The sequence below is a fragment of the Neoarius graeffei genome, chromosome 2, assembly GCF_027579695.1.
Source record: "Neoarius graeffei isolate fNeoGra1 chromosome 2, fNeoGra1.pri, whole genome shotgun sequence".
Classification (NCBI taxonomy): domain Eukaryota; kingdom Metazoa; phylum Chordata; class Actinopteri; order Siluriformes; family Ariidae; genus Neoarius; species Neoarius graeffei.
Window position 1 is genome coordinate 21,831,924 of NC_083570.1, and position 288,358 is coordinate 22,120,281.

General features: G+C 42.5%; 5 protein-coding genes across 13 annotated transcripts; 2 read left to right on the forward strand and 3 right to left on the reverse strand.

The window, feature by feature from the left end:
• The first annotated feature begins 2,609 nt into the window (after window positions 1–2,609).
• Window positions 2,610–26,903, forward strand: ivns1abpa (influenza virus NS1A binding protein a). The gene is made up of 15 exons (XM_060913992.1): window positions 2,610–2,821; window positions 17,450–17,678; window positions 17,822–17,956; window positions 19,973–20,142; window positions 20,282–20,357; window positions 20,474–20,647; window positions 20,736–20,861; window positions 22,397–22,504; window positions 22,892–23,006; window positions 23,221–23,448; window positions 24,781–24,902; window positions 24,997–25,123; window positions 25,203–25,334; window positions 25,427–25,600; window positions 25,833–26,903. Exons 3-15 carry the CDS (start codon window positions 17,846–17,848, stop codon window positions 26,087–26,089), a joined length of 1,920 nt encoding a protein of 639 aa, XP_060769975.1. The 5' UTR covers window positions 2,610–2,821; window positions 17,450–17,678; window positions 17,822–17,845; the 3' UTR covers window positions 26,090–26,903.
• Window positions 26,904–28,499: 1,596 nt separating this feature from the next.
• On the reverse strand, window positions 28,500–101,340 carry swt1 (SWT1 RNA endoribonuclease homolog). 3 transcript variants are annotated; one of them, XR_009654048.1, is made up of 20 exons: window positions 101,284–101,329; window positions 98,200–98,236; window positions 96,418–96,510; window positions 96,225–96,286; window positions 84,088–85,003; window positions 73,276–73,332; window positions 73,066–73,195; window positions 72,639–72,737; window positions 72,074–72,262; window positions 71,877–71,970; window positions 71,052–71,215; window positions 70,733–70,896; window positions 69,158–69,296; window positions 60,442–60,590; window positions 57,585–57,727; window positions 57,415–57,454; window positions 56,290–56,433; window positions 50,642–50,708; window positions 47,977–48,044; window positions 30,946–30,967 (listed from the first exon to the last, which is right to left on the reverse strand). XR_009654048.1 is itself a non-coding variant. In XM_060913991.1 (19 exons), the coding sequence occupies exons 2-19, from the start codon at window positions 98,203–98,205 to the stop codon at window positions 30,868–30,870; spliced, it is 2,784 nt and encodes a 927-aa protein (XP_060769974.1). In that variant the 5' UTR covers window positions 98,206–98,236; window positions 101,284–101,340; the 3' UTR covers window positions 28,500–30,867. The 3 variants fall into 3 exon arrangements, 2 of the variants coding, with proteins under 2 accessions (XP_060769974.1, XP_060769973.1); XM_060913991.1 differs by lacking the exon at window positions 57,415–57,454 and having other exon boundaries at window positions 28,500–30,967; window positions 101,284–101,340; XM_060913990.1 differs by lacking the exons at window positions 57,415–57,454; window positions 98,200–98,236; window positions 101,284–101,329 and adding an exon at window positions 97,660–97,777 and having other exon boundaries at window positions 28,500–30,967.
• A 25,360-nt stretch (window positions 101,341–126,700) lies between these two features.
• Window positions 126,701–165,809, reverse strand: LOC132872297 (uncharacterized). Its single transcript, XM_060907053.1, has 6 exons — window positions 165,732–165,809; window positions 153,036–153,341; window positions 143,587–143,706; window positions 131,918–131,989; window positions 131,728–131,795; window positions 126,701–128,645 (listed from the first exon to the last, which is right to left on the reverse strand). The coding sequence occupies exons 1-6, from the start codon at window positions 165,781–165,783 to the stop codon at window positions 128,532–128,534; spliced, it is 732 nt and encodes a 243-aa protein (XP_060763036.1). The 5' UTR covers window positions 165,784–165,809; the 3' UTR covers window positions 126,701–128,531.
• Window positions 165,810–185,855: 20,046 nt separating this feature from the next.
• LOC132872305 (tripartite motif-containing protein 16-like) lies at window positions 185,856–189,987 on the reverse strand. Its single transcript, XM_060907064.1, has 6 exons — window positions 189,332–189,987; window positions 187,421–187,516; window positions 187,067–187,300; window positions 186,763–186,934; window positions 186,508–186,567; window positions 185,856–186,416 (listed from the first exon to the last, which is right to left on the reverse strand). The coding sequence occupies exons 1-6, from the start codon at window positions 189,920–189,922 to the stop codon at window positions 185,881–185,883; spliced, it is 1,689 nt and encodes a 562-aa protein (XP_060763047.1). The 5' UTR covers window positions 189,923–189,987; the 3' UTR covers window positions 185,856–185,880.
• Window positions 189,988–265,993: 76,006 nt separating this feature from the next.
• On the forward strand, window positions 265,994–275,971 carry LOC132881491 (uncharacterized). Of its 7 annotated transcripts, none has more exons than XM_060913993.1 (5): window positions 265,994–266,365; window positions 270,390–271,407; window positions 271,624–271,779; window positions 274,564–274,650; window positions 274,802–275,971. In XM_060913993.1, the coding sequence occupies exons 2-5, from the start codon at window positions 270,409–270,411 to the stop codon at window positions 275,114–275,116; spliced, it is 1,557 nt and encodes a 518-aa protein (XP_060769976.1). In that variant the 5' UTR covers window positions 265,994–266,365; window positions 270,390–270,408; the 3' UTR covers window positions 275,117–275,971. The 7 variants fall into 7 exon arrangements, 4 of the variants coding, with proteins under 4 accessions (XP_060769976.1, XP_060769978.1, XP_060769979.1 ...); XM_060913995.1 differs by having other exon boundaries at window positions 274,805–275,971; XM_060913996.1 differs by having other exon boundaries at window positions 274,567–274,650.
• The last annotated feature ends 12,387 nt before the right edge of the window (window positions 275,972–288,358 follow it).

A 288,358-nucleotide genomic window follows, 5' to 3' on the forward strand; every position in this document is an offset into this window, starting at 1 on the left:
AGGCGGACCAATTTGCCTCAAATGGCTTGATTTCAACTGAATTTTTCTGGTATTGCGCAAGGTAAAAAAATAGCAGAGAATGCAGAATGCAGAGGCTCCAACTCTCCCGCCATGGGCGGGAGATCTCCTGCTTTAGGGAACATTTAGAAAATCCTCCCGACCTCCTGCTGACAAGATAAAAATCTCCCGCCCACCCTTACTACACATGATTAGTTAAAAAAAATATATAACTTGATATGTTTATGTTGACGAAAATTAATAGTTAACTTTCCACTTTTCGTGTGTCTGACATTGTATGGGTGGACTCAAGTGTGTACCCCACGGTATATGCCGATTCCCCGGTCGGTACACGGATCGGCGTAACGGGGGGATTGGAGTGAATGCCGGAGGCATGCGTGCACAGATCAAGCGCACATGAATTGAGCGGAATTCAGTACGCCGTGGGGTACACACTTGAGCCCATTCAATGTCTTAGCAGTTACCGATAAAGCATATAGATGGCGCTATTAATGATACGTGCGAGAGAACGAGAAAACCCGCGACACTCAACCATTTTGTTTGTTTTTTTGCGTCTGCATTTCATCTGCATTTCTCGCCTGCTCATCTTTAACTTTATGTTCTCTTGAATGAGATAATAAAATGAAGTTCCGTTGGTGGAAATGGCGAAAGCCAACTACAAAGAAAAAATATCAGAAAATCACCAAGTTAAAGTTCGGATCGCCCATCGCGATGGTCGCCAGGGACGAATGGCAGACTATTTTGGACGGCAGCAAAACGACCCTATATCTGACAAGGTTAGATCACCAGACCAGACGTTAGATTCTAACGAACTTGTCTGACTTTTTTTGTCTGACTTTTATTAACTTAGACTTATAAATAGAATATTATTAGAAGAACATTATCATCAGAGGGTCTACCATTGGCAATTTATAATAGTCATTATTGACATTAACAGTGACTTTAGGCATATTAAAGTTTGGTCTATAGTCACTGGATTTATCTAGATCTGTTACTATTAATAAGATTTAATTGACACGAAATGTGGTGAATCATTCATATATACACATCATTATATATGGGGCGGCATGGTGGTGTAGTGGTTAGCGCTGTCGCCTCACAGCAAGAAGGTCCGGGTTCGAGCCCAGTGGCTGACGAGGGCCTTTCTGTGCGGAGTTTGCATGTTCTCCCCGTGTCCGCGTGGGTTTCCTCCGGGTGCTCCGATTTCCCCCACAGTCCAAAGACATGCAGGTTAGGTTAACTGGTGACTCTAAGGCCAAGTTTACATTAGACCGTATCGGTCTCATTTTCTTCGCGGATGCACTGTCCGTTTACATTAAAACACCTGGAAAAGCCGGGAAACGGGAATCCGCCAGGGTCCACGTATTCAATCCAGATCGTGTCTGGTCCGGTGCTGTGTAAACATTGAGAATACGCGGATACGCTGTGCTGAGCTCTAGCTGGCGTTGTCATTGGACAACGTCACTGTGACATCCACCTTCCTGATTCGCTGGCGTTGGTCATGTGACGCGACTGCTGAAAAACGGCGCGGACTTCCGCCTTGTATCACCTTTCATTAAAGGGTATAAAAGTATGAAAATACTGCAAATACTGATGCAAATACTGCCCATTGTGTAGTTATGATTGTCTTTAGGCTTGCCATCCTTCCACTTGCAAGTGGTAAGTGACGCGCATGCCCGACATGCACTGAGATCACACACACAGCGGCTCAGTCCCGAATCACAGCTCGTGCGCTCCACTCGCGCGCTCTGTGAGCTGCGCAGGGCCGGAGTGCGCACCCTCCAGAGGGCACTCGCTGTTCAGGGCGGAGTGATTTGGAGCGCAGGATGCCTGCGGACCCGAGCGTATCCGTGTATTGGCGTTGCTGTGTGCACACTAATCGTTTTAAAAACGTTAATCTGATGATCCGCTGATACGGTCTAATGTAAACCCCACCTAAATTGAGCGTAGGTGTGAATGTGAGTGTGAATGGTTGTCTGTGTCTATGTGTCAGCCCTGTGATGACCTGGCGACTTGTCCAGGGTGTACCCCGCCTTTCGCCCGTAGTCAGCTGGGATGATGTATATTAAACTCGCCTTCGCGCCTATGGCGCTCAAACCCGTGATATGTACTTTAATATGGGACGGCCTTGGGCTGAGGTGCCCTTGAGTGAGGCACCTAACTCCCAACTGCCCCCCAGGCGCTGTTAGCATGGCCGCCCACTGCTTCAGATGGGTTAAATGCAGAGAGGAAATTTCACAAGTGTGTGATGAATAAAGTTGTGCTTCAGCATCAAATCATGGCTCTCATGAAGACTAAACACAGAGAAATGCTTAGTGTAGACAGACATATGGGTCTCAGGGAAAGATCAGCTGACATTGATATGAATATTTCTGCATTTCAAAGTCGACTTGTTGACTGTATTCAGACACTTGTGTCCTACAGTGATTCTAAACAAGAGATTAGTGTGAAATCCAAGCAACGAGAAACAACCTTTTATCCGCCATGTGACACTGCTCTATCGAAACCGGTTCTATCCGCCGTGGCTCCGCCCCCCTGCAGCTTGTACTTTTCCGCAGGCGGGGCTACGACACCTGACGTCACTGTCGGCGTGGCTTCTGTTAAAAGCGTGCATCCGTGTCTTTTTGTTTTTTGTCGCCTTCGGAAGCTCGTGTGCTGTCACGGACATCACTGTGTGGCTCGTGGTTTGTGCGTGGATACAGGAGCCGTGTAGATCCGACACCGTCCGCTGTTACCTTCCTTGTTAGACAACTGCGAGTTGAACCCAAATATGTCTACCATCGTCTGCTGGCAAACGGATCAGGTAAGAGCACGCGCGCAATAATTTGATATCACGCACGCGCAGTGATGCTGTTTCCTGGATGGATTGATTTTATTATTTAATTAATTTTAAATTAATCTATCTAGCAAAGCGAAAATAAATAATCGGTTAGATGTTTTGTTTCATTGATTAACTATTTTATTTATTTATTTTAAATCAGAAGGTTGGCGCGCGCGCTGCGTTGGTATTATCACGTGGTCTCCTCTTGCATTTTGGTCCATTTGTGATGTATGGCGAAGAAGGGTTTGAAATGTTGAGATTTTGTAAAATCATAAGCTAAGCATAAGATCGCGCAGTGTTTTCATGACTCCCTTCCAAAAAAAAAAAAAATTTATAATATATGTAACACAACTCCTTCTGCTAATTTATGTATGGAGGTAAATTAAGCGTGTTTCTGTAATAAAACTCGCGGTTAGGAAGTGTAATGCGCCTTCTATTAGAAATCACGCTTGTCCTCGTGGTAGCTTCATAATGATGAGCCCGTGGACCGCATAGTGAATCAGAGTGCTGATTGACATACGTTGTGTCCAATAGCATCGCGATTGATTGATCGGGTTTAGCCTATCAGCATTCAGGAAGGCGTTGTTAAGCGGTTGCTATGCTGTCGTTAATGGAATTTTTGCTTCTCAGATCGCTACGATTCAGGGTGTTGGTCAAGACCAATGCAGTCTTCTTTTAGGCTGTGAAAAAATACATATTGTTAAAGTGTGTGTGTGTGTATATATAATCCAGGTTTCAGTTATTAAATAAAAACTTGAGAGTTGATTTTACGTATCAGAATTAGGGTTTAACAGTCGTGACGAGTTCTGGTCTCTGACGCGCATGCGTGTAACGTACGGCAAGACAAAGGCTAAATACTGCAAAGTGCACCAGTACACGGTGTATAATACACTAGGCCTCACAGTAGTGTGTGTGTATTTTTTATATATATATATATATAATTAATATATAAATTAATATATTAAAAGTGTGTATATATAATATAAAGTGTGTGTGTGTGTATATGTGTGTATGTGTGTATATATATATATATATATATATATATATATATATATATATATATATACTTATTTATATATATTATACTTTATACGCACACATTTTATTTTTATATGTCTGTGTGTGTACTGCATGTAGTTTGGTGTACTACATTCATGTGACCTTTTGGTTAACTTCACTCATGGTCCCAGTTACCCAGAATTAGGTTTTTTTTGTTTGTTTTTTTTTTCCCTCTGTGGAGAGTATTTTCAGTTCCTGTTTGCAGTGAGCTACTACAAATTGCTCATTTTCAGTTCTGTACTGTATGCTGGTACAAACTGACTGCCACCATTAGTTTATCAGTAAAAGTAGTAATAATAATGAATGCATTGTGTATAAAATGTATTTTTTTTTTTTTTTTTTTGATACAAGCAACATTTACCATACATTTTACACTAGCCACACACACACTACTATTTGCCCCTTTTCCACCAAATCAGTTCCAGGGCTGGTTCGGAGCTGGTGCTGGTTCACAACTCGTTCAACTTGCGAGCCAGCTGAGAACCAGCTTGCTTTTCCATCGCTCGCGGTGCTAAGAGAAGACGCGTCAGTTACGTCGCTGTATACGTCAGTTACGTCGCTGTATACGTCAGTTACGTCGCTGTATACGTCAGTTACGTCGCTACGTTTGCATAAACCTTGGTGCGAATATTGAAGCAAAAACAACACGGAAGTAGCAATAATAATAATAATAATAATAATAATAATGGATGACTTCACGTTTATACAGCTGCTGCTTCTCGTCGATTAAAAATGGCGATCTTTCGCGGTCTTGTTATTGTTGTCGGTCTTAACAGGCCTAGAAATTCATATATTTTTTTTTCGCCAGCCAGCCGGACTAGTTACCTTCCAAAGTAACTCGCCAAACAGAAAATCAACTCGCCAAAATTTGTTCATGTATGAATTTTACTTCTGTCAAAAATAACGCAAAAGAGCGTAGTTACCATTGTTCATGACTAATGTGCGTTTATTTCAAGAACCGGAGTATTTTGATACTGTTGTTAAATACATAAATGAGAACAACACAGAGCACCATAATATAATATCAACAAATAATATATTGGGGAACTTGGCAACTTGGTGTATGAGTATTGAAAACAAATATACTTACTATCATGACTATAGCACCCAAAATATATCCAACATGCTTTCTGTATTTAATCATTTATGAGAGAGAAAGCATTAGGAGCTTCATATTGACTAAGAATCAACTTGAAAAAAATTAATTATTCCATAAAAATCGTATCGCAGCCAAGGCCTACCCTGCTCCCACGTTTGCTTTTAAGTCCTTTGTCGTTTCTCCTTCTCGTATGCTTTATCGGCGGCCTTTTTCTCCTCTTCAGACCAAGGTCACTTTGTCCCCGTCTCTGGCGGTTTCTGTACACCTTTTCAGAAAATTCCACATCGCAACGTAGCTTTGGCAGATGTAGATGTAAACAACAAAAAAACACACGTGTTTAAATGGGCGATAATGTGGCCACATCTATTGAATGTGATAATGTGATGTGGCAGTGGAGGCATGGCCAAGCGTCAGTCTGTGAATGGAGGGTGGAGTCAGGGAAGGTAAGTGGTGGAATCATTGCACCTGATGGGAATTAACCTGTGTTTGTGTGTCTTCCCCAGTGACCGCGCCCTTTAAAAGGAGAGAGAGAGAGCACAGAAAGGGAGCTCTCTCTCCCCAACCAGAACACGCGCGCGTGGCTGGGAAGTGATAAAAAGCTGAAAAGCTAGCAGTAAATAGTTCATTGAGAACTCAGTTCTGGCCTGCCGTGCTTATGTGCTCCACCCACCTGGTCCAATACTACACATGATTACCGCGATATTCAACGAGATGCGTTATATGCATGCGCAGTAGTGAAAAAACCGACAGCCTGACTCGTACATGATATGATTCGGAATTCTTCGGTAGTTTCCGTCCTGCCGATAAACACACAGATTAACAGACCCAGCATGCGCTTAATATGTGGCGTCTTTAGTTGACGGTGTGTCTGAATCTTTGCTTCATGTATATTTTTATTTTCAACTAGCCAGGCTGGCTAGTGACAGGAATTACCTGCCAAATGATAAATTAAGTCGCCTTGGGCGACTGGACCACCGTGAATTTCGAGCCCTGCAGTGAAACTAATTGTCACTTATTAGTGTGAACTTTTGTGCTTGCACTCCCCAGAGGCACCAACAATTGGTGCTACTTCCTTCCTTTTAGGCTTTACTATTCTTTCTAATGTCTCCAATGAGTGTTTTGTATATGACCTGGTAAAACAAAACCATGATTTTTTTTTTTTTTCACAACTAAAGTGGGGCGACATGGTGTAGTGGTTAGCACTGTTGCCTCACAGCAAGAAGGTCCTGGGTTTGAGCCCAGTGGCCAATGGGAGCCTTTCTGTGTGGAATTTGCATGTTCTCTGTGTGGGTTTCCTCCAGGTGCTCTGGTGTCCCCCCCCCCCCCCCCCCCCCAGCAGGTTAGGTTAATTGAAAAGAAACCTTTGGCGGCACGATGTATGGGATTCATACGATTTTAGCCTGGATGCAGTTCAAAACGCGTGAATCTATAAGGGTTCATGATATTTTGCCGGTATTCGGTACATTTGAGGCCAATTATCGCTTGATAATTCAATATTTTGACTGTATTTATGGTCAAAGTTTGCTTCGATGGGCGCCGCCATCTTTGTTGACAAGCGTTCTGCGCATGCGTGAATTAATTATCGATGCCGCGATGGAATGTTGAGCAGCCCATGTCACTAGGCATTGAGGGGCTGTCGGGGTGTTGTAACCTCACAAACTATCGCTCAGAACATGAAATTAGGGTTGTCATCCACCCAAAACACCATGTTCCGAATATGCAATGAACATTCATGCAATGAAATTCATGCATATATGCAATGATATATTCGCAAAAAGAAACGAAACACTGTTAAATTTCCTTGGGAAATGAATGAACACTCCAACCCCGTTTTGTTGAAACTGTAGACTCGTCCGTCTGCTATCTTTCAAGGTCAGTGGCTACTGAACAGACAGCGTGTGCAATCGTTCTCAATCATCAAATAATGAGTTATTGTATAAATTCACAACAATGGAAGAAGATTCTGCAAATTATGAAGAGCCTGGGGCGGCATGGTGGTGTAGTGGTTAGCACTGTCGCCTCACAGCAAGAAGGTCCGGGTTCGAGCCCCGTGGCCGGCGAGGGCCTTTCTGTGTGGAGTTTGCATGTTCTCCCTGTGTCCGCGTGGGTTTCCCCCACAGTCCAAAGACATGCAGGTTAGGTTAACTGGTGACTCTAAATTGACCGTAGGTGTGAATGTGAGTGTGAATGGTTGTCTGTGTCAGCCCTGTGATGACCTGGCGACTTGTCCAGGGTGTACCCTGCCTTTCGCCCGTAGTCAGCTGGGATAGGCTCCAGCTTGCCTGCGACCCTGTAGAACAGGATAAAGCGGCTAGAGATGATGAGATGAAGAGCCTGATTCCCCAAAAGCCAAAAAACAGAAGGCATGTGTTTCTAATCAGAAATATAGGACCGAGTACACTGACAAATGGCCAGTCATTGTGAAATCCAGAAGGGGTGAGAACTAGGTTTACTGTTGTTTGCAGAGTGGATTTCAGCATTTGTGTAGTAAAGTTAAGAAAATAATATTCACTGAAAGTTGATTGTATACAAATTACCAGGGAAGTCTTTACTTTGTGTGAATGTGGTGAGTTATGAGTATCACGCATGAGAAAATCATGAGTGATTGTGGTTTGGTTTTATTTTTCAGATAATTGGAAAAAAAAAAACCAAAACCAACATGTCCCAGTTAATTTTAGTCACCTGTATTCACTCAGAATGGCCCTAAAAAAGCACCAATTTCCAAAATTTTCTTGGGGGGCTTGCAGCACCCCCTGAATCCCCAGCTGGATTGGACTTGCTACGCACCCTGCGGGTGCTCCGCTCGTATGCATGTGTCACTACACATTGATTTCACAAAAGGTTGGCATCTCTGCAAAACGCATGGGTTTGTTGGTTTACAAAATTGTAATTAATCTGAGAAGAATTGAGGAAATCGAGTAAAAATCTAGGACGGCATAGTGGTTAGCACTGTCGCCTCACAGCAAGAAGGTTCTGGGTTTGAGCCCGGTGGCCAACGGTGGGGGGGGGGCTTTGTGTGAAGTTTGCATGTTCTTCCCTGCAGTCCAAGGACATGCAAGTTAGGACATGCATTGGTGGCTCTAAATTGACCGTAGGTGTGAGTGTGAATGGTTTTGTCTCTGTGTCAGGCCTGTGATGACCTGGCAACTTGTCCAGGGTGTACGCCACCTCTCACCCATAGTCAGCTGGGATAGACTCCAGCTTGCCCGTAACCCTGCACAGGATAAGTGGTTACAGCTAACTGATGGATGGACGTAAAAGTGTTGCGTTGCTATTTGTTGCTGTAATGTAGCTATTGCACAACTGAGTTTCCGCTATTTACACCCGAACCTGTTGTAGTCGAATATCTGAAACTGGCATGGAGGATAGACTTTATTGCAATTTTATTTCACCTTTATTCATGGAGTGCTGTGCCATGCAAAGCAATCTGCAAAAAATGGGACTTGTGGCCTTTGTTCAAGTCACTAATTACTTTAACTGATGTCCTTGAAATGTTAAAGATTAAGTTGTTGCTTTGGTAATGTTGTAGTGTCTTTATGTTGGAAAAGCAGAACAACCCTTTCATTGCTGAATTGTACATTTTTACTTCAAGATTTTTTTTTTCCTTTATTACCTTTAACAACGCTATTGTAGGTTATGTTTTCCCTTCCGATTGTTTCTGTTCCTAACATAACTCAAGGTAGTCAGCGGGGTTTGGGACAAGGAGCAATTGATGATTAAATTTTGATATTCTAGTATGTGGCTGGGCAGAGGTATGCACTCTACCCGGTGCCCTTTTAGTTGCGTATTTGGTGCATATCTAGTGGGGTGTGTTTTGTAATCTAAAGCTGTTCTTGGCTGACCATGAATTTTTAAAAAAGAACTACATTTTGTGTGAGTAATTTAGTCTTCTATCTGATAGACCAGCTGCTGGAACAGTGAAGGGGAAATTCTCACGTGGAATATCCTTCCTTATGCATTAAGAGCTGGTGAAAGGCAAGTAAAAGGAAGTTGGAAATTACTCTGGAGGAAGTGACCCAAGTTGTCCTGTGATGTTTGTTTGTATAGGATGGAGTCACTTTGTTGTGTTAGAAGGTGTTGAGAGTGCGTCAGTGCTTATCGCAGGTTATACAGAAACTGTTTGTTAGTTCTAAGGGATTTGTATGGTAGATGCACCACACATCCCAAGTCTGGTAATAATCTGACAAGTGTCTTATTGTTGGATATAATGAAGTGTTCTTAATCAAAGGAGATGTTTGCTTAACATTTACACAAGGTGTCTCCATTATCAGTGTTTTTGTAACACGCGAAGATAAAGCTCTTGTCAAATTTCAACAATCTTGGAGGATGGATTTTTTTTTTTTCCCCCTCTTGCTTCACTGACGCAATACAAGAAGATACTGCATCGTGTGGTGGACTAGGGCTGTGCGATGTCCCCTTAATTGGCATCGACGATGTTTACAGTGCAAACATCGTGATGGACGATCATATCATGGGGGGGGATTTTAATACCACGTTATTAAATTTATTATTATTAAAAGTATGAGATGCTCATTTGAGGCTTTGGCACGTTAAGGAAAAAAAAGCGCTAGGTGATGTGGAATATTTGGCCTTGACAACGGATATGTGGTCCAGCTGCAACATGATGCCCTACATGTCAGTTACCGTATATTATGTGGACCAAGAGTGGGCAATGCAGTCCGAATGCCTGCAAACGAGTTTCATGCCAGAGACGCATTCAGCAGACAATTTAGAAGACGCATTGCGCGAGACACTTGCCGAATGGAAAATAGAGGAGAAAAAGATCGCCTGCATAACAACGGGGCGAATATTGTCACAGCCATCAGGCAATTGTAATGGCCGTGGTTAAGTTGTTTTGGGCACAATTTGAACCTGGCCATAACCAACTCGCTTGCGCAACAGAGGGCCAGTACAGACCGAGCGTTTGGAGTTTGCCGAGCAGTCAACACTGCGTTTGCGCACAGCTGGCTTCGGAGAAATGAGCTGCGCAAAGCGCAGGTGGAAATGAACCTCCCCGAGCACTCGCTGATCACGGTAAGATATTAATCTGCTCTAACAATGAAAGACTAGTATTCAAATTATGAGAAGAAACTACACTTAAGCTATTACTTGTTTATTTACACCATATCAATTGAAGATGCGTTTCGGCCTTTAGTGCGCACCTGAACGCGCTAATTTTTCCAATTTATTAGTGTTTGAATTATTGCACCAGCTTTTAAAATCATGATTTTTTTTTTTTTTTACTGTCTTTACATTTGTCAGAATCGCCTTCATTCTTCCATTTGGTTTGACATTATGGCTTAGAGTGGACCATTTTGTGTCTGAAAGTAGGCCTATTTACCAGATTAAAGTTATTTGACTTCTGCCGAAGTCTGCGCTTCACTGCCGTTTGATAAGGTGCAATATTTCCCGACTGAAGTTGTTAATAGTGGCTATTGGTTTGAACAACATGACAAATTTTACATTAAAAGTATAGTGTAGGATAAAAAATGAAGTCAAAATTTATTATTAGTAGCATACTGTATTGTGAACATGTTATGTTCACTAGCACGTCCCTGCACCATAGCCTACGTGAACAAGCGGTAATAGGATATTACTTTATAATGACTTATATAATTATGTATTTATATATAATTGTTATATATTAAACTAACTAACAAAAAACTAACTTTTTAGGCCCAGATATATGCATGTTTATGACAGGAAGGGGCATGGTATCATGATGGTGGCTCTCCATCATGATGGATGACCACCATCGTCGATAGATGATGCCATCGTCCATCAGCACAGCCCTATGGTGGACTTTCCCTGTTTGTGCAAGGCATTGTGGGATATAAATTTGAAGCAGGAGAGAAAATGGAGGACGTGAATGAAACGTGGAAGACCGACTACAGTAACGGAAAGCGAGAAAAGATGTCATGTTGTGAAGGAAAGGAAACAGGACCAAACTAATGAATATCGGTGGTCAGCAAGCACCTCAGTGTGATTAGCTGTTCGTTTAGCGACAGAATGATGGAACTGTCAGTGCAGGGTCAAGGTAAACCTGTAGATGGTAGTAATGCAACACTGTGGCTGCCGTAAAACCCAAAAGAAGGTGGTAAACCTGCGCGTGCGCACACGGACTTCCTCTGTCCTGCTTGACTGCGTGAAGCGAGCGATTTCATGCACATTATTTGCTAGGGAGTCCCTTCAAATTAAATAACTCCCCAGCCACAGAATGGCCTGAGATTTTTTTTGAGGTATTACAGAAATAAACATATCGCAATGACCAAATTTCAAAGGGAACGAAATTTCACCAATTTTACGAAATCGAAAGGCTGTCTAGTTTCAAGAATAGGTGAGTGAATGACTGTTTATGGTCGCTATAATGCAAGTATGCGAAGGAATCCGTTAAGGACAGCATTAAATGTCCCTGCATATATTCATGGTTGCTCTAGTATAAGAGGAATAAGACACACTGCAACATACTTATTCCATCACGTCTATTAATCAGTATTGGGCCATTATTAAAAAATGTTCTGTTTCCGGTCCACCGGCCGGGTGAGTGCCGTTTGTGTGGTTGAATTTTTTTTTTTTTTCTTTACGCTGGTTTTTTTTTTTTTTTTTTACTTTTTTTTTTTTTCGGGTTCGTAAATCTAAAATCGAACTTGACATTTACGCATTCGCAGGGCTTTCCACTAAGGCTTATACTAGCCAGTCATGACAAATAAGTAGCCAGCCGGGGGGGAGTAAACACAAAATAAACTCCTGTGCACGCAGTTCCCAGGATAAAATGTATTTTCCACAGACCATTTATTTATTCACTTTACTCAAATACAAAGTAAAATGGCAGTAAATCTTCTTTCTTTTCTTGCGTATTGCATCATGAGGCATTCCTGGCTTGTAAATCTCTTATTTTCGGTGCATGACACATTCACGCAGCTGAGCATGCTATGAATTAACAACGACAACTGTCTGCAGTGGTGGCTACACAAACACTCAGCGAACATTTCTCCATTTGTGTATGAAAATGCACTCCAACCACTCAGTTTGGTTTCATTTACAACCAACGGTGTCTTTTGATGCCAGCACGTAATTGAACGAGAGAAGACTGGTTTACCGGAGACAAAATAAGCGTTATTTCTGCTTCTGTTCCCTCCGACGGCCCCGACACACTACTGCCTCCGCCGAGTGTGCGCGCACACCGCATGTCGGGGCCGCGGATGAGTTACTCTCCCTTGATCAACGAAGTCGGTGGGGAATTTGTGGTTATTATCGGTACAAACAGCGCGAATCACAACTTAAATGAGTGCGGTTCAGTTTGACATTATTGTCAGTCCATTAGATAAACATTTAATTTTATTAAAATCGAAAATTAATATTTGGAGCCTGTGGGCTACAAAAATAGTCATTAAAGTAGCCGGCTGGACTTAATTGTCCAGTCGGCTGTATGGCCGGCAGCCGGCGCTTGTGGAAAGCCCTGCATTCCACGCAGAATAAAGAATTGGATCAGCTCTGCGCATGCGCTGTGCGGCACAAAAAAATGGCAGCCACCATGAAGGAAGGAGATCCGGAGTTTTCAAACATTTGCTTAAGTGTGAAATCGCAAAATGGTATTCTAGCGAACAACAAAATAGTAAAGATTCAGAAAAACAAATCATTCAGTGATCATTTTAATAGCGTAATTTCATCCGAACTAGGCCTAACAGTCGATTTAGAACTACAAAAAGTCCGTGTGTCGGACATTTTAAGTACCTTTTGTAAAAGTTTTGCAAGTGTTGCAGTCAGCATTTAAAATGCTAACTTAGTTTTTGTACAAGTTTCAGTTGATTAAACCGTCATATTTTATTAAATGTGTCTGCTTTTGTAATAAAGTACTGAAAGAAAAAGCAAACACAGCATTGCGATTTCTTTTTTATATATATATATATATCTCCCCCTCCTGACTGAATTTTTTTTTTTTTTTTTTTTGCTCACCCAGTGGACAGGAAATGGATTATTATTATTTTTTTTCCTGAGGAATGAATGATTCACTTTCAGTACCCTTTCTGATTCTGTTTTCACTCTATGCCCTGCCCCCCCCCCCCCCCCCCCCCCAAAAAAAAAAAAAGTTGCATAAGCCTGGCCTGTTCTTAAAAACACATGTGGTGTAGGAATGCACTTGAGTGCTGTTGCTTCAATGTCAGAGCAGAGTGCCTGGTCTCATGTTCAGTCCCTTCAGATCAAACTCGATTGAGACTTTTCTCGACGTAAACAAGCCTTTGAAAGCACAAGGGCAGGGACAGCTTGGGAACTTAGTCCGATGATTTGGCCAAGAAGCCTCTGTGGGTATGTGAGTAGCGTGAGGAAGGGTCTTGTGGTAGTAATTTAGTGTAATTACAAGCGCGCATCCATATGCGAACGGCCAGCTTTGGCAACAGGGGATGGCTTGTTGGGACATAACGTTCTGCTTGTGCTCATCGTTTCACTGTTTTTCCCCACAATGAGTTAGTCTTGGCTAACTAAATACTTCAGGAGCCAGCAGAACAAGTCTTTCTTTATGCCCTCCACATGCAATGCTTTAGAGGTCAAAACCACAATGCAGCAGGATGCACAGTAATGCCTTGTTGTTTGCATCCTTTATTAAGGACGTCATGGTCATTTGTACAGAAGGTCGCTTGTGTGTGTTTTGTTCAGCTGAGTCACACCATGGTGCCTGGTCAAACGAACCCCTTTAATATGGCCCTTTTCCACTACCCTTTTTCAGCTCACTTCAGCCTGACACGGCTCGCGTTTCAACTACCTTAGAGCAGCACGACTCGGCTCGCTTCAGCCTTACTTGGCATCCAAAACTCGCACGGTTTTGGAGTGGGGCTGAAGCGAGCCAAACCGAGCCGAGTGGGGCTAGGGGCGTGAGGAGACACTCCCCTGTGCACTGATTGGTGAGGAGGAGTGTCCTCACATGCCCACACACACCCCGCGAGCACGCTGGGATCTGTAAACACCGTAAACCTGGAAGAATAATAATTATGACTTATGAGAATTATGAAGCCTTATGCGCCTCGCCTCATCTATACGCTCTTGCCAGTATCTGTTGGTGTTGTCGGTGACAACAAGCCACAGCACCAAGACCAGCAACACTAACGACTCCATGTCCTCCATGTTTATTGTTTACTATCCGGGTCGTGAGACTACCGCTTAAAAGGTCACTGATGTCACGGTTTGTGCCGCCTAACGACATCACGTGACGTCCACCCATTTTCGCTAACTCCACCCAATGTGTCCACCCACTTCCAGCCAGCACGGTTCAGCGCGGTTGTAGTCGAAATCCAACTTCAACAGCCCCACTCAGCTCGACTCAGCCCAGCTCAGCCGCGTTGGTAGTGGAAAAGCGGCAATAGTAATTGTTTGAACATCATGATGGTTTCCAGATAACGACCAGATCCCAATCAAGATTTCTTCAAGACTAGTTTTTATCTACATGCCCCTCTGTAGAATCTTTTGCCTCAGACTTTGCTGATTTGGCTCTCGATCGACGTCTGTAATGCGTTTTGCGTGCAGCAAAGTAATGACCTCAGGGACAGCTGGAGGAAATTATTTAGTTGCTTAGTGCTCACTGTTTCAAATCTGTTTCTACTGGTCCTAATGTGTTCTTGTTTGAAATTGTTCCTTTTGACATGGTCATATCTGGCCTGTCTGAGAGGAGGGATACTTTTTAGTGGACAGAGACATGATCAGAAACATTGGGTCTCTCACACTCTTCCTCTGGTTGAACAGGAATGAGGATTGGCAGTAGCCTAGTAAACTAGACCCACCCGCCTAGCGGCCAAAAATATTTTTGCCTACAAGTGGGTCTAGCCTCGGACCATATCAACAACACACCCCGGGCATCAAATCGTGCCCGCCAATCACAACGCAAGGTTTTTGTTTGGATTCTTTGGGCGGGCTTTTGCAGGAGTGACGACAAGGCTGCACGACGCTGGAGAAAGCACAACAGGAAAGATGGCTACGGCTATTGAACAGCGCTTGTTTGACTCCACTTTGGAATCAGTTTTAGAAGAATTAGACTTGGAGTTTTCGTTGAAACATGAGCAGGAAGAGGCTCTCCGCTCATTCCTTTTCAAGAAGGCCGTTTTTGCTGTTTTGCCAACTGGCTATGGCAAAAGTCTGATCTACCAGCTAGCTCCGCTGGTAGCCAAAAGGATGGGGCTAAGTGAAAATCCTATGGTGGTAATTGTCTCGCCCTTGGTAGCCCTAATGGAGGACCAGGTGAAAGAGGCAAACAATTTCGGACTCGCAGCCCTCCCCCACTGCTTTCTGTCGCTCTGACTACGTCAGAGTCACTGTTGCGCTGATTGGTCAGAGTGTTGGCCTATACGCACAGAGACCGTTTGAAAGACAACGGGTTGTTCCTACCCACACCCTTCGGAAATGTCTACGACCGAGACCAGACTAAATATTCACATTTAGTCTGGCTTGCCAGGCTAGATTGGCAGTTGCCTGGACAAGCAAGATTATAATGGTATTAGTTAGGGCTGGGATCGATTGTTCCTTCCATCCAGAAGAATGTGCTACCTTTATCAAGTTTCATCATTGGCACAGATTTTACTTGGACAGGTTGCCCTGGAATATTAACAACCACCCAAAGTATATTTGGCCATGAATTTTAGCAAATAAGTACAAAGAGAATGTTCTATGAGCGATGGATAAATAATAATGAACATAACGTAGTGCATCACTAAAAGGAGCTGCATCTCTGGTGGTTTGCATTTGACAAGTTGAAGTGACTATCAGTTTCTTATGCTTGATGAAGTGTCTATCAACGATATATATTGCTATCATTTTATCACCAAGGCCTAATGTTAATTTCATATTGGCAGTAGTAGCCAAGCTGAGCCTGTGGTTGAGGCAGAGGCCTGTAAAGTGGCAAAATATTCTCTTCACTGTAGATAAGCATCTCCTATAAAAAAAAAAAATACTTGCGCTGAAACCTTTTTTTTTAAATTTGGCTTTTCTTTCTCTGATCACTTTCAATTTCGTCCTTGAAGCATGCAGTTTCACTTCAGGAATCTGTGGCAAACAAATCTGTGTAGCGCACTTTCCATAAACAAATCAGTAGCCTTCTGCAGGGGTTTTTCTAGAAAAATTTAGTATGAGGGCGCTCACCAAGGTGGGGTGGTGCGGAAGCTTCCGCTGTGCGAAGCCTTTGAAAAATTGAGGCTACACCGGGACATTCTGAGGCTATCTGAGAGGGAAATTGTAACAAATTGTCAATATTGAAAAAGAAAATAACTGCCAACACTTAATTCAAATTCTAATACATCGTCATTCAAATTACACAATACTAGTTTCCCATGATTCAAATTGAAATTTATAATTCAAATGAATCAAACTTAAAGTATTAAACATTCACCAGAGAAATCTGTTTTCTTATACTAGAGTAAGGTAGAGTTAGTTGTTCAAAATGGAAAAAAAAAATTCCAGAGCAAAATCCTTTAATTTAAAAGGAAATTAAAAAAAAATTTGTAAAGTTGGAATCCAACCCAAGTCACAAAGTTTGAAGCCATGCAAAAAATGTAATCGCGCTTTAAAAAAAAAAAATACTTGAACTTTTCCTGAAACTCGGCCTTTTTCTCATTTTGCTTTTCCACTGAACGCTCTGTGCCTTCATCAGAGCAAGACATCTGGTCTTCGTTCATCATGGATTCCGTGACGCCGCTGTCACAGTGCTCGGTTGGCGCGTCCTTCAATGAGGGCACGGAACGATTCCTCGATTGTTGCGGTCTCGCCATCGAAAACATCTTTATCCGCTTTGTGACAGAAAAAAGAAGTCGTCATCATCTTCTGTCCCGGACAGTCTTTGGCTTTCTTCCATTTCGTGCCGCTGGATAACCTCTTTAAATGCCCAAGTGTCAACAAAAACAACTCGCAAACTACTTCTGTCAAAAGCTCCCATGCCGGTGGGTGAAGGGTCATTCAGGCTCGAGAAATCTCGCTTGACAAGTCAGCTGACCTTGTATGTAACCTATGTCAAATCTCGTGAGCGCAGCTGTGACAAACAACTAAACATGGCGTCTCGGTCTGGAAAACGCCAGTTCGGATAGTTTTTGCACCGTCTGACAGTGTATCTACTATGATTATAATTACTCCAAAAATATTCCAATGTATTTGATCAGACGCATTGTCACGTGGTGTTGCTGGGATGTTTTCACAGAGAAAAGATCATTTTGAGAAAGATTGCATGTTGTGCAGTAGCATACAAGTGCATAGCCTAAGTGTGACTTGGGGTTCAATCGGCGTTTTGGTAAGAGGGCACAGCGCCCCTGTTCCCCGGTTTAGACGAAAGCATGTTCTGTGTAAATGTGTAACAGAAAGCTTGGCACAACAAAACAATTGTATTACAAATGGATTAGTGCAAGATTGCATTGACTGACTCAACTGTTCTAGAAATGCTTTCCATACATGTTTGATTTGTTCGTGTGCTTCTTTTTCAGGTTATAATACACGACCAACCTAGAAAAGGTTTCATTCTATAGCCAACGGGATCCCGAAGACTTGATTAGTCACTCTAAGCCTGAGAGTTTGCGTTAACGCGGCTGCCCGCCCTTCCATTCGCTCTGCGCTTGCTGGTTCCCCTGGCATCACCTCTTGCCACCTGCTCAGAAGTGAAGGAAAGACGCCCAAGCACAACTGTTTCTTCAAGAATTTGGAATTTCTGATTAGGTAAACCCAGCGCATAATTTGTAGGACTTTAAAAATGAGGGGTGAAATGTGATCTGAATTCAAGATTAAAAACCTTAAAGCACATATTGTGTATGTGTTTTCTAATGTTTTTTTTTTTTCTTCCCTTTCCTCCGTTCTTGAAGGTTTACTTCCCAAAACTGCAAAAGATGATTCCGAACGGATATTTGATCTTTGAGGACGAGACGTTCCTGGATTCCACTGTCGCCAAAATGAATGCCCTGAGGAAGAGTGGACAGTTCTGTGACGTCAGACTGCAGGTTAAAAACAAATCCCTTCCACAAATCCTCACACATGCAATCCTGTTTGCATTCTCAGTCGGTGATGGCACCATTATGAAACCAAACATCACCGATTCAAATTGGTCGTCTTTATAGCCATAATCTAACCATTATTAGTAGTGCTGTCAAGCGATTAAATATTTAATCGCGATTAATGTTGTGACTGTCATAGTTAACTCGTGATTAATCGCAATTTAATCGCACATTTTTGTCACATGAAAAAACATTGTAATTCTCTTATCAGCATAAAGTGAATGGGCTTGCTTTGTACCAATGTGTGGTTTTTTTTTTTTTTTAATATATTGCAGAGCATAACACTACGGAGCCGTAGAGGGGACATGGTGAATAAAAAAATAAAGCGTGGGAACGACTTATAAGGCGTGTGCACGAGATATTAATGTGCGCGCACGAGTTATAACCCGTGCGCATGCTTTGCGTTAAGGCGTGCGCTCGGGTAATTAAAAGTGAGGGGACGAGTTACTACGGCTCCGTATAACACGTCTTGTCACAGTCACTGCAAAGTCAGGCTGGAGTCGCCGATGGGAAAACGAAACCTAAGCTGAGCACCGTGGCTCTTCGTCCCGAGGCGCGGCAGCACGAGCTGCCCGCGCTGGTTCTTTGGGGGGAGGGCAGAGGACTCTGGCTGTGCGGGGTGTGGCATTACAGTCTAGCTGCTATCGTTTTTCTAAGCAAAGTCTCTGTTCTGTTCCTGGCAGTTTCAAAAGCTTATGAAAAACCTACATCATGTCACAGAGCATTAATCTCGCGATAAAAAAAAATTATCACCGTTAAAATTGAGTCAAGTTAACTCGATAATGCGACATTTTTGACAGCACTAATTATTAGTTAAATGTGACAAGTTAGCTGATGTTACTATTCAGTTGTACTATTTACCTAGCTGGATCTTCAGAACTTTTAAAATAGCCCTTCATCCAGCATCTCTTAGTTTATTGCAAGGTTAATATAAATAAGGGTTGTGTTAACTTAAAATGTGGAGTTTCTACAGGGTTAGGCCGAGTCGATCCTGAAACACAAAGCACTGTACCAAATGTCATGAAGGACAAAAGTTGGAACAGTAGACCAAGTTTCCAGAACTATGGGTGGCTGTAACCCAAGTAGCACACATTAAGTTGCTAATGAAGGGGAAAGGACTGTCCCAGTACTTAAAGTTGTTCAAGCAACATGCCCTGAGGCAAACCTGAATCCAGACTGGCAATCCATACCACATTTTTAACATCTATGCTGCTACTGGTCTTCCTCCTCGCCTTACCCATTAATTAAAAAAAGCAGACGAGCCAATCAGTGTGTGAATCTGCAAAGATTGAGTTGATTTTGAACTGACTCCTTCGGAGCGGGGTTATACTGGCTTACCTCTTTCCGTCCATCCGAAACGCCCTTTTTCTCAGCAACCACAAATCATAGCCACTTGGTACCAAACTTCCACATGGGGTTCTATACCATGTATACCGTTTTCAGGTCTCTCGCACATCGACTTCCTGTTTACTGACCATGTATTTACGAAACGTATAGTGTGGATTGACACAACTTTCATAACACTTTTCTCAGCAACTACAAATCACAACTGCTTGATATTTAGTACTGAGCTTCAGCTTGGGGTTCTATACCATGCATATGGTTTTTAGGTCTGTCCCACATCAACTTCCTGTTTACCAACTGAATGTAGTTACGAAACATGGGGTGAATTTTGACACGATTTCAAAATGACAGTTTACCAGGATGCTATTTGAAATCCCTGGGGAGAACACTGCTCTTTACTTGTTTTAGGGTTAATTATTTGTTGAAGTCAACATTCATAATTGTCCTGTTCCTTCGATTGCTTGCATTCTTATATAAGCAAGAGTGGGGGTGGGATACAATCGAACTTGTTAGTGATGCAGTCAAAAATGTCTCTCTTGCAAAAAGAGAAACTCGCTGGTTCATGCTTTCTCCTAGGTGTAGCCGAGTTGTAACCTTTTGACTCTTGATCCCCTCCAGGTGTGTGGTCATGAGCTGATGGCGCACCGTGCAGTGCTGGCATGCTGCAGCCCGTACCTGTTTGAGATCTTTAACAGTGATCTGGAGCCTCACGGCATCTCCCATGTGAAGTTTGAGGATCTGAACCCTGAGGCTGTGGAGATCCTGCTCAACTATGCCTATACTGCCCAGTAGGTTTTTGAAAAATACCATATGGCTGTCTGCTACAGGCCCCCCCCATTTCTAATGGCGACTGTTCAGTGACATCAATTAACACTGTGCATTCTTCCAGTCTTGCTCAAGTGCATTCATTGCCTGTGCTGCTTTTAGGTTGAAGGCAGATAAGGAGTTGGTTAAGGAGGTGTACTCTGCAGCCAAACGGCTTAAGATGGAAAGAGTGAAGCAGGTATGTTTTTGAAACGGCAAGAAAACCTTTAAAACAAAACCCGCATGATACCATGTGGTGCTTTTAATTCGTATTCCTACTGGAAACGTATAGTCATTCCAATCTTTTTCTCTCAGATTTGTGGAGAATACCTGCTCTCGAAGATGGACTCCCAGAATGCCATTTCCTACCGCAACTTTGCCAGCAGCATGGGTGACGCTCGTCTGCTAGCCAAGGTTGACTGCTACATCCAGGAACATCTTTTGGAGATCTCGGAGCAGGAGGATTTCCTCAAACTGCCTCGTCTAAAGGCGAGTTCATCAGGTTGAACTTTCTTCTGGAATGTATTTATGCAGCCAACATCGTGGACGTATAATGAAACGTTTGGCATGTGTGCAGTTGGAGGTGATGCTAGAGGATCATCTGAGCTTGCCCAGCAATGGGAAGCTGTACTCGAAGGTGATCAGCTGGGTGCAGCGCAGCTTGTGGGAGAACGGGGAGCCGCTTGAGAGACTGATGGAGGAGGTTAGTACTGCGGTCCTCTTTGAGGGTTTTTTTTTTTTTTCCCTTTCTTTCTTTCTCCTCTCTCTCTCCTCCCGCTCTTATTTATTTTTTTTTGGCCCCACCTTCTTCCAATCACCAATTCAGTGTTCAAGGGTCTGTTCATACAAGCTCACGCTCATCCCACAGGCTTGATGGTTTTATTTTATCTGTATCCATTTTTTCCCCCCTCTCCTTTTTGCCTCACTTCAAACTTCCCCCTCCCCTCCCCCAGATGTTTAAGAGTATATATTTTGTAATAGGTACAGGGCGGGGCTGTTACACACTCTGCAAAGGCAAGAGGTTAGTCCAGGTGAGCAGAACTTAAAGAAAAAAAAAAAAAGCCACCAGTTTGGGCTCTGTGTCATACAGTAAAGCTCAAAGTGACCTGAGAGCCTTTTGCTGTCTCACAGATGTCTCTCTCTTTTCTGAACAGGTGTGTGAGACACTGTGTGTATGTGTTTTTATATATGCACACTTTGGGCAGGAAAACTAACAGTTCTTCCTCCCCGTTGATTTTTTTTCTCTTTAGGTTTATTAGAGAAAACAACTGCAGGACTCTGAGCTGAGTGAAGAAGCCACGGCTGGGGCCTCCAGGGTAATGAGTCAGGAAAAAGAGAAAAGGCAGGGAGCGACAGCCAAAGGAGAGCTGAGCTCCCATCTGTTTGACACAACACACTCACATGTGCACAAATGGGGTCTAGACTTGCAAAACATTCCTATTTAAGAAGACGCTTACTTTTGGCGTTCATGATCCAGCAAGAGAGTGAGAATTGTGAAAGTATTCTCTCTCTCTTGCGCTCTCTCTATCTTTTGTGTACAAATTCTTAACAAAACCCATTAGATATTAAGTGTTAGTTTCATACCCAATGTTACCACTGTGGAGTGCTGAGTGTGCTCGTTAATTTCACTTGGGTTCATAACACGTCTGTCTCGACAGCTGTTTTATTTCTTTTAATACCTGTGCTTCCCCCCCCCCCCCCCCCCCGTATTAGCCTTTTTGTAATTGACGTGACTATTTAGCTTGAAGAACCAAGTCCTCATACCGTACACAAGGCAGATTAATGAAGGAGCTGTTTGAAAAGTCTGTCTCTGTGGAATATGTTTAACTAACCTCCTCAGTCAAGAAGAGGGCCACTATCCAGAAGCGCTGAAGGCCTGGTGACCAGTCTTTTTTTTTTTTTCCTTCTTCCCCTCTTTCTTTTCAACCTTAACAAATAGTTCCTGGGTTGCAAAGCAGCCAGCAGCAGAGTGTGGTGGGGTGTGTTTGGTGTTTTTTTTTTTTTTTTTTGGTGGGGGGGGAAGATGCAGTGTGGAAACCTTGGGAGCTCCAGAGAAGAGTTCTAACAACCCCTGAACAGAAGCCACATTATGTTCAGTCTTTTTAAAATGGATTTCTCAGCATTCTGCAACCATCTTGCAACCTCCCCAACCCCTTTCTTCTCCCTCTCTCCTTCTCCGGGTGTGCTGTTGCCATGGAGACCGCCACATGGGTTTTTGTGTCGCTGTGTGTCTTGCAGGTGCAAACGCTGTACTATTCGGCCGATCACAAGCTGCTCGATGGGGGCCTGCTTGAGGGCCAGGCCGAGGTGTTTGGCGCTGAGGATGACCGCGTTCAGTTTGTGCAGGTACATTAAACCAGCACCAAACCGGTTTAGCCCTGCCATTCAGTACAGCGAACGTTGTTAAAGTGCGATGACTGACTGATTTTTAAAACTTTTTTTTTTTCTTAGATTGAGAAGGCTAAGAAAATGTGCTTTGTGGCCCAGACATTTTATGCAAGAATGCATAAATCACTTGAAGCAAAGTTAGTCTGGATTGTAGCACAGATTAGGATATAGACTGCCCAAAGACATTCTTTTTCAGCCTGAAATAAATTAGCTTTGTGAGCGCTAGGACAGAGAATGCTAAGCTCTTGTAGGGCGCGCCATTGTAGGTTTTGTGGGCCTCAGAAGAGTGTTTGTGACTGTGGGCCTTGGGAAGGGTATCTGTAGCTGCACTGTGCATTTTTTTAGAAAAAGACCCCACGAGAGAACGTTCACAGGCAGCTGAGCAACAGCTCCTCCGGCAGCCTCTCGCCCGGCTCGGCCAAACAGGAGTGGAAGTACATCGCCTCGGAGAAGACCACCAGTAAGTGTCCTCCTCCAGTAGACCCAATAAGCACCTAAATGAAAGTTATTTGATAAAACAAGAGCCTTTGAGTGTTAATGAATAGTAGATGGTTTTGTTGGTGTGCGTATGAAACCTTTTAACTTTAACGTTTTAGATTGATTGAGTCATTGGAATAACCACCGCCAAGTGAAGATGAATGTTCATGTTCCCAACTTCAATTGTACTCTTCCAGACAGCACATACCTGTGCCTGGCGGTGCTCAATGGTGTGCTCTGTGTCATCTTCCTGCATGGGCGGAGCAGTCCCCAGGCCTCACCTTCGGCCACGCCCTGCCTGCAGAAGAGCTTGAGCTTTGAGGCTCCACCCCTAGAAGAAGATCAGGAGCTGCTGCTGGCTCCAATGCACTATGCCCGCTCTGGACTTGGTACTGCTGCGCTGAATGGGCGACTGATTGCTGCAGGTTGGTGGATGTGAAACCCGAATATTATTACAGGGACATTCAAAAGCACTTACTAATTCCATACTGACCACTTTATTACAAGCACCATGAGCCAGTCATCTGGCAGCAGTGCAATGCATGAAATCATAGGCCTTATACATAAGGGGGGGGTCTTAATAGCAGAAGGCCACATCGTAACCCATTTGCCTCAAGATTGGCTGTGTTGTGCATTCCGAGATGCTTTTCTGCTCATAGTTGTAAAGAGTGGTTATCAGAGTTTCTTGTCAACCAGTTTCGCCATTCTCCTCTGACCTTTCTATCGTGGAGGAAATAATGGAAAAATCGTTCAAATGATGATGATTCAAGCATGAAACTTGGCATAAACAAACATTCACATTGCAGTACTCTTCAAATTTTTCTGATGAGCCAAGTGAAAATCCAAGATGGCTGCCATTTTTCTAGCCAAAATTCCATTTTTTTTCATTTTGCTAAAGATTATTGATTGGGTCTGTTAATAATTTAATTTGATTTTGCCATTGCTTATCACTCAAGACCTTTTGTCTCTAAAGTCACTACATGTAAATGTTCATATGGTGTACCACTTTTTCAGCATAAATTTAGCAGGACAGGTACAAAATATTTTCTGTGCAGTAATAAACTAAAATTAATAGTTCCATTTTAACGTGACAAGATTTAATCTTTTATTGTTGGTGTACAATAAATTTATTGGATGGAAACTTGTAATATTTCAGCTTATGGCATTTTGGACAGTTTCACTGACATGGGTGTTTGACATAAATTGAAATTTATGGACTAAGTTGATACCCATAAAAATCTTCTTGGGCAACTTCTGTTTCAGAATGCTAAAAAAACAAACGTGTGTGTGTGTGTGTGTGTGTGTGTGTGTATATAAATAGAAACCGTAATCATTCAAATGTCATTTTGATTTGTGCCATTGCTGAGGCAGCCATCTTGGATTTTTGCTTGGCTCATCAGCCAATTTTGAAGAGTATCCTAATATGAATGTTCTTGCTTGTATTCTACTATAATGAATAAGGCATTTCTGCCTGCACAACTGCCATTTTCTGTTTCATACCTTTTGTGTAAACTTGAGACTGTGATCAGCAGTTTCTGAAATACTCAAACTAGTACAATCATCTCAGTTCTACCACAAAATGTCGTGTTTTTTTTTTTTTTTTAAATCAAAACACCAAATTTTCCATCGTGGCCAAGTGTAAATATATATATTTGAAGTGTTTAGGACCCCCCCCCAATCGCACACTTGCATGAAAATGGTTGGAGGGGATGTTTTTAGTTGTAGAAGTCTGTAGTTATGTTCTCCTCCTTTTTCAGGTGGTTATAACCGTGAGGAGTGCCTGAGGACTGTGGAATGTTACGACCTGAAGACCAACAGCTGGAGTTTTATTGCACCAATGAGGACACCTCGGGCTCGCTTTCAGATGGCTGTGCTGATGGTACATTTCTGCACTTCTTACCAACACAAGTAATTGTCCATGCTCTCAACAATGCGACTTTGTTAAATACTTGATTTTCCCCCTAACCAATCAGGGTCAGCTGTATGTGATGGGTGGCTCCAACGGCCATTCGGATGAGCTGAGCTGTGGAGAGATGTACAATCCGAATTCAGATGAGTGGACCCAAGTGCCAGAGCTCCGGACCAACCGCTGCAATGCAGGTGTGAAGAAGCAAGGGGCATCATGAAACAGCTTGTCTTAACTATATATCGTTGACTTGCTTTATCTGTCTTGCTCTAGGTGTCTGCTCTCTCAACAACAAGCTCTATGTTGTGGGTGGATCGGACCCTTGCGGGCAGAAAGGTCTGAAGAACTGTGACACTTTCGACCCTGTGACCAAGGAGTGGATCAGCTGTGCACCCTTAAACATCAGTGAGTGTGGCTGCATCTCCATAATTGTCCAGTTCAGTAGATCGGTGCCTGATTTTAATTGATTTTTTTTTTTTTTTTTTTTTTGTGTGTAGGGAGGCACCAGGCAGCAGTTTGCGAGTTGGATGGTTATATGTACGTGATTGGAGGAGCTGAGTCCTGGAACTGTCTAAATAGTGTGGAGCGCTACAATCCTGAGAACAACACCTGGACCCTGGTTGCCCCCATGAACGTGGCTCGGAGAGGTGCTGGTGTGGGCATCTACGCAGGTAAAAAGGAGAAAATATCGAAACAAGCAAACCTTCCAATGTTGGGATCTGGGGAAGCACTGTCACGAAAAATTAAGAGTCTTGCAGACAGGTTGGAGTCCCCATGGACTTAATGAATCTCTGGTGGTTCCATGGGTGTTGGTACAGGGTCAGTTTTGCAATCCTAGAGAAAACCAATGGACGACTAATGTATAAAATTGGCACTGAAAGCGCACATTTTGTCCTCCCACAGGGAAGCTGTTTGTGGTGGGTGGCTTTGATGGCTCTCACGCCCTGCGCTGCGTAGAGGTCTACGACCCAGCCCGCAACGAGTGGAGGATGCTGGGGAGTATGAACTCGGCGCGGAGCAATGCTGGCGTGGCTGTGCTTGGTAACCTTATCTTTGCAGTGGGCGGCTTTGACGGCAACAACTTCCTCAACACGGTGGAGGTGTACAACACGGAGCTGGATGAGTGGAGCACCTGTGCCGAGGCTTTCAGCAGCGCCTGATGGATGTGGCGGGTGTAGAAGGATGGGGAGTGTTAGTGGGTAATGTCTCTCTCAAACTAACAGGCTTAGTGACGTAATCGTGCTTCGTGATGTCGTGTATGTTAATTGGGAAAGGGGGTGGGGCTTTGGACGGTTATGCAGGTCTTCAGTGAAGACTGATGAGTGTGGTGATGGGGAGGGGGGGAGGGAAGCAACTTGTGCTGTACATATGTTTTGGTTTTTCCTTTTTAAATTTGCCAATCTTTACTGCACATTGTAACTTTGAGTGGATATTTAAGTTGGAAAAGGATTACCAGTAAAGCACTGGCATGAGTAATTGGTTAACCTGAGTTTTAGATGACTTGATTTCAGTCATTAGTGCGCTTTTTTTTTTTTTTTTTTAAAGGATATTAGCTCACATGCGGTTACATAAAAGCCTTATTCAACAAACTATCACTTGCATAGCTTTTATTTTCGCATTAACTGTTATGCAGGATTGGTTTACCAATCAGTAACGATGGCCTTTTTATATTTTTGATACACTGCTGATTGATAGATGAGCTAAGCAGCTGCACATGAACCTTAAATCAGTGCCAGTTTAGTTAAACAAGTATACACATGAACACAATTCAATGTTTCTCTAACTAAAATCTGCAGTTGGACTAACTCCTAGACTTTGTTTTTTTTTATTTCCATGTCTAATATTTTGTGTTTTTAAGAATTGAGGTACATCGATCGTCAATGTTCTGTTCTCACATTAAACTGAAATGGTGGGTGAGATTCTGTATACTTGTTACAAACCGATATTTCTTAAATAGATCACTTCAGCCTCAAACTGTTCTAGCGTCTTTTTTTTTCTCTTCCCCCCCCCATATTAAAATACACTTTAAAAAAAAAAAAAAAGCATGACTACAATGATTGCAATTCTCATTTATCTGAACCCCTTTTTTAATATGGACTGTCTGGCTCCGGAGTTGAATAGTGGTGGGATTACAGTAATCTGGTTTGTGTATTCAGTATCTTAATTTGAAACAGGAGTCATTTTTTTCCATGACAAGGAAAGCAACAGTCCTAAATGTACCCAATTTTGGTATTTAGAAATGAAAAACATGCATAGTCGTCATTTTTAACTTTGAACCCTGGTGTGTGAGAGAGCGAGAGAGAGATACTAGTTGCCCAAAGGATTAAATTACGCAAAGTTTATCTGAAGCTACTTTTGCGTCCTATGTGCTTCCTCAGTACCACTGTCAGGATGTATGAGCTTACATATTTCCCTGGAGTGGTATTAGTCATGTTCTTCCTTTTACATTCCTTTCATTCAGTAGTAGTAGTAGTATTAACACTCAGTAAGCAGCAGTGACGCACATGTGTCTCTCTCTCAGGAATTAGGCCACAGGGTCAGACCTGAGAGTTAAAGGGATTTTAAGAGGACATTTCCAATGCTGTCGCCAAATAACCAGACACTGATTCAAGTTAAATGTTCAGCTCAGGTCACTACTCTCAAACTGTCTTGTTCTTGACGTCAGCACCAGGCGCTGGTAGTATTTCAAAATCACAGAGACATCTTTTCAGCTAGTTGCATCATTCTGCTGCAGTTTTGATGATCTCTACATACTACACAAGGACAGGGTACACGTCAGGCTAAAGGGTTTGTTAACCTGCACAAATCAGGTAATGGATATAATAAATATATGGTCCATTCTACAATTGTGGGTGTGCTGACTAAACTGTTTTATTGTTTAAACTGGGCAATCTATTAACTGAATTGACGATAAGAGTTGACGTTTTCTACCATTTAGTGTCTTAACTCCACATGCTAACAAACTCGCTACCACATGGTATGTATAAAAATAATTATGGCTTTTCATTCCAATATCACAGATTTGACATAATTAATCTACGGTTTGGTGCATCTTCAACATTTTGTTCAAATCAATGAGAGAAGAAACCAAACACCTCACTGCCTTTCTGAAATTTCCTGCCAGAGGAAGTGACACCACTCGGTGTAGGTGTCATGCGTATTATTAAGTCTTTGTGAATTATATGTAGTTTTATAAGAGTTAACAAACATTGGGAGGGATTTAAAAAAAACCCTGAAATTTCACAATACAGAAAATACTTTTTATAACTGTAATAGAATAAACCTCAAAAAACATTGTTAGATTGAATCACTTCATGTTTTTATTCAAAGTTGATTGGATGAATTGGGGGTCAAAGACAGCCAATAATGTTGGGGGGGGGAGAGGTAGGAATCATTTGTTTTATGAATAAATTGGACATCAGTCATTGCCCTTGGTGAGGAGTTTGTCAATTTGCATTACTGTTCAAAACTGATTCAATAAAGACTTCTTTTGTGGAAAATAAACCTTTTATTGTCTCAGAGACGTAAGATGTACTCCGAATTCTTGAATGAGCCACATATACAGGGTGTTTGAAAAAAAAAATTGATATATGCACTACTGTTCAAAAGTTTGGGGTCACTCTGAAATTTATTTTTGAAAGAAAAGCACTGTTCTTTTCAATGATCACTTTAAACTGATCAGAAATCCACTCTATACATTGCTAATGTGGTAAAGGACTATTCTAGCTGCAAATGTCTGGTTTTTGGTGCAATATCGCCATAGGTGTATCGAGGCCCATTTCCAGCAACTCTCACTCCAGTGTTCTAATGGTACAATGTGTTTGCTCATTGCCTCAGAAGGCTAATGGATGATTAGAAAACCCTTGTACAATCATGTTAGCACAGCTGAAAACAGTTGAGCTCTTTAGAGAAGCTATAAAACTGACCTTCCTTTGAGCAGATTGAGTTTCTGGAGCATCACATTTGTGGGGTCGATTAAATGCTCAAAATGTCTTGACTATATTTTCTATTCATTTCACAACTTATGGTGGTAAATAAGTGTGACTTTTCATGGAAAACACAAACTTGTCTGGGTGACCCCAAACTTTTGAACGGTAGTGTAAATATCCCAGAAACTACATAGTCTAGGCAAATGAAACTGAACAGGCTTAATGTTGATCAATAATATTTATTCCTTAAAATTTGAATGAAAAATTAAAAAAGGTATGTGGAGTCCATGAACAACTTCCAGGGGAAAAAAAAAAACTTTCAGTATGTGTGCTGTTTGAGACATGGCACACGCCAAGGTGGTAGTCCAGCTCCTGCTAAACACGCTGCAGCAGATCTTTGGTAACCATCTTTTCTGGTAACGGTGCATTTTTTTTGAGAATTCTCTTATAAATGCACACTACACAGTCTTGTTCGAGTGTACACAATGCACAAAACGCCTTTTCTTTTCTAGTGAATGGCATTTCTATACTTAAAATGCTGTTAAAATTTGAGGTCAACTGAATGAGAATTGGCAAAGTTATTAGATTGTGGAATGATATCAATTTTTTTTAACACCGTGTGTATATATAAGTGCTGTTGGGGCCATAATAAAAATAAAAAATTGACACCTATCTGAACCAGAGTGGAAAAGAGCCTAAAAGATCACCAGTTTGAAAACAAGCTGTTTGGACGTAATGCAAGAAAGACACCCTTCCTGAGAGCATCACTTAGAACTGCCAAAAAGATTTTTGCCCATACAGCAAGGAAAAGCATCTGGTTTCCTGTAAACAAGTGACTCTTCAGGGATGTTTTGGGGCTGATGGTTCAGACACACTTATCAGGAATGGGAACAACATCCAGTCTTGAGGACCAGGATATTTAAACCTGTTTGGCCTCTGCCAGAATATGATGGGGGGGGGGAGCCCAGTCCTTGTAAGTTATTCTTTTATATCTATTAATTTTTGCTTATCCTCAGGAATCATTCTGGAAGGTACTACATGAATTAAAACTTTTTTCGGTTCTTAATAAGTCAGCTTTACTCCTGACTTGTTCCTCTATTTTTACTGTAAACCCAAACAATAGTATCATCTACAAATGAGTCTCGCATTATTTACACTATAAACATGACTTCTTTCACTTCCACTTGACTCTTGATCTGAGCATGATCTGACTAGAAAACCAAATCCTGCTATGACGACCTCTTGTACTGTAATTGGGTCAGAGATCTTACCTCCGGTGTGTTACCTCTGTGAGCTTCAATCGCCCACCCTGATTCTTTTCAAGCGAGCAGCCGTGCTGTCTCAGTCAATCGCTGGCAATAATACTGTAACTTCCTCAAAAAGAAAATGTACGGAAATAACACAAATGACTGCCATTTAGAACAGAAATAAATATATATTTACTGACAGCATTTTTAGAGGAATATAAAATGTTAAAAAAAAATGTTCAACAGTACAAAAAATCCCTGCATAGATCTTTATATTATACAAGTACATCTCAAGTTATATTATGTGCAATATTTGATGCACCCGGGTCACTTTGTAGAGTGCTTCTCATATCTGAGGATCAGCCAGAAGCTTAAATTAGAAGAGCAGAAATCAGATTTAGCAAATGAACAAAGAAGAGCTGATGATGTAAAAACATCCTGCATTCACAGCAGAAAAAAGGAGGCGGATCAAAGGAGGGTCTTGCTAGGCTACATCTATCTGAAAATGAGGACTCAATCTCCAGCAATTTAACATCGTTCTAGGATCTGGTCCTGAAATACACTTAGAACTGCTTAAAATGCTTAACTTCATCTCATCCGTCATCAGGTTTTGGTTCAGATCTCATATAGCGTCTTGTAAATATTAATTACAGTAGTAACCAGCTGGGTAGTGGTTATGTGGTTGTCAGTGCAGTTTGGGTTATTTCTAAACTTTATACTGCATGTTGTCAGAATCTAAAAGAATGAAGCGGTTTGTCGACGTTAGGTGCGGCCTCCGTTTGTACCGAACACGGCGGCTGCGCATCGATGCAGGTTCTCTCTCAGCTCCATCAGCTGCGCTCCTCCTATACGCAGCTTCTCCCTGAAGACAGAGAGAGACACACAAATAAAGGTGAGAGAATATTCTGGAGGTTGGACCTACAACGTGTAATTGTAACTTTTAGGAGTTCTGGCTTCGGATGACACAAAAACAAACAGCTATGAAAACGGCAGTGGTGCTGTTCAAATATAAACAATACATGAGAGTGGTTTGTTGAATGGTGGCGGCAGAGGAAATGCATCTAACAACATCTCATCGCAGCTGTATCACCAAAAACAAACAAACAAACAAACAAACAAAAAAAAACGTTTCCAGCTACTTATCTAGCTAATTAGCATAGTTAGTGTTTCTAATAGTTAGTTCTGGTCCATTAATTTGATTGGTTGTTCGCCACTTCCTTCTTCAAAACCGTTAATACAGTCTTGCTAGTGACATCATCAGCAGACATGGCGAACAATACTTTTCAACAATATAACTTTCAACTAAAAATATGAAAGTCGGTCAGGTGAAGATGAAAAAGAAGAAGGGACACCAATTTTGCCTGGAAGCATTTGTAAAAGGAATGTACAAATCACTATGAGCTTAAGGTCCACCTATTCGTACCTGTAACGAGTCGGGGCCCATTAAAAAAAATCCCCAATTATTTTGTCTTATCTATTCTATTAGAATCTAATAATCTATTGTAAAGTGTATTAATGGGATGCAACATCACTTCCTGTTACAAGTGGGAGCCCTGGAATTAAATAAATACAGTAAAAACGAACTGTTTTTAATTGTAGGTGTTGTATTTAAATCTGTATGGATGTCCCAGAAGCCAACATAAAACCATGCATGCAGGACATTCTCAGTCAAAAGGGATTAATGATCCAAAAGTGGAGTTTGGTTGATTAACACAAGAACTTATTGCCATGCAAATAAGCAACCAAGAAGTGGATATAGAAACCACTCAATGGGATAGATCCTTATGCATTAACAAAGAAAGATTTTTCCTCCGAGCTTGGAAAATTATCCATCCGTTGAGTTCCCAGACATCTCAAACTACCTGGTGCTGCAGACATCGTTCCTACACGGACTGCTTCTTCTTCTGGCTGCTCCCGATTAGGGGTCGCCACAGCGGATCTTTCATCTCCATTGCTCCCATCTTCCGCATCCTTCTCGACCACACCTGCCACTTTCATGTCCTCTCTCACCACATCCATGTATCTCCTCTTTGGCCTTCCTCATTTTCGTGTGCCTGGCAGCTCCATCCTCAACATTCTCCTTCCAACATGCTCTGCATCTCTTCTCAGGATGTGCCCATACCATCTCAGTCTCATCTCTCTTAGCTTAATTCCAAAGCTCTCCACATGTGCTGTCCCTCTGATGTGCTCGCTCCTTATTCTGTCCAACCTTGTCACTCCCATCGACAAATCCAGCCACTGGGGGTGCATAAGTGTACTCTTGGTGCCGGTCCCAAGCCCGGATAAATTGGAGAGGGTTGCATCAGGAAGGGCATCCGGTGTAAAACTGTGCCAAATCTACATGCGGATTGAAAAGAGTTCTACACAGACAAACAGATGAAAACCTGGAAGAGCACGGAGGCGTACAACTTTTTATATGTGGCTGGGATAAGATCTGGGGATCAGAACACGACAAGATAGATGGCAGTAGACGGATCTAAGTGCAGGAAGTGTGATGATTCGCAGGCGTGATATTTACAAAAACGAAAGCAGAATCATAAAACAGAGTATTTAAACAGTGTTATGAGCATGGCTAGAAACAAACATGATGATACTTCACAAAGCCTTTCAGAAAACAGAGTCCCTATCTGCATGTGCTGACTGCGCTCAAATCAGTGTCAGGTGTTTCCCATAACGACCGGGTCCCAGACTCAAGTGCGCGAAGGTGCGACAGTTAAATATCTGCGTACTGTGTGTCCACAACTTTTAGCTTACATGTATATTGTCATGCATCGCCACCAAAATGCCTTATTTTTCATTGATAACCCATCGCAAAGCATCGCGAACTCTAGTGTGACCATTGCTTAATGAGGCGGATGTGATGTCAGATGCTTCAACTTGGATGGGGGGGGAGAGACACGGCCCACTAGAGGGTGCTTTGCGGCCCACTAATGGGCCACGGCCCAGTGGTCAAGAAACATTGCTATAAAGTGAGTGTAGCAGTTGTGCAGTTACATACTGATGGAACGTACTGGTATTTTTTTTTTTATATTGGGAGTCTAGGATCTTTATCATATAATCTGGCATATACAAAACATGTTATTGCATAGTCTTCTACAGAATTAATCAGATTTTTTTGTACAGCGTGATAAGTAATAATCGTAAAAACCTGCTGGAATCGCACACTATACAACTGGTCTAAATAAATTCTGCTTTTTTCCACTGTATACTGTACAATGCTTTAAGAAATGGATTGAGTACCAAAGTTTCCACGTGTATTTATCTTTTGACTTAATCAAGTCTGTTCAAATGGATAAAGTCATTTTTTTTATTTATTTTAAAGTTATGACTCTGCTTCATGTCCAGAGACTGTTTATTCTTGTAATTAGAGACCGAGATATGGACTGTGGCCATTCTGATGTTTTCCACCCGAACACAACTCGGTGAAAATTTCAGTTCCGCACTACCAACTTGCAAACAGGAAACTGTTTGTTCTTGCGCAGGAAGTGGCTGAGTCAGAGTGAAGAATCAGACAGGCAGCCTAATTAGAAGAATCTGCATGAGGCAGAAATATATTTAGTTCAAGCTGTTGCTGTCATCAATCGCATAGGAGATCAGCATTAACAGTGCAGGAAAAAACAGGGAGAGGATAGACAGGATGCACCGTTTTAGCACACTCTGACTGGGGTATTAAGATATAAACAGTGTTCATCGGGCTCTTGAGTGGTGTAACGGAAAAAAGCCTTCAGGAGACTGCAAGTTCGAACATTATAAGCTGCTCATGTAATCATCTTCAACCTGCAGATCTGTTATTTTCTCTCTCTCCCTCTAGCAATGATCTTTCTGTACAGTTTTACATTACATAACAAAAAAAAAAAAAGGAGGAGGAGGAATTCAGAGCACTTTTTTTTCTCCTTCATGCCCGTTTATGTAACCGCTGTGCATAGCAGAAAATAAGGGCAGGCTGAAACTGGGTAGTGACCGACTTTTCAGTGTGTCATAAACAAGTACTGGTCTGTGAGGGAGACATGAAGACGAACTGCAGCTCATGCGTACACGCACTAAAACCACAGAGGCAGTGTGTTGACTACACAACACAGAGAGGGAAGGATACGCACTCACAGGCAGGTCACCAAGTGGTGCCGTCACTCTCTACAGTCACTGTGGCTGCGGTTCGGGGAATTTAACTTTTAAATGCTGATGCAAAGTGCAAAAATGACGACATCCATGATCCTAGTAGATGCAAAGTGTAGACATAAGTTATGTAACAGGACTGAAAGTACTGCACACGAAAGTCTTCACAAGACAGCATACTGGAGTATACCATTAGCTTCCAGATGGTACATGGACCAAAAAAAAAAAAAAAATCTGCTTCTTGGTTGGAAAACGAGAGAAAGTCCAATGGTGCAGTGGTTACCACTGTTGCATCACAGCAAGAAGGTTCTGGGGTTGAACCTGCAGGTTGACTGGGGCTTTCCTGTATGGAGTTTGCATGTTGCATGCATCCTGTGCCTGCGTGGGTTTCCTCCAGGGCTCCGGTTTCCTCCCACAGGCCGAAGATGTGTGAATTAGAGTAGCTAGATGACCTATAGTGGTGCTTGAAAGTTTGTTACCCCTTTAGAATTTTCTATATTTCTGCATAAATATGACCTAAAACATCATCAGATTTCCACACAAGTCCTAAAAGTAGATAAAGAGAACCCAGTTAAACAAATGAGACAAAAATATGATACTTGGTCATTTATTTACTGAGGAAAATGATCCAATATTGCATATCTGTGAGTGGCAAAAGTATGTGAACCTTTGCTCTCAGTATCTGGTGTGACCCCCTTGTGCAGCAATAACTGCAACTAAACATTTCCGGTAACTGTTGATCAGTCCTGCACACCGGCTTGGAGGAATTTTAGCCCGTTCCTCCATACAGAAAAGGCTTCAACTCTGGGATGTTGATGGGTTTCATCACATCAACTGCTCGCTTCAGGTCCTTCCAACAACATTTTGATTGGATTAAGGTCAGGACTTTGACTTGGCCATTCCAAAACATTTAACTTTATTCTTCTTTAACCATTCTTTGGTAGAACGACTTGTGGGCTTAGGGTCGTTGTCTGGCTGCATGACCCACCTTCTCTTGATTTTCAGTTCATGGACAGATGTCCTGACATTTTCCTTTAGAATTCGCTGGTATAATTTAGAATTCATTGTTCCATCAATGATGGCAAGCCGTCCTGGCCCAGATGCAGCAAAATAGGCCCAAACCATGATACTACCACCATCATGTTTCACAGATGGGATAAGGTTCTTATGCTGGAATGCAGTGCTTTCCTTTCTCCAAACAAAACGTTTCTCATTTAAACCAAAAAGTTCTATTTTGGTCTCATCCGTCCACAAAACATTTTTCCAATAGCCTTCTGGCTTGTCCACGTGATCGTTAGCAAGCTGCAGATGAGCAGCAATGCTCTTTTTGGAGAGCAGTGGCTTTGTCCTTGCAATCCTGCCATGCACACCATTGTTGTTCAGTGTTCTCCTGATGGTGGACTCATGAACATTAACATTAGCCAGTGTGAGAGAGGCCTTCAGTTGCTTAGAAGTTACCCTGGGGTCCTTTGTGACCTTGCCGACTATTACACACCTTGCTCTTGGAGTGATCTTTGTTGGTCAACCACTCCTGGGGAAGGTAACAATGGTCTTGAATTTCCTCCATTTGTACACAATCTGTCTGACTGTGGATTGGTGAAGTCCAAACTCTTTAGAGATGGTTTTGGAACCTTTTCCAGCCTAATGAGCATCAACAACGCTTTTTCTGAGGTCCTCAGAAATCTCCTTTGTTCGTGCCACGATGCACTTCCACAAACATGTGTTGTGAAGATCAGACTTTGATAGATCCCTGTTCTTTAAATAAAACAGGGTGCCCACTCACACCTGATTTTTGTCCCATTGATTGAAAACACCTGACTCTAATTTCACCTTCAAATTAACTGCTAATCCTAGAGGTTCACATACTTTTGCCACTTACAGATATGTAATATTGGATCATTTTCCTCAATAAATAAATGACCAAGTATAATATTTTTGTCTCATTTGTTTAACTGGGTTCTCTTTATCTACTTCTAGGATTTGTGTGAAAATCTGATGTTTTTTAGGTCATATTTATGCAAAAATATAGAAAATTCTAAAGGGTTCACAAACTTTCAAGCACCACTGTAAATTGTGCAGAGTTGTGAATGTGATAAATTGGTGACCTGTTCAGAGTGAACCCCACCTCTCATCCAGTATCATATGAGGAATTGGCTTCAGCTCACCCACTACCTCCAATGGATAAGCATTATAGATCATGGATGGATGGATATAAATTACCATAATATGGTTATATAAATTTCTGTTAGCGTATATTAATAATTACTGGGGAAAAAAATATACGATCTTACCATCAAATACTTTTTATTCCATATTTTGTTGCTTTTTTGTATTTTTTGGGGTGTTGTTTTCAAGTAGAGTTTTTATTTCGTCCTCTGTTGGTTCAGCAACACGCTCCGCCATTTTCTTTTTCTCTACTCATGGTATATGAGCTCATAGCCTCGTAGTAGAGTAGCCAATCAGAGTGTGCGATTGCTCATATCCAATGAACATGGACAGAATAAACAGCATTATCGCATTTTTCACAAATTGTTCCTGTTATTTCGCCGGTTTGTTTACATTCTAAGCGGAAATGATTGTCAGATGTTTTGTATTCAGTATTTATTTATTGAATTTGCAAAAAATAAAAATGCTCTGTTTCTCAAAATCCAGTGAATGTGGATAGAATAAAACCGTTATTCCACTCAATCTCGTCATACATTGCTTATAGGCCATCAGCTCATGTACAACTCGATTTCGTGGAATAATTGTTAAATGTACTCTATCTGCCTCAAGTTCGCATTCTGAGATGCTTTTCTGCTCACCACGGTTGGACAGAGTGGTTGCTTCAGTTAACATAGCTTTCCTGATAACTGGCCATTCTTCTCTGAATAGTCTTCTCTCAACAACAAGGCATTTTTGTGATGCCATCTACACATTAGACACGAGAACAAACTAATGTATACTCAAAATACAGTATTCAATGTGAATGTGTCCTTCACATACTTTTCATTTGAGAAATACAAGACTTTGGCTTCAGCGTTATTGTTCATACTGCTTAAAAAAACAAACAAAAAACAAAACAAAACACTAGGTTACTGAAGAATAGCAAAATTTGAAAACTAATGTCATTTGGTTTATGCAAATCCTGCCTTCACTAGAACACACACTAATCATCATCATCCTCCACATCCAAGCAGAAAGATTTGCATTCCTCCACCAACTAAAAGGTGCAGGTTGGATGCTTGAGCAGAGATCTGTGATAGAACACTCCATTAGACCTACTCTGCTGCCATGGTGACCACACACCAGAATATCACCATTACACACACACACACACACACACACTCAACACAAGCTCCACTTTCCCTCATTACACCAAGCTTCAACAATGCCCTCAATGTCCAGACTACACTGCTCTTCTAATAAAGAGCAGGGGGAAAAAGTGAAAAGAAAAAAAGCGCCTGTGCATTTGGTCAAACATCAAATGGACTGCACTCGTCTAGACCAAAGCTTTGTGCGCTCGATCTCTGGCAGCGATCTCCGGACATCGCTCTGTCGTCTCTGGCTGAGTGGACGGATAAATATAACAACGTTCACTAAATTACTCCGAGTGCACTCAGCCTTCTGTGAATGTACCCGAGTCTAGAACTCTCCAGCGGAGAGAGGGAACATGCACGCATGTTCTGAGAATCACAAAGACTCCGCGCAAGGCTTGTTTGTCGTGATGCGACAGCTCAGATCTGATATGGGTTCAAAAAGACAGCATAATTTGCCATGCTCTTTGGGTGAGAGGGATGGTATACGTTCTGTCCTCTCGCCTCCAAGCGTGCTAAACTTCTCCAAGACTCGGCATGAGCAGCAGTTGATGCTGTGGCTGGTTTCACATGCCTTAGAGGAAGCGTGTGTTCGCTTGCAGTCTTCCTAGTTGGTAGCCGCTGTATGATCGGTGAGATCTTGAATTGGAAGGTGGCCAAAATGGGGAGAGAAAAACGGTACTCGTGCATTAATAGCTTTCAACGTGCTCCCAGTGAACACGAACCCATTGAGCCACGTGGATGATAAGCTTGTTGCTGTAAACATCATAGTGTTGCCATGTGACCAGACTGAAATGTTTGCTATCTCGATGCCTTTGGGAATAATGTACACCTGTCACACTGATTCTCACAATGACCAAGGCATGGCCTCGGTCCTCACTACAGACTGGGTGTTATGTAACAGGCTACGATCAGGTTAATGATTACAAAGAGAGAGAGAGAGAGAGAGAGACATGGCAGCATTGAGTGTGTGTGTGTTGTGGTGTTAGATATCAGTCAGCTCTGACAAAGGGCTTCAAGCACAAGACAAGGTCGTCAAGACAGGATGTGTGTTTCAGAAGTGTAGGTTTACACAGTGCGTGAGAGAAAGGACATACGAGTAAATCTGTAAAAAGAGATCAAACCTATGGGTGGGTCAGGTATAATGGCTACTAAATTGCCTTGGCTAACCAGACAGCTTTGTGTATTATGTACAGATGGGAGACAAGTCAAAGGAAAGTTAGCCTCTTTGGGGGCATTTACTTTGTTGCCAGGGCTCATCTGTTCGCCGCCTTAGAGGAAAGGAGCATTGCAAACTGATACAAAGTTATTATCTGACGATGGAACATTTCAATCCTGATGGAAGTGTCTTTCAAGATGCTGCTGCCAGCATCTGTTGTAATTTTAAGCTGCATGTTATAATAAAATGATGCATCCAGAAGTTGCTTTCTACTGGTCCTGGGGTTTAAACTCCCAAGTCACGACTGCTGAATTTTAACTGCTGAACTACAAAATCAGAAAAAGTTGGGGCGGTATGTTGAAATTGAAATTAAAACTGAAAACAATGATTTGTAAATAGTCTTTGACATGTATTACATTCAAAACATGATGTTTTCCCTCATGAATTTTATAGCTTTTTTTTTTCCAAAATAAACATTTACATTTTGATCCTTGCAACACATTTCAAACAAGATCAGCTGTGAGCTACTGCTCACTTATGTATACTCCCGCTCTCGCTTAGATCAGAATGCAAGCAATCGAAGGAATAGGACAGTTAATATGAAGGTTGACTTCAACAAATAATTAACCCTGAAACAAGTAAGTAAAGAGCAGTGTTCTCCCTAGGTATTTCAAATAGCATCCTGGTAAACTGTCATTTTGAAATAGCATTTTGCTTCTTGAAATAGCGTCAAAATCCATGCTATATGTTTCGTAAATACATTCGGTCGGTAAACAGGAAGTTGATGTGCGACAGACGTGAAAACCGTATGCATGGTATAGAACCCCAGGCTGAAGCTTGGCACCAAATATCAAGCAGTTGTGATTTATAGTTGCTGAGAAAAAAATTTTGTAAATCCACCCTATATGTTTCGTAAATACATTCAAGTCGGTAAACAGGAAGTCGATATGCGACAGACCTGAAAACGGTATACATGGTATAGAAACCCAAGCTGAAGTTTGGTACCAAGTGGCTATGATTTGTCGTTGCTGAGAAAAAGGGTGTTTCAGACAGACAGAGATACGGACAGAGGTAAACCAGTATTACCCCCCCCCGTTCGAAACGGGGGTATAAAAAGTTTGGACGGTAAAGCATTTACCACTTTATAATGTTACCATTCCTTCTCACAACACTGAAAAGATGTTTAGGAACTCAAGACACCAAGTGATGAAGCATTTTAGGTGTTAATTTGTCTGCAAACAGGTCTTAAAGTGTACAATAATATGTTTTGTTTTTTCCCCTATTTCAAAATTCACCATACATTCTCTATTGGGGACAGAGAGGACAGGCACCCTTTTCTTCCACAGCCATGCCTTTGTAATGTGTATAGAATGTGGTTTTGGATTGACTTGTTGAAATATCACTGGAAAAATGTCATCTTGAAGGCACCATATGTTGCTACAAAATCTCAGTGTACTTTTCTGCATTAATGCTGCCATCACAGAAGTGTAAATTACCTTTACCAAGGGCATTGACACAACCCCACACCATGACAGACCCTGGCTTTTGGACTTATTGCTGGCAACAATCTGGATGGTCCATTTGTCTTTGGTACGGCGTACACGGTGTCCATTTCTTCAGAAAAAAAAAGGCCAAGAATACTGATTAGTTTGACCACGATCCACGTTTCCACTGTGTGACGGTCCATCCCAGATACCTCTGAGCCAAGAGAAGTCAATGGCGCTTCCGGCCACAGTTAACATAAGTAAAACTAACTGCAATTTGTGGATATGACTCTGTATTGTCGAGCTTGACAAAAGGTTTGCCAAAGTAATCCCGAGCCCATGTGGTTATATCACCTATAGATGAATGACAGTTCTTGATCTTGATGCAGTGCTGTCTGAGGGATCGGAGATCACAGGTGTTCAGATTAGGCTTGCGCCCTTGCCCTTTATGCACCGAAATTCTTCCAGATTCTTTGAATCTTTTAATATTATGCACCATGGAGGGCGAAATATCCAAATCCCTTCCAGTCTTTCTTTGAGGAACATTGTTTTTAAACATTTCAATAATTTTCTCATACATTTGTTGGCAAACAGGAGACCCTCAGCCCATCTTTGTTTCTCAAAGACTAGGCTTTTAGTGGATATTGATTTTTATTATTATATATATATTTTTTTTACCAAATAATGATTACAATCACCTGTTCATCACTTGTTTCAAATCACATCATTATTTAATTGTTTTATCTCATTACCAGCCCTAAATTGCCCCCGTCCCAACTTTTTTTTTGGACTGTGCTACAGGATTGAAACACAGGAATAGATGTATATTAACAAATGAAACAAAGTGAACCAGACAAAACATGAACTATCTTGGGCTCATACTGTCTGCAATGAAATACAAGTCAAAGTAAATTTAGAAATCACCATTTCCTTTTATTATTTGCATTTTCCAAAGCGTCCCAACTTTTTCTGATTTGGGGTTATACAACTTCCCAGATCTGTTGATCTAAACTGGAGGTGAACACTGTGTCAGTGTGTTTGCATTTGTTTTTTGGTATCACATGATGACACCCCCTGCAGAGCCATAGCAACAAGCTGCAACACAACAGCGCAGCCTAGTTAAAGAATAATTGTAGTTAAGATGACACCAACTTCAAACGTCCACAGGAAATACATTTTCCAAAACAAGGTTACTACAGTTTCTCCAAAAATTTTTCCAGCCGGCACTAGGGACTATCCTGAACACATTTCTCATGCGTCCTTATTACCAACGATCATCTACACTCTTCTTCACTCCTGCTCAGATTCCCTTTCACACTCTCACCACTGTTATTAACAGCTTGAAAACAATTGCTGAGTTTCACGTGACATCACATCCACCTCATTAGTTACAGTGTCTTGCAAAAGTATGCATCCCCCATGGTGTTTGTCCTGTTTTGTTGCATTATGAGCTGGAATTAAAATGGATTTTTGAAGAGTTAGCATCATTTGATTTACACAGCATGCCTACAACTTTAAAGGTGCAAATTGTTGTTTTATTGTGACACAAACAATAATGAAGATGAAAAAAAAATCCACAGAAATCTGGAGTGTGCATAGGTATTCACCCCCTTTCATATGAAACCTCTAAATAAGAGCTGGTCCAAACAATTAACTTCATAAGTCACACAATTAGTTGATTAAGAGCCACCTGTGTGCAATCAAAATGTCACATGATCCGTCACATGATGTCTGTATAAATCAACCTGTTCTGGAAGGACCCTGACTCTGCTACACTACTAAGCAAGCAACATGAAAACCAAGGAGCCTCCAAACAGGTCAGAGACAAAGTTGTGGAGACGTATGGATCAGGGTTGGGTCATAAAAAAAAAATCCCAAACTTTGAATCTCCCACAGAGCACCATTAAATCCATTATAGTAAAATGGAAATAATATGCCACCACTACAAACCTGACGAGAGAAGGCCACCCAGCAAAACTCACAGACCGGGCAAGGAGGGAATTAATCAGAGATGTAACAAAAACACCAAAGATAACACTGAAGGAGCTGCAAAGATCCACAGCGGAGATGGGAGTATCTGTCCATAGGACCACTTTAAGCCGTACACTCCACAGAGTGGGGCTTTATGGAAGAGTGGCCAGAAAAAAAAGCCATTGCTTAAGAAAACACATTTGGAGTTTGCCCAATAGCATGTGGCAGACTCCCCAAACACATGGAAGAAGATTCTCTGGTCAAATGAGACTAAAATTGATCTTTTTGGCCATCATGGGAAATGCCATGTGTGGTGCAAACCCAACACCCTGAGAACACCATTCCTGCAGTAAAGCATGGTGGTGGCAGCATCATGCTGTGGGGATATTCTTCATCTGCAGGGACAGGAAAGCTGGTCAGGACTGAAGGAAAGATGGATGGCACTAAATACAAGGCAATTCTGGAGGAAATCCTGTTTGAGTAGGCCAGAAGTTTGAGGCTACATCCACACGACAACGGCAACGAGATTTTTTTTTAAAATATCGCGTCCACATGGGCAACGGATCAGTAAAATTTCAGGTCCATATGGCATCGCAACGCTTGCTGAAAACGATGCAATACACATGCCACACCACTATGTGCGCTGTAAGATGGTCCCATCGGAGACACCAGAACAATAGAAGAAGTAGACGCATGTGCATAAACCCATAGACATCCTATTATTACGTAGACGGAGCATTGGCTGTTCTGACGCGAGAAATACGGTCACCATCTTGGAGTGGTGAGATAAGCGCGAGATACTCATATATATTAAGGTAACGTCTATTACTGCACTATACTACACGACTGAAGAAGAAGACAAGAGACAAGATGCCAGGCTGGTGCTCAGCGTACTCCTGCTCAAACGAGCGAACCATTTCAAACAGAAGCAGGGGGATTACTTTTCACAAGTAAGATTTAACATTACCGTACTATTTGTTGTTTTTTTTAAATAGTATATTACCAGAGCTGAGAAGGAGCTAAGAGACTTAAATCGTCATCAGGTTAAATCAGGGTCTAATACATAAGAGTATGACAATAATAGACATGAATGAAATTAAATATGATAAAGTCGAAATAAATGATCAAGAAATTATGATGATTGTGAACGCCAATGGGTATAAATGTACAGTCTAGATTGTGTTAGGGGTAGGGCTGTTAACCTATGTTAACCTGTCAAATTTTTCTCGGTTTCAAAAAAAAAAGTTTGTCGGTTAAAGTAACCTGTAAATAACAGTAGAGGAAATGCTACAAGATTACACTTCGCCATCTCATTCCATGATCTTTTCGAGAGAAGTGAGCAAACAAATTGTTCCTCATACACAACTATTTATAACAGATGAGGCGTGCTGCAATAAACGGTTATTGTTTGACAGTTAAAAAGATACAAAGATTGTGAAGGATGTAAAAGGCTCTTATAAATTCACTGACTGGATTAATTTCCCCTTTGATATGTTCTTAATCTATTTAAAGAAAACATACACACATTTGAATCATTATAATGGATTTAGATTGTTAAAACCGCATTTTATTTAAAAAAGTGTCCCACTTTACCTGAATTTACCCTATCCATTGTAACAGATTGGTGGTTGTAGCCGATAGAAAAACGTTAAGCTGTTTATAACTAATGTATTTAGTATTCACACATTTTTTGTAGGATATTAATCACCGTTTCCTCAACTTCAACAATCTCCGACGTCTGTTCACTTAATATCAGGATATTCTATTAACGTGAAGCCAACTATGAATAATAACCCCGCTGCTATCCTTTATAATAGCTACATGTATGACAAAAAAATGCGAACCAGCGCTGCCAGCACATTACACTGAGTGCAGCATATCACCACTCCAAGATGGTGGCCCCGCGTCTCGTCAGCGCTTTTAGAATTTACGCTGGATGCTCCGTCTACATAATAATAGGATGTCTATGCATAAACCCCTTCTTCTGTAGCATTAGCCATATAAAGTTTTGATTATTAATCAGTAGCGTAAAACAAAAGACGCGGAAAGAGGAATGAATAGGGGTAGATGGAAGCCGGTACGCCAACATTCTGATATCCTCCAGAATTCTTTAATGGTCCGGAATAAATTGAATGCTACACGTTGATGGATTACTTTGTTCTTCTATGCCCTTTTTGAGGAATGTATTGTCGGACTTAAACCAACATCTGAAGAGGTGAGATTGCTCCTTTTTTTTTTTTCCTATGTTTGCCGGTGGGATTGTTTTTGTTTTTGGAAAGTGCACGGGCGGTGTGCGGTTTGGTACTGCTTCCGCAGTGTTTGGACTAAAGACTCTGCCCTAAGGGCTATTCTCTGTCTCTCACTTTGCACCATTACACAATAAATATTCACAGTGAAAATATTTTGTAAGCGCGTTTCATGAACCAAGTTATAGGATTTGTTGACAACTTGCATCGAGTTCGTTACACTTCTACCTGGCGTGAAGCACTGACAGTCATGTGGTTGTGACGTCATCGTAAACAAATCCGTTCTACTCATCCAGACGACTTCGCAACGGTGCCGTTGCCAGATTTTTTCACTCTGGAACCCGTTCTCAAAAGATTTAGCTTTGGGGCACCCAAAACGCCGGTGCCGTGTGGACGCCAGGCCGAAACGATAAACAATTTTATCAGATTCACCTGAATCCGTTGCCGTGTGGACAGGGCCTGAGACTGGGACGAAGGTTCACGTTCCAGCAGGACAATGACCCTAAACATACTGCTAAAGCTACACTGGAGTGGTTTAAAGGGAAACATTTAAATGTCTTGGAATGGCCTAGTTGAAGCCCAGACCTCAAACCAACTGAGAATCTGTGGCATAACTTGAAGATTGCTGTACATCAACGCAACCCATCTAACTTGAAGGAGTTGGAACAGCTTTGCCTTGACGAATGGGCAAAAGTCCCAGTGGCTAGATGTACTAAGCTAATAGAGACATACCCCAAGAGACTTGCAGCTGTAACTGCAGCAAAAGGTGACTCTACAAAGTATTGACTTTGGGGGGTGAATACCTATGCATACTCAAGATTTCTGTTTTTTCATCTTAATTATTGTTTGTGTCACAATAAAACAACAATTTACACCTTTAAAGTGGTAGGCGTGTTGTGTAAATCAAATGGTGCTCACCATTTTAATTCCAGCTTGTAATGCAACAAAACAGGACCAACACCAAGGAGGATGAATACTTTTGCAAGACACTGTGTTCAAAACTTTAGCTGGTGGTCTACCAAAGCTCTGTTGATAAAGCGTTTGTACGGAGAAGGTGCATTACTCGCATGAAAAATGCCTTACGCTTGCGTTATTTTAGGTTGTTCGAATCAGTGAAACTGATAAAAGTTGTTTCAGGGTTCCCCGTGAACTAATAGAAAACGAACACAGGATTTCACAAAAAGACGTCGAGAAAGGTGGCTTTTGAACCCCTCACTGAAATCGAAGGGAGCCGAGTCGAAGCATGCTTAAGTTTGCAGTGATCACTTGGTGAAAGGTTTGTATTTCCCTCTCAGCTCTGTCCTTAGTGTTTTCCAAGTACTTTTCTTGCTATGTGTCATTATTTTACGGTACTATTTTTAGTCACGAAGCGTGAAAGTCCCCAGCTGCTTCTCTGTTTCCTCCTCACAAAGTCCATTTGCATGAAGGTCGTGACAAAATTCTTCCCCAGCCGTACAATTACAATGCACCGTGATCACTTCTCCGTCTTGTTTAACTAAGATCCAGGTCTTTAAAGGGGTTTCTGATGATCTTTGTGAATGGTTTACCCGAGAGATAAGAGCCAACACAAGTGAGAATCAAGCCAACTGTTGTTTGTTTACACTTCAACTTGCAGCGCTTCATTGTAAAGATGGAAACAAAAAGTTAAAAAACAAAAAATACTTATACGGGCAAAAACCATACAGGATTCATTCGGCAGCGACTTGATAGCGAGGTCCTTTACCCAGCCACATAGAAAAAAGTTGTAAGCCTCCATACTCTTCCACACTTTCATATGTTTTGCGGTGTAGAAGGACGTCTGCAACACCAGATAGTTCGAGATGTCGTGGAACTCGACTGAAGGCTAGGTTTCGAGATCATATGACAAATCCTTCTTTCCCAGACTGTAGGGGTCGATTCCATTGCACATAGTAATCTTCTGAATCTATCTAAAGTGAGCAGTGGCTTCTAGATTACGAGCGTACTCTGATAAGTTATCGCTAGTTGTTTGCACTACGGCAGCCGTTTAGACCACCAGCTATTTCACTTCCGGTAAAACCGCTAAGAAAAGTCACGTGACTGAAACCCAGCAATACCTGGTTCAGGATTATGTTACATATCTGAGTAGGACATTAGAATGGACAAAGTATAAAACAATGAAGCTTTCAACCTCTTTTGAATTCCATACTTCCGCATTATTTTCAGATCTCATTATGAATCTTCCCCCCATGAACGTATGCACGTAAAGATACACATAGCGCCAATTTCAAGGAAACGCACTTGATTTAATTAAAACATGTATGAAAAGGGCACCTATGCTATGTGTCTATGGCAACAGCGTTTACACCTCAATATACTAGCTGACTGATTCTCTAAAGGTAACATAAGCTCGTTAGATTTGAGCAAACAAAATCCTAGCAGAAGAGTAGCTAGCTTTGCGTCGCAATGTAAAGCAACAACAATGCTTATTCCAGTCTTTGGACCAGGCTTGTAGTACTCATGACTTGACTTGGACTTGAGCACTGATGACTTGGACTCATAAACTGGAGACGAGGACTTAGATTTTTTTCTTTATTTTTTTGTAACATGCCATAATAATTTGGCATAAGACATTTATATCTACATTTATTGTGTACTAATTTCATGCAAGAGTGTCACACCTGCGCGCCTTGGTAGGTGCATCAGATAGACTCTCGGGCGTGCTCTGGACAGCGCGCATGCCAAGCGGACTCTCGTGCATGCGCCATAAATGACTCGCACCTACACAGGATTAAGGCGCAATCAGCATGCTGATATAAAAACTGTGAAAACACACTTACTTTGCGAAGTATTGAGTTGCATTGCTGACACATTACCGAGCCTTATTTCCTTTTTGGTTTCCTGATCCCTGATTTCCTGTTTCTCGTCTTTGATTCTGCCGAGTCAAGCAAGGCCTGTTTGTGGCTTGCTCGACCAATTGCCTGTTTTACGATTTTGCCTGCCATTTTGGATTGCTTACCTGTCTTCACTTGTATTAATAAACACACCTTCTGCACTTACATCCGTCTCCCAACCATCTCTGACAGAATACTTCGTACTCCCTGACAAAGAGAATGCACATTCACTTGTTCATACGGTCATGTTCAGGAACAAACTAATGTTAATGGCGCTAAAACAGCCACCGTCAAATGGTGCGGTTGGAGTCTTGGACTCGACTTTTTTTTTTTTAATGACCTGGACTTGAACACTGGGGACTTGAGACTGGACTCAGACTCGAGGTTTAGTGACTCGACTACAACTATGCTTTGGACACACTATTCCAGCAGTCGACATCATGAGTGAAATCATGAACTATTCAGATATGTCTCGTTATTTAAAGGTGTCCCATATTATGTTTTCTATTTATTAGAGCTGTAGAGGTTTTTTTTTTTTAATTCCTGAGCTTTCCACTTACAGAACCCATTTCAATTCAAACGACCAGTCAAACTAACTCTATCGTAATACATTCAATATGCATTTAATAATGATTGGATTTCTTCTGCTGTAACAATAAAAAAAAAAAAGCTATGCTTCACTGACTCCTGGTGGTCCCCAGTCCCCATTTGTGTGTGTGTGTGTGTGTGTGTGTGTACACGTGCTCTAACCTGTACTCGTGGTGAGACAGGCACTCAAGCAGGTCCTTGGCAGTGAAGCGTGGTTCTATGGCAGAGATCTGAAACACAGATCAGCTTTATAATTCACCCAACATACATGCCATTAAAGCGCACGCTCCTTAGTGAACGTCAGGTTCACTAATACAGGATCCTGCATGAGCGCTATGAAACTGACCATTTCAATATTCATCCTATTTTTTCACAGTGACTTTCAAGGATTTTCTCCTCCACTGGTCACGTATAAACAAAAGGTCTTTTGGGAAACATATAAAGCATGGTCAATTAAATGTCACAGTCTAAAATGCATTTCGCTGGCTTTGTAATTTGCTTAATGGCAATGAAATCTCATCTAATCTAATCTAATAGCATGCAAAGTGAAAAGCCTGTACTTCCACCCCCCAATGCTGTTTAATGTTTAACTGGCGATGAATACTCATTGTGTTTTACATACACAAAAGTGACTTCACCTCCAATCATTACAAGCCACGAGCACATCTATTTTATAATATTTCCGAACAGCTTGACAATGAAGCTATTAGGGTTGAGCAATACATTATATAACAAAATCTGACTGATCGTATACAGCCCCGATTCCAAAAAAGTTGGGACAAAGTACAAATTGTAAATAAAAACGGAATGCAATGATGTAGAAGTTTCAAAATTCCATATTTTATTCAGAATAGAACATAGATGACATATCAAATGTTTAAACTGAGAAAATGGATCATTTAAAGAGAAAAATTAGGTGATTTTAAATTTCATGACAACAACACATCTCAAAAAAGTTGGGACAAGGCCATGTTTACCACTGTGAGACATCCCCTTTTCTCTTTACAACAGTCTGTAAACGTCTGGGGACTGAGGAGACAAGTTGCTCAAGTTTAGGGATAGGAATGTTAACCCATTCTTGTCTAATGTAGGATTCTAGTTGCTCAACTGTCTTAGGTCTTTTTTGTCGTATCTTCCGTTTTATGATGCGCCAAATGTTTTCTATGGGTGAAAGATCTGGACTGCAGGCTGGCCAGTTCAGTACCCGGACCCTTCTTCTACGCAGCCATGAAAGAGACGTCCCTGAAAGAGACGTCGTCTGGATGGGAGCATATGTTGCTCTAGAACCTGGATATGCCTTTCAGCATTGATGGTGTCTTTCCAGATGTGTAAGCTGCCCATGCCACATGCACTAATGCAACCCCATACGATCAGAGATGCAGGCTTCTGAACTGAGCGCTGATAACAACTCGGGTCGTCCTTCTCCTCTTTAGTCCGAATTACACGGCGTCCCTGATTTCCATAAAGAACATCAAATTTTGATTCGTCTGACCACAGAACAGTTTTCCACTTTGCCACAGTCCATTTTAAATGAGCCTTGGCCCAGAGAAGACGTCTGCGCTTCTGGATCATGTTTAGATACGGCTTCTTCTTTGAACTATAGAGTTTTAGCTGGCAACGGCGGATGGCACGGTGAATTGTGTTCACAGATAATGTTCTCTGGAAATATTCCTGAGCCCATTTTGTGATTTCCAATACAGAAGCATGCCTGTATGTGATGCAGTGCCGTCTAAGGGCCCGAAGATCACGGGCACCCAGTATGGTTTTCCAGCCTTGACCCTTACGCACAGAGATTCTTCCAGATTCTCTGAATCTTTTGATGATATTATGCACTGTAGATGATGATATGTTCAAACTCTTTGTAATTTTACACTGTCGAACTCCTTTCTGATATTGCTTCACTATTTGTCGGCGCAGAATTAGGGGGACTGGTGATCCTCTTCCCATCTTTACTTCTGAGAGCCGCTGCCACTCCAAGATGCTCTTTTTATACCCAGTCATGTTTAATAACCTATTGCCAATTGACCTAATGAGTTGCAATTTGGTCCTCCAGCTGTTCCTTTTTTGTACCTTTAACTTTTCCAGCCTCTTATTGCCCCTGTCCCAACTTTTTTGAGATGTGTTGCTATCATGAAATTTCAAATGAGCCAATATTTGGCATGAAATTTCAAAATGTCTCACTTTCGACATTTGATATGTTGTCTATGTTCTATTGTGAATACAATATCAGTTTTTGAGATTTGTAAATTATTGCATTCCGTTTTTATTTACAATTTGTACTTTGTCCCAACTTTTTTGGAATAAGAGTTGTAATAATGATGTGGGGAAAACTATTACATACACACTTAAAGGCATACTCTTTCTCCCCTGTCAATCACAGTGACACTCGCCAATCGTAGGCTTCTGTGAGCTTGTGTATGCAGAAGAGGGTTGATGGTGCTTTCCTCAGAGGCACCAATAATCTCTGCTTCGTCCATCCAAGCTTTATTTTTCTTTGTAATCCAGTTATGCACATTTAATGAGAAGTTGCACATAAATAAGGATAAAATGAAATGTTTCTTCCATTTCTGCCTGTAAAAACAGGAATTAATTGGAGGTAGGAACTACAGCATGGAAAATCAGACCATGCGCACAACGGGACTGGTTCAAGGAATAATTCAAGCCAATTTGCCTCTTTTTCATTCGAACGATGCACATCACACATCAATTATTAGGAAACTATTGGCCTCTTTCGCGTTGTCTCTTGCTCATGTGAACACAGGGTAGCACCTCAGAGGCAGCTCTTTTAGACAAAGGAAAAAGAATGGCTTTTAGCTGCTGATCTTACCTCGCTAGTGTGAATAAAGGTAAGCAGAGCCTGAGCATCTTCTACAGTGCTGCCCGCAGAGAGTAACCTGGAAGAGAGAAAGCCCACATTGCAGTTACTCATCTTTGTCTGCTTTGAGAACACTTGGCGCAAGACAGCAAGCACCGAAGTCACTCAGGATGTGTTTGTGCAGCATGAATATGAGGGTGGGGGAAATAACTAGCATCACGATTCTTATGGTTAGTATTTAGTTATTATAACTGCAAGTCTGAAACCCAATAACTGTGATCTTTGTTTAATCTAACAATTTTACTGACACTGGGATGTTCCAGCAATACGATACACAGTGTTTCTACATCTGGGTGAGTGGAAAGCATACTGGTCCTCTTCTTCTCCTTTTCGCCGTTCCTGTTAGGGGTCGCCACAGCGGATCGGTTCTGCATATTTGATTTGGCATAGGTTTTACACCGGATGCCCTTCCTGATGCAACCCTCCCTGATTTATCCAGGCTTGGCAGCAGCACCAAGTATACACTGTCTTGGGTATTTGACCTAATCTGGATGTCATTGGACTGTGGGGGAAACCGGAGCACCTGGAGGAACCCCACACAGACACACTGGGGTTTGAACCTGGAACCTTCTTGCTGTGAGGTGACATGGCTAACCACTACACCACTGCGCTGCCCCTCTCACTGGTCATTACCTCGCCCGTGCCGGAGTAAGCAGGGCAAGGTATTGTAATCAGTGCGGTTTGTTTGTGTGTCCGTCTGTTAACAATCTAGTGTCTAGATGGTTGCACTGATTGACTTCAAATTTTCAGGGTAGGTGGGCAATGGTCGGTGATTAAATTCTGGGGGTAATCGGGTCAAGGTCACCAGAAAGGTCAACCTTTCGGTCAAAATAACATTTTCCATTATAACTCAAAAACGGTTGTGGATAGACAGATGTTTACTATTATGAGCATATAGGAACTCCCATATGGCCTTTCATTTGGCACCATGATCTTTGACCTTGAAAGATCAAACTCAAGGTCACGGATTTTCAGAGGGCTGTAACTTGAAAACGGTTGATGGTAGACAGATATTTGCCATCATCAACTTACAGGAAGTGCCATATGGGCTTTCATTTGGCGACGGTGAAAGGTCATGGGTTTTCAAAGGGCTAGAACTTTAAAATGGTTCATGACAGCCAGATGTAGTCCCATATGGGTTTTCAGTTGCCACCATGACCTTTGACCTTGAATGACTCTGAAATGTCAAGGTCATGGATTTTCATAGGACTGCAACCTGACAGCTGATGATTGAGAAATATTACCACTATCAACATATAGGTATAAAATAAGTGCTGCTGGGCGAGGTTCGTTTTGCCTGGCAACACTTGTTTTATTAGGGACGCATTAGCACAACGCATAGAGGTCAAAAACTTCAGTTAATGTTCACATTAAACATCAGAATGAGGAGAAAATTTGATCTGTCTGACTCTGACCTTGGCGTGGCTGTTGGTTTCAGATTATTTGAAAAAAAAAATTACATTCTGACATTTACAGTAACCCAAAATAACCACACTTTACAACCATGCTGAGCAGAAAAGCATCTCAGAATACATATTACACTGAACCTTAAGGTGGATGGGCTACAACTGCAAAATACCACACTGGATTCCAGTCCTGTGAGCCAAAATAGGTTCTCTGAGACTACACTAGGCACGAACTCGCCAAAATTAGGCAACTGAAGAGTGGAAAAATATTGCCTGGTCTTTTGATTTAAAATTATAACAGGAGACGAAACGTGAAAAGTAAGTACACTGATAAGAGCAACGTCATAGCTAAGAGGACATGAAAATGATAAAGGAGGAGTGGAGCAATACCAGAGATGATGAAGAGGTGATGAAAAATGGAAGAGACGGAGACGAGGAGAAGTGGAGAGGCACTTCTACATTATACTTCAGCTCTACGATGTTGTTTTAGAGAGGATAGTGAACTAAACGAGCTGTTCGTGTGCCTAAATGATGAGTCATCTCTGCTCCCAGCACATGAACATTAGTCTCACCATATCCATGGTAACTGCAACAAATCTGCCGCTACACCATTTGCTCCACTCATTTGTCAGCTCCTTATTGGGACAAACACCATATCCAAACAAATACAGTAGCCCTCTGATTGATCTCAGCTAATATTAAAACAAGCTATAAATGGACACCATGTACAGTATGGGGTCTAATCCCTAAGGGGAATTCAGTCCAATTCATGAGTAAAATACACACAGGACACATCAGCTATCTAGCATCGATGTAGGCCTCCATGGAGCATTCCTGAACACGTCTGCTGACATTTCGGGAGAATTTATGCTTCCTTTGACAAAGGGAGATTAGATAAAGGACACTGGATGTGGAATTCATTTGAGCTGTACTCCCCCCAAGGCATTGCACAACATCTCCTTAACTGCTCACAAACCAAAACCTTGGGGTCAGCCTCCAGCTTTTGAAGCATGGTCAGGGCATGCCAAGGCAAGCCAAGTCTCAACTAGTGCATCCTGACTTTTATAATACATTTATGACAGTACGAGGAATACGTCTATTTACAGCTGTCTGTACAGATATCAACATATAAGAGCGCTCTGAGAGCACAATATCCCTCGCTGGCAACTACGCCATAACTCTGGTAAAATGCGACTGAATTGAACGAAACTGCAATATGCAGAGTACCGACATGCAACTAAGAATCCTGCCAAGTTTCGTGAAATTCCTCCAAAAACTGGGAGAGGAGTTGATTTCAGAAGTTCAGTACCCTTCCCAGGATGGACGGACACTGCCATGACATAATCCCCCTTCGGGCCTTTCGGCCAGCGGGGGATAATAAAAATTTGTGAGGGAAGTTGATTTCAGAAGGCAAACACGCCTTGATGAAATTGCCAAAGTACAAGTTTGTTAATAATCAAGAGCATAACTCTGGTAAAATCTGCCCAAATTAAACGAAATTTCAATATGCGTATAACGGTCATATAACAAAGTCTTTCGCCAAGTTTGGTGAAATTCCTCCACAAATTGTGAGAGGAGTTGATTTCAGAAGAACATACACCCTCATGAAATTGTCAAAGTACAAGTTATTTAATCAAGGGTCAAAACTCTGGGAAAATTTTCACAAACGAAATTAAATCACAATATGCGTATTACCATCATATAGCGAGGCCTTTTGCCAAGCTTTGAGAAATTCGTCCAAAAATTGTGAGAGGAGTTGATGTGAGAAGGCGAGCGCACCTTCATGAAATTGTGAAAGTACAAGGTTGTTAAAGGAGAACTGAAGTCTTTTTTAAACTTGCTTTATTTCTTAATTAGCGTTATTCAATTACGTTTTCAGTTTTAGTAACCTTATACTGTGACTTGTATTGGCAACTAATTGCAATTAAATATCGGCCGATTCGGTTTTTAGCCGTGTTGAATTTAGTTCGTTTGGTCCACGGCAAGCGTCGCTTATCTGCGCGATCTTCACGAGACTTGTGCGAGACTTCAAAACGTGACGTGTCAGCCAGGTGTCAGTGCCGCCATTTTGAAAACTGTTTTCCAAACGAAATATTGCACAAAAATGAGTTTAAATGACGATTACTGCCTACTTTTTTCAAAGTTTCCTGATCGCTATCAGAACAAACAAAACTTCCGGCTTGATCACATCAGCATTCGAAAGAGGGCGCGGGCGTCTTTTGACAACGTTGGCAGATGTTGGTCGCTTTGATTTCCGCTGTACGTTTTACTTCCGTCCTACAATGTCTTGCACAGGTCTCAACGAATCTCGTTTACGGCCGTTGCTTTGACATATGGACTGATATATTACAGAGCATATTTCAAACACTCATAACTTGCTACAGCAGTGACAAAATAGCGATCAAAAATGCATTCCTATATTTAATAAAATGAGATAAATAGAACTTTGAGAATAAAAAAATTGCCTTCAGTTCTCCTTTAATCAAGGGCCGCAACTCCGGTAAAATGCGACTGAATTGAACAAAATTACAATATGCCTATCACCGACATATAACAATGCATTTTGCCACGTTTCGTAACATTCGTCCAAAAATTGTGAGAGGAGTTTATTTCAGAAGGCGAGTACCCTCCCTGGGATGGACGGACGTCGCCACGACATAATCCTCCTTTGGGCCTTTCAGCCAGTAGGGGATAATAAAATTTGTGAGGGAAGTTGATTTCAGAAAGAAAGCACAGCTTGATGAAATTGCCAAAGTTTGTTAATAATCAAGGGAAAACACACGCTCATGAAAAAGTATAATTTTGTTAATCAAGGGCTGTAACTCTGGTAAAATGTGACCCAATTGAACGAAATTACAATATGCGTATTACCGACATATAACAAAGAATCCTGCCAAGTTTTGTGAAATTCCTCCAAAAATTGTGAGAGGAGTTGATTTCAGAAGGTGAGCACCCTTCCCGGGATGGACGGACGAACGGAAATCGTCACGACATAATCCCCCTTCGGGTCTTTCGTCCAGCAGGGGATAAAAACTCCTTTCTATACCACATATCAAATCAAAAGGTGTGGATTAATTATCTCTAAACGTAGTTCTACCTGTAGCATAAATAACAGGTTTATATGAATGCGCTTGTTCGAGTACATTATTGTTTCTATAGTAATGACTCCGTACTGTAAGTGACAATAACAGGAAGGAAGTTGCTTTTGCAGAACATGAAAAATAACGGTATAGTAGTAGCTCATTGACTATATAAAATTGTACGTATTTGAATTCAATATAAAACCGCTTCTTAGTGTACAGCTTAAACACAAAATTCAAGGAAAAAAGCATTGATTCAACCTGATATCTAATGTCAGCCTGTTAGATAAGCTCAGTCTCTATTGTTTAAATACAACACAATGTCACTTAACATGCACGTACTTATTAGGTAGCTGGTTCCCCCCTCCTCCCTTACAGCTACTTATCAGAAGAGTTGCGTTCTGTTATGCTGTGTTCACACTTATACCGGTACGATAGTGGTATAACTGTATCGATACAAAGTATACCGGTACAGTTTAGTGCATCTGTCCACACTAGCGAGAAATGTTTATGGTTTTCTTTCACGGTAGTTGAAATGCGTGTGCGCGAAATGTTTCCGTGGTTACCGAGTAACTTCCTTCCGAGAATATATGGCGGATGAAACAACGTGTGTGTGCTTTTTGTTGTCATTGTACAGTCTGTATTTCTGGTGGTCATTTATTCAGTCGAATCGTATAAAACGCGCGAGGCAGTTGAGAAAGAAACAAAGAAAACGAATCTCCCTTTCTCGCCCCCTCACTTTCTCCCTCTTCCCTTCTCTTCCCCTCCATTTCTCTCCCTTTTCCCCTCTTCCTCCGTTCTTCCTCCCTCTCCCTTTCTCCCCCCTTTCTTTGCTCCATGTAGCTCCACGGTCGTTTCGTTTTCGCATGCGCATTATATTTGTATCGATACAGAACCGCTTCATCTGTCCACACTACAGCGAAGCGCTACAGTACCGATACTGTACCGGTACGAAACCCATACATTTGTGGGTTTCGTACCGATACAGTTATACCGCTACAGTACCGGTATAGTTGCTAGTGTGGACAGGTGTTGCGGCACGAAAGTAGTTTCGTATCGGTACAAAATCCCTAGTGTGGACAGGGTATTAAAGCGTCAAAGGATGTTTTAGTACCTCTGGAAGGCTTCCAGCAGCTGCTCGAGAGCAGCATTGAGCCTGTGGAGGCAGCTGAGGGCGTCCTGGGGAGGTGGAGTGGATGGTGGCTCTGCTGAACCCACTGAGCCTGGAGAGAAGTGCAGCGCTGAGAACACAGCCGAGCTAACACAGAGAGAGAAGGTGGAAAAAAGATAAAGAAAAATACATTTTAACAATACTTTAACGTACACTACTGTTCAAAAGTTTGGGGTCACCCAGACAATTTTGTGTTTTCCATGAAAAGTCACACTTTTATTTACCACCATAAGTTGTAAAATGAATAGAAAATATAGTCCAGACATTTTTCTGGCCATTTTGAGCATTTAATCGACCCCACAAATGTGATGCTCCAGAAACTCAATCTGCTCAAAGGAAGGTCAGTTTTATAGCTTCTCTAAAGAGCTAAACTGTTTTCAGCTGTGCTAACATGATTGTACAAGGGTTTTCTAATCATCCATTAGCCTTCTGAGGCAATGAGCAAACACATTGTACCATTAGAACACTGGAGTGAGAGTTGCTGGAAATGGGCCTCTATACACCTATGGAGATATTGCACTAAAAACCAGACATTTGCAGCTAGAATAGTCATTTACCACATTAGCAATGTATAGAGTGGATTTCTAATCAGTTTAAAGTGATCTTCATTGAAAAGAACAGTGCTTTTTTTTCAAAAATAAGGACATTTCAAAGTGACCCCAAACTTTTGAACAGTAGTGTACATTTAGAAATCTTTAAACCTATACCACAGACATGCGTTCGGAATGGTGAATAATCTGGAGAGCAACAGAAATCAGGGTAGTGATTTATATGAAATGACGTCTATAGCTTACGCTAATTTATATATTGTGGCAGCGGGGGCGTGGTCAAGCGCCGGTCTGTGACAGGAGGGCGGAGCCAGGGAAGGTGAGTGGCAGAATCACTGCACCTGACGGTAATTAACCTGTGTTTGTGTGTCTTCCCAGTAACCGCGCCCTATTTAAGGAGGCAGAGGGAGAGCAGAGGGAACGCTCTTCCCCGGACGAGAACACAGTGTGTGTGTGTGTGTGTTTCTCTCCAGTGTTTATTGTTAAACTGAAAAGTGTGGCAACAAAGCCTTCTAGTCACCTTAATCTCTGTCCTGCCATCCTCTGTGCTCCACCCACACCTAAGGGACATTCTACATATATATTTCGAGATGTGGACTCGATGCGTGAAAGAGTTAACAAGCAGACTAAACTCAAAGACATCAGATATCAATTTCAGAAAAAACAAACAAAACAAACAAAACGTTGCACCTGACATGGCACACATTGTTCCAAATGCTCTCGAACAAAGCCCACACTTCCTGATGAGAAGCTTGTGGAGGCGGAGCTACATCCTGAACTGCATCAGCCATTAGTGTGTCACCACCTCGGTCATCCACTGGGGATTTCTGAGGCTGAATCCAACACACACACACACACACACACACACACACACACACACACACACACACACACACACAATTATCTCTCTATGCACTTTACTTCATTTGCAAGGCTAAGACGTTTGGTCACAACCATGTTTGCCGTGTAAGTGTCAAGTCCCACAGCAGTGTGAGAGAAAGTGTGGAGGGTAAATCACTGGATTTAAACTTTTGGGTTGGATGACACATAAGAAATAAATCACACCAGGGCGTGTGCTGTTATAGGAAAATAATCAACAACACACAGGGTAACGTGATGTAGCCAAACACACGGCAGAGTTACTCTTACCACCTCAAATTTGACATATGACATTATTTTCTGGAAAAATCTTTCTCAGAAAAGTTCTCATCCCTTCAATGTTTTGTTGTTTGTGTTCAGTGCCAACACCTCCTACACACAGTCTGTGAACGAGTGAAATCTTAATCTTTTTTTTGTTTTGCTTTAGTGATAGACCAACGCATGAACCAGTCACAACATGCGCCACACTGTGCTTTTCATATTTCTGAACACAACTTTGCTTGGCACATTGGTTTATAATAATATATTTTGAGAAATACTACACCGCAACCCCACTATAACAAACTCCTTGGGGAACGTCCAAATAGTTTGTTAAACCCAAAAAGTCCAAGTCAATGTCCACCCACTGACTCGCTATGTTTTCTAAATCTTCACCATTCAGTTCATTCATGCGTTGCAAATCACTGATGGATGTTGCGGCATGGGGCTGGATGGGGGGGGGGGGGGGGGGATAAAAACACCGCCAGTGCGCTTTAACTCGGTGTTAAGTTTAGCCATATCAGCAGTCATTTTGTCCTTTGATCACCGTCCTCAATCATTCTTAGTGATCAACAAGCCTTTGTTTTATGGCATTAACTCGTATTGTTCACACGACTGCGGATTTGATTACTTATCGTTCGTCTCTGGTGGGAAGAGGAGCGCATGGCTCAGTGTGTCATGTAAGCAGGTTAAAGACGGATGTAATTGCAGGAAGAGTGTTTATTTACAAACAGGCAGTTCAAAAACATAAGACAAAGGCAGGGTTGTGAAACAGGTAATGGTCAAGGGAGGCACAAACAGAATACTGGAAGCAAAAACGAAAGACAGAGTCCAAATACACAAAACAAAGTCAAAACCAGAAAAGAAATACGGATGGCTTAGTAATGTAATAAAGGCTTGGTAATGTGAGACACCAGGTATTGCTGGGTTTCAGTCATGTGACTTTTCTTAGCGGTTTTACCGGAAGTCAAATAGCTGGTGGTCTAAACGGCTGCCGTAGTGCAAACAACTAGCGATAACTTATCAGAGTACGCTTGTAATCTAGAAGCCACTGCTCGCTTTAGATATATTCAGAAGATTGCTGTGTGCAATGGAATCGACCCGTACAGTCTGGGAAAGAAAGATTTGTCATACGATCTCGAAAACTACCCTTCAGTCGAGTTCCCCAACATCTCGAACTATCTGGTGTTGCAGACGTCCTTCTACACCGCAAAACAGATGAAAGTGTGGAAGAGTATGGAGGCTTATGACTTTTTTCTATGTGGCTGGGTAAAGGACCTCGCTGTCAAGTCGCTGCCGAATGAATCCTGTATTGTTCTTACCTGTGTATGTATGTTTTTTTTTAAGCTTTTCGTTCGCATCTTTACAACGAAGCGCTGCAATTTGAAATGTAAACAAACAACAATTTGCTTGATTCCCACTTGTGCTCACTCTTATCTCTCAGGTAAATCATTCACAAAGATCATCAGAAACCCTTTAAAGACCTGGATCTTAGTCAAACAAGACGGAGAAGTGATCACGGTGCATTGTAACTGCATGGTTGGGTAAGAATTTTGTCGTGACCTTCATGCAAATGGACTTTGTGAGGAGGAAACAAAAAAATAGCTGGGGACTTTCGCGCTTCGTGACTTAAAAAAAGTACCGTAAAATAACGACACACAGCAAGAAAAGTACTTGGAAAACACTAAGGACAGAGCTGAGAGGGAGATACAAACCTTTCACCAAGTGATTGCTGCAAACTCGAGCATGCTTCGACTCGGCTCCCTTCGATTTCAGTGACGGGTTCGAAAGCCACCTTTCTCGACATCGTTTTGTGAAATCCTGTGTTCGTTCATCCTTTTTTATTAGTTCATGTGGAACCCTGAAGAAACTTATCAGTTTCATGGACTGATCGATTCAAGCAACCTAAAACAATGCAAGTGTAAGGCATTTTTCATGCAAGCAATGCACCTTCTCCATACAAATGCTCTGTCAACTGAGCTTTGGTTGACCACCAGTTAAAATTTTGAATAACTAATGAGGCGGGTGTGATGTCACGTGAAACCCAGCAATAGCGCGTATACTTCGCCAAGTTTGTGTGTTTAGAGAGTCCTTAAAAGTGTGTGCTGTGATTGGGCTCTAATCCAGAACAGATGTATAGTAATTAATCTTAAATGCGCTGTGTGGGCGTGTTGTAATCTGCGGCGTGCGCTCCAAGCGCCTATGCACATGGTCATGAGACGGTAATTTTTTTTTTTGATGACTCCGACGTCATTAAAGGCGGGGGACACGAGCTTAGTTTGTTATATGCAAAAGTTCACAGTAAAAGAGCTCCTTATAGCAGGGTTGCAGTGTATGTTGATCGTAGTGCTGTGGTGCTCCTGGATGCGATCAAAGAAACACTATTACGGAGGTGTGTGTTGGGACACACCTTGGCTTGCAGTCTTTGCTGTAAGGTCTTGAGGCAGGAGAGGGCCGAGTCTACATGGCCACCGTATGAAGACCTGCAGTGCAGCGCTGTAAGAAGCTCCTTGGCCACAGACACTGCGTTCAGAACGGAGCTGTGATCTACTGACACATCTACACACAACAAAAACACGCAAGTAATGGGTTGAGAGAAACAACCAACTTCAGTTCAGTTAGCAATTATCAAGGCCGACATGAAGTTAATCCGATATATTTGTCTACGTAATATATTCAAAATACGCAACGTAGTACAAAATATTACCATTTAGGGTTTAACGGAAATGGATAAATCTTTAAATCCTTTCGAACTGAATCTGTTACAACAAGGAAAGAGATTTATTCAGGACATGGTTCAGTGGAAAAAAAATTCCCATTAACCCAAATGTAGTTCATTAACTAAGATATATTTTTCTATACATTTGCTTCTTCAGTTTTGCACTAAAACTGGCTAATCCAGCTAACCAGTAATATAAGTCTATCCCACCCTTCTATGTCTTCTATACAGCTGAGGTCAAAGGTTTATATACACCTAGGCTCCACACATTTCAAGTTACCGAACATGTCCTGTGTTAAGTCAATTAAGGTATCTATTTGATTCCTTTAACTGAAAAAAAAAGCTTCAGGTCAGAGTTTTGTAATGGTCACTCCAATACTTTCAATTTTTGTCTTTAAGCCATTTTGTTACAAGTTGCATATACGTAGGATCATTGTCCTGCTGGAAGACCTGGTCATGACCAAGTTTTAAATTTACTTGCTGATGTTCTGAGGTTTTGCATCAGTATTTCTAGACAGTACCTTCTCGTTATGTCACCTATATTTAAAAGGCCACTGCTCTATTATTCAGCAAAATATCCCCACAACATGGTGCTGCCACCACCATGCTTCACAGTTGGGATGGTGTTCTTCAGATTCAAAAGCTTCACCTTTTCCTTTTATGGCCAAACAATTTTTGTCCTCCAAAATGCCTGCAAATGATCACCTGCAAATGTGCATGTCGGTCTTGGGCTTTGTCGTTACATGAAATCATTTAAGGCCATGGCAATGTTGGATCCTCTTACTGGTGAATGTACATACTTTGATACCTGATGCCTCTAAAGGCCAATTTATGCTGACAACCCAGTCCTCGCAGATGGCGTCTGCAAAGCCCCCCCCCCCCTTCGCAGACGCTATGCGCGCACCTCCCAAAAATTGTGACCACCGCAGACAGCGTCGCAGACAAGAGGGCTCTGATTGGTCCACTCTACATCCGCTGTACACGCACTTCCGCTTCCCTACTTTCCCGGTTTGGTTTGTTTTCACGACCGCCATTTTTAAAAACACGAGCGAAGATGGAGCAGCACGAAGAGCGGTTGATCGAGGAAGTGAGGAAGTACGTACATCTATACGACTCCAGTTCTAGTCATTATAAGTAACCGGAGGATAAACACTCCACTAACCACACCCACCAACTACTCCTAGCGATTTCGCGCCCCCTTGCGTTGTGGAGGTGAATAACATCGCGCACGCCTATTACTCTCCACTCGACGATAAATTACAACTGTCTGCGAAAAGCTATCTGCGAAAGCCTTGTCGCAAGAGCATGCAGAGGCCTTAACTCCTTCACCAGTTCTTTTGTTGTTGTCTTGGGTTCAGTTAAAGCTTTTGGAACAAACTTTCCTGAACAATACAGTGTCTGTCTGTGTGGTCCCAAGATTTGTATATTTGCATACAAATGGTTGGACAAATGCTCATTGTGCCTTCTATCTGCTAAAAAGCTATTGGTCTTGTGGAGGTCCACAGCTTTCCCCCCCCGAGGTCATGGCTGAGTTACTTGGCCAAAAAGGCACCATCTCTAAAGGGAGCCATTTTACAGCCACAGGCATGCTTACAATTAACTCCTAATTATGACAAATCAGAAGCTTCTAATAACCATCATGTCCATTTCTGGAACTTTCCAAACTGTTTAACAAGACAGTCAGCTTGGTGCATGTAAAATTTTGACCCACTAAAATTCTGATATTGTGAATTAAAGCTGAAATAAATTTGTGTCCGCATGCGAATTGACCTGCCAAAAGAAATGTGTCGAGTTGTAAAAAACATCCAGTAGTGCTTGAAAGTTTGTGAATCTTGTATAATTTTCTATAGTTCTGCATAAATATGACTTAAAACATCATGTTTTCACACAAGTCCTAAAAGTAGATAAAGAGAACCCAGTTAAATAAATGAGACAAAAATATTACATTTGGTCATGTATTTATTAAGGAAAATGATCCAATATTACATATCTGTGAGCAGCTAAAGTATGTGAACCTTTGCTTTCAGTATCTGGTGTGAACCCCTTGTGCGGCAATAACTGCAACTAAATGTTTCCACTAACTGTTGCTCAGTTCTGCACAATTCCTCTGTATAGAACAGCTTCAACTCTGGGATGTTGGTTGGTTTCCTCACATGAACTGTTAGTACAACATTCCTATTGGGCTAAGGTCAGGACGTTGACTTCGCCTTTCCAAAACATCAACTTTATTCTTCTTTAATCATTCTTTGGTAGAATGACTTGTGTGCTTTGGGTCATTGTCTTGCTTCATGACCCACTTTCTCTTGTTCATGGATAGATGTCTTGCATTTTACTTTCGAATTTGCTGGAACAATTCATAACCCATTGTTCCATCAATGACAGCAAGCCGTTCTGGCCCAGATGCAGCAAAACAGGCACAAACCATGATACTACGACCACCATGTTTCACAGATATTAGGTTCTTATTCTGGAACGTAGTATTTTCTTTTCTCCAAACATAATGCTTCTCATTTAATCCCAAAAGTTCTATTTTGGTCTCATCCATCCACAAAGTTTTTCTAATAGCCTTCTGGCTTGTGCATGTGATCTTTAGCAAAATGGTACATGGGCAGCAATGTTCTTTTTTGGAAAGCTGTGACTTTCACCTTGCAACCCTGCCAAGCACACCATTGTTGTTCAATGTTCTCCTGATGATGTGAGAAATGCGAGAGAGGCCTTCAGTTGCTTAGAAGTTATCTTGGGTTCCTTTGTGACCTCGCGGACAATTCCACGCCTTGCTCTTGGAGTGATCTTTGTTGGGCGACCACTTCTGAGAAGAGTAACAATGGTCTTAAATGGCATCCATTTACACACAATCTGTCTGACTGTGGATTGGTGGCGTCCAAATCCTTCAGAGATGGTTTTGGAACCTTTTCCAGCCTGATGAGCATCAACAACTCTTTTTCTGAGGTCTTCAGAAATCTCCTTTGTATGTGCAATGATATGCTTCCACAAACGTGTTGTGAAGATCAGACTTCGATAGAGCCATGTTCTTTAAATAAAACAGGGTGCCCACTCACACCTGATTGTCATCCTGATTGAAAACACCCGACTCTAACTTACTGCTTATCTGAGTAGTCCACATACTTCTGCCACTTAAAATATGTAATATTGGATCATTTTCCTCAATAAATAAATGACAAAAAATAAATTCAATGATGTTTAATTGGATTCTCTTTATATACTTTTAGCACTTGTGAGAAATCTGATGATGTTTAAGGTCATGTGTGTATGCAGAAATATAGAAAATTCTAAAGGTTTCACAAACTTTCAAGTACCACTGTAGATTGATTATCTTCAGCCTAAAGGTATGCAAACTTCCAAATACAAGTACATGTTCATCTGTAAAGTAGGGTAAGGGTCAATTAAACTAGGTCTTAAGAGCTCTTGTTGTTAGAACTGCTCCCTGAGCACTGACGAACGAAAACGTTGAGATTTAACAGCCTTTCAGAACAGTAGGAGGATCCTAGCTATCTATCAGATGAAGTGAGTGGGTAGTAAGCAGCAAAGAATAATCTGTGAAAGTTTTATTTTTGTCGATGTTAAATAAAATGGCAGCATGCTGCAGCTGAAAAGGATGTTAAGGTTTTGTTTGTTTGTTTTTGCTGCAGCTCAGGAGGATTTTACAGTTATTATATTGTCTAATGAGAAACATGTATTTGAAGGCTTTTGTACTCTTTTCCAGAACATAATTAAAGCAGTATGCATGTGTAGCTCTTTTTCAGCTCATCCCCCTACTTGAACAGTTACAGTATGTACCGTTTGAAAACTGCTGTATACAAACCTACATCAATGAAAAAGTCAGAGGAAAAAACAACGACAGCACGAACATTAAAAGAACTCCCCTTAATGAAAGCCCTTTGCGGGCGCACACACACACACACTCTCTCTCTCTTTAGAGATCATACAAAGCTGTATCCCCACCCACTAACCCACACACACACAAGAGCCTGGGCATGAAGAGACAGACCAGTACTTTTCCACTCCTACACATTTTTTTTTTTACAATGCCCTTTTCCACTTTCCCCACATTCCCTCCTTCCGTCTCTCTCTCTCTCTCCCCCATGCTTGCTTTTTCAGACATGGCTCCCAGCCAAGGAAACTGAGGAAGGAACGCACAGTCATGCTACCACAAAATAGATGGGCAAAACCCGGTCTAACGCACAACTCCACAAACACACCTACACAGGTTGTCAATTTGATCCCTTGTCCGCATTTTCACTGACTGCTTTCCTGTATAACGCAATAGCTGCACAAAAATCACTGCTATTCGGTACAAAAGTTTAATAATAATACAGTGCAAAGAGCACAGTGTTAAACAGAAACCAGCAACACTGTCTGCGTTTGAAATTAGTCATGATAAACGAGTCTTGATAAAGTAAATCAGTCTTGACAAACATGCTCTATGTATAATTAGGGATGTACCGAATCCTGATTTTTAAGGTTCTGCCGAATACCGAATCCACTGCTTAAGATTCGGCCGAATCCGAAACCGAATACCGAATCCTACTCCGAACATCAGCTAGTACATTATAATGCAGTGAAAAACATTGCACGTTTCCTTTTCTTAATAGTAAGATAGAGATACTTTATCCAGAAGGAATATTTTATTATTTTAAACTGTAAAAACATAGGCAATAACTTCTGCCACTATTTTGTATTTGAATAGTCACACTTGCGCTACGTTCACACTGCAAGGCTTAATGCTCAATTCCGATTTTTTTGTGAAATCCGATTTTTTTTGGGGTCGTTTACATTAACAAATATATGCGACTTGTATGTGATCCTCAGTATGAACGAAAAGCGACCTAAAAGTGTTCCGCATGCGCATTGCAGGATACGACGACGTCACACGCAGTGAGCATGGCCAGTGTTTACGGAAGTAAAACCGCCCGGTTGCGGTATGACCCATCCAATCTAGCTTGAATAGCTGTATCCCCCCAAATGGAAATCAGCTCCCTAACCTCTGCGTCCTTCCATTGAGAAGATTCAGAACCTTCACAGCCCGAAGCGTCCCTCGCATTAATGTCATGCGCAGGGGCACAGATACGTTTTTTGAACTGGGGGGGACAAAGCTGCCAGCAAACCAACCCCAACCCCGATATGCCTGTCAAACTTCTTGTGGGTTACCATAGCAACCAAGCTCGAACTCGCAACCTGTGCAGTCTGCGCAGCTCAACCAACCGAATATCAGTCTTTGTTTTGTTTTATGTGAGTTGTTGCAACTATGTATACACTGCTGTGCACCTCAATAAACCGAATGGTAATTAGTCTTTTGATTTTTCCGTGAGGTTTGCCTTATGCAAAGAAAGACAGCATAGATGTTTTTTCCTCCCTATAAGTGGGGGGGACCGAACGAAGTGAATTGAAATCTGGGTGGGACGAATCCCACCCGTCCCACCCTCTATCTGCGCCCGTGATTATGCGCCATGTTGTTGTAACTTTTTTTGAGAGACCCGCCGCCAACTTCAGCGCAGAATAGTGACGTTTGTGGCTTGTTGATGACGTGTAAGTCGGATGAATGCGACCTGGCGGTTCAGACTGAAGTCGCATATGAAAAGAGCGGATAGGAATCGGAATTAGGACCACATATCCAAACGGCCTGGGTCGGATTTGAAAAAATTGGATCTGTGTCGTTCATATTGTCAATAAAAGATCGGATACAGGTCACATATGGGCGAAAAGATCGGATTTGAGTCACTTCAGCCTGCAGTGTGAACGTAGCCTTGGAGAACACCACTGAAATTTTCAGCTTAAAGTCATTCAGTGTACAGACTTTAGTATACTGTCCATTATAAAGAACAAAGAAAAAGAGCAAAAAGTGACATTATTGCTAAAAGAATAAGGCCTGTCAGTAACAGTGAGCCATTGCTAAAGTGCTCTTTGTTGAACAAAAAATAAAAAGTAAAAAAAAAAAAACTCTGCAGATAGAATGTAGCAAAACATAGCACATTTACATTTTAACTCTTGCATACATGTAAGCCTACTTAATTTTCAAACAAAAAGGTGATATTTAATGCTGAATCTGTTTTCCTCAGAAAAAAAAAAAAAAACTTACTGGGGATCTTGATCATGTTTAATGCCTACACTCATGGAACATAAATTATAGGCTATTTCACTTCAATTTCAAGCACTTACAACTGTAGGCTTAATTAGATACATTAAACAAAGTGTAGCACAAAAAACTCGAACATGTCTCCACGTCGGCTATTTTATTAACAACCTAGTTCTATAGCTAGCTTTCACAGAAAATGAACGTTTCCTTTTAGAAACACAAGACGCTCAGCATTAATAGGTGACAGCCGGTTGCGAGTGTGAGAACGGATCTCTCCAGCAGTGCTGAACAGTCTTTCACTGGGCACAGATGTTGGTGGTGCACAGAGGTAAACCTTTGCTGTTTTTGACAGCAGTGGAAACCGCTGCTGATTGGCCTTCCACCACTGAAGAGGATCCTCGGTTAGAGGAATCAGAGGCTCGCTGAAAAAGTGCTGACCTCCGTTTCAGCGCTCGGTGTGACTGGCTCACACTCGGTGTTGTTGCGGAACAGTTCGTCGCAAGCACAATGGAGGCTATCTTCTCCTAAACATTGATGACGTAATCGCATGCACGTGCGCCGCACGTAGGATTCGGTTCGGTCGGGGCTCTAGGGTTTGGCCGAAACCGAACCCCTTTAAAAAGGCTAAGATTCGGCCGAATCCGAAACCGAATCTTGGATTCGGTGCAACATCACTGGTGAGTTTAAAGGCTCATACATTTAGTTGTTTGCTGCATGCGGAAGAGGACAAATAGCACATTCCTCACTGTTTGATAGAGCAGTTCGAAAAGATTCAATTGGCTGGCTTTACATGTCTTGGAGAAAGTGTGTGCTGGCCTTCACTACTTATTGGTCGTTATCATGTGACAGAAGGCTAGCTTGTAGGTGGGGATTGGCAGGAAATCTTGTGCATCTAAGGCAATCAGAACGGCCTTAGCATTTTGTTGGAAACCATTCCAATGACTGTGTTTCCAAGTTTTTGGTAGCTTTCCAAAATGGAAAAAGAAGAGAAATATCTAAACTGAAGAAGACTGAGAAAAGAAGAATAAGAATGTAAACGTGAAAAAGAGTACAAGTTGACAAAGTAAACCACTATATTGCTGGCTTTCACGTAACGTCACGTCCGCCTTATTAGTTATTCAAAACTTTAGCTGGTGGTCTACCGAGGCTCAGTTGACAAAGCGTTTGTACGGAGAAGGTGTATTGCTCGCATGAAAAATGCCTTATGCTTGCGTTGTTTTAGGTTGTTTGAATCGATCAAACCGTGAAACTGTTAAAAGTTTCTTCAAGGTTCCACATGAACTCATAAAAAAGGGTGAATGAACACAGGATTTCACAAAAAGATGTCGAGAAACGTGGCTTTTGAACCTCTCACTGAAATCGAAGGGAGCCGAGTCGAAGCATGCTCGATTTTGCAGTGATCACTTGGTGAAAGGTTTGTATAGCCCTCTCAGCTCTGTTCTTAGTGTTCTCGCTGTGTGTCGTTATTTTACGGTACTTTTTTTAGTCACTGAGCGCTAAAGTCCCCAGCTGCTTCTCTGTTTCCTCCTCACAAAGTCCATATGCATGAAGGTCGCGACAAAATTCTTCCCCAGCCGTATAGTTACAATGCGCCGTGATCACTTCTCCATCTTGTTTAACTAAGATCCAGGTCTTTAAAGGGGTTTCTGATGATCTTTGTGAATGATTTACCTGAGAGATAAGAGCCAACACAAGTGAGAATCAAGCCAACTGTTGTTTGTTTATACTTCAACTTGCAGCGCTTCGTTGTAAAGATGGAAACAAACAACAACAACAAAAAAAAACATACTTATACGGGCAAAAACCATACAGGATTCATTCGGCAGCGACTTGATAGTGAGGTCCTTTACCCAGCCACATAGAAAAAAGTTGTAAGCCTCCATACTCTTCCACGCTTTCATCTGTTTTGCGGTGTAGAAGGACGTCTGCAACACCAGATAGTTCGAGATGTCGGGGAACTTGACTGCAGGGTAGTTTTCGAGATCGTATGACAAATCCTTCTTTCCCAGACTGTAGGGGTCGATTCCATTGCACACAGCAATCTTCTGAATATATCTAAAGTGAGCAGTGGCTTCTAGATTACGAGCATACTCTGATAAGTTATCGCTAGTTGTTTGTACTACGGCAGCCTTGAGACCACCAGCTATTTCACTTCCGGTAAAACCGCTAAGAAAAGTCTCGTGACTGAAACCCAGCAATAAGCAATAGTGGTCCTGAGCAGTCTACTGCTTGGGCCCCTAAAAAGAACAGAAAGTCTCATCGCAGAATTTTTTTTTTAACTGCCTGGACACAGTAACGTACACAGACACACACCTGTGCGGACAAAGCTGCTGAGCGTCTCCACACAAGTGATCAGACTTCTTCTGATAATGAATCCAAACACAGCGATCCAGTGCTTCCGAAAACACCGAAGCAAAGCATCCAGACTCCACGGAGGCTTCATGTACACCACCTACAAAGCACATATATATATACACACACACGTTACTTAACAAAACATAAATGTACAGGTATAAACATCAAAACGAAGTGTATGAGCACAGATTCAACACAGTTTGACAAACATTATTATTTTTAACCACTGTTGTTTGCGTTGTTAAGGAGTGTGATGGGAAGGATTGGGTCACTGGATGACAGTAGTATGAATGAGGGAGTGTGTGAGAAAATGTGAGATGTTTAGATTTGGGGTGTAGGGCAAACCAAACCATATTTCATTTGTCTAATCTAACTGATGCACAGCTGCAATTTTAATTTCATTTAATCTGATAATTTCTGTAAACGGGATGGAATAAAAAGCTCTAACGGCTCCAGTAAACAAACATGATGGTAAATGGGTGTAAATATATGAGTAGCTGGATTATGCTCATAAAATTATTCTCTGGTCAAGAACTACAAACAGCCTGTCCACTTTCACACAATATAATCAGATCAGTTCAGTCAGTTTCACACAATAATAAGTAACATCCGAGCCATTCCAGGCAAAGGGTGGCGCTTTAAAATCCAGAGGTTGTTATTGACAGTAGGAGAAATGATCACTTCTTGGAAATTTATTATCCACTGAACCAGGTAAACCTTACACTACCGTTCAAAAGTTTGGGGTCACCCAGACAATTTTGTGTTTTCCATGAAAAGTCACACTTTTATTTCCCACCATAAGTTGAAAAATGAATAGAAAATATAGTCGAGACATTTTTCTGGCCATTTTGAGCATTTAATCGACCCCACAAATGTGATGCTCCAGAAACTCAATCTGCTCAAAGGAAGGTCAGTTTTATAGCTTCTCTAAAGAGCTCAACTGTTTTCAGCTGTGCTAACATGATTGTACAAGGGTTTTCTAATCATCCATTAGCCTTCTGAGGCAATGAGCAAACACATTGTACCATTAGAACACTGGAGTGAGAGTTGCTGGAAATGGGCCTCTATACACCTATGGAGATATCGCACCAAAAACCAGACATTTGCAGCTAGAATAGTCATTTACCACATTAGCAATGTATAGAGTGGATTTCTGATCAGTTTAAAGTGATCTTCATTGAAAAGAACAGTGCTTTTCTTTCAAAAATAAGAAAATTTCAAAGTGACCCCAAACTTTTGAACGGTAGTGTACCTTCCTTAGTAAGTAAATCTCTCAAAATGTGTCTTTACAGCTCCTTCTGAAGCTGTGTTTTGAAACTAGAGGAGCTCACAAGAATACTATAGCTTTTAAGTAAAATGCTAATAATGAAAAACATGATGTTAGCGTTATGCAACCGAGATGAAATCCATCATAAAAGAGTTTATCTTCCAGACTGTTCATAGAAACAAGACGTTTACAAGAAACAGGTGGAACAAACCAAGGTTATAGGTTACACAGGAACAGTGAAGTGTTTATGTTTAAGCCAAGGTCACCTCGAGCCATAGCTCTCCAAATGCAGCCTTCATCTCTTCCTCCAGGATGGCAGACAGTGCACTCTGCAGGCTGCTCTCCAGCATGGACACACACTCGCTCAGTTCTCGCTCAGTCTCCTTCTTCCTTCTCGCCTCGTCCTCTTGACATGGCCTTTGTGTCTTCTCTGCTTCAACAAATGACAGATGAAACAACTAAGGAGTCATGAAGAGCGTGTAAGATGGGAGCGAGTGCTCCAGTAGAAAGCCTTGTGCAAAATCAGTCTTCGCTTGAGACTCTGTACACATACAGTATGAGTGAATGAAATATGGAGTGTGTCACCTTCTTGATGTTGCTTAATGTGTGCCGCATCTGGATAAGCAGCAGTCTGTCCACAGCGTTGGTGAAAGTGCTCAGGGTTTACTTTGGCCTGCTCCTGTAGATCGGCTTTACTCAGGGCCTTGACTCCACTCAGGAGAGCTTTATTGCACAGGTTCTTATCGTTGCTATAATGAAATGGCAACAATGAAAGAAAGCAAGTCAAAAAGTGAGAAAGAGTCCAAATGAATGCAAAAACAGTTATATAGCTAAACCTGAGCCAGTGGATAATCTTATCTGGACACTGTACATTTGTATCTAAGAAGAGCTGCTGGAATCATAAAGACTACCCCAGGACTCTTATTCATAATATGCTCATACTTCAGTACTGTTTAACTTTTAGAATGATTTACAACAGCACAATCCGATGTCAAGGCTGCTATTTAAACATAAACAGAGCTAAATAAAACATTTGTGACAACCCTTGTTAATACTAAAGATCAATTCACACCAGACACAGGTATGAGCATGTTGTAGAAATACCTCAATCAATTCCATTTTATTTTATTTTTCCTCACTTATGCCAAGTTCTTGAACGAGATTTATTCCATTCATTATTAAACATTAAACAGGTAATAACGCTCCGTCTCTCTCACAAGAAATATAAATTAACCTGCTCATAACTGATTACTAGTAATTGTGTCACTGTCTATTGTTAAACGCGTCATACAAGTAACCAAGGACGTCCAGGAGGAGCAAATCAGTTTCGTAGTTAAAACGAGGTCTTTTGTTCCAGTCATGATCAAGATGTCCTCCTGAACAATTCTGAGGCTTGAATGTACAGCTTACGTGCACAGCATAATAGTGGCCTCTGGATACAGTGCCTTATACTGCAAACAGCACTGCAGCACTCGGTCATCATTATTCACGGAGTTCAGCCCGCCTGAAACAATGTTAACAAACGGCGCCATCAGCTGGTGAGCTGCTGCAAGCATTCATTTTTGTCTAAAAAACAATAAAAAAAAACACAAAAATCAGCAGCTCACAGGCAGCTTGAGACACTTGCTGCATGGACTGGCCCCAGAGGCGTGGCTCCTGGTTCTTCAGACAGGTGTAGATGTAGTCGACAGCAGGCCGGGCTTTGCTTTCCACATTCTTTGACAGTTTCCCGCTTTTCAACGAATCCAGCTCCTGTAGAACCACCCAGGGAACCAGCAGCGTCGGGAAGCCCAGAGCTGCAGCACAACAAGAACATCAACACACAGATGTAGTTAACCAGTTAAACCTGATCTTTTTGATTAAAATCTGAACGATCACCTGTTCACCATGTACTACAGCTATGAAATCTTTCACTCATCTTTATTGAGGAATTTAACACCACTCACTCCCACCTGCAAAAAACTAAGTAAAATTTCCTCGTAATGATGAGTTTTATTGGTTATATCAAATAAGTGTGTGGACTAGAATGTCCTGAGAAAAACTAAATCCGTCTATCAGTCTGTACTGACAATTCTAGATGTTTTTAGAACAATATTTGGAAATACAGGTAATACCAAAGCCCTGTTTATGTTTAATTAGCAAACTTGAGCATATGTCCCTTTTTTTTTTTACCTCCAATTCCATGGGATCTAATTTTCTTTACAAAGTCCAGGTGGCTGAGGAGAACATTGGTGTCCAGCACGACGAAGATATCCTGCTGCTGCTTCTGACCTGGAGATGTCACACATATGTAACAAACATGTATGAAACAGCAAAGAGCTCGCTAACATGGATATATTTTGATTTGGTCTAATAATTTGTGCATGTAAGTACAATAGAGTCCAACAGAGTACTGTATGCTCAAACATACTTGTACACACACATTTTACGACTTAATGTTTAAAAGCTAAGACAAAATCAACTTTTCCTGTTCTTGAAAATCTTTTGTAAGAAACTGCTGTTCAAATAACATTTGCTTGTTTGTGACACAATGTATTTAATTCAAACTCGACCCCATTGTACATTTCATGCACACCCATTTACCCAGTGGTGACATTACTGAGTGCAATGGTGGCGCTATCTTCAGGCGGGTCTACGTCCATGCTGGTCAGTTCCCCATAACTCTTCTCTACATTCACATGTAGTTGTCTGTTAGACCGGGCCAGGTGCAACTCTTCAACTATCTGCATCTATGGTTGTGATGCAACAATGTGACATCCCAATACACAAAGTCTTCATTGTAAGGCATGAGCAATTCCATAAAACTTACCTCATAATCATCATCAGTAGTTTCTCTGCACTCAGGAGAAACATCATAACAACTCACCTGAAAAAGAATGCGCTTCTTTTATGAATAAGTTCCAAGTCTGAATTAACTTACTTTATGCATCATTAAAAGTGATATGTATATCTTTTTTTTTAAAGCACAAACTTTTTCTTTTAATTATGGAAACCCAAACTTAATTGTAAACACTTTATATTAAAAAAAAAAAACTTTTTTGTACCATCTGTAAATACAACCCCAGTGTGGGAAATAAGGAATTTTAAGCAGACAGACAAGTCAGAGGACAGACAAGTCTGAAACGTTGTCTGCCGGTCCAAATTTCAGTCTGTCTGAATAACGGCCCAAAGGAAAGCTGAAGGGCTTTAGATGCCTGGAGAACTATTTCCAGGCACATTTTTGTGATCTTCAGAGGCCAAATTGCATTCGAAATTAGTTGCTAATTACACCACAAATTGAATATAATTTACAAGAAAATGTCAGAAGATTCAAGAAAAACATGATTAAAGTTCTACCCAAGAAAACAGTAGCACACACAGGTTAGTTCCATGTCTAGAAAAAAAGGGGGCAAGGATGTTCCAGTTGGTTACAACTTACTAGTACTCATATACAGGTACTATAATAACGCTCATGAAACATTATGTCAACAATTACTACTTTTTTCTACCATGTTTATAATAAGTCTATAAGAAATTTAGTAACTAACAATACAACTCTTCTTACATAACCGAGTTAAAATTTTGAATACAAGATTCCAAGTAACACCGTAACAAAATGACTTTTAAAATGATTTAAAACTAGACACGGTAATAGTTGGCATTCAGACTAAAATCTGCTGGACTCGAACTTAGAAAATAGAAGAAAATAAAAACTCCATTAAAATATAAACCTACATCATACAAAGCACATGGCTATGACCGTCATTCTTATTATGAATAAAAAGTGTACATAATAATAACAACGAAACCATTGATTGGCAGTTTATCACTTAACATAATACTGTACTGCAAAGTTTCATGTAAACTGAACTCTTAATCAACCAACTGGATCAAATCAAATACTGTTAACTCAAAAACACTAGTTCAACTACACTGTGCAATAAAAACAACAGTTAATACTGAGTGTATTATTATTGCCACTTGAGGAGAGGGAGGTGCCTGTAAATTTTGGAGGGGCCAAGTTATGAATTTGGTGGCCAAGTTATGAATTTTTAAATCCCCACGTGCATGAGTGGCTGGAGCTAGGGCTTGTGCTAAAGCTTTCCGCGATCCCCGCTTGCTTCTGGGTTTGTTTGAAAGGTCTCGGGGAGAGGGATGTGCCTGTAAATTTTGGTGGGGGCTAGGACCATCGGTGGCTGAGCTATGAATTTTTAAAGCTGGCTCGAGCCAGGGCTCATATTAAAGTTTTCGGCGAGTAGTGTTCATGTGGGGGTTTCAGGGGCAAATAATGGGCCGAGGCGGTGTCGTAGCAGGCCTTGCCTGTGCTGATTCGAAAGGGCTCGGGGACAGGGGAGGTGCCTGTGACTTTTGGCTTTGCCAGGGCCATCGGTGGAAGAGTTATGAATTTTTTAATTCGGGCCCACGGGAGCCCCCGTTTCACAGGCCGTGTTACACGAGCCCTAGCTCCAGCCACTCGCGCACACAGGGATTTAAAAATCCATAACTCAGCCACCAAAGGTCCTAGCCCCGCCAAAATTTATAGGCACCTCCCTCTCCCCAAGTGGCACACTAAATAAGACAATAATAATACACTCAGTATTCACTGTTGTTTTGGGCAGTGGCTAGACTTAGCTTGGCAGCTGGTCTAGAATGGAGAAGTAAGGCAACTACTTCCCTCCACTAGCCTGGGTGGACACCTTGGGCCAGTGTTGGTACACCCATGCCTCCCTTGGCCAGGGATACAGCCTCGGTGGATCTGTTACGTCAACTTGGTGACTTTTCCGGCAACTGGCGGTCTTGCAAGTCAACTCGGCTGCAGCTCCGGTAGTAGGCAGCGCTGGTGTCAACTCAGCAACTGTTCTGGCAAACACAATGGGTATTTCCTGCGACCGTGTCAGCACTGCTGTCCCATCAAATTCCAAGAAGTACTCACCAAGGGACACTATTTTGTGCCGTTAGTGTCGACATTCTTAGGCACAGCCTCACAATTTTTATGAGAGGAGTTTATCAAGAGCTTCAAGAGATAATGCTACTGCATTCGAGGAACCGATGCACCACGATCTATGGCAGTGGTGGAAAATAAGCGAAGTCCATATGATAATGTTACAGCATCCAGGATATCGAATAGAAAAGTTCCTCTCAAGAGTAGAAAGTAGCTTCTGAATCTAGCAGCATGGAACATCCACATCACCAATGATAGCGATACAATCATCAGATCTGAACGAGCTAGGCTATCATCTGTAAAGAACTTGAAAAGTCAGGGATAGACATCTGTGCAGTGAGTGAGGTTAGATGCCTGGGCTCTGGCAACATCAAGGAGAAGAGTCACACTATCTTTTGGAGCAGTGGCGAAGACAGAACTGCTGGTGTTGGTTTTGCCATTTCCAACAACTTTGACCATATAAATCGAGTTCCTGTAAAAGATAGGTTAATGACTGCCCGCGTCCCACTCATGGATGGGAACTGCCTCACACTTATAAGTGTATATGCTCCCACTATGCGGCGGTCATCAGTCAAGAGAGAGAGTTTCTATGAAAGGCTTGGTGAATGTATTGTGAAAGCCAAAGGGGACAGCATAATTGATCTGGGAGATTTCAATGTTCGCATTGGGAAGGATTGGGAATCTTGGCCATCCATCATTGGAAAGCATGGAGTAGGTAAAATGAACTCTAATGGCTTGATGCTGTCGGAATTTTGCACCTGCTTCGAACTGTCGGTGATGGGAACCAAGTTCCAACTCAAGAACCACCTTAAGAATACCTGGCAACATATGCGATCCAAACATTGGCACCAAATCGATCACGTGCTTGCCGACAAAGAAGCCAAGAACTTTATCAACGTGACAAAGATCAATCCCGCAGCTGACTGCTTCACAGACCACAAGGCTCCTTACATGCAAATGTTTGATAGTGGTCAAGAAGAAGAAGAGGAAAGGGATGAGACCTCCATCAAGGTTAGACACAACAATGAATGCAGAGAGGAAAGAGAAGTTGGAGAGGTTTCTGGATGAAGAACTCCAAGATTGTGAAGAATCTTGGGACAGTCTGAAAGAACTGCTTCAAAGTGCAACCAAACGTTTTTGGTAAGAAAAAGAAGAGGAGCGAAGACTGGTTTGATGACCAAGATGCAGAGATTCAGATTCTCCTTAAAGACAAAAGAATCCGTGGTAACAGGAAAGCACTTCAAAATGAGATCAGGAGACTTAAGAATAAATGGTTTCAGCAAAAAGCAGACGAAGCAGAGAAGTATGCAAGGGAGAAAAACCTCAGACAGAGCTCTATGCTACGAAGCCAAAAACCCTCAATCCAGTAAGAACAAAAAGTGGTGAGCTCCTCTCCTCTTCACATGACATCAAGGAGAGATGGATTGAACATTTTGACGAGCTTTTAAACCAACCCACTGATGTTGATTTGAGCATACTGGACGAGCTGGAACAACGTCCATTTGATGATGTCCATTTGATGAGGAGTTTGATGATCCTATTACCATGGAAGAGGTGATGACTGCTGTCAAGAATACCAAACTCAAGAAGAGCTCTGGTCCAGATGGTATAATTCCTGAGGTACTCGTGCATGGTGGACAAACTCTGATATCATTCTTGTTCACTATCTCCAATCTGTTTTGGACATCAGCAAATCTGCCAGCAGACGTGATTGACGCCATTATCTGCATTCTATTTAAAAAGGGCGATTGCAGTCACTGTGACAACTACCATGGCATATCTTTGCTTAGTGTGGTTGACAAGGTATTCTCTGACATCGTGTTACAGCGTCTTCAACGACTTGCAGAGTTAGTTTATCCTGAATCTCAGTCTGGCTACAGAGAAGGTTGAAGCACAATCTATGGCATCTTCATCTTACGTCAAATTATGGAAAAGTATAGAGAACAGCGTCAGAATCTGCACATTGCCTTTATTGACTTCACTAAGGCATTTGATTGCATGAATCGAGAGTTCCTCTTCAAGATCCTGAGTAAGCTTGGATGCCCTCCCAAGTTTGTTTGTGTCATCAAGAAGCTCTACTCTGGAGTGCATGCTAGATTGCATATTGATGGAGAACTGTCCAAGCCACCCGAATACAACAGTGGCGTCAAGCAGGGCTGTCAGCTTGCTCCAGCTCTGTTTGGAATATATGCCGCCATCATGTTGTACCTTACTTTTAAGAACATAGGTCCTCAGAGTTCAGCATCAAGATCTGTTTCAGATATGACGGTGATTTATTTGACCTGCGACACCTGAAATCCAAGACCAAGATTCTCACCAGTTACATAAGAGAAGCCCAGTACGTGGAGGACATTGAGATATTTACCAATGATGGCACAGCTCTACAGCTTTTGTTGTCTGCCTACAGCAATTTGTCAAAGAAAATGGGCCTCCGGATTAACATCAAGAAGACAGAAACCATGAGTGTAGGTGAACAGGTTGATTTCTACAATGATGGACACAAGTTAAAGAGAGTAGACCACTTCAAATATCTTGGTAGTCGTGTCACCAAAGATTGCAAGTTAGACGCAGAAATTACTGCATGCATTCAGGCTGCCTCATGTGCAATGGGAACACTAAGGGACAGGGTTTTCAACTGTAGAGACCTGACTGTTGCAACAAAGCTCAAGGTATACAATCAGTGTGTCATCCTGCTAATGATGTATGGAAGTGAGAACTGGATTATATACAGTTACCACATCAGGCTTCTCAGGACTGTCAACAACGGCGTTTGAGATCTATACTCAAAATCAAATGAAACCACTACATTACAAACGACGAAGTACTGACTTGTGCCAACACCAAAGATATCGAGATCATTCTCATCCGGAACAGGCTTTGTTGGATGGGTCATGTATCACGCATGCCAGACAAGTGGCTGGCGAAGACACTTCTCTATGGTGTTCTGGAAGAGGGCTCCAGGAGACTCAGGTCACCCTCTTCTGAGATACAAAGACACTTTGAAGGACATCCTAAAGCGTGGTGGTGTATTAGATTCGTGGAGTGATGCAATGGTTGACAGACTAACGTGGCGGGGGCTAATCGCGTGCGTTAGCTGCAAAAGAGACGAGGACAGAAAGCTCTCTAATAAGGAGAAAAGGGAAAGATGGCATGCGAAGAGAGATGAAACTAATTGATGAACTGGCTTATTTTCTTTTATCCATATTTATTGCATGATGTCCGTATCAGGCTTGAGGTGTTGTTGTTGTTGTTACGGCATAAATGTATTCGCTCAGTGTAACACTTGGAAGAAAACTGGAAGTAGGTTAGACCCATATCTTTACAATTTTTTTTATGGGCCATCCGGTTTGATGCTTTAGAAATACAGACGGACACATTCAAATTATTTTTTAAATCGGCCATCCGATCCGATGTTTTTGAAATACAGACTGACAAATGCGAAAATTACCAGTCAACGTCCACTGGTCCAGCCTTATTTCCTCCACTGCAACCCCAATTCCATAAATTTGGGACACTATAAAATGTAAATAAAAAACAGAATATAATGATTTGCAAATCTTGGAAGCCCTATATTTCATTGAAAATAGGACAAAGACAACATATCAAATGCTGAAACTAAGAAATTTAATCGTTTTTTGAAAAATACAGTGGTGCTTGAAAGTTTGTGAATCCTTTAGAATTTTCTATATTTCTGCATAAATATGACCTAAAACATCATCAGATTTTCACACAAGTCCTAAAAGTAGATAAAGAGAACCCAGTTAAACAAATGAGACAAAAATATTATACTTGGTCATTTATTTATTGAGGAAAATGATCCAATATTACATATCTGTGAGTGGCAAAAGTATGTGAACCTCTAGGATTAGCAGTTAATTTGAAAGTGAAATTAGAGTCAGGTGTTTTCAGTCAGTGGGATGACAATCAGGTGTGAGTGGGCACCCTGTTTTATTTAAAGAACAGGGATCTATCAAAGTCTGATCTTCACAACACATGTTTTGTGGAAGTGTATCATGGCACGAACAAAGGAGATTTCTGAGGACCTCAGAAAAAGCGTTGTTGATGCTCATCAGGCTGGAAAAGGTTACGAAACCATCTCTAAAGAGTTTGGACTCCACCAATCCACACTCAGACAGACTGTGTACAAATGGAGGAAATATGAGACCATTGTTACCCTCCCCAGGAGTGGTCGACCAACAAAGATCACTTCAAGAGCAAGGTGTGTAATAGTTGGCGAGGTCACAAAGGACCCCAGGGTAACTTCTAAGCAACTGAAGGCCTCTCTCACATTGGCTAATATTAATGTTCATGAGTCCATCATCAGGAGAACACTGAACAACAATGGTGTGCATGGCAGGGTTGCAAGAAGAAAGCCACTGCTCTCCAAAAAGAACATTGCTGCTCATCTGCAGTTTGCTAAAGATCATGTGGACAAGCCAGAAGGCTATTGGGAAAATGTTTTGTGGATGGACGAGACCAAAATAGAACTTTTTGGTTCAAATGAGAAGCGTTCTGTTTGGAGAAAGGAAAACACTGCATTCCAGCATAAGAACCTTATACCATCTGTGAAACATGGTGGTGGTAGTATCATGGTTTGGGCCTGTTTTGCTGCATCTGGGCCAGGACAGCTTGCCATCATTGATGGAACGATGAATTCTGAATTATACCAGTGAATTCTAAACGAAAATGTCGGGACATCTGTCCATGAACTGAATCTCAAGAGAAGGTGGGTCATGCAGCAAGACAACGACCCTAAGCACATAAGTCATTCGACCAATGAATGGTTAAAGAAGAATAAAGTTAATGTTTTGGAATGGCCAAGTCAAAGTCCTGACCTTAATCCAATCAAAATGCTGTGGAAGGACCTGAAGCAAGCAGTTCATGTGAGGAAACCCACCAACATCCTGGAGCTGAAGCTGTTCTGTCCAGAGGAATGGGCTAAAATTCCTCCAAGCCGGTGTGCAGGACTGATCAACAGTTACCGGAAACGTTTAGTTGCAGTTATTGCTGCACAAGGGGGTCACACCAGATACTGAAAGCAAAGGTTCACATACTTTTGCCACTCACAGATATGTAATACTGGATCATTTTCCTCAATAAATAAATGACCGAGTATAATATTTTTCATCTCATTTGTTTAACTGGGTTCTCTTTATCTACTTTTAGGACTTGTGTGAAAATCTGATGATGTTTTAGGTCATATTTATGCAGAAATACAGAAAATTCTAAAGGGTTCACAAACTTTTAAGCACCACTGTATATGCTCCTTTTGATTTTGACATCAGCAACACATTTCAAAAAAAGTTGGGATGGGGCAAAAAAACAAAAGACTGAAGAAGTTATGTAATGCTAAATAAACCTAATTTGGTTAATTGGCAACAGGTCAGTAACATGCTTGGGGATAAAAAGGAGCATCACAGAGAGGCTGAGTCTCTCAGAAGTAAAGATGGGGAGGGGTTCACCGCTCTGTGAAAAACTGCGTGGGCAAACAGTGCGACAATTTAAGAATAATGTTCTTCAATGCAAAATCACAAGGAATTTGGGGATCACATATGGTACATACAACTCCAATTCTAAAAAAGTTGGGACGCTGTGTAAACTGTAAATAAAAACAGAATGCGATAATTTGCAAAATCATAGAAACCCTATATTCCATTGAAAATAGTACAAAGACAACATATGTTGAAACTGAGAAATTTTATTGGTTTTTGAAAAATATATCCTCATTTTGAATTTCATGGCAGCAACATGTTTCAGAAAAAGTTAGGACAGGGGCATGTTTACCACTGTGTTGCATCACCTCTACTTTTAAAAATGCTCTGTAAACATTTGGGAACTGAGGAGACCAGTTGCTGTAATTTTGACAGTGAAAGGTCCCATTTTTGCCCGATACACAATTTCAGTTGCTGAACAGTTCAGGGTCTCCTCTGTCGTATTTTGTGTTTCATAATGCACCAAATGTTTTCAATGGGAGACAGGTCTAGACTGCAGGCAGGCCAATTTAGCACCCAAGCTCTTTTACTATGGAGCCATGCAGTTTTAAATGTGCACAAAGTGGTTTGGCATTGTCTTGCTGAAATAAGTAAGGCCTTCCCTGAAAAAGACATTGTCTGGATGGCAGCATGTTGCTCCAAAATCTGTATATATCATTCAGCATTAATGATACCTTCCCAGATGTGCAAGCTACCCATGCCATGTGCACTAATGCCCCCCCATACCATCAGAAATGCTGGCTTTTGAACTGTGTGCTGGTACCAAGCTGGATGGTTCTTCTCCTCTTTAGCCTGGAGGACACGGTGTCTAACAACTTTATGTTGTATATATACGTATAGAATAGAATAGAAATCTATGGGAAAAGTCTGTAACGCCAAAGATGGCAGTTGTATGCACATATTCCACCCATCACCCACAAAAGGCAATCATCTATTGAACCGGGAAATATTAACCCAATCATGTTGTTATAGGGCAGCACGGTGGTGTAGTGGTTAGCGCTGTCGCCTCACAGCAAGAAGGTCCTGGGTTCGAGCCCCGGGGCCGGCGAGGGCCTTTCTGTGCGGAGTTTGCATGTTCTCCCCGTGTCCGCGTGGGTTTCCTCCGGGTGCTCCGGTTTCCCCCACAGTCCAAAGACATGCAGGTTAGGTTAACTGGTGACTCTAAATTGACCGTAGGTGTGAATGTGAGTGTGAATGGTTGTCTGTGTCTATGTGTCAGCCCTGTGATGACCTGGCGACTTGTCCAGGGTGTACCCCACCTTTCGCCCGTAGTCAGCTGGGATAGGCTCCAGCTTGCCTGCGACCCTGTAGAACAGGATAAAGTGGCTAGAGATAATGAGATGAGATGTTGTTATACTGATGCCAGCACACAATTGTGCATGTGTAGGACAAGTGTAGCAACCTTGTAGTAACCTATGCATGCATAGTAGAATTATAACCTGTGGGAAAAAATATTTTTAAACCTCAATTTGGGGCAAAGTCACCAAACCTTTCAAGTAATATTTATCTGATTTGACTGGTGATACTATACATACAGTGTTTATGCTCCAATGGGCATTGAAAGTGCCGTTATGCCTCTCTCCCCATTCATTTAGATCAGAGCCTGAGCTCATCACTCTGAAATAACTACCTGGAGGTGTTTCCATGACGGCTGCCGACTGAAGAGACTTGCCCATAAGGACTTTGAAATTACCCGTGTTGATAACCGTGTATGTATCTGGATGTAACTTACAGGATGTGTGACCTGCATATAGGTTTGGTTTTGGTAAATGGTATGAGAGTATTTTATGTCTCTGGGGCATCAGAATGTGTTAGGATTCCCGCAGACTTTCTGTCTTTGGAGCATCAGATGTGTTAGGATTCCCATTTCTGTAGCCACAGTTATCTATAGGGAAATACCTTTGGTCTGGTCAGGCTGCAAAATCTTCCCTTTGATCCATTGTTAGCTAGTTTAAAAAGACTACTCTCCCTTTTCAATATTTTATGGGCCTAACACACACACAACTGTTTTTAGCTTGCTACAATCATTTTTGAGATCATGGTGAAATTATTATTTAGCATGAATTTATGATTGTTATACTCAAGAGGTATTTTAACATTAAGCTCCTTTAATCTGAGCCTAAGTACACTTTGAGTTTAAATGTTTAGAGAATCATGTGAGTGAGTGAGTGAGTGAGTGAGTGAGTGAGTGAGTGAGTGAGTGAGTGAGTGAGTGAGTGAGTGAGTGAGAGATCGTGTTCTCCACCACTGATTATTATTGTAAAGGCATTTCGCGTGACAAACACAGACTCATCATTAAGTAGTAAAACCCTTAAAATGCCATATGGTAAATGTGAAGTCTGTTTTCTTTTGAAAAAATAGTGGGAAGTATGCCAATGAAAAGCCCCACGTTGGGCAGCCAGTCAGAAGTGTGTGTTTTAAACAAAGAGATTCCTTTTACGATGATTTTAATAGGAGCTGCCATTTTGTTTTGGGGTCTAGGATGGGTCTCCCAAAGAGGGGCTCAACTGAAAAACTAATGGAAGAGAACTTACTCCAGTGTTTGTCCAGGAATCACTCAGCACTTGCATTGGTTCTGTACAATAAAAGCATTTTAAGGAAACTTCTTTCATGTAAGTATATTTTTTGGCTACTTCTGAGGTACAGACTTCCATGACAACAGCAGATTTAGGGACAAGTCTGGTGCCAAGGAAGGCATCCACTGAAGAGTAGAGAGTCCAGTTAACAGGATGGTGAGACAATCTACCGGCCCTTGAGGGGGATTGCTCAGCACAGATTTCTGAGGACCTTCTGAGGACAGATTTCCTTCTCAACTTCAGTGGTACAGTAAGATGGACAATTATACCAACCATTGATCCACTGATAACATTTAAAGACTGCACTCAGGGACATTAAAGGGTTATTTTATGTGCACAATTTATTTTAATTTTTTATTTTGGTGATAATTTTGTGTTGTATTTAAACAGTAAGCATTTGAACTGCAGTTTATGTGTTCAATACACATTCATGCAAATTTATCCTGGTGTTGAGCCTCCTTACCGCTATTCAAGCCTTGGGCTCCTGCCAGGATGTGTCCAGTTTGATCTGAATATTCTGATTTCTATTAAGACTGCCATTCCTGGGTTAACTGACTACTTTATGATTGGAGTTTGCACCTAAGAAGTGGTATTTGCTCTGCTTTATGAATGTACAAAATTGTATGACTTACATGTTCCATTAAAGCATTACTGCTGCTTGGGGCACTCGTCTCTTTTGTTCCACTCAACTGCAGTAGCTGGACAGGAGGAGAACAGGAAGGAACTGGAGAAGGAAGCTCTGTAGGTCTTGGTTTAGTGTGTTCAAGGGTAACCTTCATAGATTGAGAGTCTGTTGTTTTAGGAGAGCACGTACTGGTGACGGGAGACTTTTTAACATTTTCCCAACTAGCTGTGCTTGCACGTGCCTTCACAACACTAGACTTCTTTGAGATCTTGAAAGAGATTGGAAGCGAAGGAACACATGATGACGGCTCTTCTCTGGAAGTAGGGGGATTACAGGACACTGAGTGTCCCTTACCCTGCGTTTTCGGTCTGACATTTTGCGTAAAGGTGGAAGCTGGATGTTTAGACTCTTTAGATGAGTGCTTGCTCTGACATTTCTCATGACTGCTGCATTTCCATTCTGAGATATGCTCTTCATTTGACTTCCTGTACCCCCTCTCCACTAACTCCTTTCTCTCTCGCCTGACATCAGCCTGTTCTTTGTTGGCACTTCGTTTGGTCACTGGGTAATCATCCTCTTTTGATGCCCTTCTTTTCATGAGTTTCTTCCTCTTTTCTTCAGCCTCAGCTGCTCTCTTTTCAGGCTCCTCTGAAGAAGACCTCAGCTTTCCTCGGGTTTTACTGCACTCATCCCATTCTTTGGTTGGGACTTCAGAAATTTTGCTGTTGGAGCTCCTTGTTGAGGTAGATGTATAATGTCGTGAGGAAGAGTGCTTCAGTGAGCTGCGCAATGCCCTGTGCTCATGGCCATGAGAGTCTTTGTTTACCTCCAATTTCACCTTCATACTTTCTCCATCTGATTTTTTGTGCATCCCACTTTTTGCAGCGATTTCCCTCGGTGATCGTGGACAATCAGTGCTTTCACTGTCAAAATAAAGACATTTCTGGGTCAAATGAAACAGCAAAAATGATATTCGGCTATTACAAGGATACGTAAGAAATAAAAAATGATGGGGCATGCTTTTATAGGAAAATAAACAGTGCTGTGCTGGTGGTGTGATCCCATTACCACTCCAAAGTCAATCATTTTCCAATAACAGCACATCTTAGTGTTTTAGTCTTCTTTATCCCACAGCAATTTGTCAGTGATTACAATTGTACATTTATTAACAATGAACACTTCTTAATCAATTTGGGTGGGTGTCCATATAGCTTTATTTTAGTGCCAGCATCTTTTTTTTTTTAAAACATTCCCAATGAGGAGAGCGGGTATGCGACCACATACGGCCACCTAGAGACAAAGCGCTGCACCCAGCGCATTTTTTCAGAGTGCTCCACCGTTTTTTGTGCAGCTGCTCTGAGTGCTTCGAGTTGAAAATCTCTGACCTATTCAGAAAGGCGCTGGTGTCGTCACTGTCACTCATTTTCAGGCAACCAATCATACGGTGGCTCCTTGGTGCTGCATGTAACGGGCCCAACACATAATTGTGGCCACATCTTGGATTTAATGTTTACATCTGGTATACTGACATAAGTATTCATGATCTGTGTATCTCTTTATATTATTATAACTTTTATTGTCAAAGTCTCTTCTGTCATCAGAAATGTTGGTCGTTGTTTGTGAATTGTAAACGTGGACACTGCCACAAAATTTTCTTCTGCCTTTTCTGTATCTAGCTCTAGCCTCATGGCTGTGGATTCAGCTGACACTCCACAGCAGGTAGGTAAATTGAATAAGTTGTATGTTTCAATTTTAAACCCTGTTGCCATTTTCTGAACTAAGTCAGGAACAGAACACGAGATCCCCTTGGATTAGTGAAGAGATCCGTCTGCTGAGGAGAAAATGAAGGAAGGCTGAAAGAGCTTGGAAAGCTACTAAACTGACCATGCATCTTGAACACTTACATGATATTTTAATTTCTTATAATGCCGCTGTTAAGACTGCCAGGACAGAGTATTTCTCACAACTTATTAATGCCAGTAGGCACAACCCTAGGTATTTATTTCAAACTATTAATGACCTTGATAATCCTGTTCAACAAAGAGCAGTTTCTAGCACTATTACACATTAAGATTTCTTCATTTTTTTAGTAGTAAAGTTTACAAAATCAAGAGTTCTGTTGTGTCCTCAGTCTTACAGTTAGGCAGAATGTGTAGAAAGGTTCTTATTGAGTTCATTTAGGCCTATTCCTAGGCTTATTTCTGAGCATGAACTCACTGAAATACTGCATCTGCTTAAAACAGCATCTAGTTTTGTAGATGTAATACCCACTACACTACTCAAAAGAAGTTAGTGATGTAGTAGCCCCAACTCTTTTATCTATTCTGTAAGGTTCCTTGGCCACTGGTGTGGTTCCTATCTATTTTAAAAATGCTGTGGTACATTCTTCACTCAAGAAACTTAACCTTGACCAGTCAGACCCAAATAATTATAGGCCCATCTCCATACTCTCATTTCTATCTAAAAAAATTTGTTAGAGAAAGTCATAGCCAAGCAGGTACTGGAGGTAGCAGAGTCCAATAATGTTTTTGAGAAATTTTAATCCAATTTCAGAAATAAACGTGGCATAGAAATAACGCTCCTCAGGGTTACAAATGACATTTTAATAAATTAAGATGCTGGGAATAGCTCTGTGTTAATTATCCTTGATTTAAGTGTTGTGTTCGATACCATCAATCATGACGTCATGATCAGTAGATTAAAACAATGGGTGGGAATATCAGGAACAGCACCAGCCTAGTTTTCCTCCTATTTATCAAAAAGAAATTCTGCTGTTATTGGTAGTAAGGAGCTTTCCTCCTCCCCCATGTTTACATGTGGAGTACTTCAAGGCTCAATTTTAGGTCTGATTTTATTTTCTCTATATATGCTCCAAGACATGTCATCCGTTGATATGATATTAACTTCTACTGTTATGCTGATGATTTACAGCTCTGCCTGGCTCTGGATCCCAATAATGTGGCTAACATAGCAATTCTTCTCACCTGTATTAATGACGTGAGAAATTTAATTTCCTATAACTTTCTTCAGTGTAACATGGACAAAACAGAGATTTTAGTAACTGGCCCACAACTGAACATAGCTCATGTGAAACAGGTCTTTGGTTCACTGGCACAAACTGTTGGCATGAACAGTTTTGCACTCAAGTTTCCATCAATGAACAGTTTATAACTTCAACAAAACAAAGTTCATGTTGAAAGTATAATGAATTTTCTGGTTTCACAGTTATACTGACGATATAGGACACAGTTATAGAAGCGAGTTATTTATAATCATGTTGTTATCTCTTATCACCCAAACAAGGATGGGTTCCCTTTTGGGTCTGGTTCCTCTCGAGGGTTCTTCCTCGTATCATCTGAGGATTTTTTTCCTTGCCGTCGTCGCCACAGGCTTGCTCATTGGGGATGAGTGAGGGATAAAATTAGCTCAGGTTTGGAGTCTTTAATTTTCTGGAAAGCTGCTTTGCGACAATGTCTACTGTTAAAAGTGCTATACAAATAAACTTGACTTAAACCACTATCTAGGAATTTAGGGGTGCTCTTTGACGCCAGCTTAAACTTTGAACCTCATGTTAAACTAGTATAATTGGGCTTTTATCAGTTAAGAAATATTGCAAAGGTTAGATCAGCTTTATCCTTTCAAGACACGGTATAAGTCATACGTTTTTAGTACTTCTCGTCTGGAATACTGGAATGCTTTATTTGCTACATGCAGCTCTTCCATTGCTTGTCTCAAGTTGGTACAAAATAGTGCAGCCATACTACTTACAAGATCAAGGGTTCATGAGTGTATTACCCCAACTTGGTTCCAGTTCACTGGCTACCAGTTAAATTCATAATTTATTTTAAAATTTTGTGAATTATTTTAAAGCTTTACATGGTTCAGCTCCAGAGCTTCTGGCTTTATTTTTAGTACCCTATTGGGACAACGGCCTGGGGAAACTGCCTTTAAAGCAGCGCATCGCTCCTCACACAGCCACTCTCACGGTGCTGAAGAGACAATGTGGCTATGGGGTGGAGCCCACTGACCACACACAGCTTGAGTGGCACAATCAGTGCCTGGATCCACCCTCCTCAAAGCAGCCTGGAGCATATAAAAAGGCATCATGCCGAACACAGGTTAGTCAGAGTGCTTCTACCAGAGAACTCATGCTCACTCTCCCTCCCTCTCTCTCTCTGCTCAGGCAACCTCAAGGATGCAGAAGACAAAGAGCTCGAGCCCTGTGGACTTTTCACCAGTGATCCAGGCTGTCACCAGACTGCCACCAGGACATGGCATAGCCAGCCCCTGCCAGTAACCTCATCTGGGCTCCTCGTCGCCTGCTCTGACTGCACTCACCTCAGCTCTCACTTCTCCTGCACTTCCCCGTTTTCCATTTAAACCACACACATTTTTGCACTGAAACTTGGGTTGTGTGTCTGTGCTCTCTCCCCCTCATAGCGCAAGTCCTACACTCGTGGAGAATACAGGTCTGAGCATGACACCCCCCTCCCCACAGGAGACGAACCTCCAGCAGCAGAAAAATAATACAGGAGCTTGCAAAAGGCCTACAAGTTGCACACCAGCGCCTCTCCTCTCCCCGGCTGCCTTCCAGAACCCCACCAAGAGGCCCTGCATCTGCTGCACAAGCTCACCCCCTCTGACAACATGGTATCCTATCTCTACATGTTTGAGCAGATGGCATATAGAGAAGGTTGGCCTAAAGAGGAATAGGCTCAGGCTCCACTCCCCACTGGGGAGGCCCAACTGGTCTACTTTAGCCTCCCACCGGTCATGGCAGACAAAGTACCTGCTCCTGAAAGAGCAGATACTGGGGTGCTGTGGGTTCCCTGTCTGCCAGGCCATAACACGGTTCCAGCGCTGAGTGGATTGGGCAGACGTCAACCCCATAACTAGATGGACTCACTGCTAAGAACCACAAAGCACTGGCTTCAGTCTGAGCAGCACTCCGCAATGTAGGTCATGGAGCAGGTCGCCATGGACCAGTTCCTCTGGGCACTACCCTCAAAGAGTGTATGGCCATCAGGATGTGGGTGCCCAAGACCCCCACTGAACTGGTGGGAGCCCTCATGTGTGCTTTGGTAAACCTAGACATTAAAAAACAAGAAGCTATAAGGCTATAAGGCAGGGAGCCACCAAGCCTCCAACTGCCATGTCCTGGGCCAACATGGGGGCCTGAAGGGTCAACATGGGGACCTGAAGGGTCAACATGGGGACCTGAAGGGTCAACACAGGGGCCTGAAGGGCCAACCACTGCCCCACACACCCACCTTCGCCCAATGACAAGCCCATGCCCACCACACCCAAGCAACCTCCCTCTGCCCCAGCCTGGAAGCCATGACTCACTGGCTGCATTGTCCACTCACCTTCCAGCCATCATCTACTAAGCACCCCTGTATGGGTAGAAGGCCAGCCAGTGAAAGCCCTTCTGGACTCAGGCAGCATCATCACGCTGGCCTATGGCTGCGGAGCACAGTGGTGCCATCAAGGTCACTTGCATGCATGGGGACACATGAGAGGTAGCCACCACCAACATCCGCATTGGGGATGAGATGGACAAGTGGAAATTGTCTGTAGGTGTGGTACCTGACCTCCCTGTCCCTCTCCTCCTAGGTCAGGACTGGTCTGGATTCCCAAGAGAACTGCTTGCTGCCAGGAGGATGAGGAGACGCCAGCCCTCATGGAGACCTCAGGACCACACCTCATCATCCCAAGACATGTGCCTGGCTGGGGGACACAGGGAAGCTGAGGACTGCGCTGCTGAAGGTGAGTCACACAATCTCTAATCCACTCTCTGTGTGTGTTTAAGCAGATGACATGTGACAGGAACTCTGAGCAGGAGCAGGATGAATGGCTGAAGAACTGCTGTAGGCAGGTGTGCTTTGTTGAGAGCGAAGAGCAGAAGCCAGGGCAGCCAACCCGCAGCTCCCACTTCCTGGTCCACCGTGGGTTGCTCTCAGGCTTGTAGTACTCGAGTCCGACTCATGCCCTAATTTTAAGGACTCCTGACTTGACTTGAGCACCGATGACTCAGACTTGGACTCATGCATTAAGTGTATTCAGACCTGTAAATTGGGGACTCGGATTTTTTCTTTATTTTTTGTAACATGCCATAATAATTTGGCATGAGGAATTTATATCTACGTTAATTTTTATACTAATTTCATGCAAGGGAATGTACATTCACCTGTTCATACATCATGCTCAGGAACAAACTAACATTAATGGTGCTAAAATGCATGGAGAGAATGCCCCTAAGATTGTCTACTTTGCTTATACAGACTTCTCGTGCAGTGGGAAAAATGCACTGCTACACGTTCCATATGTAGAAGAACTACTCAGGAGACGATGGGGATAACCTTGAACTTCAATCATCATTTGGCAAGACTACACCCAGAGAAGTAAGTAACACGCTATGTTCATTGCTCTGTTGATGGCGGGGCTTGCTTACTGAGCAATTAACTAGCCAGTGTTAACCCTCTTTCATGTTATTTGCCTTGTTGATAGAGGGGCTTGCCGAGTGATGAACAAGCTTTTTATCTGTAGCCTGACCAGACCACCTGAGGGTAGTCTGGGCTCCTTGCCACCTGCTCTGACCTGTTCCCTATTTTTCATTAAAACTACAAACATTTTTGCACTGAGACTTGGGTAGTTTGTTTGTGTTCTCTCCCCCTCACAGCGCAAGTCATACACCTATCAAAGAGCTAGACTCCTACATTCACCTGACCAAGGCTTACTTGTTGTTCCAAAGTCCAGACTATAGACCAAAGGCAATACAGCTTTCAGCTGACTCACTCACCATTTTTGTCTGATGTAAAAAAATAAATTATCATTCAGCATTTGTAGATGCTCTTGGTTCTTAATTGGTTTATGTCTTCACAATTATATTTATTCACTCAGTTTTTACATCCTATTTTTATCTTTATTTGATTGTAATATACCATTTGTAATTTACACATTTACTTTTTATTCATGTTTATTATTTATTTATATATTAAATCACCATCACTCTTCCTTTTATTTAGACATTTTCCTGGAATGCCTTTATTTAATTTTTTTTTAAATCATGATTCACTTTGTGCTTCCTGGCTTGAAAAGTATTATTATTACTACTCAAACAAAACATATTGATATTAGGGCTGTCAAGATGTGGCAACAGGGGCATGGTCAAGTGTCAGCTATGGATGGAGAGGAGGCAGGTAGAACCTGGCTCACCAGTGTCAGATTGCTGGAAGTCTGTGTGTCCCCTTTGTGTGTGTTTGTGGAGAGAAGCCAGTAACCAGAGAGAGAGAGAGAGAGAGAGAGAGAGAGAGAGAGAGAGGTGAGCAGACGAGCACAGTGTGTGTGCGCGCATGCCTAGTGTGAAAGAAAATGCTGAAAAGCGAAACTTAGCGAAAATAATATACACCTCGAGTTCTCACAAGTCTGTTTCTTAATTACATGTTTTGTGATTAAATGTAAATAATTGCATGCATCAGTATTTGTCGTGAGAAGCATTTAAATACATTAATTCTTTATGCAATCTGTAAAGTTTCCTATGGAGGAGGAGGCAGGATCAAGCACCATGAGGGCTCATCCATGACCTTGCCAGTGTCTACCAGATGCAACACCAAGCGCTTGTCAACATGTGCACAGAGCAGCATTTCCAGGCACTGCTCCAAGCCCAGCAGTAGGATCAGCAAGTGCTCCGGGGTCTGACTGAATTGGCAGGCACCCCAGCAGCAACAGCCATGGCAGTCTTGGGCTCACACCACGTCACCCCCACCAAGATGGGTCCACAGGATGACCCTGTGGTATTCATTGACTTGTTCGAGTAAGCCGTGGAGGTGTGGGGTTAGGTGGAAGCACAGTGGGTGGTCCAGCTACTGCCACCCTTGTTGAGGGATGCCCAGCTCACAGCCCAGCAGCTGCCCACCACTAACATGCTGGAGTACCCAGACCTCTGCAGCAGGTCAGACATTGTGCAGCAGCTCCGGGTGTTTGCTGAGGAGCATGGCACTGAGATGAGTCATCGACATGGTGGTACTGGAACAATTCATCGTCCAGCTACCAGTGGGAACAGCAGAGTAGGTCCAGTGCTACTGCCTGGCATTGCTGGATGAGATGATCCAGCTGCCCAGGAACCATTTTGGCAGCATTTCCTGTGGTAGGCAGGCACCCCACCCCTTCTCCCTCTCTATCTTGTCCTTTCCCTTCTCTCCCTGCTCACCTCCATCCCTAAACCAAGCGGGGGGGCTCCTCTGAAGCCAGTTCCCCAAAACCGGGCTCTCTCCCCTTTCATCTCCTTCTGTATCTGTCCCTTCTGTGTCTTTCTCCTCTTCCTGGACCTGGGTACTTCCAGGACCAATGACGTGTGATTGAGTTGGGGGCGTTGGTCCGGATCCCTGACACACCACAGGTCATTCGTGATTGAGCTGAGACAGATCACATACTCATAATTATCCAGGGGTGTACCTACCACACTTTGGCGGTTTCAGGATGCAATCAGACCACAATTCACCAATGCCTGGTTCAAGGCGAGGAACTGAGTAAAACACACTGGGTGAAAGTGAGACGTGTGCATGGGCATGGGTATCTCTGGTATCCATCCTAATTCAATATCGGACAGAAAAGCATAGTGTTGAGGTGGCAGTTAGTCCCTGCCTCACCCATCTGCTGATTTTGGGGACTAACTGGCCAGATTTAAAACATTAGTGAAGAGCATATTTGCAGATGAATCCTGCCATAATGTAGTGCAGAAGAATGCCAGCATGGAAGGCTGGGGAGGCAGTCTCAAGGGCCATCAACATCAACTCACCATCATGGAGACACAGGGGCTGGAGAAGTCTCCACTCCTACAGCCCTCACCAGGATTCCCCTCGGGGATATCCCTCTGAAGCAGACACACAATGAGACCCTAAGGACAATTCACATCCTGCCTCCCAGCTGTTTGAGCTGCTTCCTTCTGGGAGGCGCTTCAGATGTATTAAAACAAGGACGACCAGAATGAAAAACAGCTTCTTCCCAAGAGGCATCACCATACTGAACTCTGAGAGGAAACACCACCAGCCACAAATATAATGTCTACATTATGCAAAACATCTGTCACTGCTGCTTTCACATTCTGTGCAATACAAATTATTTATTATTTATTCTGTACATAGCTCATTCATATTCATACTTGGATATAAGACACTTTTATACTTATTTTTATACTTATTTCAATTTTTGTAATGTTTATTTGTTAGGATTTAGGGTTTTTTTAATTTTATTTTTATACTTACTTTTTTGCACTGGAAAGGGAGAAGCTCTCCAATCTCGTTATACAATTGATTGTAAAATGACAATAAAGGGCATTCTATTCTATCTTTGATCAAGTGAGAGTAATCAATGGTCAAAAGATCCAGCCTAACATTGTGCTCTCTTACCCATACTATGCTCACATTAAAGACAGACCATGCTAGAATTTGGGATAAGTGGCCCAAGGACCTATTATTCACAGTGTGAGAGGTCCTGTAAGCCTCCACGGGGTTTTCACCATCTTAATTATTGTACAGGTGCAAGCCACAGGGCATCCTGGACATCATTCACAAAAATCGGGAGTAGGGACCTTCATCTAGCAAAAAGAAAATTCAATATGTTCTTGACCTGGGAGCAAAGCTCCACACACTGAGTCAGCTAACACAGGAATATTTGCTACAGGCACAAGAACAACAATCTTGGCTGCGTAATAGCGGTGGCTTGGCTGCAGTAATTTGCACTGAGAGATATGGTTTCCCTTTCACTCCTCATGTCAAGCTCTAAATTGCTCACAAAGAAGCAAGGGCCCTTCGAGGTCACATGGCGAGTCAGGGATGCTGTCTATGAGGTGAAACAAAGATAGGGACAGCAGATATACCACCTCAACCTGCTTAAACCCTGCAGGGAGTTGATCCCTGTGGCACTGTCAATGGTGGTCCCCAAGACGGAGGAGCTGGGACTGGAGATAAATCTAAAAGCAGCTTCTCAATCCATCTTGCTCCACTGTGGGGATCATCTCTCGCTGTTCCAACTCACAGAGGTTGCCAAGTTGCAGGCAGAATTTTCCAACATGTTCTCACTTCTAGACGGTCACAATAATCTCATAGAGCATCACACAGAACATCACACTGAAACACTCCCAGGGGTGGTGGTACCCCATCGTTGCCCTCAGCACAATGTGCTAAAGTTCGAGATGAACTTCAGGCTATGCTCAAAGTTGATGCATACCCACTGCCTTGCATTGACAAAATGCTCGATCAATTAGGCACGGGTTGCTTTTATTCAATACTGGATTTGGCAAAGGGATATCAGATATTGACTTCTTTATCCCATGAGAAAACGGCCTTTACCACCCCCATTTGGTTTGCACCAATTCATCACCTTTCCATTTGGGTTGATTGGGGCCCCCCCAGTGTTTCAGCAACTCATGCACAGAATCCTCCAAGCACACACCACCTACACCACTGCCTACCTAGATGACATTATTATCTATAATAATGATTGACAATGGCACATTCAACATTTAAGGGTTGTTCTAAGGTTGTTGAGATGCATGCTCATGGGATGGGCTCATGATGAACCCACAGAAGTCTGTGATTGGATTGGTGGAAGTAGGGTATCTGGGCCTCCAATTGGGTCATGAGCAGGTGCATCCCCAAATTAACAAGACAGCAGGAATTGCGGCCTGCCCGAAGTCCAAGACCAAGAAAGAGGTAAGACAGTTCCTGGGGCTAGCTGGCAATTATTGTAGGTTCATGTCTAACTATTCAGATATCTCCAGCCCATGAACTGATCTCACTAAAAAGGGACTGCCAGATCCAGTCAAGTGGACGGAGCTATGCGAACAGGCATTTACTCAGGTAAAATCTGCACTCTGTGGTGGATCACTCCTACACTCTCATGACTTTTCTATCCCCTTTATTTTACAGACAAATGTGTTGGAGAAAGGGCTTGGGCTGTTTTGTCCCAGGTGGTGGAGGGAAAGGAGCACCCTGTGCTGTACATCAGCTGAAAACTCTTGGTGCAGGAGACAAAGTACAGCACCATAGAAAAGGAATATCTGGCCATCAAGTGGGCAGTCCTCACCCTCCGTTACTACCTGCTGGACACTCTTTCACCTTCTGTCATACCCCACTCCAGTGGCTCCATCGCATGAAGGATGCCAATATGCAGATCACTTGTTGATGTCTGGCTGTTCAGCCATTCAATTTTGAGGTGATCCACAGTCAGTGAATCGGTGGCAGGCTGGATGTCTCCCCAGCCTCAGTCAAGAGGTGGGGGTATGTGGAAGCAGAGGCGGGATTGAGCACTGGGCTATGAATGGAGATCGAAGCCACGAGAGGTGAGAGACAAAAGAGTTACACCTGCAATGTATTAATGTGAATGAGTGTGTTCTGTATTGCAGTGAGTGGTTGAAGGCATAAAGGAGAAAGCTGAGAACTACAAGGAGAGAGAAAAAAAGCAGAAAACCACTACAGAACCATGTGTGTCTGTGTTGTGAATCTCAGTGTGAGACCTGCACATGAAAAGAGAAACCATGCTGAAAAGTGAAACTAAAATAAATGCCAGTTGCATTCACCCACGTGTCTAAGCACCTTCAGTCTCTCGAGCCTCAGATGTGTTACACCTCTGTTAACCCCCTGTCCTCTACCACTGAAACTGGCCTGCAGTCCATTGCATTCCACTTAGCTACAGAGTTGGTTAATCTGTCAAAAGTGGACTTACTCAGTTTGCGTTTGAACAGCCGTGAGAGCGTCTTGAAAGAGTGGTTTCTCATGGTGCTTGCCTTAGTTCAGATCTAAGCTAGGTCTGACCAAGTTTGCTGCTAAGTGCATTTCATTGAGGTGATATTTCAGACTTAAACGCTCCAATGGTAAGAAAATTCCTTACTGTAGAAACTGCACAGAAAAGTGCTCCTATCAACAGTTCCATATGGGAGGTTTTTTTTTAATGCAAATTTTAAATGCTTCCATCATGTTTACAAAGCTACAGTGGACAGTAGTATAATTGTGTGATGTATGGGGTCAGGAGGCATCAGAGAGTGAAATTAACCCATGTTAATTTTTGGTGATGTTATTTTTCCCTATAAATACTCAAAATTAACATGTCAACAACCCTAACTTGTATATAAAAACTGAATCTCACCTGCGCACATGCTTGTTTTTGTCCCTGCATCTGCCCCTGTGTCTCTTTGTGTCCTCTTTTCCCTAAAACAACATTTAATAATTCAGACACATACAAAAAAAATTGTTTGAACAAGAGCACCATGTATGCAGAACAGGCAGGCATGAACAACTGAAATTTTAACATAATGCTTTAAGAATCTGCCAGTCATTACCTGATCTTCGCTAGAGGATGTTGACGATCTGTGTTTCTTTCGTTCTTTCTTATGCTTCTTTGCTTTGGTCTTTTTTCTGAGCATCGCTGCTGCCTGCGATATACAATGGTGTGGATTCAACAGGGGAAAAGAGCATTTGTTCACTTTAAAATCGAAACACAGAAATCTCAACAAATGTTATTCTTTTTGGACATATTAGAGGGAACATGCCTTAAAGTTTTATTAAATGGCTCATATGTAATTCTATCATTTATTTCATGAAAGACCCATTCACCTGTGGTTCTGTGAGCAGAAACTCAGATTGTTCCTACTACCTATAGAAGTAAAAAGTATAATATAATGGTACCATGCTATAGTATACTTATAGATATACTGTGTAAAGAGTAAAATACTAGATAAAGTCTACACTGGCCAGCCAAAAAAAAAAAGTGTCACCATTTGGATTTAAATAGGCAAATACTGTACTTAAGAGCCTTTGATTGGATAATTACTGCAATAATTAATATGTTTCAGTTGGCAACAATTCTATTAACCCTAACTGATGCAGTGAGTAGCTTCTCATTTCTTAAACAGCCTTGTCGGCAGACATATCCCATGGTTGTGGAAAAGAGGTCACTGTATTTCAGAAAGGTCAAATTACTGGCCTGCATCAATCAAAGAAAACAACCAAGGAAATTGCTGAAATGACTGGAATTGGGTTAAGAACTGTCCAGGACATTATGAAAACCTGGAAGGATAGTGATGAACCATCAAGTTCACGGAAAAAATGTGGTCAGAAAAAAACCCTGACTGACCGTTATTGGAGATCAGTTAAACACGAAGTCAAATCGTAGAAAATCGACAGTAGAACTCACAGCTATACTTAATAGTGAAAGTCACTGCATTTCCACATGCAAGATGCGACAATAACTCTCAGTATTGGGACTAAACGGCTGTGCGATCACAAGATAACCACTTGTTAGTGAGGCTAATCAGAAAAAAAAGGCTTCAATTTTCTAGGGGTTATAAAGATTGGACTCTGGAGCAATGGAAAAAGGTCATGTGGTCTGATGAGTCCAGATTCTACTCCAAAGTGACAGGCGCATCAGGGTAAGTAAGGATATGAATGAAGCGATGCATCCATCATGCATAGTGGCCACTGTACAAGCCTTTGGAGGCTGTGTTATGATCTGGGGTTTCTTCAAGTGGTCAGGTCAAGGCTCAGCAACATTATGTGGCAATAAAATTAAGTTGGCTGACTACCTGAATGGACTGAATGACCAGGTTCTCTCATCAATGGATTTTTTTCTTCCTTCAAATTGTGAAAGTGTGGTTCAGGGAGCATGAAGAATCATTTTCACACATGAATTGACCACCACGAGTCCTGACTCTCCTGGCATCAATACAAGATCTTGGCAAAAAAAATATTGAAACACTACACAGAAACAAATGTTGTGATGTTGCATAAAGTTGTCAAAACAATGCCGTGGCAAATGCATGCTGTAATCTAAGCTAAATGCAGTCCAACAAAATATTAGTGTGCGCCACTTTATTTTGGCTAGGCAGTTGATACACTATGGAAAGTAAATGTATATATATTACATAAAGTATACAATGATTCATTCATTCATCTTTAATAACTGCTTTATCCTGGTCAGGGTTGTGGTTGACCTGAAGCCTGTGCCAGGAACACTGAGCATAGGGTAGAACAAATCACAGAGGATTGGACGCCAGTCCATCGCAGGGCTACATGAACACACACACACACACACACCTAGATGTACTTAAGCATATTCTACCTACCTGCATGTTTTTAGTAGGTGAGGGGAAACTGGAGAACCTGTAGACATGGAGAAAACATAAGGTCACTCACACAGACAGTAATCTGAGCTCAGGATCCAACCAGCAACCCTGAGCTGTGAGGAGGTAGTGCACCACTATCACCACCATGCCACCCACCAACACAAATTACCTCTCCCTAACTATACACATAGGTGTACAAACAAGGTAGCGCTAATAAATAACTAAGTGATAAGTATACACTGTGTCATGGCTGTGCTGTGAGCGGTCTTCCATCCCTGGTCACTGGTTGTTCACAACTGTGGATAACAAAACCCTATTAAGATTCAGGACTGTATACATACAAAACTAAAGGTACAGTGGTACTTGAACGTTTTTGAACCCTTTAGAACTTTCTATATTTCTGCATAAATATGACCAAAAACATGAGCAGATTTTCACACACGTCCTAAAAATAGATAAAGAGAACCCAATTAAACAAATGAGACAAAAATATTATATTTGGTAATTTATTTATTGAGGAAAAATGATCCAATGTTACATATGTGTGAGTGGCAAAAATATGTGAATGCCTAGGTTTAGCAGTTAATTTGAAGGTGAAATTAAAATTGGGGGTTTTTAAATCAATGGGATGACAATCAGGTGTGAGAAGGCATCCTGTTTTATTTAAAGAATAGGGATCTATCAAAGTTGATACTCATGAGACTGCAAATGATTTAAAAAAAAAACAAAACAAAACTATACATCAAAGTGTTTAGACTCCACCAATACAAAGTCAGACAGATGGAGGAAATTCAAGATCACCGTTATCCTCCCCAAGAATGGTCACCTAACAAAGATCACTCCAAGAGTAAGGCGTGAGTCCACCAGATCACAGAGGTACCCAAGGTAACTTCTAAGCAACTAAAGGACTTTCTCAGATTGTTTAATGTTCATGAGTCCATCATCAGGATAATGCTGAACAACAGCGGTGTGCATGGCAGAGATGTAAGGATAAATCCCAAAAGAACATTGTTGCCCATCTTTAGTTTGCCCAAGCGAGAAGGCTATTGGAAATATTTTGTGGACGGACGAGACCAAAATAGAACTTTTTGGTTTAAATGAGAATCATTATGTTTCGAGCAAGGAAAATACTGCATTCCAGTATAAGAACCTTATCCCATCTATGAAACATGGTGGTGGCAGCATATGCTGCATCCTGACCAGGAAGGCTTGCCATTATTAATGGAACAATGAATTCTGAATTATTCCAGCGAATTTTCAAGGAAAAGGTCATAACATCTGTCTGTTAATTTAATCTCAAGAGAAAGTAGGTCATGCAGCAAGACAATGACCCAAAGCATACAAGTCATTCTACCAAATAATGGTTAAAAGAAGAAAAAAAAAAAGTTATGTTTTGGAATGGCCAAGTCAAAGTCCTGACTTTAATCCAATAGAAATGTTATATGAACAGTTCATGTCAGGAAACCCACCAACATCCCAGAGTTGAATGAATCTGTTCCGTACAGAGAAACGAGGGAAACTTTCTCCAGGCCGAGATGCAAGACTGATCAATAAGAGTCAAAATGTGCAATTTTTCCGAGCCTCTCAATAAGGCAATTTTTTCTTTTCTATACTTTTTCACGGTAGATGATGCAAATAGCCCTCTGTATTTAATCCTTTGTTTGTCTAATTTTTATTTGTTATCTGTTTGACTTTTTCTTGCTACTGTAACACGTGAATTTCCCCGATGTGGGATGAATAAAGTGAATCTAATCGAAGAGGGTATTTACATTACAGGCATTTAGCAGACGCTCTTATCCAGAGTGATATACAACGTACTCAGAGCAGCCTGGGGGTTAGGTGCCTTGTTCAAGGGCACATCAGCAATTCCTGCTGGTCCAGGGAATCGAACCAGCAACCTGTCAGCCATGCCAGATACTGAAAGCAAACGTTCACATACTTTTGCCACCCATAGATATGTAATGTTGGATCATTTTCCTCAATAAATAAATGACCAAGCATAATATTTACATTACCGTTCAAAAGTTTGGGGTCACCCAGACAATTTTGTGTTTTCCATGAAAAGTCACACTTTTATTTACCACCACAAGTTGTAAAACGAATAGAAAATATAGTCGAGACATTTTTCTGGCCATTTTGAGCATTTAATCGACCCCACAAATGTGATGCTCCAGAAACTCAATCTGCTCAAAGGAAGGTCAGTTTTATAGCTTCTCTAAAGAGCTCAACTGTTTTCAGCTGTGCTAACATGATTGTACAAGGGTTTTCTAATCATCCATTAGCCTTCTGAGGCAATGAGCAAACACATTGTACCATTAGAACACTGGAGTGAGAGTTGCTGGAAATGGGCCTCTATACACCTATGGAGATATTGCACCAAAAACCAGACATTTGCAGCTAGAATAGTCATTTACCACATTAGCAATGTATAGAGTGGATTTCTGATTAGTTTAAAGTGAAAAGAACAGTGCTTTTCTTTCAAAAATAAGGACATTTCAAAGTGACCCCAAACTTTTGAACGGTACTGTATGTCTCTTTTTTAAATTGGGTTCTCTTTATTTACTTTTAGCTGAAAATGTGATGTTGCAGATTTATGCAGAAAACTCCTAAAGGGTTCACAAATTTTCAAGCACCATTGTATGTACCTGATAAAATGTGCTTTTGGTACCTGAGATTTTTTTAACCAGTTAATAAGTTATTAGGTAAATAAGAGAGGTTATAAAGTAATAAGTTTATTAGGCTATATTTCTGCATTGCTATACCGTCTTCTGGATAAACGAACGCACCTGAATGGATCACAATTTGTCAGCTTTCTCGCATTACCAGGTCTGATTTGTATGAAGACTGAATGAGAGAAAGATTAGACTCACACTCAAGTCTCTATTTTGCTTCCTTACTTACACCATAAAAGCTCATTTTAACTGTAATGCTAACTTGGTGCATTCATTTTTATCGTTACCTCGAACTAACATTAATTCTTCACAATTTAAGTACTAAAAAACCGCTCATAACGTCACCATATCTTTAAACTTCACGCTCTTGTCATATTACTGGGATATTAAACTGAGAGAAAATGTCACTTGCCGGAGTTTTATAGACTGGACCGAGTGTCTAGCTGCTTCAAATTCAGACGTGTTGTTTTTTTTTTATTCCACTCGTATTCAGGATGATGACGTCACCAAAACAGCCAATCAGCGAACAGAAATGGGCTGATGTAGCCCAATCACAGAGCTGGAGGCGGGATTTATCAGAATATGGGTAGGGGTTTGGGATTGGGTCGCTCTTTTGTCACGTGTGACCTATGCAGGATCGAGATTGGCTAATTTGTTCTGGATTGTGTGGAGTTTTTGTGAGGAGGCTCAAAACGTCATTAATTCACAATTTATTTTATAATAATTTTTTATTAAAGAAGAGGAAACTTTCTATTGATTTATTTCGCAATAGAAACATATACATAACATGTGAACATATAAGTATTGCGGAGGATAACACAAAAAGTAAAAATACTTATTTCCATTGTGGTCCTCGATATTTCATTTCCATACGACATGGCAAAACATCATCAATACAATAAAACAATATAGAGCAGGGGTTTTCAAAGTGTGGGAGAGTCAGCCCCCCCTCGGAGAGCAAATAAACAACAGCGCCCCCCCCCCAATTTTTGTTGTTGCTATACTTAATGTTCTATTCGTATTTTTAAAAAATGGTTGTACACATTTTTTTTTCTTTTTCACATTTTAAACATCTGTGCTTTTTAAAACATTTTTTTTTTAAACACATTTTAAACATCTCATAGCATCGTTAGCTAGCACCTCTTGGCAGACAACACACTGTGGCAGTGGAGCATCTTCAGATCCAGTCCATGAAAATCCAAACTTTAAATAATCGTGGTCATACTTCCTTCTTTTTCCAGTCCCCCCAGGATTCTGCGGGCCTTTATTGTGATTGTTGTGGGCTAAAATGTCTGATGTTGCGGGGGTTTTCCAAAAAAATTGCGATGAAAGTTGCAGTGTTTAGGTTTTTGTTGCGATTACATTGCGGGAGGAAGTGAAAGTTGCGAGAAATTGTTGCGATTTTCTCTTTTTGTGATTAAAATTGAGTGAGATGTTAAATATTAAGTTATTACTGAAAAACTATTGATTAAAAAACAAGGACACTGAGAAATGGTCCCATAAACAACTTTACCAATACAAAAGATTACCAGGACTACAAAAATGCAGAAAAATAGGCTTTACTTATCCAAATGCACCTGTTGGTTCAAAAGTTAAAGTGCAGAGAACCTCACAGCACAACATGAAGTTACCTTAAAATATAATATAAATGCCTCAGCTTTCATGTAAGAAAAAAAACTATTAATACTAGTACTGTGTGCAGGCAGTCTCTCCTGAAGACTAAATTAAACAATAATTATAAACTAATAAAATAAATGGCTCGGGCTTCATAGAAGAAAAAAACAATTTGAACAGAATCTCACAGTATGATGCTGAAGCTGCCTAAACAATGGAAAATAAAATACCATTTTGGCAAAAATGTTGGCATCCATTACTTTCTTGTATTAAGTAAAAAAAAAAATAAAGTGCACACAGTGCTTCACTGTAAACATACACTTTCAGTAACAGAATTTAAGCCTATATAAACACTGACTCGCACATCATGCAATGTTGCCAGATACTGCTGACGTTTTCCAGTCCAAAATATGTTCAAAACCCGCCAAAATGCACTTAAAACTAATCTGGCAACACTGCGCGCATGCTGCTTCTCTTGAACGTAAACATGGAAGTAAGGCGGAAGGTAGTTTGTCGACGTCACCTCAAGACGACGCCAACGATTGGTCAAATTTGCGGGAAAGTTGCGATGATTGGATATAATTGTAACACCGCCCTGAATTCGCGGGGATTGGTTGAATTTGCGCTGAAGTTGCAAATCGCAACATCCTGGAGGCTCTGGGTTTTTTTTTGCTTGGCCCAAACTCTGTCTCCTCACTCACTGTAGCTTTATTATTATTTTTTTTTATTATTATTAAAGAAAAATCAATTGGCAGTACATTACACAGTAACAAAAAAGAACAATGTCAATACTAGTAATTACAAATAAGCACATTAATAAAATTGTAATTGCTATTGCTATCAGGGGGTTACAGATTTACAGGCAAGTTAAAAATATATACAGAGTTCAGCACAAGCATTGATAGTCCTGTTAGCTTTCAAATTAGGGGAGCACAGTATAGAATACACATATTGGCTCATTTCATTCTGAAAGGCACAGAATGATGGCTTGCTGCCCAGGAATTTACCTCTGTGTATGTGATATTTAGCCATTAAAATGATAAGGTTAATGATGTGTGTGTGTGTGTGTGTGTGCTACTGCGTGTTTCACAATCTGGGAGACCAAAAAGAACATCCTTCCAGTATAGTACAAATTTCTCCCCTGTTACCTTTGAAATAAAACCACAAAGATCGTACCAAAAATCATACACAAAAGGGCAATACCAAAACAAGTGAATAACAGACTCAGGGTATGACTGACAAAACGTACAATTCTCTTCAATGTCAAGTTTGAATTTGGATTTAATGTAGGATTTAGCTGGATATATTCTATGTAATAACTTAAAAGTGACTTCTTTTACTTTATTGGAGATAAGAAAACGGTTTGGCAGAAGCCAGACCTTCCTCCACTTTATATCCTTCACAAGTTGATTCCAGTAAACTACTGAGTGTGGTGTACCAGATGTCTCTTTTTGGAGCAGTGTTCTCACAAGCTTATTACTGCATGATATTGAGAGCAAGCTTTCTCCTATGGGGGTAGAAGTTGGTGAGAATGTTGGAGTGAGTGTGAGGTGTATTCTTGCTTGACCCCTGTATAACATACATACGGGAGATGAGATCGCACCAAAGACCTTTGCATAATCCCCAGGTGTTACTGGGATTTTGTATTCTGCCAAAAATTCTTCATAGGAAAAGAGCAAGCCATTCCTGTTAAATAATTGGTCAACCAGAAAAATATTGTTGATAAACCATTGTTCCAAAAACATAGATTTACGTCTGTACAAAATATCCTTATTGTTCCATATGTAATATTTATGAGGAGAGAAGTTATGTTTGTAAATGAGACACCAAGTGAGGAAGGCCTGTCGGTGGAAAGACGACATTTTTATAGGAATTTTATGTACGTCAAAGTTACACGTGAGAAAGAAATTTAAGCCACCCAATTTTGAGATAACATGGAGCGGAATAATATTCCAAACAGATGAAGGATTGCAAAACAGATATCTTACCCAGTTCAACTTGAAGGTGTTATTTAAAGTTGTGAAGTCTATAAAGTTCATTCCTCCCTTTTCGTATGTGTTCATAAGAGTTGTTTTCTTTAAATGATGTATTCTATTTTTCCATATGAAGTTGATGAGAAGCCTATCAATTTCTCTGAGCAGTTTGTCATCCAGGTGCAAAGCGAGCGCTGCATATGTCAGTCTAGAAATGCCCTCCGCTTTGGTGATTAGAATTCTGCCTCTTAGTGATGTGTCTCTCAAGAGCCATTGATTAAGTTTTCTACGTGTTTTATCAATAATAGGGTTAAAGTTTGAAGTTACTCTTCTGTTTTCATCTTTACTGATTATAATACCTAGATATACAATTTCGTTTTTTACTGGGATGTTGTAGAGTGAGGAGACGGCACACTCCTTGATAGCCATAAGTTCACACTTGTTTATATTCAGACACAAGCCTGAGGCCTTAGAGAATTCTGTGACGGCTTCTATTGCAACTGGTATTTGTTTCTCATCTTTTAAAAAAAGAGTGGTGTCATCTGCCAGTTGGGTTATGGTTATTTCTTTGCCCACTATAGAGATACCGTCTACTGTACTAGCTTTTATATGGTCCGTTAAAAGCTGAGCTACCAGGAGGAAGAGGTAGGGGGAGGCAGGACAACCCTGCCTGATCCCTCTAGACAGACTAAACCTCGGGGATGTACCACCTTTTAGTTTAATACAACTGCTACCGTCCTTATACATAGTTTTGATGGCTGTATAGAAGTAAGCCCCAAATCCGAATTTCTTAAGCGACTGTAGAATAAATGCATGCTCTATGGTATCAAACGCTTTATAGAAATCTAAAAATAAAATAAAACCATTACTCTCAATCAGTTCTGAGTAGTCTAGAAGATCCAGGACAAGCCTGATGTTATTAGTGATGTGTCTTTTAAGCATAAAGCCAGACTGTGTTTCTGCAATCACAGAACTGAGGACTGATTTTAGTCTTCTTGCTAATAAGAGCGCAAATATTTTATAGTCGTTATTAAGCAAACATATCGGACGCCAGTTATCTATAAATAACTTGTCCTTGTGGGGTTTGGGGATTAAAGTAGTAAGACCCTGAGTCAGTGTAGGTGGAAGTTGCTCATTCATCATGCTTTCAGAAAAAACTTTAACAAGAAAGGGCGCAAGTTTTTCATTAAATAACTTGTAAAATTCTGCTGTTAGGCCATCAATACCTGGAGCTTTGTTCTTTTTAAGACCATCCACTGCGTTTTTTATTTCTTCCACTGAAATTAGCTTGTCACATGTCTCCATATCACACTTATCAATAGTTTTCACTGTCAGAGTGTTCATGAAATTGTCAGAGGAAGACTGTGAGAATCTGGATGTATATAAGTCATTATAAAAGTTGCAACAAAAGTGAGAAATCTTCTTCAGGTCCTCTGTGACCATCCCGTTTATGTTTAACCGATTAATGTCATTATTGTTGGAGTGATGTTTTTCTAGATTAAAGAAGTAATGAGAGTTCTGTTCACCTTCTTCGAGCCATTTTGCTCTAGACCTGATAAATGCACCCTTTGCTTTGAGAGTGAATAGATCATCTAACTTGACCTGTAAATTAGCTAATTCCAGTTTTTCCATCATGTGACAAAGTGTTAGGTAACTGATAAGAGAGTGATGAGATTCTAGACACCAACTTCACTTCCTCTTCCCTTTTCAACTTTGCTTTAATACTGCCAATTTTTCTGAAAAATTGACCCAATTCAAATTTTAAAAGTTCCCAGTTCCTACCAAAACAGTTTTCTTCATTTGCTTTGAACCAGTAGAGAGAAATAAGTCTATCAGCCTCTTTTTTGACTTCATCATCTTTCAGTAAGGAGTTATTAAGCTTCCAGTATATAGAGTGTGTGGTTAGTTTAGAAGGGCAGAGATTTAATTTAATGTGTATTGCTTTATGGTCTGTAAGAGGGGTAGGGCATACTTCAACCTCTACCACTTCCTTATTTAAGTTCTTAGAAATTAACCAGAAATCTATTCTAGACTTACAAGAACCTGTTTTGTTACTCCACGTGTATATCTTATCAGATGGGTGTTTTTCTCTCCAAATATCTACTAAATTAAATTTATCCATAAAACATTGGAGAAATGTGTTAGATCTGTTACGGTGCCCAGAAGGCCATTTATCCAGCTCGCTATTCAACACCATATTAAAGTCTCCCCCTAACAACAATATGGCATTAGGGAAAGAGTTAAGCCAGCTTACTAGTATGTTTTCTATAGATAATAGTAGGTTTACATTTTCTGTTCTGTTGTTATACCCATATATGTTGGCAATTAATATTATTTTGTCGTTGCACTTAATGGCATGACAAATAAAATGACCCACAGGATCGCATTCTGTTCTCAAAATTTCCCCGCTAAAACGGTTTTTCAAAGTGGCTGCCCCAGCCGACCGTTCTGTGCCATGAGAGAGCCATATTGAGTTACCCCATTGTGATCTCCAGAAGTTGTCATCATTTAAAGTAGAGTGAGACTCTTGGAAAAAGAAAATATCTGATTTAAACTGCTTAGCAAAAAGAAATAAAGCTTTGCGCTTGACATTGTTACGTAACCCCCTAGCATTGAGTGATACGAAAGACAGAGACAGATTAACAACTCTAAACAGAACAAGCAATAGATTGCTAAAGCGTTTTGTTTTTGTTAGTGGATTGGAATCTTAATATCGAGCTCAGCACCGAATTGCTGAATCTATTTATAGCTTATTGGACCCCTCACGTTTAAACTAAAATTTGAACATTTTGTGAGAAGTTATAATCCTTTGATATACTTGAGAAGTTGGTGAAATACGGATGAGTGATAAAAAAGTAGTGAGCCTAACGTGAACCAATGGCTCATTCATCCGAAGTTCAACAGAAGACCTCTTGAGGATGACTCCATGTGAATTGAAAAACAATGCAGAGGTATGTGTAAAATACAAAAAAGAAATCAACCATAATGCGAGTAGTGAGTGTAGATTAGTTAACACTAAGTTTAACTATGAATTTCAGACGCTTCAATGAAACCCTTACCACCTACAAAGTAGGCATTTTTCCCATTATCCCGTGCAGCTTTGATTTTTGGCCACAGTTTCTTACGATTGTCTCTGTCCTCTTTAGTTAAATCCTCAGCGAAGCGGAGACCGTTGACCTGGAGGAAGGAGTTTTTCTTGGCTGCCTTCCACACTGCATCCCTTAGCCGACGGGAGATGAACCGGAGGATGATGCTACGCGGCTTCGAATCAGTGCGCTTGTTTTTCCCCAGTCTGTGAGCAACGTCTATAGCATCTGCTAGTTTTTCTTTCTCTGAAGGAAGCGTTTCTTGACAAATGTTGGTTACCTCATCCATTATGTTTTCCTTAACGTTTTCCTTCTCAGGCTCCGGCACACCGTACAGTATCAGGTTCCAACGTCGCCCATACCGCTCCAGATTTGACACCCGGTTCCTGCAGTCCTTTCCCGACACTTCATAGTCTTCTACACGCTTTTCGATGCTGTTCACTTTTTCGTTCAGAGTTTGCATGTCCATGTGCACCGCCTCCAACATTTTTTCAAGTGCATCACTTCTTGAGTTGATCAGCTTTGCCAGGGCACGGACCGAGTCATCAGAAATCACTTTGTCCAAGCTTACATTATCTTTCCTGACCTGTTCACGAGCTGGCTTTTTTGCAAGAGGAGGCTTACTTGGTGTGGCAGGCAACTCAGGAAATTCATGCCGGTCGTCCACACGTAAATCCTGGCCATCGTAGCTGTGGTCGTTGAAGATTCCATTCATGCTGCATAAGGTTTCTTCCTCACTTTGTTCACTTGATCTTTTTTGTGCAGTATTCATTTCCAAGGTTCAAAGGTTCCAACTTATAGCTTTACTTTTGTAGAAGTATCTACTCATATAAGTGACCATATAAACAGTAAAAATAAAAGTGGTGCTGAGAGCTCGACAAAGTTCGACTACTCACGCCGCCATCTTCTTCCATTCCCTCACTGTAGCTTTAGGTACTAAAAATCGATCCATTTTGTCTCTGGTAAAGGCTCCTCACGTTGCGCCCCCCCTGAAGAACTCTGGCGCCCCCCGGGGGGGGGGGCGCGCCCCACACTTTGAAAAGCCCTGTATAGAGTGTAAAGTCCATGAAGCAGGTACCAGAGCAGTGATGCCAAAAGCAGAGTACAAAGAAAGAAGGAAAGAAAGAGCAGAGGTGGAGGAAGTACTGACGTTTAGTACTAAAAGTACCAATACCCAGCCAAATATCTACTTGAGTAAAAGTAGAAGTAGCACATCAAAAATCTTACTTAAGTAAAAGTACTAAGTACTACCTTTTAAATGTACTTTAAAGTACAAAAGTACAAGTACTCGCGCAATGGGTTGTCTGTCTGTGTCTGGGCTGCGCCATTACATGCACCTGCCAATATCACTTCTCACAAGCAATATACAGTACAGTATTTATACTGAAAAGATTGGTGTCAATATTGTGTGCGATTGGCAATACAATGCATACTTTTTACATTTTAAATTTAAATAATTCACTTGCCAACATATTCACAACACTGCTCTGTTAAGAGCAGTAAACAGCACCTTCTCACTAACCAATCACAACTTATCACGAGTGCTTTGCCTTTTAATTTTTCATCAACACAACACTCTGTTCAACAAATTTACCACATCCAGCATGTACAACAAATAGCCTAATGTATGTTGAAGTAGAGAAACTGTCTGTGTCTATGTAAGGTGCAATGGTATGAAAAGTAAAGACCATACACACAGGCTGAGTCATCAAAAACTGTATTGGAAAGGAAGGCCATTCACAAAACCAACATTCCTGGACTTGTAGTTACTAAAAATAATAATAATAAAGCAACCTAGAAAAACATCCTTCAATGCAGTGTTGGACATGAAATGAACATATGACTGCTGACCAGGGGCTGGTTCTCTACTCAGTAAGTAAAGACTATACAGTCTGGGTTATCAAAACCCATGGGTGCCGCCGGGGGGGAAGGGTTAGAACAATTCTAGGGGCCCAGCACTGCCATGGGGTCCTTTAAGGGGCTGATAATATGCTTTTAATGATTTTAATAAGACTTTTGAAATAACAACAATGCAATATTCCATCTGGTAAAATGAGCTAATTGAACAAGGTTGTCTATTTCTTGAGTTCTTCAACATATTGTCATTTAACCCTCCCCCTTTTGTGAAATGGTACGGTCCAGTTCTGGTAGAAGCGCGATGCGTTAAATCTGTGTGCTGATCAGTGCAACGCTACTTGCTGCTGTGTCGCGGTGCAGCAGCCAGCCAGCCAGCAGTGGAGTGCGTACAGTCTATGATCGCTAAATATGAAGAGTGGCTGTCAAAAACGTAAAGAAAGGCAGCTGAAAGCTGAGAGGGACCGGAGAGGCAGGCAACTGGTCACTCAGTTTTTCCCAAAGAAAGGTAGCTATTGCTCACGTGTGTTCAAAATATTAGTGAATGGTAAATGAACAGTATGAACGTGGTTGGATTAGCCTATCAAGAGAACACTTTTACAGTTTGTACAGTGACATTTTTTCCATTTTAATAACTGAACTGACTTGTGTGATAATAAACAAGATGAAATATTACGTTATGCTGGTGCTAATAACTAGTGCTAATAACCAGTTTCATAACTAATGGGGTGCCCTAAATATGCACAGATTCAGCCTCAGGGGGACCTCTGCCCTACCAAACCACTGAACCCCCCTTTGGAGAAGGAGGTAAGCAGCAATACAACCCATAAATGCTTTAGGATTGAAGTTTTTAATGAGCGAGCGCCATATACAGTTTGCTAGATTAAAGTGTTGCTAATAAGGGACACCAGTCAAGTGTTTGACATGGTTACGTGTTCTATGATTTATTAGCAGTCACATCACACATTTCACTACCAATTGTCCTAGCACAAAAAGGCATGTGGCAAAATCTTGAATTTTCATTTGTGATTGTAAATGCACCAGAATTAGTCACTGACCAGTTTTCATCTAGTCCCTGGTAGGTTAATACACAAAATGTAATAACAAAGTCACAAACTCAAGGTCCATGGGCTATCAAAAGTCAAATAATGACAATAGTGCAATTGTGATGAGGGTGGGCAAAGTTGGGGGGCCCAAAATTCTAATCTTTCATGGGGCCCAAAATTTCTGGTGGCGTCCCTGTCAAAACCTGACCATTTATCAAAACTGTAAGACCATTTACCATTTATACAATTATCAAGAACTGTATTAGAAAGGAAGGCCATTCACAACAACATTTCTGGGCTTAACCAGTCACGCTCGTGTCTACTTTCAGAAAAAAAAACCTAGAAAAAACATGCTTCTATGTTTAAGTGTTGGACATGAAAGAAAAATGTGCCAGCTGACCAGAGGCTGGCTCTCTACTCAGTGAATTACCAGTATGCTTCGTTTAATTTTAACAACAGTTGGTTTTCGAAATTCTTCGAACCAAGCCTGCCTCTTTTCGCAGAGAATATGTGCCCTGCTGTACTGAAAAGTCGTTTGCAAGCTGCAGATGCGGGCAAGGGTGTGGTCAGTTTAAGGGACAATTTCAAAAGTGCGGGCACTGACTTGAGAATGTCCATTGACGTGACAGAGCTGGCCAGATAGGCATCCAGTTGATGCGTCGTCTCTTGGATGTTTCCCTTCATGAAGCAGAAGTAGTCGTCCTCCTCTGACCCCAAATGGTTTGCTGTGGTTGAAGCTGTGTCGCTCTCCATGTGAGTCTTTATGTAGTCCATGCCTACACAAGAAGAACCAACACACAGAATAGAAGAACCATTGAGCACTTACGTATGGAGAGTACTATATTACAAGCAGATTTTAATGGAACTTTTTTTTTTTGATAAAATGGCAGGCTCAGGGTAGGTACATAGCATGGTCTCCTTACAAGTTAAATATCTGATAATTGATGATTTAAATTACTTACCCAACTTCAGCAAGTCCTCATTGCTTGTCCATGATTTGCGAAACTTTGGAAGTAAAATCGCAGTAGCAATGAGCTCAGGGTCAGCGAGCATATCACCAAACCGCCGCTGTATTCCTTCTTGAAGGGCAAAGATCAGTGGCTGGCAGATCTTGCAAGATGCTTGGAGGCGGCCGAGTTTCTCAGTCAGGATGGTTATACAACCCCGATTCCAAAAAAGTTGGGACAAAGTACAAATTGTAAATAAAAATGGAATGCAATCATTTACAAATCTCAAAAACTGATATTGTATTCACAATAGAACATAGACAACATATCAAATGTCAAAAGTGAGACATTTTGAAATTTCATGTCAAATATTGGCTCATTTGAAATTTCATGACAGCAACACATCTCAAAAAAGTTGGGACAGGGGCAATAAGAGGCTGGAAAAGTTAAAGGTACAAAAAAGGAACAGCTGGAGGACCAAATTGCAACTCATTAGGTCAATTGGCAATAGGTCATTAACATGACTGGGTATAAAAAGAGCATCTTGGAGTGGCAGTGGCTCTCAGAAGTAAAGATGGGAAGAGGATCACCAATCCCCCTAATTCTGCGCCGACAAATAGTGGAGCAATATCAGAAAGGAGTTCGACAGTGTAAAATTGCAAAGAGTTTGAACATATCATCATCTACAGTGCATAATATCATCAAAAGATTCAGAGAATCTGGAAGAATCTCTGTGCGTAAGGGTCAAGGCCGGAAAACCATACTGGGTGCCCGTGATCTTCGGGCCCTTAGACGGCACCGCACCACATACAGGCGTGCTTCTGTATTGGAAATCACAAAATGGGCTCAGGAATATTTCCAGAGAACATTATCTGTGAACACAATTCACTGTGCCATCCGCCGTTGCCAGCTAAAACTCTATAGTTCAAAGAAGAAGCCGTATCTAAACATGATCCAGAAGCGCAGACGTCTTCTCTGGGCCAAGGCTCATTTAAAATGGACTGTGGCAAAGTGGAAAACTGTTCTGTGGTCAGACGAATCAAAATTTGAAGTTCTTTATGGAAATCAGGGACGCCGTGTCATTCGGACTAAAGAGGAGAAGGACGACCCAAGTTGTTATCGGCACTCAGTTCAGAAGCCTGCATCTCTGATGGTATGGGGTTGCATTAGTGCGTGTGGCATGGGCAGCTTACACATTTTGAAAGACACCATCAATGCTGAAAGGTATATCCAGGTTCTAGAGCAACTTATGCTCCCATCCAGACGACGTCTCTTTCAGGGAAGACCTTGCATTTTCCAACATGACAATGCCAAACCACATACTGCATCAATTACAGCATCATGGCTGCATAGAAGAAGGGTCCGGGTACTGAACTGGCCAGCCTGCAGTCCAGATCTTTCACCCATAGAAAACATTTGGCGCATCATAAAACGGAAGATACGACAAAAAAGACCTAAGACAGTTGAGCAACTAGAATCCTACATTAGACAAGAATGCGTTAACATTCCTATCCCTAAACTTGAGCAACTTGTCTCCTCAGTCCCCAGACATTTACAAACTGTTGTAAAGAGAAAAGGGGATGTCTCACAGTGGTAAACATGGCCTTGTCCCAACTTTTTTGAGATGTGTTGTTGTCATGAAATTTAAAATCACCTAATTTTTCTCTTTAAATGATACATTTTCTCAGTTTAAACATTTGATATGTCATCTATGTTCTATTCTGAATAAAATATGGAATTTTGAAACTTCCACATCATTGCATTCCGTTTTTATTTACAATTTATACTTTGTCCCAAATTTTTTGGAATCGGGGTTGTAGTTGGTACGATATATCCCATGTGGATATCCACCTCTCCCTGCAGTATGTTGAGTGCCTTGGAGACTGGGTTCATGACTGATGCATATTCTGTCAAGAAAGCAAGTTCTGCAGGGCTGAACCTGTAATACACAGCATTAGACGAAGCATATTAGAAAGCAAAATGTGTAATATGACACACTTAGATATGCAGTGTTGTTACACAAGTCATTAAACATTCATCTATTTTGCATTTCTAATTATACATACAGCTGCTAAAGGCTAAAATTATTAGTGAACTACAATTCTAGGCCAGTATATACAATCCATAACCAACAATATGTGTAACTGTATCTGATTAGAGTCATACTTACATGGGGACTTTAAGTGCAATGGTCACCGCTCTGATGGCTCCTTCCCCACTTTCTCTCACTATTCTCAGTAGCCGCTCAACAGCAAGGAAGTGGGAGTTCCACCTGGTCTCAACTGGACGGACAAGTTGCAGTTTGCACTCTTTTTCAATGACCTCTGCAGCAGTAACTGAGTGGGCACTCTTATTCCACAGACCAGAGGACTTGGCAAAAGCTGAGCGAAATACATTCCTGTATGCAACATTTGTTTCCGCTTTTTTTGCATCGACAGTTGCAATCAAATTAAGAAGATGACGGGCACAGCAGCTTACGGCTAAACCACTCTGACAACGCCTGATCCTGTCTGATCTCTCAGGCACAGCGGTGATGCTTTGGAAGTTGATATTCAGAGTATTCATCGTCTTCCTCCAACAAAACCTCAACTTCAACAGCTTCGGTCTCCTCTTTTGGGTCATCCTCCTCCTCACTATCATTCACATCCCTCTCATTCTCAGAATTTTCATTTTGACATGCAAAAACTCTGAAGGCCTTTGCAAAATTTGAGGTGTTATCTGTAGTGGTCCTCACAATTTTCTCTCTGATCTTGTATTCTGTGTGTATCTCATTGAGAGCACTGGCCAATGTGTCGTATGTGTGAGACCCTTTAAGCCTTCTGCACGCCAGAGCAGCAGACTGTCTCTGTAAACTCTCTGGATCTATCCAGTGGGCAGTGATGCCGAGAAAACTCTGTCTGTGTGCTGTCCAGCAGTCGGTTGTTGTGGCTATATGCCACATGTTGCATGGTGTTCTTCACGTTCTCTTTCATTGTTTTTGTGTGTTTCTCTATTTGGGAACGTACTGTTGTACGTGACATGACATTGCAGTGGGTGTTCTGCAGTAATTTTATAAAAGCAGGTTGTTCCACTATTCCAAATGAGTGCAATCCCTGAACTACGAAGCTCACAACTGCAAGGTGCAGGGACTTCTGTGAGGCTTTGGTGTCTTCCAGTTTCCTCTGTTTTATGGTACCTTCAATCCCAGAGGATGTTCCCTTTCTTTTTGCTGTAGTTGCTTCCATGTAGTCTTTCAGAAGGGATCTGTGTTTTCTCTATAAAAGACAGTAACATTATCAGTAATATGATACTACTAAAACATAGCATTAATAGTAATATAAGAATATAAATTTAGCACATTTGCAAGGATGCAGGGTCAAAACTATATCTATATCTATAATCACCCACTACAGTAGGCCTACATGTCTGATCGAAGTCCAGATGGTGTGTAAATTTTGTTGGTCTAAAGTTCTCTACAACGTGTAAACCAGGCCAACAATTTGGACACTTAACCATTGTATGTCAATATGTAGTTCAACATTTCAAGTAGCCTAACTTTTTGGCTGTTGTTTGGAGATCTAAGACGTGTGTAGAATTAACATTACAAATGAATGTAACATTCAAGACTAATATCAACATTGTTTTCATCAATTATTTATCAAGTTCGAATAAGGGCGCCAATCCTGTGTGTCACTCCCGTTGCTTATACACGTTGTATGACTTACTGTAGTTGAAACAGATTATTCATTTTCAAATCACAATGCAATTTTAGAATATTAGGCTACTCGACCGCACCCTCTGAACCTGTTGTATATTAGGCCCCCGTTGCATTAGCATAGCTAAAAAACATATCCCCCTACGTTAAAGATGAATCTACACTGCTGTGATTTTGATGCTTACTTACTGTATGTTGACATGTATTTCGACAAATATCAATATTATGTCATGACATGTACATAACATTAACCTAGCATAGCATAATGCATACCCTAACCTCCAGATGCTTCTTAAGATTTGATGGGGAATTTCGGAAAGCCATCAGTTCATGGTTCCTTGGCCGGCATGGGATACATTTGAAAAAGAAGGAATCATTCCTTGCGTGTTTAAATTCAAACAAATTGTCTAAATATGGCCAAGGACTGCTGCAGGAGGGCTCAGGCTCAAGTTTGCGCTCACATTCAGCGTCAGTCTCCGCATCCATTGTTGAATAATTCTGAATCATTGAACGGTTTCCACCTGCTTGCCTGCTTTGAGTGGGCGGATCCCGAATCATCAGGTACCTACCTGATTGGTTGGAAATCGCAAATATCGCCGCAACAAAACAGGAAAGCATTTTTTCATGCACGATTTTGACAAAAGAGCCCTTTCGACAAAAAGGTTAATGCAAATGTAATGAGTAACGACGTCCGTTTCCAAGATGTAAGCAGTAGAAAGTACAGATAATTGACACAAAAATGTAATTGAGTAAAAGTAGAGTAGAGTAGAGTGGGGGAAAAAGCCCCCGTGGGGTAATACGCCCCCGGCCTGTTTTACCCAAAATAACCACCAGATGGCGCAAAGTTACATTTCTATTGTTGATGTGGACTGGCTTGACAACGGGGATATACAAATATCCACTGTGGATCGCATATCAGCAACGCAGGGGAGAGAGATCAAATTTCATGGTAAGTGATATAATTTTCAGATATCAGTAAAACTGTATTTAGATAGCTGCTATTTCGTCAGGTATCACAGCTGTGTATGTGGTATGAGTAGACAAGTCAGTACATTTAGGTATAAAAAGTTGAATCACATTTTGAAAGTAAGACCCCTTTTTGTAAAAGTGTAGTCTGTGTGGTAAAACGCCCCCTTAATGGCGGGGTAAATGGCCCCCAGGGGGCATCGTTTCCTTTTATCATAATTACTGTATTTCATACATTTCTGAATAGCAGATACATAGTTTTTAATAACATCTCGCTTACCTGATTGAGTAAAGCAAGTAATTTGAACTTAATATTAAAAAAATGAATATTAGCATTATTTATTGATGGACTTGTTCTTTGTTAATTCATGTTCAATCCACACAAAATTATATTGAAACTAGACAGGGACACTCTAACGAGTGCAAACCCCGCCTTTTCCCTAATAAAATACATTGGGCGAAAATTTCGAAGTTCTGCCATGACCTTGACCTCCAAAATTTAATGGTTTCCTTCCTGGGTGATTGGCAACACATGTACAAAATTTGGTCCAAATCGATCCATTGGTTCTTGAGATATCTTGCAGACACACAGACAGACAGACAGACAGATACACACACACACACAGACTGACGCAGGTGAAAATAATAACCCCTCCGACTACTGTCGGCGGGGTTAATTAAAATGCGAAATATAATAAAATAATGCATCTATTCATTAATTCAGGGATATTTTCTTGTTTCTTTCACGTTATAGGCTTAAGTAAACACTTTTGCTATCCAAACAGCTTTTTTTGAGTGAGGGGGCCTATTGCCCCACCTCAGGGGGCCTTTTACCCCACTGGGGGGATAAAAGGCCCCCTTGGCACAATGTTTGTTTTTGTTAAAAAAAAAAAAAAGTATTAACATTAGGCAAACTTTAGGTGGCATTATTGTTCATGTCACTGTTGTCAAAAACTATGATAAAACTAAAACACATGGTTCATTTCAACTTGGAGAAAAACTGAACTTTCCTTAAGGGGGGCTTTTTCCCCCACTCTACTCTATGCATTATTATTTTTACTTAAGTAAAGTACAAATACAAGAAAAACTACTTAAGTACAGTAACAAAGTAAAAATATTTCGTTACATTCCACCTCTGAGAAAGAGTTAACATTTTTTGGAGTTTTTCTTTTTCATTATTTTGTGTGAGTCTATGGAAAAAAATGAATTCTTTTCTCTTTTTTTAGTTATAAACCAGTTCATCATATATTTCAAATTTGTACAAAAACTTTCCCAGAGGGCGGCACGGTGGTGTAGTGGTTAGCGCTGTCGCCTCACAGCAAGAAGGTCTGGGTTCGAGCCCCGTGGCCGGCGAGGGCCTTTCTGTGTGGAGTTTGCATGTTCTCCCCGTGTCCGCGTGGGTTTCCTCCGGATGCTCCGGTTTCCCCCACAGTCCAAAGACATGCAGGTTAGGTTAACTGGTGACTCTAAATTGACCGTGAGTGTGAATGGTTGTCTGTGTCTATATGTCAGCCCTGTGATGACCTGGCGACTTGTCCAGGGTGTACCCTGCCTTTTGCCCAGAGTCAGCTGGGATAGGCTCCAGCTTGCCTGTGATCCTGTAGAACAGGATAAAGCGGCTACAGATAATGAGATGAGATATTTCCCAGAAGCAATAAATTATAAACATCTTTTTGTCTAACGGCTAGTGGCCTAGTGGTAGCCTGTCCGCCTCTCGATCGGGAGATCGCGAGTTCTACTCACGGTCGGTTCATACCAAAGACCATCATAAAAATGGTACCTACTACCATCTGGCAAGGCATGCTGCAATACAGATGCGAGTGGAGAATTAAACTCTTGTGGTTACCAGAGGACTAGCCCCCCACTGTAATCCTAGCTATGTAATAGGCGAGAGGCCGAGGGCTGTGGAAACGGAGATGAGATCTTTTTGTCTTCCATTAACATATACACAGATCAGCTATAAAATTAAAAACACTGACAGGTAAAATGAATTACACTGATTATATTGTTACGGTGGTGTAGTGGTTATCACTGTCGCCTGACAGCAAGAAGGTTCTGGGTTCGTGGCCAGTGGGGGCCTTTCTGTGTGGAGTTTGCATGTTCTCTGTGTGGGTTTCCTCTGGGTGCTCTGGTTTCCCCCACAATCTAAAGACATGCAGGTTAGGCTAACTGGAGGCTCTAAACTGACCGTAGGTGTGAGTGGTTATTTGTCTGTGTGTGTCATCCCTGCGATGATGGTGACTTGTCCAGGGTGTACCCCGCCTTTCACCCACAGTCAGCTGGGTTAGGCTCCAGCTTGCCCGTGACCCTGCACAGGAATATGGATAATGGATATGATTACAGTGGCACCTGTCAAGGTGTGTGATATATTAGGCAGCAAGAGAACAGGCAGTTCTTGAAGTTGATGTGTTGGAAGCAGGAAATATGGGCAAGCATAAGGATCTGAGCAACTTTGATAAGGGCCAAATTGTGATGGCTGGATAACTGAGTCTGAGCATCTCCAAAATGGTACATCTTGTGGGGTGTTCCCAGTATGCAGTGTACCAGTCTACCGTACCAAAACTGATCCGAGGAAGGACAACCTGCAACAGGGTCAAATGCTCATTGATTCACATGGGGCAGAAAGGCTAGCCCATATGATCCAATCCCACAGAAGAGCTACTGGAGCACAAACTGCTGGAAAAGGTAATGCTGGCTAAAACAGAAAGGTGTCAGCATTAACTTTTGAACTATATGAAAGCATATACACAGAATCATGGCCTCACTTTTGTTTATAAATGCCTTGAGACCTCAAGAATAGCACAGGAATAGTTTTAAGCGTTATCAATAAATCTAATATAGTAATTTTTACAATTAAAGTAATTCAAATAGGTAGCAGTCTGAGCGAATGACCTTGATGTCTGTAATGTCACAGCAGGAAGTCTATCGGCCTCATCGCCATTTCTGCTATCCTAAAACACAGAGCTGACTGCAGCTCCGATCCTCCATTTTGAGCTAATTTATCGCCCTGCCATGTAGATGTGCCAGCAACATGACAGAAGGTGGATTTACGTTGCATTCATGGCCCAAGAATGTTCAAACTGCAAAGATTTGGACTCGTTTTGTGAGAAGTTCACGGGCACATTGGGCGCCTACGAAGTGGTCTCTCCTCTGCTTTGCACATTTTACTGAAGACTCATATGAGACCTCTGATCTGTTGAGGAGCGTTGGCTATAAGCCCATATTGAAAAAGGGTGCAGTACCAACAATTAAATAAAACTACAAGTATTTATTTATTTTATTTTTTAAAAGGAAAGTAAGTTCAGTTGCACCAGTTCTCTCAGAGTGTGAGCCGAGGGTTGCTGGTAAAACCCAAAACGGAACAGGACATATAGCTCGGGCAGTGACCTCCCCGCGGTTGTTGCTAAAACCAGTGACTTTCCGTCCCGGGTTTTAGTAATTGCCTGAGCTGAACAGTAATGGCGGAGTACTCAGAATGGAGAATGAGTGAGGCAGCCATCTGATTTCTTCACTGGATATTGCTGCCATCTCGCCCTTATGTGGAAGAGGTGAATGAATGGAGAACTGAAAGTAGTAGTAATAATAATAATAATAATAATAATAAAGACTTTATTTATAATGAGGGTAGCACTAAATAGCGATGCTAATAAACTTGTGGCCCTCCCTATAATAAATATATACAATATAAACTATAAAACTATTTACACTAAATTACAATAAAAACAATACGATAATCATATTAATAAATATAAATAAGAAACAAATTATTATAAAATTATATTACAAAATGATATAAAAGACGCTGCTCAGAAAACGCCCGCTCTCTGAGAGATTCCTTAAAGGGCATAAGCTGTTCGATTCGCCTTGTAGAGAAAGGGAGAGTATTCCAAAGGCGGGTAGCAGAAACAGAAAAAGTGCGCCCGCCTTCTGTCTCCCTTCTGTATTTCGGGCAGCGTAGATTAAGATCAGCATAGCGCGTGCGTCTTTTGTTGGCGTAGCTATTTAGAACAAGTTGCTCGCTTAAAAAGGTAGGAACGTTACCATAAATCCGCTTATGAACGAGAGCGCATTTGTTTATCTTAAACTGTTCGTGTACTGGAATCCATCCAAGTCTATTAAACAGTTCCACAGATGATGCTCGCGGTTCTGCGAAAAGAATAACTCTGGCAGCGCGCTTCTGTAATTTAAGAATTCGATTTAGACATTCTTTATCGCACTCAGACCATACTGCACTACCATAATTAATGATTGGTTGAATTAAAGCATTATAGTATTGTTTACGTTGTGCTAACGGCAAAAACGATCTTATTTTCCTTAGAATTGCAATACGGGAGGCCACTTTTTTACATATTTTTTCTACATGTTCTTGAAACGAAAGTTCACTATCTATATCAAGTCCAAGTAATGTTGCAATTGAGACATTATCTCGTGCTGTGGCGCTATTGCCCACCTTAACGCACAATTCTACACTTGTCTTCGAAGCAAGGCGCTTGCCCGTGATCGTCAGGACCTTTGTCTTCTTCTCATTTAGGAAGAACTCAGAGTCAGATTGTTTCAAAACAATCGGCCACAAGATCGGCCTTCAAGAAGCGAGAACACAGATGGGTAAGTTCCAACTATCATTTGGATATAAAACAACAAAAACACATTGTTTACCTGCATTTAGATTAATACAAGTAACTTGTATTGTGTGTTTAAGTTACCGGTATAAGATTATTTAATTGGCTTCAGAATGTGATAGTCTCAGTTCATCTGATTATTTAATTAGCCTTTTACGTTTTATCAGTGAAAATGCATGCATGTACATGTATGCAGCATAAGTTATAACACCTATCCTGTTTTAATGAGAGTCAACCCACAACCAATGAAGTCAAATCAGTCTTAGCAAGTCCGTAATGGTATTTCTTACTTTCACCATAAATTTTTATTTATATGACTTTGGTCTCTAGCTGTCAAAGGCCTCAGCCTTAAAACCGGTTCCTGCTGTGACATCAAGCACTCAGGGCTGGCTGGCTCAGCAGGGCAGCTTGAATGCCAACTTTGCGGTTGATTTTAACTCTCAAAAAAATATTTTTAATTCCCATTTATGCAGCATACAAGAGTCAAGGGTGGGGATACTATCCACTCAGAAATGTATTTAAAAATAAAGGTTCTGCATATCTCCTTTCAGTTAACAGTCACCTCAATCATGGAGGCCTTCCCACCAGAAGACAAGCCAAGGATCTCAAGGACCTGAACCTGAGCACTGATCCACTGTATATTCATTGCAGTCTGGATATAAGCTGGAACCTCAAAATTTTACTCTCTCACATTTAAAGTGTCCAAAGATATATAGCCTTTCACATGAAGAGGGATCCTTTCTACAGTCAATAGCCTATATTACCCTCTGGGACTTGTCTCCCCTATCAGCATGCAAGGCAAAGCTTTGGTGATGGAACTTGCATCAGTACAACAGGATAAAGACACTCCTCTCCCTGCACACAAAGAGGCTCAGTGGAGGGCATACATCTCTTGGACTACATCTCTTGCAGAGCTTGAACAATTGCAAATCTCACAATCATACAGTATGTCCCACTCACACTCTCCTACTTTAGCTATAGCTACAGTGGCATATTTAGGTGTCACATACCCAAGTGGGCAGATTTCCATAGGCTTTGTAATGAGCAAATCAAAATTGGCTCCTTTTGCCACTCACACCATCCCCTGGCTGGAGCTGTGTCCTGCAGTGCTTACAGTTGAACTCATGATGCTTAGAAAGGAGGATATGGACACAAACATGCAAACATTCCAGTTCTATACAAATAGCCATATAGTACCGAGTCAAGTGAACCAAACCAATGGCATTACACCTGTTCTGATTAGAACCCAGATGATCATGGCACCAGGGTTATGTTGTCAGTAGCCCGCTGATCCCTCACCATCTGGTTCTGTGGTCCAAAATTCCTCTGTGAGCCAAGTCCTCCAGAGGATGTAGAGTATTATGAACTTGTAAATGCAGACAAGGATACTGGGCTCACACAACTTTCATCACTTTTCAAGCCGGAAATCTCTTGTGATAACTGTCACAATACTAACCCATGTGGCAATACCATTTTCTCAGTCTTGAGTTGCTGACACTGGCTAGAGGTGGTACTGTTGTATCAAACCTTGCTCTATGGAACTCTTACAAGCCAAGTCCACCATAATCAAAACTATACAGCAAGAGGTGTACAGGGAAGAGTTTAAAAGCCTGACACAAAATAACATATCATCAGACAGTTCTCCTCATAAACTCAACCCCTTTCATGACAATGAGTGGCTGATGAGTTAGTGACATCTCCAAGCTAGAAAAGCATCCTTTGATTATCCCATCAAATCATGTCACCATGCTACTAATACAACAATATCACAATTAAGTGGCCCATCAAGGTCGACATCTCACTGAAGGTGCAGTATGCACTGATGGACTGTGGGTGGTCAGAGACAAAATAGATATCTCCAGTGTCATCCACAAATGTATCACATGCAAGAAGTTGAGACGAAAATTGGAAATTCAGAAAATGTCTCATTTGCTAGCATACACTCTTTCTGTAAATCCACCATTTACCCATACACGCCTTGATGTTTTTGGACCTTAGAGCATGGTGGTGCATCGAACAAGAGGAAACAAAAGAAAATAAAAGATGGGCTGACGTATTTAGCCGCTTGAGCACAAAGGTAATTCATCTGGAGGTGCTGGAGTATATAACAGCAGAAGGCTTCATAAATGCTTTGCGGCATTTCTTGGCAAGCAGAGGGTCAGTTAAATATTTTCAATGTGACTGATAAGCCTGATAAGCACTGAAGATCCTGAAATGAAAGGTTTTTTCGAGGATCAAGGCTGCACCTAGTCATTCAATGTGCCCCATTACAAAAGCCATGCTCAGCAGTGATGGCAGAGTTCAAAAGATCATGGTTAGGACTGCCAAGCAGGGAACTGTCAGGGAGTATCTAAGACCTATCAATGACACTGTCTGTGTAGAGAGCTGTGAGATGACACTTTCTTTTTTTGTGTCAGGCTTTTAAACTCTTCCCTGTACACTTCTAGCTGATGATGGTGGACTTGGCTTGTGAGAGCTCCACAGAGCAGGGTTTGACACAACAGTGTAAATGTAATGAAATGAACAAATGAAATGCACACACCAGAGTAAATATACCTTCGATATTAATTTATTAATAAAGTACAACCCTGATTCCAAAAAAGTTGGGACAAAGTACAAATTGTAAATAAAAACGGAATGCAATAATTTACAAATCTCAAAAACTGATATTGTATTCACAATACAACATAGACAACATATCAAATGTCGAAAGTGAGACATTTTGAAATTTCATGCCAAATATTGGCTCATTTGAAATTTCATGACAGCAACACATCTCAAAAAAGTTGGGACAGGGGCAATAAGAGGCTGGAAAAGTTAAAGGTACAAAAAAGGAACAGCTGGAGGACCAAATTGCAACTCATTAGGTCAATTGGCAATAGGTCATTAACATGACTGGGTATAAAAAGAGCATCTTGGAGTGGCAGCGGCTCTCAGAAGTAAAGATGGGAAGAGGATCACCAATCCCCCTAATTCTGCGCCGACAAATAGTGGAACAATATCAGAAAGGAGTTTGACAGTGTAAAATTGCAAAGAGTTTGAACATATCATCATCTACAGTGCATAATATCATCAAAAGATTCAGAGAATCTGGAAGAATCTCTGTGCGTAAGGGTCAAGGCCGGAAAACCATACTGGGTGCCCGTGATCTTCGGGCCCTTAGACGGCACTGCATCACATACAGGCATGCTTCTGTATTGGAAATCACAAAATGGGCTCAGGAATATTTCCAGAGAACATTATCTGTGAACACAATTCACCGTGCCATCCGTCATTGCCAGCTAAAACTCTATAGTTCAAAGAAGAAGCCATATCTAAACTAAACATGATCCAGAAGCGCAGACGTCTTCTCTGGGCCAAGGCTCATTTAAAATGGACTGTGGCAAAGTGGAAAACTGTTCTGTGGTCAGACGAATCAAAATTTGAAGTTCTTTATGGAAATCAGGGACGCTGTGTCATTCGGACTAAAGAGGAGAAGGACGACCCAAGTTGTTATCAGCGCTCAGTTCAGAAGCCTGCATCTCTGATGGTATGGGGTTGCATTAGTGTGTGTGGCATGGGCAGCTTACACATCTGGAAAGACACCATCAATGCTGAAAGGTATATCCAGGTTCTAGAGCAACATATGCTCCCATCCAGACGACGTCTCTTTCAGGGAAGACCTTGCATTTTCCAACATGACAATGCCAAACCACATACTGCATCAATTACAGCATCATGGCTGCGTAGAAGAAGGGTCCGGGTACTGAACTGGCCAGCCTGCAGTCCAGATCTTTCACCCATAGAAAACATTTGGCACATCATAAAACGGAAGATACGACAAAAAAGACCTAAGACAGTTGAGCAACTAGAATCCTACATTGGACAAGAATGGGTTAACATTCCTATCCCTAAACTTGAGCAACTTGTCTCCTCAGTCCCCAGACGTTTACAGACTGTTGTAAAGAGAAGGGGATGTCTCACGGTGGGAAACATGGCCTTGTCCCAACTTTTTTGAGATGTGTTGTTGTCATGAAATTTAAAATCACCTAATTTTTCTCTTTAAATGATACATTTTCTCAGTTTAAACATTTGATATGTCATCTATTTTCTATTCTGAATAAAATATGGAATTTTGAAACTTCCACATCATTGCATTCCATTTTTATTTACAATTTGTACTTTGTCCCAACTTTTTTGGAATCTGGGTTGTAGTTGGTTTTGATGGTTTTAATTTGCACAAGTATTCAATGCCTCCACTACTAAAAAAATTAAAACTGTAATGGATCTTGTGTCCCAGGAATTTTCGAAAGTTGCAAGTAAAATTTCTAACGTATTTGGAAATTGTGGGAACATATTATTTAAGAAGTGTGTGCACAAGCAAAACCAAGAAGAGAGAGAAACATCACATCACATTATCTCTAGCCGCTTTATCCTTCTACAGGGTCGCAGGCAAGCTGGAGCCTATCCCAGCTGACTACGGGCGAAAGGCGGGGTACACCCTGGACAAGTCGCCAGGTCATCACAGGGCTAACACATAGACACAGACAACCATTCACACCTATGGTCAATTTAGAGTCACCAGTTAACCTAACCTGCATGTCTTTGGACTGTGGGGGAAACCGGAGCACCCGGAGGAAACCCACGCGGACATGGGGAGAACATGCAAACTCCACACAGAAAGGCCCTCGCCGGCCCCGGGGCTCGAACCCAGGACCTTCTTGCTGTGAGGCGACAGCGCTAACCACTACACCACCGTGCCGCCCCGAGAGAGAAACAATGTGAAAGAAAACACAAAAACACTTTTAGACCCAGTAAGATGTCTCCATCCATTATCTGTAGCTGCTTATCCTGTACAGGGTTGTCTATCCCAGCTGACTATGGGCAAGAGGCAGAGTACACCCTGGACAAGTCGCCAGGCCATCACAGGGCTAACGCATAGAGACAAGCAACCATTCACAACTATGGTCAATTTAGAGCCCCAGTTAGTCTAACCTGCATGTCTTTGGACTGTGGGGGAAACTGGAGCACCTGGAGGAAACCCATGCAGACACAAGAAGAACACGCAAACTCCACACAGAAAGGTCATCGGCTGTTGGACTCAAGCCCAGGACCTTCTTGCTGTGAGGCGACAGTGCTAACCACTACACCACCGTGCCACCGTGAGATGTCTGGAAAAGGCTCAAAATATGACATGAACACAAAATAAAATATTGGAGATACGATTGTGCAGTCAATAAGATCCTTCAAAATCCTAAAAGGTTGAATATGAAACCAAGTTCAGCAGCAGTGAGGGTGACTCAAAGGGTGTTTTCACATATAGTCCTTTTAAAACAAAACAAACTCAGTCCTCTTAAAGTGGACAACAGAAAAGGCCCTTACAGAAAAAACACATGAATTTCTCATGTATTTCTTACCGTATGTGATCACGTCACCACACGTGATCACATGGAATACATGGTATCAGATTTTGTAACATGTGTTACCATGTAGAGCACATGTGGAAAACATGTTACCACATGTGGAAAACATTCCACAAAAGCAAAAGTCACATGTGATCATGTGAAAAATCACATGTGAAGTTCATGTGATTTTTAGGGACTCCATTCTTTTTGTGTTCACACCGAGTTCATTTGAAAGAGGATTCGGCCTTGATGGTGCCTCAGTTCTCTTTCTGTTCACACTATAGTTCTTCTGAAGCTCTCAGACCTTTACTGTTTTGGATTGTGGGTAGCTTTCACTTGGATCATGTGATCTGTCTATGGCAAGCCAAGAGGAATAAAATACAATAGCAAAAGGTGACGCGAACCCGGAGTACTTTGTGTTCACAATGCACAGGTTAAGCAAACCCAAACGGGGACTTGAAGTGAACTGAACTGAGACCACCTCCTGAGGTTTGTTTTAGAGGGGTCTGAGTTTTTTGGAGTGTTCACATATGTGTAAAAAATGCTGACTAATCACTCTGAGCTTGTTTTGAGGGCTGAAAGGCATTAAGTTTGAAAACACTGAGTTTATTAAGTATAAACTTTATATTTCTTAGGTTTTGATCTGTCTGTACCAAAGGAGGTTGAATCGACAAAGTATGATCTAGGAATGTAGAGCTCTGCCGCCTAAGTGATTCTGTCTCACGGACTGATCTGGGAGCAAAACAGTCACTGACACAGACACAGCTGCTAAGAGATGTTTCTCAGTTTATTGAAGGACAAACAGGAGTATATATTCACATTCAAGAGAGTGTGTTGTAGCTATGTGATTGGATAATGATGATTTAAGAAGGTAAGTTATCTATGTATGACAGGATAACGTCAATGGGTGATGAAGCATTACATCACTGGTTTAGACTACACTACTTAATGAAAGAAGAGAGACATTATACTGTCAGAAAACACAGTACATGACTGTACTTTTTGGGGTACACTGGCTTAGTACTGGGGCAGTACTCTCTAAGGCACTTATTTGCACCATTTATATACAAATTGGGAACAAACTGTATATGTACCTTTCTGACCCTAAAAAGGACCTTAAAGTCCAATAATAAGCCCTAGGGGGTACATTCGTGTAGATTGTACCATGGGGTACAGAATTGGACTCCTCCTGTACCTCTATTTCTGCCAGTGTATATACTGTACCATCACTTGTTTGGATCATAATCTGATGAAAGAAGACATTACTTGTCAATATAACCTTCATTAAGCAGAGAGCATAATGTGTGAGCGAAGATAAATCTCAAGGCTTGAACTAACCAAAACAAGTAGCAATCAGAACAGCCTGTACCAGTTTCAAGTATGACATGACATTTAACAGACTCTTTTTATCCAGAGTGACATACAGTACAACATACCCAGAGCAGCCTAGGGCTTCAGCCACTCCTGCTGTTCCAGGGACTCAAACCAGCAACCTTTTTGTCCCAAGACTGCTTCTCTAACCATTAGGCTATGGCTTCCTGGGGCTTGACAAACATATTTTTATCAATTTCGTAAACAGCCACTTGTGCCAAAATATAACAATTCTCAGCTGAAGAAGACGATCAGCACAGCAAGTTTTCTATGACTGGTCTGAAGCAGGATTTTTTTTTTAAGCAATGCCCTGGGCAAAGCATAAATGTTTTAAGCAGAAAAAAAGGTCTTTTCTTGTTTCTTGAACAAGTCAACTTGTTCACAAATCTTGGCATCCTGTGACGAGATTATCCAAGATATGAATTTATGCAAGATGCTATTTTGCAATCATATGTCACTTGATGACTTTGTTGCAAGGTCTTGGCAATGCATGCACACACACCTCTGACAAGTTTATAAAACCACAGCTGCATGAAGAAATAGCTCTCTCATGGTACTTCAGAGCCATTATGAGACACCCTGCATGTCATATTGACCACATGACTGTGACCAAGGCAGCATGGTAGAATGGTTACTTCCTCTTTCTCACAGCATCAGTTCATCAGAATTGTATCACGTACAACCAATAATGTAAAATACTTCACATTCAACAAACACACTGTCCAGCACCCCTTAATAAACGATAAGGAGGTTTAGGAGAATTTCACAAAAACTAGTTTCAAAATGCACAGTCAGACCAAAGAGACTTTCACAAACTTCTACAGTAGTCATCTTATGCAAAACAAGATGATGACAAAAACCTAAAAGAACATTTTTTTTTTCCGTGTGATATAAGAATGGTACACAAAAGATCTCAAATGACATGGACACTCAAAATATAATTTGCAAGATTATCCATCAGCACACAAATGTGATTAAATCTGTTATTTATGGTTTTAATAAAAAAAACAAAATAAACAAAGCCAATATTGCGAATCCTGTGCTGACTATGGAGTGTATTTAAGAAACCTTGTGTTTTCAGCATTATTCTATATATTTACTGTGGGTTAGTTTGTTATAATGCTGGTATATTCAGTTTTCTCTTCAGCGTTGATCTGAACCCGTGCTGCTCCAGCTGTGTTAATGTGGGTTACAGTGGAGTACGTAACATCAGATCCAGTCTGTGGAAAGACAGAACATGAAAATTATCCATATAAAAACACACATACTTGTTTCTTTTGATTTTATTGTTGACCTCAAAAACACAACTTATATTTATCCATCTGAGCAGGTGAGAGTTAAGGGCAGCAGGAGATACTTTCCGATAACTCACTATTCAATGAGAGCATACGTGGTTCATGTGTGTCACCTGCAGTGAATCACAAATACAGTGGCGCTTGAAAGTTTGTGAACCCTTTAAAATTTTCTATATTTCTTCATCAATATGACCTAAAACATCATCGGATTTTCACACAAGCTCTAAAAGTAGAGAAAGAGAACCCAGTTAAACAAATGAAACAAAAATATTACACTTGGTCAGTTATTTATTGAGGAAAATGATCCAATATTACATATCTGTAAGTGGCAAAAGTATGTGAACCTTTGCTTTCAGTATCTGGTGTAACCCTCTTGTGCAGCAATAACTGCAACTAAACATTTCCAGTAACTGTTGATCAGTCCTGCACACTGTCTTGGAGGAATTTTAGTTCATTCTTCCATACAGAACAGCTTCAACTCTGGGATGTTGGTGGGTTTCCTCACATCAACTGCTCGCTTCAGGTCCTTCCACAACATTTTGATTGGATTAAGGTCAGGACTTTGACTTGGCCATTCCAAAACATTAACTGTATTCTTCTTTAACCATTCTTTGGTAAAACGACTTGTGTGCTTAGGGTTGCCTTGCTGCATGACCCACCTCTTGAGATTCAGTTCATGGACAGATGTCCTGACATTTTCCTTTAGAATTCGCTGGTATAATTCAGAATTCATTGTTCCATCAATGATGGCAAGCCATCCTGGCCCAGATGCAGCAAAACAGGCCCAAACCATGATACTACCACCACCATGTTTCACACATGGGATAAGGTTCTTATGCTAGAATGCAGTGTTTTCCTTTCTCCAAACATAACGCTTCTCATTTAGATCAAAAAGTTCTATTTTGGAGAGCAGTGGCTTTCTCCTTGCAACCCTGCCATGCACACCATTGTTCAGTGTTCTCCTGATGGTGGACTCATGAACATTAACATCAGCCAATGTGAGAGAGGCCTTCAGTTGCTTAGAAGTTACCCTAGGGTACTTTGTGACCTCGCCGACTATTACACGCCTTGCTCTTGGAGTGATCTTTGTTGGTCGACCACTCCTGGGGTGACAGGGTTTTGGTTGAGATGGGGATTGAACATCTTAAACCTCAGACCACCCTCGGAATGAGACAGAGATTCAGGACAGAGATGCAGAGACTTAGCGTTTTCAAAAAGGAAGTCTTTACTGAGAGCACCAGATCAAAAACAAAATAAATCTTTAGCATGTATATTCCAGGTCCAAAAAGGTCAGTCATTAAAATGCACAAAAAAGAGAAAACCCAAAAATGGCAAAACAGTACATGGCACAAAAGTTCAAAAATAATATCCACTCGAGACAGTCAAAAGCAAAACAATCCTCTTCTTAGAAAACAGAGGGAGTGGTCAAAAGGCTGTTCAAAACAGTGGAGCAAACAGCTATAGTGAAAAACCCAGGACAAGTACTCACACGGTGGCTCACAGGAGAACTGAGCAAAGTGGAAAGAAAACAAACTCATATATATAGGCCAGCCAATCAACTACTTGCCATCAATGATTCGCTTTGCCAATAGCATGAAGACAAGTGTAACCCAAGAAAAACAAAAGAAAATATAATGCAAAATAGTGGCATCTAGTGGCCACGTAGATGAACAGCAGGCTGAAAGTTCCACAGAACCTGACATGGGGAGGGTAACAATGGTCTTGAATTTCCTCCATTTGTACACAATCTGTCTGACTGTGGATTGGTGGAGTCCAAACTCTTTAGAGATGGTTTTATAATCTTTTCCAGCCTGATTAGCATCAACAGCACTTTTTCTGAGGTCCTCAGAAATCTCCTTTGTTCATGTCATGATACACTTCCACAAACATGTCTTGTGAAGATCAGTCTTTGATAGATCCCTGTTCTTTAAATAAAACAGGGTGCCCACTCACACCTGATTGTCATCTCATCGATTGAAAACACCTGACTCTAATTTCACCTTCAAATTAATTGCTAATCCTAGAGGTTCACATACTTTTGCCACTCACAGATATGTAATATTGGATCATTTTCCTCAATAAATAAATGACCAAGTATTTTTTTTGTCTCATTTGTTTAACTGGGTTCTCTTTATCTACTTTTAGGACTTGTGTGAAAATCTGATCATGTTTTAGGTCATATTTATGCAGAAATATAGAAAATTCTAAAGGGTTCACAAACTTTCAAGCACCACTGTACATCCATCCATTATCTGTAGTTGTTTATCCTATACAGGGTCACAGGCAAGCTGGAGCCTATCCCAGCTGACTATGGGCGAGAGCTGAGGTACACCCTGGACAAGTCGCCAGGTCATCGCAGGGCTAACACAGAGATAAACAACCATTCACACTCACATTCACAGTCAATTTCGAGCCACCAATTAGCCTAACCTGCATGTCTTTGGGGGAAACCAGAGCACCTAGAGGAAACCCACGCAGACATGAGGAGAACATGCAAACTCCACACAGAAAGACCCTTGTTGGACGCTGGGCTCGAACCCAGGACCTTCTTGCTGTGAGGCAACAGTGCTAACCACTACTACCGTGCTACCTCCAAATACATCTAAATACAACTAAAAGTAGAAATAAATCTATGATAACCATTATCATTGCAACCATGCAGAATGAAGAATACAGTTGGACTCTGATGGACAATGAGAAAGTGATGAAATGTTATTGTTCCTTTTCAATCATCTACCTTCCAGTTCAAAGACTTAAAGATGCCACATGGTGCAAAATGCCCCAGAATCCAAAGATGGTTTTGTTCAGCTATTTCAAACTATGATCCATATATGATGAAATCCATGTTGGGTTCTCTCTGATTATGGCATTGTCAAAAAAATCTCCAGATATGATCCAGATTCTTGGAAAAATTAACAAAAAAACTAAGATATCTCCAGATTCTTGAGGTTTTGGCACAGTGACATAATAAAAATGCAGCTGAGCTCACGCCTGCGTATACGCTAACCTGATCCATCTGCTTTCTCTTACAGTCTGGACGTTCTTCAGTAATCCTGTTCTCTCCACATCTTCCTCCTAAAGAGAAAAGACCTTTAGTTTTCCTTTTCCAGAGTGACTTACAGAAGTGCTTCTAGTTCGAAAGGTTTTCAGTTAATCGCTCTCAAAATGTGTGTGTGTGTGTGTGTGTGTGTGTGTACCTCTACGTCTCCAACAAATAAATGTCACTACACCAGGTATCACAAACAATAAAACTGCCAGAATGCCAAACACTGTGGAATAAAACACAAAACAGTTTATAAATGGAATGAAAGGATGAGGGGTTTTTCCAATCGCTGAATAAAATGAAAAAGTTTTGGCACCTATAGGGAGGCTGCTGTGTGTTTGCTGTTTATCTTGTTCCAGTGTTGTTGACAGTGTTGGGAAAGTTCACGTTCTACATGAACTAGTTCAAAGTTCAGTTCACAAATTTTAAAATGAACTAGTTCAGTTCATAATTCAAAATTTTGAACTAAGTTCACAGTTCCAAAAATGAACTAGCTCATAATTCTTTTTTTTCCCAATATGTTGCTGCGAGCTATTATTTTTCAAAATTATTGCCACAGCCTATATAGAACCACAGACAGCAATTATTTTTTATCAGTTTTAACACTGAAACTATGCGTCAGATTTCATCTTCGTATCCAATTTTGAAATCCTTATCCAACCAGGGTTTACATTAGCATTGAGGGGACAGCCCTCAGAATACTGGCATTTCCCCATTGTTGCTTTAACACTTTGTTGCCGCCCATTCAGCCCACACTAGTAGTCAGCTGCAGCTTTCACCCCTACAGTATATTCTCAAAAACATGAGGGAAAACTTGCTGCTTGAATGGCTTTTTATTTTAAATGAGGAATTATTAAAACAAAAACAGGACAGTAGTCCTTAAGGTGCAAATGTTTTTCCATTTTAATAAATTTTCCAAACCTGGAAACAATTCATATCAAATTCCATTTCAGTTCATACTAAAAAGGAACCTAAAGAAAGCAATACTGAATATACCAGGCAGGTTCTACAAACAAATTACAACTTAAAATAGTAAAACCCTCAAGGATACCATTCTAAACTGCAGTATACTGTTAACAACAAAGTCGAGAAGATGTGTCGACATAATTCTGTACTAACACAAACACAATCTGAGGTAGGAACCAGGCTGAAGTAGGAAACAAAGGTTGGACCTTAAAGTGCAATATTCAAAGTGTATGGAATCAATTTTGTGCCAAAATGTTCATACAATACTTTTGAAATATCAAACAAAAATGACAAATCAAAATACAAAAAAAAAAAAGTCAATTTTTTTAGACTGGCAAACAAATTATTCGTATAATCGTGCAAAATCAGTCTATTACCCTTCAGAAACCTTTTATTTTTGTTCCGCGTCTTTCTCAGTTTTGTTTGACGTAATTTATTTTGGTTGCAATTCCAGCTTTCTTGTTTGCGCTCCCTGACTTTTTGCTTGCAGTTTTGGCACAAACTTGACGTGTGGGTGGGCTGTCCAGGAATGCATTCCCATTGGGTAACTTGTGTTTGACTGACAGCTACACTCAGCCATTCCCTACTCGGATTCTGGCGGACTGTTTGACGAGTGACCGATCCATTGACGGTAAACAAGGATTGAGTGAACTTCAGTGGCGACTATGATATTGAATTAATTCAACAAAGTGTAAGTACGGGACAAATGTGTTGTAGTAGTACACATTATGCAGGTGTGTTTAACGTTAGCAAGACAGCTATTATATTGGGTAGTGGAGCTAAGTCTAACATTTGACTTGCTACGAAACACCTGCATAATGTGTACTACTGCAACACATACAACACATTTGTCCCGTACTTACACTTTGTTGAATTAATTCAATATCATAGTCGCCACTGAAGTCCACTCGATCCTTGTTTACCGTCAATGGATCGGTCACTTGTCAAACAGTCCGCCAGAATCCAAGTAGGGAATGGCTGAGCATAGCTGTCAGTCAAACACAAGTTACCCAATGGGAATGCATTCCTGGACAGCCCACCCACATGTCAAGTTTGTGCCAAAACTGCAAGCAAAAAGTCAGGGAGCGCAAACGAGAAAGCTGGAATTGCAACCAAAATAAATTCATCTCATCATCTCTAGCCGCTTTATCCTTCTACAGGGTTGCAGGCAAGCTGGAGCCTATCCCAGCTGACTATGGGCAAAAGGCAGGGTACACCCTGGACAAGTCACCAGGTCATCACAGGGCTGACACATAGACACAGACAACCATTCACACTCACTTTAGAGTCACCAGTTAACCTAACCAGCATGCCTTTGGACTGTGGGGGAAACCAGAGCACCCGGAGGAAACCCATGTGGACACCATGCAAACTCCACACAGAAAGGCCCTTGCCGGCCACGGGGCTCGAACCCAGGACCTTCTTGCTGTGAGGCAACAGCGCTAACCACTACACCACCGTGCCACCCCAAAATAAATTACGTCAAACAAAACTGAGAAAGACGCGGAACAAAAATAAAAGGTTTCTGAAGAGTAATAGACTGATATTTTGCACGATTACACGAATAATTTGTTTGCCAGTCTAAAAAAAATTGCCTTTTTTTTTGTATTTTGATTTGTCGTTTTTGTTTGATATTTCAAAAGTATTGTATGAACATTTTGGCACAAAATTGATTCCATAAAAGTGCAAAACATTTAAACATTATTCATATCTTTTCATTAAGTCACTTTTAAATTTTTTGTGAATGTATTTTTTCACACGGCCATTGCCATGTCTTTTGATTTTTTAATCACTCGCACATACCTTGAAAAGCTAGCCGGGTGCTTTAGTTCAATGTGCCGTTTCAGGTTTGTTGTTGATGTACAGAGTTGTTTCTTGAAACCCGGCGGGCAAAGTTTACACAAAAAGGTAGGATTTTTTTTCCACCTGCATCATCACTGACCTTTTCATAAAATTCTTTCAAGTAATCATACGAAGATGCCGTATTAATGGCGGAGGCAGAGTCTGAGGTCGTGCTGCTCATAGACATATAAACATAGACGCCGCCTTCTGCGTAGAATCATGTCATCCTCGCCGCCATATTGGATGTGGCAAAGTGGAGATTCTTCAACCGTCTCTGGTATAGCGTCTAGATAGTAGCCGAGAATAAAGATGCCTCATTCATGTGCTGCGTTTAACTGTACTGAAGGTTTACCATCCAAACGAGATCACATGGGATTACCTTTCACAAGTGAGACTGGAAAAATACTTTTCATTGTATTTGGTCACTATAACGTAATTTTACGAACAGATTTTTCTGACTTTGTGGCTAATATGAAGTCTCGCGCATAATAGCCGCTCGGTGAAACCTGTCTCCAAACAACGAAGTATTTCCTTCGTAACTACGCTGATTGTTGTTAGTTGCTTAGCTAACTTTTCACATACTATGTAGGTTTCCCAAAAATAAAGCCATGAAAAAGCAGTGGGAGACAGCTGTGCGACAGGCAGGGTTTTCTGCTACTCCGTCATCCTTGCTCTGGAGTGAACACTTCAGAACGGAGGATTTTGACAGAACAGGTCAGACAGTCAGGATCAGAGAGGGAGCTGTTCCTTCAGTCTTCAGTTTCCCAGCTCATCTCCACCGGGTAGGTGTAGAGTTATAAGCAGTGAGAATTAGATAATACGGTGCTACACTATGATGAACGTTTTTGAACATATGATGAATGTTTTTAACCTTTCTGAATGTGAAGGAATCAGTGATGTATTTTGTTTTGGTATGACGTTAGAACCTGGCCGAACTCAGTTTGGCGGTCATTCAGCTCACTTTATTCAACGAGAGTAGGTCTGTGTGGTGACTCAATAAATAAAACAGTAAATTTTTATTTTCATTCACTATTTCCAGTTTTTCCACTATTTCCATCATTTATCATATTCAGTCTTGGAGGTTGGCTATTGTGGCCTCAGGCTTTGGTAGCTTGCTACGGTATGCTGACTGATTAGCTTACCTGAGCTATATATCGCGTATCTGTCGCTAGTTTGCAGTGTACAGGGTATTTCGCACACTATTTATAACCATCACATTAAAAGTTATATATGTTGTTTTGATGCCTGTTTGTTTCCCAAATATATACGTGTGTCTTTTAATGGGTGAATAAAAGGCATCGAGTTAAATATTATTGTAGAAAGGGGCTTTATGAAGTTCAGTCCATTTACTTGCATTGGTTTATGGGGAAGATTTGCCACATCCAATATGGCGGACACTCTGACGTATCCCAGCAACGGGCCACCAGGCTCAATGCGGCGTCTATGTTTATATGTCTATGGTCACACCGCCGCATGCGTCATCAAAGTGCGAAGCATGGAGGCAAAAACAAATGATGGCAGCAGCATCATAGACATATAAACATAGACGCCGCATTGAGCTGGGTGGCCCGTTGCTGGGATACGTCAGAGTGTCTGCCATATTGGATGTGGCAAATCTTCCCCGTAAACCAATGCAAGTAAATGGACTGAACTTCATAAAGCCCCTTTCTACAATAATATTTAACTCGATGCCTTTTATTCACCCATTAAGACACACACGTATATATTTGGGAAACAAACAGGCATCAAAGCAACATATATAACTTTTAATGTGATGGTTATAAATAGTGTGCGAAATACCCTATACACTGCAAACTAGCGACAGATACGCGATAGATAGCTCAGGGAAGCTAATCAGTCAGCATACCGTAGCAAGCTACCAAAACCTAAGGCCAAAATAACCAACCTACAAGACTGAATATGATAAATGATGGAAATAGTGGAAAAACTGGAAATAGTGAATGAAAATAAAAATTTACTGTTTTATTTATTGAGTCACCACACAGACCTACTCTCGTTGAATAAAGTGAGCTGAATGACCGCCAACCTGATTTCGGCCAGGTTCTAACGTCATACCAAAACAAAATACATCACTGATTCCTTCACTTTCAGAAAGGTTAAAAACATTCATCATATGTTCAAAAACGTTCATCATAGTGTGGCACCGTATTATCTAATTCTCACTGCTTATAACTCTACACCTACCTGGTGGAGATGAGCTGGGAAACTGAAGACTGAAGGAACAGCTCCCTCTCTGATCCTGACTGTCTGACCTGTTCTGTCAAAATCCTCTGTTCTGAAGTGTTCACTGCAGAGCATGCATGACGGAGTAGCAGAAAACCCTTCCCGTCGCACAGCTGTCTCCCACTGCTTTTTCATGGCTTTATTTTTGGGAAATCTACATAGTATGTGAAAAGTTAGCTAAGCAACTAACAACAATCAGCGTAGTTACGAAGGAAATACTTCGTTGTTTGGAGACAGGTTTCACCGAGCGGCTATTATGCGCGAGACTTCATATTAGCCACAAAGTCAGAAAAATCTGTTCATAAAATTACGTTATAATGACCAAATACAATGAAAAGTATTTTTCCAGTCTCACTGTCATGGTCCTACCTGTGGGCTTCTCTCTTCAGGTAACATCTCCACTCAGCATTACCGGCCACGCCCGCACTCACTTCCTCTTATTATCTTTCAGTGACTGTCATTGGCTGTTGCTGATCACCTGCTCTCCCCCTGTGTGTATTTAAGCTGCAGTTCTCCCTAGCTCCTGTGTCAGATCGTCTGCAACTCTCAGCCTGATTACCTGCTCTGTGTTCCTACTACTCTGACTCCTGAAGATTTCCTGTTCTGTCTGACTCTGTCTGCTCTCCAGCCCCGGTAACCTGATCTGCCTTCTGTTCTGTCGACTCTGCCTCTTGCCTGCCCCTCCTGCACCTTTGCCTGATCTCCAGCTTGCTCAGCCCTACAGCCACACCTCTCTGACTATGCCTGGTCCTATCTCATCTCTGAAGCTAAGCAGGGTTGGGCCTGGTCAGTACTTGGATGGGAGACCTCAGATGTCACCACCAGCCATCCCTGCCTCTCAGTTCTCCTGCCACTGGATTTCACCCACACATATTCTTCCAACTCCCCTTTCCCCTATTATTAATCAACTGTGGTTTGAGCGCATTTGATCTCCTCTCCTGTCTGTTCCGTGACAGAACGATCTGACCTGCATGGAGTCAGCGCCTGAGCGCACTGAAGGGGATGTCTGCTGATGTTACAGCCCTGATCCAGCATGGCCATCAGCAACAACAACTGGACCAAGCACTCCAGCTGCTCACCGCCCTAGCATCCCCTGGGCCTCCGGGAGGTGATCCTGCTGCACTCGGTGCCCCGGAACCCAAGGTCGGCAGTCCGGAGTGCTTTGACAGTGACCCCTCCCAAGTCCGTGCTTTCCTGACCAGCTGCCGGTTGATCTTTGACCTACAGCCCAGAACCTTCGCGTTGGAGGCAGCGAAGGTGGCCTTCGTCATCACTCATCTGACTGGCTGCGCCCACCTGTGGGGGACTGCTGAGTATGAACGCCGGACACCGGCGTGTGCCTCCTTCTCCCTGTTTGCTGTGGAGATGATTAAGGTCTTCGACCCGGGCTCGTCGTCAGTAGAGGCATCCGGAGGACTGAAAAGTATTCGCCAAGGCAGACGTACAGTGGCTGACTACTCGGTCGATTTCTGGACCTTGGCCCGGCGCAGCAAGTGGAACATGCAGGCGCTGGTGGACGCCTTTCTGCACAGCCTGGCCGACTACATGAAGGACGAATTGGTCTCGTATGAACAACCGTCGACACTCGATGAGGCCATCGCCCTGGCCGTCCGCATTGACCACCGGGTCCAGACCCGTCGACGAGAGAGGGCCCGCCGGACTCAGCCAGTCATCACCACACGGAGAAGCCAGAGCTCACCGGACATAGGAGGGGCCCGGTTGGGTTCAATGATCCTCCAATCCTCCACCAGCCAGAAACCTATGCTCCAAGTTTGCCTTCGTCTGTTGGATTCCACCCACACCCTGGTTGACTCTGGCGCCGAGGCTAACATCATGGACACTGAGCTTGCACGCCAGTTGGGCCTGCGAAGCCACCACCTATCCTCTCCCGTTCCAGCCAGGGCGCTGGATGGCCATCTCCTTGGCACCGTCACCCGCCTCACTGCCCCTGTTCCGATGACTCTGTCAGGCAACCACCACGAAACCATCCAATTTCACCTGCTCCGTTCCCTCAGCCAACCTCTCATCCTGGGCTATCCATGGCTCCGCCAGCACAGTTCTCACCTCGACTGGGCCACTGGAGAGATAAGAGAATGGGGCAAGGACTGCCATTGGACCTACTTACGAGCCGCCATCCTAAACACCCGTACTCCACCTGCCAGCTCTGCCCCCGACCTCACTAATGTCCCAGCGTGTTATCACAGCCTTCGGGAGGTATTCAGTAAAACCAAGGCCACTTCCTTGCCTCCTCACCGGCCCTACGACTGCGCCATTGATCTCCTCCCAGGCACTGCACCACCCAAGGGTCATCTCTACTCTCTGTCCGCCCCGGAAAGGAAGGCGATGGAGACCTACATCAGTGACTCTCTGGCTTCCGGCCTCATCCGTCCATCCTCTTCGCCCGCCGGCGCCGGGTTCTTCTTCATGGGAAAGAAGGATGGGTCCCTGCGCCCCTGCATCGATTACAGGGGTCTCAACGACATCACCGTCAAGAACCGATACCCTCTCCCACTGCTTACCTCCGCCTTCGAGCTGCTCCAGGGAGCCACGGTCTTCACAAAACTCGATCTCCAGAATGCCTACCATCTGGTTCGGATAAGGGAGGGAGACGAGTGGAAGACCGCATTCAACACCCCCACCAGTCACTATGAATACCGGGTGATGCCGTTTGGCCTTACCAACGCACCAGCGGTATTCCAGGCTCTGGTGAATGATGTCCTGCGAGATATGTTGAACAAGTTCGTGTTCGTGTACCTCGACAACATCCTGATCTTCTCTAAAACCCTGTCTGAACACACCCAGCATGTCCAGCAAGTGCTCCGTAGTCTCCTGGAAAACTCCCTCTTCGTCAAGGCAGAAGAGTGTGAGTTTCATGCCAAGTCTATGGGGTTCCTGGGGTACATCGTGGCAGAAGGGAGCATCCAGATGGACCCTGCCAAAGTCTCTGCAGTTACTTCATGGCCAGTACCAGAGAGCAGGAAGCAGCTTCAGCAGTTCCTGGGCTTCGCAAATTTCTACAGGAAATTCATTCGTAATTACAGCACCATTGCATCACCGCTCACTGCCTTGACCAGCACCAAACAGTCCTTCACCTGGACTTCGGCCGCCAACGAAGCCTTTGCCACCCTCAAGGCTCGGTTCACCACTGCTCCCGTCCTCCGGCTGCCTGATGAGGAGCGGCAATTCATCGTTGAGGTGGACGCCTCGGATGTGGGAGTCGGGGCAGTGCTCTCACAGAGGTCTGCGGATGACAACAAGCTCCACCCTTGTGCGTTCTTCTCCCGCCGGCTGTTGCCGGCCGAACGCAATTACGACGTAGGCAATCGGGAACTGCTGGTGGTCAAGCTCGCCCTGGAGGAATGGCGCCACTGGCTGGAGGGAAGTGTAGTCCCATTCCTGGTCTGGACAGACCATAAGAATCTTGAATACATCCGCACCGCCAAACGACTCAACCCCAGACAGGCCCGCTGGGCTCTCTTTTTCACTCGATTCAATTTCACCCTTTCGTACCGGCCCGGATCTCGCAACACCAAGCCTGACGCGCTCTCCCGCCAGTTCCAGAAGGGTGATGCCCCCTCCAAGGACCCGGCTCCCATCCTGCCTGACCCCTGTATCGTTGCTGTGCTGACCTGGGACATCGAAGAACAAGTGCGGGAAGCCCTCCGTGACCAACCCAGCCCCAGTGCATGCCCCGCAAGTCGCCTCTTCGTTCCTGCAGACCTGCGATCCCAGGTTATACAATGGGGACATGACTCCCGTCTAGCCTGCCAACCTGGTTCCACTCGCACCTACCACCTGCTCACCCAACGGTTCTGGTGGCCTACTGTGGGCAGGGATGTGTGAGACTTTGTCCGAGCCTGCCCTACCTGTAACCAAAATAAGTCCTCCAGCCGGCCTCCTGCCAGTTTGCTCCAGCCTCTGCCCATGCCAATGCGACCCTGGTCCCACATCTCCCTGGATTTTGTTACGGGTCTACCCCCTTCTAACGGGATGACGGTCATACTCACCATCGTGGACTGCTTTAGCAAAATGGCTCACTTTGTTCCCCTCCCCAAACTACCATCAGCCAAGGAGACTGCCCAGATCGTCTTGCAACATGTCTTTCGCATCCATGGGCTGCCCAAGGACATTGTTTTGGACCGGGGGCCACAATTCGCCTCCTCTTTTTGGAAGGAGTTCTGTCACCTACTCGGGGCCACCGCCAGACTCATCTCCGGATTCTGACCCCAGTCCAACGGCCAGTCAGAACGGACGAACCAGGAGTTGGAGAAGGCACTTCGGTGCATGGCATCACGCAACCCTAGGGCCTGGTGCGAGCACCTGCTGTGGGTGGAATACTCCCACAACTCCCTCACCAGCTCAGCCACCGGGCTGTCCCCATTCCACTGCGTGTATGGCTACCAACCACCCCTATTCCCCAGCCAGGAGGGAGAGGTCACCTGCCCGGCTGCCCTCACCTATGCACGCCGATGCCGCCGCACCTGGTCTCAAGCCCGCGCTGCACTCCTCAAGTCAGTCACCAGGTACTCTACTGGCACCAACCGGCGGAGGATGCCTGTGCCCACCTACCGGGTGGGCCAGAAGGTGTGGCTATCTGCCAAGGACCTGCCCCTCCAGGTGGAGTCTCGTAAGCTAGCACCTTGGTTCGTCGGACCATTCCCTATCCAGAGGATAATCAGCCAGTCTGCTGTCCGGCTTCGACTGCCCAAGTCCATGAGAGTGCACCCCACCTTCCACGTCTCTAAGATGAAGCCAGTGCATGAGAGCCCGCTGGTCCCAGCTGCTCCTCCTCGTCTCATCGACGGTGGCCCGGTCTACTCCGTCCGGCGACTGCTGAAGTCACGACGCAGGGACAGGGGCCTCCAATACCTGGTGGATTGGGAGGGCTATGGCCCTGAGGAGAGGATGTGGGTTCCCGCTGGAAGGATTCTGGATCCGGCCCTCATCGCCGACTTCCATCGGCTACACCCTGACCAGCCCTCCATCCGACGGGGCCGACGTAGGGGTTCTCACCGTGCGGATCCACTTCCGGACCCTGCCCCTGCTCCAGCGCCTGAGCCTGACACCGAACCGAATCCTGGGTGGGGGTCCTTGGATGACGATTCTTCTGACAGTGAAGAGGGTGTGGAGGCTATGGACACTGACCGGTCTGAGGAGTTCTAACCCTCCACCGGTATTCCCCCTCCTCCCGCCCATCTTTGGTGATCTGTGGCTAGGGACTTCTGGAGCCGTCCCTTGGGGGGGGGGGTTTTCTGTCATGGTCCTACCTGTGGGCTTCTCTCTTCAGGTAACATCTCCACTCAGCATTACCGGCCACGCCCGCACTCACTTCCTCTTATTATCTTTCAGTGACTGTCATTGGCTGTTGCCGATCACCTGCTCTCCCCCTGTGTGTATTTAAGCTGCAGTTCTCCCTAGCTCCTGTGTCAGGTCGTCTGCAACTCTCAGCCTGATTACCTGCTCTGTGTTCCTACTACTCTGACTCCTGAAGATTTCCTGTTCTGTCTGACTCTGTCTGCTCTCCAGCCCTGGTAACCTGATCTGCCTTCTGGTCTGTCAACTCTGTGTCTTGCCTGCCCCTCCTGTACCTTCAACTGATCTCCAGCTCGCTCAACCCTACAGTCACACCTCTCTGACTATGCCTGGTCCTATCTCATCTCTGAAGCTAAGCAGGGTCAGGCCTGGTCAGTACTTGGATGGGAGACCTCAGATGTCACCACCAGCCATCCCTGCCTCTCAGTTCTCCTGCCACTGGATTTCACCCACACACATTCTTCCAACTCCCCTTTCCCCTATTATTAATAAACTGTGGTTTGAGCGCATTTGATCTCCTCTCCTGTCTGTTCCGTGACACTCACCTGTGAAAGGTAATCCCATGTGATCTCGTTTGGATGGTAAACCTGTTGGTACAGTTAAATGCAGCACATGAATGAGGCATCTTTATTCTTGGCTACTGTCTAGACGCTATACCAGAGACGGTTGAAGAATCTCCACTTTGCCACATCTAATATGGCGGCGAGGATGACGTATGATTCTATGCAGAAGGCGGCGTCTATGTTTATATGTCTGTGGGTGCGACTCTGTGGTGGGTGGTGTTGCCAGATTGGGTGTTTTTTCCGCTACATATTATGGCCTGTTTACGGTGTGTTTTAGCCAGGGTTTTGCCTGGAAGGCTCTATGGAAATCTGGCACTCTCTTGAACGAAGTTAAACTGTGAGAGAGTGCCTTTCACAAACGCCAGAATGAACGCATTCACAGTAACATTCATCAAGCGGAAATACAGTACGTTCAGTTCACGTTCACCCAAAATATGAACGAGTTCATGAACGATCGTTCATTGAACGTGTTCAGGCACAACAGTGGTTGTTGAGGAGGCTGCAGGTGGAGAGTTTGTTGTTTTACTCTGACACTGTTCTGATGGAGGTGTTGTGTCTGTTTTCCTCAAGTGTGTAGAACTTTCTCTTCTACCAACTGAACAGAATGATACAACTAAACTCGAAAGTCAAAATAGCGAGTTCAATTAACAAGGAATTAATCAGATCTGAAAGCCCAATTCATTCAAGTAACCCTTGATACAATTCACGTGGTGTGTGTGTGTGTGTGTGTGTGTGTGTGTGTTTACACCTTTGTGTCTTTGTGTATCCAACAAACATAATTCAAAACACTGTGTACAAATAAATAAATGTACAAATGGAAACACACTTTTTCACTTCTACTTCAAAAACAAAGTTTTGGCACCTATAGGGAGGCTGCTGTGTGTTTGATGTTTACCTTGTTTCAGTGTTGTTGAAGAGGCTGTAGGTGGAGAGTTTGTTGTTTTACTCTGATGCTGTTCTGATGGAGGTGTTGTGTCTGTTTTGCTTGAGTGTGTTGAAGTTTCTCTTCTTCCTACTGAAAAGATTGACAACACTTATTAAAACTAATGTCTGTTTTCATCACTGTGAGTAATATGGCCCATGACACTGCAGTAAAGCATGCTCACAGTCATTAATGAACAAATGTACCTTTAACAGATAGTCTGTAATATCTGTGATCAGCCTGTACAGAACATATGTACCTGAGTATATGTACCACAGTACCTGAGTGAACTTCTGCTCCTCTATGACTCGTCATGCCTACTTAGATCAAAAGGTGCAGGCTATCTGCTGGTACCTCGTATAGTGAAGGCTACATCAGGGGGCAGAGCCTTTTCTTACAAAGCCCCACAGTTATGGAACAGCCTTCCAAGTAATGTTTGGGAATCAGACACAGTCTCAGTGTTTAAGTCTAGGCTGAAAACATATCTGTTTAGTCAAGCCTTTTGTTAATGGTGTTTATGAGGTAAAGGTGTAGATCTGGAGGGTCCTCAGACATAGAGTGTTTTGGTAAACTGGGATGTATGGATGCTGTCAGTCTCCACTCGCTTGCTCACTCGAGTTTGTTGACGGTGTAGTGGCTGGCTGCTTTATGTCCCGGGGCTCCCTCATGCCTGTGTTACCTTCTGGCTCTCCCCTTTTAGTTATGCTGTCATAGTTAGTTTTGCCGGAGTCCCTGCTTGTACTCAGTGTAATATGTATACTGTTCCTACTTATTCAGGTGACATTGGGCATACCTAACAACCTGTGTTTTCTTTCCCTCCCCCCCCAATCTGTCCCTCTGAATTACATGGAGTCAACAGGAAATCTTTTGGTGGAGAGGGTGGAGACCTCGACTGGCTATCATATCCTGCAGGAATCGGCCGTCAGACATTCTGTCGCATGTCCCAGACCTGGTGAAATGTAACTGAATTGTCTTGGCCAGCCCTAAGGGTCCCATCTGCATCTCTTCATTGCTGAGGAGTGTGCTCCCATCACCCAATCAAGCATCCAGCCAGAGCAGGCCATGTTCTCTCCCCCCCCCCCCCCCAGTCTGTCCCTCTGAGTTACATGTTGATCCTGGGATTGAGATGCTGACCTCTTCTGCCCCTCAGACCTGCTTGATCCATCCTGGTGCCCTGTGTCTGGTTGGAGTCTCATCGCATCGCTCCTGTGGAGGATGGCCCCATGAAGACAGTTGAAAGTCACACCTGGAGGATGCTCTGGACTCTTACAGTAATGCTTTTATGCCTGAGGACTACAGTTGACTTGCTAACTTTAGGACTGCAGTTGTCATGAACAGTTTTGCACTCAAGTTTCCATCAATGAAGAGTTACAACATCAACGAAACTGTCTTCATGTTAAAACTGTTAATATTATAGTCATGCTGTCTGTTGTTGCCCAAATGAGGATGGGTTCCCTTTTGAGTCTGGTTCCTCTCGAGGTTTCTTCCTCATGTTGTCTGAGGGAGTTTTTCCTTGCCACCATCGCCGCAGGCTTGCTCATTGGGGATAGATTAGGGATAAAATTAGCTCATGTTTTAAGTCGTTCAAATTCTGTAAAGCTGCTTTGCGACAATGTTTATTGTTAAAAGTGCTATACAAATAAACTTGACTTGACTTGACATATGTAGTCTCCCTGATCCTCTTCAGTCAGGTCTGATATGAGTAGAGAGAGGTTTCCTGGAGGGTTTTCACTGACCAGTTTGACTCTGTTCCCATAATGTTCAGTCTGTTCAGGGTAAATTTTCTGATGATTTGCTCCAGATTCTCTTATAAACTCCCATTGTACAGACTTTGGTTTGTCCTGTCACCTCCTCTAACCCTGCTTTCACCAGCTTCACCGTGGGGTGTGTTTGACCTACTTTTAACCAAAACAAGTCTGCGTGAGCAAACATGGTGGACTTTGCTCTCCCATGAGCTAAAAGCCAGTAGAAAAGAAAAAGAAAGCCTGCCTGGTGAATGCAACTGCAAGATAGAGCAAGGTTAGATGATGTAATTTTTCTGGACAGAGAACTAAATCATTCTTGCTAGCGCTTAGCCATCTTAGCCTTAGAATGCATGGGCTCGACTCTACAGTAGTGAGTATGGAGTTATAGGGGCCTTTCACATGACATCATCTTAATTGTGGATTTGTTTATCCGGCCAAGATCTGTGTTTGCCAATGACCAGCACAAGTGTACATGAATGATTGTAATCCCAATTCAGTACATCTACAGATAAACTTGTAGAAGTTTCATCTAAAAGAACAATACCAGAAACCTGTTGTACTTTTGGATGTAATAACAGATGCGGAGATAAGCCTGGTTTAACTTTTCACCACTTCCCAGCAAACCGAGAAAGATGAGAAAAATGACAAGCTGCAGTTAAACAGGAAGACTGGATTATAAAGCATCCCATTTGTGTGGAGAACATTTTAAATCAGATTAGTTTGAAAGCTCTGTGCAACGTTAAAATGTATATCTGGATGTGGGCTTTGGACACCATATATTTTATTAGACTTGATGCCTGGTGAGACTAGCAGCATGTTTGTTATGGACTGATAATGTAAACGAGGCTAAACACCATATAATATCTTAGATCTATGCCCTGCCTTGTTTATCACTGTTACAAGTCTACATTTGAGCTTACTTTTGTCACAATAAGGTATTTTTCTTTTTTCAGGAATTTCCCATAACATTCCAGCATGTACGAATCCTGCCTCAAAATATTGGTAGACATCTGTACTTTTGTAAACCTTTAGCATCTCCGGTATATTTAGAAATCTCAAATACTCAATAGTGCAGGATGTTGTAGTGTCCCAAATCCAGTAGCTGGTTTGCTGAACACATTTCAAATGGAATAAATATATTTGTGGGTAAATTAAGAAGCCTTTATTTTTGTCACGTGTAAACTCAAGCACAGCGAAATTCTTCCTTTGCATTTAAACCATCTGGAGCTGTACATGTGCGCAGACATACACACACAAACAGACAGCAAGAGCATGCGCGCGAGAGAGAGCAGTGAGCAGAATAAATAAATACATTTGTGGGTAAATTATATGGATCTGTGATGCCTGCATCTTTCAGCTTTTCCATGTAATGTGATCTGCTGGTAAAATATAAATTTTTAATCAGCACGATGTTTTCTGTGCGTCGCCATCTTGGTGTGACACAGGGCCATTCCATAGTTATGTTAATTAGTTAAAGCTCCTCTCATTAAAAAAAAAGCTCCTTGCGTTCAGCTATTTCCTTAGGGACATACTGTTTACCACGGGCCCAAAATGGAGAAAAGCACATCAAAATGATCACATCTCATCTGCATCAGATTGTTCATGTGAGACATAGCAAAATGCCATGCACAATAAAACATTTTGAAAATTTCAGATGACTTTGCAGTCAGCACCTTTAAGATACTTCACCTGGTATACAAACAATAAAATAATTATCATCTGTGTTTATGGCATGCACCTCATGTTATGAAGGCAAGGTTACTGAAGGGACATCGTCTTAGGGCTACATGACACCTACATTGTTAGGACTAGGACTGTTTTGGCCTCTAGAGGCCGCTGTTATTTCCTTTTCATGTCGTGTTTATTTTGGCCTCTAGAGGCCGCCACTGTTCCTGTGTTTTGTGTTTGTGTTAATTGCCTAATTATCTTCACCTGTGTCCTTAATTAGTTTGTCTATTTATACCCCTGAGTTCAGTCCTCTTGTCACGGAGTCTTTGTGCTGTTATGTTTATCTCCAGTTTCCTTTGTACTGTGTTTTTTGATCTTCTTAGCTTTTGAATTTTTGCACTTTGCTTTTCTTTTGGATTATACTCTTTGGTTGTTTTTTTTTGTCTTTTGTTTTGCCCTGTATATAGTGTATATAGTTTAAATAAACCTTTTGATTCTTTTTCTACTTCCGCCTCACGCCTCTGCATTTGAGTCATCCCCCTGGTGGCCTAGTGGGGGTTTGCTGGATTATCACACCAACGAACCAGGTTCGAATCCCAGCAAAACCCTAACAGAAAGACTCCGTCATGACCGACTCAGCAGAGGCTGCTTCAACTGTCTACCCGGCCAACCTTCAGGGAATTATGGCAGCTTTGACACGCTTCGGAGCGACCATGGACGCTCATGGACGTACGCTCACCAGCCAACGTGAGGCCCTCGCTCGCCACGAGGAACTGCTTCAGCAAATTGGGAAAACCCTGGCACAGCTGACATCTCTGCCTGCATCTCCTGATCCAGTTCCTGCTCCTGATCCAGCTCCCACTCCTGCTCCAGTGCCTCCTGCAATGCTGCCTTCTTCACCTCGCGAACCCAGCCTTCCTGCACCACAGAGGTATGACGGCAAGCACAGTGAGTGCCGAGAGTTCCTTACCCAGTGTCAACTCACCTTTGAGCTTCAGCCTACCACCTACACTACGGATCGCCGCAAGATTGCCTTTGTGATCACCTTATTAGCTGGTAAGGTGCGAGCCTGGGCTACTGCTATCTGGCAAAGACAGGGACCTGAGTGCTTTGATTTCCAGCTGTTTTCTGAAGAGATGCTTCGGGTCTTCGATCAGGCAGACATCAGTACCGACGCAGCCCGAAAGCTCATGTCCATCCGGCAAGAAGGAAGCGTCGCAGATTACGCCATCTCGTTCCGAACACTCGCAGCAGTAAGTGGATGGAACGAGACTGCCCTGGTGTCAGCCTTCCACCATGGTCTGTCTGACCCCATCAAGGACGGTCTGGCCTCTATTGGATGCCCAAGTGACCTCGAAACCCTCATCTCACATGCTATTCGTCTGGACAACAGGATGAGAGAACGCCACCAAGCCTTGAGCCCCCCCAGCCTCCCTACCTCTACCTGGAGACCGTCTACCTCCTTCAGTGACTGTCCAGAACCCATGCAAGTGGGTCGTACTCGCCTCTCCGCATCTGAGAGGGAGCGCAGAAGGAGGGACAAGTGCTGCATCTACTGTGGCAAGCCTGGTCACTTCCGAGCATCATGTCCCGAACTCTTGGGAAAAGGACCGCCCCGTCCAGCCGAGGGAGGGTTGTGACGGGGCCTACCCTCTCTCCCGGACTCCCTGGCCAAGGAATCTACATCCCGGTCTCCATTTCCTGGGGTGAGTCTGTCCACTCTTGTCAAGCTTTGATAGACTCAGGGGCGGCTGGGAACTTTATGGATATTCACTTCGCCCATCTCATCTCATCTCATTATCTGTAGCTGCTTTATCCTGTTCTACAGGGTCGCAGGCAAGCTGAAGCATCAATATTCCGACTGCACCTCTTGAAGTCCCACTGTCTGTGTCTGCCCTCGATGGCCAAGCGTTAGGTGATGGAAGAGTCACCCAAGTTACTTCTCCAGTTTTCCTCCAGTCTCAAGGTCACAAGGAAGAAATATCCCTGCACCTGATTCCTTCACCTGAGTTCCCAGTTATTCTAGGCCTTCCTTGGCTTACTCGCCACAACCCTCGCATAGACTGGGTAACGAGCCAGGTTGTGGAATGGGGCCCTGCATGCCATGCCTCTTGTCTGCTCTCTAGCTCTCCTGTGTCTCCTGCCGAGCCCCCTGATCTCACCGAGTTATCTCAAGTTCCCACAGAGTACTGGGATCTCAAGGAGGTATTCAGCAAGAGCAGGGCCGCCGTTCTTCCTCCGCACCGGGCCTACGACTGTGCCATCGACTTGCTCCCTGGGACTACCCCTCCTCGTGGCAGACTGTTTTCACTCTCTCAGCCAGAACGCAAGGCCATGGAGGAATACCTCAAAGATGCCCTGGTCTCTGGGTTTATTCGACCCTCCACTTCACCTGCTGGAGCCGGCTTCTTCTTTGTCGGCAAGAAGGATGGGGGGCTCCGACCATGTATTGATTACAGGGGCCTGAATAAGATCACTGTGCGCAACCGATATCCCCTTCCGCTGATGTCCACAGCTTTCGACCTGCTCCAAGGCGCCACCGTCTTCACCAAGTTGGACCTACGGAACGCATACCACCTCATCCGTATCCGACAGGGAGACGAGTGGAAGACTGCCTTTAACACCCCGTCTGGGCACTACGAATACCAGGTGATGCCCTTCGGACTCACCAACGCACCAGCTGTTTTTCAGGCCCTAATCAACGACGTCTTAAGGGACATGATTAACCTATACGTTTTTGTCTACCTTGACGACATCCTTATCTTTTCCAAGACCGTGCAGGAGCACCGCCACCATGTCCGCCAGGTTCTCCAGAGGCTGCTACAGAACAATCTGTTCGCCAAGGCCCAGAAATGCGAATTTCATGTTCCCGAGGTCTCCTTTCTGGGATTTATTGTACGGACAGGCCAACTCCAAATGGACCCTGCCAAGACCCTGGCCGTCCGGGATTGGCCTACTCCCAAGTCCGTTAAGGAGGTTCAGCGGTTCTTAGGATTCGCTAACTTCTACCGCAAGTTCATCAGGAACTTCAGTTCTGTGGCAGCACCCATGTCAGACCTCACCAAAGGGACAGGTGGATCTTATGGCTGGTCTCCTCAGGCAGAAAAGGCGTTCAAAGACCTCAAGGACCGCTTCTGCACGGCACCCATTCTGGTTCTCCCGGACACCTCCCAACCATTCATCGTGGAGGTGGACGCCTCGGACAGTGGTGTCGGCGCGGTGCTCTCTCAACGTTCGGAAGGAAAGCTGCACCCCTGCGCTTACTTCTCCCACCGCCTGAGTCCTGCTGAGTCCCGGTACGATGTGGGGGATCGAGAACTGCTAGCGGTCAAACTGGCCCTTGAGGAGTGGAGGCACTGGCTGGAGGGAGCACAACATCCATTCCTGGTTTGGACTGACCACAAGAACCTGGAGTACCTCCAGCAAGCCAAGAGACTGAACCCTCGACAGGCTAGGTGGGCCCTGTTTTTCAGTCGGTTTGACTTCACCCTCTCATACCGCCCCGGCTCCAAGAACACCAAACCTGACGCACTGTCCAGACTGTTCTCTGCCACTAACAGGGAGAATGAAGTCGGGCCTATTATCCCTGTGTCCCGGATTGTGGCCCCTGTCCGCTGGGGTATTGAGGAGGCTGTCCGACGAGCCCAACGCCAGGACCCCGGTCCTGGGACGGGGCCACCAGGCCTCTTGTACGTCCCACATCAAGCCCGGGCCAAGGTTCTCCAGTGGGGTCACTCTTCCCCTCTCACCGCCCACCCGGGAGCTCGGAGGACCCTGGACTTCCTGAAAAGACGCTTCTGGTGGCCTAACATGGAGAAGGAAGTAAGGTCATTTGTCCTGTCCTGTGAGGTTTGCACCAGAACCAAGAACCCACGACAGCGTCCCCAGGGTCTCCTGCATCCTCTGACCATTCCCCGGCGTCCCTGGTCCCACGTGGCAGTCGACTTTATCACGGGTCTCCCTGAGTCACAAGGTAACACGGTCATTTTGGTCTTAGTTGACAGATTCTCCAAGGCCTGCCGCTTCATACCACTGTGCAAACTCCCCTCTGCTCTTGAAACTGCGAAACTTTTGTTTAATCATGTCTTCCGAGTCTTTGGTCTTCCACAGGACATCGTCTCAGACCGAGGGCCCCAGTTCTCCTCCCGAGTGTGGCACGGGTTCTGCAAGGTCATCGGAGCCACTGCCAGCCTCTCCTCTGGGTTTCACCCACAGTCCAATGGTCAGACGGAGAGGCTCAACCAGGACCTGGAAACCACCCTGCGAGGCCTGGCTATGGATAACCCGACATCGTGGAGCACCTGGCTGCCATGGGCGGAGTACGCCCACAACACCCTGCAGTCATCGGCCACCAAGCTGTCGCCATTCCAGTGCCAATTCGGGTTCCAGCCACCTCTGTTCCCGGACCAGGAGGAGGACGCGGGGGTGCCCTCGGTCAACCAATATGTGAGACGGTGTCGCAAGACCTGGAGCAAGGTCAGGAAGACCCTCATACAGACCTCCAGAACCAACCAGACTCAGGCCAACCGCCATAGAAGACCTGCACACGCTTTCCGCCCTGGGCAGCGTGTTTGGCTGTCCACTAAGGACCTTCCACTGCGGGTGGAGAACCGCAAGCTTGCTCCTCGCTACATTGGCCCCTTCAAGGTGGTGCGCAGGGTGAACCCTGTCTCCTACCGGCTCCAGTTGCCCCGGACTCTGAGGATCAACCCCACTTTCCATGTTTCCCTGTTACGGCCCGTACTGACGTCTACGTATGCCCCTGCCCCTAGGAACCCCCCACCCCCCCGCATATTCCAGGGGCAGACTGTGTTCACTGTGAATCGCCTGCTTGACTCCCGCCGGGTCCGCGGCGGGTTGCAATATCTGGTGGACTGGGAGGGCTATGGTCCTGAGGAGCGCTGCTGGGTTCCTGCTCGGGATGTCCTTGATAAAGAACTATGTCGGGACTTCCATTCGGCCCATCCGGATCGCCCTGGGAACGTCAGGAGACGCTCCTAGAGGGGGGGGTCCTGTTAGGACTAGGACTGTTTTGGCCTCTAGAGGCCGCTGTTATTTCCTTTTCATGTCGTGTTTATTTTGGCCTCTAGAGGCCGCCACTGTTCCTGTGTTTTGTGTTTGTGTTAATTGCCTAATTATCTTCACCTGTGTCCTTAATTAGTTTGTCTATTTATACCCCTGAGTTCAGTCCTCTTGTCACGGAGTCTTTGTGCTGTTATGTTTATCTCCAGTTTCCTTTGTACTGTGTTTTTTGATCTTCTTAGCTTTTGAATTTTTGCACTTTGCTTTTCTTTTGGATTATACTCTTTGGTTTTTTTTTTTTGTCTTTTGTTTTGCCCTGTATATAGTGTATATAGTTTAAATAAACCTTTTGATTCTTTTTCTACTTCCGCCTCACGCCTCTGCATTTGAGTCATCCCCCTGGTGGCCTAGTGGGGGTTTGCTGGATTATCACACCAACGAACCAGGTTCGAATCCCAGCAAAACCCTAACATACATAAACCCTTCATTACAAATTAAATGAACCTAAACATTTATAAAGATGTGTTTAAAAAGACTTACGAAAGTATCAGCTGACGTACAGACTGTGTTTATTAATGTTAAGTTACTATCACACTGAGTCTAGTGACAGATTTCTGTAGACATTAAAAGAGGTTATGATGGACAGTGACAACTACTGAAGCCTTTTTTAATGTTTATTCAGGCTTTTTTCAGGTGTCATGTCGCTCTATAAGCACTACAGTGTTACAAATAAAACAGATTAGACTGAGAAATGTGTCAAATCCAATCTGATAGCATTCCAAAGTTCAGCTCAGTCTGATATCCATCATCACTATTTACTGCTATTTATAACTTGATACTGATGTGTCACAACATGAGATTATTTCCCCCTTTGTTATGGTAAACGGAGGAGACATTTTTGCTTCATCTGTAACAGCAATTTATTTGAAGACATAAGTCTGCTTTCACAATGACGATCAACTTTTATTGTGTATTTAAATGCTTTACCTTGAACATAAAGCCTGATGTCTCTGTGTTCCCTCTCAGTGCTGCACTTGTAGACTCCCTGATCCTCTTCTCTCAGGTCAGACAGGAGCAGAGACAGATTAGCAGGAGAAATGTTATTAAACAGCTGAAATCTGCCATGGTAGTGCTCATCATTTAACACTTCTGTCAGATGTCCTTTTCTGCTGGTCTCCCAGGTGAATTTCTGAGGTTTGGTGTTGAGGTCAGAGCAGGAGCAGGGTAACAGCACTGAACCACCTCTGTGTCGTGTGATTTCTCTCAGATTATTATCACCAGAGAAAGCACAGCCTACAGAAACAAACACACAAAAACTCAGAATCTACTGAATACAATATGAAGTACAGCATTTCAAACTGAAATTTTATTTTAAAAAAATGTTTGTCAATTTAATTACAAAATCTTGTTTCTCAGCTGAGTTCCTCACTACGGGTGTGTGTTACACTTTGTGATCATGTGTGTATTATTTCTTTTTAATCCCAGAGAGCCACTTGTAGTTAAACAGCTGTAGTTAAACACCATGTTACAACTAAATCTGAAAATAAAGACCACTTGGAGAGAGTAATACTACACAGTGTGCAGACTGGGAGGAAACCAGAGAACCTGGAGGAAACCCACATTTGGACATGAAACAAACACAGAAACTCCACACAGATGGGAACCTGAGCTCAGGATTGAACTGGGCACCCTGGAGCAGTGAGGAGACAATGATACCCACTGCATCACCACATCACTCAGAGGGCCACAGCTTTCCCCTTTTATACAGATAATAATGAAGTGAAAACAAGAACACCTGGGTCAGGCTGTGGAAATCAGCTGTGATTAAATATCTTTCATTATTATTATTATGGCAGACCGGTGGCTACCACCAGTGACTCGACCTCCCTGAGGTTTTAGCAGAGCTCCATACTTAAGAAAATCTGGAAACCCCTCGAGTTGGGGTGGCATGGTGGTGTAGTGGTTAGCACGGTCGCCTCACAGCAAGAAGGTTCTGGGTTTGAACCAGTGGAGTTTGCATGTTGTCTGCGTGGGTTTCCTCCGGGTGCTCTGGTTTCCCCCACAATCCAAAGACATGCAGTTAGGTCGACGTGGGGCGGCCTTGGGCTGAGGTGCCCTTGAGCAAGGTACCTGGCCCCTGACTGCTCCCCGGGTGCTCTGGTGTAGTTGCCCACTGCTGTGTGTGTTCACTGCTTCAGATGGGTTAAATGCAGAGGATGAATTTCACTGTGCTTGAAGTGCGCATGTGAAAAATAAAGGTTTCTTCTTCTCTTGATGTTTTATGGACACATAGGGATCCCAGCCGGGTACGTCCGTCCGTCCCCGCCCCTCGCCATTCTGATTGGCTGTTTGATTTTGGCGGGAACTAGAAGTGCGAGCGCGCCTACATAACTTATTTTTGTCTCCAGATAATTTCCTATTTATCCGGTTTTTCCACCGAGAACAACTCAAACAGCGCAACACAATAATCATTTTTACAAACTTTAAAAAGATGTCAGAACAAGTTACCCAAGGAGAGAAAGATGAAGTCAAAACCATGAAGAGAAAGAGAGTTTTGACAGAGGAAGAAAAGGAAAGAAGCCGTGAAAGAGTGAGAGAAAGGCGAAGAAATCTTTCACAAGAAAAGCGACAAGCTGAAAGAGGAAGAAAACGTGTAAAAAAAAATGAATGAATAGAAATGATGAGTTGTAGGAATTTAATTCTAAATAGTGATGTTGATTTTGAAATCACTGCGAAATCCTTCGGGATCTGACAAGTTGGCCTGAATCCAGTCAGTGTTTTCATGAATTGTGTCTCTTGTTTTCAAAACATTTTGCTATAAATCCCACCCCTGTCAAAATGGTTCAACCCACCATCCACCCACGAAACCCCTCTATCTGACCCAAGTGCTACAGTCGATGAGAAGGTTTCGGCAGGGGGAACGGCTGGATGGCTGAGACGAGTGGAGGAAGTGTTGTAAAGGCGGTTGGTGACAACTGGACTGGGAAGTGATGTTTCAGGAAGTGAGTGTGAGGAAATGGAAGAAAGCGGAAGTTATGAACCATGGATGATAACTAAGGGTAAAAAGTGGAAAAAAAGGAGAAAACAAATAACAGTAAAGAGGAGGAAAGGTGTATGCCTAATGTAGCGGAAAGGAGTAGAGTGGAGTATAAAGTGTTTGTAAGATTGATTAATGAGGGATCTACATTTGACGAGTGGAGTCCAAAATAAACCTAACCAAAGCACTGCATAGGGAGTTTGGTGAGGTAAGAAGTGCCAAAAAATTAAGAAATGGTTGTCTGATTACAGCAAAGAAATGCAATCCAAGTTAATAAAATAAATGGTAACAAAGTCAAGTGTTCGGTGGTGTTTGACAATAATCCTCTAAGGGGTGTAATCTCAGGGATCCTGTTAAGGGAATCAGTGGATGATGTCAAAGAAAATATACCGTGCCATGCCCTGTAGGGTAGCAACATCAGCCCTTAGGGTAGCTCATCCTGCTTTGGCTCCCACCTGATACTCAGCTCTCACCTGTGGCTCCTAGTAGCTGTAGCATGCACAGCGGCCACACCCTGGGCAACCGCTTTGGCAGGCGGGCTAAACCAGGTGAGGGTAGCCGGGTTGGTCGCAAACCTCCCGGTGAATCAGGGATATGTCTGTCCCAGCATGTGAAGCCTGGATCTCAGCAGAATGTGCAGACGAAGAAGACTCAACGGACCGAAGGTGAGATTCAGCAGTGCACTGTGGAGTGCTTAGGGCAGGGGTGTCAAACCTGATCCATAAAGGGCCGTGTGGCTGCAGGTTTTCATTCCAGCCATGCAGCAGCACCCTGATTTGGCTTATTCAATCAACTGACACACCCACCCTTTAATCAAGGGTGGGTGTGGCTGCAAGTATTTGACTGTGTGAAGACAGTTCAGTTGATTGAATGAGCCAAGTCAGGTGTGCTGCTGCATGGCTGGAATGAAAACCTGCAGCCACACGGCCCTTTATGGATCAGGTTTGACACCCCTGGCTTAGGGCATGATGAGACACACAAGGGAATCATGGTCATCCACTGCATCCGACTCCATCTCTAGCCGTCTTGACACTGTCTTGCTACTGGAACAAGATGGTTTTCGGATGAGGGAGTGTGGTCGACGTGTGCAACTCCTCCACACTATAAACCAAGTTCCTCTTGCGCAAGTCACTTTGTCATCCAACTGTTTTGACGTTTACTCAAGTACCCGTGGTGATGGGTGAGCGCGAAGCAGCAGGTGTGGGTGCACTGGAAGCCATAGCAGCAGATCTGCACACGGACGGCCCAGGCTATATGGTCGCTTTCCACAGAACTGGAGCAGACGTGGAATTCGGCAGTCGTCTGGGTGTCTGAGCAGTCCTTTTCAGGATAGCACTGCTCATCCCTGAGGAATGGGGAAGGGGCTAGAAAAGGTGCCCTAAAAATTGCCTGCTTCATACTTCCCCAATGAGCAGACCGCGGCTGGAGGGAACCCTATCCTAGCAGTCGCAACACAACGAAGAAGAAAACAAGGATTGTTCTGCTCATTCTTGGTGCATGGAATGTACGTACCCTACAGGATAAAGATAACTCAGACAGACCCCAAAGAAGAACAGCCCTCATTGGAAATGAACTTGTTCGTTATGGCATTGACATAGCAGCTCTCAGCGAGACCCGGCTGGCAGGAGAAGGAGAGCTTTGTGAAAGGGGCTGTGGCTACACCTTCTTCTGGAGCGGAAGAGGGAGTGAAGAGTGTTGTGAGGCAGGAAAGAGTTTCTCTGCTTAGCTTATGCGTGCTGTGATCTTTTGGGGGCAGTGTGATTGACAGAGTTAGCAAGATAGCTACACAAGTTGGCTTGAATTAGCTAATTGTGTCCCTTATATGCCCCTGCAGAAGTAAACACAAGGATGACAATGGAGTGTATGCCTAATAATTTAAGGCTCGCATTAACAACCAAAGTAATAGAGTAATAAAGGGCTTTTTGGTATAAGCCCCGCCCCCAACCATGGCTGGAACCCCACCCCCAGGCCTTAAACTCATCCTATTATGTTAACAAACACAAAAATAAGTATGATATATAGACTTTGGTGAACATAAAGTGAAGAACGTCAAAATGTCAGAATTTAGGCTATGACTGCAGCACATCCAACAATAAAGGGCTAATATCCGGAATTGCCCAAGGGATATCACCGGGCACCCTCTCTTATCTTAATGAGTAGACCTTGGACAACAACAAACAGCAAAAAAAAAAAAACCTTTAACCGACGAAGCCAGGTTCAGCCAAATTTGGGCCTTTGGCTCCCGGACTACAAGTTGACCTGAATCCAGTCAGTGCAGACCCGGCGCCGTGGGGGGGCGAAAGGGGGCGTCGCCCCCTCGTGGCTACAGCCCCGCCCCCTCAACGGAGACTCAGATCACTTAATTGTTTTCTTATGAAAACAATGTATTATAGACGTATTAATAATTTGCATTTTCAAATACGAAATATTAAGTGGTTGCGCATTGCACAAAAATACATTTCACATAAATCACTACTAAAACTGGCACGGTACAACAAATCTGATTGGTTGTTATGACACTTACAAGTGCACTGTCTGTGCAATATCCTGTAATATGCAGTCAAGTTTACGGGAGTAGTCTTTCCCCCACCGAATTAAATGAATTAAATCACAATATTGTGAATCCATTTTCTTTCTTTGTAGGCTAAGTTTATCTCCATTTATGTTGGTGTGTGTGTTCATATATGGTCCGCTTTGTGCGCAAATAGCGTAAGAATATGTGTCGTTGACGTCACCCCCCATGCAGTGGGGGTGGAAATTCATCACTTCAGAGTGTTTAGTCCCCTACACGCCTAAACTGGGATCGCGGATTAAGTGGTTAGCGTTGACTCGGTGCGAGTCAGGAAGGCTATTACTGGTGCAGCCGCAGGGTCTGTTGATTTTTTTAAATTATGATTTTGGCCGCCGAGCCAAGTACCTTAGACTTGCATTGATGTTTTGTTTTCATGCCGCGGAGCTATTTGTATGTATTTTAAATTTAAAGGACTTGCCTGTAGGTTTGTGTGTGTTGTCTTATGTTTGGCATCTTTCCGGTTGTAACGCGCGTCTGTGAGAAAATTAGAGGGGAGGGTTAACAGGTGGGCACGGGTGTTGATAAAGCGCAACTGCCCTGGTAATGTCACATGATTTTCCCGTACTAAAGCAACCTTCGGGGCCGTGGTTTTGTGGTTGGTGCAGTTAATTGTTTGAAACACGTTGTCAGACCGCCATCACTACTACACACTATATGAAAAATATTTGCCCCCTTGCGATTTCTAATTGCCCCCTTAGTAAACTGTTCCTGGCACCGGGCCTGAGTCAGTGTTTTCATGAATCGTGTCTCTTTTGTTTTCAAAACATTTTTTGCTATAAATCCCACCCCTGTCAAAATGGTTCAACCCACCATCCACCCACGAAACCCCTCTATCTGACCCAAGTGGTACAGTCCCTCGGGTTCCCCACCTAAACCCGGAAGTAGCGGAGTTTGAATGCCGGTGAGTAAAGTGAATACGGATGTCACCACAAAGTTTTACCCAATAAATGAGTGTTTTTCACAGCCCGTGTGTACATTTGCATTTCTTGATATTAGACAAAGTTAACACAGATGAGATGTAAATGACAATGAGCATGAAATAAGCATTTTGAACGAGACATGACAAACATTTGGTATCCAAAAATGCCGCTCGGCCTTTCCCCGCTCTCCCCACAGCACAGTTAAATGCATGAAAATGAAGTTATGGCAAACAGCGATTAATGACGAGCATGGCTTATGAAACCAGTTATACTGATAAATTCAAACGGTATGGACAAGGAAAGAAAATAGCAATACACTAACGACAGGTCAGCTGATGGTAAAGTGGTGGCAAAAGGCTGCCTGCGCACTGCGCATGCTCCGTTAGCTTAGCTTTAATATCGCCTGCACGGTTTGGCTTCTGTTGCAACTTGGCCCACAAGGGGAAATATTTCTATCTATCTATCTATCTATCTATCTATCTATCTATCTATCTATCTATCTATCTATCTATCTATCATCCCATTTCCACTTCAGGAATGGCTATGAATGGGACCACCTGTTACAGTACCAGGACAAACTAGGCAAAATTCTTTCACTCATTTGACCTCTGGCCTTGACCCTTTGCCAGAATTAGGTCAAAGGTCAGTTATGCATAAAATCGCTATTCCTCCCTCATTTTTTTCCCATGAATTTTCACCAAATAGCAGTCCCCCCAGGATTTCGCGGGCCTTTTTTTTTTGTGATTGTTGTGGGCTAAAATGTCTGATGTTGCGGGGGGTTTTCCAAAAACTTGCGATGAAAGTTGCGGTGTTTTTTAGGTTTTTGTTGCGATTACATTGCGGGAGGAAGTGAAAGTTACGAGAAATTGTTGCAATTTTCTCTTTTTGTGATTAAAATTGAGTGAGATGTTAAATATTAAGTTATTACTGAAAAACTATTGATTAAAAAAACAGACACTGAGAAATGGTCCTATAAACAACTTTACCAATATAAAAGATTACCAGGACTACAAAAATGCAGAAAAATAGGCTTTACTTATCCAAATGCACCTGTTGGTTCAAAAGTTAAAGTGCACAGAACCTCACAGCACAACATGAAGTTACCTTAAAATATAATATACAGTGGTGCTTGAAAGTTTGTGAACCCTTTAGAATTTTCTATATTTCTGCATAAATATGACCTAAAACATCATCAGATTTTCACACAAGTCCTAAAAGTAGATAAAGAAAACCCAGTCAAACAAATGAGGCAAAAATATTATACTTGGTCATTTATTTATTGAGGAAAATGATCCAATATTACATATCTGTGAGTGGCAAAAGTATGTGAACCTTTGCTTTCAGTATCTGGTGTGACCCCCTTGTGCAGCAATAACTGCAACTAAACGTTTGCGGTAACTGTTGATCAGTCCTGCACACCGGCTTGGAGGAATTTTAGCCCATTCCTCCGTACAGAACAGCTTCAACTCTGGGATGTTGGTGGATTTCCTCACATGAACTGCTCGCTTCAGGTCCTTCCACAATATTTTGATTGGATTAAGGTCAGGACTTTGACTTGGCCATTCCAAAACATTAACTTTATTCTTCTTTAACCATTCTTTGGTAGAACGACTTGTGTGCATAGGGTCGTTGTCTTGCTGCATGACCCACCTTCTCTTGAGATGGACAGATGTCCTGACATTTTCCTTTAGAATTCGCTGCTATAATTCAGAATTCATTGTTCCAGCAATGATGGCAAGCTGTCCTGGCCCAGATGCAGCAAAACAGGACCAAACCATGATACTACCACCACCATGTTTCACAGATGGGATAAGGTTCTTATGCTGGAATGCAGTGTTTTTCCTTTCTCCAAACATAACGCTTCTCATTTAAACCAAAAAGTTCTATTTTGGTCTCATCTGTCCACAAAACATTTTCAATAGCCTTCTGGCTTGTCCACGTGATCTTTAGCAAACTACAGACGAGCAGCAATGTTCTTTTTGGAGATCAGTGACTTTCTCCTTGCAACCCTGCCATGCACACCATTGTTGTTCAGTGTTCTCCTGATGGTGGACTCATGAACATTAACATTAGCCAATGTGAGAGAGGCCTTCAGTTGCTTAGAAGTTACCCTGGGGTCCTTTGTGACCTCGCCGACTATTACACGCCTTGCTTTTGGAGTGATCTTTGTTGGTCGACCACTCCTGGGGAGGGTAACAATGGTCTTGAATTTCCTCCATTTGTACACAATCTGTCTGACTGTGGATTGGTGGAGTCCAAACTCTTTAGAGATGGTTTTGTAACCTTTTCCAGCCTGATGAGCATCAACAATGCTTTTTCTGAGGTCCTCAGAAATCTCCTTTGTTCGTGGCATGATACACTTCCACAAACATGTGTTGTGAAGATCAGATGTTGATAGATCCCTGTTCTTTAAATAAAACAGGGTGCCTACTCACACCTGATTGTCATCCCACTGATTGAAAACACCTGACTCTAATTTCACCTTCAAATTAACTGCTAATCCTAGAGGTTCACATATTTTTGCCACTCACAGATATGCAATATTGGATCATTTTCCTCAATAAGTAAATGACCAAGTATAATATTTTTGTCTCATTTGTTTAAGTGGGTTCTCTTTATCTACTTTTAGGACTTGTTTGGAAATCTGATGATGTTTTCGGTCATATTTATGCCTAAATATAGAAAATTCTAAAGGGTTCACAAACTTTCAAGCACCACTGTAAATGCCTCAGCTTTCATGTAAGAAAAAAAACTATTAATACTAGTACTGTGTGTAGGCAGTCTCTCCTGAAGACTAAATTAAACAATAATTATAAACTAATAAAATAAATGGCTCAGGCTTCATAGAAGAAAAAAAAAACCAATCTGAACAGAATCTCACAGTATGATGCTGAAGCTGTCTCAATGGAAAATAAAATACCATTTTGGCAAAAATGTTGGCATCCATTAATTTCGTGTATTACGTAAAAAGAATAATGTAAAATGCACACAGTCCTTCACTGTAAACATAACACACTTTCAGTAACAGAAGCAGTGTTGCCAGATACTGCTGACGTTTCCCAGCCCAAAATATGTTCAAAACCCGCCAAAATGCACTTGAAACAGCCCAATCTGGCAACACTGAAAGTAAGGCGGAAGGTAGTTTGTCGACGTCACCTCAAGATGACGCCAACGATTGGTCAAATTTGCGGGAAAGTTGCGGTGATTGGTTGAGTTTGCGTTGAAGTTGCAAATCGCAACATCACGAAATCCTGGAGGGTCTGAAACGGGGTGTGGAGAACCTGTTTGGGGGGCTTCAAAATAGTTTACATTGGTTAAGCGATTTGACCCATTTTCACTGAATTACGTGACTTTGAACTTGTCGATTAGGTGACGCTACAGCAGAAAGTCGGAGTTTTGTCTATTTTTCATGGTCTTTGAGCTAGCCTTTCTCCTTGGCCATAGAAAAACATGTTTTAATGAATATTTATAGTTTTGACCTATTGACCTTTGACCTAGGTCAATATTAGGTCACATTTTAATGGCCTATATCTCAAAAATGGAGCAAGATAAGGCCATACTTACTATCAACCATGAATAGGAAGTCATATATGGGCTTTCATTTGGGAACACTGCTTTTGCCCTGGAGTGACCTTGACAGGTCAGATCAATGATCTGCATATTTTTCACTGGCCTGCATCAAGAAATTTGTGAAAGATAGGAACTTGGTTAATATTATTAACCATGGAAGTATTATATTCCCTTTGTCATCAGATTCCAGACAAGTGGCCTCATTTCTCTCAGTTCTGTGACCTTGACCTTTGTCCCAAGGCCTCAGGTGTGGAAATGAGATACCACTGTGCCCTTGGCACACTACCTCTAGTTGCTGTTATTATTATTAATAATAATAAAATAATAATAATAAAAGTAACACTGGTTTTAAACTTGTATTGATCAGTTTTGAAAACAGTATTTAAACATGAAAAGTTTGCTGTATAGATATATGGAGTTTTGCTGAGGGTTGAGTTTGAACAACAACAAAAAAAAAAAATTGGAAAGCTGAGGTTCTTCAATCCTTTTTGTGTCAAAGCAATGACTAGACTGCTGCTGTGTCCTCTGTCTGAAGAGTATTGAAAATGTGAACATATTGAGTAATGCATTTAACAAAATATAAAATACGGTAACTCCGGCATAATGCAGGAAGTGAAGATGGTGGTTACTGATAGAAGAACAGCAGAAAAAGGTGTGAAATTCACATAAGTCTGTTTACAGTCCAGAAGAAAATGAAAAACTGACATACAAGCTACAGGAAAATAACTTCTCTTACACTAATGTGTGTTCTTAAAGATATTTTCAATAAGATCAAGATTGTGAGAGCTCTCTGAAATGAACGATAACTATAGAAACACTTCATACACGCCTCAAAAACAACTCATTCTACCGGAACACAAGCAAAGGCCCGCTCTCTCTCAAGAAGAACCCTTTATCACTTGCAATCAGCGACTTTTTGATTCCGATAAGTGCATCATCCAGATATGAACAGGAAATGTGCTGGGGAAGTGGTAGATCAGTAGTTAAGGCACATTGAGCTACTGCTCAGAAGGTTGTAAGGTTAAAACCCAGCATCACCAAGCTGACACTTCCCCTTCATCTGCTCAGTTGTATCCTGCTGCTTTGGATAACTGCATCAGGCAAATAGACACAAAATACAATTTTGGTTTTCAGTTTAGTTACTTTAGTCGTGGATCTGGGGAATATCCTGGAAACATTGGATGTAAAATACACAGAAATACACCCTGGATGGTATGCAAGTAGGTTGCAGGAATCCAGACACCCACACACACGTACAGAAAATAATAACTAGAGGGGAGTTATCTTAAGGGGCGGCATGGTGGTGTAGTGGTTAGCACGGTCATCTCACAGCAAGAAGGTTTGGAGTTTGAGCCCAGCAGCCGGTGAGGGCCTTTCTGTGTGGAGTTTGCATGTTCTCCCCGTGTCTGTGTAGGTTTTCTCCGGGTGCTCCGGTTTCCCCTACAGTCCAAAGACATGCAGGTTAGGTTAATTGATGGCTCTAAATTGACCGTAGATGTGAATGTGAGTGCGAATGGTTGTTTGTCTCAATGTGTCAGCCCTGCGATGATCTGGTAACTTGTCCAGCGTGTACCCCACCTCTCGCCCATCGTCAGCTGTGACAGGCTCCAGCTTGCCTGCGACCCTGCACAGGATAGGCAGTTAAGGATAATGGATGGATGAATCGAGTTATCTTAGGCCCTCCACCTACTAGCAAGGTTTTGGGATTTTGGAAATCAATTTCATTGAATACTTTTTTTTTTTTTACAATTTAATTGACTGGTTTAAACTTGCTTTGATCACTTTTGAAAACAGTCTGTAAATATGTGAAAAATAAGCTGTAGACGCATAGAGCTTTGTTGGAGGTTGTGTTCGAGCAAGAAAAGAATTCATGAATTTTGAAAGCTGAGGTTCTTCAATCATTTTTGTGTCAAAGCAATGAAAAGTGAGACACAGTGATGGACATTCAGGTCCACATGGACTGCTGTCGTGAGTTTTGAAAACATGGGCACAGTTTTGATAAATGCACGTAAGCAATTAAAAAAACCCCTATAAATAAGGCGCAATGCAGGAAGTGAAAATGGTGATCACTGAGAGATATAGCAGAAAAAGGTGTGAAATTCACACAAGTCTATTTACAGCCAAGTAGTGACATGCTTCATACGAGTTACTATAGAAGCATTCAAGAAGACAGGGATGAGGAGAGGTGTAATTCAGTCAGGGTGTAAAAACATACACTAAGTCGTATATGGTGTCTTGCAAAAGTATTCATCCCCCTTTGTGTTTGTCCTGTTTTGTTGTATTACAAGCTGGAATTAAAGTGGATTTTTGGGGGGTGTTAGCACTATTTGATTTACACAACATGCCTACCACTTTAAAGGTGCAAATTGTTTTTTGTGAGACAAACAATAATTAAGATTTAAAAAAAAAAAAAAACCTGAAATCTGGAGTGTGCATATGTATTCACCCCCTTTCCCTGGGCAAATAAGGATAAATTGATCTTTTTGGCCATCGTGGGAAATGCCATGTGTGGCGCAAACCCAACACCCTGAGAACACCATTCCTACAGTGAAGCATGGTGGTAGGAGCATCATGCTGTGGGGATATTTTTCATCTGCAGGGACAGGAAAGCTGGTCAGGACTGAAGGAAAGATGGATGGCACTAAATACACAGCAATTCTGGAGGAAAACTTGTTTGAGTTGGCCAGAGGTTTGAGACTGGGACGAAGGTTCACATTCCAGCAGGACAATGAGCCTAAACATACTGCTAAAGCTACACTGGAGTGGTTTAAAGGGAAACATTTAAATGTCTTGGAATGGCCTAGTCAAAGCCCAGACCTCAATCCAATTGAGAATCTGTGGCATCACTTGAAGATTGCTGTACACCAACGCAACGCAACGACCCGGGGGAACGGGGACCTATGCACACTCCAGATTTCTGTTTTTTTTTCATCTTAATTATTGTTTGTGTCACAATAAAATAAATTTGCACCTTTAAAGGGGTAGGCATGCTGTGTAAATCAAATGGTGCTAAACCCCCCAAAATCCATTTTAATTCTAGCTTGTAATGTGAGAAAACAGGACAAACACAAAGGGGTATGAATACTTTTGCAAGACACTGGAGAGATGTAAAATAATCTGACTGTACTGTAGCATCCTCCTTATTCATTCACCCACCTCTTTTCATCAGTGCATTTAGACTGAAGGAATCAAGAAGAAAAAAGCTGAACAGGTTGACATGCATGTTTACCTTGCATATAAAGATGACAATTGTCTTTGAAGAATTTAACAAGTAGTACATGCTGGTCTTGAAATTCTGCATTTTAGTCACATTACATAAAATCATAGTCAGATATTTCCATTGATTGTGTTCATCTCTGTTGGCCCAATTAATAAGACTATAGCAAGGAAAGTTGTTCTTAATTAAAACTCTCAATGCTAAACATTTGACAGTGTTGGGTTTAGTTGTTCAGGAAAAGGGCTGAACTACAGCCTACTGTAAACCCAGTCTGGACAGAAACCACGTTAACTAAACACAAAGCAGCTGAACTAAGAACTGGCTAATATTCTCCCTCCTTTTGGTCATAGAAAATATCTTCACTTACCGGTACCTGCAGCGACATGAAATACAACAGACAGAAGATACAAGCACTTCATTACTGATTCTTCTGCACACACACCAATCCCTCAAACTGAAACAAACACACACTCTCACACTGCCTTTTATACAGTTTGATTTTCAGGAAACCACAACCACCGCTGTTTCATCTCATTTTTGTAAATCTCTTGCATCACTCTTTCCACAACTCAATTTACCTTTAATATATAGTATTTATTCATCTATTTTCTCATGTGGTGGTTTTATCTCACATCATAGTATATTGTACTGTATATTTGTACAGTTTTTCCTCGCCTTAATCTTCATCTTAATGGCTGTTTCTGTACTTTAACAGCTCACTAACTTCACTTTTCAACACACATGAATTCTAGTGTTTCGACAAAGCTGTAATGTCCATCAGCATATTCACCAGCAAGTGTGTTTCCTGAGACTTATGCCGCTTTTCCACTACCAACGCGGCTAAGTTGGGCTGAGCCGTGCCGTGCTGAGTGGGGCTGTTGGAGTTGCATTTCGACTACAACCGCGCTGAACCGTGCTAGCTGGAAGTGGGTGGACACATTGGGTGGAGTTAGCGAAAGTGGGTGGACGTCACGTGATGTCATTAAGCGGCGCAAACAGTGACATCAGTGATCTTTTAAGCGGTAGTCTCACGCCCCGGATAGTAAACAATAAACATGGAGGACATGGAGTCGTTAGTGTTGCTGGTCTTGGTGCTGTGGCTTGTTGTCACCGACAACGCCAACAGATACTGGCAAGAGCGTATAGATGAGGCGAGGCGCATAAGGCTTCAGAAATTCTCATAATTCGTAATTCTCCTTCTTCCGGGTTTACGGTGTTTACAGATCCCAGCGTGCTCGCGGGGTGTGTGTGGGCATGTGAGGACACTCCTCCTCACCAATCAGTGCACAGGGGAGTGTCTCCTCACGCCCCCAGCCCCACTCGGCTCGGTTTGGCTCGCTTCAGCCCCGCTCCAAAACCATGCGAATTTTGGGTGCTAAGCAGGGCTGAAGCGAGCTGAGTCGTGCTGCTCTGAGGTAGTCGAAACGCGAGCCGTGTCGGGCTGAAGTGAGCTGAAAAAGGGTAGTGGAAAAGGGCCATTACAGGAAGTAATAAAGATAAATTTACTGTGTGTGAGCTGAGGAGCATTAGAGACAGGTCATGACTGATCATGACTCATTATGAGAAGTAAGAATAATCAGAGGACTCTACTGTACTTGTAATTAATAATTTGATTTTTTTAGAGTTTAAAGAACTTAAAAATGTGAAACTGTGGTTAGTTTATTTAATTAATGATTTATTCTTTGATTATTGAACTACTGTGAAGTGGCAAAGTAGCGACATCTAGTGACATAAAGCTGCTACTACAGCTGGTCTTCAGATAATTGCCCTTTCGATATTTGAATCTCGATCCAGATTTCTGTAGAAAGACAAAAGAAGGCCTTTTCTTCTCTCATATACATGTACAGGACAATAAATGTATTTTCCTTAAAGCTGCTTTGTCTTCTGTCAAATGTTCTCTCCAAAGCACATTCAGTTGACTTAAAAAGGACAATCTACTCAGCGATGTTCAGGCTGCATTATTTTCCAGTTGTGACAGACTTGATAACTCACGTAAAACAAACGCTAATCAACCAATGAAGAAAAAAAAACAGAACTCAAAAACAGGAAACAATTAGGGGAAACTATTGAGGTATTTCACTCACGTGACCAAGTCATGTGATGCTGCCATTTTGGACGGCACGGCTCGAATCAGTTTGAATGCGAGGGAGGCGACAAACGAAAAACATAAAAGAAAAAGGAGTGAGATGCAGAAAACACCTTCACTATCCAGTGATGTAGGGCATTTACAGGGCGAGCAGAGGGAGAGGTATTTGCAAAAATTGAGGTTAGCAGGCTTAGAGAACGACGTTTACCTGCTTCCACCAGGATTGTTCACTGACGTACGGAAGTACACGAAGCCCTCGTCTTTACCTGACTTTGGCCCACATGATCTGTATACCTGTGTCGTTAAAAACCCATCGCCATACACAGGTATTGATCTGAAAGCGTATACGAGTTTGGATGCCTACAAATATTTTGTGTCAGGCTGGGTAACATGCCTACATCAGTGGGTCGTCCCTGGAGCCGGTGGTCGCCACCTGATTACAGCTAAGGTTTGTTCACATTTTCATTTACTTTCGGTCCTCAGGATAAACAAAATGTTATTAAATGTCATTGAAATAACTTCTTAGTCTGTTGAGACATGGCCCGTTATAAATTTGCTGTTACCAGGCAATGACTAAGAACTGTATTATTAAGGTCGGTGTAGTTGTAGCAGTGTATTAGCAACTAGCTGTTAGCACTAGCTAATGTCAACAACATCGTAGCTGGTATGTTACTGTAGCAATATTTACGTTCAGTCATTTGGATGACTGTTAAAACCTTTCAGTCTCAAGTTTTTCCTTTACTGGATTTACTAGTTTACTGAGCTAGCGCGCTCGGCCAAGCCGGGAGCCATCGCGCGCTCGCCGGCCGAGCCGGGAGCCATCGCGCGCTCGCCGGCCAAGCCGGGAGCCATCGCGCGCTAGCTCAGTAAACTAGTAAATCCAGTAAAGGAAAAACTTGAGACTGAAAGGTTTTAACAGTCATCCAAATGACTGAACGTAAATATTGCTACAGTAACATACTAGCTACTGTTGTTGACATTAGCTAGCTTGCCGTCCAAAATGGTGGACACCGGGGCGTCACGTGACCCTGTGACGTCAGGTGAAATACCTCAATAGAGTGCTTCGAGGTCAGCGCGCACCCGGCGGCGGCCATATTGGAAGTCAAAGCGCGCTGTGTCAGTGCATTGTTGTTGTCCAGCGAAGCAAAAAGGGGTGACAATGCCGAATATGTGCGTCATTGTTGGCTGTAGTAACCGAGGGGAAAAGGGTGGCAAAAGCTTCCACAGACTCCCCAAAGTCGTGACTAACCAGGGAATTGCAGCACAGGAGAAAAGCGAGCGGAGGAGACGACAGTGGCTGGCTGCCATTAACCGATCAAATTTAGGACAACTGGACTGTATCCGGATTTGTTCTGATCACTTTGTGACAGGCAGGTTAAATTGTCTTGAATTTCATAGTTACTAAAATAAAATTATTTTCTATGTACTTTCAGCAATGATTAATGGATACATTTGTCACATTAGGTAGCTTATGTCTACTGCAGTGCATTGTTGCATCAAATAGCATTTAAGATCTAGGCCTGGAGTAATGGACCCAACCGGACACAAATCTATCGTATGCTTCCATGCTCTTGTAGTTCTGGAAATCCTTTAGTTCACAAAATGGACTTGGGTGAAACACTAGATAGTTCACAAGATCTATGTCAAATGCGGCAACAAGCTGGGGTGAGCTTTCCATTCCTTCTCACTAACAGTGTATGGATCTACATTCCCATTGAAACGTACCTTCTCAGCATAACGCTCCCGTGCCTGCTTATCCAAACTTTCACAGTAGTGCTCCATCACTTCAGATGTCTAAATTCTTAAAAAATCCAAGCTTCTAAGCCCTCTAACGCGGAAACGAATCGCTAAATGTGTACTCTATGAGCGCTCTGGAGCGAGTGACTTCCAAGATGGCCGCGCACGCGCAGTGTTACTATTTTTAGCATCATCTCGGAGCACTCTGTGGACTGCAAACCAGTGGAACAACTAAGGAAGAAATTCTCTTCGAGAAGGCAGCCCTCTGCTGGTCTGACAGAGAATTGTGCATGATGACAAATATAGTGATTTAATTATTTCATGCTAGATTTCCTTTTATTGTCATTTGTGCACTTCCATACATTAAAACAAAATAACATTTATCTGAAAACCAAGACAAAAAAAAGCAAAAACTCAGGGGCTCTCAGGGAGGGAGGAGTGACATATTATGGGGCACCACTAGAAATTTTGGGCCCTAAGAAAGAATACATTTAACCCCCCCCCAAAAAAAAAGACCCTCAGTTTATCCAGAGGAAGTGTTATTCGTGTAATTTTCTAACAAAAAAAAAAAAAACACAGGAATTCCAAAGTCTGAGTTTGTCACCAGTAATAACCCACTGGATCTGAACACCTCTACTGAATTGATCATAGAAGACAGACCTTGTTTCTACCCTGATATTTTTCACCACTAGGTGTCAGCATTTAGAGACCTACCCAGGCTGTAGCTCGTAGATGAGTGTAGACTGGCCTTGCTGTGGCAAACAGACTTCCAAATTCATCCTTATGTCCTGACTCATTATATACAGTTAAGTTTCTAGGTTGATGAATAACTATTTAATTGGCAGAAGATGATTATATGGTACACTGCAAGAAATCCACTGAGGGTTTTTTTTTTTGTTCTTTTTTGGCTGTGCCAGTTTAATAAGAAAACAGTCAAATACAGTCATCAGCAATGCAATGAGGAAAAACTGAACATTCAACTTATTAAATAAAGACTTGAACAATAACAAATGTGAACAATGGTAAAACATCTAAACATACAAAGGTCAAATGGCAGAGAATAAATCCCTCAACCTCAAATATTTTGCATATCAATGTTCAAAAGCCCCAGATGAGCTCGATAACTACTGTACATACTCTACATACAGTTTTAAAGTGACTTATGGGATTTGTTGTGCAAGAGAGGGGGACATTTTTTTCCATACAATAATGAATTTTACATCAACAAATTGGTCATACCATGCTGCCTGCAAATAGATGCATCAAAAAACAGAAAAGGGTATTCTCTTTGGCTGTATCATGCCTTGGAGAGGGCCCTGGCTCTAATGTATCCATAACCTTAACCATAAGGTACCTAATTCAGAATCTGTCATACTAACACAGTGCGTTATGAGACCTATGTGTATGTATTACTAACATTTGGATGGAATGAACTGCATGCTTGGTTAGTAACATGAGTTGATCATAAAGGGAAACATATCTTAAAAGGGTGACCTTAAAAGTGGCAATAACATTATTCCCTTTACATTTTAAGTCAAGCTATCTAACTGTCACAGTGCAGGCACTTGCGGATGTATTCACAGAAGGAGTGTAGAGCAAACATTGAACAAGCCAAAACGTGAGACGTGAATCAGGGTCAAAGAACTAGCAATGGTCGGGCGAACGGCAAACAGGGCAAACGAGGACAGGCAAGAGAGTAAACAAGTGAGGAGACACTAAAGTCAAGAAACCATGCATCAGTCAGAAATAAACAAAGCTCATTATGTATTGGGAAAGGCAGAACAATACTTCACAGTGAAGTGTTGTGAAAGTGGGGTTTAAATAGGCAGAGGGACTAATAGGGTGATGAGTGACAGCTGTGGTTAATGGTCGGGAGACAGAGGGCACTGTGAGTTCTGGGAAGTGTAGTTCATAGAGTCCATGTTTGTAGTTTGGTCGGAATCAGCAGGTTTACTGGCAGAGCCCCCCCAGGAGCTACCACTGGGAGCTACAGATTTTCTAGGGCGACCCCTACCTCTGGGTGCAGGTTTGTCGGGATGTGTGGCATGGAATTCTTGCTTGAGAAGTGGCTCAAGGACATCCTTGGCAGGAATTCAGCTCTGTTTCTTGGGTCCGTAACCCTCCCAATCTACCAGGTACTCGATCTGCCCTCTTCGTTGTCTAGAGTTGATAATCTTGACCTGGTAGATAGGTTCGTCCTCCAGGTCAAGGGCTGGCTGGGTGTGTTTTCAGTGAGAGGGCCCGGGATCGCAGGTTTTAAACAGAATACGTGAAACATTCACAACTCTAAGAAAAAGAAGGGGGACGGTATCAGCCAGATAGGGGCAATACATGTCAAATTTACTACCTCAATCTCCTGAAACCATGGAGAAAAGAGGTTCCTGTGGCTCTGTCGACAGTAGTTCCAGAGAGGGTGGAGCTGGGACTGGAGGTAAGTCCAAAAAGTGCGGTCAAATTCACTCCAGTCCCCTGTGGAGACCACCTCTCAACCGTCCCAGAGAGCACAGGTAATCAGGTTACAGGAGGAATTCTCTGATGTGTTCTCACCCCTCCCTGGTCGCACGTACCTCATAGAACACCACATTGAGACACCCTCAGGGGTGTTGGTGCACAGCCCCCCATATCGGCTCCCCGAACACAAGAAAAATGTGGTTTGGGATGAACTTCAGGCTATGCTTAAGACGGGAGTAATTGAGGAGTCGCACAGCAACTGGAGCAGCCCGGTGGTCTTGGTTCCCAAGACTGACGGGTCGGTCTGGTTCTGTGTGGACTGTAGAAAAGTCAACATGGTGTCTAAATTTGACACAGCTCCGATGCCCCACATTGATAAACTGCTCAATTAGTTAGGCACGGCTCACTTTTACTCGACACTGGATTTGACAAAGGGATATTGGCTGTTGGGTCAGCTGTTGAGCAGTTGGGGTATGTGGCAGTGGGGGCATGGTCAAGCACTGTTTTGTGAATGGAGAGCGAGGCTGGGGAAGGTGAGTGGCAAAGTGGAAACACCTGTTGTAAATTAATGTGCTGTCTGTGTGTGTTTGTGTGCAGTGAGAAGGAGGAGATAAAAGGGGAGAGCAGCAGAGTATGAGGATCTCTTCCCCTGACTGATGTCCATGCAGTGGCACATAGCTTGTTATTGTGAAACTGCTGAAAAGCATGTTTTGTATGTTAACTCAGTTATAAAAATAAAAACAAAAGTGACCTTGATACCACTTGCCTGTTCCAGTGTCCACTGTATTTGGGAAATTGTTACATATATAAAACAACAATCACCACTCACAAACATTCACATCCTGTGGTGTGGAGGGCATTGCACGATCCTGTATTGTATCATATTTATGCTAGCGAGTGTACAAGTTTGCTTTATTTAATGCCCTTATGGCGCTGGCATAGAAATTGTTTCTAAGCCTGTTTGTTCTAGCTGTTAGTGTCCTTAAATGTCTGCCCGAGGGCAGCATTTCAAACACAGAGTGTCCGGGGTGAGATGGGTCCCTAAAAATGTTTTTTTGTGCTTTTTTTTTTTTTGCACTGCAGGAACTGTACTGATCCTCCAGGGAGGGGAGACGGCAGCTGATGATCTTCTAGGCCTTAGTGATGACCCTCTGGAGTGCTTTCCTGTCTCCTGATGTACAGCTGGAGAACCACACACAGAAACAGTAATTCAATATGCTCTCACTGGAGCAACAGTAGAAGGACACCAGCAGGTTTTGTAAGAGATGGTAGTTCCTGAGCACTGTCAGGAAGTACAATCTCTGCTGTCATCCAGGGTTTTTTGTTGGGATAAGCCCGGATACACTTATCCACAGTGACAGTGTCCATGTAGAACTTGATGTATCCCAGGACAGCTGTTGTGTCCTGCTCTAAGTCTTGATGCTCGAAAACATCCGTTTGTTGACTCAAAGCAGTCCTGCAGCTGTTGAGAGGCACCTTTGGACCACGTTTTAACAGTTCTGGCTGTGGTCAGAACACTTTTCCTGAGGGGGGTATATGCTGGAATCAAGAGCAGGGACATGTGGTCTGACTGGCCCAAGTGTGGTAGTGACTTTGCCCTGAAGGCCATCTTGATGTTGGAGTAGACCTTGTCCAGTGTATTTGCTCCCCTGGTAGCACACTTAATGTGCTGATGGAATTTAGGGAGCACTGTCTTTAAGTAAACATGATTAAAGTCCCCTGCCATGATGGGAACAGCCTCAGGATACATACTCTGCTGACTGCTAATGGTCTCATCTAAAGGTCCAAGGGCCAAGCTAGCATTAGCATCTGGTGGAATATACACAGCAGTTACCATGACAACAGTGAACTCCCGAGGAAGCTATACAGTGGTGCTTGAAAGTTTGTGAACCCTTTAGAATTTTCTATTAGGACTCCCTAAAGTGAATGACGCATGAAATGGAATGACGAATGACAGGTAGTAAATTTGAACAATAAATGGTCCCTTGTCATTCAGATTCTTACAAATGGAATAACGATTGAAATCTTTAGTTTTAGACCTCCCTAGGATAGGATAAGTGGGTGCTTGGTGGGATATCAGCTTTTACAAATGGAATGACAGGGTTTCTATATGTATTGACTTACTTTGAGCTAATGTTGTCAGTGATATCACCTTTTACAAATGGAATGATAAGGTTTCTAGGTGGAATGACATACTTTGAGGCAATGTTATCAGTGATATCAAATTAACAAATGGAATGACATTATTTCTAGGGTTAGGGTTAGGTTATAGGTGATATCACTGATAACATTGCCTCAAAGTATGTCATTCCACCTAAAAACACTGTCATTCCATTTGTAAAAGGGGATATCACTGATAACATTAGCTTAAAGTATGTCATTCCACCTGGAAACGCTGTCATTCCATTTGTAAAAGGTGATATCACTGATAACATAACCTAAAAGTATGTCATTCCACTTAGAAACAATGTCATTCCATTTCATGAGCTGAAAGCATGTCATTCCACCTACATTTCAATCGTTATTCCATTTATAAGAATCTGAATGACAAGGGACCATTTATTGTTCAAATCACTAGCTGTCATTCGTCATTCCATTTCATGCGTCATTCACTTTAGGGAGTCCCTTTTCTATTGCCGCTTTTCCACTACCAACGCGGCTGAGTTGGGCTGAGCCGTGCGGTGCTGAGTTGGGCTGAGTCGAGCTGAGTGGGGCTGTTGGAGTTGCATTTCGACTACAACCGCGCTGAACCGTGCTGGCTGGAAGTGGGTGGACACATTGGGTGGAGTTAGCGAAAGTGGGTGGACGTCACGTGATGTCGTTAGGCGGCGCAAACAGTGACATCAGTGATCTTTTAAGCGGTAGTCTCATGACCTGGATAGTAAACAATAAACATGGAGTCGTTAGTGTTGCTGGTCTTGGTGCTGTGGCTTGTTGTCACCGACAACGCCAACAGATACTGGCAAGAGCGTATAGATGAGGCGAGGCGCATAAGGCTTCAGAAATTCTCGTAATTCGTAATTCTTCTTCTTCCGGGTTTACGGTGTTTACAGATCCCAGCGTGCTCGCGGGGCGTGTGTGGGCATGTGAGGACACTCCTCCTCACCAATCAGTGCACAGGGGAGTGTCTGCTCACGCCCCTAGCCTCACTCGGCTCGGTTTGGCTCGCTTCAGCCCTACTCCAAAACCGTGCGAGTTTTGGGTGCTAAGCAGGGCTGAAGCGAGCTGAGTCGTGCTGCTCTAAGGTAGTCGAAACGTAAGCCATGTCGGGCTGAAGTGAGCTGAAGCGAGCTGAAATGAGCTGGAAAAGGGCCATATATTTCTGCAGAAATATGACCTAAAACATCATCAGATTTTCACACCAGTCCTAAATGTAGATAAAGAGAACCCAGTTAAACAAATGAGACAAAAATATTATACTTGGTCATTTATTTATTGAGGCGGCACGGTGGTGTAGTGGTTAGCGCTGTCGCCTCACAGCAAGAAGGTCCTGGGTTTGAGCCCCGGGGCCGGCGAGGGCCTTTCTGTGTGGAGTTTGCATGTTCTCCCCGTGTCCGCGTGGGTTTCCTCCGGGTGCTCCGGTTTCCCCCACAGTCCAAAGACATGCAGGTTAGGTTAACTGGTGACTCTAAATTGACCGTAGGTGTGAGTGTGAATGGTTGTCTGTGTCTATGTGTCAGCCCTGTGATGACCTGGCGACTTGTCCAGGGTGTACCCCGCCTTTCGCCCGTAGTCAGCTGGGATAGGCTCCAGCTTGCCTGCGACCCTGTAGAACAGGATAAAGCGGCTAGAGATAATGAGATTTATTTATTGAGGAAAATGATCCAATATGACATATCTGTGAGTGGCAAAAGTATGTGAACTTTTGCTTTCAGTGTCTGGTGTGACCCCCTTGTGCAGCAATAACTGCAACTAAACGTTTCCGGTAACTGTTGATCCAGTCCTACACACTGGCTTGGAGGAATTTTAGCCCATTCCTCCATACAGAACAGCTTCAACTCTGGGATGTTGGTGGGTTTCCTCACATTAACTGCTCGCTTCAGGTCTTCCCACAACATTTCGATTGGATTAAGGTCAGGACTTTGACTTGGCCATTCCAAAACATTAACTTTATTCTTCTTTAACTATTCTTTGGTAGAATAACTTGTATACTTAGGGTTGTTGTCTTGCTGCATGACCCACCTTCTCTTGAGATTCAGTTCATGGACAGATGTCCTGACATTTTCTTTTAGAATTTGCTGGTATAATTCAGAATTCATTGTTCCATTAATGATGGCAAGCTGTCCTGGCCCAGATTCAGCAAAACAGGCCCAAACCATGATACTACCACCACCATGTTTCACAGATGTGATAAGGTTCTTATGCTGGAATGCAACGTTTTCCTTTCTTCAAACATAACGCTTCTCATTTAAACCAAAAAGTTCTATTTTGGTCTCATCCGTCCACAAAACATTTTTCCAATAGCCTTCTGGCTTGTCCACGTGATCTTTAGCAAACTGCAGACAACTTACCGGAATCCCTGGTCCTGTTGTGCCAGTGTAATGTATGACCTGCTCGCTCGACAGCTGTGTCTGGAATGGATGAGTGAAGCCAGGTCTCTGTGAAGAGCAGGATGCAGCTGTGCTTCACAATGTTGTTCGTTGCAACCTGTAGTTTCAGTTCATCCATCTTCTTAGTGAGAGATCTGGCATTGGGGAGGAAGGCACTAGGAAGTGGTGGTTTGTGTTTCCAACTTCGTAGCCTTACCAGCACGCTGGTTCTGCAGCCTCGCTTTTGCCTCCTCTCCCTTCACCGCCTTCGTCGCCTTCCCACGGGGATGGTAATCCATGGAGAGCTGGGGGGTCTAGCGATATCCAGCAAGATGTCAGCAGAGAAACTCTGCTGTAACCACCCACTCGCTGTGTAATCCCATTTCAATGAGATCCTGCAGGCTGTAGAAGTTGTTCGCCCTACAGAATGTTATCGTGACGAATAACAACTCGCACACAAACAGCCAAACAAAGCACCAAAAAGGAGAGCACTGAACCACTGTGTCTATGTGCGCCTCCATCTTTGCCCTTATGTCATGCCCTCAACAATCCCTTGATAAATTTGGCTTATCATTAGATCAAGTTACAGCACTTTGTGCAGACAATACTTCTGTAAGTTATGGCATCCACAGCTCTGTCTTCACCAAGCTGAAGAAAAAGCACAAAGATCTGCTGCGGGATAACTGCCATGCCCATATTATACACAACATGGTGAAGCATGCTCTCGACCAGCTCACTGTAGATGTGGAAAATGTTGTGCTGAAGGTCTATGGCCACTTCTCCACATCTGCTAAATGGAGGGAATCCTTCAAAGAGTTTTGCAAATTTTGTGATGTGGAGTTCCAGGAGGGGCGGCACGGTGGTGTAGTGGTTAGCGCTGTCGCCTCACAGCAAGAAGGTCCGGGTTCGAGCCCCACGGCCGGCAAGGGCCTTTCTGTGTGGAGTTTGCATGTTCTCCCCGTGTCCGTGTGGGTTTCCTCCGGGTGCTCTGGTTTCCTCCACAGTCCAAAGACATGCAGGTTAGGTTAACTGGTGACTCTAAATTGACCGTAGGTGTGAATGTGAGTGTGAATGGTTGTCTGTGTCTATGTGTCAGCCCTGTGATGACCTGGCGACTTGTCCAGGGTGTACCCCGCCTTTCGCCCATAGTCAGCTGGGATAGGCTCCAGCTTGCCTGCGACCCTGTAGAAGGATAAAGCGGCTAGAGATAATGAGATGAGATGAGATGAGTTCCAGGAGGGGCGGCACGGTGGTGTAGTGGTTAGCGCTGTCGCCTCACAGCAAGAAGGTCCGGGTTCGAGCCCCACGGCCGGCAAGGGCCTTTCTGTGCGGAGTTTGCATGTTCTCCCCGTGTCCGTGTGGGTTTCCTCCGGGTGCTCCGGTTTCCTCCACAGTCCAAAGACATGCAGGTTAGGTTAACTGGTGACTCTAAATTGACCGTAGGTGTGAATGTGAGTGTGAATGGTTGTCTGTGTCTATGTGTCAGCCCTGTGATGACCTGGTGACTTGTCCAGGGTGTACCCCGCCTTTTGCCCGTAGTCAGCTGGGATAGGCTCCAGCTTGCCCGCAACCCTGTAGAACAGGATAAAGCGGCTAGAGATAATGAGATGAGTTCTGGGAGATTCTGCGACATGTTTCAACAAGATGGCTTTCCCTCGATCCAGCCATCTCTTGGCTTATTCAAACCTGGACTGCTCTCAGGTCTTACTTCATCAGCCTGGGGGAAGAGTGTCCCAGAGACATCAGGGCTTTGAAGACTCAACTGAGGAAGATGCTGCTGATGTGGAGGTTCACCTTCTGTTCTGCAATAACATGCTCTCCCTCTTTGAGGAATTTGTAAAGAAGCTGGGAAGTGATTCAGCCACCTGTGTTGAGTTATATCCCATCATGTTTACCTTCAAGATAAAAGTCACACAGAGAAGAGATGACCAGTTTTATGGCCGCTTAACAAAAGTGAAGCTGCAGCATCTCCTCTCACATGATGGAAACAAGGCAAGGGCAGATTTCACTGCATTTCTCAACACACCAATTTCATACACTGAAAACTGGTTCAACTTTCAGAGGACAGATGGCTGTTCTCCCTGCAATCTCTGTCTGCACCAGGGCATGCTTTCCTTCAGGGACACTGAGAGGGTCCTCAACCTCATCCAAAAACTCAACATGGATGAACTTTATGATGAATGCATCATAGTAAATCCCATTCTGAAGGGCTCAGAGAAGGTGCAGAAGATGAATGGAAGTCCAAAGATGTAGCTGCCAGGTTGAATGGCTGTCTTTCAAGTAGGTGACCTGCCGAATATGCTGACCATCATCAGCCACATCCTGAGCATCCCAGCATCCACTGGATATGTGGAAAGGATCTTTTCCAGAATGACTGACAAACGGAGTGGCAGCAGGAACAGGTGCGGCGTGGAGCTCATGAGGAGTGAGCTCTTGATCACCCTCAACGTTGAGCAGGCCTGTTCAGAGTTTAACTCCAGGGTTTCAAAAGACAAACAGATACTTGGTGCTGCAGGGAATGATAATCAATAAACCTGGAGAAGGAAGTAATGCACATAGTGAGTGAGAGAGAGAGCTCTGTTCACTGTTTAACCATGGTCTGCAGGTCCACACAGAAAAGAAAACTTTGTTGAACTGTTGACTGTTCAGAGAAGAGAGATCTCATTTCATCTCGTTATCTCTAGCCGCTTTATCCTGTTCTACAGGGTCGCAGGCAAGCTGGAGCCTATCCCAGCTGACTACGGGTGAAAGGCAGGGTACACCCTGGACAAGTTGCCAGCTCACAGGGCTGACACAGACAACCATTCACATTCACACCTACGGTCAATTTAGAGTCACCAGTTAACCTAACCTGCATGTCTTTGGACTGTGGGGGAAACCGGAGGAAACCCACGTGGACAACATGCAAACTCCACACAGAAAGGCCCTCGCCGGGCACGGGGCTCGAACCCGGACCTTCTTGCTGTGAGGCAACAGTGCTAACCACTACACCACCGTGCTGCCCCGGGAAGAGAGATGTTCATGGAAAATAAGGAGGAATGTTTTAAAGTTTCATGAATTATTTGCACACCCAGATTTTTTGTTATTTTCAGTTTGTGGAGAAGCAGAACACAAAGAACTGAGATATAATTATTTTTTGTGATTGTTTTAATGATCTTTTGAGTGTCAATGCATTTGTTTAATTTATAGTTAATACATTATGGATGAGTTAAAGTTAATAACTTTTATATCATGATGTTTAATGAAACTTGTTAAAGTGTAACAGTGTAATTTTATTTAATAAATCTTAGCATTTTTGAACAATCTCATTTTATGCTTCTATTCAAAAAGTTTTTATTTTTGTGGCCTCTGTGTCACACTTAAAGCGAGCCTGCCTTTCAGATTTTTCAAGTGTAGGTCATAAAAAGAATTTTCCCTGACACCCAATTATTTTTGTTTAGTGGACCAAAAACTACTGAATTTGAATCACAGACTTCCAATTTTATTAGTTTTTTTTTTTTTTAAAACAACAGAACAATTAACGGGGGGCGGCACGGTGGTGTAGTGGTTAGCGCTGTCGCCTCACAGCAAGAAGCCCCGTGGCCGGCGAGGGCCTTTCTATGCGGAGTTTGCATGTTCTCCCCGTGTCTGCGTGGGTTTCCTCCGGGTGCTCCGGTTTCCCCCACAGTCTAAAGACATACAGGTTAGGTTAACTGGTGACTCTAAATTGACCGTAGGTGTGAATGGTTGTCTGTGTCTATGTGTCAGCCCTGTGATGACCTGGCGACTTGTCCAGGGTGTACCCTGCCTTTCGTCCGTAGTCAGCTGGGATAGGCTCCAGCTTGCCTGCGACCCTGTAAAATAGGATAAAGCGGCTAGAGATAATGAGATGAGAACAATTAATGAATTTATCTCCATGTGGCCCTAAATTCTTTGCTATTTTTTCCTGCTTCACCATGACACAATTCAAGATACTACGTCATGCATCATGTGGTGGGCTTTCCCCGTTCATGCAAGGCATTGTCGGATACAAATTTGAAACAGGAGAGAACAATGGAGGACGTGAGTGTGCGAATGAAATGTGAAAGCCCGACTACAGTAACAGAAAGCGAGAAGAAAAGATATGTTGTGAAGGAAAGGAAACGCAGGACCAAACTAATAAATATCGGCGGTCAGCGAGCACCTCGGTGTGATCAGCTGTTTGTTTAGTGACAGAATGATGGAACTGTCAGTTCATGGTCAAAGGTAAACCCGTAGATGGCAGTAATGCAACGCTGTGGATGCCAGCTGCCGCAAAATCCAAAGGAAGAAGAAGGTGGTAAACCTGTGCATGCGCACACGGACTTCCTCTGTCTGCTTGACTGTGCAAAGCAAGCGATTTCATGCACATTATTTGCTTTAATCCCCTCAAGTTAAATAACTTCCCAGCCACAGAATGGCCTGATATTTTGTGAGATATTACAGAAATATGCACATTTCAGAGGGAACTAAATTTCACCGATTTTATGAAATCGAAAGGCCATCTACCTTTATACATTGTCTTATGTATTCAGCTGTGACAATATGTCCACGAGAGAAGCCTGTTCAGTTGTGACAGAAAGTGACTGAGTTTATCTGTTAACACTGATTTCAGTACCAATCGGAGTTTAGAACTGAAAAGTTATCCATTCGGTTTATTTCTAATGTCTGTTGGTAATAAAGCACTTCAGACATGGAGTATGAATCTTAATACGTTCTTGAGACCATGATTTAAGTTACAATTTATCACCACTGGTGCGTCACTGGGTTCGTGGTGGTTGTGACCAGTGGCGGCTGGTAGTCTTTCAAACAGGGGAGGCTGGTCGGTTATAATATTTCCAGATTTTAAAAGAAAAAAAAACACATCAATTTTGCCCATGCCTCTGATCTGGCTGATTGTTGGCAGGGTCACAAACTGTGAAATAACAGGTTCTTTTGGCCCATTAGCCTACTGTCCAATATACATGATGGTGGTGTTGGGGGGGGGTATATTTTAACATTTTATATTTTAAAATTGTGGCATGTTGTTTAAAAATTGATCATTATTGAAAGCAGCTCTTTGTCAGGAACCTCAGCAGTAACAGCAGAGTGTTCTGGAATAGGCACAAGCACTGACCTTGGGGAGCCAAACATAGAGCTGGGTGCCACACATTTCATTCAATGACACTTTCCCTATATTTTACTTATTTTGACTGAGAAATGTTTTATTGACAATTTTGATAACCCTTCACTTTTAATCCAGGTCTGTAGTGTGAAATGTTCTCGGCTGTGTTTTTGTTTAAAAATGTTTTCCAAATTGTAGCGGTGTTTAATTCATATCCAGAAAAATATATATTCCAATATAATATTACTCAGCATAAACATTTTAAATAGATTCTATATTTTTGGTCCATCCGTGACATATTACGAAAGTAGCCTATTTACTGTTGTTGATGTGGGTCACTTGCTGTTAGCCAATTCACTTTCTCGTACCAGGAGAGCTGAAAGGAACGAGTATTATTCCCTACCTTTTTCACCAAGTCAATTTGAGGCATTGGTCTACCCTCCTCTTTAATTTTAATTTTTTCCTCAAAAGGAAGACTGGCAAATGGCTTCACCAAAATTAAATCAGCAATGCTTGGCATCCGTGCGCAGCTTTCTTGCTAGCTGACTAGCCCCCTCAAGTTCAAGTTCAGTCACTCAAATAAACGAAATTTCTGGAACTAAGATAGCAAACTTGACAACACTATATTTACACTTTATTTACAATGAAAATATATAGAAACTAAAAAAGCTGGTAGAAACCGTATGTAATGAATGAAATCGAAATGTAAGCTGATCTCTTATAATACACCACAGCACTTGCGAATCCGCATGGGACTGAACTGAAATTCACCGCTGCCTGTCTATAGTTGAAACGAGCTGTCAATCAAAGAAAATATCCGGCCGCTTTCACCAATCACCAGTCTCCTCACGGAAACCGCCATGTCCCTCCCACTGTGAGGCTGGGAGTCTGTGGGGCGGGCATTTTCGCAGTATTTGTCCAATAACCGTCTTGCATTTTGAGATTGACAAGCGTATAGCTCCCAAATGCCATTGAAGTCCACTGAGGCTGGGAGTCCGTGGGGCGGGCATTTTCGCAGTATTTGTCCAATAATCGTCTTGCATTTTAATATTAAAAAGCGCATAGCTCCCAAATGCCATTGAAGTCCACTGAGGCTGGGCTGCATCGCGCTGTCACGAGGGGGAAAAACTCACGCACACATTAGGCAAACTGGGGAAAGTTATAACAGAATGATTTCACACTGTAGTTGGGTTGAGCACATATATTTCTATGATTCTGGATCTGAAATAGCAATGTTATAAGGTCGGCTATAACATAAGCCTAGCGCAATTCATCCTACACGATTTTCGTCATTTTTAGAGGAGGCTGAGCCTCCCTCGTTGTCTTAGAGCAATCGCCCGTGGTTGTGACCCATAGGAGCAGGGCCTCACTGTGGTAGGCGTCCTTTATTTTTCTGCATGGAACATGGCTCCCCTATTTGTGAGCGAAGTAATGAAATTTAGCTAAATTCTTCAGTCGCCTGACAGGAGCTTCAGCAGTAATGGTGTAGTAACGGTGACCAAACAAAACTGAGCTGAATTTAATAAATTTCCCCATGAAACAAAACATTCCAAACCATGACTTAGTCCCAGAACTCTGCTCAGAACAGATCTATCAGCTAACAGTGCGGACCGAATGCCAAGTCCAGCCTCATTTTAAATAAATTAAATAAATTATCTCTCACAAATTGGGTAATCAGATTCACAAATGTAATTTTAATTTCTCAGTATTATGTGACTGAAATTTGTGTTGCTTTCAAGAAAGGAGGGTGAATGATGACTCAAGGTCGATTATTTCATGTGGCTCAATGAAAAAGAAGTAAAAAAAGAAAATACTGCATTGTATTGTCAGATTTTACAGCAGTCTGCTGTCAGCAATCAATTTGTATTTAGCTTAAAAAATCAGCCTTTACAGTGTTTTTACTTCATGTTGGAAAAACAGTACATTGCTGTTCGAATTTATCTGGATTTCTACAGCATTTTTCTTTTTACAGTGTACTAACACACTGAAAGGGTTCACAGTTTCTGAAGGCCCACGTGCTTTTTAAAAGAACAAACGGGAATTGAGTGAAGTGATTCAAAATGTGGGTAATGGCGCCCTCTATTGGTTTGGAGGAGAAATGTCCAGGTTGAACATTACAGTGTTCAGAGACATGTTTCTTTCATTTTTTTATCTGTGAACACACAGGTCTAAAATAATTTCACTTGAATGAGCCGTTACTACAGAAACGAGAACGGATTAGAACAAGCACATTTGTATAAATCTGCACTCCTGTCAGAGCTGCTGTTATAGAAAATTAATCAACACCTTCTGACCAATCAGAAAACAGCACTGTAACAGATTTGTTGCTTTATTTTATTGAAAATGAAAAGGATTTTTTAAAAAATAAGTTTTTCCAACAATCATGTTCAGAATCTAAATCAGGAGCCAGACCACAGACAGATCCAGTTCACAGAGACAGATTTATCATCATTATTCACACAGACAATAGATGACCCCTGGCGGAAAAAAAAAAGTACTTTATTGTATTTAAAGTATATTCATATTTTCAATAGTATATTGAAAATGTACTTACACAAATTGTACTTTTTGTAAATGTATAAAAAGTATACTAACATCACGCTTTCACGCTAACACTTTTAACACACTTTAAAATGATTATACTATATTACATTTTATAGAAATATACTAAAATATACTTTAAGTGAAAGTTGTGTAATTTCTAAAGTGTACTTATTTTAAGGTACCTATAATACAAAGTACACTTTAATTTGATTAATTAAGCATATATTAGTACATATAAAGTCATATACTTAAAGTATACAAAATATACTTTGTTTAAGTTGTTCCACTTTAGCACATAAAAGTACACTAAATACACTTCAAGTTGCACTTTTCTACAATTTAATTACAATTAAAATATATTTAGTACAAAATTAGTTGTTCCAAAATAGCATGCCTCAAGTTAACTAATCATAAACACACGAAGTATATTGATGATTAGTGTGGCTTCAAGTACACAAAAGTATGCTAAATTTTAGTACACTTAGCACATTTATTTTTCACCAGGGACAACATTAAAAGAGATGTTTTTTGGAGGAAAAAGTCAGTTGTAGGTTTACAGTGATTTTCACAAACACATATTTAAGACGCTGTACTTATTTCCCACAGATTAAATAATCTAAAAATATCCATCGAAAGTGGAGAAAAAAAACGCTGTTGCATATCAAGACAGCGGCTGACATCCTGACCGCAGTATTAAAAGCTTTATTCTCCTGTGCTCTTAGCTTTTATTTTGCAAAGCTTTGATCGTAATATTTGAATAAAAATCCCAAACTCACAGATAAACCTGGATTTATAAGGCTCTATCTGCGGACCAGTCATCATCCAGGCTGAATATGGGATGAGCACAACATCGGCAGCCTGAACCAATCATGTACTGTATGTTCTAATGGAGTTTAAATATTATTCAATGTTTTACAATCAAATCTCAGGGTTTAGACACAACTTCAGATTTTAAAAAGTGAATGTGGATTTTACATCTTAGAACACAAGCAGAAAAATCTAATTCATTCCAGAAGTGATATTTTTATATAGTGTGACTTGAACAGGTTTAAAATGTTGTTCGGTTCTGGCTTTACTATTGTTTATTAGTTATTTAATGAGATGCTGCTTCATATGAAACAAACAGAACTTTATAATGCTAAGGGCAGCATGGTGGTGTAGTGGTTAGCACTGTCGCCTCACAGCAAGAAGGTCCTGGGTTCGCGGCCGGCGAGGGCCTTTCTGTGTGGAGTTTGTATGTTCTCTGTGTCTGTGTGAGTTTCCTCCGAGTGCTCTGGTTTCCTCCACAGTCCAAGGACATACAGGTTAGGTTAATTGGTGGCTCTAAATTGACCATAGGTGTACGTGTGAATGGTTGGTTGTCTCTATGTCAATCCTGCAATGACCTGGCGACTTGTCCAGAGTTTACCCTGCCTCTCGCCCATAGTCAGCTGGAATAGACTCTAGCTTGCCTGCGACCCTATACAAGATAAGCAACTACAGATAATGGATGGATGGTTAAGTCAGGAGATCATTCTTTTTAAATTTGACAACTTTCTTGTCTGACAGTTAATTTTTAACATCTCATCTCATTATCTGTAGCTGCTTTATCCTGTTCTACAGGGTCACAGGCAAGCTGGAGCCTATCCCAGCTGACTATGGGCGAACGGCGGGGTACACCCTGGACAAGTCGCCAGGTCATCACAGGGCTGACACATAGACACAGACAACCATTCACACTCACATTCACACCTACGGTCAATTTAGAGTCACTAGTTAACCTAACCTGCATGTCTTTGGACTGGGGGGGACCAGAGCACCCGGAGGAAACCCACGCGGACAACATGCAAACTCTGCACAGAAAGGCCCTCGCCGGCCACGGGGCTTGAACCCGGATCTTCTTGCTGTGAGGCGACAGCGCTAACCACTACACCACCGTGCCACCTTCCTTTTTAATTATTTAAAAATTATTAATATGTTTTAATTTAAATATTAAAATGAGTTTTTTGTGCAGCTGGATTGTGTTCTCGTGAAATAGACGACTGAGCAACAACATGCAGGAAGTTTACATAAAACACTACACACTTCTTTATTCTGGATCACACAATCTCACAGTAGAACCAGAAAACAATTCGAACCCAAATCCAGCATGTAGAGGCTGAGTGAATGTGGTGTGGACTCTGTGGAGGAGCTTCATCGTGTCAGAAACGCTGTAGAAGGACAGAGTTCCTGCACTGTGATCCACATACACTCCTATTCTGGAGGGTGATGGAACTCCGAGATCAGTCAGAAAGTTGTTGTGCCAGAAAGAGAGAGAAGAAGAACACTCCACACTCCAGGACTGATTGTTGTATCCAAATCCACACTCATCACCCTCTCCTTTCCTTCTGATGTCTTTATATGAGACTGATATGGACACATCACCACCAGCACTGCTCCACTCCACCTCCCAGTAACAGCGTCCACACACACTCTCCTTACACAACACCTGAAACCTGGAGTCAAATCTCTCTGGATGATCAAAGTAACACTGCTCTCTCTCACTGTCTCTCACCACTCTATTCTTCTCAGACAGAATGAGGTAACGATGTGTCGTGTTGGGATCCAGAGTCAGATAACAGAAATCTAAAATAAAAGAGAAAAACAAACTGAACAATGTGAACATGTTGGGTTTAATACACACAATATTTATGTGAAGTGTGTGTGTTAGATGTACATTTCAGAAATTCTTCTCTGCTCTGTGGTTCTGGGACTGAAATTATCTGAACTGCTGCAGCTGTGGAATGAAAAATGGAAACATGAGTTTGTGTAAAATATGGAAAAAAGTTTAAGTGATCAAGTCAGTTTATTCATTTTAAATGAGCGTTTTAGTTCAAAAGTGTTGGGTGAATAAAGTGTCTGCAGAAAAGAAAGCAGGAGCATCGCTAAGAAATAACACGTCACTGTGTTTAGCAGGAACAGCTCCTCTTACCATGTAGAGGGATTTTGTTGAATTCCTCCTCACAGAATTCCTGGAGTTTCTTTTTCAGATCTGAGAGACAATTCCTCACGCCATCAAATGAGAGATGCTGATGGACAGTGACGCTGGATGTGTGAAAATTTGGTCTCTGAAATGGAGGAGGCCAACGTCCAGAAGCTAAAACCTACCGGAAGCAAATGAAATGTAAAACCCACTTGCGATGCCAGACAGGGACATTTATTGTTCCCTTAATGAGAGGTGTTTTAGAGTGTGTGTGAGGAACAGCTGGCTCTGTAGATCAGACAGTGAGTGTTACCTGGAGGAAATGGATGTGATCGTGCGTGTGTGAAATCTGCTCCAGCTCAGTGACTCTCCTCTGAAGATCAGCAATCTCCTGCTCCAGTTGCTGCAGGAGTCGTTCAGCTCGACTCAGTTCAGCCTTCTCCTGATCTCTGATCAGCTCCGTCACCTCCGAGTGCTTTTTCTCCATGGCGCTGATCAGCTCAGTAAAGATCCTCTCACTGTCCTCCACTGCTGTCTGTGCACTGAGCTGTTAGGACACACACAAGATTTAAGGCTCATCTATCATTCCCTCTCTTACTGGGACTGTAAATGACTCGTGCATGTTGTAGGGTTTCTAGGAGCAGCTCTGTCTCTGCTCACTGCTCACCTTGATAGTGTCCACAGCCTGTTTCAGCTCCTGCACCTTCTTCTGCTTCTCCTGGATTCTCTGCTGGGATTTCATCCATTCCTCCTTTAACTCACTCTGAGGACAAATAAAATACATTCAGCTTTTTATACAGTACGAGCAAACTGGTTCCATATTAATGTCAGTTCAAAGTACATTCATGTTTCGCTCTGAAGGTTAGGTAGTGTGTGTGTGTGTGTGTGTGTGAGAGAGAGAAATGTTCACTAACTGATCTGGGGTGGGTTTCCCGAAAGCCTCTTCAGGCCAAGAGAGTTTTTAATTACCTCTTAAGATCCATCATCAAGCTAACGTGGTTTTCCCGAACAACATCGTAGCACAAGTTAATTATTAAATAAATGTACAAAAACACTATGAACATATTTCAATATGTTATGGAATTATGTATGGATATTGAAATGTCACATTTATATTGCTATATTTTAATCAAATTTAGCTCCATTAGGTGAGTGATTGATTAATTTAGTGTTATAAATGAGACACATTTCTGCACCTCTAACTGTGTGTGTGTGTGTGTGTGTGTGTGAGAGAGAGAGAGAGAGAGAGAGAGGTTTTGATCTGTGTGTAGTGTACCTAAGGAGGTTGAATATGTATATCCAACTTTATATATAAAATATATATACACATACACACACACAGACAAGGTTGGATATATATATATATTTAACCTCCTTAAGTACACACAGATCAAAACCTCTCTCTCTCGCACATGCACTTATAAGGGAGAACATCACTCACTCTGCACTGTGGATAACAGCTGAAATAATCCTGACTGCACAATCAGGGGTAACAGTGAAATAAGCGAGCACAGGGAACACATTTACCTCATTATTTAGCTTAGTATTTGCTCATTCTTTTGTGTGAACGTTTGTTCATTTAATTAAAAACACGCTTGGAATAAAAGAAATTGCCAAAAACATAAAATAGTTTCATTAATGAATTACCACATTATATATGCAATGCTTCCAGATGATATTATACATTATTTTAAACACTTTATATTTCATTAGATTTTGGTTAAAAATGAGTGCCATGTGACCTTAACAACTGAATTTAGCAACTACTAATGCCTTCAGCGGCGGCACGGTGGTGTAGTGGTTAGCGCTGTCGCCTCACAGCAAGAAGGTCCTGGTTCGAGCCCCGTGGCTGGCGAGGGCCTTTCTGTGCAGAGTTTGCATGTTCTCCCCGTGTCCGCGTGGGTTTCCTCCGGGTGCTCCGGTTTCCCCCACAGTCCAAAGACATGCAGGTTAGGTTAACTGGTGACTCCTAAATTGACCGTAGGTGTAAATGTGAATGGTTGTCTGTGTCTATGTGTCAGCCCTGTGATGACCTGGTGACTTGTCCAGGGTGTACCCCGCCTTTCGCCTGTAGTCAGCTGGGATAGGCTCCAGCTTGCCTGCAACCCTGTAGAGCAGGATAAAGTGGCTAGAGATAATGAGATGAGATGAGATCATGCCTTCAGCAACGACAGTACAATTGCCTTTAGCAACTACAAATGCCTATATCGGGGATGCGAACTGCAAAGACACTCTTTGTCCTGTTGCTCTTTCGACTCCTTCTTACGAGTGAGTCCAGGAAAATCACGTACAGAGACAACGTTCGTTGCTTAAGAGAGTCTCTCAACTCTCTATTTAGCTCTAAAGGGCAACGTTATAAGGAAACCCACCCCTGACCAGATTACGATCATCACTGAAGATAAATTTAACACTCTGTTCACCAGAACACATACAATTTTAATCAGCTTTTACAAAATCCTTCTGATTGATACACACATTGAAATTAAAGTTCAAATCATATCACTGACTAAAGCACCTGTTTCTAGATGGGAAACTATAATTAAGATGATTTAATTCTGGAAAGATTTCTAGTTCTCACCTGTTTCTCAGCTCTTTCTGCTGCGGCTGCAACGGTGTCATGACCTTTGTGATGATCCATCGTACACAAATAACAGATGAAGGTTTGATCAGTACGACAGTAGATCTCAATCAGCTTGTTATGTTCAGAGCAGATCTTATCTTGGAGTTTTGCTGAGGCTTCAATTAATGTGTGTTTTTTCAAAGCAGGAACTTCAAGATGTGGTTTCAGATGAGTTTCACAGTAAGAAGCCAAACACATCAGACAGGACTTGACGGCTTTGTGTTTTCTCCCAATGCAGAAATCACACTCCACATCTCCAGGTCCAGCGTAACAGTGAGCAGGAGAAGCAGCCTGGACTTCAGTCTTCTTCAGTTTCTTCACCACTTTACCCAGCATGTTGTTTCTGCGTAGAACAGGCCTTGTAGTGAAAGTGTCTCTGCACTGAGGACAGCTGTAGACGCCCTTCTGAGCCTCCTGATCCCAGCAGCCATTAATACACACCTTACAGAAACTGTGACCACAGGGGATAGTCACCGGATTCTTCAGGAGATCCAAACATACTGGACACATGAACTGGTCCTGAGCTACTGAAATACTGGCCTCAGCCATTTTCCTGAAATCGCACAGAGGGAGAGAGAGAGAGAGAGATCAGTTTTGCTTTCTCCGAAATGACGAGTTACTTCCTGGTTCTGTGTGAGGAGGAGGAGCACAAACACAGCGAGGTCATGAACACTCCTCTATTAACCATTTCATCTCCCTTCAGTGCAGAAATATCACTGAATATTAAAATATTAATTTCATGAAATACATACAGAATGGGTTTTAATTTTCTGGACTTTTCCATGGACTGACACCTCAAGCACAACTTTCAGCCTTGTTGATTAATTACAATCACTTTCACTTTCACAGCTTTTTCCTCGTGACATCTTTAAACTGATCTTCATCCATAAAGAATGTTGGAGCCATTTTAAAAGTGAGGAGGACACAGCTGTCAGGAAGGAAAACTATATTATTGATTTTGCATTGTGTGGAATCGCGTACTGAAAACCTTCTGCTACTTCCATTGTATAGCGAAGTATTCTGTCAGGAACGCGGATGTAAGTGCAGAAGTAATCAGTTGAATAATACAGTGCAGTGTATATGTACAGTGAACAAATATACACATTGGCAAACAATCCAAAACGGCAGGCTAGATCAAAACATGATATTTATTGCAAATACGAGGACACACGCACACACAAGAAAGTATCCTCTGGCAGTTATAGGTCAAAACAAACAAACAAACAAACAAACAAACAAACAAACAAAAAAACACTTGCATAGTTATCTAGTGTTCTTATGGTACTTCAGAGCCAATGTGAGACACTCAGCATGTTACAGTAACCACACGACTGTGGCCAGGGCAGGATGAGGACTGGTGGGAACATGGCTACTTTCTTTCTTCCAGCATCATGTAACCAAGAACCCTTTAGAATTTTCTATATTTTTGCATAAATATGACCGAAAACATCATCAGGTTTTCACACAAGTCCTAAAAGTAGATAAAGAGAACCCAGTTAAACAAATGAGACAAAAATATTAGACTTGGTCATTTATTTATTGAGGAAAATTATCCAATATTACATATCTGTGAGTGGCAAAAGTATGTGAACGTCTAGGATTAGCAGTTAATTTGAAGGTGAAATTAGAGTCAGGTGTTTTTCAATCAATGGGATGACAATGAGCTGTGAGTGGGCACCCTGTGTTATTTAAAGAACAGGGATCTATCAAAATCTGATCTTCACAACACGTTTGTGGAAGTGTATCATGGCACAAACAAAGGAGATTTCTGAGGACCTCAGAAAAAGCGTTGTTGATGCTCATCAGGCTGGAAAAGGTTACAAAACCATCTCTAAAGAGTTTGGACTCCACTAATCCACAGTGAGACAGATTGCGTACAAATGGAGGAAATTCAAGACCATTGTTACCCTCCCCAGGAATGGTCGACCAACAGAGATTACTCCAAGAGCAAGGCCTGTAATAGTTGGCGAGGTCACAAAGGACCCCAGGGTAACTTCTAAGCAAGTGAAGGCCTCTCTCACATTGGCTAATATTAGTGTTCATGAGTCCACTATCAGGAGAACACTGAACAACAATGATGTGTATGGCAGGGTTGCAAGGAGACAGACGCTGCTCTCCAAAAAGAACATTATTGCTTGTCTGCAGTTTGCTAAAGATCACATGGACAAGCCAGAGGGCTATTGGAAAAATGTTTTGTGGGCGGATGAGACCAAAATAGAACTTTTTGGTTTAAATAAGAAGTGTTATGTTTGAAGAAAGGAAAACGCTGCATTCCAGCATAAGAACCTTATCCCATCTGTGAAACATGGTGGTGGTAATATCATGGTTTGGGCCTGTTTTGCTGAATCTGGACCAGGACAGCTTGCCATCATTGATGGAACAATGAATTCTGAATTATACCAGTGAATTCTAAAGGAAAATGTCAGGACATCTGTCCATGAAATGAATCTCAAGAGAAGGTGGGTCATGCAGCAAGACAATGACCTTAAGCACACAAGTCGTTCTACCAAAGAATGGTTAAAGAAGAATTAAGTTAATGTTTTGGAATGGCCAAATCAAAGTCCTGACCTTAAATCCAATCAAAATGTTGTGGGAGGACCTGAAGTGAGCAGTTCATCTGAGGAAAACCACCAACATCCCAGAGTTGAAGCTGTTCTGTACAGAGGAATGGGCTAAAATTCCTCCAAGCTGGTGTGCAGGACTGATCAGCAGTTACTGGAAACGTTTAGCTGCAGTTATTGCTGCACAAGGGGGTCATACCAGACACTGAAAGCAAAGGTTCACATACTTTTGCCACTCACAGATATGTAATATTGGATCATTTTCCTTAATAAATAAATGAAAATAAATGACCAAGTATAATATTTTTGTTTCATTTGTTTAACTGGATTCACTTTATCTACTTTTAGGACTGCGTGAAAGTCTGATGATGTTTTAGGTCATATTTATGCAGAAATATAGAAAATTCTAAAGGGTTCACAAACTTTCAAGCACCACTGTGTGTATATATATATATATATATATATATATATATATATATATATATATATATAAGGGCGGCACGGTGGTGTAGTGGTTAGTGCTGACGCCTCACAGCAAGAAGGTCCGGGTTTGAGCCCCGTGGCTGGCAAGGGCCTTTCTGTGTGGAGTTTGCATGTTCTCCCCGTGTCCGCGTGGGTTTCCTCCGGGAGCTCCGGTTTCCCCCACAGTCCAAAGACATGCAGGTTAGGTTAACTGGTGACTCTAAATTGACCGTAGGTGTGAGTGTGAATGGTTGTCTGTGTCTATGTGTCAGCCCTGTGATGACCTGGCGACTTGTCCAGGGTGTACCCCGCCTTTCGCCCGTAGTCAGCTGGGATAGGCTCCAGCTTGCCTGCGACCCTGTAGAATAGGATAAAGCGGCTAGAGATAATGAGATGAGATGAGATGAGACTTAACAGTTTTGGTGGAAGTTGAATTTGTGTGAAAAAAAAATCATGAATGTTGAAAGATGAGTTTATTCAGTGCCTTTTTTCTCAAATCAATGAAAATTGATTCACAGTTCATTCCACTCAGACCGCTGTTGTGTTGTGTTGAAAAAAATGAACTCAGTATTGTTTCATAAAAAAACAACCTGTCATAAACTATAAGGACTATTATGAAAATTTCACAAAAGCTAGGTTAGAACCACACATTCAGTCCAGTTAAGTTCAACAAACCTTCTTTCATTTTTATCAAAAGTCTTTCAGAGTCATAAACAAAAACTTCTTTTTTTTAAAGGTTTTTTGGGGGGCTTTTTCCATCTTTATTGGACAGGACAGCATAGAGACAGGAAATGAGCACAAGAGAGATGGGGAGAGACAAGGAAACAACCTCGGGTCGGAATCGAACCCAGGTCCCCGGATCCATGGCATGGCGCCCTAGCCACCTGAGCCACAACAAAAAAAAAGCCTTAATTTCTTCACCTGATGTAACAATGGGACACACAAGATACAACCCCAATTCCAAAAAAGTTGGGACACATACACACACTGTCCCTCCACCATACACACACTGTCCCTCCACCCATAACTCAAGGCCCCAAACCCCTCCAAATCCCCCCCACCTACCCTCCTCCATCTCACATGCACATTCATTACCCCTAACCAACCCCACCCAGCCTCCCCTATACAGCAATATAGCTCTTGTTTATCTCTGTCGAATTTGTCTCCATGTGTCCTGTTACATCTCTCTGTCAACATATTAGTAGTACTGTCCAGCCTTTGAAACGGTTGTTAATGTTACGTCAGTGTTTCTGTTGTATGTCATGTGTATGTATTAATTTGTTTCATTCTGTCCTTGATACTTTGTATTTGTTTGTATTTGTTAGTAAATAAAAAAAGGAAAAAAAAAACCTTCATTCATATGACAAAAAAAAGAAAAAAAAAACAAAAAAGTTGGGACAAAGTACAAATTGTAAATAAAAACGGAATGCAATAATTTACAAATCTCAAAAACTGATATGGTATTCACAATAGAACATAGACAACATATCAAATGTCGAAAGTGAGACATTTTGAAATTTCATGCCAAATATTGGCTCATTTGAAATTTCATGACAGCAACACATCTCAAAAAAGTTGAGACAGGGGCAATAAGAGGCTGGAAAAGTTAAAGGTACAAAAAAGGAACAGCTGGAGGACCAAATTGCAACTCATTAGGTCAATTGGCAATAGGTCATTAACATGACTGGGTATAAAAAGAGCATCTTGGAGTGGTAGCGGCTTTCAGAAGTAAAGATGGGAAGAGGATCACCAATCCCCCTAATTCTGCACCGAAAAATAGTGGAACAATATCAGAAAGGAGTTTGACAGTGTAAAATTGCAAAGAGTTTGAACATATCATCATCATCTACAGTGCATAATATCATCAAAAGATTCAGAGAATCTGGAAGAATCTCTGTGCGTAAGGGTCAAGGCCAGAAAACCATACTGGGTGCCCGTGATCTTCGGGCCCTTAGACGGCACTGCATCACATACACACATGCTTCTGTATTGGAAATCACAAAATGGGCTCAGGAATATTTCCAGAGAACATTATCTGTGAACACAATTCACCGTGCCATCCGCCGTTGCCAGCTAAAGCTCTATAGTTCAAAGAAGAAGCCGTATCTAAACATGATCCAGAAGCGCAGACGTCTTCTCTGGGCCAAGGCTCATTTAAAATGGACTGTGGCAAAGTGGAAAACTCTTCTGTGGTCAGACAAATCAAAATTTGAAGTTCTTTATGGAAATCAGGGATGCCGTGTCATTCAGACTAAAGAGGAGAAGGACGACCCAAGTTGTTATCAGCGCTCAGTTCAGAAGCCTGCATCTCTGATGGTATGGGGTTGCATTAGTGCGTGTGGCATGGGCAGCTTACACATCTGGAAAGACACCATCAATGCTGAAAGGTATATCCAGGTTCTAGAGCAACATATGCTCCCATCCAGATGACGTCTCTTTCAGGAAAGACCTTGCATTTTCCAACATGACAATGCCAAACCACATACTGCATCAATTACAGCATCATGGCTGTGTAGAAGAAGGGTCCGGGTACTGAACTGGCCAGCCTGCAGTCCAGATCTTTCACCCATTGAAAATATTTGGCACATCATAAAACGGAAGATACGACAAAAAAAGACCCAAGACAGTTGAGCAACTGGAATCCTACATTAGACAAGAATGGGTTAACATTCCTATCCCTAAACTTGAGCAACTTGTCTCCTCAGTCCCCAGACGTTTACAGACTGTTGTAAAGAGAAAAGGGGATGTCTCACAGTGGTAAACATGGCCTTGTCCCAACTTTTTTGAGATGTGTTGTTGTCATGAAATTTAAAATCACCTAATTTTTCTCTTTAAATGATACATTTTCTCAGTTTAAACATTTGATATGTCATCTATGTTCTATTCTGAATATGGAATTTTGAAACGTTCACATCATTGCATTCCGTTTTTATTTACAATTTGTACTTTGTCCCAACTTTTTTGGAATCGGGATTGTATAAAATGACATGTACACTCAAAATATAATTAGGAAGTTCATCCCTCAGCAGTTTTTAATGATTTATAGTGAATGTAGAACAGTACACTTTGCTAATGTAAGTAAATACAACACACACATGCACATACCTGAATCTGCAATTTAACTTTAAAATAAATTTATAACATGTCTTTATGAATCCAGTGTTTGCCAGAGTGCGTATGAAATATATGCTTTCAGCATTATTCTGTAATATCTGAGAATGTCTCTATATTTACTGTGGATGAGTTTGTTTTAATGCTGGCATATTTCAGTTTCCTCTCCTGCGATGATCTGGACCTGTGCAGCTCCAGCTGTGTTAATGTGGGCCAGTAGAGTCACAAGTGTAAATGACAGAAGTAAACAGTGGTGGCTGATCAATGTTATTTTCAATTTTTATTTTATGTGAACACTTATACTTCCTGTCTACTTCTGCCTGCTGGGGCGCTGGCCGAATGAGTGTGTATGCGGCTACACAAAGTTTTGGACAGCAGGTGACCTGAGGCTGCGTATTATTTGGTGGATTCAAGATTTGGCCTGGGGTGCCTTATTTTATTAGCAGCCAATTAGAATCTTTTTTTTTCACGTGATTGGACAGTTTTCTACAGCCCTCCATATTAACAGCTGTCACTCACTACTGCTCATGAGACCAGAGCTTTCACAAGATGGCAAGTTCAAATGGACCTACGGAGAAAGAAAATTATTTCCTTCCAAAAACATCCTTTTACATGGCATGCACTGAAAGCAAAAAAAAAAAAAGAAAGAAAGAAAGGGGGAGAGAGAATAAAGGAGTTTGGACCGGACCAGCCCAGTTTAAACATTAAGAGGCAGGTGATCGGGGGTGGGCTTACACTCAAGGCCCCTCCCCCTCTTGTGATGACAAACAGAGCTGCAAGCTATAAACAGTAGATGATGAAGAATGTGATCATGTCGATTTTGTAGATCATATTTAATGGCATACATTCTTTCATGGCAGCAGAGTGGTGTAGTGGGTAGCGCTGTCGCCTCACAGCAAGAAGGTCTGGGTTCGAGCCCCGTGGCTGCCGAGGGCCTTTCTGTGCAGAGTTTGCATGTTGTCCGCGTGGGTGTGCTCTGGTTTCCCCCAAAGACATGCAGGTTAGGACTGGTGACTCTAAATTGACCGTAGCTGTGAATGGTTGTCTGTGTCTATGTGTCAGGCCTGTGATGACCTGGCAACTTGTCCAGGGTGTACCCCGCCTTTCGCCCATAGTCAGCTGGGATAGGCTCCAGCTTGCCTGCGACCCTGTAGAACAGGATAAAGCAGCTAGAGATAATGAGATGAGATGAGACATTCTTTCATTCTACCTTTTTGGCTTCTTTTAATAAAGGCTTTTCTCATAATGTGAATATCTCTGTACACAAACTCAGTAAAAACTCAACTAAAACTAGCTCTGAATTACTCAAAAATAAAAACCAAGCTAAAACTACTTACGGTATGTACTCCTAAAACTAGACTGAAATTAAAATCCAAATTAAAAAGCTCAATAATAATAAAAATGAATGAAAATTAAAAAATTACAGCAACTCTGACCCCAATACTGACACCCCCCTCCCACATTTTCGCATCAGCCGCCACTGATCCATCCTTTACCCAGTTATAAATTGGCAATTATAAACTATTTATTCCAAAATACAGTATCAACGAAGTGGGAATTGCTGTAGAGGGGGTTACAGTACATAATTTTCATAATCACAATTTCCCTTTGTTATGACAGCTGATTGTACGCGTGTCATTTATTTAAAAGATGTTTGGATCAGATTTATTTAGAGATCTCATCTCATTATCTCTAGCCGCTTTATCCTGTTCTACAGGGTCGCAGGCAAGCTGGAGCCTATCCCAGCTGACTACGGGCGAAAGGCGGGGTACACCCTGGACAAGTCGCCAGGTCATCACAGGGCTGACACATAGACACAGACAACCATTCACACTCACACTCACACCTACGGTCAATTTAGAGTCACCAGTTAACCTAACCTGCATGTCTTTGGACTGTGGGGGAAACCGGAGCACCCGGAGGAAACCCACGCGGACACGGGGAGAACATGCAAACTCCGCACAGAAAGGCCCTCGCCGGCCACGGGGCTCGAACCCGGACCTTCTTGCTGTGAGATGACAGCGCTAACCACTACACCACCGTGCTGCCCGCTTATTTAGAGATATACATTAAAATATATATTGATGATTAGTGCCATTTTTATTGTTCCATACTTTTACTCTATTGTTCATATTATGCAGCTGTAATATTCTGACCAATTGTAAATCAACGATTCAAGGTCATGTTCAAAGTGTCATAGGCCAGCTGAACACCGACCATATCCTGTCCAGAAAGGAGACAACATATCGCTGCTTTGTCTCCTCATGCTATATGAGACATAACCAGGAGAAATCAGATCTCACCTGTTTGCTGGCTGCTGCCAGATGGATCAGAATCATCTTCCCGGCCTCATACAGGAAGTTCTGATTCTGGAGACTCACCAACATTCTCTGAACACAAGATAACAGTGAGTCAAGACAGAGTGGACTCTACTCATGCACTAACAGCAAGTCTCCAGAGAAACTAGATGAGTAAAAAAAGGATGACTCACAGAGAATGCCTCGCGGATGGCAGGCAGCTTCAGGACGCCTGTGATGCCTCTGTCTGCAAGATGGCAGCTAAAAAAACCAAGTTGAAAATAAGTCACCTTTGTTCATTTTACATGAAGATGATCCTACGTGATAAACAGCACCTCCCTCTCCTCTGGAGAAAGATCCAAGTCACTTTTCTGCAGTCAGAAAACACCATCAGATCATTAAATACCACACGGCACATACAGATATACTGTTAAGATTAAGGGTTTTTTATTTGTCATTTTGACCATATACAAATGGTACCGTACACAGTTAACATGAAACAACCTTTCTCCAGGACCATGGCGCCACATTAAACATCACAGGACTACAATACAATGTAAAGTGCAAGAGTGCAACGAGTGCAACACTGCAGACAATAGACAGACAATAAATGACACAAACAACATAAGGTGCAGAGTTGAGTGTGCATACTGAGGTTGTACAGTGGTGCTTGAAAGTTTGTGAACCCTTTAGAATTTTCTATATTTCTGCATAAATATGACCTAAAATATCATCAGCTTTTCACACAAGTCCTAAAAGTAGATAAAGAGAATCCAGTTAAACAAATGAGACAAAAATATTATACTTGGTCATTTATTTATTGAGGAAAATGATCCAATATTACATATCTGTGAGTGGCAAAAGTATGTGAATCTCTAGGATTAGCAGTTAATTTGAATGTGAAATTAGAGTCAGGTGTTTTCAATCAATGGGATGACAATTAGGTGTGAGTGGGCACCCTGTGTTATTTAAAGAACAGGGATCTATCAAAGTCTGATCTTCACAACACATGTTTGTGGAATTGTATCATGGTATGAAAAAGGAGATTTCTGAGGACCTCATAAAAAATGTTGTTGATGCTCATCAGTCTGGAAAAGGTTACAAAACCATCTCTAAAGAGTTTCGACTCCACCAATCCACAGTCAGACAGATTGTGTACAAATGGAGGAAATTCAAGACCATTGTTACCCTCCCCAGGAATGGTCGACCAACAAAGATCACTCCAAGAGTAATCTTTGCATGTAATAGTTGGCGAGGTCACAAAGGACCCCAGAGTAACTTCTAAGCAAGTGAAGGCCTCTCTCATATTGGCTAATGTTAATGTTCATGAGTCCACCATCAGGAGAACACTGAACAACAATGGTGTGTATGGCAGGGTTGCAAGGAGAAAGCCACTGCTCTCCAAAAAGAACATTGCTGCTTGTCTGCAGTTTGCTAAAGATCACGTGGACAAGCCAGAAGGCTATTGGAAAAATGTTTTGTGGACGGATGAGACCAAAATAGAACTTTTTGGTTTAAATGAGAAGCGTTATGTTTGGAGAAAGGAAAACACTGCATTCCATCATAAGAACCTTATCCCATCTGTGAAACATGGTGGTGGTAATATCATGGTTTGGGCCTGTTTTGCTGCATCTGGCCCAGGACAGCTTGCCATCATTGATGGAACAATGAATTCTGAATTATACCAGTGAATTCTAAAGGAAAATTTCAGGACATCTCTCCATGAACTGAATCTCAAGAGAAGGTGGGTCATGCAGCAAGACAACAACCCTAAGCACACAAGTTGTTCTACCAAATAATGGTTAAAGAAGAATAAAGTTAATGTTTTGGAATGGCCAAGTCAAAGTCCTGACCTTAATCCAATCGAAATGTTGTGGAAGGACCTGAAGTGAGCAGTTCATGTGAGGAAACCCACCAACATCCCAGAGTTGAAGCTGTTCTGTATGGAGGAAAGGACTGATTAACAGTTACCAGAAATATTTAGCTGCAGTTATTGTTGCACAAGGGGGGGTCACATCAGATACTGAAAGCAGAGGTTCACATACGTAATATTGGATCATTTTCCTCAATAAATAAATGACCAAGTATAATATTTTTGTCTCATTTGTTTAACTGGATTATCTTTATCTACTTTTAGGATTTGTGTGAAAATCTGATGATGTTTTAGGTCATATTTCTGCAGAAATATAGAAAATTCTAAAGGGTTCACAAACTTTCAAGCACCACTGTATATGAAAAGGGAATTAATAAATGTAAACCTTGTTGTGTGAGAGACATTGCAAACCTTGTAAAGCTGTATCTATTGTAAAGTTGTACTGTATCTCAAACCTGAGACACTGAATTACCTCAAATTCTGACCGAATGTCCGAGTCAGCTTGAGGAACATGATGGGACATGTCCACCTGATCGTCCACATCCACATGCAAGAAAGAGCAGCTCACCTGATGAACAGTTAGCTGGGAATGAAACACAAACATCGACAGTGCACACAAACGTACCGGAGATCAAACTCCAGAAGTGAATTTTACAATGAATTGAGCACTGTAATGACTTCACCACACAATTCTCACATGGCACGTGGATGATTGTCTCAGTGCAATAGCAGGACACCAGCTCTCTCATGCTCCCAGAAACTCACTTAAGATAGGAAAAATTAGAAACTTAGTCACTGTACTTAATAAAGCTTTGTGGTGTTACAACAATTCAGCTCTTACTTGTATGGTGGTGAAGGTATCCTCACACGTGGTGCAGTTCGAGAATACCTGCAAATAATGAAAATTGCACACCACTCAAACATTCATCTGTTCATAATTAACATCTAATAAACATAATGAAGATTGCTATTACCACATGATCACAGCACATCTTGGTGGTGGTGAAAAACCTCTGGACCTCTCACCGCACACAGGAAATACCTCTGAACCTCCACAGTCTAGCAATGGAAACACAACATCACAGCATCACAACATGCAAACAAAAGTGTACACTTGTGTCTCTGCTGCTGCACTGAGCACTGAATTTAGTAAAATACCTCACAGAGGAAGCTGTAGGACTCAGCAGAGAGAAACTGGATGATATGCCATGCGCTGTGCAGACCACATATGCCACTGGGCTGTGAAAACCCCAGCATAAAGATTGCACTGTGATTACACTCTTATCAAAGCAGCTTTATACAAACACATCTAACAATTCCTTATCAATGTCACATTAGTTAAATTTTAACAACATATCATTAGATTTACTTAATATATTTATGTTTACTTACATATTGACAAATGCATTAAAACCATTCGTACTATAACATTCTACTGGACCCTCAGAAGGATAAAGTGATAGAAGTTGATTGAATGGTTCACATCATGAGATTGTAGTTCATAGCATGTGAAAGTTAAACATAAATTACTGGAAGTTAACTAACGCATTCTTTGTGGGTACGAGTGTCATCTTTAAAACTCCTTTTACAAAACAGTTTGTCCATAAAAGAAAATTACAAGAGGATGAGAATCCAAGTGAGACAGTGACAGCGCCAAAGAGGGGAATGTTCTGTAAGTACAGTGAGGAATATTTCAGCTTTGGATCAACATGCATGGACAGTGACGAAGCCAAACCTCTTCCCAAGTGTGTGGTACATTCCGTCTAACATCTCACTCCTTAGTCTGTAACATGGGTGTTCCACAAGGCAGCATTCTTAGTCCCCTACTTTTTCTTTTGTATATCAGTGATCTCCCCAATCTGTTTAAGTATTCAAAGTCTATACTGTATGCTGATGATACTGTCATTTTTCTCTCTGACTCTGATCCTGATGTCATAAATTCTAAATTATCTTCTGATCTTCACTATCTGCATGACTGGTTGAAAACTAATCATTTAACCATCACTGTTCAGAAAACTGAATGTAAGGTATGTATTTCCACTCACCTGGGAAATGCTTATCCTCTTTGGATCGTATAATTATTTTTTCAAATCAAACTCTTGCCACCACAAAAACCTTTAAATATCTTGGCATGCTCCTTGATTCACACCTCACTTATTGAGAGCAAATTCACAAACTGAAACTTATCTACATGCAATTATTCTTTCAACAATATCTTACTGTCTTCTAATTTGGTCTCCTACCACAAAGGAAATTATTGAACCAACAGCAAGACTATACCATAGAGCGTACAAGATCCACCACAAACTTCCTAGTTGGACTCATCACTGCACTTTCAAATGCCATGACTTTTCAGAATTACATAAACTGTCATGCTATTACATTTTATTTTCAGATTCAAACCAACTGTCCCTCACCAACACTTACTGCCACTTACTTCCAACGCACAACACACAACAGGGGCGCATTACGAGATCAGTAACGCACGCACTTCTTTCAGTACCTGCTTATAAAATTACCAATGATCAGAGATCATTTTTTAATACATACACCAAAATCTGGAATGAGATCTATCACATTAGAACAGTACCATCCATCACACATTTTAAAAAGACATACAAACTCTTTCTGTTTGACAGTTACACCTGCGATCATTGATCTATTCTCATACTGCTCAGGTTATTTTTAATTTTTTTATATTGCTTCAATCCTCTCCCTTTTCCATGTCTATGTTTATGGCTGTCTGTATTGTTTTTATTTCTGTTGATATCCTTAATTATGTTTGTTTTGGGGCGGCATGGTGGTGTAGTGGTTAGCGCTGTCGCCTCACAGCAAGAAGGTCCGGGTTTGAGCCCTGTGGCCGGCGAGGGCCTTTCTGTGCGGAGTTTGCATGTTCTCCCCGTGTCCGTGTGGGTTTCCTCCGGGTGCTCCAGTTTCCCCCACAGTCCAAAGACATGCAGGTTAGGTTAACTGGTGACTCTAAATTGACCATAGGTGTGCATGTGAGTGTGAATGGTTCTCTGTGTCTATGTGTCAGCCCTGTGATGACCTGGCGACTTGTCCAGGGTGTACCCTGCCTTTCGCCTGTAGTCAGCTGGGATAGGCTCCAGCTTGCCTGCGACCCTGTAGAACAGGATAAAGCAGCTAGAAATAATGAGATGAGAATGTCTGTTTTGTTTGTATTGTCAACGTGATTTTGTCTAGATTGTATTGTGATGTGATTTGTCTTTTATGTGCTGCAGAACAGGAACCTGCTGTAAACCAGTTTTAACTGAGTCAGGCCCGTTTAACTGCAACTGAATTGTTACTTTTAATCTTTTCCTGTGTAATAATAATAAGAAACCTTTATTTGTCACATGCACACTTTAAGTACAATGAAATTCATCCTCTGCATTTAACCCATCTGAAGCAGTGAACACACGCACACACCCAGAGTGGGCAGCCACACACTAGAGTGCCCAGGGAGCAGTCAGGGTACCAGAGTACCTTGCTCAAGGGCACTTCAGCCCAAGGCCGCCCCACAGCCGAGTTTGAACCCGGAACCTTCTTGCTGTGAGGCGACCGTGTGAACCACTACACCACCGTGCCACCCGGTAAGAAATGAAATGAACATCCTGAAGTGTCAATTACTTTATCTTTCTCTCCTGGTGCTGCCACTTCTTACCTCTCCTGCAGCAGAAGAACAGATCATCAACAATGCAGGAAAGTGATATAGAAAAACAACTTAATGTGTTTCGCTCATAATGTCCAGCTTAACCCACAAAAAGACACAAAGTAATTATTTATGAAGTGAAATTAGCTTCATGTGATGTTTCTATACTAGTAGGAATGCAGAAACTGCTCAGACAATAAAATTTGTTTATATATTCTTAATTTGCTTGAATAAATTATGACTTCATCCTCTTTCATCTTTTCTGCAATTTTACACTTTGACTAGCTGATGGAGAGCGAGTGCACTGATTAGTAATAATAGACCTATTATTCAGCAACAGACAGACAACTTTTTTTCAGGTGTGGAACAGCAGCATTACAAACTGAATTTTCAGCCAAAAGTAATGAAGTAAATGTATTTACTTTGAACATTTGGAAAAAAGGGGTGATTGTATTTTGTTTTTTTTTTCTTTACTGAGTTGGATGGTTGGCATCCCAGAAAAAGGTTGAGAAAATATGAGTATGCCTGTAGGTTCATTATCATCACTAGCTTTTATTAGTTGAAGCTTCAATACAAGGTGGTTACATTAGTCACACAAACTAGTGCAGGCAGTTAGTTGTGTTCTGTGCCAAAAACACCCTTAAGTTTTTTTTTTTTTGAAATAACAGAACATAATCCAAGTTTACATGTGCATACTATCTTATCAAATCCAGTTTGCTTTATGAATAATTGTTTTGGTTTCTGTTTGCTGCTTTTGGTATTTGTTCTAGACCTTTTTAACACTGATTTTGTACAAATAAACCTCGTGCATATGGAGCCCTACAACCTCCCTGAGAGTCCTCTAAAACATTTGAAGCAATATTTAACAGTTTTGAAAAGATGTGAATATTTAAAAAAAACATGAAAAAAGTGCTGTAGATACACTGAGTTTTGCTGGAGGTTGATTTTGAGTGAAAATGGCAGAGGTGGACAAAGTACCAACTTCATTACTTAAGTCAAAGTACAGATCCCACTGGTCAAATATTACTCCAATACAAGTGAAAGTTGTAGTCAAATTTTTACTTAAGTTAAACTACTGAAGTACTTGCTTTTAAAAATACTTAAGTATTAAAAGTAAATTTTCTTTCAACACATTGTAGTATTATAGCCACAATGCTTACAAAACCTAATGCCTCTGAAGCAACCAACTGGATTTACTGAGCTTGTAGAACCTGTAGAATAAACACCTGGTAGAATGTTACAAAATGAAACACAACTGAACTGAAAAAGAGCTGTTGTCATTTTCTTTTTCTTTTAAATTGCAACACTCCTCCCCACCCCCACAAAGCAGCATGGTAGTGTTCTGACCCAGCTCTGGCAGTGTGTACACACGTGTGTGTATGTTACACATGACAGTGGAATAGCTGTAAATGCAGCTTGCTCAGAAAATAGAAAGGACAATCCAACCTGATTAAAACACAGGTCCACACCTCGAGCTTAATAACTGCCCAACAGCAACACTGCTTTAAGCAAGACACAAAAAAATGCAAGACCATCATCTGACATCAAAATAAAAAATTCCAGCAATTTGTTGTCACTGACTAGTACAATACTGTCCATCTCACAGGTCTTTTATGTGTGCGCGCGTGCATAAGTGTACGTATTCATGCACATATGAATCTGCCTGTGGAATCATGGTGGTTTAACATTAAGCTAGCTAGTCAGTGAAGCTCCACCTGACATCCTAGCAAAATCTTTTCAAACTCAAAATCATATTGGGTAGCTAACGTTACTAAAAAAGAAAGATTTCTATATTTTGTTTATTTGGCAAGATTATGCTAAAACATATTTCTGAAAGGACTTCAGATAAGTTAATGTTATTCATGTTAGCGTAACACTGTTTTTACATGCTAACTAACAGTGTCCAAGTTAACTAGCTATGTGTTACTGTTAGCCGTGGACAAGGTGATGGCAACTTAGTGGGAAAATCCATAGAAAGTCATTTGAGGAACCAGACTGCATAGCAATTGCAATGTTATCGCTAGCTCTAAAAGCACATACAGGTAACTTCATTGCAAGCTTTCTCTTGGAATAAAAGTTTATATACCTCCATATGCTTCCACAGTGGCTGTGATTTGCTCCGTTTTAGGCAAACAAAGCAAACATTTAAAACAAAACAAATCTTTATTCCTTTCAGAAAACTGAGACATGGGCTCTAGCTATAGCCATGAGTGCATGCATTCCCCAGAACTGCCTCCTTCCATTCTGCCATCAACTGATTGCATTAAATAATGCTGCAGAGAAATCATTGATCTTGATTTTATCCAGTCGATGGACATGATATGAACCTAGTGATTACTGGTAGCCTGTCTCAGTGTCACCTGAGAAAAACAAACAAACACATTTTAGAAAAGAAAAGAAAAAAATACATCCACTTTCAAAGCTGCTTCATCGTAATTAGGACCTTGATAGAAATGTAGTGGAGTAAAAAGTATGATATTTGTCTTTCAAATGTAGTGAAGTTAAGGTCATAAAACAATAATACTCAAGTAAAGTACAGATACTCAGAAAGTGTACTTAAGTACAGTACTCAAGTAAATGTACTTCGTTACTGTCCACCTCTGGAAAATGTAATATTCATGTTGACATACATCATTATATTCAGTGCCTTTTGCATCAATGCAATGAAAACTGATCTACAGCTCAGTCCACTCAGGCTGACAATTGTGTGACTTTTGAAAAAGTGAACTCACTTTTGAAAAATGCATGTAACTCATTGGAAAAAAAAAACCCAAAAAACAAAAAAACCCTGCAACAAATTAGAAAGCGCGTTTGGAAAATTTCACAAAAGCTCAGTTAGAAATACACACTCAGTCCAGTCAGATTTAACAATCGTTGTTTGTTTATTTTCAGCTAAAGTCAGGACACTTTAAAAGTCACAAACAAGAACAGGTATGGGAGTCTTTTTACACAAAACAGGATGATAATAAAAGCCTTCTAAATCATTCCTTTCTTAGCCTGATATACGGTAAGATGGTACACAAGATATACAATGACACGTACATTCAAAATATTTTATGCAAGATTATCCATCAGGAATTGTTTAATGATTAATGGACAAAGTAAATGAGGAACAATACACTTGGCTAACATAAGTAAAAGTATCACAATGCTTTTGAAACCCTGCCTCCCATCCCCCAAATCACACACATGTATGTGTGTGAATACGGTATGATTTTGAACAGCGAGATACTAAATCACAAAAAGCGCCAATATTTTTAATCCTATGCTTGGCCATGGTGTGTATTTAATATATGTTTTCAGCTTTATTCTACAATATCTGAGAATGTATCTTTATCTGTGGTTATTATAATGCTGGCGTATTCAGTTTTCTTTCCAGCAGTGATCTGAACCCGTGCTGCTCCAGCTGTGTTCATGTGTTATATAATACAGAAAGTGACAAGATCAGGTCCAGTCTGTGGAAAGATAGAAGAGGAAAATTGTACATACGGTATAAAACACAAACAGTGACAATACTATGGCTGTGGGTGTTCACTCTAAGAAACAAGTAAAATCCTGTAAAGACACAAATCTCCAAATCTCTCTCTTTACACCATGTGTTGTTCTGATAGAAGCAGCAGAAGATACTTTCCTATAAGTCATTGTTCAATGAAAGCATGTGCGGTTCATGTATGTTTCTTGCAGTGTCTCACAAATACAATTAAATCTCGGGAAAGGTAGAAACAAATCTGTTCAAACTGTTATTTTACACAGACACTAACCTGATCCTCCTGCTTTCCCTTACAGTCCTGATGTCCTTCAGTAATCACGTTCTCTCCACATCTTCCTCCTAAAGAGAAAAGACCTCAGAAATCACATCTCTACTGGTAACTACAAAATTTTACTTTCTGAAGTGATCCAGTCAGGTGTGTGAGAGTTAAAAATAGCGAGTTCAAATAACAAGGATTTAATCAGATCTGAAAGCCCAATTCATCCATACTGTATAACCACTGATACAATTTACATGGTGTGTGTGTGTGTGTGTGTGCGCGCACGTGCGCCTTTGTGCCCCTGTGTATCCAACAAGCAGAATACATAACACTGCATACTAATAAATTAATGTAAGAATGGAGATATGTTTTTCCACTTTTGATTAAAAAGGAAAGTTTCGGCACCTATAGGGAGGCTGCTGTGTGTTTGCTGTTTATCTTGTTCCAGTGCTGTTGAGGAGGCTGCAGGTGGAGAGTTTGTTGTTTTAGTCTGATGCTGTTCTGATGGAGGTGTTGTGTCTGTTTTCCTCAAGGGTGTTGAAGTCTTCTTTCCTATAAGTCCAACTGAAAGAATGACAAAACATTAAAATTAATGACTGTTTTTATCACTGTTAGTAATATGGCCCATGACACTGGAGTAAAGCATGCTCACAGTCATTAATGAACAAATGTACCTTTAACAGATAATCTGATAAGTCTGCTATCAGCCTGTACAGAACATCTGTAGAATCCCTGATCCTCTTCAGTCAGGTCTGATATGAGTAGAGAGAGGTTTCCTGGAGGGTTTTTACTGACCAGTTTGACTCTGGTCCTGTGTTGTTCAGGGTAAATTTTCTGATAATTAACTCTTCCAGATTTTGTTGTTGTAAGCTCCCATTTTACAGACTTTGGTTTGTCCTGTAGGTCAGTACAGATGCAGGGCAGAACTACAGACTCTCCTGGGAACCCAGTCACCTCCTTTACCTCTGCCTTCACCAGCTCACAGCCTGTAAACATAACATTATCATATATTTTTGTGACTTTATTGAATGGTCTCAGCGTGCGCACACACACACACACACACACACACACACACACACACACACACACACACACACACAGTATCTGTGTGATTCTCATCACCTCTGTCAGTTATTAGCTGTGAGTGGCAAAAGTATGTGAACCTTTGCTTTCCGTATCTGGTGTGACCCCCTTGTGCAGCAGTAACTGCAATTAAATGTTTCCGGTAACTGTTGATCAGTCCTGCACACCAGCTTGGAGAAATTTTAGCCCATTCCTCTGTACAGAACAGCTTCAACTCTGGGATGTTGGTGGGTTTCCTCACATGAACTGCTCGCTTCAGGTCCTTCCACAACATTTTGATTGGATTAAGGTCAGGACTTTGACTTGGCCATTCCAAAACATTAACTTTATTCTTCTTTAACCATTCTTTGGTAGAACAACTTGTGTGCTTAGGGTCGTGGTCTTGCTGCATGACCCACCTTCTCTTGAGATTCAATTCATGGATAGATGTCCTGAAAATTTCCTTTAGAATTCTCTGGTATAATTCAGAATTCATTGTTCCATCAATGATGGCAAGCCGTCCTGGCCCAGATGCAGCAAAACAGGCCCAAACCATGATACTACCACCACCATGTTTCACAGATGGGATAAGGTTCTTATGCTGGAATGCAGCGTTTTCCTTTCTCCAAACATAACGCTTATCATTTAAACCAAAAAAGTCCTATTTTGGTCCCATCCGTCCACAAAACATTTTTCAAATACCCTTCTGGCTTGTCCATGTGATCTTTAGCAAACTGCAGATGAGCAACAGTGTTATTTTTGGAGAGTAGTGGCTTTCTCCTTGCAACCCTGCCATGCACACCATTGTTGTTCAGTGTTCTCCTGATGGTGGACTCATGAACATTAAAATTAGCCAATGTGAGAGAGGCCTTCAGCTGATTAGAAGTTACCCTGGGGTCCTTTGTGACCTCGCTGACTATTACACACCTTGCTCTTGGAGTGATCTTTGTTGGTCGACCACTTCTGGGGAGGGTAACAGTGGTCTTGAATTTCCTCCATTTGTACACAATCTGTCTGACTGTGGATTGGTGGAGTCCAAACTCTTTAGAGATGTTTTTGTAACCTTTTCCAGACTGATGAGCATCAACAACATTTTTTCTGAGGTCCTCAGAAATCTCCTTTTTTGTGCCATGATACACTTCCACAAAAATGTGTTGTGAAGATCAGACTTTGATAGATCCCTGTTCTTTAAATAAAACAGGGTGCCCACTCACACCTGATTTGTCATCCCATTGATTGAAAACACCTGACTCTAATTTCACCTTCAAATTAACTGCTAATCCTAGAGATTCACCTACTTTTGCCACTCACAGATATGTAATATTTTGGTATATACGGTACTTTTTGCTCAATAAATAAATGACCAAGTATAATATTTTTGTCTCATTTGTTTAACTGGGTTCACTTTATCTACTTTTAGGACTTGTGTGAAAATCTGATGTTTTAGGTCATATTTATGCAGAAATATAGAAAACTCTAAAGGGTTCACAAACTTTCAAGCACCACTGTAGACGGAAAGAGGGCGGTCACGGCATGCGACTGGATTGTGAATGGACAGAGGATGGCAGAAGGTAGTGACAGATCAGGAAGTGAGCTAGGAGGAATGAGTGAGAGTGGCGGGAAAGACGAAGGTTGCTGTACTGCAACTTTTAAAAATAGTCTGAAATGAAGGAAGCATAAGCAACTAGGGAAAAATTCAAGTGTTGAAGACACTGACAGTGATCAAAGCATGGTAGATGCAGGAAAACAAGTTGAAGTGTATAAAGTGATAATTAAACTAACTCAAGAAGGAGCATCATTTGGTGAGTGGAACCCAATTCAACTAACTAAAGCGATAAACAAACTGGTAGGTGATGTGAAGAGTGCCAAGAAACTATGAAGTGGAGCACTTTTAATTGTTAACAGAGATGGTACTCAGCAAGGGAGAGCTATCAAACTGAATAAAATCAAAGACAAAAGAGTGCACGGAACATTGGTCAAGGATAAGAAGTTTGTACAAGAAGTCATTTCAGGGGTACCCATAGCTGCGTCAGTGGACCAGATTAAAGAGACTATAGTAGGGACTAAAGTGATTGAGGCAAAACAACTGAGAACGACAAGAAACAGGGAGACGTGTGATAGTTTAGCAGTAATTATAAAAATTGATGAAGAAAAGCTGCCAGCTAAAGTATATTTAGATTATATGTACTATGATGTTAAGCCTTATGTTCCCCTGCCACTGAGGTGCTTCAAATGCCAGAAAAATGGACATGTAGCAGCCATATGCAAAGGAAAACAGAGATGTGGAGGAGAGCATGTGTTAGGGTTTTGCTGGGAATCGAACCCAGGTCGCTGGTGTAATAATCCAGCAACCCCCCACTAGGCCACCAGGGGAATGACTCAAGTGCAGAGGAGTGAGGCGAAAGTAGAATAGAAAAAACAGTTTATTTACAATGTTCAAAAAGTCCAAGGCAAAAAAAAGTATAATCCAAACGCTCAGAAGATAAACGGGAAAAAATAAAAAATCCAAAAGTTCAAAGTCAAATCAAAAGCCAAAAGTCAGAAAAGAAAAGACAAAAATGCAAATGCTCAGAAGATCCAGAATGTAAAGTACATAGTCCAAAAGAAAGCAAAATACCAAACACAAGGGCATAAGCAAGGTACACGGGACAGAGGTTACTAGCCATAAGCAGCACAAAGACTCCGTGACTAGAGGCCAAACTGAGGGAGTATAAATACACAAAATAAATTGAACACAGGTGATGATAATGAGGACTAGGCGGGCCACAAGGCACATGAAAAACAAAAGCACATGGCTGTCAAAAACAAACACAAAACACAGAAGCAGTGGCGGCCTCTAGAGGCCAAAACAAACATGACAAGATAAAAACATAACAGCGGCCTCTAGAGGCCAAGACAGTCCCCAGTCCTAACAGGACCCCCCCCCCCCCCCCAAGGAGCGTCTCCTGACGTTCCCAGGGCAATCCGGATGGGCCGAATGGAAGTCCTGGCAAAGTTCTTTGTCTAACACGTCCCGAGCAGGGACCCAACAGCGCTCCTCAGGGCCATAGCCCTCCCAGTCCACAAGATATTGAAGCCCACCACGGACCCGGCGGGAGTCGAGCAGGCGGCGCACCGTGAACACAGTCTGACCCTGGAGGATGCGGGGAGGCAGGGGATTCCTAGGGGCAGGGGCATACGAGGACGACAGTACGGGCCGCAACAGGGATACATGGAATGTGGGGTTGATCCTTAGAGTTCGAGGCAACTGGAGCCGGTAGGCAACGGGGTTCACCCTGCGCACAACCTTGAAGGGGCCAACGTAGCGAGGAGCAAGCTTGCGGTTCTCCACCCGCAGTGGAAGGTCCTTGGCAGACAGCCAAACCCGCTGCCCAGGGCGGAAAATGTGGGCAGGTCTTCTGTGGCGGTTGGCCTGAGTCTGGTTGGTTCTGGAGGTCTGTATGAGGGTCTTCCTGACCTTGCTCCAGGTCTTGCGACACCGTCTCACATATTGGTTGACTGAGGGCACCCCCGCGTCCTCCTCCTGGTCCGGGAACAGAGGTGGCTGGAACCCGAATTGGCACTGGAATGGCGACAGCTTGGTGGCCGATGACTGCAGGGTGTTGTGGGCGTACTCTGCCCATGGCAGCCAGGTGCTCCATGATGTCGGGTTATCCATCACCAGGCCTCGCAGGGTGGTTTCCAGGTCCTGGTTGAGCCTCTCAGTCTGGCCATTGGACTGGGGGTGGAACCCAGAGGAGAGGCTGGCAGTGACCCCGATGAGTTTGCAGAACCCCCGCCACACTTGGGAGGAGAACTGGGGCCCCCGGTCTGAGACGATGTCCTGTGGGAGACCAAAGACTCGGAAGACATGAGTAAATATTAGTTTGGCAGTTTCGAGAGCAGAAGGGAGCTTGCACAGCGGTATGAAGCGGCAGGCCTTAGAGAATCTGTCGACTATGACCAAAATGACAGTGTTACCTTGAGAGTCTGGAAGGCCCGTGATGAAGTCGACTGCCACATAGGACCAGGGACGCCGGGGAATGGGCAGAGGATGCAGGAGGCCCTGGGGATGCTGTCATGGGTTCTTGCTTCTGGTGCACACATCACAGGACAGGACGAATGACCTTACTTCCTTCTCCATGCTTGGCCACCAGAAGCATCTTTTCAAGAAGTCCAGGGTCCTCCGCGCTCCCGGGTGGGTGGTGAGAGGGGACGAATGACCCCACTGGAGAACCTTGGCCCAGGCTTGACGTGGGACACACAAGAGGCCCGGTGGCCCCGTCCCAGGACTGGGGTCCTTGCGTTGAGCTCGTTGGACGGCCTCCTCAACACCCCAGCGGACAGGGGCCACAATCCGGGACGCAGGGATAATAGGCCCAACTTCACTCTCCCTGTTGGTGGGTGAGAACAGCCTGGAAAGCGTGTCAGATTTGGTGTTCTTAGAGCCTGGGCGGTACGATAGGGTGAAGTTGAATCAACTAAGAAACAAGGCCCACCTAGCCTGTCATGGATTCAGTCTTTTGGCTTGCTGGAGGTACTCCAGGTTCTTGTGGTCCGTCCAAACCAGGAATGGATGTTATGCTCCCTCCAGCCAGTGCCTCCACTCCTCAAGGGCCAGTTTAACTGTGAGCAGTTCCCGATCCCCCACATCATACCAGGACTCCGCAGGGCTCAGGCGGTGGGAGAAGTATGCGCAGGGGTGCAACCTTCCATCCGAGCGTTGAGAGAGTACCGCGCCGACGCCACTGTCCGAGGCATCCACCTCGACGATGAACAGTTGTGAAGTGTATGGGAGGACCAGAATGGGTGCCATGCAGAAGCAGTGCTTGAGGTCCTTGAACACCTTCTCCGCCTGAGGAGACCAGACATAAGATCCACCAGTCTTTTTGGTGAGGTCCGATATGGGCGCTGCTACAGAACTGAAGTTCCTGATGAACTTGCGGTAGAAGTTAGCAAATCCTAAGAACCGCTGAATTTCTCTGACAGACTTGGGAGTGGGCCAGTCCTGGACGGCCAGGGTCTTGGCTGGATCCATCTGGAGTTGTCCTGTCCATACAATAAAACCCAGAAAGGAGACCTCGGGGACGTGAAACTCACAGTTCTGGGCCTTAGCGAACAGATTGTTCTGTAGCAGCCTCTGGAGGACCTGGCGGATGTGGTGGCGGTGCTTCTGCAAGGTCTTGGAAAATATTAGGATGTCGTCGAGGTAGACAAAAACGTACTGGTTGATCATATCCCTCAAGACGTCATTGATAAGGGCCTGAAAAAACTGCTGGTGCATTGGTGAGTCCGAAGGGCATCACTTGGTGGTCATAGTGCCCTGACGGGGTGTTAAAGGCAGTCTTCCACTCGTCTCCCTGTTGGATATGGATGAGGTGGTAAGCATTCTGTAAGTCCAGCTTGGTGAAGATAGTGGCGCCTTGGAGCAGGTCGAATGCTGTGGACATCAGCAGAAGGGGGTAGCGGTTGCGCACAGTGATCTTGTTCAGGCCCCTGTAGTCAATACATGGTCGGAGCCCCCCATCCTTCTTGCCAACAAAGAAGAAGCCGGCACCAGCAGGTGAGGTGGAGGGTCGAATGAACCCAGAGGCCAGGGCGCCCTTGATGTATTCCTCCATGGCCTTGCATTCTGGCTGAGAGAGGGAAAACAGTCTGCCCCAAGGAGGGGTAGTCCGAGGGAGCAAGTTGATGGACAGTTGTAGGCGCAGTGCGGAGGAAGAACGGCGGCCCTACTCTTGCTGAAGACTTCTTTAAGATCCCAGTACTCTGGGGGAACTTGAGATAACTCAGTGAGATCAGGAGGCTCAGCAGGAGACACAGGAGAGCTAGAGAGCAGACAAGAAGCATAGCATGCAGAACCCCATTTCACAACCTGGCTTGTTACCCAGTCTATATGAGGGTTGTGGCGGGTAAGCCAAGGAAGACCTAGGATAACTGGGAACTCTGGTGAATGAATAAGGTGCAGGGAAATTTCTTCTTTGTGACCTTGAGACTGGAGAAAGATTGGAGAAGTAACTTGGGTGACTCTTCCGTCACCTAAAGCTTGGCCATCCAGGGCAGACACAGACAGCGGGATTTCAAGAGGTGCAGTAGAGACATTAATTCTTTGGGCGAAGTGGACATCCATAAAGTTTCCAGCCACCCCTGAGTCTAACAAGGCCTGGCAAGAGTGGACGGACTCACCCCAGGAGATAGAGACCGGGATATAGACTCCTTGGCCAGGGAGTTCGGGAGAGAGGGTAGGCCCCGTCACAACCCTCCCTTGGCTGGACGGGGCGGTCCTTTTCCCGAGAGCTCGGGACATGATGCTCGGAAATGGCCAGGCTTGCCACAGTAGATGCAGCACTTGTCCCTCCTTCTGCGCTCCCTCTCAGATGCGGAGAGGCGAGTACGGCCCACTTGCATGGGCTCCGGACAGTCACTGGAGGAGGTAGACGGGCTCCCTGTTGAGGCAGTGAGGCCGGGGAGGCTCAGGACTTGGCGGTGCTCTCTAATCCTGTTGTCAAGACGAATGGCATGTGAGATCAGTGTTTCAAGGTCACTTGATAGAGGCCAGACCGTCTTTGATGGGGTCAGACAGACCATGGTGGAAGGCTGAAACCAGGGCAGTCTCGTTCCATCCACTGACTGCTGCGAGCGTCCGGAACAAGATGGTGTAGTCTGCAACGCTTCCTTCCTGCCGGATGGACATAAGCTTCCTGGCTGCATCTTTACTGATGTCTGCCTGATCGAAGGCCCAAAGCATCTCCTCCGTCAGCTTGAAGTCAGAGCTCTTGGGTCCCTGTCTCTGCCAGACGGCTGTTGCCCAAGCTTGTGCCTTATCAGCTAACAAGGTTATCACATATGCGATATTGCGGCGATCCATAGTCTAGGTGGTAGGCTGGAGCTCAAAGGTGATTTGGCACTGGGTAAGGAACTCCCGGCACTCCCCGTGCTTGCCACCATACCTCTGTGGTGCAGGAAGGCAGGGATCGCGAGGTGACAGAGGCAGCGTGGCAGGAGGCACAGGAGCGGGAGCAGGCGATGCGGGCATAGGGGTCAGCTGTGCCAGGGCTTTCCCAATTTGCTGAAGCAGTACCTCGTGGCGAGCAAGGGCCTCACATTGGCTTGCGAGTGTTCGTCCATGAGTGTCCATGGTCGCTCCAAAGCTGCCATAATTCCCTGAAGGTTGGCTGGGTAGACTGTTGAAGCAGCCTTTGCTGAGTCGGTCATGACGGAGTCTTTCTGTTAGGGTTTTGCTGGGAATCGAACCCAGGTCGCTGGTGTAGTAATCCAGCAAACCCCCACTAGGCCACCAGGGGAATGACTCAAGTGCAGAGGAGTGAGGCGAAAGTAGAATAGAAAAAACAGTTTATTTACAATGTTCAAAAAGTCCAAGGCAAAAAAAAGTATAATCCAAACGCTCAGAAGATAAACGGGAAAAAATAAAAAATCCAAAAGTTCAAAGTCAAATCAAAAGCCAAAAGTCAGAAAAGAAAAGACAAAAATGCAAATGCTCAGAAGATCCAGAATGTAAAGTACATAGTCCAAAAGAAAGCAAAATACCAAACACAAGGGCATAAGCAAGGTACACGGGACAGAGGTTACTAGCCATAAGCAGCACAAAGACTCCGTGACTAGAGGCCAAACTGAGGGAGTATAAATACACAAAATAAATTGAACACAGGTGATGATAATGAGGACTAGGCGGGCCACAAGGCACATGAAAAACAAAAGCACATGGCTGTCAAAAACAAATACAAAACACAGAAGCAGTGGCGGCCTCTAGAGGCCAAAACAAACATGACAAGATAAAAACATAACAGCGGCCTCTAGAGGCCAAGACAGTCCCCAGTCCTAACAGCATGAATATGGAAAGTGTGAAAGTGGTGCCAAGTTAAAGTGCTGTAACTGTGGAGGGGAGCATAGCTCAGCCTATCGTGGATGTGAGGCCAGTAAGAGAGCAGCAGAAGTGCAAAAAGTGAAAATCTCACAAGGGATAACATATGCAGAAGCAGTAAGGAGAGTGTCTGGTCAGACAGAGAAGTCAAAACAAAGTCACCCAGAAAGCTACAAAACAAAGCCATGTGAAGGCTGTGATAAAATAAAGAAAGATACACTGATTGTAAAGAGAAATAATCCAGCCACTGGGGGTGCATAAGCATACTCTTGGTGCCGGTCCCAAGCCCGGATAAATGGAGAGGGTTACATCAGGAAGGGCATCCAGCATAAAACTGTGCCAAACCTAACATGCAGATTGAAGAGAGAAAAACCATACTGGATCGGTCGGGGCCCGGGTTAACAATGGCCGCCTCCGGTATTGTTGGTCAACAGGGTGCCGATGGAAGGTATGTGTTGTATCTGACCAGGTGCACAGAAGCACGGCAGGCCAGAACTGAGTTCTCAAAAACTCTTTTATTTTCAGCTTTACACATTCGCTCATACACACACACACCCAAGTGTTCAGGTTGGGGAAGAGCGCCCTTCCACTGCTCTCCCTCTCTTCTTTATAGGGTGTGGTCACTAGGGAAGACACACAAACACAGGTTAATTCTCATCAGGTGCAGTGATTCCACCACTTACCTTCCCTGACTCCACCCTCCATTCACAGACTGACACTTGGCCACGCCCCCGCTGCCACATACCCCCATCATCCGGCCTGTAGCTGACTCCCCCCCCGATGGGAGAGGAAATCCGCCATGACCATCTGCGCCCCTGGCCTGTGGACCACCTCGAACTTAAACAGCTGGAGTGCCAGATACCAACGGGTGATCTGCGCGTTGGCATCCTTCATGCGGTGGAGCCACTGCAGGGGTGTGTGGTCCAAACAGAGGGTGAAAGGGTGCACCCTTTCACTCTCTGCTGCAGGTAGTACCAGAGGGGAGGACCGCTCACTTGATGGTGAGGCATTCCTTTTCAATTGTGCTGCATCTGCCCTCACGCACCGACAGCTTCCAGCTGATGTACAGCACTGAACATTCCTCCCCCCTCCTGGGACAGAACAGCCCCCAGCCCTCTGTCCAATGCATCCGTCTGCAAAATAAAGGGGAGAGAAAAGTCAGGAGAGTGTAACAGTGGCCCCCCACACAGTGCAGCCTTTACCTCCGAGAAAGCCCACTGGCATTGCTCCATCCACTGGACCGGATCTGGTGCTCCCTTTTTAGTGAGATCAGTCAGCGGGCTGGTGACGTCTGAATAATTAGGTATAAACCTACGATAATAGCCAGCCAGCCCCAGGAACTGTCTCACCCCCTTTTTGGTCTTGGGCCTCGGGCAGGCCGCAATTGCTGCTGTCTTATTAATTTGGAGATGCACCTGCCCATTGCCCAAGTGGAAACCCAGATACCGTACTTCCACCCGCCCAATCGCACACTTCTTCAGGTTGGCTGTGAGACCACTCGCCTCAGCAACCTAAGAACGGCCCTTAGGTGTTCTAAGTGCCACAGCCAGTCATTACTATAAATCATAATATCATCTAAGTAGGTGGCTGCATAGGTGGCATGGGGGCGGAGGACCCTATCCATAAGCCGCTGGAATGTAGCAGGTGCCCCAAACAGCCCAAAAGGAAGTGTGACAAACTGGTGTAAGCCAAACGGTGTGGAAAAGGTCGTTTTCTCTCAGGATAGCGGCGTCAAGGGGATCTGCCAATATCCCTTTGTCAAATCCAGTGTCGAATAAAAACGAGCCGTGCCTAGTTGATCGAGCAACTCGTCAATATGAGGCATTGGGTACACGTCAAATTTAGACACCGCGTTGACTTTTCTATAGTCCACACAGAACCGGACCGACCCATCAGCCTTGGGAACCAAGACCACCGGGCTGCTCCAGTCACTGTAGGACTCCTCGATGATGCCCATTTCAAGCATGGCCTCGAGTTCTTCCCAAACCACCTTTTTTTGTGTTCAGACAGTCTGTAAAGGTGGCTGCGCACTACTATCCCTGGGGGTCGTCTCAATGTGGTGTTCTATGAGGTGGGTGCGGCTGGGCAGGGGCAAGAACACGTCAGAAAATTCTGTCTGCAACTGGGCGACCTCCGTGAGCTGGGTCGGGGAGAGGTGGTCGCCACAGGGGACTGGAGCGGTGGGCAATGTCAATTTTCTTTTTTGAACCTCTGGCCCCAGCTCCGCCTTGTCCAGAACCACTGACACCAATGCCACAGGGAACTCCTCGTTCCAAAGTTTTAGTAGATTGAGGTGGTCAATCTGTAACGCCCCACCCCCTGTCCATTCGCCTTACCTCATAGTCGATATCCCCAACTCGCCGTGTGACCTCAAAGGGTCCTTGCCACCTGGTGATCAATTTGGAGCTCAACGTGGGCAACTAACACGAGTACTTTATCTCCTGGTGTGAATTCCCTCAGGTGCGTGCCCCTGTCGTACAGACGGACTTGACGTTCTTGGGGCTGCCGCAAATTCTCCTGAGTTAGGTGTGTGAATGTGTGGAGTTTGGCACGCAGGTCGATCATGTATTGAATTTCATTTTTACTGGTTGAAGGTCCCTCCTCCCAATTTTCCCATAGCACATCCAGAATGCCACATGGCTTACGCCTGTATACCATAATAATTCGAATGGGGAGAACCCTGTGGAGGCTTGCGGGACCTCTCGCACTGCGAATAACAGGGGCTCGAGCCATTTATCCCAGTTGTGTGCATCTTCGCTTACAAATTTTCTAAGTACGTTTTTGAGGGTGCGATTAAACCATTCGACTAAGCCATCTGTTTGTAGGTGATAAACACTGGTGCGGATAGGCTTAATTCCCAGTAACCCATACAGTTCGTGCAGTGTGCATGACATAAATGTAGTGCCTTGATCAGTCAGAATCTCTTTGGGGATTCTGACTCGGGAGATGATGCAGAAGAGTGCTTCTGCAATACTATGTGCTGAGATATTGCGAAGAGGCACTGCTTCCGGATATCGCGTTGCATAGTCCACCAGAACTAAAATAAAGTGATATCCTCGTGTTGACCGATCTAATGGCCCGATGAGATCCATCCCAATTCTGTCCAATGGGGTCTCGATTAATAGCAGAGGGCGCAAAGGCACTTTTGGAATGGCCGCGGGATTTACTAACTGGCATTCGCGGCACACCGTACACCACCTACGGACATCGCCGTGAATCCCTGGCCAATAGAACCGGGCCATTATTTGGGCTAGTGTCTTATCCTGCCATGGGATTAAAGTGAGCCACCTGGAATATAAATTCCTGGCAGCTCTTTGGGATTAAAAGCTGTGTTATTTGTTCCTTAGTCTGAATGTCCTGCATCACTCGGTATAACCTATCCTCAATAATGGAAAAATAGGGGAAGGACCGGGGTGGCATTTGGCTGGAGAGTTTGACTATCGATTACTCTCACTTGGTCAAATGCATGCCACAGAGTCTCGTCTCGCAACTGCTCTAACGGGAAATCCGCAAGGGAATCCCCGAGAGAGGGAGGAGGAGCACACTGCTCCTCACTCTGATGTGGTGATGACGTAGACGGGTCTGTGACAGCTGCTCCCACCAATGCCACTCCGGGACCTCCCCTCGCTGAACTATCGCAGGCCCCACTCTTCACTTAATGCATTATTAATTCCCGAAATTCCGGCCAATCAGACCCCAGAATTATTGAGTGGATAAGGCGAGGATTAACCGCCGCCTTTACTCTAAATTTTTCCACTCGAAATAGAATGTGGACCAACACTAAAGGGTAGTTGTGAACATCCCCGTGCGCACACAACACCTTCACCAATTGTGCTCTTCCCAATGCCTCGTCTTGCACCAGGCTTTGGTGGATTGAGGTCTGATTACAGCCGGAGTCCACCAAAGCCTGATACGTTTCCTCTTGGATACTCACTGGTATGCGATATGCTCCGGCCCAATCGAGGGCGGTCCCTGGCGCGTTGGGGATCCGGACCACCATTGCTGAGCACTGATGCTGGAGGTGCCCCGGTTCCCTGCAGTGCCAGCATACCGGCCCAGGCTCTCTCCCTGCACCGGTGTTCTGGAGATCACTCATCTGAGGGGGGGGGGAGACACAGACAAGGAAGTAGGAAATGGTAGGGCACCGCGGGTGCGCCAGGCCGGCTGGGGCGAGGACAAGGAACAGAGGGAGAGGGAGAGAGAGAAGAAAGGGAGACATGCTGTCCTGCCGTCAGAAAGGCCGCCATATGGTCCTCCGCCAGCTCGATGGCCTGATCCAGCGACGCCGGGCGATGGCACTGGACCCACTCCGCTGTTCCTTCCAGAAGTCGGGCGATGGATTGTTCCAGCGCCACCAGATCAATGATTCCCTCTGTGTCACGATTGTCGGCCCTCAGCCACCACCAGCAGGCATCCCGGAGTTGCTGACCAAATGCAAACGGCCAGCCGACCTCCACCAGGTACAGTGCGTGGAAGCACTGCCGTTGCTGTTCTGGAGTGCGATCCACGCATTGGAGGACGGCCCTGCGGAGGTCCGCGTAGACCAGCCGGCTGTCGCCGGGGAGCTGTAGCGCAGCCAGCTGCGCCTCGCCCATTAGCAGGGGGAGGAGGCGTGCCGCACGCTGTTCCACCGGCCAACCCCATGCTTCTGCTGCCTGTTCAAAAAGAGTGAGGTCGTCATGCAGACCCATCTTCGTTAGGGTGAGGCGGGGAGGGTCCGCGACAGTGGTGATCGGGGACCCCGCCAACGCGAGCAGGTGCCGGAACGCCTGGCGATCTTCCTGTTGTGACAGCACCAGGGCTTCGAACCGTTGTTCCTGCTCCTTCCGGAGGGTGATCAGCGCCTGGTGCTGGCTCTGTTGGGCCGTGGTGAGGGTATGGACCAGGTCCTTGAAGGGGGAGGACTCTATGTGGCTGTTCCCTTCTGCACTCCATCCCGGGTTTCGGCACCACTGTTGTATCTGACCAGGTGGGTGGAGCACAGAAGCACAGCAGGCCAGAACTGAGTTCTCAAAAACTCTTATTTTCAGCTTTACACATTCGTCCATACACACACACCCCAAGTGTTCAGATTGGGGAAGAGCTCCCTTCCTCTGCTCTCCCTCTCCTCTTTATAGGGCACGGTCACTGGGGAAGACACACAAAAACAGGTTAATTCCCATCAGGTGCAGTCATTCCACCTTTCCTGACTCTGCCCTCCATTCACAGACCGGCGCTTGGCCACGCCCCCACTGCCACAGTATGCTACTGTTTCGCCAAAACGGAGAAGGAGAAAGAGAGGGGGGAGGCGTGTTAGGAGAGAGCATGAAAGATGGAAGGGAAGGAGCTTAGAATTGAGGGTAGGAACACTGAATGTAGGAACATTGACTGGCAGAGCGAGAGAGTTAGCAGGTATGATGGAAAGAAGGAAGTTGGACATTTTGTGTGTGCAGGAGATGAGGTGGAAGGGAAGCAAGGCCAAGAACACTGAAGGTGGATGCAAGTTGTTTTATTATGGAGTCAATGGAAAGAGAAATGGTGTTGGTATTGTTTTGAGGGGAGAGTTGGTCAACAGTGTGATTGATGTGAAGAGGGTGTCAGATAGAGTGATAGGCATGAAGTTGGAGATTCAAGGAGTAGTAATCAATGTTGTGTGTGCGTATGTCCCACAGGTTGGATGTGAGAATGAAGAGAGAGTTTTTCTGGGAAAAGATGGATGAAGTGGTCAAAAGTATACCGAGGGAGGAGCATGTGCTGATAGGAGCAGATTTCAATGGACATGTTGGTGAGGGAAACAGGAGATCAGGATGTGATGGGCAGATATGGTGTAAGAGAGAAATGTGGAAGGGCAAATGGTGGTTGATTTTTCAAAGAGGATGAATTTGGCAATAGTCAATACATACTGTACTTCAAGAAGAAAGAGCAGCACAGGGTGACATTTAAGAGTGGAGGAAGACCTACACAGGTGGACTACATACTCTGCAGAAGGGGTAACCTGAAGGAGACTTGAGACTGTAAAGTGATGGCAGGGGAGAGTGTACCTAGACAACATTGAGTGGTTGTGTGCAGGATGAGCTTGAACATGAAAAAGAGGAAGTGTGAAACAGTGGAGCTGAAGATTAAGTGGTGGAAACTAAAAGAGGTTGAACATCAGAAGGAGTTTAGGGAAGAAATGAGATGAGCATTGAGTGGTAATGGAAATCTGCCAGAAGATTGGGATACTACTGCTATACTAGTAAGAGAGGCAGCAAGGAAGGTGCTAGGGTGGTCATCGGGAAGGAGGAATGAAGACAAGGAGACATGGTGGTGGAACAAAGGAGTGCAGGAAATTATAAAAGAGAAGAGGCTAGCAAAGAAGAATTGGGACGATCAGAGAGATGAGGAAAGCAGGCAGTTATAAGAGATATGTTACAGAAGGCAAAAAGAGTGGTAGCAAAAACAAACGCATACCAGGAGTTGTACAAAAGACTGGAGACCAAAGAAGGACAGAAAGACCTGTACAGACTAGCTAGGCAGAGAAACAGAGAAGCGAGGGATGTACAGCAGGTAAGAGTGATGAAAGATGTAAATGGAAATGTGCTGACAAACAAAGAGAGTGTATTAAGAAGGTGAAAAGAGTACTTTGAGGATTTATTAAATGAGGAGAATCCAAGAGAGAAAAGGTCAGATTCATTGGAGACAGCAAATCAGGAAGCAGAGTTGGTTAGTAAGGATGAGGTGAGGGCAGCCATGAAAAGAATGAAGACTGGGAAAGCAGTCGGACCAGATGGTATCCCGATTGAGGTCTGGAGATGTTTGGGTGAGACGGCTGTGGAGTTCCTAACAAGATAGTTTAATAAGATCTTAGAGAATGAGAAAATGCTGAATGAATGGAGAAAGAGTGTGCTAGTCTGAATATACAAGAATAAGGGAGATGTACAGAGCTGCACTAATTACAGAGGGATACAATTGATGAGCCACACCATGAAGTTATGGGAAAGGGTATTGGAGGTGAGATTGACGAGAGGTAGCAATCTCTGAACAGCAGTACAGGTTTATGCCAAGGAAGAGCACATTGGATGCAATTTTTGCTTTAAGAATGTTAATGGAGAAGTACAGGGAAGGCCAGAGAAAGCTACCGTACATTGTGTGTTTGTAGACTTGAAGAAGGCATACGATAGAGTGCCGAGAGATGAGTTATGGGATTGTATGAGAAGATGTGGAGTGAATGAGAAGTATATTAGAGTGGTGCAAGGCATGTATGAGAACAGTGAAACAACAGTGAGGTGTGCAGTTGGAACGAAGTTGAAGGTGGGACTTCATCAAAGATCTCGTCTGAGTCCTTTCTTGTTTGCCATCGGGATGGATAGCTTGATGGACGAAATGAGGCAAGAGTCACCATGGAATATGACATTTGCAGACGATATTGTGATATGTGGTGAAAGTAGAAAGGAGGTTGAGCTAGGTCTGGAGAGATGGAGGTATGCATTGGAACGAAGAGGAATAAAGGTGAGCAGTAGCAAAACAGAATAAGTGTGCATCAATGAGAATGGGGATGAGAGTGTCATGAAGATGCAAGGAGTAGATGTAAAGAAAGTTGGTGAATTCAAGTACCTGGGGTCAACTGTGCAGGAAAATGGGGGTTGCGATAGTGAGGTGAGAAAGAGTGCAGGCAGGGTGGAGCTATTGGAGAAGGATTTCAGGAGTCATTTGTGATAGGAAAGTCCCAGCAAAAGTGAAAGGTAAGATGTATGAGACAGCAGTCAGACCAGCTGTGATGTATGGATTGGAGACAGTACCCTTAACAAAGAGACAGGAGGCAAAGTTGGAGGTGGAGGAGTTGAGGATGTTAAGGTTTGCGATGGGAGTGACAAGGTTGGACAGAATAAGGAATGAGCATATCAGAGGGACAGCACATGTGGAGAGCTTGGGAATTAAGCTAAGAGAGATGAGACTGAGATGGTATGGGCACATCCTGAAAAGAGATGCAGACCATGTTGGAAGGAGAATGTTGAGGATGGAGCTGCCAGGGACACGAAAATGAGGAAGGCCAAAGAGGAGATACACGGATGTGGTGAGAGAGGACATGAAAGTGGCAGGTGTGGTAGAGAAGGATGCGGAAGACAGGGAGCAATGGAGATGAAAGATCCACTGTGGCGACCCCTAATCGGGAGCAGCCAAAAGAAGAAGACAACGACACTGATTGTAAGGAGAAATCTTTGTGTTATTCATGGTGGAGGTAATAAACTGTTCAGCACAAACAGACAAGAAAACTGAGGAAATCAAAATAATAGTGAAGTCAGCAGAAAAATATCTTGGGGTTAAGGATTTGTGTTGGGAAGTAGTTGAGGAAATGCTAAGTGGGGAAGGCCCCCCCTAGTTCTCAGGCACCGAGGCTTGGTGATTCATGGCACTGATCATTCTGCAGTAGAATGCAAGAAGTCTCATTGCTAATGGGCAGGAGTTAAAACATTTATTAATAAATTTACAAGATAAACCACACATAATCTACATACAGGAAACATGGCTGACACCAAAATGGGATTTTATTCTATATGGATACACTGCTATTAGAAATGACAGGAAAGATGGTAAAGGTGGAGGGGTGGTAACATTTGTGCAAAATGGGATGAGGTACAATGTAGTCAATAAAAGGAAAGAAGATGAATCAATAATAGTTAAGCTCTGGACAGGATGAGAGGAGATTTCAATCATTAATTATTATAACCCTTGGAAAAGGTTGACTAAAGACACATTAAATATTATTGGTGGAAGGCTGCAGGGTAAAGTAATATGGTGTGGGGACTTTAATGCCTGTAGTACACCATGGGGTAGTAGGGATACAGATGCTAATCATTCAAGTATAGAAGATTTTTTTGATGAGAAACGATTAGTGTGTGTTGATGATAAAAGGCACAAGATATAACTGTATACAAAACACAAAAAGTTCAATTGACCTCACATTAACATCACAGGAAATAGCAGGTATCACAACATGGGAAGTGATTAATAAAACAGCTGTTGGTAGTAATCATTATCCTATAGTGATCAAAGTTGGTACAGAAGTATGTCAGGAAATATCAGTGGGAATAGCAAGGTGGAATTTCAAAAAGCCAACTGGGACAAATTTCAAATATTAAATAAAATAAGATGTGAAGAACTGGTTAGGGAGGATATTACTGGTAGACATGAGTTTAACAATAAGCTGGTGACAGCAATCATACAGACAACAGAGGAAACAATTCCAAAGGCAATAGGAGGCAGAGAGAAAAAGATGGTTCCCTGGTGGGATGAAAATTGTAGAAAAGCTATCAAAAGAAGAATTGGAGCTTTCAGACAATTAAAGAAACATCATTTATTAGAAACATTAATTCAGTATAAAAGAGCACAAGCAATAGTTCGAAGAACTATTAGAATAACAAAACATACTCATTGGAAACACTACTGCAATAGCATAGGCAGGGAAACGCAGCTGTCAGATGTCTGGGGAATGGTCAGACAAAACAGTGGTATAAGAAGAAGGCATGAAATACCAGTATTAAACCAAAAATAATAAAATAGCAGTTACAAATATGGACAAAGCAGAGCTATTGGCACAAACATTTGTTAAAAATTCATAGCCTAGAGAATCTGTCAAATACAGCTAGACAATCTAGGGAAAATACACTGGCATTAAATTCAGGTGTTGAGGTGAGAAAAACTACATTAGGTGATAGTCTAGACTTACCCTTCAGTCTGTTTGAGTTAAATAGAGCTATCATGAAGGTAAAGCAAACTTTCCCAGGGAAAGATGGTATTAGTTATAGCATGCTAGAACATATGGGTAATAATTCACTTAGTGTAGTTTTGAGATTGTTTCACATGGTCTGGGAAACAGGAATAATTCCAACAACCTGGAAGCAGTCTATCATTGTGCCAATTTTAAAGCCTGGAAAAGACCCTTCTGACCCTTCAAACTACAGAACAATAGCATTAACATCACAGTTAGGTAAAACAATGGAGTGGATGATAACTGAGAGGCTTAATTACTTCATGGAAAGTAAGCACCTGTTAGCACCTTATCAAAGTGGATTCCATAAAGGAAGAAACACATTGGACTCTGTCTTATGCTTGGAATCAGAAATCAGGAAAGCCCAGACTAATAAAAAAATAGTTGTAGCTGTCTTGTTTGATGTAGAAAAAGCATATGATAAGAAGCATATGTGGAAAGAAGGACTTCTTATTAAGTTGAATAAATTAGGTATAGGTGGTAGGTTATACGTATAACTGGGTGTTAGACTTTCTATTTGGCAGAACAATAGAAGTAAGAGTAGGCACGGAGTATTCGAACATGTATTCAGTAGAAAATGGTACTCCACAAGGCAGTGTGTGTAGTCCGGTGTTATTTAACATAATGATCAATGACATTTTCAAGCAGGTGAAATATGGCATCAGGAAAGCACTGTATGCAGACGACGGGGCCCTCTAGATTAGGGGTATAAATTTAGGATACATTCAGAAGAAAATAGAGACAGCAATAAAAACAGTAGAGGAATGGTCAAAGAAATGGGGGTTTAAGCTATCAATATCAAAGTTTCAGGTAATGTGTTTTTCTAAACGGCAAAAAAAAAAATTCACTGAAACTATATGGTCAAACACTTGAGCAAGTCAGAGTGGTTAGGTTTCTTGGGGTTATTTTTGATGAGAAACTCACGTGGAAACAGCATATAGAACAAACAAAAGGCAAATGTAAGAAAATCAATCTTTTGCATTGCTTGTCAGGACGGGACTGGGGGGCAGCAAGATCATCATTACTAAACATTTACTGGGCACTCATAAGAGCAACATTAGATTATGTTTGTGTAGCCTATATGTCAGCGGCAAAAAGCAACCTTAAAAAAATTGATGTAGAGCAAGCACAGGGCCTAAGAATATGCTGTGGGGCATTCAAAACCTCTCCAGTAGCTGCTCTGCAGGTAGAAATGGGAGAAATGCCATTACATATTAGGAGAGTTAAGCTTATGTTGGCATACTGGATTAACTTACAGGGACACAATGAATTGCACCCAATAAAGGCCATCCTGCAGGAGTGCTGGGAACACAACAAATCAAACTTTTACAGTTTCGGATGGATTGTTAATGTCAAGGCAGGTGAAGCAGGTCAACATCGTCACCAGAACAGCAAAACAGTTCCAATCCCTCCCTGGCTGTTTGTGATGCCATCTATTGATCTGAACTTAAGAACAACAGATCATCTTTCAGTATACACAGTAGAGCTTGTGGCCATAATGCTAGGATTACTATGGGTAGAGGAAAACAACCAAAACAATACACTAATAGCAACAGATAGTTTATCAGCACTCATGAGCATCAGGTCAGGGAAACCACGCAGGCAAGATATCGTAAATGAAATAGATCATATCATATACAGAATACACAGAATGAGCTTAAGTGTATGTTTCATTTGGGTTCCTGCTCATGTAAGAGTAGAAGGAAACAAGGATGTAGACGTATTGGCAAAACAATCAGTGAAATTGCAAACAATTAATCTGCAAATTCCACTATGTAAAGCTGAGGCTAAAACCATCATTAAAAGTCAAACAGAAAAAGTATGGCAGGAGTACTGGAACACCAGTGATACAGGAAGACATCTCTACAATATACAAAAGCATGTGGGTGTTGTGAGAAAGGTGGGAAGAAACAGAGGAGAGGAAACCATCATCACCCGTCTAAGAATACACCATATAGCACTCAACAAGACACTTCATATAAGAGGAAAACATCCGACTGGGTTATGCAGACATTGCAATCAGCCAGAATCAGTGCAGCATGTGGTAGTGGAATGTAACTTCTTTAAGGAAGAGAGAAAGAAACTAAGTGAAGTACTTAAAGAAATAAAGCTTAACTTCACACTAGAGAACATCTTAGGTAAGGCATCCATCCATCCATCCATCCATTATCTGTAGCCGCTTATCCTGTTCTACAGGGTCACAGGCAAGCTGGAGCCTATCCCAGCTGACTATGGGCAAGAGGCAGGGTACACCCTGGACAAGTTGCCAAGTCATTGCAGGGCTGACACAGAGACAAACAACCATTCACACTCACATTCACACCAATGGTCAATTTAGAGCCACCAATTAACCTAACCTGCATGTCTTTGGACTGTGGGAGAAACCGGAGCACCCGGAGGAAATCCACGCAGACACAGGGAGAACATGCAAACTCCACACAGAAAGGCCCCCGCCAGCTGCTCAGCTCGAACCCAGGACCTTCTTGCTGTGAGGCAACAGTGCTAACCACTACACCACTGTGCCGCCTAGGTAAGGCATTAGGACACATATATGGCCAACTAATAAGATTTTTAAAAGAAACATGTAAGAGAGAAAATTTAGTTTTGTTTTTTTACCTGCCAATCTTCTGTTCCACACTCCAATCCAGTAGGTGGTGGTAATGCACCTTTAAGCTGGCATGCCAACCACCATTAAAGCCAAAAGAAGAGGAAGAACCTCATTGCGAAGTATTATTCTGTGTTTTCTAGTCCATACCAAGCCTTTCTATCTCTGCCTGACTTTAGTTATTCTGAACCTCACTATCTCTCTTTGTCTACGCTTCTTGTCTCTTCTGTATTGCCCTTTTTGCCGACCGACTGACCCTTGCCTGCCTTTTGACCACGCTTCTAGTTTTGTGATTTGGCTTTGTTATGAGTTTGCTACCCCGCTCTCCCCTGCACATGCAAGTGCCTGTACTCTGATGGACATCATCTTAGGGCTACATGACACCTACATAAACCCTTCAGAACAACTGAAATGAACCGAAATAAATATTTATAAAGATGTGTTTTAAAAAGACTTCCTAAAGTATCAGCTGATGTACAGTGAATATTGAGCAAATTTCCCTAGTTCTCGTTTTGATCCACATCACCATCTGCTATTTATAGTCTCTCTCACTCACTCACTCACTCACTCACTCTCTCACACACAGAGCAAAGTATCACTCAGTACACTCGTGTCTGTTCGTCCCAAGCCTTCTATTTCATGATATCCATCATCAGTATTTATTGCCATTTATAACTGGATGCTGATGTGTCACAACATGAGATTATTTCCCCTTTTGTTATGGTAAATGGAGGAGACATTTTTGTCACATCTGTAACTGTAATTCATTTGAAGACATATCAAGTCTGCTTTTACAATGAATATCAACTTTTGTGTATTTAAATGCTTTACCTTTAACACGAAGCCAGATGTCTCTGTGTTCCCTCTCAGTGCTGCATCTGTAGACTCCCTGATCCTCTTCTCTCAGGTCAGATATGAGCAGAGACAGATTAGCAGGAGAAATGTTACTAAACAGCTGAAGTCTGCCACGGTAGTGCTCATCATTCAACATTTCTGTGAAATGTCTTGTTCTGTCAGTCTTCCAGGTGAATTTCTGAGGTTTGGTGTTCAGGTCAGAGCAGGAGCAGGGTAACAGCACTGAACCACCTTTGTGTCGTGTGATTACTGCCAAATTATCATCATCAGACAGAGCACAGCCTACAGAAACAAACATACAAAAACTCAATCTACTAAATATATTTAAAAATGAAATTTTATTTTAAAAAACCCTCATATTTCAGGACATTTAAGTACAAAATCTTGTTTCTCAGCTGAGTTTCTCACTACAGTGTGTGCTAGTTTCTTGTGATCATGTATTATTTCTCTTAAATCCTGTAGAGCTACCTGGAGTCAAACAGCTGTGGTTAGACACTGTGTTACAACAAAACCTGAAAATAAAGATCACTTGGAGAGAGTAAAACTACACAATGTGCAGGTTGGGAGGAAACCAGAGAACCTGGAAGAAACCCACATACGGTATGGACATAAGAAGAAGAACACACAGATGGGAACCTGAGCTCAGGATTGAACTGGGGACCCTGGAACAGTGAGGAGACAATGATACCCACTGCATCACCACATCACTCAGAGGACCACAGCTTTCCCCTTTTATATCGATAGTAATGAAGTGAAAAACAGAACACCTGGGTCAAGCTGTGGAAATCAGCTATGATTATCTATCTATTTATCTGTTTATTTCATTATTATGATGATGAATCTTATGATGATTAATATTAATCTTATGATGATGATGATGATGTAACACTGGTTTAAACTTGGACATTCAGTTTAATTCATTACTTTTTTCTTTTTAAGAAGAAGAAGAAACCTATTTGTCACATGCACACTTCAAGCACAGTGAGATTCATCCTCTGCATTTAACCCATCTGAAGCAGTGAACACACACACACACAGAGCAGTGGGCAGCCATAATACAGCGCCTGGGGAGCAGTCGTGGGTTAGGTACCTTGCTTAAGGGCACCTCAGCCCAAGGCCGCCCCATGTTAACCTAACTGCATGTCTTTGAACCGTGGGGGAAAACAGAGCACCTGGAGGAAACCCACGCAGACATAGGGAGAACATGCAAACTCCACACAGAAAGACCCCCGCCGGCTGCTGGGCTCGAACCCAGGACCTTCTTGCTGTGAGGCGACAGTGCTAACCACTACACCATTTTTAATGTTTTTAATTGTTTGGTAAAATTGTTTTGATCAGTTTTGAAAACAGGATGCAAATGTGAAAAATAAGCTGTGACACAGAGCTTTGTTGGAGGTTGTGTTCAAGCAAGAAAAGAATTCAAGAATTTTTAAAACTGACATTATTCAATCATTTTTGTGTCAAAGCAATGAAATGCAGTGATGGACATTCAGTCCACATGGACCATTGTTGTGAGTTTTGAAAATATGGCTTGTAAACCATGATAAATGCATGTCAGTAATTGTTGAAAAAGAACAAACAAACAAAAAAAAAGAAAAAAACAGAACTAGAAATAAAGCATCATGTAGCATGTGAAGATGATGCTCACCGACAGAGATACAGCAGAAAAAGGTGTGACATTCACACAAGTCTATTTACAGCTAAGAGCAGAATGAAGACGTGACATGCTTTATATGAGTTATTATAAAGCAGCTAGAGATAATGAGATGAGATTATAGAAGCATTTAATAAGACAGGGATTATGAGAAATAGAACACTTGAACACAACAGACAAAAGATACAAGCACTTCATCATTACTGATTCTTCTGCAGACACACTAATCCCTCAAAGTCACACACGCGCGTGCACACTGCCTGAGTGTCTCTCTTTTATATCTTTTAACCTATAAAGCTCTTCATGGTTTCACCCCTTCCTATCTCTGTGAGCTAATTCATTTGTACTGTCCATCCCGCTCCCTCAGACTACCTGTGGAATTTTAACTGTCCCATGTTTTAAACTGGCATCTATGGGTGGCAGATCACTACTCTTCTTAGTGTGGCCTTTTTTTGTGTGTGTGTGTAACTCTTGTGTAAAGCGTCCTTGGGTTTGTGAAAGGCTGTATAAACTGAAATTATTATTATTATTATTATTATTATTTTGGTTTTCAGGAAATGTCAACAACCGCTGTGTCATTTCTCATTGCAGAAAATCTTTTCATCCCTCTTTCCATCAGGCAGCACAGTGGTTAGCACTGTCACCTCACAGCGAGAAAATCCTGGGTTCGAGCCCAGCAGCCGGCGAGGGCCTTTCTGTGTAGAGTTTGCATGTTCTCCCCATGTCTGCATGGGTTTCCTCCGGGTGCTCTGGTTTTCCCCAAATTCATGCAGGTTAGGTTAATTGGTAGCTCTAAATTGACCATTGGTGTGAGTGTGAATAGTTGTTTGTCTCTGTGATAGCCCTGCGATAACCTGGTGACTTGTCCAGAGTGTACCCCGCCTCTCGCCCACAGGCAGCTGGGATAGGCTCCAGCTTGCCTGCGACCCTGCAGAATAGGATAAGTGGCTACAGATAATGGATGGGTGGGTTTTCAGGAAATGTCAACAACTGCTGTCTCATTTCAGAAAATCTTTTTATCCCTTGTTCCATCAGGCGGCAGAGGGGTGTAGTGGTTAGCACTGTCACCTCACAGCAAGAAGGTTCTGGGTTCGAGCCCAGCAGCCGGCAAGGGCCTTTCTGTGTGGAGTTTGCATGTTCTCCTTGTGTCTGCATGGGTTTCCTCCAGGTGCTCCGGTTTCCCCCACAGTCCAAAGACATGCAGGTTAGGCTAATTGGTGGCTCTAAATTGACCGTAGCTGTGAATGAGTGTGTGAATGTGTGGCAGCGGGGGCGTGGTCAAGCGGAGGTCTGTGACCGGAGGGTGGAGTCAGGGAAGGTAAGTGGCAGAATCACTGCACCTGATGTTGGTTAATCTGTGTTTGTGTGTCTTCCCCAGTGACCACGCCCTATATAAGGAGAGAGCGAGCAGAGGAAGGAAGCTCCCTCCCAACCACAACGCATGTGTGTGATAGTGAGTGAGTGAGTAAAAGCTAAATTAAGTAAAATAAAAAGTTTTCTTTGTGGAACTTAATCCTGGCCTGCCGTCTTTCTGTGCTCCACTCATACGAACTGCCACAGAATGGTTGTTTGTCTCTATGTGTCAGCCCTGCGATGCTCTAGCAACTTGTTCAGGGTGTACCCTGCCTCTCGCCCATAGTCAGCTGGGACAGGCTCCAGCTTGCCCGCAACCCTGCACAGGATAAGTGGCTACAGATAATGGATGGATGTATTCGTTCCATCAGCCAATTTATTTTTTATATGCAGTATCAATATTTATTATTTATATATTTTCTCTTATTTTAAAATATCCTCATTATCTGTAATCTATATATTTTTCTCAATGCTCGCATATAGCTTTTTTCTTTTAAGAAAAAGCAGCTATTTGGTGACTTCTTGTACCACAAAGCTGCTACTACAGCTGGTCTACAGATAATTGCTCTTTAGAGATTGAAATCTACATCCAGATTTCTGCAGAACTCTAGAGACTGTTGTGCATGAAAATCTCTGGAAATCAGCATTAATAGAAAAATGCAAACCACCCCATCAACAATCACACCACAGTCCAAATCACTGGGATCACATTTTTCCATCTTGATGGTTGATGTGAACGTTAACTGAAGCTGCTGGTTCGTATCTGCATGACTTTATGCATTGCACTGGTGCCATCTGATTGGCTGATCAGATAATTACATGAAGGCGTAGGTGTACACATAGACATATAAACATAGACGCCGCATTCTGCGTAGAATCATACGGCATCCTCGCCGCCATATTGGATGTGGCAAAGTGGAGATTCTTCAGCCGTCTCTGGTATAGCGTCTAGACAGTAGCCGAGAATAAAGATGCCTCATTCATGTGCTGCGTTTAACTGTACCAACAGGTTTACCATCCAAACGAGATCACATGGGATTACCTTTCACAGGTGAGACTGGAAAAATACTTTTCATTGTATTTGGTCATTATAACGTAATTTTACGAATGGATTTTTCTGACTTTGTGGCTAATATGAAGGATTTTGACAGAACAGGTCAGACAGTCAGGATCAGAGAGGGAGCTGTTCCTTCAGTCTTCAGTTTCCCAGCTCATCTCCACCGGGTAGGTGTATAGTTATAAGCAGTGAGAATTAGATAATACAGTGCCACACTATGATGAACGTTTTTGAACATATGATGAATGTTTTTAACCTTTCTGAATGTGAAGGAGTCAGTGATGTATTTTGTTTTGGTATGACATTAGAACCTGGCCGAACTCAGTTTGGCGGTCATTCAGCTCACTTTATTCAACGAGAGTAGGTCTGTGTGGTGACTCAGTAAATAAAACAGTAAATTTTTATTTTCATTCACTATTTCCATCATTTATCATATTCAGTCTTGTAGGTTGGTTATTGTGGCCTCAGGTTTTGGTAGCTTGCTATGGTATGCTGACTGATTAGCTTACCTGAGCTATCTATCGCGTATCTGTCGCTAGTTTGCAGTGTACAGGGTATTTCGCACACTATTTATAAGCATCACATTAAAAGTTATATATGTTGTTTTGATGCCTGTTTGTTTCCCAAATATATACACATGTGTGTCTTAATGGGTGAATAAAAGGCATCGAGTTAAATATTATTGTAGAAAGGGGCTTTATGAAGTTCAGTCCATTTACTTGCATTGGTTTACGGGGAAGATTTGCCACATCAAATATGGTGGACATTCTGACGTATCCCAGCAACGGGGCCACCAGCTCAATGCGGCGTCTATGTTTATGTGTCTATGGGTGTACAGGTGTTCCTAATAAAGTGCCCAGTGATTATGGATGTGTGGATATATATTATGCATATATATTAAGCTGCATTTGCAGGTTATATATTTAATCTAAGATCTGTACTCGCAAGGTAGCTGATGTAGTTTTACAGAATATGTAGCATTTTATCTAAAACACTACTTGTTGAACACAAATTCATGTTTTTGTGATTGTTTAGGAGGTGATGATTCGTGTGGCTACGACAGTAATGTGGGAGTACAGGATTGCATTAGCTCCCGAGAACCTCCCCAAAACCTTGGGCAAGCTGCTGTTGTGGTATCCTGCAAATACTATGACCTACATCACTTTGTGACTTTGTTGACTGGTCTCAACACACACACACACACGAGTGATGGGCGATTGATGAGTGATTAATAATAATAATAATAATAATAATAATAATACTCCTTTATTTATCATAGGCACACTCAAGCACAGACTCAAGCAAACAGTGAAATTTCTCCTCTGCATTTAACCCATCTGAAGCAGTGAACACACACATGCATACACAAGTGAGCAATGAGCACACACACACACACACACACACACACACATATACCCAGAGCAGTGGGGAGCAGTTGGGGCTTAGGTGCCTTGTCCAAGGGCACTTCAGTCCAATCTTCAGGCCATGGCTGCCCCATGTTAACCTAACCTGCATGTCTTTGGACTGTAGGGGAAACCGGAGCACCCAGAGGAAACCCACACAGACCCAGAGAGATCATGCAAACTCCACACAGAAAGGCCTCCATCGGCCACTGATTGAACCCAGAACCTTCTTGCTGTGAGGTGACAGTACTAACCACTGCACCAGTGTGCCACCCAGAGTGGTTTGCACCAGTGTGGTTATGGGTAAACAAAGAACTTCATGTTATTTGTCAAACAAAGTTAAAAGTTTAAACAAATTATCATTAATGATTCCACTTGTGACATACATCAGCTTGTGATGTAACCTGGACACATCATCAGTGATGTAACCTGGGGTCCTCAAGTGTTTCGGGTCTTTCAACATCATACACCCTCACCCAGGTGACCCAGCCGGGTTGGATCAAGCCCCGGCCTGTGCCCAGGTAGTGCTACCCTACCCACAGATCTCCTCTCCTTATCCACAGCCACCTTGAGGCAACTTCTGCTGCCTCAGTGGCTTCCTTGATGGCCCTTCGCCTCCTGACTCCTGTGATGCCCAGCATGTTATAGACCCTGCAGAGAGACTGGCCTGCGAACCCTCTGCATCCCACTTCAGTGGGCTCACACCATGCTTGCCACCCATTGCTCCGGCATTCCTCCACTAGCTCTGTGTATTTTGCCCTCTTCCCCTCATTGGCCTCCTCGATTTGGTCCTCCCAGGGGACGGTGAGTTCCAAGAGAATAACTTGCTTGGAGGCTTCTGAGATAAGCATCATGTCTGGCCTCAGCATTGTTATGGCGACAGTTTCTGGAAACTTAAGTTGTTTTGCCAGGTCAACTTTCAGCTCCCAGTATTGGCCATTGCTAACAGGCCAGAATAGGTGGTCCTGGCAGCTGATGTTGGCTTCTCCCCAGCCCTGATGAAAGCGATGGTGTTCTTCACTGGGCGGAGGCGCTTGCAGTGACTAATCCCACTGCTGATGGTATTTGCTATTGCCTTCAGGACTTGGTTGTGGCACCAGCAGTCGCGCCTCTCACCTAGGGCTTTCGAACAGCAACTGAGGATGTGTTCTAGGGTCCCCTTCTTCAGGCACAAGGTCCAGGCTGGTGACTCCACCTTTCCCCAGCAGAATAAGTTGGATGGGCTTGGTAGAACATCATAGACAGCCTGGATCAAGAATCTTATGTGATGGGACTCAGCTTTCCACAGCTCCGCCCATGAGACTTTGCAGTCTACTGCTTGTTCCCATCTTGTCCAGGCTCCCTGCTGCCGCATTCCAGCCATCCTGCTGGCTCACTCCTCCTCCACTGATGCCCGCACCTCTTCCTGAACCAGTGCTCTCCTATCCTTCCCCTGTGCCTTGTCATAGCGAGGTGTTGTGCTACTACCTAGGCCCACTCTTCCACGAGTTACTGCTCCCACCAGTGCCCTGTACCGTACATGTGACTCAGTGACATCCACAGCCTCTGCTGCCCTCCACTTCTGTCCTGTCCTTACTTCAATCCCCACCTGGGAGACTTTTGGGTCATTGGACTCTCGATACTGCAGCACCTCTCTAGTACGGCTCACCTTGAGTTCTTCATTCAGGCTGCTGATAGGCAGCTTCAGCTTGTTGTTCTGACCATACAGGGTGATGCTGCTCAGGCTCCGGGGTAGACCCAGCCACTTCCGTAGGAACCTGCTGACTCTCCTCTCGAAGCCCTCGACCGTGGAGATTGGAACCTCATAGACCAAGAGGGGCCAGAGTATCCATGGGAGAATGCCGTGCTGGTAAATCCAGGCCTTGAATTTACCAGGTAGGCCCGACTTATCCACTGCAGCTAGCCAGGCTTCCAGTTCTAGGTTGGTTGCACGGATGGCTGCAGTGTCTCTCAGGCTGCAGTCAAACACCTTTCCCAGGTCCTTCACTGGTTTCTCAGTGATAGATGGTATCTGAGTGCTGCCAAGTGCGAAGTGGAACTTGTTGGTGATCTTACCTTTCTTCAGCACCAGGGATCTGGATTTTGCTGGCTTAAAGCTCACACGAGTCCAGGTGGTCATTTCCTCCAGGCCCTTCAGGATCCACCTGCTCCCTGGGACATGTGGTATTGTCACAGTCAGGTCGTCCATGAAGGCCCTAATGGGCAGCTGTCGGACACTGGACTTTGTGAGGGGCCCTCTGCACTGAGCCTCAACAGATTTCACCAGCATGTTCATGGCGAGTGCGAACAGGATCACTGAAATAGTGCATCCAGTGATGACCCCCTTCTCAAGCTTGTGCCAGTCTGAGGTTGTAGACCCAACAGAGACTCTCAGACTGAAGCTGTTGTAGTAGTCCAGAATGAGGTCCCTGAACTTGCCTGGGATATGGTACCGGCGCAGTGCCTCTTTGACCAGTTTATGAGGTATGGACCCATAGGTGTTTGTGAGGTCCAACCACAGCACCACAAGGTCCTCCTTGTTCTCCTGGGCTTCCCTGATCAGCTGGGTGACCACACCTGTGTGCCCCAGACACCCAGGTACCTTTGGGATCCCTCCTTTCTGGACCGAGGTATCAATGTAGGAGTTCCTCAGGAGGTGGTCGGTCAGGTGCCTTGCAACAATGCTGAAGAATATCTTTCCCTCAGCACTGAGCAGCGAGATGGTTCTGAACTGATCGATGGTCTTTGACTCTTCCTCCTTTGGAATCCACACCTCTTCTGCAAACTGCCACTGTTGGGCTACATTTCCCCTCCTCTAGAGCCTGTGGAGTAACTTTGGGCAGTTCTTATATACCTTATAAGGTACCCCACTTGGTCCTGGGGCTGAGCTTGCTCTAGCCTCCTTGATCACCTCCTGGATCCCCTTCCAGCTAGGCTCCTTCCCATTGAAGTCCAGAGTTGGTGCAGGTGGATCAATCAAAGACTGGCAGTAGTCCAGATCTTGCTCCCTGGATTTGTCACCGAACGTGTCTCTGAGATACTGGTCGACTTCAGTTTTGGAGCATGAAAGCTGTCTGCTATGCTTCTGCCCAAGCAGCTGTTTTGTGAACCCAAATGGGTTCGCTATAAAGGCAGTTCATTTCCTGGCCCTCTCTTTCCTCCTTCTCCTGTGCCACTCAGCTCTCCTTAAGGTCATGAGCTTCTTGTGGAAGATGTTACGCAGCTCTGTGAGAGGTCCCCTCTCCTCTTCCCTTACCTCCTTGAATGGTCTTCCTCAGGTTCTTCAGTTCCTGCCAAAGCTGGTGGATCTTATTCGCTCTGTTGCTCATGGTGTAGGGGAGCTTCGTTGCTCTCTTCTCCTCCAGCCCAAATCTCTCAGCTGCTAGGCTGATGATGATGGTGGTCATTGTCTGGAGGCATCAGTCAACTTCACCCTTAGCTGTTGCTTCCAAGATGGACTCAGCATCGTCGTTTTAATATAATTAAAACCTGTTAACACAATTAACAGCAAAGGAAATACACATACTGAAAGCTGCTGTAACACTAGGACTGTGTGTCAGGACTGCAGATAACAGACGGATGCAGATGCAGTAAAAAGAGTTTATTCAGGCCAACAAATCCAAAACATGAGGCAAAATCAGAACAGGGACAGGCAAAGTTCAGGCAAGGCACAAACAGAATATCAGAAGCTCTGCAAAATAGCAAGGATCCAAAGAGGAGTCAAAATCAAACCCAGGAAGTCAGCACAAAATACAAAGACTTGGTAAAGTCAGACCAACAATAACTGAGTGTTTACTTTGCAATGAACCAGTGCAGTGAGTGAGCTTCAGTAGTGTGCTGTGGTGATTGAGTCCAGGTGTGTGTAATCAGGTACTGTGAGCGGTGAAGTGCAGCATGGGTGTTGTAGTCTGTGGTGGCCATATTTGAAGGCCGCTGTGAATTCTGGGAATCTGAGTCCTGACTGCTGAGGGGTGCAAACGTGACACTGTGAGAATTACTTAATTACAAGTTCGGGTCACAAACTTATGCTGTTCATCACGCAGAAGGTGACATCTCAGTCTGAATACAACAGACCTTCCTCTCTGCCTTATCAGACCTTAGAAGTCATCTTTCTGTTTTTCTCTCTCTCTCTCTCACACACACACACACACACACACCAAAATAACAAGAAACAGTTGTATTAGACTTCTGCTTACCAACAGAAATGTGTGACTGCCAAATATAATGAAGGATTAACCAATGATAATCCAGAAGTAACAAATGGAAAATTATTAACTCATTAATAAAAGGTATGAAATTAAATAATTTCGAGTATAATTTCAAATAAGACTGAGTTTGGTTTTAATGTTTCATCTCATCATAAAATTAATTCTGATCTATCTATCTATCTATCTATCTATCTATCTATCTATCTATCTATCTATCTATCTATCTATCTATCTATCTATCTATCTATCATTATTAAAAGTAACACTGGTTTTATACTTGTGATCAGTTTTGAAAACAGGATGTACACGTGAAAAATTAGCTGTAGATACACAGAATTTTGTTGAAGGTTGAGTTTAAGAAAAAAAAAATCACAAATTTTTAAAGTTGAGGTTCTTCAGTCCTTTTTGTGTCAAAGCAATGAAAAACCACACACAGTTCAGTCCATATAGACTGTTGTTGTGCTCTCTGTGTGAAGCGTATTGAAAATGTGAACACATTATTGAGTAATGCATTGAACTTAATATAAAAAACTGTCACTCAGGCATAATGCAGGAAGTGAAGATGTGGTACTCACTGGCAGAGATACAGCAGAAAAAGGCGTGAAATTCACACAAGTCTATATACAGTCCAGAAGAGAATGAAGAAGTGACTTCCAAGCTACAGGAAAATAACTTATTTCTGACACGAAGATGCATCTTGAAGATATATTCAATAAAATCGAGATTGTGAAAGATCTTTAACTGTAGAAACACTTAATACACGCCTCAAAACCAACTTATTCTACCAGAACACAAGCAAAGGTCCTCTCTCTCAACAAAAATGCTTTATCACTTGCAACCAATGACTTTTTGCAGGGAGTAAATTGATCCATCCATCATCCATAACCGCTTATCCTGTGCAGGGTTGTGGGCAAGCTGGACCTATCCCAGCTGACTATGGGCGAAAGGCAGGGTACACCCTGGACAAGTCACCAGATCATCACAGGGCTGACACAGAGACAAACAACCATTCACACTCACATTCACACCTACAGTCAATTTAGAGCCACCAATTAGCCTAACTTGCATGTTTTGGACTGTGGAGGAAACCTGGAGCACCCGGAGGAAACCCACACAGACACAGGGAGAATGTACAAACTCCACACAGAAAGGCCCCCCCAGTGGCCACTGGGCTCAAACCCAGAACCTTCTTACTGTGAGGTGACAGTGCTAACCACTACACCACTGTGCCGCCCTGGAGTAAATCTGAAATAAAAAAAAAACTAATTAAAAAAAACCTATGGAAATTTCAAGGAAATATCAAAAGTAGGTACATTTGCTGTACATACAGACACACAGACACTTAAATAAGGTGCAATGCAGGAAGTGAAGATGGTGGTCACTGACAGAGGGACAGCAGAAAAAGGTATGAAATTCACACGCATCTATTTACAGCCAAGACCAGAATGAACACGTGACGTACAGGTTACAGGAAAATAACTTTTCTCTCACACTAATATGCGTTCTTGAACATACAGTCTATAAGACAGAGATTGTGAGAATTCTCTAAAATGTACTATCACTATGGAAATACTTCATACACGTCTCAAAACCAACTCATTCTACCAACATTCAAAAAGACAGGGATGATGAGAAATGTAATGTGTAAAAAAACACACTAAGTATTATAGAGATGTAAAATAATCTGACAGAACAATCCTCCTTATTCATTTTCCCACCTCTCTTCATCAGTTCATTTAGACTGAAATTAATCATGAAGAAAAATCCACATGATCAAAACTGAACAGGTCCAAATAAGGACATGATAAACATGCACTTCATGCCTTATGTTAAGCTGCAAAAAGAGTGTGGGCATATTTGAAGGCTGCTGTGAATTCTGGGAAGTGGATTCTTGGGAGTAACAGGTGCAGACATGACAGCTTGATGTGCATGTTTACCTTGTGCATATAGATTACTGCTGTCTTTGAACAAGTTAACTAGAAGTACATGCTGGTCTTGAAATTCTGCATTTACGAACATTATATAAAGCCATAGTCAAATATTTCCATTGAATGTGTTCATCTCTGTTGGCCCGATTAATAACACTGTAGTAAGTAAAGTTGTTGGTAATTAAAACTGTAAATAATAAACATTTGAGGGGCGGCACGGTGGTGTAGTGGTTAGCGCTGTCACCTCACAGCAAGAAGGTCTGGGTTCGAGCCCCGTGGCCGGCGAGGGCCTTTCTGTGTGGAGTTTGCATGTTCTCCCCGTGGGTTTTCTCCGGGTGCTCCGGTTTCCCCCACAGTCCAAAGACATGCAGGTTAGGTTAACTGGTGACTCTAAATTGACCGTAGGTGTGAATGTGAGTGTGAATGGTTGTCTGTGTCTATGTGTCAGCCCTGTGATGACCTGGCGACTTGTCCAGGGTGTACCCCGCCTTTCGCCCGTAGTCAGCTGGGATAGGCTCCAGCTTGCCTGCGACCCTGTAGAAGGATAAAGCGGCTAGAGATAATGAGATGAGATGAGAATAAACATTTGACAGTGTTAGGTTTGGTTGTTCAGGAACAGGGCTGAACTACAGCCTACTGTTAAACCCAGTCTGGACAGAAACCACATTAACTAAACACAAAGCAGTTTAACTAAGAACTGGCTAATATCCTTTCTGTCATAGAAAATATCTTCACTCACCTGCAGCAACATGAAACACAACAGGCAGAAGATAGAAGTACTTCATCATGACTGATTCTTCTGTACACACACCAGTCCCTCAAAGTCAAACACACACACACTGCCTGAGTGTCTCTTTTTTTATATATATTGTAGTTTAGTTTTCAGGGAACCACAACCACCACTATGTCATTTCTCCTTTCTGGAAATCTCTTTCATCATTCCTTCCACGACTCAATTTATAGTTTATATCCACTATCAATATTTATTTATTTTTATTATCCTATAGTTTTTAACTTACTTCATGGTATAATCATTGTTACTGCATGAAGTCTTTTTTCTTTAGACTGTATCTGAATAAACAAAACCATGGATTAAAATCTGCTGCAAGTGTTTCAATTTCTTTTGACAGTTTCTTCTTGTCTGAATCTTCATGGCTGTTTCTGTACTTTATCAGCTCAAGTGAAGTTTGTTAAATCACCCGAGGGACCAAGTCTACACAACAGTAGACTTCAGGAGCAAAACTTGTTCTGAGAGTAGTGCGATGTGAAAAAAACTGCTTTTCACTTTAAAAAAAATAAAACAATGACTTCTATAAACTGCTACTACTAAATAATAATAATGATATTATTATAATCTGTTTCACACTTCTGTGAACAGAATATTTTTTGCTTATTTTCCTGTAATTCCTTTTTTTTAGAATGATGATAGTCATTCATTCTCTCACCAGTGTCTATTTTCTTCTTTTCTGGAAAGAAAATAGAGTTAATTGTGATGAAATCGATAGCTATGTGGGACCAGGGTCTCTGAGGGGATGACGACAGAGCTTGCCTGCTGGTGGGGTTCTTGGAACTTTGGCTTGGGCACAAACGGAGCATGAAGCGATGAAATGGTTGATGTCTGAGATCATGCTCTCCCACCAATACTTGTTCAACAGCTGATGGGTGCGTTGACTGCCGGGGTGTCCAGTGGCAGGAGATGCATGAGCCCATGTGATGAATCTGTCTCTGAGGTGATTCGGTACATATAGTAGTCCTGGTGGAAGATTGAGAGGTTGAGACTGAGATTGGAATTCCCTTATTTGTTTATCAAGGTCCCAGGTGATAAACTGTACAACCCTGATTCCAAAAAAGTTGGGAGAAAGTACAAATTGTAAATAAAAACGGAATGCAATAATTTACAAATCTCAAAAACTGATATTGTATTCACAATAGAACATAGACAACATATCAAATGTCAAAAGTGAGACATTTTGAAATTTCATGTCAAATATTGGCTCATTTGAAATTTCATGACAGCAACACATCTCAAAAAAGTTGGGACAGGGGCAATAAGAGGCTGGAAAAGTTAAAGGTGCAAAAAAGAAACAGCTGGAGGACCAAATTGTAACTCATTAGGTCAATTGGCAATAGGTCATTAACATGACTGGGTATAAAAAGAGCATCTTGGAGTGGCAGCGGCTCTCAGAAGTAAAGATGGGAAGAGGATCACCAATCCCCCTAATTCTGCGCCAACAAATAGTGGAGCAATAACAGAAAGGAGTTCGACAGTGTAAAATTGCAAAGAGTTTGAACATATCATCGACAATGTGTAATATCATCAAAAGATTCAGAGAATCTGGAAGAATCTCTGTGCGTAAGGGTCAAGGCCGGAAAACCATACTGGGTGCCCGTGATCTTCGGGCCCTTAGACGGCACTGCATCACATACAGGCATGCTTCTGTATTGGAAATCACAAAATGGGCTCAGGAATATTTCCAGAGAACATTATCTGTGAACACAATTCACTGTGCCATCCGCCGTTGCCAGCTAAAACTCGATAGTTCAAAGAAGAAGCCGTATCTAGACATGATCCAGAAGCGCAGACGTCTTCTCTGGGCCAAGGCTCATTTAAAATGGACTGTGGCAAAGTGGAAAACTGTTCTGTGGTCAGACGAATCAAAATTTGAAGTTCTTTATGGAAATCAGGGACACCATGTCATTTGGACTAAAGAGGAGAAGGACGACCCAAGTTGTTATCAGCGTTCAGTTCAGAAGCCTGCATCTCTGATAGTATGGGGTTGCATTAGTGCATGTGGCATGGGCAGCTTACACATCTGGAAAGACACCATCAATGCTGAAAGGTATATCCAGGTTCTAGAGCAACATATGCTCTCATCCAGATGACGTCTCTTTCAGGGAAGACCTTGCATTTTCCAACATGACAATGCCAAATCACATACTGCATCAATTACAGCATCATGGCTGCATAGAAGAAGGGTCCGGGTACTGAACTGGCCAGCCTGCAGTCCAGATCTTTCACCCATAGAAAACATTTGGTGCATCATAAAATGGAAGATACGACAAAAAAGACCTAAGACAGTTGAGTAACTAGAATCCTACATTAGACAAGAATGGGTTAACATTCCTATCCCTAAACTTGAGCAACTTGTCTCCTCAGCCCCCAGACGTTTACAGACTGTTGTAAAGAGAAAAGGGGATGTCTCACAGTGGTAAACATGGCCTTGTCCCAACTTTTTTGAGATGTGGTGTTGTCATGAAATTTAAAATCACCTAATTTTTCTCTTTAAATGATACATTTTCTCAGTTTAAACATTTGATATGTCATCTATGTTCTATTCTGAATAAAATATGGAATTTTGAAACTTCCACATCATTGCATTCCATTTTTATTTACAATTTGTACTTTGTCCCAACTTTTTTGGAATTGGGGTTGTACAAAGCACTGCTGTGGGAGAATTGAGTGTGTGACACAGGCTTGATGGGGCGGGGCAAAGACTTGATAGTGCATTGGCTTTGGTGTTCTTAAAGCCTGGACAGAATATGATATGATGAAGTCAAAGTGTGTAAAGAAAAGAGCCCACCTGGCCTGACGAGGGTCTAATTTCTTAGCTTTTCTGAGGTACTCCAGATTCTTTTGATCCGTGAGGATGATAAATGGATGAGTTGCTCCCTCTAACCAGTGTCGCCACTCTTCAAGGGCTAGTTTGATGGCAAGCAGCTCTCTGTTCCCCATGTCATAATTTATTTCTGCAAGTGAGAGTTTTCTGGAAAAGAAAGCTGAGTTTTCAATTTCTCCCCAAAATGTTGTGACAGAATGGCCCCTACCCCAGTGTCAGATGCGTCTACCTCAAGAATAAATGGCTTTGGCGGGTCAGGATGCTGTAATACTGGGGCTGAGGTGAAAGCTTGCTTCAGATGACTGAAGACTTCTGCTGCGGGGTTCCACTGGAGCCGCTTGGGTACCTTATTGAGCAGGGTGGTTAAGGGGGCGGCAATCATGCTGAAACCCCTAATAAGATGGAGATAGAAGTTTGTGAAACCCAGAAAACATTGTAGGTCCTTGATGGACTTGGGAGTGGGCCAAGAGGTGACCGCTGAAACCTTGGAAGAGTCTGTACTAACCCCCTCAGCACTGATGACATAGCCTAACAAGGAGAAACATTTCCAGTTGAACTCACATTTTTCAGCTTTGACAAAGAGGTGGTTCTTGAGCAGCTGATTGAGAACTGCTCTAACGTGACCCTCGTGGGTTGCTTCATCTGGGGAGTAGATGAAGATATCATCAATGTACGCTATGGCGTATTTGCCTAACATGTCCTGTAGAACATCACTTATCAGGCACTGGAATACACTGGGAGTGGAAGAAAGGCCATACGGCATTACCTGGTATTCAAAATGGTTGGCAGTAGTGATGAAGGCGGTTTTCCACTCATCACCCCTTTTTATTTGGATGAGATTATAGGCACTGCATAAGTCGAGCTTAGAGAAGATTTTTGCTGACCTGAGTTGCTCCAGGGCTGCCAAGACCAGAGAAAGAGGATAGGGATATTTCACGGACACCTGATTAAGTCCTCTATAGTCAATGCATGGCCTGAGGCCACCACCTTATTTTTCCACAAAGAAGAAACCTGCCACAGTTGGAGATCTGGAAGGACGGATGTAACCTTGCTTGAGGGCCTCCTGAATGTACTCTTCTATAGCTGTGTCCTCTTTCTGGGAGAGTGGGTAGATGCGGCCTCTTGGCAGAGTCATGCCAGGAAGCAGGTCAATAGTGCAGTCATATGGACGATAAGGTGGTAAACCACAGGCCTTTCCCTTGCTAAATACTTCCTTGAGGTCCAGATAACATTCTGGGACATTGTCAAGGGAATCCGGTTGCGGACTTTCCACTGAGATAGATAAAATGCTTACTTGAGGTCGAGCGATGCAACCCTGGAAGCAGGTGGGTGACCACTGGAGCATTTTTTTTTGCTTTGCCAGAAAATTAAAGGATCGTGAAGCTGCAGCCAAGGGTATCCAAGGATGATATTGTGGTCCTCCATAGAAGTGACAAAGAGGGAGATGAACTCTGAATGTAACACCCCCACCTAGATGTGAAGGGGGATGGTGCACCTAGTGATGAGACCCTCTCCTATGAGTCCTCCGTCGATAGCTCATATGCTAAGTGCACTTTGGAGAGGGGTTGTTGGCAGGTTGAACCGCTGGGTAACAGAGTCACTGACAAAGTTCCCCTCTGCCCCTGAATCGATAAACGCAGAGAGGATATGTGTGGAGTTTGCCAACTTTAACAGTACAGGAACCTTGAATGATTTTGAATTGAAAGTTCGTGTGAGACTCACATTATGTGCAGGACCTGCAGTGGGAGCTGCAGGAGATGGATGGAAGGGACACTGTCTGAGCTGGTGCTCGGCACTCCTGCAGTAGAAGCATAAGCCCTCTCATTTCCTCCAGAGATGTTCGGAACGTGTCAACCGGGTATGAGATAGACCCATGGGTGAATCACTTTCAGATGGGTGAACTGGCTGAGCGCTTTCCTGAATGGAAGGGCAGTGTGACAATAGATGGTCCAGGTGGATGGCTAGGTCAATGAGTGAATCTAGAGTGCATTGTTCATCTTTGCAGGCGAGCTCGCTGAGAATCTCGGGATGCAGACCTTGACAAAAGACTGCCTTCAACGCTGAATCATTCCATCCACTGGCGGCTGCCAGTGTCCTGAAGTCCAATGCATATTCAACCATGCTACATGGACCCTGATAAATGTTGAGAAGTCTCTCTCCTACTTCAATCCCCTCAGGTTCATGGTCAAATACCCTCTTGAATTGAGTGAGAAATTGCTCATAAGACTTTGTTTGCTCACCTCCTTGGTTCCAAACGGCACTGGCCCATCGGAGTGCTTTACTGGTGAGAAAAGAGAGGAACTTCACAATTTTATGTTCTTCAGACAGATTAGGCATAGAAGCAAAATACATGGAGCACTGTAGCAAGAAACCCTTACATGCATTAGTGTTTCCCGCGAATCTTTCCAGAGCAGGAAGTTGCAGCATTAGGTTTGGAGGAGCCTCGGGGCACGCTAGGAGGGCCTGCGACATCACAGAAGCTAGTTGCACCATTCTTGTGTTGAGGTCTGCTAGCATCTGCTGATGTTCTCCCAGAAGGCGTCCCTGGGCGTTAAGCACAGTTTGTTTCACTTCCTCTGCTATATCCATAATGGCAAAGTATCCTGTCAGAATGCAGGCACTTACAAATGTATGTGCAGAAGAAGGCGTGAAGCAAACTGTAAACAAATCCAAATCGAGAGACAGAAATCGTGGTCCATAGCAAGCGAGGGTTGGGCAATCGGCGAACAATGTGGTAGAAGAAAGACAAAGGGCGAAAACGTGAAAGAGTGAGCAAAGGTCAGAAACAGTGAGGCAGTCAGAATAAACAAGGCTTATGAACTGAATGGAGCAGAACGATATTTCGCACTGAAGTGGCGTGTGTGCGAGCCTTAAAAAGGGAGAGCAGTGATTAGGGAAATGAATGTCAGCTGAGATCAGTAGTTGGGAGACAGAGGGCGATGTGAGACTTGGGGATTTTAGTTCGAGGTGTCCATGTTTGTAGTCAAAGTGTTCTCAGCCAATTTACTGACAAGTATATTAACTGAACTGGGGACCATGGAAATGTGAGGTAGCAACACTACCTGCTGTGCTACCTGCATGTCCCTTTATGTCTGGAAAAAATGAAGTGGTTTACATTCAGCTAAATTGGAAATAAGCTGTGATTTATGCTTTTATATTTGATTTTGAATACATTCAAGAAAATACCATTTAGTTTAGTTTTGTTTGTATATCTTTTGGTTCTTTTGGATACACATCTAGCTGAGGCAATCCCATGCCAGACCACCCTCCCTGAATTTTAATCATTTTCTTCATATGTCATGTTAATTTCCTGTTTGTTTCCAATAAAGAACACACGGACCTTAACATTAGTGCAAAGCTTTACAGTTTGCCCCATCACTCGTGCCAGTGATTCTGGGTATCTTATATCCAGGGGCATAGCAGGCATTTTAAAAGTGTGGTGGGATGGAGACCCTCATATCCTGAGCAGACGCACCTCACAATCATCCTAAAAATCGCAAATAATCCAGAACTCAATTCTTTACATTTGAGAACATACAGGTACAAAACTAAACCTGAAAGCTGTTTTTATTTGACTTCTCTCCTTTGAACATCCTGAAGTGTCAATTACTTTATCTTTCTCTCCTGGTGCTGCCACTGCTTACCTCTCATACAGCAGAACAACAGATCAACAATAAAGCAAAGTGATATTGAAAAACAGTTTGATGAATTTAGCTCATAGCATCAAGCTTCGGCTACAAAAAGACAGAAGAAAGTAATTATTTATCAAATGAAGCTAGCTTTGTGTGACATTTCTATACTAGTAGGAATGCAGAAACTGCTCAGACAATAAAATTTGTTGACATTCATTTCCTTGAATTAGTTTTAACTTTTCATTATTCGTAGTTCATCTATTCTGCAATTTTATACTTTGACCAGCAGACGGCGGGCGAGTGCACTGATTAGTTATACGAGACCGATTATTTAGCAACGGACAGACAATAACTTTTTTTCAGGTGTGGAACAGTGGCCTTACAAACAGAATTTTTAGCCAAAAGTAATCTCATCTCATCTCATTATCTCTAGCTGCTTTATCGTTCTACAGGGTCGCAGGCAAGCTGGAGCCTATCCCAGCTGACTACGGCCGAAAGGCGGGGTACACCCTGGACAAGTCGCCAGGTCATCACAGGGCTGACACATAGACACAGACAACCATTCACACTCACATTCACACCTACGGTCAATTTAGAGTCACCAGTTAACCTAACCTGCATGTCTTTGGACTGTGGGGGAAACCGGAGCACCCGGAGGAAACCCACGCGGACACGGGGAGAACATGCAAACTCCACACAGAAAGGCCCTTGCCGGCCACGGGGCTCGAACCCAGGACCTTCTTGCTGTGAGGCGACAGCGCTAACCACTATACCACCGTGCCACCCGCCAAAAGTAATGAAATAAATCAATTTACTTTGTATGTTTGGAAGAAACGGAATTATCTTTTGTTTTTCTTTACTGAGGTGGATGACTGGTGTCTCAGAAAATAGTTGAGAAAACATAAGTACGCCTGGAGTTTCATGATCACCACAAGCTTTTATTAGTTGGAGCTTTATTAGTTGCAGGCAGTTAGTTGTGTTTTGTGCCAAAAAAAAAAATCCCTACATATATACCGTATAACCTCTAATGAACGCCCCCGGGGGCGTTACATTTTTCAAAAGGGGGCGTTTATTAGGGGTAAAAAAATAACAGTTGATCGAATTTTTCAAACCCTAACATAACTGCCCTACAAATTTTCCCTAACTTTCATACGTTTTCTAGGTGAAAAGTCGTCGAATTAAGTGTTTTTAAAAATTTATTTATTTTTATTATTTGGGGCGCTTACTGGAGTGTATACGGTAATGCAGGTGCTCATTCGGGAGGAAACAGCCCAGATATAGACCCCTTCGCAGTAAACGTCATTCATACGTAAGAGGAAATTGCGCATGCAGCCTGGACTCAAAAAAGACTCAGCGACGGTCAGACTGACTTTTGGCGACGGTAGAGACGAGAAGAAATATTTGGAAGAAATGCCTAGTTGTGTTGTCGGGTGTCAGAATCGTAGCAGTGATGGGGTTAAAATGTACAGAATTCCAGCAGGATCTCACCCATTACAAAAAAATCACCGACGTCTATGACTACAAGCCATCAAACGTGTAGACTGGGATGAAAGCACTATCAAAAATGCGCGGGTTTGCAGCACCCACTTCATCACAGGTAAGATCAGGCTATTTATTAAATCTCTCTTTTTTTATTCTTTCTAGTCTTTGTTTATTGATGTAGCAAAATACTTTGGTAACGTTTGTCTGATTAGCTGGGTCATAGTTACACAATGTAATGAATATTGTTAGCATGTTAACTTAGCTTTGCATGCAATTTTGTTTGTAGGAGAGGTCTCGCTTGACTCAAGCAGTCCAGATTTTGTGCCATCATTATTTGTGTATGCCGAAAATCACAATTTTAAAGCAAGGATGGAAAGGTAAAATTGTGTGCCCTCACTCTAAATGCCAACTTACGTTGACTGCTCTAACCTAGCTCCCGCCCCGTTCAGTTTCATTTCTGGTCTCTGGCTCTCGCTTTTTACGCAGCTCTGATTTCTCTTAGCTGCACACTGAAGTCTTGTCAATAAGGTACGAGTATATATCTGGCCATTGTATACCAGGGTACTTACTAACATCGTCCGTCCACTCTTTAATTAAATACGGATCCGGTAGGCGATGTCCACTTGTTAGAGTTAACTTATGTAGCATTCTCGATCTTGTAACGACAATTGTTTTGCATAATCTGACAGCTCATAATGCCGGTCTATGGGCAGCGCCATTGTTTCTGAGTCCAGGCTGCGCGCACATCCTAGCAACGGTCGGTTTGTTTACAAACATGCAAAGGGTTCTATAGCTCGCATGTCAGCTGGCTTGACACCTTTGATCTTTTCGCCGACCACTGTTACGTCACTCACTTTGCATAAAGCTCCCTTTTTGCAGAAGTCATGTACCTCCCAGATAATTTGATCTGATCATTCTGTTTCTAATCGTAAAGATGGACACACGTGTTGAAAAACACAAATCCTACACTGCGAGTTTTAAGCTAAAAGTCGTAAAAACGGCAGAGGAGAAAGGAAAGCACTTTGCTTCTAAACTCTACAAGATCGATCGTAAATGAGTCCGTGAATGGTTCCAACAAAAACGCAAAATTGAAACTTTGGCAGCCAGGCAGAAAAAGGCTAGTGGTGCAGGTCGGCCTCTGCGGTATGCGGCCATTGAAAAAAAAAAACTTCTTGAGTGGTTCTTTCAAAGGAGGGAAGCTGGGGTAAGGGTCACAGGCAAGGCGCTGAAAATCGAGGCAAGGAGGTTGACAGCAGTGATTCAGAGCAGGCATCGACGGATTGTGATAGACCAGGACATTGAATTCGTATTCGATTTGGATACTGGACTTGGATAGAAAACCTGGGGTATGCAAAACTGTTCAGACTGTTAGTTTTTTTAATTTTGAATGATTTTTTTTCCGAAATATGGGGGGGGGCATTAATTAGGGAGGGGGCGTTCATTAGAGGTTATACGGTATATCAATCACACTGTATATAGGCCCCCAGAAGCTCTGCAGGTTTTAAATGCTCGGAAATGCATTTTGAGCTGTCAGAGACATGCTGTAAATGAGATCTCAAAGAAAATTACCATATCAAAAATATGATTTAAAAGTAGGAACTTTCAAAACCATTTTATTAGTCACTTAAAATGATATTGTCAGAGTTGCAGGTATATGCGTAGAACAGAATTAGAAGTGATATATTTATGAAAGTTGCATTGTCATATAACATTACCACACTACAGTGAAGTACATCCATCCATTATCCATAACTGTTTATCCTGTGCAGGGTCATGGGCAAGCTGGAACCTATCCCAACTGACTATGGGTGAAAGGCGGGGTACACCCTGGACAAGTCACCAGATCATCACAGGGCTGACACACAGACACAACCAACCATTCACACACACGGTCAATTTAGAGTCATCAGTTAGCCTAACCTGCATGTCTTTGGACTGTGGGGGAAACCGGAGCACCCGGAGGAAACCCACACAGACACGGGGAGAACATGCAAACTCCACAGAGAAAGGCCTTCGGCCCCTGGGCTCAAACCCAGAACCTTCTTGCTGTGAGGTGACGGTGCTAACCACTACACCACCGTACCGCTTTGGATAAAATTATCCCTCAAAATTGTGCAAAACATCATACACTGTACATATTGTTTAATTTTTCTGGTTTCTAGTTCAAACACTGGATTCAGTTGTTTTAATCTGTTATGTGCATTGAACTACTTCAGATTTGATTTGTTTGATTCACCACCTCAGAAACAGTGTCGTATTTTAGAAATACTGTGTAGATCACTAGATCTCTGCACTCGACCATTAGATTGCTTTACTGATTTATTTCAGTTTTGTCAATAAAACAAGATGAGATGCACTGTTCTAGGAAAATAATCAACAAAAGAGCGGCATGATGCCATTTTCCTCTAGTACATGCCATGTTTACTTATTACAGAATGGCGTATTGTCAGCCTACAGTTACATTTAACGTTGTAGAATAATCAACAAGTTTGTTTAGTATTTTGTTTGCTGGGTCCAATATACACCCATGAAGAAGCAGGCCTTGACCAGATTTACTGAAAATGCCACCTTGTCACTACAAAATGACATTATTAAGCTTGCCAGTCAGATTCAGCCAGGTCACTATATACAGTAACAACTAGTGTTGAGGATATTAGGACTGAGAGCCATAACAGTAATCGCCCTCCTCCTTGGACTACTCTATTCAATTAATTTTTATCTGTATAGTGGTTTTAACAACAGACTGTCACAAAGCAGCATTACAGAAATATATAAATTCTGGATAGAAACTTTAAAAATATAAATTTATCCTGAATGAGCAAGCCTGAGGTGACAGCCGCAAGGAAAAACCTTCATGAGATGAAATGAGAAAGAAACAAAGGTCAAAGGGAACCCTTCCTCACTGGGATGAAAACAGTGAGATTATAAATAACCTTTTGATCTTAGAAGCGATGGCAGGTCACAAAAGACCAGAAGTTCTCTAATGTGGTGTGAGATCATTTGGTCCTTTCTGGGACAATAGTCATATTTTATAATCAGTGTGAACTTTGATTGGGGGCCAGTGCAGTGTGGAGAAAATACTAGAGTCCTTTAAGGCTCCTTCTTACAAGCAAGATGCAGAATGAAATAGGTGACTCTGAAAACTGCCTTTTTGCTTACAGTATGTTCATTTCAGCGAAACAAGTGGGAGAACTACGTACTCTGGTATTAAGCTCTTGTGTTTGTTCCTCATGATAGTGGCAAATGTCATCCAGTTGATTCTCACCACTCCTGCAGATTACAAAGTTTGAACTAGTAGTTCAGTATAGATAACCAGAGTAAATACAAGTAGCTTTCAGGGGGGAAATGTCCATATGACAGTGATATTTATTGCAAATACTACCTCACTCACACACACACACACACACACACACACACACACACACACACACACACACACACACGAGTTATCTGGTGTTCCCCCCCCAAAAAAAAAAAACCCACAACAACCCTTGCATACATTAATGCTCTCATTGTACTTCAGGGCCAATGCGTCACACTCAGCATGTTACAGTAACCACACGACTGCGGCCAGGGAAGGATGAGGACTGGTGGGAAAAATGGTTACTTCTTCTTTCTTACAGGATCATTTAACCAATGTTGTAGCTTCTGAATACATTTTAAAAATACTTTTTATAAACTGGACTCAGTTTGGAAAATGTGCAGTAGATACAATTTTGCTGGATACTGAATGTTGAAAGATGAACTTATTCAATGTCTTGTCTCAAATCAATCACAACTGATCCACAATTCATTCCACTCAGTTGGGGGGGAGTGAACTCCGTATTGTTCAGTAAAAACAACCTCTCAAACTATAAGGACTATTATGAAAATTTCACAAAAGCTAGGTTAGAAACACACATTCAGTCCAGTCAAGTTCAACAATCCTTATTTTTTTTATCAAAAAGTCACAAACAAGAACTTCTCTAGCAGTCCTACACAAAAACAGCATGATGGCAAAAGCCTTCATTTCTTCACCTGATAACAATGGGATACATAAGATATAAAATGACATGTACACTCAAAATATAATTAGGAAGATTATCCCTCAGCAATTTAATGAGTGAAAGAATACACTTCACTAACACAAGTAAATACAACACACATGCATTTACCTGAATCTGTTAAACTTTATAAAAATTACAAAATGTCAATATTGTGAACCCTGTGCTTGCCATACTGTGTATTATATCATCTGAGAATGTCTCAATATTCACTGTGGATGAGTTTGTTTTAATGCTGGCAAATTTAGTTCTCTCTCCAGTGATGATCTGGACCTGTGCAGGTCCAGCTGTGTTAATGTGGGCCAGTAGAGTCACAGGTGTAAATGACGGTAGTAAATAAAGTGTCAGACAATCTGAGAAAAACAAAGAACATAAAATTATACATACTGTACCACACAAATTCTGTGATTTTTACCTCTGACTCCAAAAGGCAAGTCAAAGGCTTTTAGATTGGGAGGGGACGACTCCAAATCTGGTTGCCTTCTTTCCACCATACGCTGTTTTCATGGACACAGCAAAAGATACTTTCCTATAACTGTTCAGTGAAAGCAGGTGTGGTTCATATGTGTCCATCACAAATACAAGAAAATCTTGAAAGATGGAAACAAATCTCTAAAAACTGAGTTTGCACAATGTCTTTCTCTGCTCATGATTCTCTTTTGAAAAACTGTGAGAAACTATTTAATTTCCCAGAACTGATACTACTGGTAGGCTTTATAAAAAAATAAAAAAAAAGGAAACAGTATTTCCACCATTTTAGGTCTAGAGTAGGGGAAGTGTAATATTACTAGCTGTGCAGTCAGGAACTGCTTGCTGGCAATGGCAATTGCACAATCTCAGCTAGTTGGCTGATTCGGTGATCCAAAAGGGAAAGGTCAAGAAAAACAAAAGTACATTTTCAATACAATACTTTAAAAAAGGCGGCTGTCTAATGTCCACATGGCTGAAGTTTTCAAGCCTGATCTGCTGCACAAAATGTTTGAACACTTCTGAGCTGTTAAATCTGAGCAGTATATTTAATCACTTTCTAATTATCTCCATGACCATTAACTGTAAAGTGTTATACATGATACTTTGTTGCAGGTCTATTTAATCTTTTTGGTTCAAATCCATCATCCTTTTTTCACTTTTGGCTGAAAACATGCAGGGTTTTTTTTTATGCCAAAGGTGTTTGATGGCATCTCTAATAAATATAATAAACTGATGTTAAATATGCATCAGTAAAGTTAACTCTGACATATACAAAGATTTTATTTCACATGGATGAACACATTCTCTATTTGCCTTTGCAGGAATCAAGGGCACCCTGTAAGCATGGCCGTAGCCAGCTATGAGGCCACCGAGGTCCGGACCTCGGTCATTTTTAAGAGCTGAAAATACATTTGTACGCTAAATATTCAACTGGATAAAAAATAAAGAATAACATTAAAACGTCTCCAAAAAAAGTGCATTGTTAATTATGTTAAACGTTGATTCTGTCTTCTGTGTCTGTTTCATGCGTGCAGCTCTGAGACCAAGAACACAAAAACGAATGAGTGCGCGACTCGGGGGAGTGAACGCAGTGCAGTAGACACATTCATGGTAACCATCAGCGCACTTTCATGAAACTGTTAAATTTAAATTTTCAAAGCAGCACAGTTGTAGCCTACCTTGTTTGTGATTTTAAAAATAAATCATTCGATAAGCCAAAGCAATAGAGTGGAAAGTTTCAACTTTTGTTTGCCTTGGATAACTTTGCCTTGTGATATTAGAGAGAGTAAGACAACTTGTGCCTGTGAAAGATCGTTCTCAGCCATGCGAAGGCTACAGACATGGCTTAGGTCCACCATGTCCAATGACAGATTGACAGGCCTAGCAATGATGCATGTGCATCAGAAAGTGGAAGTGGACCAGGAGAAAGTCCTTAGATGGTGGGATGCCTCTGGTCACAGGAGGATTCAGCTAGCCTTTGATGAAAGAGGTTGTTGTTGAGATTTGTAAACCAATTTTCTGTGGTGCCATTTGCACTAATAATCACTTGTTTCTGCCTAAATATTCTTTTTGTCATTTCAGTATGCTGAGCTGAAGAAACCAGGAATCTGACACACGCGCACGCGCACACACACGCACGTACACAGTTGATAAGGCAAACTGCTCAACAAGTTTAAAGTTATCCCACTCTTAATGTTAATGTATCGTAGTTACATAGGCTACATGGTTAGGGTATTTTTTGTCCTCATTGCTTGGGCCAGATCAAACCATTAAACAAGCTTAAATTATTCTTACTCTGCCACATACATGATTTTTTTTTCCAAAACTGATGATATTCAGTTCAAACACCATTAAAAGTAATTTCAGGAATAGATATCTTGTGTGACGTGTAATTCACCCCTCTCGTTTAAATATGTTGAAAATTTTTCGGCGCGCGCATCACGGACCTCGGTGATTTTAAAATGCTGGCTACGGCCCTGCCTGTAAGTCAAGAGAATGAGAGATGGAGGGAGGGGCAAAGCTAAAACATTGCTCTTTTGACATATTTTTGACTGAATTCATACTAGGAGTACTCCTGTTTTAAACTGCAGAGCTCCAACACAATATTGGTTGACAAGTCTGGTAATATAGACTAAACATCACTGGATATTACAGCAGTGTAATATTGTGTCATGGCAATAAAATCATGATCTTGCACACACCAAGTAGAACTGAATAGAGATCATGAACACAGTAGGAATCTGATGGATGGTAGGAATTTGATGAGCCCATCTTCACTTCAGATATTTTAAAGTTTAATTTAATAAATTTATTTGAAATTCAAAGACTTAAAGAACCCACATGAAAGCTGAACAGAAGTGCATTTGAATCCAGGGCCATGGCTGCATGGACACTAAACTGATCCTCCTGCTTTCCCTGAGAGCCCAAAACATCCATCCTTCAGTCATCACGTTCTCTCCACATATTCCTCCAAAAGAAAAAAAAAAAAAGCCCTTAAAAATTAACCCTTAAGTGTTAACTTCAGAATTTTACTTCCTGAAATGATAAAGTAAGGTGTGCAGGCATGCTGTTCTGTTTGAACTTAAATACATTGATAGTGAAGGTCAGATCCCACCCTGAGCAACAAAGAGCTACATTTCAGAACCTTATGCAGTGCTCATAAGATAGTGATGGTACTTATAAAAATTTTTGGCTCAGAATGCTTGTAAACAGAATTACTGACCGATGTATTGACTTGCCCATTGACTTCAAGACAGACTTACTGGCTGTATTGACTTGATTTCCAAGGTGGAAATAAGGAAAGTGTGTGTGAGGGGGGGGTTACATTCCCTTACAAATAGAGGGAACACATGACTTAATGAACATCTTCATAGGGCTACATGACACTTACATAAACCCTTTATGACAACTGACATGAACGCATCCATGGCTGAATGTCAATATCTCATCTCATCTCATTATCTCTAGCTGCTTTATCCTTCTACAGGGTCGCAGGCAAGCTGGAGCCTATCCCAGCTGACTACGGGCGAAAGGCGGGGTACACCCTGGACAAGTCGCCAGGTCATCACAGGGCTGAATGTCAATATTCTCATGAGAATACAGCACATGACACTGGAGTAAAGCATGCTCACAGTCATTAATGAACAAATGTACCTTTAACAAATAGTCTGAAATCTATGCTATCAGCCTGTACAGAACATCTATAGTCTCCCTGATCCTCTTCAGTCAGGCCTGATACGAGTAGAGAGGTTTCCTGGAGGGTTTTCACTGACCAGTTTAACTCTGTCCCTGTGATGTCCAGTCTGTTCAGGGTAAGTTTCCTGATCAGAAACTCTTCCAGATTGTTATAAACTCCCATTTTACAGACTTTGGTTTGTCCTGTAGGTCAGTGCAGACGCAGGGCAGAACTACAGACTCTCCTGTGAACACAGTCACCACCTCTACCTCTGCCTTCACCAGCTCACAGCCTGTAAACATAACATTCAGTTAATAACAAGCACAGCAATTATTAATATTACCTGCTTGTAAAATCAACATTTTTAAAGAATGAGCCAACTGCCTGTTAATTCTCAATATGAATCCAATCTCAGGACTCTGATACCCAAGTCAGAGTGCAGGCACTTACAGGGTTGGTGTGCCAACAGATGAGCAAGTCGAATGGCTAAAATCAATAAAAGAATCCAGGGTAAGCAGTTCATTGTGGCAGGCCAGTTCATTCAGAATAGTGGGACCCAGACCTTGGCGGAAAACTGCTTTCAAGGCGGGTTCGTTCCATCCACTGGCTGCCTGCTGCTAATGTTCTGAAGATGAGGGCATATTCAGCCACACTACGGGAACCTTGCGAGATGGTAAGCAGACTCTCTCCCATTTCAATCCCCTCAGGTTCATGGTCAAAAACTCTTAAAAAGAGAGTAACTGCTTGTATGAAGTTGTCTGCTCATGGTTCTTGTTCCAAACCACACTTGCCCAGTGTAGCGCTTTGCCCATGAGAAAGGAAAGAAATTTGGCAATCTTGTGTTTATCAGAGAGGTTAGGCATGGTAACAAAATACATGGAGCATTGAAGTAAGAAACCCTTACAGTTCATAGCATCTCCGGCAAATGCCTCTGGTGACAGAAGCTGTAGCACGGGATGAGGAATGGACAGTAGGAGGGCCTGTGACATCACAGTTGCTAGCTGCATCATACGGGTGTTGAGATCTGCTAGCATCTGTTGATGTTCTCCCAGTAAGCATCCCTGAGCATTCAGAGCAGTCTGCTTCGCCTCTTCTGCTACATCCATGACAGCGAAGTATCCTGTCAGAGTACAGGCACTAAGGACCTATGTGCAGAGGAGAGCGGGGAAGAAGACTGTAGATGAAGCCAAAATGAGAGACTGGAGGCGAGGTCAGGAAACAAGCAAGGGTTAGGCAATTGGCAAACAAACAACGCAGAGTAGGCGAGACAAAGGTCATAAATAAAATAAGGCAAGCAAAGGTCAGAAAATTGAGAGAGAGTCAGAAAATGCAAGGCTTGGTAGGGACTGGACTAAACAGAATACTTCACATTGGAGAAGTTCTTCTTCTTCTTTTGACTATTGGCAGTTCACAATATATGATTGCATATCGCCACCTACTGTATAGGAGTGTGTGAGATGGTCAGGTCAAGTCTTGGCACGGGAAAAAAAAAGGTAGAAAAATAAAATAAACTAAATTCTTCCCATTAATTCTGAATCTGTTAGATACCTCATAAGGGCTTTAATCCTATTTCCCTGTATTCCCTCTTCCTTCAAAATGTTATGGATATCTCCTTCATCTCCTTCTTGTTCTATCCATTTTGTCCTATGATCATAGTATTTCCTGCAGTAGAAAAGAATGTGTTCTACATCTTCCTTAACCTGACACTCAGCACAAAGCCCATCAGTTTTCCCCAAGACATGTAGTGTAGCGTTGAGACCAGTGTGCCCTAATCTCAACCTTGTGTGTGTAACTTCCTCCCTTCTTCCAAGCCCCACTGAAGTGATTCTTCTCCCACCAACCTGATGTTGCACATTAAAGTACTGCCTACCCTTTGAGTCTGTCTCCCATTCGTCCTGCCATCTACTCATGATTTCTGCTTTAATAAAAGATTTAGCTTCCCCTTTTCCTAATGGTACATGAATTGAGATACAGTGGTGACCTAAAGCTTCCTTGGCAGTTGTATCTGAGGCCCGTATGAGCTGGTACCCAGCAAAATTGGATGGTGAGTCCAAGATTTCTGAGTTGAGCCAATAACTGTTTCATTTCAATAACTAGATCATCTCTTACTGCTTTTCCAGAGATAAAGCTTTGCAAAACGGAGAGTGAGTCTGTGCATATGACTGATTTTAAAGGTTTGACTTCTTCAATCCATCTCAAAGCAGTAATTATAGCAGTTAGTTCTACTGAGTATATGGACAAAAAGTTATTCAATCGATATCCATAGGTCCTCTTGAATTCTGGTACATGGATTCCTATACTACACTGACCATTTTGAGGGTCTTTTGAATCATCTGTAAATATCTGTAGGTAACCATAGAATGTAGAAGTCAAATAGTTTTGCAATACATTGTAAAACCTATGTTCGTTAGAGTGATCTTTCTTCGCTGTAAGCAATTCTGTGTTAACATCTGGAGCAGGGAGGATCCATGCGGGGACACTACTCATAGCCAATGCAGAGCTGAACTTAAGATTTTTTAAACCAAACACTCTCGCAGACTCTTCAATATTCCATCCAAATCCCTTAGCTTCTTTGGAATATTCCCAACAATCTTTGAGCACTGATATGGCTGGACTGTCAATGCTGCACTGTAGTCTGACCCAGTAGGTCAATGACAGTTTTGCAAAACGCAACTGAAGTGGAGTTTCCTCTGACTCCACTTGTAAGGCACTAATGGGAATTGTCTTAATAGCACCCAGGGCTATTCTCAGGGCCCTTGAGTGTACTCTTTCGAGTTTCAAGAGGGATGTTTTACAAGCAGAGCCATACACTATACAACCATAATCAATATTTGACCTTATCAACGCTTTATAAATATTGAGTAAAGATTGTCTATCTGCTCCCCAACAAAGACCAGAAACCATTCGCATCAAGTTCAGAACCTTTTTGCACTTTGTTTCTATATATTCAATATGTTGTTTCCAGGTGAGTTTGTTGTCTAACCATAGACCCAGATACTTGAAACCTTTTCCTCTTTTGAGCGGGTGGTTGTAAAGTAAGACTTCATGGTTTTCTGGGACTTTCTTCCTTGTGAAGTATGACACTTGTGATTTTTGCACGGAAAACTTAAAACCCCACTCCACTCCCCATTGTTCTAAGATATACAAATCCTTCTGTATTGTTTTAGTGATATGCGGGATATTATTCCCCCTTCTCCAAATGACGGCATCATCAGCATAAAGTAGACCATCATTCATTCTGTTCAATTTCTCAAAAATATCTCATCTCATCTCATTAGCCGCTTTATCCTGTTCTACAGGGTCACAGGCAAGCTGGAGCCTATCCCAGCTGACTACGGGCGAAAGGCGGGGTACACCCTGGACAAGTCGCCAGGTCATCACAGGGCTGACACAGACAACCATTCACACTCACACCTACAGTCAATTTAGAGTCACCAGTTAACCTAACCTGCATGTCTTTGGACTGTGGGGGAAACCGGAGTACCCGGAGGAAACCCACGCGGACACGGGGAGAACATGCAAACTCCGCACAGAAAGGCCCTCGCCGGCCACGGGGCTCAAACCCGAACCTTCTTGCTGTGAGGCGACAGCGCTAACCACTACACCACCGTGCCGCCCCCTCAAAAATATCATTAATCATAATATTAAATAAAATTGGGCTAATCACACTACCCTGCGGAATTCCACCTTCCACTGGGAACTCCTTTGAAACAGCTTCTCCAACTCTAACCTCAAGGTGCGTTGTGATAGGAAATTTAAAATATAGTTGTACATCTTCCCTTCGATGCCCATTTTCTTTAGTTTGATTAATAGTCCTTCTCTCCACATTGTGTCATAAGCTTTTTCAATATCCAGGAAAATTGCTACCATCACTTCTTTCATAGTCAATGTTTTCTCAATTTCATTTGTGAGTTTGACCAGTGCATCTGTAGTTGATCTTTGTTTTCTAAATCCCGTTTGATAGCTATGGAGTAAATTATTATATTCTAGATAGTAGTTTAGTCTAGTCACAACCATTTTCTCCATTAATTTGCCCAGGTGTGAGGTGAGGGCTATTGGTCTATAATTACCTGGATCACTTTTATCTTTACCAGGTTTATGAAACAGGAGGATTGTTGATCTTTTCCATGCCGTTGGTAATGTACCCTCCTTCCACACTTTGTTAAACAGCTTAAGGATTATTTCTAAAACTTCGTCAGGGAGTTGTCTAAACATGGCATAGCAGAGACCATCACTGCCAGGGGCAGAGTAGGCCGTATTATTTAAAGCCATTTTTAACTCTATCATGCTAAAATCAAGATCTATACTAGACATGTTTGATTCCCTCTTTGTAAGAAGGTCCTCATTCATACTCAAGATTTCCTCCTTTCTTTTCTTAAAGCAGTCTTCCAGGTGGTGACCTTTGTGAACATCTGCAAAAGTTTTAGCTAATATATTAGCCTTATCGACATCTGTAATAATGATTATCCCTGTCAGTTAAGACAGGAATATGAGGAGGTTCATATCTACCAGTCATCTTTTTAATCATCAGCCATACTTGGTTGAGTGAGGTTTCTCTGCCTATTGATGAGCAAAAGTTTCTCCAGGATTCTCTTTTCGCCTCTTTGATAGTTCTTCTAGCTAATGCTTTCTTGTTTTGATAGTCCAATAAGTTATCATAGGTTAAAGTATTACGTAATAGCTTAAAAGCTTTATTTCGGTCCTTAATCACTTTGGTACATTTATCATCCCACCAGGGGACATTCCTCGTGTTATTTTTGCCCTCACTCATTGGTATAGACTGCCTTGCTGTAAAATAGATAAAGGAGCTTATACTGTCATTCATGTCATTCACACTCTGTTCAGATCCTGGTATTCGTTCAGCCAAATCTGCAGACATGTTCTGGAATTCCTCCCAGTTAGCCTTCCTAAAAAGCCATTTATGATGTACATAATTAGGTTCAGTCCTGATTTCCACATCCACTTTACACCAGATAGGAAAATGATCACTGCCAATAGTAGTTGTTTGGTCAGTGTTCCATTGACATCTGTAAGCTAATCTTCTGTCAACTAGGGTTAGGTCAATACATGAAGTCTCATTCTTAAGGATATTGAGTCTAGTGCCAGAGCCAACATTTACACACACTAGCATTCTGTCATTGATGACTTCTTCAACCACCATACCATTTAGGTCTGTGTGCTTGCTACCCCACAAACTATTGTGGGCATTAAAGTCGCCACACCAGATCTCTGTGTGATTCCTCTTAGCAACACTATTTAAGAAATCAATTGTTAAGGCTTTACTGGTACATGGGTTATAATAGTTAATGATCGTATACATCTCCTTAGACCCATTAAATATTTCTGTAACAATACATTCATGTTCACTGCTTGTTTTAATGCATTTATAGGGAATCCCTTCTTTAATGAATGTTATACATCCACCATCTCTCTCATTACCCCTGTCACGTCTAATAGCACTGTAACCCTTAATGACAAATTGTAAGTGTGCTTTCAACCAGGTCTCCTGGATACAAATCACCTCAGGTTTATCTGTTAACTTTTGAATATATCTTTTAAGTTCCTGACCATTGGCTATTAAACTTTGTGCATTCCATTGTAAAATGAAAAACACCATAGTCCATTTAATTATCTTGAGTCTGGCCATATTTGAGAGTTAGCATTTTATGTATCTCATCCGCTTTAGCAGTAGACCCCAAAAAATCATTGGCAATTTCCACAATAGACTTAATCCTGTCACTTTCCCTGGATATTTCAGAGTTTTATTCATTACTGTACACAGGAATGCAATAAATTCATTTTTCTTCACTAACAGTGTGTCCTTTGTAATGTTAGTGTTGCATGCACACTTCTCTGGGGCTGGCATAGGCCTAGGACCAGGCCTAGTCATGTAATGACTTCCATCCAGTTGTACCTGCTCATTCAGGTTAGTAACTCTGTCATATTGGCTCCATGTAGGTCATTGCAGTGTAGTGGGAACACTAGAGACTCTTTTGTCATTCTGAACCGTCTTAAGGGCGTTCGCATAAGACATCTTACGCATGACTCTGCATTTCTGTACCTCCTTTGCCTCTTTCTGTTTTTCACAGCCACCATACGCAGCACTATGTGGGCCTCCACAGTTGCAACATTTTAACACTTCTGTCTCACACTTATATTCATGGTCCCCACCACATTTAGCGCATCTTAATTTCCCTCTGCACTGGCTTGCAACGTGTCCAAATCTTTGGCAATTAAAACACCTTAAAGGAGGAGGGATGTATTCGCGAACCGTGTAAGACATATAACCCATTTGAACTCGAGCTGGTAGGTCTTTAGTGAAACTTAACAAAATTGACATGCTGTCTGTTTTCTCTTTGCCTTTAGTCAGTCGTTTAGCATCATGTATTGCATACTGGGACAGATTCTCTTTGATCTCTTCAATAGAGACAGTCGTAGGAATTCCTGATATGACCCCTCTTGTTCTAGACGCTGTCCCTGGAATGTGCGAGGATATCTTAAGCTTATTAAGTGTGTTTTCTTTAGGATGTTGTTACGTTGTTCTTCTGAGCTAGCATAGATTAGCAGTCTACCATTCCCCAGGAATGTGGCATGATGAATCTTCCCTATTTCTTTCTGAATGGCATTAGTGATGTGAATGGGATGTAAATCTGGTCCACCTTTTGCTTCGAAGGCAACAATTACTTTCCATGTCGTAGTCTCTCTATCTTCATTAGACCGTCTTCTAACCACTCTTGACCTTTTGACCACTGAGGCCACCGATTCTCCACTGCTATCTCTGTCTGATAGCTTCCTCACCCGACTAGGTTCATCCCAAAACATATCGTCACCCAGATTATTATTTCTCAAATGCCCACCAGACTTCTCCGCCATGACCATTTACATTCACTGTACAGTTCTGGTAGGATATCAACGTCACTGCGTATTGCAGAGAGATTTTAATTCACCGCCGTCAGCAACCCGGTTCTTCTTCTTCTTCTGCCTCTCTGGAGAAGCCCTCTGCATTGGAGAAGTTCTTCTTCTTTGGGGTTTTAAGGCAGCCGGTATCCTAAAAAGTTACATTGCTGCCACCTAAAATTGTATTGCTGAACTAAAAGCGGAGCGCACTAAATTCTACCATATAGGCCAGTGTCCATTAAAAACTGGAAAAAAGGTCTTCTTCCCTTCCCACTTGACCCCATGTCCAACACACTTTTCAGAGAAACCTCTTCCAGACCAATCTCCATCAGCTGTCTGGCCAGTTCTTGCCTTTGGCAATCGTATTTCCCACAAGAGAGTAACACATGACGTACAGTCTCCATTTCCTGGCAGGAACAATTGGTGCATAATCCAGTCTGATGTTTTCCCAAAATAAATAAGGTACTGTTCAGAAATGTGTGTCCAATTCTCAATCTAGAAATAATAACATTCTCCTTCCGTTTGCGTCCTCCTCTTTTGTAAACCTGAACTGAGTCTGTTACTCTACTAGCAAGTGAAAAAAGGTGTCTGCCCTTCTGTTCTTGCTCCCAACGTGACTGCCAACTCAAAATTATCTCATGCCATACAATGTTTTTACCCTCTGACTTAGATAGGTGTATGTGGACATCAATTATGTCTTTTTTGGCTGCCTTCTTGGCCAACTTATCAGCCTTTTCATTTAATGAAATGCCCACATGTGCCGGGACCCATAAAAATGACACCTCCACGCCCCTCCTCTTGGCATCCCTAATTTCCATCAGGACTTCATAGATCAAATCTTGCTGGCTCTTTGACAACCCCTTACCAAGACTACTGATAGCTGACACACTATCACTACAAATCAGCACTCTCTTATTCTGGAGTTGTTCGGCCCACTGCACAGCCATCAGGATGTCATATAATTCTACTGTAAAAACACTTAAAAAGTCTGAGGTTCGCTTACAAGCATGAATATTAAAACCTTTGAACAATGAAAGCTGCACCTGTAACACCTGTCTTGGTCTTTTGATCCATCAGTGAATACTAAAATATGATCCCTATATCTTTCACCCACATGACAATGAAACTCATGTACTAAATCCACTTCAGGATTATCACACTTGATTCTAAGCAATCCTAGATCAGTCTCTGGAGCCTCCAATTGCCACAAAGGTATAGAAGGCCACACTACTCCTAAACTAAAAGACTTATCAAGGACCTTCAACTCCTGTGCTACAGCTTCCCCAGTCCACCCAAAGCTTAATAATCTTGCCCCCTCTCTCTCCCAGCTTGGCTGAATTACACTTTTTACTGGGTGGTCAGGTCTCTGACCCATCAAATTCACCCAATAGTTTGCTTGAAGCTGCTTCCTTCTCAACTCAAATGGCATTTCACAGGTTTTATATTAAACTATAAAAGTTATAGTTAGTTACAGTCCTGTCTCCACTTGCAAGGAACAGACTGGGGATGATCGCACCGCTCCTGTACAAATCCTTAAAGCCTTAGCTTGGATAACATCCAATCCAGCTAACACTGATTTGGCTGCAGACTCATAGACTATGCATCCATACTCAATCCTTGCCCTGATTAAGTAACTATAAATTTGCTTCAGAGAGGCTACATCAGTCCCCCATTCCAGTCCAGAAAGACATCTCATTAAGTTGAGGACCTTTTTACTTTTATCTATGACTTTTGATATATGTTCCCTCCATGTCAGCCTTTCATCAAAGATAACACCAAGGAATTTAAAACTTTTCTGCCTTTCTAGGGGACTTCCACACTGAAAAAAATGATTTTTTGACCTTGTAAATACAATTAGGACAATTAAAGTAATTTTTACAGAAATATATCAATTCTGAGAGTTACTTAAACATGTCATGTATAATTCAGCGTAGTGCTTGGAGTTTCAGTGTAATTGTGTGTCCTCATATTCATGTGTAAATGTAACTGTAATAACTCTAGTAAAAAATACTTGACAATCATGACAATTAAGCTACTACAGCTACTACTTACTAAATTCAAGTAAAATGTTGCCTGTAGAACGTCGTGGTGTGACGTCAGAGTTTGGACATTCCTCAACAGGATGTCTGGCTGGCAGCCAGGTGAACTTGAGATGAGGTGGTGGTCGGAGACGAAACTCCTCGTAGGCTACATATCCTACTATCCCGTACGTTGATGGTCATCGGTCCCTTCCCTTCCTGAGACGCTAACCCTAGTGTGGACATTCACCACGGTTAAGGTAAGAATGTAAAAACGAATTCAGTTATCTTTGCAACTTTATCTAAACCAGCGTCATTGAACACGTTTTGGGCTATTGAAATATCGCAGCATGTTGGATATGATGGTATGTTTTTTCGTGCTATCGTGTTGCATTGAAAGTAGGGCAGTATTACTAATTACGACATGCTTGTGACTGAAGTCATTTTAATATTAACGGAAGCACAGTTTTTTACTGCTAGTGGTAAGCTGTAGCTGAAAGCTAGCGGAGTTGCTAGCAATCCACGTGGTGCTAGTTATCTAGCTTTAGAGGACTAACATAGCCTTTTCTGAAATGGCAACCATATCGCAAGGCTTACATTTGGTGGTCGAAGTCATTTCAACTGTAAATCAACTCAAAACATGCACTGTTAATTTATTTAAGTCCGAGGTTTACGGGAAAGTATATTTCTTGCACCAAGAAGTCAGCTTAATCATGTTAGCATGATGCAACTTGTTCAAGTGGACTAGTCTAGCTACAATATCTACTCCATGTCAACTACGCTGAAGCGACAGAGCACAGATCTGTTTTTGATGACTATGATTAAACCTATTAATTAGTTTTGTATCAATGGCAGATGCTGGTCGATGAGTTGATATGTAGTAAGGGTAGAAGGAGATGTAGAATTATTTGTGCCCTTAACACGGTGCTTTACAAACCGGTTTTTGAATTGTTAAACAATTATGATCAAAATAAGATGGCGCTAGGCTCGCGTGGTTGGGTTGTGAACGTCATAGGCTCGGGATAATTACTTAAGGTTATTAAAATGTAAAAATGTAAATGAGAAAATCTCTGGCATCGTGGCTTAAGGGCCAACAATGTACAAATGTGTCTTTGCAAACACCCTAGATAGTGATTTAGTAAGTCCATGCCAAGTTTTACATTTAATATGCTTTACATGATGACTGAATTAAAAACACGCAATATGAAGGTTGAATAAATATCACAATTATCCATAAATTAATACTTCATATGACAAACTTTACTGTAATACTTTATGATTGTGATTTATGATCAATTGTCAGTTGAATGAACTGTGTAAGAAATTGTAATGAAGTGGACTTGATGATCATGAAATGAAACACTTTACATATTGCCTAATTTTGTATTTGTCATCTAAGACACATTTTCATTTTGACATTTTTACCTTCATGAGGCACCCAATTAAAGGTAAGTTCAGCTCACAATCACAACTGCATATTGTGTGTGTGTGTGCGTGTGCATCGGAAATATAATTTTATAAATTGCTTTTGTTTTGTTTTTTGCCCTAGGTGTCCCACCATGAGGTGGCTGTGCAAAAGTTGTAGCTTTACCTCAAATAAAAGGGTTGATCTTTTCAAGCACTGCAGACTCAAACATGGACACAGTGGCCATACTCAATCCATACCATGCCTATATACAAATTGCCCTTGCTCATTTAAGACCTTTAATGCTCTCAAGATCCATCTTTCCCGTCATCATGTGGAATCAGTTGCACCAAAGGTGGTCGTTTCATTCAGTTGTCAGCGCTGCAGTTTAGCGTCCTTCTCTTCAGAGAAACAGTATTTTGAACATTTACACAGTCATTTGAAGAGGTTTGAAGTTGTTCAATGTGTATTTAAAAATTGTAGCTTCAGTACAAACATTTATTCAACCTTTTGTACTCATAAGCACAGGAAACATGGTCAGCACTCGCATGAAGATTTTAAGCCTGAGGTCTTGAAGACTCATTCAGATAGTCCTATTGTCCAGCATGATCTAGTGATTTCTTCTGAAGAGAATACTGAGGTTTTTGTAGAGCCATGTGAGGATCTGTCTGAAATTATCAAGGATAGACTTGGACTACTCTTTCTTAAGATGGAGAGTTGTTACAATGTGCCAAACAAGTGCATTGATGAAATTGTCGATGAGTTGCAGTTTATTTCCTGCTCCTCATCTGGACCAGTTTTGAGACATGTTGTCGAGTCCACCTTCCAGAAACACAAATGTGACTTGGATTCAGTTCTGTTAAGCGATTTGGTGAGCAACCTATGTGAGTTACACCCTATTAGCTCAGCTTTAGGGAAAGATGGTCCATTTACTACATCATATAGGAGGAGGGAATATATGAAGTCACACTTTTCAGTTGTGGAACCAAAAGAGTACATTCTGAACAAGAAGGAAAATAAGACGTTCCAGTATGTTCCTATACTGCAGTCCTTGACACAGGTACTTAAAAATTGTCAAGAAAAGTGCCTAGTTGCTTCAAGGAACTCAGACTGTGCAGCAAAATATCAGTCCTTTCAAGATGGGTCTCATTTTCAGAAAAGTGAGTTTTTCTCTGCAGATGAGGATAGATTAAGTCTTATCCTGTATATTGATGACTTTGAGATCTGCAACCCCCTTGGGACATCCCGCAAGATACACAAAGTTACTGCTGTGTATTGGGTGATTGGGAACATCCCAGTACATGCAAGATCGACATTGACGAGTATATACTTAGCCATTCTCTGTAAGGCCAGTGACGCCAAACAGTTTGGATTCCAGACAGTGCTAGAGCCACTATTGCGGGATCTTCAGAGCTTGGAGAAAGATGGTCTTTATATTCCGAGTTTTGGGAAAGTAATCAAAGGCTCTGTGGTGAGCGTAGTGGCTGACAATTTGGGTGCTCATATGGTGGCAGGATTTGTTGAAAGTTTCACAGGACCACATGTCTGTCGATTCTGTCTGGGAGAGCGCTCTATGTTTCAGACAACCGAGGTGAGGTCAGGAGTTTTTCAGCGAAGAAGGCAAGAGCAGCACACCATGCATGTTCAGACAGCTTTATCAAGTCCTTCTCTCAATCCATGCTATGGGGTGAAAAATCAGTGTGCACTATCAGAAAAACTGTGTTATTTTGATGTGACATCTGGTTACCCTCCTGATGTTTTACATGACCTTCTTGAGGGTGTTGTTCCCCTAGAGCTGTCATTGTCACTGAATGTGTTCATCAAGAAGAAGTATTTCTCTTTGGTGGAACTCAATAACTTGATTGGTCAGTTCCCTTACAAGTGGACTGACCGAACAAATCGCCCACATTTGGTCCCGGCTAATTTTGCTGCAAAAAGATCAGTTGGAGGGAATGCGCATGAAAATTGGTGCCTGCTGCGTCTTTTGCCTTTTGTGATAGGGTTGAGAGTACCTGAGAGTGATCCAGTATGGCAAGTGCTAATGGTTTTGAAGGACATAGTGGAGTTAGTGATGTCCCCAGTTCATACAGAGGAAAGCATCTGTTACTTGGACAGTAAGATCTCCGAACACCGACAAAGATTTCTTGATGTATTTCCCCAAGAGAAACTTCTTCCCAAGCACCACTTCATTGAGCATTATCCTGAGCTCATAAGGGAATTTGGTCCATTGTCTGCCCTGTGGACAATGCGCTTCGAGGCGAAGCACAGCTTCTTCAAAAAAATTGTCAGACAGACAGGCTGTTTCAGGAACATACTGTTGTCCCTTGCCAAAAAACATCAACTCATGGTTGCACTGTGTCTCCATGAGAACAGTGTACTCAAAAAATCTGTGTCTGTTACCAGAACATCACAAGTGTCATTAGATGTACTAAATGAGGCCATTAAAGAGTTGGTGCTGTGCAAGTATCCAAACGTCACAATGGTCCATGTCTCAAACAAGGTGACCTTCTCAGGTACAAGCTATGCACCAGGAATGTTGCTGTGTCATGGTTCAACTGCAGGTTTACCTGACTTTGCTGAAGTTTCTCAGATCATCCTGGTGTTGGATAGCATAGTCTTTGTTGTCAAGCTGCTAAATGCATGGTACAATGAGCACCTCAGGAGCTATGAGCTAGATTACACGCGTAACTTTCGAGTAATTGAGCCTAAAGAGCTACTTGATTTCTATCCCCTGGCTATGTACACAATCGCAGGACGACAAGTTGTTACTTTAAAACACCACATCACCATTCCCTTTTAGATGCAAGGGAAGATGATCAAAAACGTACATGTTTGTCAGAATGAACTAAAAAAAAAAAAATTTTTTTTTTTTTTTGCAGTGTTTTCCTGCCTGCTCAGATGTCCACCCCTGCAAAGCTAAGGGTCATCTTTGATGATCATACAGTCCACAAATTGGTTCTTCCATCAGGTATCCCCGGTACTCTACAGGATCTCAAGCTAGTCATCCAGAGCACATTCTGCACACCAGATGGCTTTACTCTAATGTATCAAGATGAAGAATTTGGGGGGCAGTTCTTCACATTGACCTCTATAGAAGATGTTCAAGACAAGGGTACCCTGAAAGTTGTTCAAGTTGAACCAGTCATTTTAGATCTCAGTGCAGTGGAAGAAAAGGATGATAACGTAACAGAATCAGACAGCATGTCATCCATATCTTTAGCATCTCAGGATACTGTTTTGTTTTCCTCATCTGATGAAAGTCCATCACACCGTTCCCAACCATGGCCAAGAAAGTTTGAAATTCCACTATTCTCCTTTGGGATTCGGCTCCTCCTGGAGGCAGGAAACCAAGCTTACCATTCTGAAGGCACCCTGCTAAACAACCCAAAAGTGACAAGCGGTGTCCTGGAAGAATTGGCTGAAAAAATATTTGAGTACACAGCATACCCTACGGGAATTCAAGTTCTGAATGTAGTCGAGGCCTTAATTGAGAAGTACCCATGCCTCAAAGAGCCAGGCTCGTTCAATGGAATGTACGGATGGCAACAAAGGATAAAGTACAAGATGGGAAATTACAGGGCAAAAGTAAGAGGGCTCAAAATAGCCTGTCCAGAGTTAGAAGTGAACAAAAAGACGACTTCTAGTCCCAAAGGAATCAGAAGACCCAAAAAGGCGGAAGTAAATTATTTGCCACCATTGCCACTAGGACAGACAAAAGAAACCATGGATGAAGAGAGAGTAGATCTACTTACAGAAGTAAAAAAGACCAACAACGACAAGATTATCAGTGAAAAAATGGAGAAGACCTTTCCATATCGACGACTGGAAGTTGTCAGTCAGATGCCTGCTGTCCCAGATGTCATGGAGAGATGGCCTGCCCTTTTCTCTCAATCTCAGGTAATCATGTTTGTGCCACAATTTATTGGCAGTGAGTAGGTACTTAGATAACTTAATTCATTTCGAAGGTCTTCAATCCATTCATGTAGCTTTTAAATGTATACACAAGTATATGAAAGCCTATAAAAATGTCTACATATGTACATTTCATTCAAGCTAAAACATTTCAATGTGTGTGCCTGGGTGTTGTGTGCGTATGTCTTGATTTGTTTGTAGGTGAAAGAGGAGTTCAAGAGGATCACAACCATTCAACTGGACCGAACCTTTTTGTCGAAGATGGATTTATACACTCCAAAACTCCTGACCGTTTTCAAGACAAAGGGTGGGACTGCAGGCACAAAAATAAAAAGCGTGTTGGAGTCTCTCAGTCAGGTAAAAACATAAATGAACACTTAATTTTTCGTTAATACAGAGTCTACTTGCCTTCTCCAACATTTTGTAAGGATCTACACTAGGCCAAAAGTTTGGACAAACCTTCTCATTCAATGCATTCTCTTTATTTTCATGGCTATTTACATTGTAGACTTTCACGGAGGGCCTCAAAACAGTATGAACACGGAATTATGTGCTTCACAAAAAATATAAATTCTAGCAGTTGTCCAACACCGATGTGTTGCTCACATCACTGAATGTTTTCTTTTTTTTTTTCATTTTTTTGTCATACACACTTTTGATGTCCTCTACGAGAATCAACAATGAGTAGCCATGTGTGTGCTTGTAGCTTGATCATCAATGTTCCTGAAAACACTGAGTTACCAGGAAACAGATTGATGGCATACAGTGTGCATGTAGACTGGTGGCTGAAGATAACCACACTCCAGTAGGGTATGAGTGTAATCGACATAGTACACCCTAGTTTTCTTGCACTCTACTCTTGTTCAAGGGTACTTAATCCATGGATGGAGGTGTAGGGAGAGTAAAGGGTGGGATTCAAACCTGCAGCCCTCTGATCTTAAGACCAACTCCCTAACCATTAGGCCATGGCTGCACCTTTTGTTTTACCATAAGGGAAGCCCTGGCAATATGTTAGTTAAATGGATCTCAACTGAACTCTTGATATCTTGGTGAAAGCATGTAAAGGGATATGCCACCCCCAGGTCAAATTGACTGTCTACCTGCCATCCCAACACTTGAAACGTGGGTGGAGGCATTTTGCAGGTGACCCAACCATTGTTTGAATCCATCAGCACTGACAATAGCTTAGTTAGGTGTAGTAGCCATCAAAAGATTTCACCCAAAGTCAGTGAATTTCCTTTATATTTGTCCAATAACTTTAAGTGTCCTGTACATTCTCACAGAGTGCAAATTACAGTGCAAATCAACACTTGGGGCTTAACTTGGTCATTTTAGTTTGGGGACTATTTTCTGCTGCAGGGGAAACGGTCGAAGCACAGACAGACCACCGCTGCGGAGCGCAAACACTACAGAACCTGTCTGTGCTTCAGGGTTTTTCCGCACTGGAAAATGGTCCACAAACCAAAATGCCCAAGTCAAGACCTCTGTGTTGATTTGAGCTTTGTGTGACTGTACTGCACATGGAAAGTTTGAAACAAAATAGAGTAAATTATTCACTATGGCCAAAATCTTTTGGTGGAGACACAAGATGGCAGCTACGATGCGAAACTAAGCTACAGGGCCTTTCTCGAACTGCAGTGTGCGCGCCTGCAGGTGTGTCAGCCTTGGTAGTCGTGCACTTGCGTGGCGTAGCTGAAGTACTCTCTAGCACGCCAGACGTTTGTACAATGGAACTAACCTGCAAGTGTGTGGACGTGTGCACCCTAACAACGATTCACCCTTGAAATCAAGAGCGTGGCACTTGAAAGCAGTCTTCACTTCGGAACAGTACTTGGCGAGTCGCGATGACGTGTAAGTGGGCGTTACTCGCACTAGCAGGGGCATCACACTTGAGTTCGGGAAACGCTGACCGTCAGTGCTGATGGATTCCGACCATGACTTGGTCACCTGAAAAACATTTCCACTCACTTATCCAAGTCTCAAGACTGGGGAGACACTCGTCTCCCCTACTGTTGGGCAGACGCTGAAGTGAAAAATCCCAAGACGGCAGACTAAATCTGTTCTTTCTGGCTGAGGATTTGATCACTTTTGCTTTTTTTGCATGTGCTTGCAGCCAAACACTGTGGAGCATGATTGGTGTATGTCAGAGAACATCAAGATTACATTACATTTGGCAGACGCTTTTTAAACCCAAAGCGACTTACAATCAAGGACATACAATAGCACACAATGCAGTAAGGATGCAGAGAATACAAACCAAGATTGACTTATCACCATTTGCACCCTGTGCTCTTAAGATGCTTTTGCTGGTAGCATAACCTTCTCCATCCAGTGTTCGAGCTCTGGCATATGTGAATTGCACCCCAATGTGTTGGGCTGCAACGTGTGTCGAAGTTGGGCCGTAATACATTCCAAATGGAGTCCGTTCCTGACCATTTGAGCAGAAACATGCACTTAAAGGAACAGTCCACCCTTTTTTCGATTTTCACTTATTTGAAGTATTTCCAAATATTACACATGAATGTGCATATTTTCTTTTCAGTGTGTTCAGTACTTAGATGCAGTGCTTAAAAATTTATAGCAAAGCTTAGCATAACCACTGGAAATAAATAGAACCATTGTAATGGGTCTATATACTTCCAATAATTATGTTAAGCTATGCTAATAGCAGGCATTCTGGCCTGTCTCCTGGTGTCTCTTCCATGTTCTGTACACTTCAGAGTCCAGAGACACGGCAAATGTTCTTGCCACAGCTCGCACTGAAGTTTCCATCTTGCACAACTGGCACTATCTCCAGCGAGTGATGGTCACCGCTTTATGGTTCATCAAGGCATGAGACGCTGACAAATGCAAATGAGTGCAAATGTAACTAAAACATCAGCCAGAAAGAAGCAGAATAGAGAAATGGTCTGTGGAGGCAACAGACAGAATTACTCATTTTTAAGGGGTGTCTTGGGAAAGAGAAAAACAGTCTTTTCCGCCTGTTTTACTTTTCAATTTGCCCAACAGTAGGTGAAATTGATACACCATCAGTGTTGCTTTCCAATTGGACAGGCTGATTTCACAGTATAATTGGCTTGACTGTAATTGTGGTGTTTTTTAATTTTCTTAGTTTAGTTATTCATGCTTATTTTTATACAGAAGCAGATTGATAGCCATGATGCGGTCATCCGTTGTCTGATCCCTTTCCTGGGAGAATCGACAGAGGAACTCATTAAAGACTACCAGGTATGTGTCTGTGCGTGTGCATGCGTGTCCCACCCGTTTTACAGGTTTTTTTTTTTTTTTTTTTACCCGTTTTAAGATTGCAGTTAAAGTTTTGGGATATGGGAGTTGTGCAGTTTTTGACCACTATGGTTCTTCTTTTTCTTGTGTTTAGCAGGATGTGTCCAAGGACGTCATCGAACAAGACCTCAAAGACAATGTGATCAAGATCCTTGTGCTGGGCAGTGCTGCAGAGGGTGCCCCCCCAACTGATGTCATCATTGTGATTGATGGTACAGAGGTATTAGGTGGTTGTAAAACACTTGCCAACGCTTGCATGCTGCTCATGGGCTTTGTGTACTCACTGAATCTCAGTTATCCTCCAAAATTGAAATACACATTTGAAGTGTTTCAAAAGTTGCTTTTGGAGTTAGATGATTTGAAGGTCTCCCCTAAAGTGGATTCTCTGAGGAGGAAACTGCTACATTAAAAGGGAAATGTGACTAGAGCTCAAGCAGAAGGTGCAATTGACTTTACTGTGAAGTTTTTCATAACTGTTCATAAAAGGCTTTGAGTGATGCTTCTTGTTCGCTTGAGTGTTTTTGTAATGACGTCAATAATGTACAAATGGGCCTGTACAGATTTTTTTTTTTTTAAGAATTTGCAATCTTTCTTGATTTTTGAATTTTATTGCAGTGTACTATTGGTCCACTTGGTAAGTTCCCTCTCAGCCTTCACATCATTTATAGGACCCAGAACACTCACCAAAGCTTGCATTCTTCTCATGGGCTTTGTCTACTGACTAAATCTCAATCGGGAGCATAACAGATTTAACGTGTTTTCAAAAGTTCCTTTTGACATTTAGGTGACTTATTTGAAAATTATCCCCAAAAGTGGGTTTCTTTGTGGGAAAACAAACTGTTAATGTTAAAGGGGAATATGCCATTGTATGTTGCAGATGCGAATGACTTCGCTTTGGTGTCTGTTCATCTTTGAGTTGTCAACTGAAGTCTTTGAGAGTTATACGTCTTGCTAGATTTGTTCAGACTTGAATAATGTATAGATGGGCACGTACAGCTTTTTGCCTTTTTCTTTTTGAAGATCGCTGTTCTTTCTTGGAAGATTTAGAATATTTTACTATAGTATAGGGCAATTAAGTGGGTCATGTGTGGAGTACCCAAGGCTAACTCGTCTCTCTCTGCTTAACACACACACAGTTTGTTTTGCATATGTTGGCCCAAGAATATTTATGTATATTCTTGATTTTTATATATATTTTTTTTATATTGTAATGTACAAAATGCCCTTTGTTTTATGTTGTGGAAAAATAAAAAACATATCTTGACATTGTGTTTCTTCCCTTTTTGGAGAGATTTATGAAGCTGTGCCTATTACAATTTACTTGGAGTTTTTATGTGAAAAACGTGTACTAGGTTTTTACCAGTAATTCTAAATTTAAATATAACTAAGTAAAAAATACTTGCTTCCAGAGTTTAATAATACTTTGGTGTTGCTAATAAAATCTATAAGGATTTGCAAGTAAATTTTACTTTAAAATATGCCTTTGAAATTTACTTAGTATTTCTGAGTGTAAAACGTGTACTAAGTTTTTTTAAGTAAACTCCACTCCCCATTTTTTTCAGTGCATACAAATACAATCGCAAACACTCATCAATTTTCTTTTTTGTTAAAAACACCACTTTAGTCTTTTCCACTGAAAATCTAAACCCCCATTTCCTACCCCAGTCCTCCACTGTACTGAGAGATTCCTGGACCTTCTTCAAAGCATACTTTACATTTTTCCCCCTCTTCCACAGACTACCATCATCTGCAAACAGTGACTTTCCAATTCCTGGATGAACATTATTAAAGACATCATTAATCATAATATTGAACAAAAGTGGGCTTATCACACTTCCTTGAGGAGTTCCATTTTCAACCAAGCATTTTCTTGATACATCATTCCCTATCTTAACCTGAATGCTTCTGTTATTCAAAAAAATCTAACACCCAGTTAAACATGTTCCCATCAGTCCCAAGTAAGTGCATTTTAATTAAAAGGCCATCAACCCACAGCATATCATACGCCTTCTCCACATCCAAGAAGACTGCCACCACAGTTTCCTTATTTAACTGTGCCTTCCTTATATCATCTTCTAGACAAATTATGGAATCAGTGGTACTTCTTCCCTTTCTAAAACCACTGACAACTAGCCAAAAGCCCCTTTTCCTCAATGAAGTGCATTAGCCTACAATTTACCATCCTTTCCATCAATTTTCCAAACTGAGAGGTTAATGCTATTGGTCTATAGTTTGCTGGATTGCTAGCATCTTTTCCTGGCTTCTTAATTGGTATAATAATGGCCTCCTTCCACCCTGTAGGAATTTTGCCTTCCTCCCAAACTTTATTATATAAATTCAACACTTTCTGAATACTTGTATCACTCATGTGTGATAACATTCTATAGCAAATGCCGTCTTTACCAGGGGCTGAGTTTCTGCACTGCTCCAAAGCATTTCTCAGTTCTCTAATAGTAAAAGGAACGTTATATTTATCCTCCAGCTTTCCCTTCTTTTGAATAGCATCAGCATACAAACTCCTTGTTTCCTCTCTACTTCTTCTTTCTTCATCTGTCAGGTTCCTAGAACTATGTACTATGCTCAATGTGTTCACCATCATTTCTGCTTTTTCCATGTTAGTGACAGCCAACTGATCACCATCTGACAAGATCAGGTAACTCCACTCTCTCCTATTACCCTCCATTCTCCTAATCATTCCCCACACATCATTAATGTCAACATCACTCCCAAAGGTGCTACAATACTCCCTTCAGTATGCTCTTTTCCTCTGTCTTATCACCCTCCTCACCACTGCATGAGCCTGCTTATAAGCAATTAAATGTTAAAAGTTATGCGTCCTTTTTAGCTGTCTAAAGGCTCTGTTTCTTGCCCTCACAGCCTCATCACATTCAACACTCCACCAAGGGACTGCTCTTCTACCCAATCTTCCTGAGCTTTTAGGAATGGTGGCTGCTGCAGCCATAGTAATACTCTGGCGCAGTTCCATTTCATGGCTTTCAACATCTCCTGTCTCCTGGACTGAGCTTATGTTCAAGTCAGCAGTTGCCATATTGAGGTATTTCACCTGACGTCACAGGGTCATGTGACGCCCCGGTGTCCGCCATTTTGAACGTCAAGCTACATACTAACGCTGCAGACAGAGAGGGAGAACCAGCTTGAAAAAAAAACGTGTTACAGACACCTAGAATAGATTAATTTGTCAGTAAGCACTCTATAAATAACCATGGTGTTTGCTTGTTGTACTGTGGGCTGCCACAACAGACAGGGACAGCGTGCAGGACACTCCTTTTACCGGTTTCTAGTGATGGGAATTTCGGCTCTTTTTCGGGAGCCGGCTCTTTCGGCTCTTCTTACTATAAGGAGCTGGCTCTTTCGGCTCCCAAACGGCTCCTGAGATTTTATTTTTGATTTAATTGCTGCAATTAACTAGTTAATTAATTACATTATTATTTATATTTTATCAATAGGATGTTTTCCATTTTATTTTTTAGTTTTTGTAGCCATTGTAAAGCTTTGTAAAGTATAGCAGTGTAACAATGTTCTAGCTATAGAAATAAAACTTACTTACCAATTAATAAATTATTTTCTCACAAACATAATGCAAAACTGTGTTATATTACCAATATAAAATACACAGCTGATTTTCCCCTCCTCAGGTGCCTCACAGACTCCTCTCCCCTGCGCTCCACAGCTTTAAGCATTACACCAATTTTCATATTTTCGCAGCTGTGAATGACATCAACCCCCCCAACCAAAAAAAGTAGGCGTACACCATGCTACTTTTTTTCCTTTGAATGGTAATAGACAACACAAAGATGCAATCGGACAGCAACTTTTTTTGTGAAAGTCTCTCTCTCTCTCTCTCTCTCTGAGGCACCTAAGGACAAAAAACTAATTTGGCTCCCACCGAAGAGCCGGCTCCCGTCGTTCACTTCAAAGAGCCGGCTCTTTGAACCGGATCGTTCGCGACCGACACATCACTACTGGTTTCCTACTGACCCAGACAAGAGGGCCAAATGGATTGCAGCTGTGAAGAGACAGGATTGGGAGCCAACAGAGTACTCCAGATTTTGCAGTGATCATTTCATTTCAGGTTAGTTTATCAGTTAACGCAATTTTGATAAAATATATAGCAAAAAGTAAATGGGTCAGTGTTTGTTAACCCATCTGAGCAGTGAAACAAGGCAGTGTTAATTTGTCTAGGGTTGCATGTAGCAGACATCAGACATAAAACGCAATAACAGAGGCTAGAAAGAAACGGGACACAGAAATAAATAAACAGGGCTCCATACCAAGGCTGGGTACAGTGTTTGTGATAAAAGACAGATCCAATTTAACACGAATCACAGCTTACTTTCTTGTTAAAATGTGCAAAGGTCTCCACCATCTCATACCGCCTTGCACTGAAGGACTTAAGCGTGCCGTCCAAAATGGCTGCGTCATGTGACTTGGTCACGTGGGTGAAATACCTCAATACTCCTCCCAGTCTGCTTTTCCAAAAATCCACCTCCTTTGGCCAACGTCTGAGCTCAGCCTTACATCAATGCCTACTTTACATAACACTGGATAGTGATCACTACCAATAGACCCCTTTCACATGACGTCACCGCGCCGCGAGATTTTGTTAGGCGCCATATTGGAAGACCAAGTACATGCACTCACAATATAAAACAAAGTACGAGCGAGAGTAAAGTGACACAATGGATGATAATTCTGGTTATGTGAGTACATTACCAGCTGCAGAAAGGGCACAGTATGTGGAGAAACTGGCTGTGATTGATGGGTTTGACCCATATGATAAGACTCGCGGCAAGGGAGAATGGAAACATAAGGAGGACCTGACACCAATTCTGCCATCTGTTTGCTACCCAGACATTGTAAACTATTTGTTGTTTACACCCAGTGCCTACACTCGGTGTTCAAACTATGCCGATATTTTCGGGGGGCCTCTTTTTTTCCATTGGGGGTGTGTGTGCTTGCGCTTGTCTCGGAGCGCGGATCTCCAAACACATGAGAAGCCTATCTTACGCACATATCACACGGACTCCACACCTCCACACACACATCGCATCTGAAGTCATAACTCATCAGGGGAAATCGTGTCCGCATTGGCATGTTCAAAAAACAACCTCGCGTCAACAATGATACCACACGCAAGGAAAAAAAAAAACAGTCAGGCTACTCAACAACCAACCTGGCAGCAGCGAGCAAGCCCCAAACCATCCTAAATTATTATTATTATTATTATTATTATTATTATTATTATTAAATTGTAGAAGTCTGGGAGGCTTGCTCCTCATACAGTTATCAACTTGGGGCCACTTTAGCATGTTTTAAATCTGAATTTCTTGCGTTTGCTTACCTCAAAGTGTCCGCAGATCATGCACAGACTTATCCATTATATCCACAGTTTTTTGCCAAGTCTCACACAGGTTTCTTTCAAGTCTATACTGTTGGGCCAATAAATCATAAATAAAACAGCTCAGATTTGTTTGTTTAAGTCGTTTGCCACTCCACTTTATTCTCGTGGCTTCACATACCGCTGCTGTTATTATCCCCCTCTCATGAGTTTGTTGGTCTTCCAAAATGGCGCAGGGTCTGTTTACTTCCGGTTTCAGGTGACGTCAGTGAAAGGGGTCTATAGTGCTGTCTCTATTCACTTCCCATTCGCACTTTGGGGCCAGCCTATTCGACAAAAAAGTTAGGTCTAGTACTGACTCTTTACCTGTCCTAACATCAATCCTAGTCCCACTACCATCATTTAAGCAGACTAAATTTCTGTCATTCATCACTTCTTCAATTACTTGACCATTGCTATCTGTTTTATCCCCTCCCCACAGTGTGTTATGAGCGTTAAAATCTCCAGTCCATATAACATTATCCCTATCTTGCCCTTCTACAGTCTCTAGAGTAACCAATTCAAAATGCTTACAAGGGTTGTAGTAGTTTATAACCACTACACTTCTAGTAGCTGTCCATACTTCAACTACCACATATTCTTGCTCTCCGCCTATGCCCAGCACCCTATATGGAATCCCCTGTCTTATAAAGGTAGCACAGCCCCCTCCATTTCCCCCCTCTCTATCTCTTCTAATGACTATATAGTCAAACAAAACAAAATCAAATTTGGGATTAAGCCATGTTTCTTGAATACATATAACCTCTGGTTTTACATCCATGCCATCTATTACCTGTTTAAACTCCTGTCCATTCGCTAACAAACTCCTTGCATTCCACTGAAAAAGGAACATAAGAGATCATCCTGCCCCTCCTTCCTGACTCAGTTGTGCCACACTAAGGCCATCCCTGACCTCCTCCCACTTTAAACCCAACATCCCCAAATGCTGAATCGCTGCCTTTGTGATAATTTGAATTCTCTCAGTTTTTGACCTAACCTCAGAGGTAGCATTAATCACTCCTGCAATAAAAATGACCAGATCTCTCTTCTCTCTCTCCTTGACTTCCTTTTCCTTAGCTGAGTCTTGCCTCTCCACCTGGTGGTCCTTCACTGTAACTGCATCCCCCCTATGTCTCCCCATACTCCTGGACTGATCCACTCTTTTAACTGCTTCTGCATATGAGATTTTTCCCTTCAGTTTCACATTATGTATCTCTGTCTCTCTCCTCATAACCTCACAGCCCCAATACACAGCACTGTGTGACCCTCCACAGTTACAGCATTTAGGTCTCATGTCCTCACCACAATCTTCATACGCATGAGCTCCACCACATTTAACACAAGTCTGTTACCGTTTTGCAAACTTTGGCTGCATGACCAAACTTTTGACATTTAAAACATCTCATTGGTTTATGGATGAACTCCCTCACTCTATATCTCATGAATCCATAGTAAAGCTCTCTAGGCATCTCTTTTGTGTTAAACTCAATCAAAACTGACTCCGTTGCCTTCTTCTCAACACCCCTTGTCAACCGTTTTGCACTTTGAACAGTGTCACATTTCTCTCATAGATTTTTAACAAGCTCGCTCATCTATGTGGTCAAAGGAATGCCATAGATCACACCCTTACTACCAGAAGTACCAACCCTCACAACTCGTACTACCTTCTCCTTCCCAATGATCTGCAATTTTCCTGCTCTCTCTGCCTGCTCTTCAGACGCACAAACAATTAATAAATTGCTATCATTTAACACACCAGCATATCTCACATCACCAACCTGCTTCTTGATAATATTCGTCAGCTTTATTGGATCCATGTTTTTCACTCCATCCCCTTCAAACCTCACGACAACTCTAAAATTGTCATCCCTGTCTCTAACTTCCCTCGGCCATACCGCCTTAAGCTTTTTCCTTAACTGCCAGCTACCATCATCCTCTTCTGAACCATCCATACTCCGACTCTCATCTTCCTGACTCCCCATGACTGAGAGCCAGCCCTCCCACTCTGCATTCAACTGAGGGACCAAAAAAAAAAAATTCGTTTACTTTTCAAAAGAACTTTAAATCGTTCAATCCTCGTAATAAACCGAGCGCCTCTCTCCATGTTTCCTCCCAACCTTCTTCTGGATTTCTGGCAGTTTGGACGCTTTACATCGTAATACTGCCACCTGCCATTCTCATTGGAGAAGTTCTTCTTCTTCTTTTTGAATGGCGGTTGACAACGACTTCGGTGTATTACCGCCACCGCTGGACTGGAGTGTGGAACAGTAGTTGCCTCTTCTAAAAAATTAAATGCGTCTTATTAGACCTGTCTCTTTCAAAAAAGTAAACAAAAAAAAAAAAATCTTCCCATTACTTCTTTGTAAAATATTTTTTAGTCTGAATGTTGTATCATTGGCCTCTACATGTTCAATAAAAACCTGTCTCTCTTGCTGGTATTTCCTACAGTGAATCAGGACATGCTCTACAGTTTCTGGGCTTCCCATGCAGAATTTGCAGTTACCATCAGTGTGCCTGTTCATTTTAGCGAGAGTGCTATTCAGCTTTGTGTGCCCCATTCTCAGTCTGGCCAACACCACTTCTTCTTGCCTTGCACCCCCATCACCGACAATTTTCGAGACTTGAGGCTGAATGTTAAAAAGATGCCTCACATTGGGCCCACTCTCCCAGAGCTGCTGCCATTTACTGTTAATTTTGGTTTTAATTATGCTCTTTACTTCTGCCTTGCAATACTTTATGTGCATATCTATATTCTCTTTTCTTGCTGCTCTTTTGGCATATTTATCTGCCATCTCATTCCCCTCAACCCCTATGTGAGCAGGAACCCATAAAAAAGAACACTTAAAACCCGCCTTTAGTAATGCACTTGCCAGCTGAAGAATCTCAAATAGAATGTCATCCCTGGTTGTTGAGTGAGAGAGCTGAATACTTTGAAGGGCTGAACTAGAGTCAGATGCTATAACTATTTGCCTGTTTCTCATGTCATTACCCTCTAATCAAAGCAGGGCAAACCATATGGCTACCAGTTCCGCTGTGTATACCGCCAGATCGTCTGTCAGCCTCTTATATATGGCCAACCCAAGTTCAGGGACCACATGTGCCACTCCCACCCTTTTGTCTGTGCCCTTTGAGGCATCTGAGTACAAAATCATACACTGGTTGTAGTGTTCTGATATGTACCCACTCATTCTCCATTTGTCCACTTCACCCTCTTGCCTTTCCTCAAGCAGCCCAAAGTCCAATTTTAATTCTTCCAAGGTCCAAGGGGGAACTATAGGGTATGACACTGTTGGGGCAACATCAAGTCCACTTAACCCCATGCTCTCGACCCTGTCCTTGACAGTCCACCCAAAGCTCCTCCCTCCCTCGTGTAGTCGCTCTTGACAATGAGTCAGGACTGGTTGTACTATGTGACTCTCATCATGACCCCCGAGATTAACCCAGTATACCAGGGCAAGCTGCTCCCTTCGCAACTGTAAGGGCATTTCCCCCACCTCAACCTGAATTGCGTTCACTGGTGAGGTTTTGACTGCTCCACAGCATATTCTCAAGGCTTGATTATGCATTAGATCCAACTTGTGCAACATTGACTTAGAGGCCGACCCATAGGCTATACATCCATAGTCAAATACTGACCTCATTAGTCCAGTATAAATTGCTCTCAGTGCTCCCCTTGATGCTCCACCTTCAACCCCACACAGACATCTCATGACATTTTAGAATTTTTTTGCACTTATCCACCATTTTCTGGATAAGGAAGGCCCAGGTCAACTTCTTGTCAAACCACACCCCCAGATATTTTAAAACATCCACTCTTTCCAACTCACTCCCTGACGGGAGGATTTTAGCTCAGGATTTACACTTCCCTTAGAGAAAATCATCACTTTTGTCTTCTCTACCGAGATTCTAAATCCCCACTGAACTGCCCATTGATGGACTTCATTTACAGCTTCCTGCATTTTCTTCATAATGAATTTCAAATTCCTCCCCCTCTTCCACATGGCTCCGTCATCAGCAAATAAAGCTACCTCATCAGGCCCCTGCACATTTTTAAATATTTGGTCAATCATGATGTCAAACAATAGGGGACTAATTATGCTCCCCTGAGGAGTGCCATTTTCTGCAATATAGCTGGAACTTACTTCCCCATTTATTTTGACTCTTAATCGCCTTTCAGTCAGGAATGCTTCTACCCATTGGAGCATCCTGCCCCCCAGCCCCAATTGCTGCAACTTCATTACCAGGCCTCTTGTCCAAAGCACATCATATGCTTTTTCAATATCAAAAAACACTGCAACCACTGACTCTTTGTTTACTTGGGCTCTCCTAATAGCATCCTCTAAACAAATGACTGGGTCCATGGTGCTTCTTCCTCTCCTAAAACCACTCTGATAGCTTTGGAGAATTCCCTCAGTCTCCGCCCAATAATTAATTCTTTCAGTTATCATCTTTTCCATGGTTTTCCCCACCTGGGAGGTTAAGGCTATTGGTCGGTAGCTACTCGGATTATGAGGGTCCTTCCCAGGTTTCCTGATGGGTACTACTAGAGATTCTTTCCACTCCCTAGGAATTACCCCCTCTACCCATATTCTATTGAACAGCAGCTGTAGCTTTTCTTTTCCCTGGTCACTCAACTTATTTAGCATTTCATAGCATATTGTGTCCTTCCCTGGGGCAGACTTCTTTACCTTCCTTAGCACCTTATTTAGTTCTGCTTTTGTAAACAGGGCATCCATCCTCCCTCCTGCCTGATCATTACTGACATTCATACTGGTGTGTCGTAAAATTGTATCCTCCCTTCCTTTCTTCTCCTCCTGCCTCAGGTTTTCAGAACTATGCACTTTGGCTAAAGTTCTTGCAATAACTTCTGCCTTGTCATGACTTGTAACTGCCACTTCCTCTCCATCCCTGATCAAGGGATAGTCATAACTTTTTTGTATACCTTTCATTTTCTTAATTGTACCCCACACTCTCTCAATGGGGGTTGTATGCCCCACCGAGTTACAAAAATTCTTCCAATACTCCTTTTTTGCCTTTCTCACTGCTCTTTTCACTAGAGCTTGTGCCTTTTTGTACTTAATCAAGCACTGATAGTTATGGGACCTTTTCAACAACCTAAACATTCTGTTCCTCTCCTTAACTGCCTCCTGACATTCTTTTGTCCACCATGGCACTATCCTGTTTAGGGGCCCTGGTACTGACTTTGGGATAGCTCCCCCTGCAGCAGCCACTATACATGAGTTAATTTCCCCCCACAACTCTTCTACACTCCCATTCTCATCAACCAATGATAAGAATTCATCGCTCAGTTCTGTATATTTCTCCCAATCAGCTCTTTCCAGTAACCATCTGCCCCCTCCTGTAACCCCTTCATTTTGCACCTCTACCCCAACCTGAACCCTAATGGGGAAGTGGTCACTCCCCATTGTGCTCCCATTTAAAACCACCCACTCACACTTGTCAGCCATATTCCTGGACACTATGGTTAAATCTATTGCTGATTCTGTCCCTCTAGAGATGTCAACCCTGGTGGCTGACCCATCATTTAGGCAAACTAATCCTTCTTCATCCATGTAATCTTCCAGCACATTACCATTAACATCATTCTTGTCACCCCACAATGTGCTATGTGCATTAAAATCTCCACACCAAATTATTTTCCCAGACATTTCCTTACCAATTCCTTCAAGTGACCCTAATTCCAGCTGCCTACAAGGGTTATAGAAGTTCACAATCGACACTTTCCCTTCTTTAGACCATACTTCAATAATGATGTATTCCAGGTCTTCCCCTTTCCTTACCTCACTAAACTGAAGACCCCTCTCAATGAAGGTGATAACCCCTCCACCCTTGCCAGAGTCCCTGTCCCTCCTTACTGCAATAAACCCCTTTATAACAAAGTCTAGCTTGGGGATCAGCCATGATTCTTGAATGCATATAACATTAGGCCTCACCTCTAGCTTCTCAATATACCTCTTAAATTCTTGCCCATTAGCAATCAGACTCCTTGCATTCCATTGAAGGATATGCAGCACCATCAAAATGTAACTAATGACTCTAAGCATGATTGCGATTGAGATGTGTTCACGTCATTACCAACAGTTGGCTCATTAAGAGCTTCTACAACAGTTTCCCATTCCAGACCTTCAATATCCAATAACTTTTTGGCAGACTTAACTATAATCTTAATCCTGTCAGTCCTGCTCCTATACTGAGCAGTTCCGTTAATAACATCAGTCATAAAGAGCACAAAATCAAGTTTCTTAAATTCCTTGCTCCACTTTAATTCTCTGAACTTCTCTCATTTGCTTTAACACCTCGCATCCTCCATACGCTGCACTATGATTGCCCCCACAATTACAGCATTTTTGAGTGTGCACAGGGGGCAATTCTCCATACTTGTGTTCACCTCCACACTTGCTGCATCTTGTTTTACCATTACATACGGCCGCTACATGCCCATACCTTTGACACTTGAAGCACCTCAGCGGAGGAGGGATATACATCCTAACATCATAACACATGAAACCAATAAAGACCTTTTGCGGGAGCTTCATTTCATCAAAAGTTAGTAATACGGACAGGCTGTCCTTCAATACACCATCCCTCTTCATCTTCAGGTGCTTTGCCTCTTTTACTTTGACATTTCTTATGCTTGCAACCAATTCCTCCATTGAATCATCTACTGGGATTCCCATTGTTACTCCTCTAATCTGCTCCTTATCTTGGCCAACCACACATTTTACATTCTGACCGCAAAACTTGGTTATCTTTACTGCTCTCGATTGTTGTTCTTCATCCACACACTCTACCAAAAGTGCCCCAGACCTTGTCTTACTAGCACGTACAACTTTGCCCAACTCTTTATGTACCTGTTTCATCAATTGGATGGGACTCCAACCCGCAAAAGATTCCTCCTCATTTACAAAACTGAAAAATACCTTGTACGATTCCTTCCTCACAGATGTATCCATATCCTCCGTAATTATTCTTTGATAAGAATTCCCTTTTGATTTTTTACGCTTGGGTCCCCCATCCTCACCATACCCGTGCTCAGGTTCGTCTATCCTACACTTCCTACTCCGTCACTTCCTACCGGCAACTCCTGACCATTCACAGTCCAGCAGCCTTCTCCCCCCCCCAGAAATTAACTCTTTCCCCATTGGAGAAGTTCTTCTTCTTCTTCTTCTTCTTCTTTTAATTGGCAGTTGGCAAACAACTTTTTGGAAGCATTACCGCCACCTACCGAAATGGAGTGTGAGTCTGGGTGTAAACTACCTCTACTATAAACAAAATAATAATTAAATAAAAAATATATATTATTATTATAATAATAAAGAAAATAAAAAAATAAAAAATAAAAAATAAAAAAATAATAAAAAAGGTAAAGAAAGAGTGAAAGAAATGAAAGAGAGAAGCTATTATATTCTTCTAATCAGTCCAGTGACTTCCATAAAGTGAAATAGATGCTTAAAGCACATCTCGCTTGAGTTCCTCTGCAAAATTGCTTTTACATTAAAAGGCACACTTTCTGACTGTAATCCAAGGATGAGGTGCTGCCTCTCCTGGTCAAACTTGACACAATGTTCAATTGCATGCTCCACAGTCTCAATAGAACCACATACACCACACTTTCCATCCTCATGCTTTTTAAAGAGAAATAGAGTACTGTTCAGACCAGAATGCCCAAACCTCATTCTAGATATAATATCCTCCTCTTTGGTGGATCTTGCTGTTGGCCTTGCATGACCTACCACCCTTTGAATTGCATAATATTTCCTCCCAGTAGCTGCACCATTCCACTCACTCTGCCATAACTCTCTGGACTTTGACTTAACTAGTGACTTTACCTCAGTCTTACTATAGGCAATTTCTAAGGTGACCTCAGGGGTCACACATGCTTTTTTGCCGTTCATGTCTGCCAACTCATTCCCTCTTATCCCAATATGTGCTGGGATCCATAAGAAAGTTACATCTGTACCTGAGTTTATAATTCCACTAACCAATTGCACAATTTCCAACACTAAGTCTTGTCTGGACTCTGACATAGTATTCTGAATACTCATCAGCGCAGAATCAGAATCTGAAGCAATAAGCACTCCACCCTTAGGACTATATCCCTCTATCCAGGATAATGCAGTGAGGATGGCTACTAGTTCTGCTGTGTATACTGCAAGATCATTGGTTAACCTTTCTGTTTTGCAAATTTTGAGCTCTGGAACTACAAATGCAATGCCAACTTTACCGCCTGCA

Bases quoted from the DNA above. Each gene is read 5' to 3' on its own strand.
- ivns1abpa (XM_060913992.1), top strand. From the start codon at position 17,846: ATGATTCCGAACGGATATTTGATCTTTGAGGACGAGACGTTCCTGGAT. The intron at 20,862-22,396 runs GTTAGTACTGCG...TGTGTCTTGCAG, and splicing joins TTGAGAGACTGATGGAGGAG to GTGCAAACGCTGTACTATTC. The intron at 25,601-25,832 runs GTAAAAAGGAGA...GTCCTCCCACAG, and splicing joins TGGTGTGGGCATCTACGCAG to GGAAGCTGTTTGTGGTGGGT.
- swt1 (XM_060913991.1), bottom strand. The intron at 71,971-72,073 runs GTGAGCTGCTGA...ACATTGTTTCAG, and splicing joins GCAAGTGTCTCAAGCTGCCT to GCGGGCTGAACTCCGTGAAT. The intron at 69,297-70,732 runs GTGACCTTGGCT...TGTGCTTTGTAG, and splicing joins TTGGAGAGCTATGGCTCGAG to GTGGTGTACATGAAGCCTCC.
- LOC132872297 (XM_060907053.1), bottom strand. From the start codon at position 165,783: ATGAAGTGCTTGTATCTTCTGTCTGTTGTATTTCATGTCGCTGCAGGT. The intron at 153,342-165,731 runs GTAAGTGAAGAT...TTGTTTCTGTAG, and splicing joins TCATGTCGCTGCAGGTACCG to GCTGTGCTTTCTCTGGTGAT. The intron at 143,707-153,035 runs GTAAAGCATTTA...CAATCTTTTCAG, and splicing joins CATCAGGCTTTATGTTCAAG to TAGGAAGAAGAGAAACTTCA.
- LOC132872305 (XM_060907064.1), bottom strand. From the start codon at position 189,922: ATGGCTGAGGCCAGTATTTCAGTAGCTCAGGACCAGTTCATGTGTCCA. The intron at 187,517-189,331 runs GTGAGAACTAGA...ATTTGTCCTCAG, and splicing joins CAGAAAGAGCTGAGAAACAG to AGTGAGTTAAAGGAGGAATG. The intron at 186,417-186,507 runs GTACATCTAACA...CTTTTATTTTAG, and splicing joins CAGAGAAGAATTTCTGAAAT to ATTTCTGTTATCTGACTCTG.
- LOC132881491 (XM_060913993.1), top strand. From the start codon at position 270,409: ATGTCCACCCCTGCAAAGCTAAGGGTCATCTTTGATGATCATACAGTC. The intron at 271,408-271,623 runs GTAATCATGTTT...ATTTGTTTGTAG, and splicing joins CCCTTTTCTCTCAATCTCAG to GTGAAAGAGGAGTTCAAGAG. The intron at 271,780-274,563 runs GTAAAAACATAA...ATTTTTATACAG, and splicing joins TGTTGGAGTCTCTCAGTCAG to AAGCAGATTGATAGCCATGA.